At 55.9% G+C, this 243,793-nt stretch overlaps 10 protein-coding genes and 1 pseudogene across 14 annotated transcripts; 2 read left to right on the forward strand and 9 right to left on the reverse strand.

Annotated features, from left to right (window-relative positions):
* Window positions 1-17,669: 17,669 nt before the first annotated feature.
* PRSS22 (serine protease 22) lies at window positions 17,670-21,496 on the reverse strand. Its single transcript, XM_069486414.1, has 6 exons — window positions 21,409-21,496; window positions 20,768-20,794; window positions 20,214-20,385; window positions 19,713-19,990; window positions 18,399-18,556; window positions 17,670-17,896 (listed from the first exon to the last, which is right to left on the reverse strand). Exons 1-6 carry the CDS (start codon window positions 21,491-21,493, stop codon window positions 17,687-17,689), a joined length of 930 nt encoding a protein of 309 aa, XP_069342515.1. The 5' UTR covers window positions 21,494-21,496; the 3' UTR covers window positions 17,670-17,686.
* Window positions 21,497-38,567: 17,071 nt separating this feature from the next.
* PRSS27 (serine protease 27) lies at window positions 38,568-45,015 on the forward strand. Its single transcript, XM_069486605.1, has 6 exons — window positions 38,568-38,619; window positions 41,614-41,640; window positions 42,214-42,376; window positions 43,235-43,506; window positions 44,137-44,306; window positions 44,686-45,015. Exons 1-6 carry the CDS (start codon window positions 38,568-38,570, stop codon window positions 44,977-44,979), a joined length of 978 nt encoding a protein of 325 aa, XP_069342706.1. The 3' UTR covers window positions 44,980-45,015.
* A 17,936-nt stretch (window positions 45,016-62,951) lies between these two features.
* Window positions 62,952-84,810, reverse strand: KCTD5 (potassium channel tetramerization domain containing 5). Its single transcript, XM_069486260.1, has 6 exons — window positions 84,531-84,810; window positions 74,524-74,632; window positions 72,376-72,467; window positions 70,986-71,081; window positions 68,947-69,072; window positions 62,952-64,362 (listed from the first exon to the last, which is right to left on the reverse strand). Exons 1-6 carry the CDS (start codon window positions 84,780-84,782, stop codon window positions 64,333-64,335), a joined length of 705 nt encoding a protein of 234 aa, XP_069342361.1. The 5' UTR covers window positions 84,783-84,810; the 3' UTR covers window positions 62,952-64,332.
* A 5,616-nt stretch (window positions 84,811-90,426) lies between these two features.
* On the reverse strand, window positions 90,427-154,265 carry PDPK1 (3-phosphoinositide dependent protein kinase 1). Of its 2 annotated transcripts, XM_069487031.1 has the most exons (14): window positions 154,134-154,232; window positions 126,536-126,802; window positions 122,819-122,861; window positions 122,428-122,565; window positions 118,584-118,728; window positions 117,927-118,024; window positions 109,344-109,419; window positions 105,489-105,557; window positions 105,148-105,244; window positions 103,868-104,041; window positions 100,319-100,536; window positions 92,076-92,133; window positions 91,129-91,281; window positions 90,427-90,730 (listed from the first exon to the last, which is right to left on the reverse strand). In XM_069487031.1, exons 1-14 carry the CDS (start codon window positions 154,155-154,157, stop codon window positions 90,614-90,616), a joined length of 1,677 nt encoding a protein of 558 aa, XP_069343132.1. In that variant the 5' UTR covers window positions 154,158-154,232; the 3' UTR covers window positions 90,427-90,613. The 2 variants fall into 2 exon arrangements, with proteins under 2 accessions (XP_069343132.1, XP_069343133.1); XM_069487032.1 differs by lacking the exons at window positions 91,129-91,281; window positions 92,076-92,133 and having other exon boundaries at window positions 90,635-90,730; window positions 154,134-154,265.
* A 7,598-nt stretch (window positions 154,266-161,863) lies between these two features.
* AMDHD2 (amidohydrolase domain containing 2) lies at window positions 161,864-171,394 on the reverse strand. 3 transcript variants are annotated; one of them, XM_069486265.1, is made up of 11 exons: window positions 171,246-171,394; window positions 171,027-171,163; window positions 170,811-170,950; window positions 165,599-165,653; window positions 165,221-165,433; window positions 165,053-165,141; window positions 164,818-164,962; window positions 164,635-164,742; window positions 164,409-164,477; window positions 163,960-164,061; window positions 161,864-163,558 (listed from the first exon to the last, which is right to left on the reverse strand). In XM_069486265.1, the coding sequence occupies exons 1-11, from the start codon at window positions 171,326-171,328 to the stop codon at window positions 163,470-163,472; spliced, it is 1,230 nt and encodes a 409-aa protein (XP_069342366.1). In that variant the 5' UTR covers window positions 171,329-171,394; the 3' UTR covers window positions 161,864-163,469. The 3 variants fall into 3 exon arrangements, with proteins under 3 accessions (XP_069342366.1, XP_069342364.1, XP_069342367.1); XM_069486263.1 differs by having other exon boundaries at window positions 164,409-164,593; window positions 164,631-164,742; XM_069486266.1 differs by lacking the exon at window positions 164,409-164,477.
* A 423-nt stretch (window positions 171,395-171,817) lies between these two features.
* Window positions 171,818-177,221, reverse strand: ATP6V0C (ATPase H+ transporting V0 subunit c). The gene is made up of 3 exons (XM_069487034.1): window positions 177,013-177,221; window positions 172,336-172,519; window positions 171,818-172,208 (listed from the first exon to the last, which is right to left on the reverse strand). Exons 1-3 carry the CDS (start codon window positions 177,086-177,088, stop codon window positions 172,004-172,006), a joined length of 465 nt encoding a protein of 154 aa, XP_069343135.1. The 5' UTR covers window positions 177,089-177,221; the 3' UTR covers window positions 171,818-172,003.
* A 9,015-nt stretch (window positions 177,222-186,236) lies between these two features.
* LOC138394960 (small nucleolar RNA U13) lies at window positions 186,237-186,329 on the forward strand (annotated as a pseudogene).
* Window positions 186,330-186,766: 437 nt separating this feature from the next.
* Window positions 186,767-207,702, reverse strand: TBC1D24 (TBC1 domain family member 24). 2 transcript variants are annotated; one of them, XM_069487035.1, is made up of 10 exons: window positions 207,665-207,702; window positions 193,930-194,010; window positions 192,136-193,215; window positions 191,535-191,552; window positions 190,926-191,084; window positions 189,895-189,958; window positions 189,447-189,542; window positions 188,894-189,125; window positions 188,393-188,563; window positions 186,767-187,782 (listed from the first exon to the last, which is right to left on the reverse strand). In XM_069487035.1, the coding sequence occupies exons 3-9, from the start codon at window positions 193,098-193,100 to the stop codon at window positions 188,409-188,411; spliced, it is 1,689 nt and encodes a 562-aa protein (XP_069343136.1). In that variant the 5' UTR covers window positions 193,101-193,215; window positions 193,930-194,010; window positions 207,665-207,702; the 3' UTR covers window positions 186,767-187,782; window positions 188,393-188,408. The 2 variants fall into 2 exon arrangements, with proteins under 2 accessions (XP_069343136.1, XP_069343137.1); XM_069487036.1 differs by lacking the exon at window positions 191,535-191,552.
* A 1,069-nt stretch (window positions 207,703-208,771) lies between these two features.
* Window positions 208,772-211,541, reverse strand: NTN3 (netrin 3). The gene is made up of 6 exons (XM_069486642.1): window positions 210,224-211,541; window positions 209,964-210,152; window positions 209,718-209,867; window positions 209,545-209,595; window positions 209,363-209,437; window positions 208,772-209,135 (listed from the first exon to the last, which is right to left on the reverse strand). The coding sequence occupies exons 1-6, from the start codon at window positions 211,149-211,151 to the stop codon at window positions 208,786-208,788; spliced, it is 1,743 nt and encodes a 580-aa protein (XP_069342743.1). The 5' UTR covers window positions 211,152-211,541; the 3' UTR covers window positions 208,772-208,785.
* Window positions 211,542-216,837: 5,296 nt separating this feature from the next.
* TEDC2 (tubulin epsilon and delta complex 2) lies at window positions 216,838-220,933 on the reverse strand. Its single transcript, XM_069485709.1, has 10 exons — window positions 220,908-220,933; window positions 220,720-220,818; window positions 220,413-220,483; window positions 219,882-220,290; window positions 219,364-219,417; window positions 218,663-218,756; window positions 218,384-218,495; window positions 218,188-218,289; window positions 217,358-217,548; window positions 216,838-217,041 (listed from the first exon to the last, which is right to left on the reverse strand). Exons 1-10 carry the CDS (start codon window positions 220,931-220,933, stop codon window positions 216,838-216,840), a joined length of 1,362 nt encoding a protein of 453 aa, XP_069341810.1.
* A 2,808-nt stretch (window positions 220,934-223,741) lies between these two features.
* On the reverse strand, window positions 223,742-243,411 carry CCNF (cyclin F). The gene is made up of 17 exons (XM_069486279.1): window positions 243,396-243,411; window positions 241,698-241,852; window positions 240,549-240,655; window positions 239,109-239,176; window positions 237,131-237,324; window positions 236,751-236,804; window positions 235,850-235,954; window positions 235,447-235,524; window positions 232,532-232,683; window positions 230,426-230,590; window positions 227,994-228,117; window positions 227,530-227,710; window positions 227,123-227,210; window positions 226,207-226,306; window positions 225,969-226,096; window positions 225,015-225,184; window positions 223,742-224,283 (listed from the first exon to the last, which is right to left on the reverse strand). Exons 1-17 carry the CDS (start codon window positions 243,409-243,411, stop codon window positions 223,790-223,792), a joined length of 2,379 nt encoding a protein of 792 aa, XP_069342380.1. The 3' UTR covers window positions 223,742-223,789.
* Between the last annotated feature and the right edge of the window lie 382 nt (window positions 243,412-243,793).

Below are 243,793 nucleotides of genomic sequence, written 5' to 3' on the forward strand. Positions count from 1 at the left end.
GACTTTTTTAATATTAAACTCCTTTTTCCTTCTGGCTGTTATCTTGGCACATTGGGTAAAGAAAGGTCTAGGCCGGGCGCGGTGGCTCACGCCTGTAATCCTAGCACTCTGGGAGGCCGAGGCGGGTGGATCGCTTGAGCTCAGGAGTTCGAGACCAGCCTGAGCAAGAGTGAGACACCCTCTCTACTAAAAATAGAAAGACATTATATGGACAGCTAAAAATATATATAGAAAAAATTACCCGGGCATAGTGGCGCATGCCTGTAGTCCCAGCTACTCGGGAGGCTGAGGCAGGAGGATCGTTTGAGCCCAGGAGTTTGAGGTTGCTGTGAGCTAGGCTGACACCACGGCACTCTAGCCTGGGCAACAGAGTGAGACTCTGTCTCAAAAAAGAAAAAAAAAAAAAAAATTAGAAAGAGGAAGGTCTAAAGGCCACACACCTTGCAACACAAGAGGGTTCTTCTCACCGTCAGGCCCCTGCCCGGGCTCTCCCGTCAGCCTCACGGCCAGACAGCAGAGACTCGCAAACTGGTGCAGTGACAGTCACGGCTGCCTCTCATTCTGCAGCACACAGACTGGACTTGCTCTGAAGGCCTTTGTTTTCTGACTTGAAGCTAGAAATGTCCCTACCACCTTGATCTTCAGGGCATAAACTCATTCAACGAATGGGCTAAAAACATTCCAAAAGTTCGTAAAATAGGAAAAGAGCTTTGACAGAGGAGAGGAGAGGTAATAGAAATTGAAATAGAAATATTTTTAAGTTTTATGTTTCCTATGACAAAAGTCATGCATGTATACTGCAGAAATTTTAGGAAAGATGGCTAAATTTAAAAAGAATTCCCACTACCCAGAGATACTCATTATTGACATTTTGACATATCTGCTTCCAGTATTTTAGAATGCATTTTAGACATATACAAGGGTTAAATGTTAATAAAGAGGACATCTAGCCACTGAAGGTGGCTTTAGGGGAGAAAGAGTCTCTCTGAGGACAGGAGGAGGCATCCAGGAAGAAAAGCTGTCCAGGGCGACTTACAAGACACAAGAAGAGTCCAGAGAAGCCAGCCCTCCACACTTCCACGGGACCACGTTTGAAAATGAGGGTTGAGAGGGCTGGTGGAGGGGTGGAAGGGAGGGCGGTTTGGACGATAATGAAAAATTATTAAAAGGGACTGGGTCCCAAGAACTGCTTGTGGAAATTGGTTTCTGCTGAGGTGCTTTGAGCATGTGTGCTAGTCTACTAGTGTGCTGGTAAGTCCGCTGTGATAGGGCTCATTTTCCTGGTGAGGGGATGGGTGGATGAATGGATAGGCAAGTGGATGGATGGATGGTGGGTGGGGGGATGGACGGATGGATGTGTGGGTGGATGGATGCGTGGGCGGATGCCTAGGTAGGTGGTAGGCAGGTACATGGATGGGTGGATAGGTAAGTGGATAGATGGATGGGTGGGTAGGTAAGTGGATGGATGGATGGGTGGGTGGATGGGTAGGTGGATGGATGGATGGGTGGGTGGATGGGTAGGTGGATGGATGGATGGGTGGGTGGGTAGGTGGATGGATGGATGGGTGAGTAGGTAAGTAGATGGATGGATGGTTGGGTAAGTGGATGGATGGATGGGTGGGTAAGTGGATGGATGGATGGATGGGTGGGTAGGTAAGTAGATGGATGGATGGTTGGGTAAGTGGATGGATGGATGGATGGTTGGGTAAGTGGATGGATGGATGGATGGGTAGGTGGATGGATGGAGGGGTGGGTGGGTGGATGGATGGATGGGTGGGTGGATGGGTAGGTGGATGGATGGATGGGTGGGTGGGTAGGTAAGTAGATGGATGCATGGTTGGGTAAGTGGATGGATGGATGGATGGTTGGGTAAGTGGATGGATGGATGGATGGGTAGGTGGATGGATGGAGGGGTGGGTGGGTGGATGGATGGATGGTGGGTGGGCAGGTAGGTGGTAGGCAGGTGCATGGATGGATGGGTGGGTGGGTAAATAAATGGATGGAAAGACACACTGGCATTCATTGTGTACCAATTTTGGACCAGGCCCTATGCTAGGTACTTGCACAATTGATACCTCATTTAATCATCACAAACACCCTTGGTATTAATCTCCCATTTTTACAGATGAGGAAGCCCAGGCTGAGGGAGGTGAGTCATGAAATTTAAGCCTGAATCCCACAGTCCACTTGCCACTCCCTGCTCACGTGTTGGCCCAGCCCCTGCCCACCCCCCACCCCCAGGGAGAGGATGTCCTCTCCTGAGTGTCCCTGTGCCCCAAGTGCCCAACTACTTTAGCACCCACACCGTGGGTTCTCTTGCTCTGGAAACCGCGGTCCAGGCACACGCAGCGCATCAGCAGGTCCGCCGCATGCCTGTGGATTCCTCGCCATGCGTGCAGAGAGGAGGCAGGCGCTGGGCACGCACCCTGGGCTCCGGGCTGAGGAAGGCACTGCCCCCTCCTACACTGAGCTCCCACCTCTGCTCCTGCTCCCCATCCTTGCCCAGACATTCCCTGGGAGTCTGTGGCCTTTGGACACAGGCAGCCTCTCAGCCTTCCGGAACATCTGAGTCAATCGTACCACTTCCTCATCCGTGTACTGGCTCAACTCTGAAGGAGCATTTATGCGTTGGCCATGAATTGTTTCCTCTTACACAACATTGAACTGCGTGGCTCCCGCCCCAGCCTGTCCCTGAACAATGTCACTGTCCCAGGGCCTGTTGGAGGCCGCCTGGCACACGGACAGGCCAGCCAGCCAGCCGGGTGCCCTTGAGAGAGTCTTGGTGCTGGCCGCCACGGTCGGGTGGGCGGGCAGCTGGGCGCCGAGAGGAGCTGCCGGAGGCGGTGCAGTGTCCTGGCCCCACACCTGGCCCGACACCTGGCCCCACACCTGCACCGCCCACACCCGGCACCAGGAGAACTCTCTTGGTCTGTTGCAATAAGCCCAGGTGAGAAGTGCTTTCTAACTGCGGTCCCCAACCCTGGGCCATGGCCTGTCAGTAACATAGGCCAAGAGTCACCGCCTGAGCTCTGCCTCCCCCCACCTTTCCCCCACCCCCCTGCACCCCCACCCCTGGAAAAATTGTCTTCCATGAAACCAGTCTGTGGGGCCAAAAAAGGCCGGGGACCGCTGCTTTACATGCAGAACCGCCAGTCTTCTAAATCCTCCACAAACAGCACTGTGGGGGGCCGGGGGAGGAGACAAAGGGGGCCGTGCACAGCCAGGGTCGGCCAGGAAGCCCCCCCCCACCCCTGCGGTTTCTGCTGTCAGTTCAGACTCCTCCTTCCCGCTCACCGTCAGCAGGACGGGCGCCTGGGGAGAGCAGAGGGCTGGAGCCTCCCCTGGGGTGGGGTCTAGTAGCATCTGCGACGCCTACTACGGGCAATGGGGGGGCCTGAGAAACACACAGTCACCACACACACACAGACACACAGACACACAGACCCAGACACACAGACAAACACACAGACACACACAGACACAGACACACACAGACAGACACACAGACACAGACCCACACAAGGACACACAGACACACAAATACACACAGACACATACACAAACACACACATACAGATATACACACAAATACTGAGACACACACACAAAGATACACACAAATACACACATGTACACCCCCACCCCCACAGATACACACACACAGGGACTCACAGCCACAGCCTGGGCAGACAGGGTGGTGGGCGCGGGTCCAGGAGCAGGGCTGACACGTGGTGCAGAGGCTCTGGCCATTGGTCACTTAGGGAGGGATGGAAGGGGCTGGCAGCTAAGGAGAGGGGTTGCATTTGAAACCTCCTAGTGGTTGGGCCTCAGGACGTTTGCCAGCCATAAAATGCTAAACGGAAATGCAGAAGAGTTTTGCATCTGGTTTAATCCACCACCCTCCCCTCCTCACTGATTTCTGGAAGGGGTTACTACGGGAGCAGAGAGCTGGAGAATTCATCAGCAACGTGGCACATGAAAGTTACTCGCAAGAGAAAGTTACTGGACATGGCAAAGAATCTGAAAGGCCGGAAACCTCACCTGGGACGCCGAGTTCCTAAAGAACCCGGTGGGCCCCTGGAGTCTGCCCCTGATGAGCTGCAGGGGCAGGAGAGGGACGGAGCGCCAAGGGAGGGCACTGGGCGCTCCTGAGGGCCCTGCAAAGAGGAACCCACAGGAAAAGGAACGAATGACTCTAGAGCATCTTGTCTTCTCGGGCAACACGTGATCTAAATTTTCTCCTGGACGCAACCAAGAGGCCGTGCGGCTGCCTGTCCCGGGAGGCAGAGGCTTCAGGTGACAGATCTACCGCCCGTGGCCACCCTCCCCTATGCCACACTGGGCTTCGAGCCCAGGCCGCCTGCAGCCCCCTCTGGAGCCTTCCAGACAGCCCCTCCAAGGTGGAGAGTCCCGCCCACCCCTGGGTGCAGGTCCTGGGTCCCGGATCACGACCAGGCCAGTGGGTGGTCCTCCCCAACAGCCGCTCGCCAGAGGTCTTGGGGAGGTGGAGGGAGTTTATTCAACTGGGACCAAGAGGATGGAAATTCCTCAAAGCGCCCCTTCCCGGGAGTGCCGCACGCTCTGCCGGCGCCGCTGTGTCCCCGCCGCTAAGACACAGCCAGAGGGCGCTGCCCAGCGAGCTGGCAGGGCCTGCTCCGCCCCAGGGTCCCCGTCAGTGCCCAGGGAAGCCCCGCAGGCCCCCATGCAGCGGGGCGGGGGCTGTGGACGCGCCGCTGGCCAGAGCCGGGAGAACAGGCCCGCCGTCGGCCACTGAGGCCATGGCATCCCCGAGGATGCCCGAGACTGAAAATCCCGTGGGCTGCAAGGGCGTGGGCCCCCGGGTTGGCTGAGTCACGACGACTATTCAACTCATCATCCAACTTTTGAGACACTTTTGGGAGGGAAAGGGAGCACACAGTGGCCTAACTATGAAGATCCACAGACGAAACACAGGTGAAATTGTCCAGGACAAGGCTCCGCAAACTCTGTGGTGCAGGACTATGTTTTTCCAAGCTACCAGATACGTTTGTAAAATATAGCAAAAACGAGTTACTAGAAAAAATGGGAGAGAAAAGCAAATAAATAACTTGCATTTTTTATTATTAGATTCAACAAACCCCACCAGAAGGGGCCTGGCTCACGGGGCCCCGAGCGAGGGGAAGGCCCACAGCACAGGCAGCAGTGCCGGGCAGGCCCCAGGGGCGCCTGGGGCAGACCCTGAGGAGCCTGGGCGGGACGAGGGGCCGCCTGGGTGGGACCCTGGGGCACCTGGGAGGGACTCAGAGGCACCTGAGGGGGACCCCGGGGCACCTGGGCGGGACTCAGAGGTGCTTGACGGGGGCTCAGGGGTGCTTGGGTGGGACATGGCGGCGCCTGACTGATACTCGGACAGGGTTTTCTGAATCCAGTCTGTGTAGGCCGACACTCGGGTGTAGACGCCGGGCCGGTAGGCCCAAATACAGCCAAACCCCCAGCTCACAATCCCGACCTGGATCCACGTTTTGTTGACGGCACAGACCAGCGGCCCCCCGGAGTCACCCTGGGGGAGAGTTGAGGAAGACACCTGTGTCCCACTCACCTGGGAGCATGCCCTGCTGAGGCCACGGGGACTGGGCAAGGACTCTGTCCCCTCTGGAGCCCCTGGCGTGTGGGATGTGGGGACAGACCCCAGGACAGTGTGAGCCTAGAGAGCCCACAGATGGGGACAGGGTGCCCAGAAGCTGCTGTCACCTTGCAGGACTCTTTCTTGCCCTCGACAAAGCCAGCACACAGCATGTCGTCCTTGATGAGGCGCAGCCCCACCAGGTTGGACTCTCCGAGATGGTACAACAGCTCGCACATGTTCGAGTCCAACAGGGGCACAGCCACTTCCTCAAGGACACTTGACGGGGCTGAACGAGACAGAGGGCCCAGCCTGAGTCCACCTCGAGCCTCGTCCCTACCAGGTGAGCCTCCCTTCCCATACCTGTGAGCACGGTGACCTGGACCTCCACCGCCTCCCTGCCCCTCCCAACACCCAAAGCCAAGAAAGAGGTGGGGGCTCAGGGAGCAGGGTCAAGCCCAGACCCTGCACCTGGGAGCCCCGTGACCCTGGTTAATCTCGTGATCTCTCAGCCTCAGCTGATGCATCCAACAATGGGCAGAATCATGGCCACTGGCACAAGATCTCCCAGATCCAACATGGGTGGTCACACTGGCCAAGGGAAGTCCCACAATTTGGACAGCAAGGTCCCTGGCCCCAAGTGCTCCCAGCTTCAGGGGTGGGGCGGGTTGGGGTGGGGAGAGAAGAGGAACGTGTAGACCTTCGTGGACAGCGCCCGGGCAGGGCACAGACAGGTGGGGCTCCCAGGGCCGAGGGCCTCAGCATGTGCCCTGGGGCCAGTCCTCCTTGGCCAGGAGTGGGGCCTGGCTGGGTACTCGTGCCCCTTACCACTCTGAAGGATGGAGCCCCAGCCTGTTACCCAGCACACGGTCCCAACAGCGAAGGAGTCGTGGGGTGTTGGGAGGCAGATGGGGGTGAAGTCGGCGGGCTGCATGGCGGAGGCCAGCTGTAGCAGGGCAATGTCTCCGCTGGACAGCTTGTGTTTGTGGTACAAGGGGTGGACGAAGAGCCTCTCCACAGGCACCATGGAAGTGTGAGGCTCCAAAGCGGAGACTGTCAGTCCCCCGACTTTAACGCTGTAGGCCCTGGGGTCCACAGACCTAGGAGGGGACAGAGACACAGCCTGCTGAGAGCAGTGCTGACGGAGGGGAGGTGGGGAGCGCCCGGCTCCCTCTGGCCTAGCCCCACTCACTTGAGGAAGCAGTGGGCAGCCGTGAGCACCCAGCTGGGGTGGATGAGGGTGCCCCCACACATGTGCCCCCGCTCGGCCATCCATACGCCAACCTGCCATGGCCAACGTCCTGCCGGCGTGTCTTGGCCTCGCATAGTCCTCCCGACATTCGGGGAGTGGCCGCACTCTGTGGAGGACCTGGCAGGTGAGGGGCTTCTGCTCTCTTCCCTCTCAGAAAGCCTCTCCCTCCAGTCCCAGCCACCAGACCCGCCCCACGCTCGCACTCTGTACGCGACACCTGACATCTCGCCGCCCTCCACTCTTTGCTGGGCTGTGCAAGGCTGGCCCTTACCTGTCGGCAGCACATCCCCGCGGGCCCCTGGAAAACAAGAGAGCCGAGGGGGAGCACACAGGCCGGCAGCGGCAGGGGGAGGCAGGGACGGAGGAACACCCCTCACCTGGCAGCAGCTGCAGCAGCAGAAGCAGCAGAGAGCCTGCCTGCGGCCCCATGGCTCTCCTTCCCTGCCGATGCCGCTCTGGGGTCAGAGTCCTCGGATGGCCATCAAGGGAGGGGTTGGCAGGTCATTAATAGTGGCAATCACGCTGGAGCCCGCTGTGCCTGGCAGAACCCACCCTCTCCTCAGACGCCGCTCGGGCTCCTGTCCTGCGTATTCCAGGGGATGGATTGGAGGAGGCTGAGGTGCCATGGCACCCCGCAGGCCAGTCCCTCTGAGGAGCCAGAGGTCAGAGGAGCTGGCCAGTCCACCCCACGGGGCTGAGATGTGGAAGCCTCCCCCATCCTACAGGCAGGCAGGAGACCACCGCCACTTCACCCACTTTGCCTGGGAGAGCTGGAGTCTCCGCCCCTGGTTAAAGGGGGGTCCAACCCTCCTCTTGTCCCCATCCGGTACCAGGAGATGTGATGTCTCCATACAGACCAGCCAGCGACTGACTGACGAGGCCACCTCTGCCTTCTCAGCAGAGCAAACTGCAGCTCCTGGAGAGCCCCTCCCTTGGCCCACCCTATCTACCCGGCAGGAGCCCAAGGGAGCCCTGTTTGTTGCTATGGGAACAAACGCAGCCAGGGCTCGGCCTCCAGGCCAGGAAGGGTCAACTCAGAATACACGTTTTCCAGGTATGATTTCGTCCTACTGCCGCCCAAAACCTGCGGCCCCACTCCAGGGACAGGCGCAGGGGAGGCCCAGGGCAGGTGCACTCCGCAGCCAAACCCCGAGGCGGGGAGGACACCGCCAGGCGCCTGGGCTCTGAAGTCGCCCTGGCCCGGTGAGCCCACAGTCGTTGAAGCAACCGCCCCCCCGAGTCGCGGCTTCTCAGCTCCAAACCCACCCATCCTGCCTCGGCTGAGAGATGCTCACGTGGCCTGGCCGCAAACCTCATTTCGGCTTTGCCGGCGACTCCGCCGACAGGGGGCGCTGCGGGGGGGGGGGGGCGGGGGGCGGGGCGCCTTCCTGTCCGTTTTCAGCAGTTTTCCAGGGGGGAGGGGTTTTCAATGGACTTCCGGGGGGTTCCAGAGGGGTTCTGGGGGGGCTTCCTGCGTGTGCCTGTGGGGTTCCCGGAGCGTCTCCCGGCCGCGTCTGCTCCCTGGCCTCGGGCCGTCGTCTGGGAAGGGAGTGGTCCCTCTCGGGAGCCGACGGGCCAAAGATGGGACAGTCTGAGCATCAGTGTGGGCAATAACTTCCAGTGGCTGAAATACATCAAATAAAGATAAATCCATGTGTTCATAATGATACCACAAAAAAGACCTCATCCTTCATTTTTGGAGTGTGCTAAGGAAATAACTCATTATTTTGACAATAATTAAATAGATGTTGAAGCTAAGCTTGTCTGTATGGAAGAATGCCAGGTAACAAAGGAAGCAGGAACATCGCCATGTTGCAATCTGGTGAATTAACTGAGGAAGCAATGATTTTTAACAACAGTGCCCATCACCCAGAGACAAGCAACCATTATGTACCCCGTGATAGAAGACTATTCTGGAAAAATCAAACCTGAATTTGCTCAAGACTCTAGATCTAATTACGGACTTGTAGGAAACCTGCATGCAGACCAGCGAGTTAGAGACGTCAGGGGGATACAGTCAGGAAATCCATATGGTGAGAAGAAAGGACAAATGACCAGAGTTACTCAAAAAGTGGCAAGAAAAAAAGATATGGGGAGAGAACCTCTAAAATAAAAGAAACTTCAGAGATAGAGCAATCAACTGCAATAAGTAAACTTTATTTTGTAAAGGAAAGTTGTGACTGACTGCAGAGAGGAGTTCTACTGACTGCAGAAAGATTGTTGGGTACCTTCAGCGGGGTGACCTAGCGCATACTCCTGCAGGTTTTCTGATTCTGTGGAGGAGCCTGCCTTTGAGCTGTTTAAGACTCTGTGAATTTTAGATAGGTGATAGGAATGCAAAGTATTCTTGTCTATAGAATTGCGAATGATTTTTGCCTTTAGAAGTTTAATGGATTTTCCTCCTCCACAGTGGGAACAAGCTGGTTTTTCATCCATTAAACAAATTAATTTCAACATTCCTGATGGACTGTATATGTATCTACTCTGAATTCTCTTTTGAACTACTTGTAACATCTTACTGGCTCTGTCATTCATTGAGTCAAATAAAAACATTGAGACATGTTCAATTTATATTTGTATGAGTCATGATTTTATCTTTTTAAAAATTTTCCATTAACAATTTATATCCTGATTCAAACACACACGCATTGGAACACATAAAATGATCTGGGAATGTCACATGTGAACACTAATTATATTTGATGCTATTAATGAATTGTTAGTTTTGTTTAGTGTAATAATGATATTGTAGGCCTTTTTAATGCGTGTGTGTGTTTGTGGTTTGTTTGTTTGTTTTTTGAGACAGGGCCTTGCTCTGTTGCCCAGGCTAGATTGCAGTGGTGTCATCATAGCTCACTGCAACCTCAAGCTCCTGGGCTCAAGGGATCCTTCCACCTAAGCCCCCCAAGTAGCTGGAGCTACAAGAACATACCACCACACCCAGCTAATTTTTAAAAAATTTTTGTGTAGAGACAGGATCTTGCTATGTTACTCAGACTGGTCTTGAACTCCTGTAATGCCCTTATCTTTTAGAGACACATACAGGGAAGAAATTCTGTAATTGATCTCAAAAATCCAGAGTGAAAATAGCCAGTCTCTGAGTCACCCAGTTATAATGAAATATAAATTAATACACATGACGCTGCCAGGTGTTCGTTTTGTAACTGGAAGTGAGGTAAGTGAGGTCAAGTTTATGATGATGCTTCCTCTAGGTTTACAAGCAGGAGGCTGTGTCACGGGAGAAGGGTGTTCATTATCTGGAATCACACGAGCGGCCCCTCTTAGTTGCTAATGAGCACCATTTGTCTAGGGTGAAGATATGATGGGACCTTTTATCTGTGGACTGTTAAAGCCTGAGGTGACCTTCTGAAGAACCCCTCGGTATGCAAATATGAGTGATGGCATATGTAAATTTGCATAGGGCAAAGGAGCAAGCCTAAAAGGCACTCTGTCATTAAGCCTTTATGGGGTCCCCAGTCAAATGACCACAGCTTCCTGGTTTGTGGATTAAATCCAGTATCTCTTGGCTACGTGCCATGGTACACAAGCTAGGCAACAAAAAATGCCAATACAGGTGTATATCCACAGCGTTGCCTAGAGCCCATATAATCACAGAACAGGAAATTTGAAAGATGTAACTCATACATGGTGTTAATGGGGGAAAAACCAAACTCTGTAAAATAATTTAAAGAGGTTTATTCTGAGCCAATATGAGTGACCATGGCCCAGAGATCCATAAACCCAAGAAGCCTTGAGTAAGTGATCCCCAGGCAGTCTGGTTACAGTCTGGTTTTATACATTTTCAGAGACAGGAATTGAAGGTAAAATCATAAATCAATACATGAAAGGTATACATTGGTTTGGCCCAAAGAGGCAGGACATCTCAAAGTAAGGGCATAATGGGACATAATGTGAATGTGACCCTGAAGGCCTGTGAGTATGACATTGAAGACCGCCAACCCCAGATTCCACATGAGTAAGAAAGCAGGGCAGGCTGGCCATGAGCCAGATGAGCAAGGGTGTTACCAGTGCACTGCGGGAGGGTCTGTCAGACTGTGGGGACCAGTGTCCATCAGTGTCACCATTGGATGTTGACCAAAGCAACAGAACTGAATTGAAGGAATGATGGAATTTTCCAGTTCTCATAGGACTGGTTCCTTTGGACTGAGTAGACCTCCGGGATTCTTGGATACTTCATGGATGAAGTGGGAAGATCTCAAGACAGAAATGATCTCTACTAAGGAGAGAATATGGTAACTGAGAATTAATTAGAAAAGCAAAAAAGCTATGTCCACATTGTCCACCAAACTGATGAAATAGATCATATTTATTACCATTAACTCGTGAAACATTTACTAAATAACATCTGCTATTCTGCCAGGCCCTTTTTCTGGACACAGAAGCCACCTTTTATAAAATTAATAAAAGGCCATTAGGTGGGAACAGTGACAGGGGCCTGAACTCTGCAAAGCTATAGACATAGTGTGCGTGTGTGTGCGTGTGTGTGTGTGTGTGTGTATCCCCAGCCATTGTCCCCCATCTGGCTTTCCTATAATTGCTCACTACTCGGGAGTCACAGAGCTGATGGGCATGAAGATTCTTAGCTTTCTTCATTGCCCCCACAGATAACACCACCCTGGTGAAACCTAAGGCTGGTCTTTGAGATACCTTCCAGGCCCTGCATTCTCATGGACCAACTGACCCAACAAGACCAGTGATCCAACTGGTCAGACCGGGAACTGACTCAACGTAAGAAGACAATTCTGCTTCCTCATCCTATGAGTTCATCCCCAGCCAATCACCAGACCCAATTGCCTAGCCCTTTGCCTGCCAAACTGTCTTTGAAAACCCTTTCTCTCAAATTCTCGGGGAGACGGATTTGAGAAATCCCTCTCGTTTCCTGCATGCTGCCTGTTACAGTAAACTCTTTCTCCACTGTGACTCCCACTGTCTCAGTGCATTGGCTTCGTCTCGAGCGGTGGGCAATGAGCCTGGCTGGGCTGCACCAACACTGACTGTACCAAGGTGAATACAATAAAGGTCTGACTCTGATAAACTCAGAATGTTTCTTGGGAAAGATGGTCAAGTACACAGAGAGTAACAACAGAATATGACAAATTGAGGGACGCGTGTGTTTGGTACAGGGCAACAAACAAATAAATAAGAAAATACATAGTATGTGAAATAGTAACAAAGGTCCCGTGGAAAGGAAAAGCAGGAAAAGAAGCCAGTTAGGGGGAGAGAGGGAACAATGCTATTGTAAACAGGATGGTGACATGGTGACGTTTGGGCAGAGATCTGTAGGAAGTGAAGGATGAGCCAGGAGTCATCTGTGGGAAGAGGAAACTGCAAGTGCAAGGGCCCTGGGGCAGGAGCACGCCTACTGTGCTCCAGAAAACTGCCAGGAAGCCACTGTGGCTGCAGTACAGTGACCAGGGAGGGGGAGGGGGGAGGGATGCCAGAAAGCTGATGTCATTTCCTCTGAGCAAAATGAGGAGCCGTCAGAGGGTGTTGAGAGGAAGAGTGACTTAGGTTTTAGAACCACTCTGGCTGCTGTGCCGAGAAGAGACCAGTGGCGGCAACAGCATATGGTGTCAGCGGACACCGGTTGGGGGGCTATTACGGAAAGCCAGATAAGGAGCGGGTGTGTGTTTGAAGGTTTAGGAAGGTAGTTTACACGCAGGAAAATCCGCCATTTGCAGTGTCTAGTCCTCTGAGTTCTGATGAACTTACGCAGCTGTGTAACCACCACCACCAGCAAGACGTAGCGCCGGCTCCTTCACCACCAAAGTCCCCCAGGGCTCCTTTGTGGTCAGTGCTTCCCCATCCTAGCCTGGTTGCCACACATGTGTTCTCTGTCTCTGCGGTTTTGCCTTTTCCAGAATGTCCTCCAAATGCCATCGCACAGTATGTCGCCTTTGGAGTTAGGCATCTTTCACGCAGCATGACGTGTGAGATTCACCATGTGGCGTGTACTCTGCTCCTTTTTGCTGCGAGGCAGAATTCCACGGAACAGCTGCGGCGCGGTCCGCCCACCCGCTCAGCAACTGAAGCCACTGAGTGGTCTCCAGCTTCTGCTGATTATGAATCAAGCTGCTATAACTATTTGCATACAGCTTTCTGTGTTTGTGTTTTTCTTTCTCTTGGACACCTCCTAGGAGTAGCATTGCTGTGTGTCTGTTAAACTTTACCAGAAGTGACCAGCCAGTTTTCCGAAGGAGCTCCGCATTCCCACCGGCAACGTGTAAGGGTCCCGGTTGCTCTGCATCCTCCCGGCTGTGCTCCGAGTCTGTCCAACGGAGCAGTCGGAAGGATGCACTCTTGCCTTTTGCTGAGATGGGACTTGGTGCCAGTGGAACGCCGATTTGGGTGGCAACGTGAGGATTCACTGGGGTCGTGTTAAGGTTGAAATGTCTGTGCCAGCTTCACGTGGAGACGTTGAGTAGCTAGGTGGACATGCAGGGAGAGCTCTCTGGCTCGAGTCACCCAGGTAGTGATGGTATATGAAGCGTGAAACCAAGCGGTACCACCTAGAGAGTGAGCAGAAGTCCCTGAAGCCCAGGGACTGGCCTGGGGCCTTCCTCATTTGCAGGTTGGGAAGTTGAGAAAGAACAAGCGAAATTGATTTTGTTCCATGAAAGTGATTGCTCCCCCTCAGTACAGATTGAGACAACTGTGCCCTTGAAAACTGTTGTATGCCCTGGTTGCCTGGTCACACGGGTTTGCAGATGCTCACGGGAAATCAGTCCTTAGGCCCATTGAAGGGACATCTCTATGAGTGACTTTGTGGTACTGTGAGTACAACCACCTGGGCACAGGTGACAGAGTGTGACTCGAGCTGGGAAAAGCCATTCTTTCCACCATCGTGTGGGTCCTCATACTGCCCAGCCAGGCCTGCAAGGGGTGGTCCAGGGAGCCTGGGGAGACAGTGCTTTGGAGTGGATGTTGGTGGGCTGAAAAAAACCGTCACCCGGTGCAGCAGTGAGACTCCCTCACCTGCCTTCCTGGGCAGCAACACTGACTGGGACACTTCCAACAGGAACGGGAGAGAAAAGGGAGAGAAAGAGAAAGGGAAGACGTGGGCTTTTTTGGTTTTTGGTGGTGGTTTTTTTTGTTTTTTTTCTGACAAGGTCTTGCTCTGTTGCCCCGGTTGGAGTGCAGCAGTGCAATTATAGCTCATTGCAGTCATAAACTCCTGGGCTCAAGTGATCCTCCTACCTCAGCCTCCCAAGTAGCTGGGACTATAGGTACGCAACACCACACTGGGCTAGTTTTTTGTTGTTGTTGTTTGTTTTGTAGAGACAAGTTGTCACTATGTTGCCCAAGCTGGTCTCGAGCTCCTGGGCTCAAGCGATCCTCTCACCTCCGCCTCCCAAAGTGCTGGGATTACAGACGTGAGCCAACTAGCCCAGCCAACACTTGTTCTTGAATAGATGTGATATAAAAACCTGGGCACAACTGAAACTAACTGGGGAACGTTTTGAGGGTCCAAAATTCTTGTGGATGGACGGGTGGGAACTCAAGTCCTTCCTAATCTGGGTAATTTCTATGTGATTCAATTGTGCTGATGAAATCTGACATACTGTGTCCATGATAACAAAAAAAGTTTTCTGCAAATCTAAAAATAAGAAAATAGAGGGTTTGAAGCAGGTATCAGTTAGGAATGCATTTAGCTGCAAGTAAAAGAAAATCCAACCATGAGTGGCTTAAAGCAAGCAAGAAGCCTGGAAAGAGACAGGGTGTCTCAGAGGGGGGCAGCATCTCGGTCATGTCCTCCCACCCATAGCTGCCGAGTCTTGGTTGACTGTCCTTAGCATGTCGAGTTGTAGCCTTATGGTCACCAGATGGCTGCCGAAGTGTGAGCATTGCATCTGCATCCAAGACCGGAAGGAGTAAGGAGGGAAAGGATGACGCCAGCTGAATAAGTCCCTTTTATCAGGAAAAAAAGAAAGTCTTCCTAACTCATTGGCCAACACTTAGTCCCACAGGTACGTGTGACTGTGCGGGAGACTGGGAGTGAGCACGTAGCTTCCAGCCTTGGAGGTGGAAGACACAAGGGAGAGGAGGTGAAATGGGTGTTGGCTTCGCCAACCAAAGGAGCCTGCCACCAAGGGAAGTCCTGTGGTTAAAGGTGTGTTTTCAAACACTTGTTCTGGATGCAGAGTAAGGGGAAGTTGGGAGGTCCCAGGTACCGGGTGAAAGTCCCCTCGAGGGTTAATGACCTGAGGATGGAGCTTGGAAGGAGTGTGTGAAGGAGGCGCAGCCAGAGCACACAGCCTGCAGCCAGGGCAGTTCTTTCCGCAAGGACATTTGTCACTAGGGCCAGATGGTCTCACCCTGCCCTTGGGGAGGTAGGGAGAGCTCTGCAAAGGGCTTTCCTGTGCAGAAGGTTGAAGATGGTCAGAGATACCTGCCCAGGAGTGAGGTGTGGGATGCCCTCTCTCGGGGACAGCCCGGAAGCTCAGGGGTGTCTGTCTGCAGCCCCTAGAGGCAGGTGACAGTGGGACCAAGGTAGTGAGGCCTCTCTACCTGGAGTGGTCCATATTTGGGGCCTATTCCTGGGCCAGGCTCTAGCCAAGGAGAAGGGGGCTACTGTGTGTCCAGCGAGGCTTGAGGACATGGACTGGCCGTGATTCTGAGTGGGGTGCACACACCACGCACCCGCAGAACCCCCCAAGGGAAGGCTCCCAAGGAACAAGAGCTGCACGAACTGGCTCAACCCTGCAGGGCCTGGGGGGTGACTGTGCTTTCAGCTCCTGGACCCCCACGCTGACTGGGAGAGGGATCATCAGAAGTCCTGTTGCACTGGAGAGCCAGGGCCCGCTCCCCACGTCACACCCCAGCCTGACCCTCGGGCCCCTGGGATCCCACAGAACCAGCAAGGAGGGCCCAGAGGCTACCTGGAGGCGACCTCCCAACTCGGAGAAATCCCACCCTTGCCCGAGTGTCCCACTATTAGGGGGCAATTCTCTGCCTCCCGCAGAAATTTCTAGGGATCGCTTTCTCAGGGCTTCCGTAAGGATGACATTTAAGGGAGTTGAGGGAGGGGCGGGGTAGAGAGACAGGCCTGAGAGCAGAGGGTCAGAGAGCGAGAGTGAGAAGGAAGAGACACAGCAGGACAGAAGAGGGACAGGAGACGAGAGGGAGATGGAGATGGGGGTGGGGGATCTGGGGGCAAAGCGAGGGGGGAGGGCTGGGGGCGAGAGGAGAGACGGAAGGGACAGACCCCACGACAGAGGAGGGAGATAGAAACGAGGAGGAGAAACGCGGGGAGGGGGCACTCAGGGACAGAAAGTGGGGGAAGGGAGGAGCAGAGAGGGCAAGGACAGAGGGAGAAACTGAGGCAGGAGTGGGGCCAGCAAATGAGGGCTAGTGAGGGAAGGGAGCTGAAGGAAGGCGGGATGTACAGCGAGCCAGAGAGTAGAAAGACAGGTCAAGGGGGGGGACCAGGTCACAGAGGGAGGGGCCATGGGGACACTCCAGTCACCCCAGCATGCCCCAGGCTGGTTCTCTGGCAGGCAGAGGCCAGCTTTTGTTGTTTTTTAACAAAAACAACCCTGCAGCATTTACAGTGATCTAATAACATAAAGGTACTGAAAACAGGGTGAGGAAATATTTGAGAACTGCACTCCCAACAAAGGAAACGCACACAGAAACCCGTGTGGCCTTCTCAAAACTCGCCACTCCCTTGACCCTTTCTAGCTGGGGACGTTTTGTGGCAAAGGACTATCTCTTTGTTCAGCGTGATCGGACCTGGTTGTTTTCTTGGCTTTGCTTTGGAGGAATCTCTTCTGTACCAGCTACTGAGCGGTTCACACACTCACCCAAACCAGCTGCAAACCCACTGGCTACAGGGACGCTGGGAAACGCCTGCGCAGTGGGCTGGGTCGGCCCCCAGGCCCTGGGGAGGCGGATGGGCTGGGTCCCGGAAGCAGAGCCTGGCTGCAGGTGAGTGGCTGTGGGCAGCAGAGTGTCAGACCGGGTTGCAGCCACAGGAAGCCAGACAGACCCCCAGCCTGGACCAGCGCCCTCCACCCCCGGAAACCGTGAGAGCCCAGAGACCTATGGTCTCTTTGTCCTGCTCCTTCCTCCGCAGGGGGACTTAGAGGATCAGCAGTGAATCAGCTCCTGGGGGTGAGGAGCAGTGGTCAAGCCTGGGAGATGGAGAGCTCCCCACGGCGGCTCACCTGGACGCCTCCCCTCCAAGCCCTGGCCCTCCAACCCAGGCTTCTGGGCCCTGGGGGGATGGGGCGGGGGTCTTGGCCTGAGGCAGGGAGCTAACGCCCCACTCTCCACAGCTGTGTTTCTCCTAGCCAGCCCTATCTGGAATTCCAACGGGCAGTGTGGGGGCCTCCAACCCCTGCCCAGGCCACTGGACCCCCCCACTCAATTTGGCCACCCTGGTGGAAGGGGGACAGGAAGGGAGGGCGAACTCAGGCTGCAAAGGTCAGGGGTCAGGATGCCGAACCCTAGGTGCAAGCCAGAGGTCTGCTTGAGCCCCAGGTGGAGAGGACACCTGGGCCCCCACCAGGCCAACGCCAAGCTCATACCCTCCTCCCCTCATTTCAGCCCAGCATTGCTTCCCAATGTCCCCATACATGGGCAAAACCAGGAACTGGAGAATAAATAATTTATTGAAATTGGAAGAATAAATAAGATATGTGGGCAGGGTTACAAACAACTGTACAAATCATTAACATAATATATACACAAAGGTGCTTCCGGCCCGGGGGCGGGGCCTGCTCCCCCCGAGACGGCGCCTCGAGGTGGACCCGGAGGAGGAGGAGGACGCTCGTTTGCAGCGGAGGCCGCACATTCGGCGTCCCGCGGGCCTAGTGGGGCGCGGCGGCCCCGGGGCTCCCCTGAGCGCGCCCGCGGAGCTGCACGCCCTGCGCGACCCTCTCCACCCAGGCGCGGTGCGCGGAGACGCTGGTGTAGACGCCGGGCCGGTTGCGCTCCGCGCAGCCCTCGCCCCAGCTGATGACACCGGCCAGCATCCAGGCGCCGTCCACCTGGCACATCAGGGGGCCTCCGGAGTCGCCCTGCGGGAGGAGGGGACGTTAGGGACCCCGGGGCAGGGCTGGGCTGGGCAGAGCCCAGGACCCACGCCAGGTCGGCGGAAGGAGGCGCCCTCCAGACCCGCTTCCGGCGCACTTCGTGCCGCCTTGTGCCCTTATTGCGATCTCTGTTCTGCAGAGAGAAGCTCTGACCCGGCCCCCCGCGGTCCAGGCCGGTGCTGACTGTCGCAGCCTCCTGCCACCCCCCATCACGGTCGCTGGAGCTGCGGACCATGGCGGGGACCCCCTCAAGACAGCGCGGGCTCCTGAGATGAGGCAGCCGGTGCTCAGTGTACGTCTGGCGTCTGCGCAGATCAGTGAACGGCTGGGCCAGGCTGAGGCTGGCGGTAGGCACTGGGGGACTGTCGGCCCAGCCAATTCCAGGGAGGGGCCCAGGGAAAGGTGACAGAGCCCGGTGGGGACAGGGCTGATGCTGGCTCTTTCTCCAGGCCCTGAGCCAGTGTGGGAGGCGGGGTGGGGTGCTCACCAGGCAGGCATCTCGCTGCCCCTCCAGGTAGCCGGCGCACAGCATGTCCTCGGTGATGGCTCCCTGGCCGGCACCTCGCCAGTACAGCCGGCTGCAGGTTTCCCAGTCGATGATGGGAACCTTCAGCTTCTGCAGGGTCTGAGGGTGGGGCAGGGGCACTGGGCGCAAGGAGGACAGAGTCAGGCTCGGGGTCTCCCCTCCTAGTCCTCCTCAGGGGACTGTGTCCCTTCCCACTGGCAGCGTTTCTCAAAGGCTAATGGAGCAGCTCTGTCCAGCCTCTCCCAAGCTGCTTTCAGAAAACTGGATTCAGGTCTGCACCTCTGGCCCCACTGAACGAGAACCTGGACGTGCGGCCTGAGACCTGTCTCTGTAATAAGCTCTCCGGTGCCCCAGATGGTTCAGAGCCCTGGTCCTGGCTTTTCGTGTCTCGGGGGCTGCATCGTCACCCAGCATGGGGACTGCCACAGAACAAGTGTCCATTCGACATTGGATATTGCAGGATCCCGCACGCCCTCCTGGGGTTGGCCTGTGGACCTCTCCAGGTCACAACCAGCTCTCACAGAAGCCCCAGAGTCAGGGGGACCCTCACGTACCCCAACTGGTGTCATTTCTCTTAATTCTTCTGGAACCTGGTTAAAATCCCATTTTTCTTACACTTTGTCCTTACTTAGTCTCCGTCTCTGTCTCTCTCGAAATCCGTCTCTCCCAGGTCTCCACTGCATCTCTTTCATCCCGTCTCTGCCTGTATGTTTTCTTTCCTTGGCCCCGTCCCCATCCATCACGCATCTGTCTGTCTACCTGTCACCTATCTTTCTCTTACTGCTTCTTTGCCTCTTGCTTTATTCAATCTGGTTTGTGTTGCTAGATGATGTTTTCCAAACCTGCAGGCTTGGTTTGGAAATTATATTTTACCATCATGGAGACTGGATTTCCTCCTGGGAGTTTTGCCTGCAATTGTGGCATGCTGCCACCAGGGGTCCCCATCCCCACCCTGCTCAGGCTCTTCACATTGACCCGTATTCAGCTCTCGCCCCGCACACCTCTCGCCCTTCCTATATCAGCGAATAGCTTCGTCCGTCTGGCTGCTGCTGCCTCGAAACACAAAGATACCTTTGAACAAGAAATGACCCAAGATTGTCCGCTTAGGTCTCTGTGACTTCACCTCTCCAGGTCACAGCCCATCTTCTCTTCTGTCTCTGTCATGCTGTGCCTCTGACCTCTACCCCTTGCTGCTCATGGCACCTGTGTCTCTGAGTGGCTGCCACCCTCGGTCCCCATCCGTCTCCAACCACCTCGGAGGGGAAGAAGCCGCACCTCCATCTTGGACACTCCCCCAGCCCACAATCCAGCAGTCGGTGTCTGCAGGGAGGTGGACAGAGGAATCCGGCAGGCAGATGGGCAGGATGCGCTCGGAGAACTGGATGGGGTGCTCCAGGCGCACCAGGGCGATGTCTGCGCGGGCACCCTCCTTCCAGGAGTACACGGGGTGGGGCAGCACCCAGGCGATGCCCACCTTCTGGGACCGAGGGCCAGGGCGCTCCAGCTGCCAGGCCCCCAGCAGCACCGAGAACAGGGACGGCTTGTCCAGATTCCTGGAAGGGAAGGGGTGGGTCAGCCAGGAGGGCTCTGGGGGGAACTGTCTGGGGCAACAGCAAAGTTAGGGAGGCCCAGAGGGCAAGAGAGTCTCCGGCAGAACCCGGGTCTCCAGTCTCTCCGGAGGTGCACCAAGGCTGGACAGAGGCATGGAAGTGGGGGCCGCGTGGGGAGGAAGCCTGGGTCCTGGAGGGCCACGTGGACAGGCCTGGCTGTACATACCCCTTGAAACAGTGGGCAGCGGTGGCCACCCAGCGGCTGCTGAGCAGGGAGCCCGCGCAGTGGTGGGTCCCGTTCTTCTGGATGCTCACGACCCACGGCCACTCGGCATCGGTGCTGTCCTGGCCGCCCACTACCCGGTCCAGCCGCTGGGGCTTCCCGCAGGCTAGGGGTGCTGGCGGGGCAGGGCCGAGATTCTGTCACCTCCAGCTCCTGGCACCACCAGCCACAGGCCGGGCTCAAGCCCGGCCACATCCCGCCACATCCTGGCGTCTCTCCCTCCCCCACCAGCTCATCCTCCTGTGCTGTCCTTCCATCCTACTCTGTGACCTCTGGTCTGTCCCCTCCCCCAGGCCACTTCCACTCTGCCCACCTGACCGGCACCTCCAGGCCCATCCTCCTCTTCCTGCCTCCCTTCCACTCCAGCACTCCCTCACCCCAGGCCCCTTGGACCTGTCCCCACAGACACACAGGCTGGCCTGCCCTGCCCCCTCGGGCTTTCCTTCCCGTCCCCGTCCCCGTCCCCGTCCCCGTCCCCGATGGCTGCTCCCACTCACCCGGTATCCTGGCCGCTTTCAGGGTGGCTGAGGGTGAGAGAAGGGAGGGTCAGGCCAGCGGGGAGAGGAGCCCCCCCATGCCCAGGGATCCCTCAAGTCACTCATTACCCAGGGCCCCTCCAGGCCTCGCAGCTGCGGCCCTGCCCTCTGCCGGCCCCTGCCCAGCCTGTGTGGGTCTCCCTCCCGCCACCCAGGACGAGAGGGATCGGACAGGGGACGGGATGAGGGACGGGCTCCTCCCAGGGAGGTGGGGCGCAGGCTCGGGAAACACAGACCCCAGCCCAGTTGGGGCCTGGACGCTGCTGCCACCCAGAGCCCTCCCCGTGGCCTCCTGCCCCAGAAACAAAACCTGCTGCCCCACATGTGAGCCGGGAGGAGCGGCGGGGAGCTGGAAGGACAGGGTGGGAGAGGACGGCACCCGGTGACCACGGGCGGCGCGCTGCGCCCTACTGTGTGCTGGGCGCACACCGTATCCTTTCATTTGACCCTCAGCTCTAGAGGAAACGGGCTCCGCGGGGTAAGTAGCCGGGAGGGAGAGAACCAAATGGAGGGGAGAGACAGGCTCCGGGCCGGCAGAAGGGAAGCGTCTGAGCGGAGGAGGTGGCCGCCTGCGGGGGAGGGAGGGGCAGCCCGGGACTCACCTGTGGAAGCCGCCAGCAGCAGCAGGGAGGTCACGATCCTGAGACAGGCCCCACCCAGGGCTGGGGGGGGTCTGGAAACCACCATGGCCGGTGGAGGGGGGAGCCCAGCAGGCGGCAGGCTCGAGGGACCCGAGGGCTGAGCAGGTTGGGACAGGCGTGGCGGGTGGCCTGAGTGTGTAGGGTTCCCTGTGGGTCGCCTCAGGTTTTATCCGGGGAGGCGGAATGCCGTCAGACCAGTCTCCCCGGCAGCTTGGTCTCGGCCACCCAGGCTGGGGGTGATGGGGCGGGCGGGGCTGTGGGGAGGAAATGAGCCGCTAGGGGACAGGGGGCTCGGGCTGAGGGTGGGCTCAGGCCCAGGCTTGGGGCGGTGGGTCCAGGAGGTGGCCTCTGGAGGGGCAGGTGAGGGGACCTAGGCCCGGTGGTCCCTGACAAAGACTGCCCAGGGAGCGGAGAAAGGAAGGAAGAGGGTTGGGGTGGCTGAAGGCTTTGGTACTGGGTGTTGGGGGTGCCCCAGGGCCTTGGGGGCTGGGGGCTGGCGAGGGGGGTGCCTGAGGCTCTGTAACGGCTCCCACCTCCAGGGACCTGGGTCCTGTGACTCAGCCTGGAGACCTGGCCCCACCTGGGGCTCTGGAATCCCGTTAACCCGCTTCCCGGAAAGCTGTGAATCAGGCCCGAGTGGCCTCCATCCCTGGAGCCACCATCCCTGGGGCTGCCCTCCAGTTGTCCCTGTGGGTGGGGCTCAGCCCTGTCACTGCGCTCACCTCTCACCTGGACTCCCGGGAAGGGGAGGAGCCTGCGGGCACCTGGGCTGGCCTGTGGCTACCTCTGCCAGGAACCCCCAGGGTTCAAAGCCGCTGGGCTGGGCGGGGCCAGGCCGAGGGTGGAGGAGGAGCTGGGGCTGGGGGCTGACTCGGCGCTGACTCAGCCCTGGCAGCACCCTGCGGGGGCCCACACTTGCCACAGCCCCTCTGAGCAGGAGCGGGCGGCGACTTGCGGTCCATTCTGTCATCTAAGCAGCACACCCGGGGGGTGGGGGCTGGCTATGACTGGAGGGGTGAATCAAACAACCATCCTCAAATTTCCCTATTACTCCCAGCCTGCAGATGAGGAAACTGAGGCAGCTCAGGGAGGCTAAGTGACTTGCCCAAGGCCCCCCAACCGGTCGGTGAGTGGTGAAACGCAGATCTGAACCCCAATTCTGCAGACGGCTGTGGGACTAGACACAGGGGAGCTCCGGCCGGGGGCGGATCATTTTGCACAGGGTCCCCAGTGCTGGGGTGCGAGCTTTGGGGAACCTGACCCCAATCGTAGGGGGGTCAGCAAAGGCTGCCCAGGAAAGGGGCCATTGACTCGGGGCCCTGGAGAAGAGCAAGGTTGGCCCTGCAGAGGCATGGTGACTGGGATGGTGACATTGTTCCAGACAGAGGGGAAATGGGTGCAGAGGCTCAGAGGGGAGGGACCGGTGAGCCCGACGTCCTGGAGACTGCGGGTCAGAGCCCTCTGGCAGAGCTCCGCAGCTCTGCTCAGGACAGTCTGTCCTCAGTGCCATCCAGGCCCTGCCCGGGTGAACCCCATGTCGCCACCTCTGCAGTCTGTCAGGGGTTAGGGTGGCCGCAGGACTGTTGCTGCCCGGCCAGAGGCAGCGGGGGTCTACTGCCGGCAAGGCTGCCCCTCCCCGCAGCGGAGCGCCCAGGGCCAGGCTGAGCCAGGGGCTGCAGGAGCCCGGGTGACGCACTGGTCTCCGTCCCAGGACTCTGAGGGGTTGGGGCACTGCAGGAAAACGCCCGCACACAGTGGCCAGGCGAGGGGCAGCGTCCCTGGGCCTCCTCACCTGCTCTCTCCTGGGGTCCCTATGCCTGAGGCTGGCCCTGCACCCCCTGCTCCCCAACCCACTCCCTTCTGGAACTGAGGTGGTTGGCCTCCCCAGCTCACTCGACATTTATTGGGGAGCTGCTGAATACCAGGCCCTGTGCCAGGCACCAGGACACACACAGGTGAACAAGACAGGTCCTGTGTTCAGGGACTCGCGTCTTCCTGGGGGTGGGGGCAGGTGACTGGGGGATGAGGGTGGGGCCTCGTGGAGGGGCACAGGGGCTGTGACACGGCCCCTGGAGGCCCCCGTGAAGCTGGGCGCTGTGCTGTGGCTCCGTGCGCAGAGGGACAGCGTGCGGAGGGGAGGCTCCCCGTGGATCCTCAGGGTCGCGTTTGGTGCCTGCTGCACATCGGGTCTCAATGGATGTTTGTTGAATGAATAAATGAGTGTGGAAGAGGTGAGTCTGGAGGTGGCTGGGGACTGATGGTTCCAGTCTCCTCCCTCCCCAGTTTCCTCTCCGTTCCAGCTTTCTCTGCCTAAAACCTGGCTTACTGCCCTGGGGACCCAAGGGGCATGTGCCCTGCCCGAGATGCTGCCGTCCCCGGGCCGGGGTGGCCAGGAAGAGGGCCTCAAGGAGAAGGGCCCCACAGGGGCTAGAGGAAGTCCTGTGGAGCCAGGTGAAGACTTCCTGGCACGTGTCCCCAATTCCCGGGGCCTGGCGAGCAGAATCTCTGAAGGGCCAGGGGGGTGGAGACCCTGCCTGATTCAACATTCATTCAGCAAAATGTTTATTGAGTGCCTACCCCGCGCCAGACCCACACCAGGCGTCCTGCTGGGCATCTCCAGGAGTTGCCCACCCCTGCCGCCCGCGCCACCCTGGTCTCAGGGCCACTGGTCGACCTGCACTGAGGCAGTGGTGACTTGCATGCTAGCAGCAGCCGGGGCTGGCAATGCTTAAACCAAAGAAGCGACTCCCCCGCGGGAGCACTGCAGATGTGGGCCCAGGAGTCAGGAGATGCTTTGTCCACCAGAGTCTACTAAGCGCCTGCTACTACGTGCCAGGGACTGTGCTAAGCCCCTGGCGTAGTCAAGGAAAATAAGACACTCTCCCTGCGTAGTTAACTCAGTCAACAAGCGTTTATTTACTAAGCAGCAGCTGTGCGTCAGGCACGGTCCTACGTGCTGGGGATACAGCAGCGACCACTGCAAGCCTGCCCTCGTGGTGCAGACATGGGCGAAACAGAGTCCAAGAGATAAGTGACTCATTCGGTCTCATAGCTGGCAAAATCAATGGGGGAAACTGCAGCAGGCGCCACGTGTGGGGAGGGGCGGGGTGCAAGGCAAGGAGCCCGGGCAGGTCTCGAGCTCGGCGGCCATGGGGGAGAACATTCCAGCCCTGGAGCAGCCGAGGACTGGGGGCCTCAGGGGGCGGCAGGGGGAGGGTGGCAGCGGAGGTCGCGTGTGCAGCCTTTGCTCTGTGAGACCCGGGCCCCGGCGGCTCTGACCACCACCGTCGCAGGACCCCGCCGCTCACCCCGCTGGGACCTGGCCGTGGGGAGGCTAAGGACGAAGGAGGTACCCGCAGGCCTAGGAGAGAGTCGGTGGGGTGGTGAGAGGACAGATTCTGGAGCTTTCCCTAAGGCCGAGTGGACAGGACCTGAGGGGCCGGAGTGTGGTCTGAGTTCAGGGCGGCCCGGCCGGAGGAGACCCGGAGGCCGCGTGTGGAGCATTCAAAGCCCGGAGGCTGCTGACACGGCCCGTGGGTTTGTAGACCTGCAGTGCTGTGTTTCGGATTTGAAAACACTGACTTCCCAATGCTGCTGCTGTGAACATGGATACACACGCATCCACGTGAACCCTGCTGACACGGACACACATATAACACGTGAACGTTCGCGGCGGCGTCATTCACAACACACAAAAGCAGAGACGACCGTGTGTCCATGGACAGACGAATGCACGACCCAGATGTGCTCTGGCCACACGGCAGAATATTATTTGGCCGTAAAAAGGGGCAAAGCACCGACAGAGGCCACAAGGTGGATGAGCTTGAAGACATGAGGCTCAGGGAGAGAAGCCGACGACAAAGGACGGAGACTGTCAGGATCCGCTCAGGTGAGGCCCGGAACCGTCAGGGGCGCAGGGAAGGGAAGTGGCGTGGCGGGCGCCAGGCTGGGGTGGGCGCCAGGCCAGGGCGGGGCGAGCAGGGAGCGAGTGGCTGATAGGGACAGTTTCAGTTTGGGAGGACGGAAGCGTCTGGTGATGGTTGCACAACAAAATTAAGGTATTGGAAAATGGTTAATGTGGTGAATCTTATGTGTAGTTTACTACAACTACAAAAAATAAAATCTGGATTCCCACCTTTTCATCAAAAATTGGAATCTTCATGGATTGCAGTTGCTCCCCCCCCCTGACCTGTGACCCTGGCCACTGCACCAGGTCCACCCTGGGTCCTGGGGCATTTGAGTTCTTGACACTGCTCTTGGAGGGCACAGTTGGGGACAGAGCAGACCTCAGTGTCCTCCCGGGGCGACTCAAGTTAAGCTCGAGCGGGCAGAGCACTGCTGAGCAGACGACAGCTCCTCTCCAGCCCCAGCCTCAGCTGGTTCACCTGTGACAGGGACCGGTCAGCACTGGCCAGAGCCGTCAGGACCACTCGAGAAAGGGCAGCTCAGGTGAGACGGGCTGGTGGTCCCGCAGAGCGGAGTGGGGCGGAGCGGGACAGGCAGGGCTTTCCGGGGCACTAATGGTGGCAGGAGCCGGGCCTGTTGGCCCAGGGGCACTGGAGGCTGAGATGACGCTGGGGTTTCACCACCTTCCCACGGACGTCCTTCCTCCCATCTAACCTCACTTCTGAGCTGTCCTTGGAACCTGTTCCCCTGGCAACCTGCCTGTCACTTAGGGCTTCCCTGCCCTTGGAGTCGCCTTTGGAAATGTCCTTGGACTGTCCACTCTGAGTGCCAGAACCCCGCAGCCCCTCTCGCTTCCCCCGATTGCTGGAAAAACTCCTGTTGCCACCACACCGCAAGGACACCCCCCGTGTCTGGTTAATTCAGTTGATCACAGGTGAGCCTGGAGCCCCTGGGCTTTGCCTGCTCGTCTACCTTTAAATTCCCTTGGTTAAAGGGCGGCGGTGCAGCCACCTCTGCCAGCGCCTGGGAGCTGGTGGTTAGGGCCAGGCATGGTGGTGTGCGCCTGTAACCCCAGCTACTCGGGGGCTTTGGGGGCTGAGGCCGGAGGATTTCTTGAGCCCAGGAGTTAGAGACCAGCCTGGGCAACATTGTGAGACCTCTGTCTCTGTAACAACAAAAACAAGAGCTGATGGTTAAATTTTCAAAAATTTTGCAAATTGCAAGCAGCTGACATCATGTTAGCATCTTGAAATCAGTCATGTGTGGTAGGACAGTTCATCCTGTAGAAATCAGCAAATGCTACAAATAGGTCTTCCCCACCCAAGGTGCCCACTGTTCCACACAGACGGCAAACGCCTATGACAGGGTCACACCTCCACAGGGCCAGCACTCTAGGCCCAGACTCCCACGCAGTCAGGCATTCTTCCCTCCCTCCTACTCTTGCTGCAACTCGAAGCCCCAGTGCTAAGAACTCGGTCTGGAAGGAGTTTGCAAACTCCGCCACCCGGAGGCAGAGAGGGAGGGCTCCAGGATGGGAAGCACAGGGACGGAGCCAGGGGAGGTGGCACAGAGGAAGTGGCAAGCAGGTAAGCTGACTCGCTGGGTGCCTGTCACCAGGCTGGGCAGCTCCTCACACTCTCGGTGACTCACAGTGACTCAGAGGAGAGGGGGCAGGAACTCAGAGTCCCGAGCTCAGAGGTCACAGCCTGGGGCTGTCCACCTGCTTCAGAGCGTTGAGGATCATGGGAGAGGAAGTGGCCGACCACACGGGGACTAGCCAGGGGGGTCCCAGGCGAGCTGTGCAGAGCTGGGATCTGCAATCCCTCCTTCAGGGGAACCTGCTGAGCTGTGACCTGGCCCCTGGGGTGACCTGGGCAGCTGTGTCATGCCTGCCGGGAGAGGAAGCGTGGAGAAACCAGCTCTGGCCACCCCCACGGGGTGGGGAGCCACCTCCAACCATGTTCCTCCCCACTCATCCCTCCAGGGAAATGAGTGACTCTGCTAATTACTGCTAATGAGAGGCTGCAGGTAAGTCATAACACGGAGGGTTTCCCCAGCCAGGACAGGCAGCTGCGGGGTGGAGAGGCCCAGGTGCCAGGGGGACAGGTGGGATTGGCCCACCCCTGCAGGGGTGAAGCCCCACAGGCAGTCACAGCTCGCAGCTGGGCCTTCGGGCCATGATCTGGGCACTGGGGACTTGGACTATCATCAGGCCCCTCAAACCAGGGAATGGGGAGAGTCCATCAAGCTCGACCCTCTCCAGGCCTCCCCCCACAGAAAATGGCACCACCACTCACCCGGGTGCTCTAGCTGTAAGCCCGGGTGCTACTGAAAGCTTGGTACTCGTCCCCAGGGCCGAATCAACGAGAACGAAGAATGAGGTCAAGGGGTTTGATGAAAGAGGAAAGAGAAATTTATTAATTTGTTGGTAAATGAGGAGCATGGCAGACTAGCATCTCAAAGACCTTTCCTGCCTTTAAGCACAAAACCAGGGCTTCTTAAAAGGGGGGTTTCAATGGTTGGGCTCAGGTCTGCGTGACCAGTGTCACACGTCTCTGCTTCGGGCTGTTGTTGCTTAACTGTGATTGGTGGTTTCAGTCTGGGGTTACTGCGGCCTTATCTCCCGTGAGTATGATCTTGGGATCCTTGTTGGGACAATTCTGTCAAGCCATCTCCTGCGGTTTAAGATAATCGAGAACAAACAGCAAAGAACATTTTTCTGCCCCGTTGATGACTGGCCTCGGGCAGGAATGCAAGTTTTAATTCCCAAAGGGGGGCATGAAAAAGACAACTCATGAAACATTTCATTGCCCTTTTCAGACCTTTACCTCTGTCACAAAGGCGGCAACCTTGCTTCTCCCCTGGCCCACACCCGTCTCCTGGCGAGTGGCGGCGTTTCTGAGCTAGCACCAGCTGGGGTCCAGGTGCTCCTCTCCGTGTGCACAGGGCCCTGTCACTTTCCCCGACGCTGCAACAGGCCTGACAGGTCAGTCTCTTCCCCCCACAGCAATCAGAGGTGCTTAGCACAATGCAGATCGGATCCCGGCACTTCCCAGTTCAGAACTGTCCAACAGGGCCAGGCACCGTTAGAAGGAGATCCTCTAATCCTCATCTCCTCCCTGGCAGCCCCGCCCCATCCGCCCCTGCTGGCGCTCTGCCTTCACGTCCCCTCCCCAGCTCACACCTGTCCAGCCTCCCCGGCCCTCTGCTTCCTCTAAGGCCCTGTCCACCTAAGGGCCTTTGCACGTGCTGTGCTTTCTAGCTGGAAGGCCTTCGGGTGGTGCATTCAGAGTTGGCACTTTCTGTTCAGGCCTTAGTTTAAGTGACACTTTCCCTGTTATTCTTTTGTACCCACCCCTGTAGGGAAAAGTGAGGAAGATTAGAAACGGGCAAGTGAGATTCCCGGCTACACTTTCAACGGGGCCTCCAGGGCTTATCTGATCCTGGGGCAGGGAGGGAAACGTGCCTTGTTTGTCTCTAAGCTGGCAACTCCACACCTCCATAGACGTAGGAGTTAGTTGGCAGAAAACTGATAGTAATGCAAATAATTCCTGTTCATGGAAATGCAAATTGTGTCCCTTGGTGGGGATGGACAGTTTTGACAGTTTTGCATCCACTGGCAAAAGCATTTCGGTATTATTAATACTTACCTGGTCGTAAGTGTGTGGTGTTTCGAGTCCTCTCTTGAACAAAGTTGCAATATTTTAACTGGTTCCCTCACTAATTGGTAAGTTAAATAAAACCTCTGAGATGATCTTAGGAAAGTCATAGTTTTACCTTTTTGTGAAAATTATCCTTTAACAGCAGCCTGTTCATTTCTCTCATTTTTTTTTTTGAGACAGAGTCTGGCTCTGTTGCCCGGGCTAGGGTGCCGTGGCCTCAGCCCAGCTCACAGCAACCTCAAACTCCTGGGCTTAAACGATCCTCCTGCCTCAGCCTCCTGAGTAGCTGGGACTATAGGCATGCACCACCATACCTGGCTAATTATATATATATAAATATACACTTTTTAGTTGTCCAGATAATTTCTTTCTATTTTTAGTAGAGACGGGGTGGGGGGTGGGGGGTGGGGAGCGGATCTCACTCTTGCTCAGGCTGGTCTCGAACTCCTGACCTTGAGCGATCCTCACCTCGGCCTCCCAGAGTGCTAGGATTACAGGCGTGAGCCACCGCACCCGGCCAAGTTTTATTTTAATGTGTTTATTTGTTTACAAACTGCCTGAGTAGACTACACGCTCCATGAAGATAGGAAGTGTTTTTCTCGAGAGAAATTGTGCATGACTGGAGTGACAGGGAAGGTGTTAGGGTGTCCTCTCACGGATGCGCTAACATCATGCAGATCCTTTGCAGTTAGCTCATCTGTGGGGTCCTTCGTGCCTTTGTCTTTGACTAGGCTACTTTACAAATAGCTTTTTCTCCCCTCCATCCTGCAGTCAAGATGATTCCAAACATTACATTTCCTCGCTCCTTCAGAGTCTCTTTTAAACAAGTTCTAACACCATCCAGCTTTCCTCATTCATTACTGAGTTAAAATCTCGGACACATGCTCATTTTATATTTATTTGAAAATCATGCTTTTATTTTTTTGAAAATTATACTTTTAACAGCTTGCTGTTAATGTTATATATCTTCACTGCCTGGCATGAAGCGACACCCCAGGTTTGTTGAATCAATTGGTTGATAAAATGAAACACAATTTACAAATTCTTATTTAATTAATGAAATGAGGTACAGGTTATATTATTTTCTTTGATATTATTGGAATCATATTGCTCCATAATTTTAATCTGCTTTTAAAATTCAGTATTTTTGGCATCTTCCTATGTTAACAAACCATTCATGACGTGGTTATTAAAGTTCATATAATATTGCGTTATATAATTGCTATGATTTGAATGTATCCCGCAAAGTTCACGTGTTGGAAATTAATCCCCAATGCAACAGTGTTGAAAGGTGGTAACTTTAAGAGGTGATTAGGTCACCACGAGGCCTCTGCTTGCAGGAATGGATTAATGCCATTATTTTAGGAGCGGGTTAGTTACTGTGAGAGTGGGTTCATGACAAAAGTACGAGTTCTACCCCCTTCCCCTCTTGCATGCACGCTGTCTCGCCATGTGATGGTTTCTGCTATGTCACGACACAGCACGAAGGCCCTCACAAGCTGTGGCCCCTTGATCTTGCACTTCCCAGCCTGTAGAATCATGAGCCAATAAATTTCTGTTTATTACAAATTACCCAGTCTCAGGAATTCTGTTATAGCAGTGAACAAACTAAGCCAATAGTGTGCCATAAGGTACCGGCCATGCCCTCTGACACTAGACATTCCTTCCTTTTACTACTGTATATAATTTGTCAATAAATTTGTTCATAAATCTTTGAAAGCATTTCCGGTTATTTCCTCAAGTTACATTCCTAGAAGGAAAACTACTAGGTCAAAGGTTATAAACTTATTTACAACTTTTGATGATAGATATTATCAAACTACACTCTAGAAAGTTATAAGCGCTTTATTTTTCTTCTCTTTCCTTACTATAGAAAAACAGAATGCAAATATTTCCCCTTGTATCCTGGCAGGGTTGGAGGATTCAGTCTTTCTTGCCGTTGAAGAAAGAACTAGTTTTTCTGTTGCTAATGATGGTAGTCTCAAGTCTGTTAGTGGTTTGAAGACAGAGGAGACAGGAAATGCCTCAGCTAGAAACAGCAAGGGGAAAGGATCTTCCCACATCCCAAAGCTCAGAGGACAAGAAAACCTAGCGAAGTTCTATGGCAGGAGGGCGGCGGGCGGGGGGCGGGGGGAGGTGTTGCTCACATGTTCAGGAGCCCCAAGGAGCTGAGACTCCTCCACTGGTTGACCCCAGCCTTGAAGTGCCAAGGAGTGCAGCCTCACCTGGTCACTGAGCTGTATTGCCAACCTCCATTTGCCCCACACCTGGTACCTGCTGTTCCCTAAGCAAGGCAGATTTCCAGCCAGTATGCCCTGATAGAGCCATTGAGCACAAACTACGGGCTGGTAATGAGCCACTTCCCCAAGCCCCCCAGGTACCCCTTACTGCCCAGCTGCTCCAGTCCCTCCACTAGACATTCCCCCAAATCTAGCAATTAAGGAGTTAATGCTTGTGGACACAGCGGGCCTCCAGGGTCCCCAGCAAGCCTGCTCTCATTGTTTCAAGCCTGTAAAAAAAAAAACAAAAAACTGGTTGTTAAATATGCAGGTCAGTGCAGGAACCGACCTGAGTAAGTCCCAGACTCTCTATGCTGGGACTGTGGTTAAGGTCCTCCTCATTTCTCCTGCTTTCCCCTATCCCAGTGAGCCCTCTGAATCCTCCTAAACTTGCTTCCTATCAGCTGTGGTCTCAGGGCTTATTGTCCCAGATCCACAGTTTGCAGGGCTGAGGCTTCCGGAGAATTACCTGGGCCTCAGTTCCAAATACTGCCCCCTACTATGCTCAACAAGCCACCTCCTTGCTCTGCCCAAAGCATCGTCTTCCCCGCCATACCTATGAGGAAATGAGCTCAGAGAGGGAGGAGTTGGTCCCAATTCACATGGCTGGGAAGTAGGAAGGCCAGGACTCAAATGTCACATGGCCATTAGCTTTCAAGCCTCTACCACGTTTCATTAAACATATGAACATGCACTTGTCTCTACAGAGTAAATGCAATGCACCCATAACTATATACTTTGAGTTGCAGTCAACTTGTGGACACAGTTGTGTCTGGGAGACATTTGATAAACATCTGGCCCTGGAAAGATGGCCAGCACATCTGGCCCTGGAAGGATGGCCAGCGTCTTCCAAGGGTCTGCGTTTGCTTTGTTGGGGAGGGGGGGAAGGGGGAGGAAGGAGGGAAATGGTTGTTAGGGAGCATCAGTGTTTGCTGAAGAAACCGGGGCCCAGCAGAGTTAAAGGCTTTGCTCCAGGTCCGGCAGAACTGGCGGGAGATCTGGGAGGAGAACCCAGGCTTCCTCATCCAAACTCCAAGCTCTACTGCCCGAGCCCGGCCCTGCCCTCATGGACAGCCCCTAGCGGACGTCTGGGCTGTCTCCTTCCCTGCATCTCCCAGGTGCTGCTGCCTTAGGGTGACTCAAGAGGAAGCTCTTGTCCCTAGTCCTTCCTCACTAATCCAGCTGACCTCAGGATCGGGGAAAATATAAACTAACTGCCTGGTGATTAATTAACTCCAGCCAAGAAATGACCTGGACTCGCTCGGGATACCCAGACAGAGCAAGTGTGGAGATTGCGCGAGAGATGCCGGGAAGGCCGGCTGGGCCGACTTCCGGCCGCAGAGGACGCCGGGTATGGCAGCCGCCGGGGCGCGCCTGCGCGGTCTGCGGGAACACTCGGGGCGCCGCCGGCCAGAGCGCGGGTTCTCCAGACGAGGAACCTCGGACCCCTGCCAGCGCCCCTGCCCGGGACACGCCTCAAATAGCGGGAGCAGCGTTTCCGTCGTCCCTGGGGGCAGAGAAGAGGCCCAGCGGCTGAGCCCGGGGCTCTCCGCCTCCGCTCCCCGCCGCGCTTTGGCTGTGTCTGTCGCCCCCCGGTGGCCTGGTGAGGCACCGCGCCCGCCTTGCTCCTCGCGGTGGCGCCCCCTCCCGGCTGGGCGTGTCCCTGCGCCAGGCGGCGCGTTCCAGGCGTGAAATGTGCACCCTGGGGTTGGAGACCAGCCTGAGCAATGTGGCGAGACCCTGTCTCTAAAAAAAAAAAAAAAAAAAGGAAATATTTTTAATTTTTTAAAATTAGCCGACATGGCGGAACGTGCATGCAGTCCCAGGTAAGCTACTTGGGAGGCTGAGGTGGAAGGATGGCTTGAGTCTAGGGATAGGAGGCCGGAGTGAGCTAAAGCACTTCAGCCTGGGCAACAGAAGAGCCCTGCCTCAAACAAACAAAAAAATCGAATCATATAAACCTACAATTAAATTATATTAAAAACAAAGGTGGGCCGGGCGCAGTGGCTCACACCTGTAATCCTAGCACTCTGGGAGGCCGAGGCGGGTGGATCGCTCAAGGTCAGGAGTTCGAGACCAGCCTGAGCAAGAGCCAGACCCCGTCTTTACTAAAAATAGAAAAAAATGATCTGGACAGCTAAAAATATATAGAAAAAATTAGCCGGGCATGGTGGTGCATGCCTGTAGTCCCAGCTACTTGGGAGGCTGAGGCAGAAGGATCACGTGAGCCCAGGAGTTTGAGGTTGCTGTGAGCTAGGCTGACGCCACGGCACTCTAGCCCGGGCAACAGAGTGAGACTCTGTCCACCGACCCCCCCCCCCCCCACCCCGCCAAAAAAAAAAACCCCAAAGGTGGAAAATACTCAAAATTTATGACTTCCGAATCATTTTACTATGTTCTCCCAGAAAGTCCGTCGCTGAATGTTCACCAGCACACCTCTGGAGTCAGACGGTAGCCCCAGTGGAGGGACAGACCAAGGCCCTTCTCTTTTTTGGGCCAGTGCAAGACTGTAATCGTTTTCGTTTTTCTAAGGCCTAGCACAGGAACTGCCCCGCAGTGCTCAATGCGTGTTTGAGGACAAGGAGAGGGAGGGAATGAGGTGCTAACCTGGGCTCTCTCAATTTCCTGAAGATCTTCGCCTGACATTGGTCCTGACCGTGACTCTCACCTGAACTCGTTCTCGTTAATATCCTCACGGTCAGCCCTCCTTGCACAGCATGCAAGGCCTGGGAAGCCAAAAACTGAAAGAGCTGCAAAGGTGAAAGTCAGCCAGGGAAGGATTCTGAGTTGGGGGATCCAAACTCTGCTCTAGGCTAAGAACAGGCACCTTGGTGTAGGCGGTGAGGCCAGGAACAGACGGAAACAGGGAGGCCGAGACTTGGGTCAGCACATACCACTAGGGAGGGGCGGGGCTGCGTCTGCCGTGGCCCGATCCACAGGCCTCTTGTTCTGGCTCCAGGAAGGGGCAGCTCCGACGAGGTACCTGCTGTTCTCATGGCACAGGGAAAACAACAAGAGAAAGGGCAACTGCTTCCAAAGCCTCTGTACATCCAACTTGACATCCAGTAGAATGCGCCCATTCTAAGTGTGCCACTCACTGCGTCTTGACAAATGTTTCCACGTGTTTAACCCTAACTCCCATCAAGATATAGAGCATTTTCACTGTCCCAGAAAGTTCCTTCACAGATCCAATATCTGTTCCTATAAAGTGATTTTGCATGTTCTAGGACTTCATTTAAATGAAATTTAAGTCCTGAGATGATCCAGATGTCAGAATTGGTGGACAAGGGTTTTAAAGCAGTTGTTTTCAATGTTTAATTTGTTACATAGGCTAGGTGCAGTGGCTCATGCCTGTAATCCTAGCACTTTGGGAGGCTGAGGCCAGAGGATTGCTTGAGGCTAGGAGTTCAAGACCAGCCTGAGTAACATATGGGGAGACCCCACTCTACAAAAATAGAGAAATCAGCTGGGCATGGTTGTGGCGCCTGTAGTCCCAGCTACTTGGGAGGTTGAGGCAGGAAGATCGCTTGAGTCCAGAAATTTGAGGTTGCTGTGAGCTAGGATAACACCACTGCACTCTAGCTGGGGTGACAGAGTGAGACTATGTCTCAAAAATAATAATAATAATAATTATATATTGCTGCATAACAAATGACCACAAACCTGGCAGCTTAGAGCAATACACGTTTATCGTCTCCCAGTTCTGTGGATCCGGACTCTGGGCGTGACTTAGCTGGGTCCTTTGCTTAGGGTCTCCCAAGGCTGTGGCCAAGGTATCAGTCAGGCCATGTTCTCAACTGGAGGCTTGAGGGCAAAGACTCTGGTTCCACACCTGCTCGGGTTGTCAGCAGAATTTATGTCCTTGTAGTTATGGGACAGAACTAGCTGTTGGAGGCTGCGCTCGGCAGTCTGCCACGGGAGCCTCCCAGCAGGGCCGCTCACTCCTGTGCAGCCAGCTGGGAAGAGAAGTCTCTGGAGTGAGTCTGCTAACAATACAGTCACACAGTGTAATGCAGCACAGAAGTAACATGCTGGGATGACTCTTGGCCACCTTCTTTGAGAAGCAAGTCACAGTTTCCTCCCACACTCAAAAGGAGGGAATTGTGTATTGTACCAGGGCATGGACGCCAGCAGGTGGGGACGACGGGGCTCCTTAGAGCCTGTCTGCCATGAATGGTTATAACCGTTCGTAAGAATGTAAAGGAAAATGTGCTCGTAATGAATGAAAATGTATGAGATTTCATATGAGAAATATAAACTATAGAAAGAGACCCAATGGAAATTCTAGGACTGAAAAATACAATGTCTGGAATAAAAACTAGTGGGCTTAAAAGTGGATTAGAGATGAAAGAATTCAAAAGATTCAAATCAGTGGATTTGAAGCGGAGCCTTTGAGGAAGGCCCCAGGAACGGCCACCCCACCCTGGCCACCAATACCTATTGTGTTCCAGGCGCCTAAGTTGTCTTCCGTGGCCTGGGCTGCGGCCACAGAGCCACCCCCACCCGCCCCCTGCGGAACATTCTGCAGCTTTTTCTTTTGGATGTTGCTGCTGTTGTTTCGAAGTTTACATTTTTTTCATAGTTATTACACTTTCTATATATATTTATGCCCCCTTTCCTTCCTTTTTTTTTTTTTTTTTTTTTTTTTTGAGACAGAGTCTCACTTTGTTGCCCAGGCTAGAGTGAGTGCCGTGGTGTCAGCCTAGCTCACAGTAACCTCAAACTCCTGGGCTTAAGTGATCCTACTGCCTCAGCCTCCCGAGTAGCTGGAACTACAGGGCATGTGCCACCATGCCCGGCTAATTTTTTCTATATATATTTTTAGTTGGCTAGATAATTTCTTTCTATTTTTTTAGTAGAGACGAGGTCTGGCTCTTGCTCAGGCTGGTCTCGAACTCCTGACCTCGAGCGATCCTCCCACCTCGGCCTCCCAGAGTGCTAGGATTACAGGCGTGAGCCACCGCGCCCGGCCTATGGCCCCTTTTCTACTTCCCCTCATATTAACATCACGAGCATTTTCTCTATTTGTCCAGTCTCCATGAAAATGTCATTTTTATGAATTCTATTCAGATACCTGATTTGCCATCACCCTTACTAGTTTTTGTTTATTTGAGTTTTTTGTTTGTTTTTGTGAATATAAATAATCTGGCCAATAACACCTTTGGTCAAAATGCTTTTTCTGTATGGATAGACTCCGAGCGGTGAAGTCACTGACACGAAGGGAATAACTTCTAAAGAGGTGAAGCCACAGGCAGACCCACCAGTCCCAGCAGGGCCGGTTCCCTGATGCTTTGACTGCCAAGGTTCCTGCAGGCCTGGCCGGCCCCACACAGAACGGCACCTTGCTGCTGCTTAGATTTGCATTTACTTAATCACTGAGGCTGAACGTTTCTCAGCAGCTCAATTAACCCAATCAGTTTCCGCTTTGGCCGCCTTGTCCGGGACCTTCACCCATGTCACTCTCAGGGTCTCAGTGGTTTCCCATCCGTTTCCTGAGCCCTGTGGGTGCCACGGTGCCAGCACTCTGCCCGGTTTCCCACAGATGGCTTTCCCGTCGTTTGCCGTCTGACTTTGTAACCGATGTCGCTGGTACTTTAACTTGTGGGCCACAGCTCTTTTCTTTTGTGCTGTCTCCCGTGACGTCCAACCTTAGAAAGCTCTCATCTCTCCAGAGGGCTGACAAATGTCCAATACTATTTTTTTTAGGAAAGATTGTTTTTTTAAAAACACAAAAACCTTTCTGGAATCTAATCCCGTCTCCACGTGTTCGGCAGGTGGTGTGAGGAGGGACCAGCTCCGGGGCTCTGGGGCTGGCAGGTGGGTGAGGCCCCGCTGTTGCTCCAGTCACTGAGGTCCCTGTACCTCGTTCCTCAGGACTCCAGCTTTCCCTGGCACCTCAGTTTCTGAAGCGAATCCTGGTTTTGTGACTTGCTTGGCTTTGAGGCAGAGCCACCCTGAGAGGAACTGGCTTTTAAAAAGCGGGGTCAGGGGCAGAGAGAGCTGCCCAGGAGGGAGTAGCCCCAAAGCTCTGGAACCGCCTCTGAGATTCGGAGAGCCGTGGTAGGATGGCTGCAGAAATGCGGCCACCCAGGCGCTGGGAAACACCCCCCACGGTTTATAATTAGACGTTATGTTTTCCCCTTAAAGCAGTGGTCCCCAACCTTTTTGGGATTGGTTTCATAGAAGACAATTTTTCCAGGCACGGGGGCGGGGGGTGGGGGGGTGGGGTGTGTGGGGGGGAGGCGTTGGGATCCCCAACAGGCTGGGGACCTGAAGCTTTAGAGTGTCTCCCTCCAGACCCCAGGGGTCCCGCACCCCACCGCCCGCGGGACCCCAGGGCCGGCCAGGGGTGGGGGGACTGCCGGCACCTGGAGCACTTACCTGCGGGAGGCGCCCCCTGCCCGCCCAGGGGGCTGGGAGCGAAGCGAGACCTCCCCCTGCCTCGCGGGACCCCGCGCTCCAGGTCCGTGTGCCGGCCGCGCCGGCGGGGAAACCGAGGCAGGGGCTGGTCTGCCATCCAGCGCCCCCACGCCCGGCCCGCGCAGCTCTGACGTCAGCCCCGTGCCCGGACGACCTGCTCCGGCGCTGCCGTCGGGGCGGGACGCGGGGCCTCCTGGCCGGGTGCCTTCCCGGAGCCGCCTCCACCCGGTGCCGGGAAGCCCCCCACCCGCCCGCCAGGACAGGGCGGCGCCTTCAGGGGCCCGGTGTCCTGGGAGGAGGGGCGCTGCACCCCACCCCACGCCCCATCCCCCGCCCGCCTCCAATTCCTCCCCTGCTCTTCCTGCCCCAAGCCTGACCCTGGCTTTTCCCGCGGGAGAGTGAGCCCCAGCCCCATTCTTTGGTTCCCGGAGCCCTGCACCTGCTGAGCGAATCAACAAACCGACGAATGGGACAGGGAGGGTCCCACCGGTGGGCTGTGGTCAGCTCATGTGGGGCCCGTTGGGGTGTCTGTGGTCACTCATGCTGGGGCAGCCCCAGGCCACAAGCACCCGGAGGAGCGGGCACACCCCGCACCAGCACCCTACGGCATGTTGGGGTGAAGGGTCTGGCCCTCGGACTTTGGGGGTTCAGGGCCAGGTCACGGAGGAGCCGGGTTCTGGGGTGCCTCCTTCCTGTGGAGCAGAGCTGGCCGGGCCGGGCCGACAGGTTGGGCGGCATAGCCGGGCCGGCGCTCATCTCTGGCATAAAACCCACTTCATGGAGCCGGGCAGCACCAGTGCCCTGGAGCTCACGTCGCCGACCCAGGCCCAGCGCCCCAACCAGGCTCGAGGACATGAGGCGGCCCCTGGCGGTGGAGCTGCTGCTGCTGCTGCTGCTGCGGTTTGGTGAGTCTGGAAGGCGCAGGGAGGGGCTGGTGCCTCCAGAGGCCTGCGGGGCCTGCAGCCGGCCAAGCCCCCACTCCCCAGGCTGCAGGACGGGCCCCCTCCCCGCCCCAACTGCCGCCCCAACTGTGCCGTCCCAAAGCTAGGCAGGAAGGTCCCGGATGTGCCACCTGGGGAACCCGAAGTGGGGAGGGCAGGACGGGGAGCGTGGGCACAGGCCTGAGAGGACCTGGGGGCCGGGATTGGCAGGGGCCTCCTCCCTGCCTTTCCTTGGGCACTCTCAGGGTGCTCAGCTCAGGGCTTGGTCCCTGGTGTCCTCATCTCAGCCTGTCCCCCCCACTCCCCAGATGGAGACACGGGGGCTCCAAATCCCCGGGCTGCCATAGCAGGGGGCTCAGCAGAGAGTGGGGGCGGGGGTGCAGGCTGCAGAGGGCCCCCTCCCACTGGCAGAGGAGCAGGCGGTGCCCACAGTGCCCTCTCCCTGTCCTGGGCCAGAGTCAGCAGGTGCCAGCCCCTCCCTGTGGGGTGGGCCACTCTCTGCCAGGGAAACCCTCCCACATTCCTGGGCCAACCAGGCCAGCCTGGCAGCCACACTTCCCTGTCCTCAAGTCACCTCCCAGGGCTAGGCCAGGTCACCCAGATGGCAGCTCGGCCAGGGCTCCATGCTTCCTTGTTCTCTGGGCTAGGAGGGCACCAGGGTGGCCCAGTGACCTCCCACTCCTGGCCTCGGCACAAGGATAATGGCATCATTGAGGGAAGCCCCTCTCCACGGGGCTGTAAGGCAGCGATTGCTCCCCATGGGTTGAGTAATCAAGGTCATTGCCAAAGTGGAAAACGTGGCTGCATTTGGCTCACAGTCCATGGTGACAAGAGGCTGGACTCCCAGATGCCACCCTCACCCCCAGCCAGGGGGACCCAGAACCTCCACCAGGCCTCTGGCTAGTGCTGCCTGGGACTTTAGGCCTCACCCAGCCCCACCGGCCACGGGAGTGTCAGGGGCTCTGGGCCCAGGATGAGGGGCCTGACCCACTGGCAGCCTTGTCCAGTTCTCGACAGGACGCCCACCCTGAAGGGCCCAGCTCCCCACATCACCCCTTCCTAGCCAGCCCCCCACAACCACTCTCCTCTGTCCCTCCACACATTCCTGAGCTCAAGCCCCAGATGCGGGCTCTGCCTTCACAGACCTCCTGGGCCCAGAAGTGGGATGAGACGCTGACTTTAACTCCAGGGTGAGGTGGGCAGAGCTCTGGGAGGCCTGCTGGGAGGACAGAGAGGTCAGGAGAGGGCATGAGGCTTCCAAGATGGACTGTGCATGCAAGGAGGGCTTCCCGGAAGAGGTGGCACTTCAGTTAGGCCTTGATCTCTAGGTCGAGGTTCAGACTTGTAGAGACTGGGAGGAAAGCACATCCAGGTGGGGGATGGGGACAGAAAACGCTCCGAGGCAGGCTGGGGCTACACAAGCAGCAGCAGGTCGCACTAGGGAGGAGAGGTCTGCACGGGAAGGAGGGTTGCTGTGGACACACAAGGAGAACCAGGACTAGGCTCCCGCACACTCCCGGGGGCGGAGGGGGCAGGACGAGTGTCACAGCGAGGACAGAGGGTGGCGGATGACACCGCACCTTGCAGGCAGCATCACCAGGCCTGAGATAGAGCAAGGGGTCAGGTGCTGGGAACCTAAATTGCTTTTGGGGGCTGGGGGCGGTGATCCCCCAGGGGGCGTCCGCACTTTAAACGGGCGCCTCGTGGACACGAGGAATGAGTAACGTCCAGGGCAGACTTCCCGCTGCCCCTTGCTCGGCCTCCCAGCCAGCGGCCACCTGCTCCTCCTCCCCGTCCAGAGACCCCCCGACTCCGCGTCCTCATCCCCCACGTGTCCCTCAGCTGGGACCCTTGCGGCAAGAATGAGGATCCTGTAAAAATCCTCAGGGTTCTCAACACCCCACGGCCACTTCCTGTCCCCACGGCCCCTCGACTCCACAGCATTGGTCATCTTTTCTGGTCAGAGTGAAGACTTGATCCATAGAAGGTTTCCTGCCCTCTGGGCCCCGAAACACACTGGGACTGAGGGCTGAGGCGTGGAGAGGTGGCTGCTCTAATCCCCCACCCAGACCTGCCCCCAGGGACCGGATACGCAGGGTGTGGGGCGCCGAGAGGTCTCTTTCATTTCTGGGTGGTGCTGACCCTGGGCTGTGGGCTGCCTCCCTGGCTGGGGTCTCCAGCTAGGGTGGGGGTTCCAGCACTTGGTAAAGGCCACGTCACAGCCTCCCTGTGTCCAGAGGTGTGGGGAGCAAGGGATCCCTGTTCCCGGTTTCCCCAGAATGGCCCTAGTCCTCCCCCTGGAGGATGGGGCCCATGTGGCCCAGCAGGGGTCTTGGGCTCCACGGGCAGAGTCTGCTGGAATGCCGGAGAGAAAGTCCTGGAGGGCTGGCCCTCGGTGGCCACGGGGCCAGCTTCTCTACTGCCCTGAGACCAGGGAGGAGGCTCAGAATGGCATTGAGACTGAGGGAAGAACTGAAGGGGACTTGCTCCCTCTAGAACAGACCGTGAGGAAGCCCCCAGGGCTGAAAGGCAGAGGCACTCCCTGGGCTGTTGTAATCTGGCTCCAGGCTGTTCCAGGGAGAAAGGGAGACCCCACAGTGCCGGCGCTGGAGGCCGGACCCTCCCCTGAAGCTTCCAGACAAGGGTGGGTGTGGGGTGTCGAGGGAGAGGCCCTGGCAAGGATGAGAAGGGGACAACAGGCCTCAGGGTTGCTGTACTGGCATCTCCTGATCTGCCCCCCTTCCCACCCCGTGTGGCAAGGAGATTGTCTGCCCTTGCAGATAAGCTCGACCCCCAGGCCTGGGGGAAAGGAAGGCCCCTGGCCCCTCCTCCGATGTCCCTCCTGAGCCCCCAGGAGGCGGGGGAGGGGAAGAGGGCAGGGGCTGCACACACCAGCCGGTGGGGGAGGGGAGGAGCAGGCCTTGGCAGTTGGCTGATCGCCGCTTTTCTCACTTCCAGGGACGCAGGGGGCCAAGGTGTCAAGAGGTAAGCGTCCCAGGCCCTTACCTGTGGGAGGAACAGGAGCCGGCTTGACTGAGAGCTGCAAGACCGGCCGGGGACGCACAGCTGCCCAGAAGGGACGATGGATGTGCAGGGAACATTCCTGACACTTCCTGACACAGTTAGGAGAGGCTGTGGCTCCGCAGAACTGGAGCCCGGAAGGAGGACTGAGTGGGGCTGCGGGCCTGGGGGGCAGGGTGTGATCACCCCCAGCAGTGACTGTCCCCCTCTGGGTCGCCTGCCTCTCGGAGGGCGTGATACCCCAGCCAGCACCTGTTCTGTGCCAGGCCCTGGGACAATGTGTCATCCCAGCTACCCCTCCGTGGGCCCCCAGAGGTGGGGCTTATGCCGCCTTCCACATGGGGGACAGCCAGGCTCCCCGGGGCTGTAGCAGCCTGCAGGCCCTGCCTGTGCCAGAAGCTACCCCGGGCACGGGCCACCCCTCGGGCAGCGGGCAGGGGGCTGAGGATCGAGCAGAAAGTAGAAGCTGGAGTGTGGGGTTGGGGGAAGCAGAGCATGGAGCCCCAGCGAGCGCCCACCCCCGCTGTGTCCCCCCAGCCTGCGGGCGCCCGCAGACGCTGAACCGGATGGTGGGCGGGCAGGACGCCCTGGAGGGCGAGTGGCCCTGGCAGGTCAGCATCCAGCACAATGGGAGCCACTTCTGCGGGGGCAGCCTCATCACGGAGCGGTGGGTCCTCACGGCAGCGCACTGCTTCTCCAAGTGAGTCCCTGCACCCCACGCCCGCCGCTTCAGCACCGCGGACAGCGCGCCCGCCCAGCAGCCTGTGGGGCCCTGGCCGCCGTCCCGCCCGTGCTCCCTTGAGGTCCAACACCAGGGCTGACTTCCCGCTGCAGTCGCTGCCCCCAGCCCTTCCTCCCGCCAGCCTGGCTGCTGGTCTTGCCAGCGAGGCACTGTGCCACTCCTGGGACCCTGTGCCGGGAATGCGGGCAGACTCCTCCCTCACCCTGGCCTCCCCATGTCAAATCCAGGACGCACCCTTCCTCGCTGGGACCGGAGCAGAATGTCCCTTCCTCCAAGGGCACCTGCACAATCAATCCCTGAGCAAAGGGCCAGGCCAGCCCGTCCCCAGCGCGCTGGCCCCGGCCTGCAGGGTTTCCCAAGCATCTCGCCTCGCAGCTCTGTGATTCTTATAAACCCACATCTCAAATCCGGAAGCTCAGGCTCAGAGAGCAGGTCGCCTGCCCCAGCCAGGCCAGGCTGGGCCTTGCGCACCCTGCGTGGGGTCCTCCCCTTCACCCCTCACAGCCAGCCTTCCAGGTAGGGACTGTTACTGTCCCCCTGTTACAGATGAGGAAGCTGAGTCACAGAAAACTTGTTCGGTGACTTGTCCAAGGTCACCCAGGGGCCAGGGGTGGACAGGGAATCAAGGCCAGGTGGCCTGGCCTGAGTTCCCACACCCTGAGCTGCTGCGCCCCACTGCAGGGGACTGCCTTGGAGATAGTGTGCAGGGGGGTGTCAGGCACTGCAGTGGGCCAAGGAGCACCCCTGGCCCCTCCCGGCCCCCTCCTCCTCATGAGGAGGGGACGCCCGGACCAACTCTCTGCTCTCCCCCTCCAGCACCTCCAAAACATCCCTGTACCGGGTCCTGCTGGGGGCGCGGCAGCTGGTGCAGCCAGGGCCACACGCCATGTACGCCCGGGTGAAGCGGGTGGAGAGCAACCCCCTGTACCGGGGCATGGCCTCCAGTGCCGACGTGGCCCTGGTGGAGCTGGAGGCACCAGTGACGTTCACCAATTACATCCTCCCCGTGTGTGTGCCCGACCCCTCGGTCATCTTTGAGACGGGCACAAACTGCTGGGTCACGGGCTGGGGCAGCCCCAGTGAGCAAGGTGAGCAAGGCGGGTGGCCCAGGGAGAACGGGGCACATGCCCGGAGAAGGTGCCCACACAGGATCTGTACTCACATGGGCGGGTGTGGACAGCGGACCCAGAAGGCCGAGCCCGGAGAAGTGGAGGGAAGGGGCAGAAAGCCCCACCTGGCGCTTAAAAAGAGAGAGGAAGTCAGTCCACCAAGCCCTGAGCCAGGGGAGTCTAACCACCAGCACAAGATGGGCAGGGAAAGGCTGGGCGTGGCGGGTCATGCCTGTAATCCAGCACTTTGGGAGGCCGAGGTGGGAGGATCACTTGAGGCCAAGAGTTCGAGGCCAGCCTGGACAATATAGTGAGACCCTATCTCTACAAAAATAGAAAAACTAGCTGGGCGTGGTGGCACACACCTGTAGTCCCAGCTACTTGGGAGACGGAGACAAGAGGATTGGTTGAGCCAGGAGTCGGAGGATACTGTGAGCTGTGATGACACCATTGCGCTGTAGCTCAAGAGACAGAGCAAGACCCTGTTTCAGAGGAGAAAAAAAAAAAAAGAAAGAGAAAGATGGGGGGGACGGAGCAGGGGCTGCCAAGACCCCAGGGCCCTGGGCCTCACCGAGACCCCACTGAGCTGCAGGCCGCTTCCCTCCGCAGACAACCTGCCCAACCCCCGGATCCTGCAGAAGCTGGCCGTGCCCATCATCGACACGCCCAAGTGCAACCTGCTCTACAGCAAAGACGCCGAGTCTGGCTTCCAGCCCAAAACCATTAAGGACGACATGATCTGTGCCGGCTTCGCCGAGGGCAAGAAGGATGCCTGCAAGGTAGGGGGACATGGCCGAGGGAACTCAGCCCTGGCCTCAGGGCCCCGGTCCAGGCGGGCGATGGCCCCGCTGCGTGGGCTGAGCATCCGATCCAATCGGCCGGGACACTTGTTTTGGAAAAGCAGATGCCTGGAACCCCGGGAGGGTGTGAGTCAGTGGGTCTGGGGTGGGGCCTAGGAAACATCCCCTAGGTGACTAGCACAGGTGATCTGGGGACACTAGAGAAATGGGGACCTTAGTCAAGAAAAGGAAGGCTGGGAGGCTTGGGGGAGAGAGGTGGATGCAAGGCAGAGTCAAGCACAGGTGTGTGTACCTGCCACGCTGCCTCCGGGCCTCGCTGAGCTGGGTGGGCTCTGACAGTGCCTCCGCTGACCCACAGGGCGACTCTGGCGGCCCCCTGGTGTGCCTTGTGGGCCAGTCGTGGCTGCAGGCTGGGGTGATCAGCTGGGGCGAGGGCTGCGCCCGTGAGAACCGCCCTGGCGTCTACATCCGGGTCACTTCCCACCACAACTGGATCCATCGGATCATTCCCGAACTGCAGTTCCAGCGGGCCAGGCCGGGCGGCCAGCAGAGAGGTCCCCGGGGCCAGCAGCCCCCTGGCCGGAACCTCGCGCCCTGCCAGGCTGCCCCCACCGTCCTGCTGGTCCTCCTGGCGCTCCTCACCCGCCTCTGAGCCCGCCCAGGCCCATGCTATCCCTTTGTAAGTAGCACCCAGGGTCACACCTGATGCTAGAGCTGTCCCTCCCGGCCGGCCGTCCCCTGAGCAGCTCTGGCATCCAGGCAGGGACCCAGAAGTCCTGCAGCTGGCGTTGAGTGGGGGGCGGGAGGTGCGGGTCGTGGGGTCCCGTGGGAGGACGGGGTGCAGGGTGCAGGCTGGGCTGTTCCTGCCGTGCTGGGGCGCGCACTGCCCTGCTCGGAACAGGGTGCTCCACCCACCGCAGCACTTTCTACAACCCACTTCGCAGCTGGGCTCCCGAGGGAGGGATTTCTGGAGAAAAGGAAACTTCAAGTCACACTGTGAGCTGTCTGTGTACGCTGTCGCCCAACACGGGGCAGGCTGGTGGCTGGGGAGGGGTCCCCGCAGCTGCCGGGCTGGGCTAGAGTTGGGCGAGCCAATGTCCAGCCAGTCCCTGCTCTCCTGAGGCTCACGCTGCCGTGGTGAAGATATAATTAAACGAGCAATGAAGCTGGATCATTTGACCACACAAGTATTAATAATTTATGTCAAAACACTAGGAATGAAATTGAGAGCCTGGGACAAGCTGTAAAAACAAAAACAAACCCAGGACAAACATTTGCATTACGCACAAAAGAGCAGCATTTCATATGTAAAGAGCTCTTACAAATAAATAAGGAAAAACCCACACCTCAAAGATTTCCTTCTGAGAACCCTAAGTGTGTCCCATTCCGCGGGCCGGGACCCCCACCCCCAGGGACCTGTGGCCCTGCCCCGCCACCCGAGTCAGAGTGGGGCGTCCCGCGGGCACGGTCTCGGTCGGTGGCCTCGGTCAGCATCACTGGGGCCTGAGGAGGCGGCAGCGGCTGGGCCGGGGCTCTGGGTGGGCGGAAGTTTCTGGGGGTGTCAGGCCCAGCCCGGCCCAGGCCCACAGCCTCGCGCATGCACGCTGGCCACCAGGGTGTGAGGGTGGGAGAGAGATGCGTGGGAAGAGCCTGGTGACCAGGAGCTGCACCTGCCACCCAGGACCAAGCGGCAGCCTTGGGTGAGGACAGGGCAGTCAGTCCCCACGGGCCAGGCCGGCGTGGGGCTTCCTCCGGCTGCCCCCAGGCTGTTTTGCAGGGTCCTCGTGCCCAGACACAGCCACGGGGCGGGGGAGGGGGGCGCCTGGCACTTTCGCCCGTGGAGCGTCGTGGCCCCAGAAGGCATTTGCACTTGTCGTTTCTTTGGTGGTTTTTAGCTCGGTGGCCTTGGGCGTGGGAGGGTCGGCCTGCAAGCCACGCACGGACAGTGAGGGCGTCTCCACCCAGCACCGCTGGGCCCCCCTGGCGGGACGCAGGGCTGGGGCCGAGCAGGGGGACCAGACTGCGGTGCGCACCGTGGAGGGGCGGGCCTGGGGGTGGACGCCGTGGCCCCGCTCCCCCTGGGGACTGCAGGGTGGTGGCAGTTCCAGGATGGGGCCTGGGGGTCCCGTGTGCCCTGGGCTATTGTTTACAGCTGCGTCCCCCGCACCGTCCAAGGCCTGCTGGGAAACGGGCTGCCCAGCACCGCCTGAGCTCTGCACCACCTCCCCCCACCCACGACACCCACCGCACCCCGGTCTGTGGAAAATTATCTTCCATGAAATTGGTCCCTGGTGCCAAAAAGGTTGAGGACCTCTGCTGTAGAGGAAAATGAGGTCTGTTTGCTAACCGCAGTCCCTTCAGGTGAGACCCGGACACCCGGGGGCGGGCGTGGGGCCTTCCTTTCAGGAGGAAGCGCTGTTGGCTAAGCCCAGGCAGGTAATTGGCGAAGCCCAGGCAGTAATTGGCGAAGCCCAGGCGGATAAATGCCAGCTGGCCCCAGGGCCAGGTGTCGGCGAGTGCTGCCGCGCACAGCGGGCTGGGGGAGACGCCGCGCTGGAGCTCGCGGAGAGGGGCCCAGGGATCAGCACCCCCAGGCGGCAGCAGGTCAGTGGGGGCCAGCACGGGGCCAGGTGGGGGCGCAGGAGAGCTCAGGGTCCGTCGAGGGGGCTGGCGCAGACAGGCCGTGTCTTGGGCCCTTGCTGGGTGTCGCCCCCTCCCCCGCCCCACCGGGTCTGTCTCAGGCCGTCCCTGACCCGGGCGAGGGCCGCGTGGCCGGGACACTGCGCGTGGGCTTTTCCCCCACGGCAGCGCCTCCCGCCAGCTGCGAATCAAACGCCCGCGTGACCCTTCACCCTCGCTGCTCTTAAATTCACGCTTTAAAAGTCCAGCGTAGCGAGGAGTTTACTGGCCCAGTTGGCAGCTTTCATTAAGACCTGTCCGTGCGGAGCAGGGCCTGCCTGCAGGGAGCTCTGCAGGTTCCTCCCAAGAGCTTCCAGAGGGTTCTCCACCAGCTGCTGCTGCGTTCCCACCACAAGCGGCCCTCAGTTGGCCGTGAGCACCGGAGAGGGAGGGGCCCCCAGGCCACCTCCTCGGCCTCTGGGACCAAGTCTCCTCCTTGGGTCGGCGCCTTTCTGGAATCCCCGCCGCTCTCCACCAGAGTCTTGGCGTCTTTCTTGGCTCCAGCGTTGTGTTTCTGTCCGGTCCTTTCTCTTTGTCACCATGTCACCATGCTGTCTGTCCGCTTGGCCACCGGGACACCAGCCTTGGGAGGTGGTGCTGCCCAGGGCCGGCTTTCTGCCGCTGGAAGGGGAAGACGGGGGAGCGGAGAGTCGCAGAACTGGGCTGGGCCAGGGTGCCGCCCCCCGGGGAGCAGCCGGTGCTCCTGGCCGAGACCCGGGGACCCGCGGCGGGAGTGTGGCGCGTGCGGCCGGCGCGGGGCGGGAGGAGAGGACAGCCGCCCCTGGGCAGACGCTGGGCCCCCAGCACGTGTGCGGCCCTGTGCGGGGTGGGCTCTGCTTTCTGCACGTGTGCACACACACGGCCTCACGGGGGCTCTCGTTTCAGGGTGGTCTTTTCATCTGGGTTCTGTCCTCCACCTGTGTTACCCTCCCATCATGCCCTTCCTCCTCTCGTGCTGACTCAGATCTGTGCACAAGCAGGCACACGCACATGCGTGCACACGCGTGCCCACAGGCACACAAGTACATGTGACACGGTGCACACGCATGTACATGCACACACACAGGGTTTGGGGTCAGTGTTTGCTTTACCCAAACAAGGCCGTATTGTGTACATGTCTTTCGTTCCCGTTTTTCACTTAGTAATAGCGGTGACAGTCATCCAGTGGAACCTAGAAGAAAATGCATCTTGAAGCCGACGTCTTCGCGTCCACACGATCATGGATGTTCTGTTCGCTCTGAATCTCTCCCGTCACGTCCCGTCCCGTCTCTGGTTCCAAAACGCGTCTCTTCAGCGCGCGGAGTTCTGTTCTGAGTCCGTACTCCAGTCCTGGGTCCATCCGGTGCTGTGTCTAGACTTCGTCTCGGCCATTTGTAGTTTTCGGTGTATCAGACCGTGGGGACGAGGGGCGTTTGGCCAGCGTTTGCTTTTTATCCAGAGCATGGCAAGGACGTGGTGGCCCTGAGTTTCCTGCGTGTGGCGCCGTGGCGGGTGACGGGATCTTAGCACCCCCAGTCTCCGCGGTTCCGGGACTTGCTCCGTGTCCCCTGCGCAGGGCGGCCCTGCCCACCGTCGGTCTCGGTCCTGTGTGACCCGAGTGCCACTTGGGTCCCTCCTTTTCCCTCCCCGTGGTCAGAACAGCCGTTGGTGGCCCCCTTTGTGGCTCCTTTCAAAGAAATGGTTTTATGCGTCAGATTTTTAAAAATGCATCCAGCTCATTAAGTTTTACTTTGTGTAGGTTTCTTCCTCCTCCTGGGAGGAAAGGGTTTATTTTGTTCTTTTCCAGCGTCTGGAGCTGATGGCTTCATTCATTCATTTTCCGTCTCTTACCTGCTAAGGAAAGCACACTGCAGGCGACCACCCCTCAGGCCGGGTCCCTGTCCGCCCCTCAGCTGCTGTGTCCAAATGAGGACCTGACGGGTTGGCTTGGTGTGTCTGCATGTGCCTTGTGCCCCCTTCGGGGTCCTGGTCCCGCCCTGCCAGGCCTGAAGCCCTCGCTGCCCCGACGGCCATGAGCCGTGGTGAGCACTCGGGGCAGATCCGAGTCCCTTTCTGCGGCATCCCTGGATGGGCACCCCGGGCCTGTGTGGGTGGTGCTGGCTGCAACGCGCCCTGCCTTGGTTATCTGGAAGTTTCTCCATCAAAGTCACGTCCCTCGCGAGCCGTCTGGTTGCTGTAAACCCAGCTGCTCTGGGAAGGTCGGACAAACTCCTCATTCCTTCCCTTATTTTTCAGAAGGATGACTCGGGTCCCAGGCATCCTCGAGGGTCCTTTTTAATGTCATGTCCTGTGATTTTGCTAATGCCGCTGAGTAGTTGAGCTTGTTTTCTGTAATTCTCTTATCTTTATTTTGTTTTTAAATTTTCTGTGTAGGCAATCATATTTTTTCTGTTTCAAACCTTATAACTTTTATTTCTTTTGTCATAAGAATCAAGCCTGAGTGGGCCTGTCCCAGGGAAGTGGGGGGCTCATCCGTGCTGGTTGGGGGGGGGGTCCCAGTGGATGGGACTCCTGTCACCTGCCTGGGCTGAGACGTGATCTTGTGCGAGGGTTCTTCTGGGAGGAAGCGTTCCTGGCCTTTCTCCAGGCATCGAGCACCTGCTGCCTGGGACGTGGCTGTCTCCCCGCCCCCCGGCCTCCCTCGTCACTGCCCCCCCCACGTCACTGCCCCCCCCATGGCTGCCCCCCCCGCCTTGTCGCTGCCCCTCCTGCATCGCTGCACCACCCAGTCCCCTCCCTGGGTGAGACCGTGGCTGTCTCCAGAGGCCACTGGGGCCAGGGCGCCCATTCTTCTTGTCCAGTCCTCGTTGCTGTCCCCCCAGGGACACGCACTCTGGCCTGGGCAGACACTGGGTGCCCAGGTGGGTCTGTGGGGGGCTGTCCCTCAGCGGCCCCTGGTCTCTCCGCCCCTGTGCCCTGGTGCCGCCTGTCACTGCAGACCTGGCGGGAGGGCTGGGGACAGCTGGCTTTCATGGAGTGTAAGGGCGGCCAGGGTGGCACGGCCACAGCGGGCGGGGAGAGAGCTCCTGCGTGTCCACTAGGGGCAGAGACCGTGTCTGTGGGGGCAGCAGCCTCAGGGCCACCCTGACCTCTGAGCTGACCTCTGACCTGGGCGCGTGGCAGCCTGTGCCCGGCGGCAGCACCGGGGACACCGGGCGGCGCTGACCCCTGAGCGTGTGGGGCAGTGTGTCTGCTGACACGCGGACAGTCGCCCGGCCCAGCGAGCTCCCGCTGATTTTCAGCCGCAGGAAACGGAAGCAGAGGCACCGTCACGCCTGTGCCCTGCAGCCTGGCCTAGCTCAAATACGTGGAGTAGATTAATCCTAAAAATCCCTGTTGCTAAGTCTCATTTCCGTTGCTGGAAGCATTTTCACGTTTATCCCAAACCAATAAAGGTGTCCACGGAAAAAAAGCCAAACTCTGTAAAATAATTTCAAAGAGATTTACTCTGAGCCAAATTTGAGGACCATGACATGGAGCCACGCCCAAGAAGCCTTGAGCAAGTGGACTCGCTGTGGCTGGGTTACAGTTGGTTTTAGACATTTCAGGGAGACAGGGCTTACAGGTAAAGTCATAAATCAATACGTGGGAGGCCTACATTGGTTTGGCCCGAAAAGGTGGGCCATCTCGAAGCTGGGGGCTTACAGGTAATAGGTGGGTTTGAAGATCCTTTGGCTTGTAATTGGTTAATGACATGAAGCTTTGTCTAAAGGCTTGGAATGTTTCAACATACGAACCTGTTTATCAGAGATGAGCCACCGGACATAGATTTGTTGTGTAAGTTGAGGACCTGCAGGTGTGTCTTGCGTACCCTTAGACCTGTTAATGGGTTACAAAGGATGTCCCCAAGAGGGGAGGGGGCCCTGATAATGCATGTCTGACCTCCCTCCTCCTGGCAGGCAATTTAGCTTTAGGATATTCCTTTGGCCACGAGGGGGTCCATTCAGTCAGCCGGTGGTGGGGTGAGCCTTAAAATCTTATTTGAATTCACAGTTCCCCCCTTGGGCCAAGGCATGTCAGAGGCAGCATCTATGGCCAAACTCTTATTTTGTCCCATCTGTTGCCAGGGTGGTGTGTCCCATCCACTCCCTCGGTGGGATCCTCGTGGCCAAGAGGAATGAAGAGCCAAAGGGGGACCTATAGCCAATTCAGCATTTTAGGGCAAACAGGACGGGAGGTGGACAGGCACTCATCGACACTTTAAAACCTTCTAGGTGATACAAGAGTAAAATCCAAAATGTGAAGGGCAAGGCTACAGAACTAATTTCCCTATAAGTGTTGAGCTACTATGTTCTTGGGAATAGTGGTAGACTTCTAGCAAATGTAAGGTAAGGAAATTTAGAAACTTATTGTGTCACAATATTATAGTCTCGTTAGTAGTTTATACTAAGGTGGCTGATAAATTACTCATTATATTTCCTTTTGTATAAATCCATAACTGAGAAAAATTATACTCAGGAAGTTCTAAGTCTATAGGAAGCAGGAGAAGATTTGACGATGTTCCCTGTATGGTTTTGACATACTAAATAAATCTACTGTCTGTCTTAGACTTTCAGTGGCCCTAATATATAAAAAGCTTAAGGTCAAAAGGCTGGATTTAGAATTTAAGTTCTGGAAAGGTTTTCAGATAGCAAAAGCTTAAAACATTTGTTCACAGACAATCACAAACCACTATAAAGTAAGGGTCATTTATTTAACCAAGAGATAGTCATCAAAAGATTCTACTAAAGGTGATAAAGTTATATGGGTGTAAGTCTTAACCCTTTTAAACTTTAGTTTTTCTAGTTAGTCAAAACCTAATAAAGAGAGCACAGGGATTATCTGATAAAGCACAAAATCTTTGTTTCTCTTAGGTCAATTACCAAAATTCAAGAGAAACCTTTTGTAGTGCGTTATTTTTTTAAATTAAAAAGGAGGCCGGGCGCGGTGGCTCACGCCTGTAATCCTAGCACTCTGGGAGGCCGAGGTGGGCGGATTGTTTGAGCTCAGGAGTTCAAGACCAGCCTGAGCAAGAGCGAGACCCCATCTCTACTAAACATAGAAAGAAATTATATGGACAGCTAAAAATATATATAGAAAAAATTAGCCGGGCATGGTGGTGCATGCCTGTAGTCCCAGCTACTCGGGAGGCTGAGGCAGGGGGATCCCTTGAGCTCAGGAGTTTGAGGTTGCTGTGAGCTAGGCTGACGCCACGGCACTCACTCTAGCCTGGGCAACAGAGTGAGACTCTGTCTCAAAAAAAAAAAAAAAAAAAAAAGGAAACATGTTACAGAATCAAAATGAGCACATCATGTCACTTCCTTAAGAGTAAATTGATATTAACAGAAATCTTTGTTTTAGCCAAAATTCCTTAATAAATTCCCTTTTATAAACTGTATTCCAACCTGCACGTACCATACACTTATCTACAAAACATGCCTAAAAACTTCGTTTTGTCCTAACATTCCCTTTTCCTAAATAACCAGTTACTTTAGGACAAAAAATCCCATGCAAGAGCCTTTCTTTACATTATTCTTTCTCTTTAACTTTTCTTACTAAAAATTTTATTTCTATATTCATTGCGTTTTTACATCTTTCTCTTACTCACAAGTGGAATCTTGCTTTTATTTTCTTTCTAAATTTATTTTGATTCAGCCTTTAAATAACCTCTGAATTAAACAAAGTTATATATATTTTAATAAGAACACATTCTGTTTCTTTTATAGTTTTTCTTATTAAAAACATCTTATTCTTTGGTACACCTTATATATACAATTACTGCATTGTGTAGAATTCTTATTTTTAGTAACTTTAAATTTTAGTGAAAGCTAAAAAGCAGGAAGTCATGAATTGCTCATCATAAGACATTTGTCGTCATGAAGCAAGGTTGCAGGTTACTATGAAATTATAGCCAAACTGATAATTCAAATATATATATATATTTTTTTTAAATGTGAGAGTCCTGTTCTTTGAGAGAGAGGAGACTCAGTTTCTCAAACAAGTCTAAGACCTCATAGACTGAAGTAGAGTAAGGAGGCTGAATCTGTATTTTTCTTTCCTTCCCTTTCTTTTTGCAGTTTATTAAAAGGTGAATAAAAATTTTTTGTTATTTATTTCTATTAATGTCATAGGAAAATCTAGTTCAAAGGAGAAAACCAAATTTCATTGTATTAGTGTAATGATAAAGTTAATTTTAATAAACTTTTTTTTTTTTTTTTGAGACAGAGTCTCACTCTGTTGCCCAGGCTAGAGTGAGTGCCGTGGCGTCAGCCTAGCTCACAGCAACCTCAAACTCCTGAGCTCAGGCGATCCTCCTGTCTCAGCCTCCCGAGTAGCTGGGACTACAGGCATGCACCACCATGCCCGGCTAATTTTTTCTATATATATTTTTTAGCTGTCCATATAATTTCTTTCTATTTAGTAGAGATGGGGTCTCGCTCTTGCTCAGGCTGGTCTCGAACTCCTGAGCTCAAACGATCCGCCCACCTCGGCCTCCCAGAGTGCTAGGATTACAGGCGTGAGCCTTAATAAACTCTTAATAAACAAATCCATCTAATTTTAACCAATTTGACTGTAAGTTAAGACTTTTATAACCTTTAACTTTTATATCCACTTAATTTTTAATGATCAGTTACATATTCAATGTTGAAGTAGTTTCAAAAACCAATAAATTAGACAAAATTATCTTTTAACAAACTAATACTTATGTCTTATAACATGTTTATTAAAAATTTTTGTATAGAATTGTTTCCCTTTCATCTAGAAGTTTTAATAACAGATACTAATCATAATGCCAACTCTTAGAAAAACTTAGGAAGTTAAAGTAACTTTGAACTGGTAGTCACCAATTTTATTAGCCTTCCTAAATATAAAAATAAGATAACAAGGTTTAAGCTTAAACTTATATTTAAGAACTAATGTTCTAGTATTTCACCTTTAATGACCCAGACATCTTATGATTATCTTTAACTTAAAATAATGACTTTAAGATTTTAAATTATATGAAAATTTCATTTGTATTTATTTTATTTATATTTACCTAATTTATTTTATTTATTTATCTTAGCGGTTCACTTAGATTCCAGGTATTAGTTTAAGTTACTTTTCTGTTAACCATTTTTATACCTTGTAAATTAGATGTGTAACACAGAACAGGGATTAAAATATAGTTTCAGTTATTGGTTTTTTAATTTTAAACTCATAAATCTTACCAAGAAAAGCAAATGAAGTATTTCAATAAGACTTATTAAACAAATATAACATCACTTTTAAATTTTATAAACATAGTAGGCATTTTAGAATATCCTGTTTAAAGGTATTAGTTCATTAGATCCTTCCAAAACATCACATCCCAAAACAAAATTCATTGACATCATAGGGATCAAAGTGTCTCTGGCCCCCAAAGTTTGGGAGCAAAGGGCACTGTTCCCATAAAGACTTGCAGAAAATTTACTGACATGAAGATTAATAGGAGAAAGAATTAAAACTTACACATGGACGCCTTCAGAATGAACATTCAAAGATGCAGGGGAAATTGTCCATTTTTTATGTTTAAAGTATGGATAGTCCAGTAGACATGATTGGACAAAAATGGACAGTGTCAGCTGATTCTAACAGGCTGAGTGGCAGAACCAGCAAGGCTTTTAAGTGTAGATTCTGCCTGGCCTCTCTGAGTGTGCCTTCCTCCCTTCTGGGTGCAGCGCAAGGCCCTTTCTGGCACGGGGTTTTACAGTAAAACAAAGTAAAAGCAAAGTAGGTTAGATAATTACATTATGGCCATTTTACATAGAATAATTATAGGTTTTATGGCTAGCTTTCAGAAAAAAGGGGTTCTGGCCTTTACGACCTGCCTTGGGTTGAGGGATTCTGGTTTTTATGGCTGGCTTCGCGGAAGAATTAGTACAAGAGGCAGGCAGACAAGGCAAGGTCAGAACATTTTGGCTTCTGAAGCCTTCATTTTAAGTTACTTTTCTGAATCCCATCAGCATAAGATCACCTGACTGCAGACTGAGGAAACAAACAAAACGTCAGCACCATCCTTAGGACCTTAAACAATGATACAAAGTGGTAACATGCTTTCTACATGAGGATCAAGATTAAGCTGTTTTAAAAACAATCCACATAGTCTCAAAACATTTTTTTGGGGGGTGCAAACTTGAGTACATTCAATATTTATAAAGAGTAAGACTGTTCTGAGATTCTCTTGGATTTCAACCATCATTCACTTTTTATCTTAAAATAAATAACTACACAAAAATTAATAGGGAAATTAGAAACTTTTTCCCTAGGCACCAACTTTGTTACGGCCACATAATATACACATAACCGGCTCGCTTGTAAAGAGTGGGACAGAAACGGACAAGACCAAGGGGAAAACTGAAGCTTTCAGTTTAAGCTCTTCTAACCATAACTTCTAGGACAGCTTAGAATCCCTAACAGTGCTGTTAATATTAGATGATAGTGAGTTGGAAACACCTTCCGTGTACCTCCCTACAGACAGTGAATCATTGGAAGTAAACTATATCTGCAGTTAGGGTTAAAAGACCAAAACCAAAATATTTTCATAAACCTTTTACCATAAGTTTTTGTTTTTGTTTTTTTTTTTGTGCTCTACTGGGTGTTTTATTTATTCTAATTTGCTGACACTTAGGTACATTTGCATTTTTACCTTAAAGTTAAACACATAGGCGTTTTTGTTGGTAACTCAGATTTAGTGATTATCGTTAGACCAAATATTAAATTTACTTATCAAAAATCACACATTATTTTGTTTTTACCTGAGTTTATATTTTTTTAACCTTTATGTCAAATCTTGACACCTCAAGAACATAAAAATGTCCAGTAAAACCCAGGCAAAAACAAATACATACTGACAATTTGAAAGTATTTTTACTATTACTTTACTATTACTTTACACCTTTTTATTTTTTAATAATAACCCAGCTTATGTACCAAAGATTACTAAATTCACGTGCACCATTTGGATTTATGAGTGCTCTTACTTTTAAGCCAGTCCGGAACCACGTAAGCACAAACATGTAATACATGGACAGACACAAAACCTACCTAAGCACACACACTCTCTCACGCATACACACACACAAAGTTCTAATAGATTTTACCCTAGGACTCTACCCATGAGATGGTAACACAAACTCACCAGTCTGTAAAAGACAGCTGGATCCACATTTCCTCTGATGAAACTGGAACTTATTCACACGGCAAAGTTTAGTTGCCCTGGTAGGCAGCCTAATTAGGCCTGTGGATCAAAGTTTGGGGTAAAGCAGTTTCCATGGCAGTTTTTTTTTTTTCTTTTTTTTTTTTTTTTTTGAGTCAGAGTCTTGCTCTGTTGCCCCGGCTAGAGTACTGTGGCGTCAGCCCAGCTCACAGCAACCTCAGACTCCTGGGCTCAAGAGATCCTCCTGCCTCAGCCTCCCAGGTAGCTGGGACTACAGGCATGCACCACCATGCTCGGCTAATTTTTCTATATATATTTTTTAGCTGTCCATATAATTTCTATTTTTAGTAGAGGTGGGGTCTCGCTCTTGCTCAGGCTGGTCTTCAACTCCTGAGCTCAAACAATCCTCCCGCCTCGGCCTCCCAGAGTGCTAGGATTACAGGCGTGAGCCACTGCGCCTGGCCGGCAGTTTGATTTTTTAAAAAACCTTTACCGTTTTGTTTTGTTTTGTTTTTTCTTCAGTTCAAAATGAGTTTTAATGTTTGCATTTTAGCTAGAACTGGCTGCAGCATCTCCAGGTAGCCTTTCAATTGTAAATACTGTAAACAATGAGTTACCTTAACATCAATAGAAAAAGTTAGCAGGTTTTAGAGTAGTCAGAAAAGAAGAGAGAGAGCTAAAGCTTGAGACATTTTAACTCTAGAGGTAGGTCAACCATTTGTGCTCTGAATTTTCCTTGATGTAATTTGCCCTTTGGTAAAAACTTCTGCACAAGAATTAGCTATAACCAGCTGGGGCCCTAGAAAAACTGGCGTGTCTTGGAATCTTTTCATTTACAAAAATACTTGCAAGTAGATGTACCACCACCAACTGGGGTGCCCAACAGAGGTCATTCTCCCTGTCTTTCCTTAATTTTAAAGGATTTCCCATTTTTCTCTAAAAAGAGCAACTGAACTGTAATACAGGGTTGGGTGTCGTGGATCAGAGTGTGCTGATTGTGGGTGGGGCTCCTCAGTGGCTCCCTGCTGAGTAGGTCCCTCCCTCTTACGTGCCTCGGTTTCTCTCTTGGAGGTCCAGTACCTCCGAGAAGGCTCAAAACACCGAGTGATCAGCTCTTGTATGCGTTTCCTGGAGGAGCCTTCTTTTAATTAATTTGTTGGGGGGTTCCCTATAGGGCCACCCACCCACGCCTCGGGGAATCACCCCAGGCAACTGCCACTCAGGACCCCGGTCACCGAGGGCCAAGGCTGGGAGGAGTGAGATGCCCCTTCTCTTCGGAGCTGAGGAACTCAGTCTCTCATTTACCTACAAAGAAGATAGTTCAGTTTCCTCTTTCAAAAATGCACAGAAAAGCCAATTGAGATTAATTTTAGGATAAAAATACAATGGAGAAGACCCTTTAGGAGGCACCTCCAAATCTAAGTTACGATCCCAAACAACAATTCCTATGAAAAGAACCAGCTCAGAGTAAACCAAGACCATCAACCAAAAACGGGAGGTCCAGAGCTCAGGAGGACTTGCCAGTTCCGCCCAAGGAGAAGCTCGGAGTCAGAGGGCCCACGAGGGCCATGCCAGTACCTGGTGCTGAGTTTGGGCTGCTCCTTGGGTGGCCCTGAGTCTTCTTGAGCCCCACGTTGGGTGACCAATCTTGTCAGTGGAAAAAAAGCCAAACTTTGTAAAATAATTTCAAAGAGATTTACTCTGAGCCAAATTTGAGGACCATGACATGGAGCCACGCCCAAGAAGCCTTGAGCAAGTGGACTCGCTGTGGCTGGGTTACAGTTGGTTTTAGACATTTCAGGGAGACAGGGTTTACAGGTAAAGTCATAAATCAATACGTGGGAGGCCTACATTGGTTTGGCCCAAAAAGATGGGCCATCTAGAAGCGGGGGCTTACAGGTAATAGGTGGGTTTGAAGATCCTTTGGCTTGTAATTGGTTAATGACATGAAGCTTTGTCTAAAGGCTTGGAATGTTTCTTTTTTTTTTTTTTTTTTTTGAGACAGAGTCTCACTCTGTTGCCCGGGCTAGAGTGAGTGCCGTGGCGTCAGTCTAGCTCACAGCAACCTCAAACTCCTGGGCTTAAGCGATCCTCCTGCCTCAGCCTCCCGAGTAGCTGGGACTACAGGCATGCGCCACCATGCCCGGCTAATTTTTTGTATATATATATATATATTTTAGTTGTCCATATAATTTCTTTCTATTTTTAGTAGAGACGGGGTCTCACTCTTGCTCAGGCTGGTCTCGAACTCCTGACCTCGAGCGATCCACCCGCCTCGGCCTCCCAGAGTGCTAGGATTACAGGCGTGAGCCACCACGCCCGGCCTTGGAATGTTTCAACATACGAACCTGTTTATCAGACATAAGCCACCAGACATAGATTTGTTGTGTAAAGTTGAGGACCTACAGGTTTGTCTTGTGTACCCTGAGGCCTGTTAATGGGTTACAAAGGATGTCCCCAAGAAGGGAGGGGGGCCTGATAATGCATGTCTGACCTCCCTCCTCCTGGCAGGCAATTTAGCTTTAGGATATTCCTTTGGCCACGAGGGGGTCCATTCAGTCAGCCGGTGGTGGGGTGAGCCTTAAAATCTTACTGTAGTTCACAAAGCTCATAACCTCATGGTGTGGGTTTTGTTTTCAGGCTGCTGGAGACACCTAGATGCAGGTCAGCAGCGGGGACACCTGGGGCCAGGAAGTCTGGTTGTCACGGCAACCGAGCACTAGCAAGCACCACGAGGGGGGATGGAGGGTCGCCGGGGCGCCTGGGTTACAGAGGTCACTTCCTGGTTCTCTGCAGAGCCCTAGGACGTCCCTGAAATACACGTTCCCGGTTTGCTAAGCGCTTCACGACTGGGAGCGTGCAGCCCGTGCTAACTGTGTGTAAAGCGTGAGGCCTTGAACCAGCTCTGTCAGAACGTCCGCTTGCTAGGACACGCGCTCCGGGTGCGACCTGCTGTCTGGTGTGAGTCCCACGGCCGAGGCCGGACGCCGACCGGGGCTTCTCCGCGGTCAGGCTGTGGCCCGAGCTTCCCGTCCGCCCAGCAGCAGATCCCCAAAACGCGCACGAAATGCCGTCCTGACGGGAACGTGACCCGGAGGCCGGGTGACGCTGTGACGGGGTCGTGGCCGGAGGGACCCGACCGGCTCAGGCCAGGTCTGAGGCTCCTGTGCAGAGCCCGGCCCAGGGAGGCCCGGCCAGCACCCCGGGCACCCCCAGGACGGCTGGGGGTGAGGAACACTAGTGGCACGGTGCCGGGGACCGTGCTGTCTTGTCATCGCCGGGGGCCGGAGGGGTCGGCAGGCCTGGGCGAGACCCCCACGTGCGGTGCCTGCTAACGAGGCTGGGTGCCGGCTGTGCGGGGCAGTGCGAGACGGTGACGACTGGCGTGTGTGCGGGACGGGCTCTGTGCGCGGCTCCAGCTGGCTGAGTTAGAAGCCACAACGCGTGTGCTCCGGCCTGATTCCGTGGAGTCGCCTCCGTGTGCCAGGACTAAGACAGGGCCACACGAGACCTTAGCTCTGCGTAAAGAACACGAGGCCCCCTCGCTGGTTCGGGTGCCCGTTCCCTCCCTCGGCAAACGAGCCCCGAGTCGCCGGGTGCGGATCAGGCCTCCTGGTGGCCAATCTTCTGGCTCCTCCGTGGTGGAGGCCTCCGTCCCTCTCTGGTTCCCATAAGCAGAGGAGGACACGGCCGTGTGGCCGCGCTGGTTTTGCCGGGGAGCAGGTGCCTCCAAGCTCAGCCCTCGAGCGGGGGCAGCCCCGGGCCGTCCTGACGATGAGGGGGGCTCTCTGCCCCCCCAGGCAGTCTCCGAGTGCCGGGCACCCCCCCTCTGTCCTGTGGGGTCCCTCCTGGGTGTCCCTCCCTGGCTGTACCCGCCCAGCCTGCATGTCCCCAGGCCGCGCCCCTCAGGTCTGCAGCTCTGGCTCCTTGGAGCCTGGGTCCTAGGGCCTTTCTTCCCTTGGCTGGTTGTAAATAGGTGCCGAGGTGGGAAGGCAGTGCCTGGGGCCCTGTGAGCCTCGGGAGGTCGGAGGTCAGACGATGCCCCTTCCTGGGCCGGCACAAGGGGTTCTCAGCCATTGGTTTGGGGGTGAGAACCGTGTGGCCCTCTGGCTCCGTGTCCTCGTATCATTAGTGATTTGCACACACACAGCCAGCCTCGGCCACAGGGCAGGAATCAATATCCACCGAGCAAGCACCTGCTGGGCTCTGGCCCTGGGGACACAGTTGCGAACAAAACATAAGGAATCCCCGCAGGGCGCCACTTGGCCACGGTGTCTGTGCCCTGAGGACACTTCCATGGGGGAGGCAGGTGCACCAAAGCCAGGCAGAGGGTGTGGGGCAGGGCGTGGTGCCCTGAGGGCAGCCCCAGGGGTGAGCTCCCGGCTGAGGCAGGGGAGGTCATCTCTGGAGGGAGGCCTCCCACCGCCCACCCCGCATCTCTGTGGTGAGGCCTGGACGAAGGCTAGCTCCTGGGTGACACCAGGCTGGCTCCTGGGTGACACCGGGCAGGGACCAGGCTCCCAGAACACAGGCCCCCCGCCCCACGTCGCCAGCCCTCCCCCAGACCCAGCAAGCATCACAGCTGCCTGCAGAACACTGTCCGCAGCGACCAGGGTTTAAAAGGGAAAACAGGTCTATTTCATGCGATTTCCAGTTCATACTAAGCTTAGTGTTGGAAGCAGGATGTTAGCAAGAGACATGTCCCAGGTTTCCTCACAGGTTCCCTCTCCCACCCTGGGCGGGGGCGCAGCTCAAATGCAACTTCCACGCTGCCACCAAACAGAGCCATTTGCCAGGTGGGCGGCACAGCAGGGCCCCTTCCAGCTGCAGGCAGAACTCAAGGGACAGGCTGGCAGGGGCTGGGCACAGAAGGCAGGCGGAGAGGGCTGGAGCCAGCACCCTGGGCTCAGTCCGGCGGGGTCACAGTGAAAGGCCACCTCGGCCAGCCGCAGCAGCCTGCAGGTGAGGCAGGTGCCGGGGCCAGACACCCCTTCAGGGGCTGCAACCAGCAGCCCACATGTGAGTGTCACACGCGCCCACACACCGCCCCCCACACACATGCACACCCATCACGATCGGCCTGGGAGCCTGAGGAAGGAAAACCGCCCCGCCAGGAGCCCTGCTGGCCTCAGACCCGGGTGAGGGGTCAGCACAGGCAGGCCCTGCCCTGAGCCAAGCCCCAGACACGGGGGCATCGGTGTAGGGTGGGTGCTCGGAGGGCAAAGTGCCCCCCCCACCCAGCACTGAGGTGGATCGGCCAGTGGCAGGGAGGGAGGGAGGCCCCAAAGCCAGAGCCCCCACCCCCACCCCGCAGGTTGCGGTTGGCACGGCCATCTGCAGGGTCAGGCACCAGCCAGCCATGGCCACCAGCTCTGGAGGATGGAAGATGGAGACCCCTGGACACCAATAAATTCAGGGAAGGGGAGGGGAGGAGAGGGGAGAGGTGCCAAGGAGGGGTGCCTGCCCCCTGCAGTGCCCTGGAAGGTTCCAGGTATGGGCTCTGCAGAAAGCCCCGTGGCTGGGCAACTGCATGGGGAAGATGCATGCTCTGAGCCCTGCCTCCCTCCCCTGCCCTCCCCGCTCTGGCTTCCGGGAGCCACAGGGCTGGTGGCCTGACACTGCCTCGAGATCTGCCTCCCCAGCGCCCCTGCCCCCATGGAGGGCACGCTGCCCCGGGCTCCCCCACCCAGCAGACCCAGGGCCCCGAGGGTGCTCGGCCTGGCCCAGGACGCAAACTGGACAGCCAGCCTTTGCTTGGATGGGAGACGGGGTCCAGCTTTGGGGACACCTGCCATGCTCAGGCCTCTTCCAAGTGCCCACGGTTGCCTGGCCAAGGGACCGCAAGGCATGTCCAGGTTCCAGAGCACTGGAAGACCCCTTGGCTGCACACTGAGCACCTGGACGCCCCTCGGCCCCGCTGTAGGCAGCTCCCACTCCATCCAGGAGGGCAGGACAGTCCTCAGCAGGGCCTGGGGTCGGGACGGGCCCATCAGCTGGCTGGGCCGGCCACACGCCCGGAAATAGGACAAGGCCGGGAGAGACTCCAGCATCTGGGGTGGAGGAATTCTTGGCCGATGTCAGGCAGCCAGAGCCCCCAGGGGACACCGGGAGCAGGAACTTCTCTCCAAAAGCAGGGACCCAGCCGCTGAGCTCAGCACCCTGTGCCTCTGCCCGGGAGGAGGGACACGAGCAGTGGACATGAACTCCGTGAGGTAGCAGCACTTTCAGAAAACGTCACTTGCGTCTCAGCTACTTGAGGCTAAGACAAGAGAGGATCTCTTGAGGCCAGGAGTTGGAGTCCAGCCTTGGCAACATCACGAGACCTCGTCTCCTAAAGAGAGAGTCACTTGTGTATGGGCTCCTGTCCCCTGGAAAGGGAGCATGATGTCAGCACGAGGTGGCAAGGTGTCCAGCTCTCATCCCCCAGCCCTGGCCCCAGCCTCCCCCGCAGGGACAGAAGCGCGGACGGCGGCTCCAGCCCAGTCTCTGCCCGGGGAGGCCGAGCCCCGGCCGGCAGCCTGGGCGGCGTTTCCCCTCCCAAGCGTTCTGAGACACCAACAGTCGCGATGCTCATTCTTAAATACACAATTTTATTTGCTATTTTCAGGGGAAACTTAGGCATTAAACTGTAAGCTGATAAAATACGGATACCTAAAAAAGTATAAAAGTATAAATATCCCCTTAGAATAAATTTTAGTGAATTAAGTCTTAATATCTTTAAATTAAAAAAACCACAAGCCTATCTATTATGTCAAAGTCCTAAACCAAACGTAAGCGGCGAGCAGGCCGCACCCCGGCGCTCCGCGGGGAGGACAGGCGGCCACACCTGCCCTGTGCAGAGGCTGTGAGGAACTGTTTAAGCCGAACATTTAACAACATACAAGACACCTTACAAAAAGGAGGAGGTAAGTCCTAGGTGCTGGAGAACTTGGTGACTCAGGTTATTGGCAAGGAGAGGGGAAGAGGCCTGGGCAGGAAGTCTCCGGAAGCGTTTGACACTAGACGTTGTCAGAGCCTCTGACCTGCGCGCGGGCAGCCCCAGGGCGGTGTGCGCAGCTCCCTTGGGAGGCCGAGTCCAGGAGGCAAAGCGCTTGCTCGTTCGAGCCAGGTCCCGGCCTGACGCGTCCCCGCAGCCGGCAGAGGTCCGTGCTCCGGGCACGCGGGCAGCGGTGTCTAAAGGGGTCCTCGCAGGTGGCGGAGCCCAGGCAGGTTGTGGAAAGTCTCAAACATCCCAGAAATAGAAGACTGCATAGTTAGACAAAGAAAACGAGAGCTGGCGAGAGGCGTGTGTGACGCGCTGTAAACCTCCCGAACTGTCAGCACAACCCCGAGCTGCGGCTCCGGAAGCCGGTGCACAGGCCGCCGGCCCGACCTCCGTCCCAGGCGCTGCAAGGCACTGACGGGCACCGGCTCCCCCCAGCCAGGGTGGGAGGGCGAGCAATGCCACCACCTCCCGCCGGAGGGTGTCACGGGCCGGTCCACGTGGAGCAACACGCGTAGGCGTCTCTGGAGTATAGACACCCGGGAGACCACCCCCGCTTGAGAAAAGGGACACAAAGTTCTCTCGCCTGGAAAATACAAACGGAGAAGCCTCGACCGTCCGGCGGAGCAGCCCGGGCAGGCGCGGAGCCTGTTTCTGCAGGAGGCCGCAACGCACAGGAAGTAGTGACGACACAGAAGCCACCGCTGGCAGGAGCTGCTGCCCAGGCTGAGAAACTGTCACATGAACACACCCTGACCGAGGACCAGGGCCTGGCACTGAGCGGGTGACCAGAGGACGCCCAGACCGGAGGCCGCGTGTGCCGGCCGTCAACGGGGCTGTTCACGTAGCACCAAGAACGCTGCCCTTGAAACGGTCTTCGGTGACCACACGGGCTCGCCGGAAGCATCCTGCCTCGGTCCCATGTGGCACTTGGAAAAATCAGAACGAGGCCCCCCAGAGGCAGCGCCCACTTGCCACGGCGCCTCCTCCCCGTGGGGACGCCTGGCCTTGGACAGCTGGGCCCGTCTCTCACCACCCACCTCAGAGGCAAAAAAGGATTCACACCCAGATCTCTAGGAAAATGATCAAAAGCAGGTTTCTTCTCACAGCCAAGCTTCCTGGACAAGGCGGTTCGTTGCATCTTGGGAAAAAGTAGTTCATTTCTTCAGCTGTCAATACTGTGTCCCTCACATCCTTGAGCCCCGTTCTTGCAAAATCTGAAAGACACCGAATGCGGAGAATGAGGACTCTGGCCCTGACCAAGCGCCTGCGCCGGAGAGCAGAGCCCACAGGCCCGGAGTCGGCCACACACACAGACGGCATCGCAGGGCCCGAGGAACCCAGCCCGGCCAGCCGGAGTGTGTGCGGGCCAGCACTCCTGCCCACGGCACCCTCGCCACTCGCACAGGCCCCGCCCTGGCTCGCCAGTCCCCACCGGCTCCTCGTCTCAACACACCCTCCCTCTCGGCAAGCCTGTTGCCCCTGCCCCAACCTGAGACCCCCGGCATGGCCCTCAAGGGGAGCAGCTCCGGGGCAAGACCCCAAAGACCCCCCCCAGGGCACCTGCCCCATCCCGCTCAGAGCCCTGTGCCTCGGCCCCCACCTGCTTCTCAGCCTGCAGCTGCCGCCCAAGGGCCAGAGCTCACCTGGGGACTCACTAGGCGCCGGAGGGGCCCAGGCCGCAGACAGGCCTGTGTGGCTGGGCCCCGGGGCCCCTCAGCAGGCCCTGTCCTGACCTGTCCCCCCTTCCCTGCCCCCTGCAGCCCACACCCCGACCCTGCACCCTGTTCCACCTCCACACACACGGCCCTCCAGGGATCCCTCCCCGACCTTGACCCCCCCCCCACCAGCCCCACCTCTGCCTGCCTGGGGCTCCCCGAGGACAGGCCTGGGCACTGGCAAAGGCTCAGCCGAACCTGCAAAGTGAGCCACAGCAGCCTGCAGGCCAGGTGCAGGGGGCCCACCTTGCATCCCCAGCGGGGGAGCTTTGGAGCTGGCAAGCTTGCCGGGAGGCCTGGGCTGCCAACTGCCAGGCCAGAGGACAGGACACCACGAGCCTAGCCTGGCACGGCTCAGCGCGGTGACCCCCACCAGACAACTCCCGGGGAGCCTGTTGGCAGCAGGAAGAGCTCACCTCCCCGAGGCTCGTCCTGAAGGGCTCAAGAGATGGCACCTTCTCTCCAGTCACCCCTGCCTGTCCCCGGGAGGTCCCTGCCCAGCCCACGGCTCCTGCTAGCTCTCCAGTGCCTCCGCAGGGCACCCCCCACCACGCTGGGGCAGCAGCAGGGTGACAGTGTGACCCTGCTGCTGCCCCCACTGGGCCCTGAGCCATCACCAGCCCCGTGCCGAGCTGGGGGCACCGGGCCGAGGAAGTCAGCAAGACTGAGCAGGGACGACCTGGCCAGGAGCCCCAGGGCCTGTGACCACCACAGCGCTGTCCTCCTCCTCCCAAGGCCAGGACAGCACTGTCTGTCCTGGACAGAGTTTGGGTGAGACCCTCCTCTTCTGGGCACGCTCCCACGCAGGGCCACCCTCCACAGGGAGGCCTGCGTCGAACTGCAGGGACCAGCTTCTGGGGACCCGGGAGCCACACACCACAGCCAACGCCCCTCGGGCTGACACGGCTTCTGGGACCAGACAGCGGCATCCCCGGCCTGGGGGGCTCAGGCAGAGCAAGGACATCCTGGGCTCTGGCGTCCAAGATCGGGGTCCACCATCTGCTGTGTGGCCTTCACCCCGTGGCCAGGCAAGGAGGTGGCCCCCTGGGCTGGCGGGGTGGAGCGAGCCAACCTACCCCACCCCCGCGTCCACACCTGCTGCCATCCGCTGGCACAAAGGGCTCTCCCCCACTGCTAGTGCCTGTCGTCCTGCCCAGTGTCACGGAGGGAACACTGACAGCGCGGTGCCCAGCATCCTAGCAACAGCCCCCACCCCGCAGGCAGCTCTACTGTGGGTCTACGGTCGGCGCGAGCACGGAAGGTTCTGCTAACTCTAGGCACAGGACAGACACACGGGGCGCTGAGGCCAAGGGTCGGCTGGGTCACAGGGTCAGGGAGTCTATGGTGCAGGGGTCAATCGCAAGGGTGCAGAGCTCACCATGACATCTACACTTAATCTGAGTCACTCCCTTCATGACCTTCGTCCTCGTCGTCACTCTGGGCGGGCAGCGTGCGTCGTGGAGAGAAGACACGTGAGGGTGGGATTCGGCAGACCCGAGGGAAGCCCCCCAGCGGCTCGGGAGCCCTGGGCCCGACCCCCACGCCCGGACCACACCACGGGGGAAAGTGCGAGGGCGCAGGGGCCCGTCCTGCCCCGGGCCACAGCCTCACCTGCCGACGGGGGCCTGTACCCCGAGTCCCAGAGCTGCCCCCCTGCCACGCTGGGGAAACCCCGCCCAGAAAGAGGCCTGGCCTTGGGCCTTGGCTCCTGGAGGTGGCGCCCTTGGAGCCATTCTGACAGGAGGGGGCCGTGGGGCACACCGGACAGGCCGCACTGCTGGGTGACGGAGGGTGGGGCCTCAGCTCTGAGGCACCCAGGCCCAGGTCAGCCACTCGGCACGGCGATCAGTCCGTCAACCAGTCGTGCTGCTGTGAGGGAGCCCCAGAACCAGCCGGGGCACCAGGGCCCAGCAGCGTCTCTGGCAGGCAGCACCCCGTGGGTGGCGGGAGGGCCCATGCTGACCCCAGGGGCCGCTCCTGGCCTCTGCCCCACGCCTCTCACTCCATTCCTCTGTAATGAACAAGGGCCCTGAGTCAAACCGCTCTCACTGTGTCTTCGAGTCCTTCTAGCAAGTTCTCCAACCTGACAGTGGCTCCGGGGCCCCTGTGCTGGCAGCTGGTGTTGGCAGCCAGGGTGCCCGTGTGTGGACTGTCCCTCTGCTGGCAGCTCCCACCATTTCCAACTTGAATGGGGGGAAAGGCTGCCCAACACGAGGAGGCCACCAAACGCTGCAGGGACACCAGTGAGGAGGGTCAGCAGAGACTCGCTGCCTGTGAACATCAGCCCTGCCCCAGCCAGGCTGCACACGGTGAGCCCCAAACCCCCGTCCTCCAGCTCTGGCCCCCGACCTTCCCAGCCCCTAGAGGCCCGGACCATGCTGTGCCTCCCGGGAGCCGCTGCCCCATTTAGAAGACGCGCGGCCGCCCCACTTCACAGCCAGGTATTTTTGGAGAGAAAACAGGGCCACATTTCCACAGCAGAGGGATCTGGGGTCACACTTGGGGCTTCCTCACAGCACAGAATGTGTCCTCTCTGCAGCTGAAGAGCCACATGAGGGAACTGAGCCCTGGTGAGCTTGGTTATGAAAACCATTTAAGTCCAGAAATGAAAAGTTCTAAAAATAAAACGATTTATAAAAGAGCCCTGCAACTGCTCAGAGAGAGAGAGAGGGGCCTGCTCCTGACCAGGCTTGGGGCTCTGGGGAGCCGGGGCCACCTTCTAGACCCCAGACTCGGTGGAAGCACGTCCCTGGGCCTGGCACCTGCACAGGCAGCGAGCCTGCGGGAGCCCAGGAGCAGGAGCTCAGGCCGGGTGGCCACAGCGAGGACGCATCCTCATGTCCCAAGTGGTGAGAGTGCGGCCATGGGCCCGGCCTCCTCGAGACACGCTTGGTGACTCCACCTGCTCCCAAGCCCACACCCCCCAAGGAAGACCTGGAAAGGCTCCCAAGGTTGGTCCTGGGCAGGTGGCTGCCAGCCCTGGCAACAGATGCTGCTGGCAGCCAGCCAGAGGCCTCAGCCAAGAGTCTGAGGACACCCCAGGGGTCCGGGGTTTAATGTCATCAGTTAAAACCCTTCCAGTTCTGCCCTTTTCCTGCACCCACTCCACAGGCCCTTTGGCAATGCCTGAGCCTTTACCAGGGTCACCTGTGGGCCCAGAGAGGCCTGTCCCCGTGTCCCAGGCGCTGCTAGACCCCTCCCAGCCCCCCAAACCACCTCAGCAGGCGGCAGGCTCCCCGCCACGCCTGGCACCGAGGTCCAGGAGTCCTGCCAGGCGGAGCTAGCCCAGGCCAATGGCAGATTCTGCAAGCTCAGATGCATCTGTCCTGTCCTGGAGCCCCAACCTTAACAACATGCCCAGAGGAAAGGCCACCAGAATGGGTAACCAGCAGGCAGGGCCACAGGGCTAAACCAAAAGCCAGTGAGGCAGGTGGTTCCCTCTGTTTTCCCCAGCTGCCACCAGGCTGCTCAGGAGACAGGGCCCGTGCCAGTCCACACGGGGGCTGGCCACGTGTGGGCAGACACTCTGTGGAACCTAAGAATTACAGGACCCGCAGGACACGCCCCTATTACACACTAAACACACGTCCCAAGACCAGGCTGGACGTGGTGAGGCAGCGGCTGGCCCTGAGAGCCCATCCATGCACTCAGGGGATGGGCGCAGGGCCTGTCCGACGGTCACCCTGGGTGGGAGTCCCCTGGGAACAGAGGATCCCTGGGTCCCCCAAGAAAACAGCCCACAGGGGCATTTCTTAAAAGCATAGCCCCTGCCAGCAGGCCCAGGGGACACTTCCGGGCCAGCTGTGCCGCGAGACAGGAGGGAACCGCAGAGCTCGCCCGAGGGGAGCCTGTGTTCAGAGACCCCTCGTTCCACGGGAGACCCTGCTCCGACCGGCCAGGCAGGAGTCACGCGAGGGTGGCCCGTGGCAGGCCTGGACCCGGCTTACTGACAATGGTGAGAAACAGGGAAACTCTGAGGAGAAAAACTTTCCAAAACCTGCCCTTCAGGTGGGGGCAGCCACCAGGGCCAGCCGCCCACCGGGAGGGCAACCTGCAGCCACGGGCAGCAGGGCCTGCGCTCACCTTGGCTTTCTCGCTGGGCTCGCTGGCCGTGCCGTAGGGTGTGTTGTGCAGCTCCTTGGAAACCACACACAGGAACTCCGCCTGGTCTTCGTTCCCGTAGTTGTAGGAGGAGCCGATGCTGACGAGCTGGGGAGACACGTGGGAGGCCCCGTGTGAAAGGCGCTGGCTCCAACGCCCACCGCGAGGGAAGCTCCGGCCAGCAAACAGCCACACCAGAGACAGCCAGCCCTCGGGGAAACTGAGGGCGGGTTTCAGGAGATAGTTAAGGAACCCACCGAACACAAACTCCTGAAACACCTGTGCCGCTACGCAGCCGCACAGCCGCCGCAGGGATAGAGCTTGCTTAGTGTTTCTAGCTGGGCAAACAGGGCACGGTGACCGACCAGCCAGGGGAAGGCTGGAGGACAGTGGGGCCGGCACGGAGCTGCGGAGCATGCGCACATGGGGGGGGGCTGCCACCAGGCCTTCCCCAGGGAAGCAGGACGGCTGCGGCTGACCTACTCCTAGCAGGGCAGAGAACGCGAGGCCAGTGGCTCCGGCCACCTGGAGGGAGAAGCCCAGGGCCCAGGTGCAAAATCTGAAAGACTCGCTGGGAAGCTGTGCCTCAAAGTCCGGATGGGTCCCACTGGGACCCGGTGGGCACACCCTCGGGCTCTCTAACCCACCCGCATCCCTCCAGGCCACCAGACACGCCGCGTGGGGCAGAGGGCCAACCTGCCTGCTCAAGAAGGGGGAAGACACCCACTCTCTGCAGTGGATTTGGGATCCACCCTGAAGAGCTATGGACAAGATCCTGGCGCCGGCCGTGGGCAGAGGGCCCAGGAGGCAGGAGGGCCTCCCTTCTGGCCAGAAAAGCCACGGACAGCAGAAGAGCCACAGGCACTGTGAGGCCCTCTCACGGGTCCTGAAAGGGTGACACAGCTTCCTGTGGCCACCACTGAGGAAGCACCCCGTGGGCACGGCTCTCCGGCCAGCAGGGGATGTTCCTGTGAGTCTGGCACAGTTTTGATGGGGTCAGAGCGTGGGAAACACGGCCCCTGGCAGGACAGGGCCTGCACCGACAAGCCGCTGCCCACCAGCCCAGGGTCCGGCATGGAGCGTGGATGCAAATGCTGACCGAACTTGTCTTTAGTGACATTTCAAGGGGACTCCAAGCTCTGTACAGAGTGATCCACTATTTCAAAAGACCCAAAGAAAAGGGAAGCCTTGCTGAGGAGGGGCCGTGGGGAACCACACTCTTTGGCAGGGCCCCTTGCCGTGGACAGAACCTGCCTTAGACAGAAGCGAGCGACAGAGCCAACTGTCAGGGCGGAGACCAACAGGGTCCCGGTCCCCAAGCTCAGTGTCCGCCTACGAAGGGCTACAGCGGAGACGAGATCGCAGGCAAGCACCCCCAGCCAGAGCCCACGCTGCCGGAGTCCTGAGCTCCCGACGACGAAGCACAGTGCCACGGCACGGCTCACACCATGCAGGCCACGCCTCCTGCTGAGGCCGCTGGGGAAAGCCACGCCCTGCACTGACACGGCAGGGCTGCCCGTGGCACTCGTGAAAGCCCCCAGCCCCGACCTGACTTGGGCGGGCAAGACCGGAGGGGCAGGAGGGACAACCGCTCAGAGCCAGCAGCCTCTCCCTGGCACGGGCGGGCAGGACAGCAGAACGCCACTGCCCACAGCAGGAGCGGGCGCAGGGCCAGGCTACACACGGGGGTGTCAGAGCACAGAAAGGTGGCCCCCAGAAGGATGGGCTGCAGTGACAGGAAGAGCCACAGAGAAAGCGTCAGGAAGGAGGAGGGAGGACATGGGTCGGGCCGGGGCAGGACCCACGATGCCCTCCGGCACCACCCAACTCCCAGGCGAGTCCACCCAGGACCGCGCAGGCTGCTGTCTGTGAGCCCCCAGGCCCGGAGGCCGCAAAGCAAGTCCTGCGTCTCCAGGAGCCACCAGGAGGTGAGTGCCTCGGCCGGTCCCCGAAGACCTGGGGCCTTTGTAAGGAGAAGTTCGGCGGCACCGAGGGCTGTCAGCCCAGCCGCGGCCCCTCACCTGCTCGAACTTCCAGCCGTCAGACATGGTGGACACCATCTGCGTGAGCTCCTCCTCCTGACACTGGAGCACGCGGTACACGTGCTTCACGGGCACCTGCAAGAACACAGCCGCAGTGAGACCAGGCCATGCCACCTGGCGCTCCTGTCCCCAGCCGAGCAGCCCTGCCCAGGCGCTGACTCGGGGAGGCTTTCCAGGGGCCCGAGTGAGGCCGAGGCTCGTGCTCCATCTCTCAGCTCGGGTCACGGGGCCCAAAGCAACCCGCACGCGTCCACAGAAGCAAAGGCTCGGCCTGCAGCAGCTGCTGTTTTCTGTTCCTCGTTTGCCTCCAAAAATATTTCTATTTCTAAATTCCAAAATAAGATGAGTCATGTTCCTGAAATCCCAGAACACCTGTGGCTAGACAGGAATACTCAAGAGTGTCCGTGTCTGCGCCACATGGACGACAGGAAGCCTCTGAGCCAACCTGGGGGACAGGAGCGTCAGGAGGGCCTGGGGCGATGCTGCCCAAACCTGCCTCCTGCCGCGGCAGGAAGCTCTGGAACAGGCACAGCAGCTCGGACACGCGCCCCCAGCTGCACTGGCTCCCTGAAACTGCATCTGTCTCCTGACCACAGCCTGCTCGCAGTCACTGCGCTGCGACCCAGGCGGGCTCTGGTCCTAGAGCCGCCCGGACACAGTTCTGCCCTCATGGGCTGCTAATCAGGCAAGAGGAGGCAGCTGCACATACGAGCCACGAGCACAGTGTGGAACACGGGTAAGGACATGTGACATCGAGGGGGAAGGGCCTCAGGAGCCCCGGTCCCTGATGTTAAGGCCGTGACTCATACTAGGGACACGCAGTGACAAAGTCACACACTGGTCTCCCAGTCACACAGCCTCAGTGCCTCCATCTGCAGGACAGCGAGTAAGACTGGCTGCTGGTGTGACTGTGCACCAGGACCCAAGAGCAGGGTCTCTCCCTCCCGCGTGGGCCGGGGGGGGGGGGGGCACTCAGCACCGCCCTCCTTTCCAGTCAGGCCAAGCCCAGGGCCCCCGCCATCGCCCTCAGGCCGGTCCCCTGCCTGCACGCCCCCTTCAGAGGCCTCCCCCGACCCTCATGGCCCTCCCCTCCTCCACAGCCTTTCTCAGGCTCGCGCCGGTGCTGTCCCTTCCCCCAGGAGCCGGGCTGCCCACGGTAGGCCAGGCAGAGCCAGACGGTGCCGCCAGGGGAGCAGGCAGGACGGCAGGGTCATTGGGCACTAAGACAGTGACAGAGGGATCGGCAGGACAGCGCCAGCCCCCGTCCCAAGGCCCCAAGCTGGAGGCTGCCCAGCAGCCGGGGCGGCTGGAGAGGGAGCCACCTCTGCTAGGCCTTGCAGGCTTCCGGCCCATTCGTCACTTGTCTCACCTGTGACGTTTTGCTGTCTCGTTCTCTAATTTTGTCCTTTACCAGTTTTATTAATGAGGTGATGTTGTAAAATTCTGCTTCCTCCAATACTCCTGGAATAGAGAAAACCAACGGTAACTTTCAGCAGACCAGACCAAGCCAAGGAATAAATGTTTCGTGCCCGTCCTGCCCACCATGGACGGCCAGGCCCAGCCGAGGCCTGCAGGATCCTCCGGCCCCGTCCTGGCAGACTCCAGACGCTCACCGGCAAGCGGCAAGTCCCCCGGGCTCCGGGCAGAAGGTCGAAAACAACCCACTAGGTGCAGAACAGCTGGTTCAAAGGCGGCTCGGCGCACATCCACGCTGGGTGCACACACATCGGGGAGCGGAGCCCGCACGTCCCTCCACAGCCCAGAGGCTGCCTATCCTGTGCTGGCTCTTCCTGCTGCACGCGGCCTGTGGCTGGGCCGAGGGTCGGAGATGTGGGGCTCAGGCCTGGCCAGGTGCCTCCTGCACGCATCTGAGTCACTCGGCACCTCAGTTTCCCAGGAAAGGCAAGACCGTGGCCGGCTGAGAGGGTCTCTCAGCTCCGGGACCCTCCCAGCACTGAGCCACGCCACATCTAGGACCTTGAACCCTCCCAGGAATCCTTAAGGACAGACTCCGAGGACCCTGCTTCAGGGACCCTCCTGGTCTGCTCAATTTCCTCAGCCCTCCAAACGGAAGCTGCGAGTAGCACATGACAGCTCAGGACAACACGGTGACCTACTCAGGTCAGGGCCACTGGGAACCGAGCCACCCAGGAAGCACAGACTCCCTGTCCCCAGACCCACAGCGTCATCCCCAGGGCATCCCACCCAGCCGGATGCTCCAGTGCCAGGCTCCCTCACCGCGGCCACGGCCGAGGCCCGTCAGAGGCGGCCACCGAGACTGGGCGGGCGCAACGTGCGTGCAGCGCCCGAGCTGAGCAAGCCTCGCTCGGGACAGGTGCCACCGTGCAGCTGCACACACAGCACACAGGACCCGCCCCCAAGCAAGCGGTGTGTGACAACGGTTCGCTGCCAAAGACAACGCAAGTGGACACAGAGTGTCCTCACAGCCTCTGCGCAGAGACCCTGGGCAGCAGCACCAGCAACCCTGGGGGCTGCGGAACTCGAGAGAAGGGGGCAGATCCCAAAGCCGAGGAAAGAAACGGAGACGCAGCAGGCGTGGAAGGATCATTCCAGAGCCGTGGCCAGGGCCGGAGGAGCTGGAGCCACGCCTGAGCAAAGGCGCCCAGACCTCACGGGGCCTTCAGGAACGAGGCCTCCCCGGCTCGCCCGAGCCCAGGCGGGAGCACGCGGACTGGCAGCCTCAGGCCTGAGGCCAGGCAGCGCTCGTGTGGGTGTCCCACCCTGTGTGCTGTGACCAGTGGGAATGTGGCACAGCAACTGCTGATGGCACAGAGATGCCCGCCACCCTCAAGCTGTCCTGGCAGGAGAGCAGGCCGGGCACGCCAGGGTTGAGGCACACCTACGAGACTCAGCAGGTACATCCTAACCCAGGCCTTGGACCACTGTGAGAACCCACGGTCTCCCCAGGAAGAGCCCCCACCCTGGCAGGAGTCAATAACGAGACACTTGAAAGACAGAGCCCTCAAAAGGCCTGTGGCCAGGGAGTGCGGCTCAGGCCCTCCCACCTTGCTAGGAGGCTCACAGGTGTCTGTCTCGTCGTGGCCTCATGAGACCGGCAGTGGGCTCCAGACAGAGGGGTCTACATCTTTTTTTGGCTTTTTTTGAGACAGACTGTCACTCTGTTGCCCAGGCTACAGTGCCGTGGCATCAGCCTAGCTCACAGCAACCTCCAACTCCTGGGCTCAAGCAATCCTCCTGCCTCAGCCTCCCGAGTAGCTGGGACTACAGGCATGCGCCACCATGCCCGGCTAATTTTTCCTATATATTTTTAGTTGTCCAGCTAATTTCTATTTTTAGTAGAAACGGGATCTCGCTCTCGCTCAGGCTGGTCTCAAACTCCTGATCTCGAGCTATCCTCCCACCTCAGCCTCCCAGAGTGCTAGGATCACAGGCGTGAGCCACCGTGCCCGGCCAGGTCTACATCTTAAACCCATCAGTACCATCGTTGGGTCCCCTGCCCCCAAAGCTCAGGCATCTGTGCAGAAGGACAGCTCACCTTCCTCCGCGAGGTCTTTGTTGATGACCAGCTTCCCATGTCTCAAGTAGTTCAGCACGGGCCCGAAGTAGGTGGGGTCTCTGTCGATTAGATAGGCACCTGTTTCATCCTGCAACAAACAAGACACCGTGAGTCCTAGATGAGAAACCAAGAGTTCCCGCAGCTAAACCAAGGTCAGGCGACTGGTATCAAAGAGTTTCAGAGGCATCAGGGTCGCCCCAAACGGGACCCACGTCCGGGGCACCTTGGGGAACCCATACGTGGTGCTGCCTCGCCCTGCCAGGCGCAGCCTCTAGGCTAGCCTGTCACCGTGGCAAGTCCAAGGCAAGTTTTAAGTTGTTTGCATCAAGAGGACGTGCCTGTGTTGGCCCCAAGGTGAGGCGATGGTGGAGGAGCCTTCTCCTTACAGCTCTAAGGAAGCGCGGGAACGGCCCCAGGCGCAGACCCTCCCCCACCAGATGCTCTGGAAGGCAGCCCCAGAGCTTGCTCCAGACACCGGCCTCCCCAGCCAGGGCCTGCCCTCCTGGCGCCTGGCTTCTCCCTGGACAGATGTCAAGAACCCACACCCTCCCTCCTGCAGGCCCGCCTCCCCAGGGGCCTGCCCAGCTTTCCTCAGCAAGGCCATGGCCAAGTGCTCAGGAGAGAAAGTCCGTCCACAATCAGAGGGTGTACGTGGCCTCCCTGACCAGACAGCGGCTCCCCCGGCTCGGTCAGGCCTCAGCAGGTGCAGGCCACAAGGACGCCGGGCTCCGCGGAGAGCACCAGGACTCAGGAGGACGGCGTCCGGCGCTGCTGCTGGGCGGGCTGGAGGCGTCTCGACCACCTAGCTACAGGCTGTGTCAGGACCCTGTTCTTCATTCATGGATATCAAACTGCAGTTGGGGCAGTAAAACCTCATGATTCCAAGTGTTTTTTTCCCCAGAGCCCACCACAGAAGCTATAAAAACCTGCTCTTCTCAGGTCAAAGGGACAACGCAGCACTGTGGCTGAGAGAAACCAACCAGAGCTCCAAACACGGGGGCACTGGAGCGGGGAGCCTTGGTGGCCTGAGCACCCCTGTGCCCCTTCTCTCCCCCCACGGGCCCTGCCCCACACAGACCCTCCAGCTCCACCTCGGTGTCCGCTCCGGCTCAGGAAGCACAGGCCAGAGCCTCCCCCACCCACGGGCCCCCACACCTGTATTCCTGGAGGTGCCCTCGGGGGTCCTGCCTCCCAGCCCAGACCCCAGGCTCTTCTCCCGACCCTCCACACCCCTACTGTTCTGCAAGCAAAGCCTAAGACTACGCAGAGCACTTTCCGGACAAAGGACACTTTGGCAGTCCTGCTTCTGGGGCCAGTCTGGAGAGAAAGGCGGGGTTGCCACCGGGGCAGGGCTCCTCCCTGCCCCACCCCACGAAGGGAGCGTGTCCACCGTGTGACATCAGAACATCTGGACAGGCTGCTGGCCGAAGGTCAAGGGGAGATCATATTGATCAGGCGGAGGATCATCTCCGCCCGGACAAACCCAGGAGCCCCCTTGTCACCGACGGCCTCAGCCTCCGGGCTTGGCCTCAGGGGGTCAGACGGTGGGCACCCCGCGCCTCGGTTTCTTCTGAGTAAAATGGGACGAGGGCAGCTACAAGCACCAGGGGTGCCCAGGCCTGTGTCCACCACCCATGTCCCGCACCCACAGCAGCGCCCGGCTGGCGAGCAAGGACCCCTTGGCAAAGGTGGCGCCAGGCATCTTACTGGCTACTGGGACCCAGCAGAAGAGGAAAGAGAGTACCGAGCGCCACTAGTGCCCTGAGCCACGGGAGGCGCCCACAGGGACCCAGGCCTGCAATGCTGGAAAGACACGGAGACGGGCAGGTGAGCCCCTTTGGGAGGTGGCTTTGCCGGCGGGTGCTTGGCAGGAACTCCTGCTGCGGTCTGGCCTCAGCCTAGAGCACACCTGGCCCAGGGCAGGATGCATCCAAATATGGGACGTGGGGCTCTTCAAGGCCAAGTTCACCAGCTGGGGCAATGGCACCTCCTCAGGGCCCCTGAAGTGAGACTGTGGTGGCTGTGCATGACCTTCTGACCACGGTGGGCTGGGCTGTGCAGCCCCGGTGAGCCCTCCCGACACTGTGGTGCAGGCTCAGGTCCCCAGCCTGTGCCAGCCTGTGTGCCCAACTCCTAGCTGTCCAGGGACAGGCAAGTTGGCACTGCGTGGGGACCCACACCTGCTTCCACATAAGAGGAGACTTTACAGGAACAGCCCCTCAGAGACACCCAGAAGATGAGACGAAAGGGTCCAAGATGCCACTGCTGTCCTCACCAGGACAGAGCCAGCGCCCTCCTGCCCTCAGGAACACACCCCAGCTCTGGGGCATTCCAGAACCTGCCGGCCACTCCAGACACGCCTGCTGCTCAGGCCGACCTCCAAGAGAGTGGGCTTCAGTCAGGGACCCTCATACCACGTTCCTCCCACATCACTCAACTCTCTGAGCCTGAAGACCTCAGGGTGTCCCCAGGCTCCAGCTGCCACCCCCCAAGGCTCTTTCAGGAACTGAAGCCGCAGAGCCCACACCACCAGGACTCAGGACCCCAGCAGAGCGAGGGCTTGCCCCAGGCTGAAGAGTCAATGGCCTCAGGGCAGGCCATGCCCATGGAAGAAAATTCCAAACCTGTCTCCTCTGTGGTGTCACATCAGAGCTCTCTGGCCTGTTTCTTCTTGTGGACTCCTCCAACGGCGTGGGTTTCCTTCAGAAACCAGGCCGCTGCCCGGGCAAAGGGGCAGGCCAGGGCCGGCAGAGCCCGGAGCGGGGCAGTGGTGGGGAGCTCTTCAAAGCCTTCAGTGGGAGATTTCAACTTCTCCAAGTTCCTAACTCAAGACCCCCAAATCCCACTGGGACTAGTCTGTGCTGAGGCCTGACCCTTGCTTGGGTGCACGCACGGCCAGGCCTCTCAGCGCTCCAAGCTGGGGGAGACGCAGGCCCCGGACTGTCACAGAGTCAGCAAGGGTTGCTCGTGGCACTGGCACCTAAGGACAGCGCTGACCAGCCCAGCCCCAGGCAGGAACCCGCCCAGGGCCCTCAGCACCTCGTGTCCTAACATGGGTAATGCAGCTTGGGGCCTCCATCCTAATGCAGAAATAAAGAAAAATAAAGAACAGAGAAATGTAAAACATCCAGAATTCAGAGTGTCAGTCTCAGGCTCACGTACGTACGCAAATGCAGTGACAGGATTACCTGGGGTGTCGGCGCAGCGCCAGAGGAGGACAGAGGCCCAGCCCTGCGCCTGCCCACAGCCCGGCACCCTGCTCCAGGCGCCTGCAACTCGTGTGGCCCACGCATGGAGCCAAACAGGCGCGGAAGAGAGGCAGCCGGGACCCGACCCACAGACTGCGGCTGGCCGGCCAGACACGAGGCACTTTCTTCTTCCCTCCTCTTCCTGTCCTTCCCACGATTTATGTAACAAGCACGTGCCACATTTATGTAGTGGGGAAGGTCTGTTGTGTTCTTTTGTAAAACAGCCAGAATTAAGACTGCTTTCTCGACATATCGTTTTCCTTTACTGATCTGCCCCACTTCTCACTGAATCAGCGTCCGACCTAGCATGGCTGTGCCCAAGTTGGCATCGATGGGCCCACCAGCGAGGCCGAGCCACCTGTCTCCAGGGGGAAGCAGCCCTGAGCCTGAGCCGCCAGCCATGGGGCACAGAGGTGGAGCCCTGGCCATGCTGGGGTTGGGCACCCAAAGCTGTCTCCTCGAGAGCAGTAAGTGAGCAAAGGTGGGGCTGAGCCCACGCCTCGGGCACCCCCCCAAGACCCCCGACCAGTAGTGCTGAGACGGAGGGAGGCTCCACAGCCAACCTGCTTGGACCTCAGCAATGCACCTCCTGAAAGCAGGTGGGCTGGGCCCCGTACACCCCTCCCCAGCTCCAGAGCGGCGCCCTCAGCAGGTTTCTGGCCAGGAAAGCCATGCTCAGAGGGGCGGCATGAGCCCTGGCCGCTCTACTAGGCGACGGTCAGACCCTGGCAGCAGCTCTCTCTACCCCGACCCTGCTGCCTGGCAGAGCACCTGTCCCCCAGGCCACATCCCTCGACACAGCCACTTGCCTTGGAAAGGCAGTGAGGAGTGAGGCTGGTGCATGCGAGGCCTCACGCAGACCCTGCACTGAAACCGATTCCGTTGCTCCTGGGGCCTGTTCACAGGAGCTCACAGGGCTCCTGGGGCCTCTCTGGGAAGAGGTCGGTTCTCCCACCTCCCCGAAGCCCGAGGTCTGCTTCAGAGTGCCGCGTCTCGCTCAGCAGAGCAGGAACCCTCTTAGGAGCGGAGGTCTCACCGACTGTGCCACAGACAAAAGCAGGCACTGGGTCAGCCCAAGGCTGGACGGTGACGGTCAGGCAGATGCTGCTTGCCGCGCAGGCCACCTGTGCAGGTCGCAGCTGCTGTGAACATCCATGACACAGGCAAGGGCATGTCCACCCACGAGGTTTCTCAGGTGGCTTCCTCCCTAGGGACACTCTAGCTACAGAAAACCTACAAATGAGTTCCCAACCGGTATCACACTCCTTACCATCCAGGTGTAAGCGGGTGCTTAACACAAAGCCGCTGGCATTAGAAAAACAACTAAATGAAAACAGGCAAGGCTGGGTGTGGTGGCTTACGCCTGTCATCCCAGCACTCTGGGAGGCTGAGGCGGGAGGATCATTTGAGGTCAGGAGTTCAAGACCAGCCTGGGCAATACGGAGAGAACCCATCTCTAAAAAAAAAATATATGAAAAATTAGCCAGGTGTAGTGGCATGCCAATAGTCCCAGCTACTCAGGAGACCGTCTCTAAACTAAAAATAAACAAATAAATAAAACAAAACAGAAAATAGGCAGGAAACGTGATGACAGGGCAGAGGCCCACACAGGAACAACCCAGGCTCCCTGGCTGCAAACACCCCCTAGAAGTGGCCCTGCAGGCCTGGGGGCGAGGCCCCTCCAGCCACCAGGCTCTACCCCTCGGTGCTGGCAGGCAGGACCTCATCCCAGGACACACTGCAGACAGGACACCAGAGCCAGGGGTTCACCTGTAGCTGTGAGGTGCCCAAGCCCTCCTGACCAGCTGTCCCCACAGCCACCGCCCTCCTGGCTTCCTGCTAGGTGGCCTCTGCTCTCCCCACACGCCCGTGCAGCAGACCGAGTGCAGAGTCCTCCCTTCCTCCTCTCGGGGCTGAAGGGCAGCCTTCAGCTCCTTCGCTCCCTCGCCCACCCTCTTCCTCCTCCCTGACGACTGCCCAGCGTTCAGCGTGCCAGCCCCTCCCTTACCTGTACTGAAAACCCTACACGGCCCCTGGGCAACAAAGAGCCGGCCCAGAGCGTGACCTCCAGAACTGCCACCCCAGCCTGACTCACAGAACAAGTCCAAAGACCATGGAAGCCCACCCCGGAAGCAGCCAGAACCCCGCAGGACAAAGACGATGCTGGGGAGGGATGTGGGCGCACCCCCACGTGGGTGCCGTACCAGTGCACACCCGTGTATAGGACTGGGGCCATGAGCAAATGCGCATCCCTGTGTTCCCACGAAACTTCACTTGCACACACTGGCAGGCGGACCAGAGTTTTCCGTGCTCTCAGGCAAGACCAGTCACTGCCCTGCCGGACTGGAGCAACCGAAGGCTGCATTTGCAGCGGGCAGAAAGACAACCATTTCCCCCTGGCCAACCTCAGGTGTCTGAGGGCAAGAATGCCCGAAGGCCCCGGGCCCCAAAACAAGCTCTTCACGGGAAGGTTCATTTTTTTTTTTTTTTTTAAGTTTTTTTTTTGAGACAGAGTCTCACTCTGTTGCCCAGGCTAGAGTGAGTGCCGTGGCGTCAGCCTAGCTCACAGCAACCTCAGACTCCTGGGCTCAAGCGATCCTCCTGTCTCGGCCTCCCGAGTAGCTGGGACTACAGGCATGCACCACCATGCCCGGCTAATTTTTTCTATATATATATTTAGCTGTCCATATAATTTCTTTCTATTTTTAGTAGAGATGGGGTCTCGCTCTTGCTCAGGCTGGTCTCGAACTCCTGAGCTCAAACGATCCGCCCATCTCGGCCTCCCAGAGTGCTAGGATTACAGGCGTGAGCCACCTCGCCCGGCCTGGGAAGGTTCATTTTTATCACAAAAAGCAAGTCCTTTTCTCAGGTACTTACAGCTCTGACTTGTGGCCTGGCTCAGGTCAGAGGGGCTTTCAAACGAGGTGCCTTGTAGAGAGGTGACCACAGAGTCACAGAGGACGGGAACCTGCTGCGGCGGGGTAGGGGCAGGGAGCCCACAGCACTAGCAGGGACCATCCGCTCACGTCGCGAGTACACCACACTCACGGCCGGGGTGAAGCACATGCGCAGCGCGACACCCTCAGCTGAAGTGTGAAACAAAATGCATCAGCGTCTCTGACGCCCACTCACGACTCGCACTGAGGCCAACACAACTGTCCCCAGCACCAGTTACACGGAACGGAACCTGCCATTTCCACTCCAGCGATCCCTGCGCTTCTCCTGCCAAGCAGCTTCAAAGACAGTACTCCCCATCAGTTAGCCCCGTCTGGAAAGTTTCCTTCCTATCCTTCCAACACTAAAAGTCTTGCCAACACTGAGTGCACCGTTGTCAGCAGCATTGTGACTGTCCCACCTCTCCAGGGACCCATCAAATGCCACCATGTCTGCAACACTGAAGCTGGGACCACGGCCCTGTTCAAAGAGTGAAAGTTTGTGCAACCAGCAGTTTCCTCCAGGCCTGGCTCAGCTGCAGAGACTGAACTCTCCTCCAATCCTCCTCAAACTGAGTGGTTTCGCAGCATAAATTGGCATTTCCCATTTCCCTTCAACTTCCAAAGTACCTCCGCACCGAAGCAGGGGCCGGGTCTGCTAGAAACCAACTCTATTTGGTTTCCAATACTGCCCGTGGGCCGGGTGGCATAGCATACAAAGATACACAACCAAAACGAATCAAGACTTTGGGAAGGAGTATTCCATCTGGCCTGCCCCTAAGGACAAGGTGGAAGAGAAAATGACACGGATGAGCAGGTACTGAAATGTACAGCACAGCCACAGTACCGCTGGAGGAAGTCGCAGGGGGAAGTGAGCATTCACACTCAGCCTTGAGTCGCCCTTTGGCTCTTGAGACGAAAGGCTAAGGGTTTGGGAACAGGGGTCATGGCAGGCCGTGGGTCTACAGCTGGGCCCCGAAGACCCGGAGGGGGCAGTTGCAGCCTAGAAGCCTAGATGTGGGGCGGGGAGGGCAGTCAAGCCAGCCCCTAATGTGTGTGGCATTCTGCACTCCCCTAACAACCTGCCTGTCTATAGCTCCCCTCCCCACCAATCTGCTTTAGCAGGGTGCTCTCCCGACCCCTCAGGCTCCTCAAGTTCTGCAGCTTCTTGGGGATTCCTCCCCCTTAAATCTGCCACCCAGGTCCTGTCCAGAGCACATTCTACAAGCCAGGTGCTCAGCAAGCACTAGTGGAATCTGGGCAGAGACTCTCCCACCAGGACCACGCTCAAGCTTGGACTCCAGGAAACCAAGCCAGGTAGCCTTTCCTTAATCTCAACTCTGAGGTCAGGGCTTGGAGATCATTACACGTGTGAATCAACATCCTGTTTGTTTGTCTTCCACCATGTAATTAGTGACCTCCCACTTCTGACACCCCTTCCCCTCCACCCTCCTCCTTAGATTCCTCTCTCACAATTTAATTATCTAGGCGGAATCTCCTGGGACAGTCTTTCATCAGAACCACAGGCAGAAAAAAAAAAAGAAGAAGGAAAAAAAACCAAAACTGAGAACATAGAGCATTTTATACATTTTCTCATTTATAAGTAAAACACTTTAGCATGACTAATGTGAATTAGCAGTACTTTTTCTGGCAAGTTATCTGTACCTAAAACTAGCCTTATTTACTATGAATTATTTTACAAGACAGAGACTATATCTGCTGTATCACCTTCATTGTTCTGAATTTTGGACTCACAATTTGGAGATCAAATGTAGTTAAATGGATGACGACGAAAAAGGCAGCTACAATACGGATATGCTCTGACAGATTAACTACCCACCCCCCCAGGATTCCTGCAGTAAAGCATAATTGTGAAAGTGGTCTTAAGAGACAGCAAAATAAAGGGATGAATTGGCTTAACCGTGCTAAAATTAATCGGCTCAGAATCAACTGTTCCAGTGCTGAATAGACAGCCATTGCCTCAAAAGAGCCCAATGGACAAGAGCAATTTAAAATCTAATTTAACATACAAAACAGGAATGCTTGAGTAGCAAGGCAGGCAAATGACCACTATGACACATTGTTCAAAAAGAAAACCAAACAGTAAAACACACACCCACACTATAAAAAGAAAATCATAGCTAACAAAAGCCTATTTCCATCCTGGAGATGACTGTCATTTTCTGCTAGGTCAATTCTCTAAGAGCAGAGAGCTCGGTCAAATAAGCAATGGAAACAGCTGGGGTGGAGCGGGGGTTGTGGGAGGAAGGTGCACCACAGGAGTGTTGGCATCTCAAACCCTAATTTCTACCCACGACGATTGTTTTGCAGTAACTCAAGAGTTCTCATTTCCTGATCATAAGGTCATGCCACGTTGAGAATGGTTTGTCAGGCTTCTCAAACTTAAAGAGGGGTCAGGCGTGGTGGCTCATGCCTGTAATCCTAGAACTCTGCGAGGCCGAGGTGGGAGGCTCCTTTGAGCTCAGGAGTTTGAGAACAGCCTGGGCAAGAGCGAGACCCCGTCTCTACTAAAAATAGTAAGAAATTAGAGAGACAAATAAAAACATATAGAAAAAATTAACTGGGCATAGTGGCGCATGTCTGTAGTCCCAGCTACTTGGGAGGCTGAGGCAGGAGGATCGCTTGAGCCCACCCAGGAGTCTGAGGTTGCTGCGAGCTAGGCTGACGCCACAGCACTCTAGCCTGGGCAACAGAGTGAGACTCTGTCAAAAAAAAAAAAAAAAAAAAAAAACCAACCACAAACAAACTTGAAGAGGGATCCGAATCTTTCTGGGAAGTCTCAGGCACAGCGGCGTCAGGCTGGCAAGGCGCAAAGCCAAGTGCAATCACGCAGGCTCAACTGAAAGACCCAGCGAAGTTAGTACACAGCTTGTGAAATGCCTAGGATAAATATAGGTAACAATTTTTCTTCAAACATGCTTTTCTCCGAGTTTCAACCTTGTAGCACTCCCTCTTCCACACAACTCTTGTAAAATAATGGTAATAATCAAAACAGTTTCTATTATAATCTGCAGTAATACTGCAAATTACAGTATGCACATTTAAGTTGATGAAAGACAAGTTGCAAACTAACCTGGGAATTCCTATCCTTTTGCGAGGGTAGTGAGAAAACAAAGCTAATTAAAATGCTGATTGAAGAAGATTCCCTACCTGGCCTCTCCCTGACATCCTAAGCCACCCCTTAAGAAGAGCAATATTCCCTTCGGAAAATCATACTACGTATAGCACTTTCTGAGAGCTTCTGAGTGGGTGCGTGTCGTGAATGCAAAGGATAGAGTGCCAACTCTCTAAATGCAAGTCACTGGGAGAAGAGGGCCTCCCGTGTCAACCCCCACGCCAACGTTAATTCAAACGTCCGGAGTGTAAAACGAAAGACAAACGCAAGTGTTCCGTTTCCAGAGCCAGCAAGTACCCTGGGACGCAGAAGGTGTTCGCACACCCGGGCCGAAGACTTTAGTTAGAAAAAGTAGATCCAAAGCAAAGTCCGGGGTCTAGGAAACCTCCTCCACCGAAGAGCAGAGAGGGCAAGAGAGAGAGAAGCACCCCAAGGTAAAGCGACTGGGGATCCTCCAGGGCGGTGGGTGCCAGGGCGCCATCCTCTCCTTCCCCGGCCCAGGGAGTCGGAGGGAGACTGGGTCGAGCTGGCGACTAGGTAGCGCGAGGCTCGGAGCCGGAGGAGAGTGGCCCGCTCCCGCTGAGGTCTCCTCGGCGCCGAGCAGGGGGTGTGCGACGGACCGCAGGCCAGGGCGGCCCGACCCTCCCGGCTGGCCCGCGCGGCCCTCACCTTGTCCGAGTCCAGGTCGGGGTCGGCCTGGCACAAGCGATACAGGAAGGATTTCGGGTCCCGGCACAGCGTCTGCCGGGTGGTGAGGAAGTAGGTGCCGCCGACGTTGAGCCGGACCCACTTGGACACGCTACCGGGGCGCTGGGCCAGGGCGCCGAGCCCCGCGCTGCAGCGGCGGCACAGGCCGCCCCCCAGCCCCGCCCCGAGGCCGCCTGGGGCCGGCGGCAGCAGCTCGCAGTGATTCTCCGCCATGATCCCAGCAAGCCCCGCCACAGCTCCCCTCTACCGGAAGCGTCCGGCCTTTAATACCGTCCCCTGAGTGCTGTCCCGCCCCCAGGTCCGCCCTCGTAAAGCGCCCGCCCGGCGTCACGCGGGCGGCGGAAGTTCCGGTCCGGAAAAGCGACCGGTCGTGCCCCCTTCCGGCCGGAGCGGGCTGCCTGTGGCCCCGGCGCCGACGCGGGAGGCTAGCGGCGGAGCGTGGCCTCGGGTTCGGCGGGGCTCGCCGGCCTCAGCTCGCAGGAGCGGCGCGTGGACGCCGATCCCGCTCCAGTCCGCGGTCAGAGGAAGAGGCACGCCAGCGAACGTCTACACCCTACATGCTTTTATTACAAGACTACCGAGCATACAAGGAAAATTCATCATCCGGTAACTACACCTGAAGCACAAATATTTGGGAAAAAAAAAAAAGAAACAGATTCATTAAATTATATGATTAAATCATTGACCAAATAGAAAATTTATATAATAAAGCCAGAAAAAAAGTTGTAAAATATAGTTTACAGTAATTATTCACATTCAAGGCTGTACATCAATACATACAATACCGTGGCCCCGAACATGAATTCAATCCAAATAATTCATATATTAGAATTTAAATAACACAGACGGAACTAGAGGCCAACAATAGCCAGCAAATAACCTTATATAAGAATAAAAATACAAAAGTGTATATCCTAATATCATTGCATTATTTGTTTTCATAAGTTTTCTCTTAATTTTTGTTTTGCCTGTACATCACAGTTACAGCTACAGACCAGGTAGAGAATATTACACGTTCTAACTGACTGCCACCAATCTGAAAGACAGCTAACACCACACTATTGATTCATCCTATTTTATGTTGTTAAGGAACAGCTACAGCAGCTCTAAATACTGTAACGTTTAATTTTGCCAACTTCCAAACTTACAGTAATAGAGGCTTTCACCAGCAAAATGACCCCTCTATTAGTCACTCAGCCAGACGGTTAGACTAGGGTGGGTTACACAGCTATAAAAAAAAAAAAAAAAAAAAAGGTTTGCCTTTTGTAAAAAGTTCTCTGTACATAGTTTGGTGTTTCTTCATATTGAAGAAATGAGTTATGGGGAAAATTCAGGTATGCACGTAGGCTCATTTAGTTGCCTGCCCATCATGGCCATCTCAGCAGCAGATGAAACTGCTCTTTGCTTCCTCCCCGGATAGGTTCTCCACAGGCAGCCTGATTTACAACCCTGCAATCTTGGGCCAGAAGTGGGTGTCCCTCTGAGGCTCTGGAAGTGACTCCAGCCCTGATTCTAGGGCCTCTGTGGTGTATGCTGCCTAAGAAAGGGACACCCCCTGCCTTGAGTCATCATCGGTTCATGTTAGGTTTGAAAAGAAACAAAATGGAAAAAAGCTATGGCGACATCTCCAAGAATAGTACCTTCACCATATTCTCACTGCAGCTACAGCCGCCGAAAATCTCAGCAGTGAGCGATCTGGGTCTGTGGCCAGTCAGGGGAGGGGCCTCGGGGCGTCAGAGGGCAGGAGACCTAATACTGCACAATTCAACCATAATCTCTAGTAGAGTCAAGTAGCACTGAGCATGGCGCCTAGAAATATGTCTCATGCATGTTTCCCCTCAGAATCAATGGACCCCAACAAAAGTGGAGACATTAAGAACGCAACCAAACTTGGGTGGTCTGGACTTGAAGACAACCAGGCAACCTACAACACTGTGGGACAGGGAGTGGGGAGGAGAAGGCCTTAAGTCCATACCAGCCAGGACGAGCACATTCTACAGTGAAAAGGCCTGGCCACCGTGCTCTTCTGAACCACTAAACCTTCTTACCGAGGTGGGGGAGTGGGAGAGGACAACAAATACGCTTCTGTAAAATCCAATGATCTACACAGTTTCTTTTCCAAGTAGAGGTTTTGCTCTGCTACTGATTCCAAATGGCCTAATGTACTTTCTGAGTCTATAAACTTAATTACAAATCACCCATTAAGCATGTGGCAAGGTCAGTTCAACACTTTATCTCTGCTGACTGTGCAGATGCAAATTCAGTACCATTGTGGACACAAAGTACAAGATTCTGAAAATATCACCAAGCACTTGAAAGCCATAGCAGCAGGGATGAGGAGAACTAACATGCAGGCACAGCCAGATTCCTGCAACACAAATGAGGAAACTGGCTCTCGGAAAAACCTGTCACGAATGGACTGCAGTAATGACATCATTTCAGCATTTAAAAAAAGAGTGGTCTTATTCAAACATTCTTTGGAACACACAGCTTATCAGAAACTGGTTTGTTCAGAATCTGTAGGACACAGCTAAGGAAGTTCTGTTAATGGAACTCTGAGCATCTAAGCATCAGGTCAAGAGAGAAGAGAGTATATCTGTAAAATGAACAAACTCTTTGACCAAAAATACCACTTCTAGGCATCTAAGGGGGGAAAAAAGTCAGAGTCAAGAACCAAAGATTTATAAGGATATTCATCACAGCATCATTTAAATAGTGAAAAACCAGAAACCACGCAAATGTTTACAATAAGGAGATGGTCAGATAAATTATGATAAAATTTACAACCATTAAACTCTACAATCATTAAAGACATGTTTTTCAATTACTCAAGATGTGGGAAAATGCTTTAAAAAAATCAAGTGAAAAAAGCTAGATGCAAAACAGTTTATGTTGTATGTTCCCAGTTTAGTTAAAAAAGCAAACAAACGGGGGCGGGGAGGGGGCAGGACACGGGAGACCAAAATGTTCACAGTGGTCTCCTCCAGGTGGGGAGCCTGTAACGGGTTTTTTCAGAAAATAAACGTTAGTTTGAAGAAAGTACAGAATCACCCACAGCCCCTGTACAGGTACCCTGGGTGTCTGAGCCATGGGCCTGTCCCTGCAATTCCTCTGGGCATGGGCCACAAATACCACAGCATGTCCTAAGGGGGCTGGAGTCGGCCACGTTTCCTCAGCTGTGGCATGTCATGAGCTGGCCTCCTCAAAGCAAATTTTTAACAGGCCTCCAACAAGTTAAGATTCCAAATGGTAGCCACGCTGTGCTGCCACTCACTGGGGTGGAGAGGCTTAGTGTTCCATTCGGGGACTGCTCACTGTCCTAGCCACTGCCACAGGAGGGGAGAAAACAACCCCTTGATACCTGGCTTCCTCTGTGTCCCCAGGGAAAAGCAAGATGCAGTGGGCTGTCTGAGTTGACAGTGACCACAGCCTCCTGGTGGCATCCTCCCCTCTGAACCAAGAGGACACGTAGAGTGTGGTCTCAGCACTTATATTTACCCTTGCCCACTCTTAGTAACCGACACATGGCTCTTTGGATCTATTAAACAACAGGGCACTAATTTTCTCACCTTGGATAAATCAACAATTATATTCCCATGTACGTATGTCTATGGATGTAGACTGTCACCCACGTCCCACCTTAGAACGTAAGGCACCTGGCATGCCAGGTGATGGCTCTGAGGATGGGATGGATAAAACTTCAGTTGATACGAGTGAGTACAGGTAAGAAAAGAATATGCATGGGCCTTTAAAAATTAAAGGCAAGGAAAAAAGGGACTCAGTGAGGAAAAAGGTGACCCACGAGAAGGGCTCGACTGGCATCAGCTTAGGCAGGGCAGATGTTTCAGCTGTCAGCTGCGAGCGCCAGCTTTGAACCCCTAGTTCTGTGGTTTTGGAGGTTAAGACGGAGCTTGTCAGTGAAGCCCAGGAGGTAGTGGCGCTATTCAGAGGGAAGAATGCAACGGAAGATTCTCCCCCAGCAGCCCAGCCAAGTGCTCTTATTAAAGCTGAGTCTCAGCTCTGCTTGTTTCCCTGTAACTAGATGCCCAGGAAAGACGTCTTTCCTGCATCTGTGTTTGCAGTCAGGAGAGTTAGGAAGCAGCTCCTACACACACAGACACAGGACGTTCTGAGAAGGGTAAAATAACTGATGAAGGGGGGTAAGCTTGAACACAAATTCCTGAAAGAAACAGCCAAGTGAGACCCACCTGACACAGGTAAGCCTTTTCAAAAGCTAACAGGAAGAGAGGGCTCAGCCTCTGGCTACAGGCCCAGGGCGTCCTGCTCCCTGCAACGCCGGAGCTGCACCCTACTCATAGTCACTGGGGCTCCCTCACTGCCCCAGCATGACAGAACACCCCACATCTGCACTCCCCTATTTGAGAGGAGCCACTCTTACCATTACTCTCAATTTGGACCTGGCACACAGCGTGACTGATGGGTCATATGAGGTGGAGGACAAGGGGACAGGAAGGGTTACGGGAACCTTTTCTGGGTGGGCCTTTTGCTGGTGCCTTTGTGAAAGTCTATAGAAATGGCAAAGCTGTTCATCCCCAGGCACATTCGAGTCAGAGGCATGTCTGTGAGCAGACTGCAGAGGCAGCAACGCCTGCCTCTCCCCCGCGAGACTGTCGGCTGCCCCACCGGGAACAGGATAGCCCAGCCCTGCCAGGCCTCAGCAGCTCTCTCCACCTGGGGAGTAGCAAGGCAACACACTGATGCGTTCGGACTGTACTACACAGCAGCGCACCACCACCAACGCATCGAAGGGAAGCAGAGGAAACCAGACCAGGCAAGCCCAGGGTAAGTGCACTATTCTCACCTTCCACGCAGCGCCAACAGGCAAAGTCCACTCTTTATGGGACTAGGTGACTCAGCAATGTAAGGAGGCTTTTAGGTTTTCAACGAAGAGATATAAAAACTCGGCTCTGAGAAATGTTTAACCATAATATAAAAAGGGTGCATGTGACACTGGGCACCTGCACTCAGCTGCTGTCTGCAGGAGACTGAAACACCTGGTCTGTTAATCCCAGCATTCTCTCTCAGACCCTACTCCACCCATCAGGGAGGCCTGCACACTTAAACCTTTCAAGAGACTCTTGGAAGGGCCCGGGCCTCATTCCTCCCCGTGGAGGCCAACAGGCCCAATCTGCTCTGGCTGAATTCTCCAAGGCACCTCCTGGCCTCACCTGGGCCTCGGGGCAGGACTCTGTCTTCCCTGCAATGACCCTGGGGGTGCTAATCAGGCTCACTTCTGCTGCCGCCCCCTCCCGGGCATGGGCTCAGCTTCCAGCCCCAGAGACCAACAAGCTTCAGTGGAACCAGGAAGCCGAGCCCTCGGGTGGCACCCCTGCCCATGTCACTCCACGCCCTCCTGCTTCTCACTGCATGGAGTCTGCCTGCAAATGGCAGAGACCACAGAAATCCTGCCACCAGAGCCATGCCAGAGACACACAAGGGGCCCAGCTGCACCTAAGGGCCATCAACAGGGACGCAAGAAAGAGGGCACACGCACAGAAGCCAAGAACCCTCCAGCACAGGGCTGGTGGCCACCCCAGTGAAACTACAGAAGCTCCCTCCCTGGAGAAGGGTTCCATGATCATGTGTCAGGAAGGGGGAAGAGCCAAGACACACCCGGTCCCCTCGACCAGGGCAGGGCCAGCACGGGGCGGGAGGGCACAGCACACGATTCTGACTGATGCTAGGAGAAGCCGGTAACGCCACGTCTGTCCACTAGTCTGGGCGGGAACTGGGCTGACGTGCACGGAGCTGGGTCCCCACAGCGACAAGGGCGCGTGGAAGCCTCCACGGAGCACAGAGAGCAAGCAAAGCAACCCTGAATTCCTGTTTGTTATTGGTTTTGTTCTTTGTGTGGTTGGGTATTTTTTTTCTTCTTTTCTTTTAAATAAAAAAGCTGCAAGGTTTCCGCCTTCTGCGTTCCCCTTGAGATGGCTGGCAGGTGGTCTGGAAGCGTCCCGGATGGCGGCCGAGCCGCGCTGGGGCAGGTGTCCTGGCAGCGAAGGGCAGCCCGGCCACAGGCCACGTCACTGCACAGCAGCATCCGGGTGGCTCTGGTATCGCTGCCTCCAAACCTCCTGGATCTTTCTGCACCACTTGTGAGCATTCCCACTTGGATCCATCAGGTAATACGTCCTGTTAGGCTGCAAAGACAGAAGCCATCCACCGTTCTCAAGGGAGGCCCACCAGAACCCACACCCCAGCCTGTGAGGGAATCGTGGTCCTGCTGCTGGCACTGCAGGCACCTTCCGGAAGCACGTGAACAGGGTGGGTTTCTTCACTCCACACATGCAGAAATTAAATAGACAGGTGAATGACCTGCCCTCCTCAGGTCACCCCCAAACTGAAAAACAAGCACAGGGTGTGTCCTGGCCCCACTTGGGACTGAGCCATTAGCATGGGCCCCTGGGACGCAGGGAAGGGGACACAGCTGCCCTGACCCCAGCTGCTCCTCCCTGGCCAAAGCACTTAGATGCTTCCCCTCGGAGGCACAAAAGCCTCCAACCACCCTGCAAACAGGGATCCTTGGGAACAGGCTCACCGTGTGAACAAAGAAAGTTTTAAAATTCTTGGCCTCCGGTCGGAGTTCTTGTGACCACGGAATTTCACCTTTCAGGACTTTGTTGACAGGATCTACATAATATAAATGTGGCCCTTCTGTGAGCAATAACTGTCGTCGTCGTGCAAATAAACCCTGATTAAAAAAAAAAAAAAAAAAGACCCTGTTTATCAAGGCTCCGAAGTGGTTGCTGACAACACTTACTGCTGCCTCAGAGCATGGACTGTCCCCAGAGTCACTCGGTGCACAGGGACCACCACAGCCACCTGTCCACTCACCTGGGATACCTCCTCCGCACCTAGGCCCAGCTGCTCAAGTCTCGGACACCGCAGCACAGGTGCCTGCTGCTGAGCTAGCGCAGACGGCCCCAATGACGGCTGGGCCCACTGCTCCCTGGCCCCTCTGCTGCCCTCGGCAGCCACGCCTCGGCCCCTCACAGATTCTCACTCCAGGAGGACCCGGCCAGGAATGGAGGTCAGAAGCCCATGCCTGGCAGGAGCCCCAGGCCAGCACATGGGCTCTGATATTTTCTGACACAATCCATTTAATCCATAAAACACAGTAAGTAACAACTCTTAAGTGCTTTAAAAACACTTCTAATGAAATATTAGACTACGTGCTAAGATATCTGCGTCCTCAACTTGACAGAGAGCTTGGAACCGGCAAGCACCGCGTACCAGGGAGAACCTGGGCTCCCGACCGAGACGCTTTGACGCTTGCTGCCTACCTGGGTGATTCCAAACCGATCCCGAGTGGCTTAAATCTTCCTTAGCTATGAAAGCTAGAGACGATCGCTAAAAAGTGAACCGGAATGGAGGAAGCCATGTCCAACAGGTCGTGGCAGGAGCCAGAGGAAGGAGATCTGACCCTGAGTTAGGACCAGGAGGAAGACACCAACTTGCACAAAAAGCAACAGGAATTTGACTCACCTTTCGCTTATCCACTGGACCCATTTTTAGTATTAAATTATTCTCTACAAACTGATGCCTATAAAAAAAAAAAAAAAGAAACAAGAATGAGACACTCACATGAGAGTTACAGACAGAAATTCTCCGCGCTTCTCCCTTCAAACAAACTCCCCAGTGGCCTCTGTGGACTCTATCCACCCCTCAAAGATCCATCCTCCCTTCAGTAACAGGAGAAAACTCCAAATGCACCCACTGCCATGGAGAGTTTTTAGTTTGTGTTTGGACCAGAGTCTACGGAGACCACAAACACGGCCTGCTGTCACCTCTCGGCATTTGCGCAGGAGAGGCGGACAGGGTGGTCCGCAGAACCGAGCACGCAGCGCACACCCACGTGGTCACCGTAACAGCTGTGACGAAAGCACACTGGATGCCCTGGGAGTCAGCAGGACGAGGTCATTCTTAAGTCACTCCCAAGTTGGGATCCACGATTCAGTGCTCAGGATCCACTGAGTAGATTAGGATCACAAAGCCCTGAAAGACTCAAGCTGTACTTGGCTTAAGAACACCTTGGGCATTTCTACCACTAAAATACTTTAATTGAAATACAGCAGGAATTTGGAAAAGAAAGCCTCAAATACAGGCTTTGATTTAATACACGTCGTTAGCAAGTATACCTCACTTTGATTCTTAGGAGTTTAAGAAATTGTTTTAATATCTGCAGTTGACCTCGTTTGGCGTTTAAAACTAACAGTTACTGATTTATGTTCCATCTGATTTTACTGAAATTCCTGATTAGAGGGTCTACTATACAAATATATTTGGCCGGGCGTGTGTGGCTCACACATCTTGATCCCAGCACTCTGAGAGGCTGAGGCAGGAGGATCACCTGACCCCAGGAGTTCAAGACCAGCCTGAACAACAGCAAAACCCTGTCTCTGCAAAAAATTTTTTTAAAAAAATTAGCCAGGCGTGGTGGCACATGCCTGTAGTCCTAGCTACTCAGGAGGCTGAGGTGGATCACTTGAGCCCAGGAGTTTGAGGTTACAGTGAGCTATGATGATGCCACTGCACTCCAGTCCAGGTGACAGACAGAGTGAAACCCTGTCTCAAAAAAAAAAAAAAAAAGAAAGAAAGAAAAGAAAAGAAAAAGGCATAAGACGACCAAGTAAAGATCTGAGCACATCCCCATACCTGCCTGGCTCCCCACAGGACCAAGAAGAAGCTCTGCCAGTAAGAAGACTGGCAGAGCTGGCAGCACCACGTGACCCACCCGACCTGACCAGTGCCAGGCTTGCCCTGAGAGAGACCTTGTCACCAATGAGGCACTGTGCGGGTTTTGCAAACAACCAAGATCTTGGCCAGGCGCAGTGGCTCACGCCTGTAATCCTAGCACGCTGGGAGGCCAAGGCGGGAGGATCGTTTGAGCTCAGGAGTTCAAGAGCAGCCTGAGCAAGAGCGAGACCCCGTCTCTACTAAAAATAGAAAGAAATTAACCGAACAACTAAAAATAGAAAAATTAACCGGGCATGGTGGCACGTGCCTGTAGTCTCAGCTACTTGGGAGGCTGAGGCTGAGGCTGAGGCAGGAGGATCGCTTGAGCCCAGGAGTTTGAGGTTGCTGTGGGCTAGGCTGACACCACGGCACTCTAGCCCAGGCAACAGAGCAAGACTCCGTCTCAAAAAAAAAAAAAAAACCAAACAAACAAATAAAAAAACCACTTAAGATTTTGAACAAGAGTGCTGTGACCTGTACGGGGAACATTCAATCCTCTCTCAGGTATTTAACCACCACACACACACACACCCTCTTCCAGGTATTTAACCACCTACACACACACACACACATACACACACATCCTCTCTCAGGTATTTAACCACCACACACACACACCCTCTCTCAGGTATTTAACCATCACACAGACACACACACACACACACACACACACACGCACATGCTCGGAAGACAGAGACAGCAAACCAAGGAGATTCTTGCAAAGGACATGACAAGCAGGAGCTACCGCAACACAAAGCACCGAATACACAGACAAACCCATGGAGCCCGACAGAAAGCCCATTCTGACAGACGGGCCCTATCGCATGAGGGTTTGACATCAGGTAAAGAATCCCAAGGGATGATTCAGAGAAGACAGATTGGTGAGATCACACTGGGGGGACAGTCAGTGTGGGAGGCAGAGTCCCTCTGCACTCAGCCTGGGGAGAGCTCTCACTGGCCAACTCCTCAGGGAGCCCGGCTACAGGTGCACGGGGCTGCGGGCACTGAATTCCAGGTCTCAGGGAAGCCTGGCATGGAGGCGATGGGGCCTGACGGTGTCTTTCCAGCCTCAGCCTTCACAATGCACCAAAGTGCCAGAAAGGATGGCAAGGGAGACAGTTCACGATATTAACTGAAGAGAAGGACTAGAAGGAAAAGGTAAGAGGATAATTCCTCAAGCCTATGCGAGCAGAGTTACCTTCCAAGCTGAAAGCAAAAGAAGTCATCAAACACGGGGCAACAGACATGACTCCACGAGAACAGAGACAATCTCTACCTTCAAAAATAACCCAGATAACAGGCAAACAGACTGGGAGAGATTTCCAGCAACTACAGCCTACAAAGGGGCAACATCTGTACTCCACGGAGCAACTAAAAAGTGCCATGAAAGGCCTAATCTCTCAACCGAAATCTGAACAAAGGACACAAACTGGAAATTCCCAAAAGAGAAATCAGGTGGCACAAAAAAGTCCTCAGCGGCCCTGAACACAGGACAGGAACTGAACACTACGGCCCACTGTCCCCTGGGGTGCCGGGAGCCCTGGCACGGAGCTGCTCAAAGTGCTGTTCTCACTTAGCACCGACGGCCCGGAACGAGGACTCGCTGAAAAGCAATTTGGAAATGTGCGTGGAGAAGTAACCTCATGTCCAGAAATCTACCCTAAGGAAAAACGAGAGGAGGAGCACGGAGACCCTCACAGCAGTGTCATCACTCACACTGGTGAGGCTGAGGCCACAGCGACAGCACAGCCTGGCGCTACAGGGAGCAGACGAGGACCCCACGCACACGGTGCGGGCCCCACCTCCCCAGCTTCACCCACAGGGGACACGCCCCACTCCACTGTGGCCAGGAGCCAGAACTCAGAGGGATGGACGGAGACAGTCGATCAAGCCCCATTATCAGCAGAAACACCAGAGTCCGTTCACTTAGATAACAATTAGATTACAATAGGCTATTTATCGACTTTCAAAAGTTTAAGCACTTAAAGGAAGCATTTTGGATTTTTACGTCAACAAGTCAATCCCCACTCTTCCAAAGAAAGCCCGGCCCTAAGTGCCCTTTTACTCTCCCTGGCAGGCCGCAGGCAGCATCCGGAGATTCACAGCCACAGCCAAACCCACACTGGAAACACGCCTATCTCAGCACAAAAACAGGACCTTTCAGCAGACGTCTCACTTTCACATCTGGCATTTTGGCTCCCCTTGGACAGAGATCTCTCTCCCCACCTCTGCACAGATGAGGGTGCAGGGACTGAGGGGCCCACCCCCATCCATTCACAAGGGGTGACCATGTAAAGCCCCCTTTTCCTGATTCCAAAGTCAGAGTGCTCTCACCTCCTCCCCTGAGGCCCCCCACCCAGACCCTGAAAAGACCATTTTCAAGGATCCACGCCCAAGGCCAAAGCCAAGGGCAAGGCCAGCAGCAGGGAAGCACATAGCCACTCCCAGGAGAGCTGCAGAGTGGCTGCCAGAGCTCATTTGCAGCTTTTTCTGACACCTCGTGAAGAGCGGGACCTGGCTTCCCCTCAGGCAAGGGAGGAGCCCGCAGGGGTGGCTGGTGGGCAGCCTTTGCTCGGGGCAGCCCTTTCTCTTCCACTCTGCACAAGACCTCAGAGAGCTTCCCTTTCCCTGGGTTATATTGATCGATGTGTACTTCGTGAGAAACTAAAACTGAGGCATTTTCAAATACTTATTTAATCATTAAAAACAATAAACTCATTCATATCAATGTAAATTTCATTTTAAAAACAGCTATTTTCTAAAACAAAATAATGAATGAGAAGAGTGGTACTGCAGTACGTTCTGCAAATCTCCTGAACGTGTGGGCTAATGAGAAGAGAGCTGGGCTCTCAACCCGCCGTGCCTTCGCTCCACACGAGCTCTCATGCAGGCAGGAGGACGTGGAAAACCCAGTCCCACTCAGGTAAATAGGTGTAAGGGGGAGGGACATTTTAATAGGCTTTTAAGATATTTGTTGACATTCTTCTTTGGTACCACACCACAACCCAACAAGTGGCAGTTTCTTAAAGGTTGGTTGCAATATGGAATCTGAATTCGTAACAATGAATTTTTCATGCACTGCGACATTAAAATCCCATCAATCTGCCTCGTAGCTTGAATGGATCTTCTACTCTTACATGACTTTATAGTGCTATACATTGGTCACCTGGAAAGTATTGGTTTGCTGAGTTATGTAGAGCTTCCAAATGTTGATAAATTTCAATCTACAATACAACAGATTGATTCACTGATATCACTATTCAAAAATAACTTTGAGTATTGGGAAGATGTCAAGCTCAGTTTTCCAAAATACTAATTTTCACTTGAAGATTTCAATTTTATCATTAGTATAAATACTGGCAGTTGTTTTCCTTGAAGTGGCAAGCTCATTCCAATCGTTTTCAAGAAAAACGCTGGCCAAATAGCCAAGTCTGCACAGCCTCCGTCTGCCTGTGAGACCTGCCCGTGAGGAAGACACTCCACAGGCAGAGCACACCGACGGCCACACCAGCGCTTCTCCGCGAGACGGCTGCCGCGCTTGGGTTTGCAGTGTTTCTGCACACTTCTAGTTTCGTCACACGGCATTTAACAAAAGGCATGTTTGGTTTTTTTTTTCCCCAAGCATGAAACAAAGTTTACTGAGGAAGGGCAGATAGGTTTACAGAGCAACAGCAAGAGCAAGATACGTTTGCCACAGATGACAAACGGGCCGCCCTGTCATAGAAATCATGGTTTGGCCCTTTTGTTAACGAACGCTCAGGATCGAGACTAGTTCTGTTCTCTCCCCTCTGGGAGCGAGTGGCTGTGAAGAGCTGGCGTCACTTGGCACTCCTTGGTGCCTTGGCCTACAGTCGTGCTCAGCAGCCAGCAACCCACCACGGCTTTTGTACCATCCGTGCAAATGAGAACACATTTGCTCCGTAAGAAACCGTGACATTCAAACACTCACCCCTCACTTCGACTGGTGCAGCACCATGTGCGCCGTTGCCAAGCACTCAGGTGAAAGGACTCTGACAAGAAGCTGGGGGAACAAGAGCAAAGCAACAAGCCTGGTCCTGACGGCAGAGCCACCGTTTGTGAGGCAAAAGCACAACCTGGCAACAGAAGGAGTCAGTCCCACTTTGTGTCTGCAGTCACACCTCGACTCCAGCAAGTTTCTACTGCACTGGGGACAGCCGAGTGCTGGGACGTCTCAGCTCCAGGCTTTTGTCTCCCAGCCACCATGTGGCGCTTCCAGCCTCGACAACGCACCTTCTCTGTAGGAGCGGCAGCTCTTTAATTTCTAGTCTGAAAGCTGCAACAACCAACTTTGGCTTTTAAAGAGCTCATCACGGCCGGGCGTGGTGGCTCACGCCTGTAATCCTAGCACTCTGGGAGGCCGAGGTGGGCGGATCATTTGAGCTCAGGAGTTCGAGACCAGCCTGAGCAAGAGTGAGACCCCATCTCTACTAAAAATAGAAAGAAATTATATGGACAACTAAAAAATATATATATACAAAAAATTAGCCGGGCATGGTGGCGCATGCCTGTAGTCCCAGCTACTCGGGAGGCTGAGGCAGTAGGATCGCTTAAGCCCAGGAGTTTGAGGTTGCTGTGAGCTAGACTGACGCCACGGCACTCACTCTAGCCCGGGCAACAGAGTGAGACTCTGTCTCAAAAAAAAAAAAAAAAAAAAAAAAAAAAAGAGCTCATCACATATGTGTTTAAAATGATTCTTTTAAATTCAAAAATCCCTTTATCTCGAAAACTCTGATAAGTTTCAAAGTGATGTTGCAACTGGTACCATGATAACATGTGAAAACGTCTGTTCACAGACGCAAACTGGCAGCCTTAAGGTCCACGCAGCCAAGGCAAAGGCAGCTTCTGTCCCATTCTCCTTTACATCTGCAGCTTTGCCCGGTTTCCCTGGAAGAGCCCTCCCTCCACCAGCCACGGCTCTCTGAAGCGTCAGCTGCTGCTTTTTATCGTCTCTAGATGAAGTGCCACAGGGGGCTGAGAAAGCAAGCCGTCTCCCTTTTTAAGTCAATGATCCACACATAAATATGAAAAATATTGTAAATTTCATTTTAAAATAAAATATTAAATACAAAGTAAGTTTCAGATAAAATTTTCTTTTAGAGACAGGATCTTGCTCTGTCACCCAGGCTCAAGTACAGTGGTGCAATTACAGCTCACTGCAGCCGTAACTCCTGGGCTCAAGTGATCCTCCCACCCTGGCCTCCCAAAGTGCCGGGACTACAAACATGAGCCACCGTGGCTGGCAAGAAACACGGTTCTATACTTGCAGGATCTCCCACCGACCAAATTAAGAGATCCCTCAAGCTCTTGGCAGCCATCAGCTTCTAAAATGGCCTGAAGTCTGGAGGGAAGGGAGGCGAAGCCTGAACACAAAGGAAGCAGGCAGGAGGATGTGCATCTTGGCCTACAGCCAGCGGCACCTGCTGTCCTGCCCAGCACCAAGGCAGAGACGCACAGGGGCCGTCTGGGGAGTCACCAAAGGAGCTGAAACGCGCATGCATGTGCAGACAGCATTTCTTGGCTGGGCTCTGCAGAGAAAGCGCCCCTGGCCAGGCCTGTGGAGAGGACAAGGCAGACCATTCTCAGAGAGCCCAGCACACCAGTCTAGAAGCTCCTGCAACAACCAGAACACGCACCACACACCTGCTAGGAGGTGCCTAGTCAGCACAGCTCAAACTGACCAAAAACCCTTTCTCCTGCTCAGTACATATTGATACTCCTAGCAACAACCCTGTAGGAAACAGTGAGTTAAACGACAAGTTTAAATGCTAGCATTGTAGATCGCTACTGGCCAACATCTGTGCTCAGCTGTTCCAGAGGTGAGAACTTCTAAACGTTCAGAACCCCAGTCTCACCCCCATGCTGGCGAGTGGCCGAGAGCTCACCTCCATTCTCTCGTTCCTCCCCACGGAAGACGCCTAAGTCACACTGTCCTCAAACCTGCCCCTACACCTCGTCCTTCCCTCCCATCACCCCAACACTCCTTCCTGTCGCCCTACCTGCCTTGGGCGCCTTTCTGCCCACAAAAAAGGTGGAAGCATAAAAATGCATGAAGTGCCGGTAGAAATATTGGGGCAGAGACAACCTTCTCAACAGACTAAGATGGAAAACATAAACACAGGGACAGGATGGACTTGGAAGAATTTGCCACTTGCATATAACACAGCATCAACAGACTAAAGAGACAAACTGAAGAAAAACGTTGGCAAAATATACGATGGAGAATATTCTTCATATATATATGGCTCTAAAAAATCAATTTTAAAAAGATGCAAAACATACAAGAAAAAAGTCAAAGGACACAAAGTACCTCAAAAAAAAAACATGAATGGCCAATGAACATAGAAGATGTTTGCTTCAATTAGCATAAAAGTGAAAATTCACATGAGCCCATTTTTACTGCATCAAAACACTCAAGGGCAGGCAAGGCCACTGGGAAACTCAGATTCTTGGCACCACTGGTATACACCACGGCCTTCTTAAAATGTGCACACCCTCAGAACACATGCCACCCCCAGGATTCACCCCAAAAGAAATAACCAGTCAAGTGGGAAACACTCTGTGTAAAAGATGATATACAACAGCAAAACCTCAGTAACGCCCCAAATGTCTCAGCACAGGACAGCGGTTATTTAAATCCCAGTGAATCTACATCCACACTAGGAACATCCAAAAGCCGGCACGGCAGGAGAGCCACCCTCACCCTGCCCACCATCGCACCTGAGGGTTGCAAACCCACGCCCCACCCCAACCCCCACCCCCCAGGCCCAGTGCCTCCTAAACACCCATTTCCAACCGCACCCTTGAGGGTCCACTTTGCTGGGCGTCCAAGGTAGCTGTGGGAGGCAGTGACCAGGTGAAGACGCCCACCTTGGGTCTTGCTGTGGCCCCCGCAGGTGCTCCCGAGTCTCCCATTCCCACGCGTTCACAGTGCAATTCCACACGGAGCATTGCTTATGTCTGCAAATTCTTACCAAGGGTTTCCACCAGCCTGCTTCTCCAATAATAACCTCTTCTCTTCTTCGGAAAACTGTAAGTCCAGTTCAAAAGAATTAGTGTCCAAATCGTGGATGTACTGTTCTATGTTGCTGCCCGACCTCTGGGGCAGGCTCGCATCCGAAGTAGACAAGGAGTGGGAGGAAGACGACGATGACACCTGCATGCAGCCAAACTGGCTCAGGAGATTGTCGTACTGCAGAGAAGAAGGGAGAGTGAGAGAGCCCCTCAGCTCACCTCTGAGGACCAAAGACCCACACCCACTCCCCTCGTTGCTGCCCTCACACCTAGCGAGCTCACACGTGCCCAGGTGCGAGGCCCGGGTGCTGCTGGCAAGTGGGGGCAGCTCAGATTCTCTGGTTAAGTGGACATGTGGCCATTCAACCACGGCATGGCGGGATCCTGCCTGGTCCGAGTTCCTCTTCCAATGGGACGGGCTAAACCTCAGTCTTCACCTCCAGGAAGAGGGGACCCGGGGCCCCTCATTCCGTGTGGCATTGACAGCCCCTGTGCTGCCCCCTGGAGGTGGGGGATTGGGACGCATGCTCAGAAGAGAAGGGACCAGAGGATCCACCCTCCTCCCAGCAGAAGCCCAGCTGGGCTCAGGCCAGGATACAGGCCCTTAGCACCCAGGTGCCCTCCTGTTTTGGTCCCGGGGTCTTCCGAGTCTGTGGTGGGCACTACATATTTCGATTTGACTAACTGCATTCTGTTTTTTAAAAAATATTACTTTTAACGTCAGCAAAGATTGAGTTGAATATAGACAAAGTGCCTGTTATTCCAGAGAAAACTACAAACTAGTATTGACACAAAAAATGACGTAATCACAAATGTGCCAAACGGGCACAGCCTGTGCACTAACACACTCCTGGAGCTGCGGACAGGGCCAAAGAGCCCCCAGCACAGACCTGGGCAGGTGGGCACCTGGCCAGCTGGCCTCCCAGGCTGCATGCCCTACACCTGAACCCTGCTGAGGCCAGTGAGGGGTAGAAGAGAAGCTGCCACCAGCAACAGCTGTGATGAGTGCAGCACATCCTTCCACACCCCCCGTGCCTCCAGAAAGAGGGCACCGGCTGCCACTCACAGAGGTCACCCCCACCTGCAGTCCTCCCTCCGCAGCGTGCACCCACTCCTGCAGCCACACAGCACACCAGACAGCAGCCTCAGCACTGCCCTGCCGCTCCCAGTGGGGAGGGACTCCAGGACAGTCCCCGGCACACGCTCACTTCCTCCCTGAAGGCTCCAGGGCACGAGGCTGCCCCCGCACAGCATCTCAAAGTCTACAGAGCCTCCTGTGGGCACCCCACCAGGGGTAACGCATGCCTTTGGAGCCAGCAAGGTACTTATTAATGTTGTCCCCACTGCTGAAATGGGGAAACTGAGGCTCGGAAACTGGCCCAAGGTCACAGCCTGCTGGCCAACACTGAACCCACAGCCAGCCTTCGCGTCTCTGGCCATTCCTCCCTCGTGGGGGCTCCACTGTACTGCCCCCACAGAAAGCTCCAGATGCCCTGTCCTACTCTCCAGCCTCCCCACTCAGCAGCACCAACCAGGCACAGACTCGGGCCTCGGAAGGATGTGTGGACAAGGGGAACACGAGCTGGATGAGGTGCTCCCCAGCGGACAGGGAGGCAGTGCCCCACGCAACCCTTCCTCCAAGATGCACCAGCCTCGGGCCTGTTCACTAGTCTCCAAAAAGTGCTGAGTCCAGCGACAAATATCGCCATCGGCAATTGGCAGGAAATGACGCAAACTGGAGAAAATGAAGTGCCTGTTCTCCTTACACCCTGAATCAAGAGTGGATGACAGCTGCCAGCACCTCCCACCAGCAGAAGCCCCCTCCCTGCTGAAAAGGCAACCAACTCTTGGAGCTTCTCAGATGTAACTGTCCCCTTCCTGACCTGCTGTCCACGCCCCCTGCAGGGAGGGAGCGGCACAGGCTCCGTCTGTGTGCGCCACCCCTCCAGGCCAACATCTTTCCCAAGACTCGCTCACCACCCGAATACGGGTTTGGCACGGGGAGCTCTCTGCCTGGACACTCTCCAAGCCTTTCAAACCACACAGCTTTTGGAAGCTAAGGATGAGCCATCTAACAAAAAGCAAACACACTGAGCCCGACTTCACAGACGACAACCAGAGTTCCCAACAGGCACAGACACGGGGCCGAGGGGTACCCGCACCCCATGGGAAGAGAAGCTCTGGGTGCGGAGATCAGACACAAGTGGAGCCTACGTGGCTCCTTCAGTGCTCGGCTACCTCCCAGGAGCGACTAGCAACAGGGCCCGAAGCCCAAGGGCCAAACTGCTGCCTGCCAGTCCCAGGTGCGACTTCCGCGGCAACAGCAGGCCCAGCAGCTCCTGCCACTCTCGCTGGCATGAGCAGGAGCACCCAGGGCGGGCTCCTGGGGCTAAGTCCTCAGCAGCGTGCACTCACAGGGGCCACGGACAGCCCCAAGTGGGAGGTTGGCAGGTTGGCACAGACTGCTCTCCAGGCCCAGCTCCCTTCAAGTTTGGGCACAAAGGGCACTTGAGGACTGGGAAGGGAGAGTGTGCTGTGCAGGGAGCAGGAGACATAGGGAACCCTTGATCTCCAAGAAGCAATACCAGTAGTAATTTTAATTTAGCTTTGGATGACTTAGATAAAATCTAGAATTCTGCAGTCAACTGAAGTGGAGCTCCATACATGGTAAGTGGTTAGAATAAGCCACAGGGACCGAAGTCAAGCCAGAAGAACGGGTATCAACGACAATGGCAACTTCTACAATCACATTCCAATGCCAGGGGAGATGGAAGACGGTGAGAGCAGCTTAGAGGGAACGTGCCTGGAAGCAGTGAGGAGCCTGCCACTCAGGACGGCCTCTGTCCCTTCTGGGTATGGCTCACATTTGCCACAATGAAAAACTTTAGAGAACACAGTGCATTTAAGACCCTCTGTCTGCAACAAGTCTTGGGAGACAAGCAGCCTCAAAGCCAGCACCATCAGTGTCCCACGGACCCGGGGCGGTGCCGCCGGGGCTGTACGGCGCCTGCTCCTACACGCACCAAAGCGGACAGTGACTGGTGCCCACCTCCAACACCGTCTCACAGAAGTTCAGAAAGGCAGCACTCCAGGTTTCTGTCGAAAAGGTAAGCGGCATTCCGGACTGTCCCAGACACACAGTAACAAAGGCACCAGGCTCAAAGTCGCTGCCAGGGAGCCTCGCAGGGGCTCTGCAGGGAGCAAGTGCAGGTGCTGCTCCCCCTGGCTCCAGCTACACCCTCTGGGTGAAAACTCGTCAGACTAACCACAGCTGAGGAAATGAGAACGAGGAACTAGCCCACCCAGGGCACCTCACCAGCCACCACCTCATGGCAGCAAAATGTTCAACCACCAACAGGTCTACAAAATCAGCTCCGTCTTCCCCTCGCAGCCACTATCGTGCACAGGGTCCCGCCACAAGTGGGCGCAACATGCACAGGGGAGCCACGCTGGCAGAGCACGAGCAGAACTCATCTCTGCCTGGGCCACCCCACACCGAGCTGTCTCACGTTGCCGTAGCAGTCCTCGTCGTCCTCCGACATGGCTGGTAAGTAAGCCGTGAGCTTTGGCGGTGTCTGCTGGTGCAGGTTCTCCCACGTGATGGACTCAAAGAACGGATGAGCTTTAAGAGGTGTGTACCCTTCCATTTCTTCACAGCCCAACCGCTTTGTGGCATCTAAAACCTTGAACAACAGTTAAGACAACTCATTGTCAGGCTGAAAATGTAATTCTGACAAAGAAAGATTCTTTTCGAGTGATTTTTTTCAATTCTCTGTATCTCCTGGAAGGAGCAGCGACACCGTGGCCCAGCCCCTAGGCCCACCCACCCCACAGAGCACCAGGGATGACTGAGCCATGTTCCAAGGTCCTGTGGCAGCTCTCAAGACTCTGCCCCACTCCCAACCCTCCCACCTGCCACTGAAAATGAATCTCAACCTCAAACAGCATGAACAGCAGCAAATATCCTTGTAAAACACAGTCAGGACCTAAAGAAGGAACTGACAAATGACTCACTTCAACAACAAATAGAAGGAACAGCTGGTCCGGATGGCAAGCCCTCATAGGCCCTCACAGGCAAGGAGGGGAGGGCTGCAGAGCCATCTCCCCCAAGGCAGGGCCACGCCCTTTTGACCCTCAAGAGGACCAAGCCTCGGCCCCCATGACAGGGAAGGAGACAGGCAGGACAGGTGGCAGACAGGCACAACAGGCCACACGGGTGCCCAACCCTGGGACCACACTCGCAGGCAGGACTGACCCTGCTCCCCAAAATATCCAGGTAAGGAGGGAAGCACAGCAGTGCTGGGACACTTGTTTCTAGGACACAAGCTGACACACCTTCCCCAGGTTAATCTGTCTCTTTGCTGTATTACCTGGGTTGATCTTTAAAATTCTCGTGTAGCTTACTCTAAAGTTGACATTTACAAAAGTCACTGAAATAGGATTTACAGCATCTGCCACTGTAACAAATGCAGCTGCTCTAGCACAAGGAACTTAACATACTATGTTGACGAGTAACTGCAAAATGATACAGTAGTTTCCCTCTTATTTATATTTATTATTTTTATTTTATAATTCCTGATATAGTAGTTTCCTGTCAAGAATCAGACATTTGGAAATTGAGGGACTTATGACATGAGATACAAGATATGATTATCTATAATCATTATCAACCTAAAAACATTGTCTTAAACACAGGTGCCTCCAGGAAAGCCTCTGTGAGTACAAGTTCAGAGGGACCTAGGATGTGTTTACTGGATCATCTTACCAGGAGGAAATTCAAAATATTTACCAAAAGTTTTTCCACAAGGTCTCTTGCCTTAGGGAAGAATTTTTCTGGGAAGTCATATTCCAACTTAATGATCTTCTGAAATATAAGATATTCGTTTCTGTAAAATTAAAAAAAAAAACCAAAAAATCACTCCAGGCAGGCTCCTACAAACCTCCACGTGTGAGGCTGTGCTTTCCCCAGGACGGCACAGCACCTCCCCCGGTTGCCTGACACAGATGTAAACAAACCACGAGGCCACACACTCACGAGTGCCCATCAAAGTCCCTCTCCTAACTGGGCACAGCCTCTGTCAGGGAGGCACCACGATGGGCTCAGAGGCCCAGGACACGCCGTCTCCTTACCCGGCTCGGAACGGCGGGAGTCCTGCCACAAGCTGGTAGATTATGCATCCAAGAGCCCAGAGGTCTGAACTTTAAGATAGGGACAAAATAAAGAACAACAACATTTGTAAAAGCTAAGACACAGGCACAGTTCACCTTCCACCTGTCACCTCCAATGTCCTCTGCCCTTTAAGACCAGTTAGGTGAGAGGGCAGGGCCTGGCGGAGAGGGTCTACACATGGCAGCCATCAGTTGTTCAGCTGTCCCCGAAGCACTGCCACTTCCCACAGGGGTTACCAATGTCCACACACAGCCAGCTCAGGCAAAGGGCAGGGGATGGGAGGTTAAAGAAGGTGCTGGCACTGTTTCCAGTAAAATGACAGGGAGAGCTGACGGCAAGCACCCTCCTCCCAGTGCCCAGGAAGGTAGGGGGCAGGCCGGGCTGGGAGGGCTCACCCGAGTCAGGGGCAAGAAGGTGCCACTCACACAAAATGCAGGTTTCTCCCTCCCGACCAACTCAGTGCTGAGCCCAGAAGAGATGCAAACTCACACACCAAGGAGGCAAATGAGAACATCCCCAGATGGGTACAGAGCAGGGTGCGTCTCTCCCTTCTTGGATTCCGCTGTGAAACGCCCCACCCCTCCTTCATAAACACTTCAATTATCCATTTTAAAAGAAAAACACTACCGTTGTAAATTTAAGTTATTTCCAGAACACAGCTAGGTTTCCCAAGGGTCCCCAGCTGTTAGGGACCTGCAGGGCTGCTCCTCACCTGACACCCCACTCCCACCCTCAGGGCCAGGGTCAGCCCAAGGTCCCATCTACACTGTGATCTCCAAGTCCGGCCTCCACTCCTAGCTCCTCCCCCCATGCGCTGGGCGTGCGCAGGCCCCTGGGCTGCTGCATACAGTCAGCTTCTGGGAGAGGCCGCAGCCTGGCCTTCTGCAGGGTGAAATCGAAAGGTGTGGGTGAAAACCACCACTTTAAAAATGCAACGCAGAAATCTGGTCCACAACGTACACACACAGAGCGAAGGGCATTTAATAACTACAGCCGTGTGCCGCGTACCATTTCACATCCATGGCAGACCGTGTACATGATGGTGGTCCCATGAGACCGTATTTTTACTGCACCTTTTCTACAGTAACCAACGTTTAGATACACAAATACTTCACACTGTGTTACAGTTGCCTGCAGTGTGCGGTACAGTAACGTGCTGCACAGGTTTGTAGCCCGACAGCAACAGGCTGTACCACACAGGTACACACACAAGTGTGTGGCAGGCTGAGCCATCTAGGCTCGTGTAACGACACTCTGATGTTCTCACAACGATGAAATCGCCTAACGATGTGTTTCTCAGAACGTATCCCTATAGTTAAGCAATGCATGACTGTAGCTTCTACGTGTGGTTTCCCTTACTGTTTAGTCTAGTTAAAATGGGGAGCAACACAAGGAAACAGGCAGAAAAGCATCCACCTTTCAGTGTGGAAGCAGAGAGCTCGGCAGTGGGAACGGAGCTGCCTCAGTGCTTGACGGGATCATCTCTGGAGTATGGAATTCAAGCAGAAAGGCCTTTTTGGGTGGCCCAAAAACTACCAAATGTTTTATCACGAACATGTATTTTAGAATTTTTTTAATCCAATAAAAATAAAAGGGGAAAGCTGGGTGCAGAGGCTCACACCTGTAATCCTAGCACTCTGAGAGGCCGAGGTGGGAGGAGTGCTTGAGCTCCGGAGTTTGAGACCAGCCTGAGCAAGAGCAAGACTTCATCTCTACCAAAAATACAAAAAATTAGCCAGGCATGGTGGCATGCGCCTATAGTCCCAGCTACCTGGGAGGCTGAGGCAGGAGGATCACTTGAGCCCAGGAGTCGGAGGTTGCAGTGAACTACAGTGACACCACTGCACTCTAATCAGGCGACAGAGTGAGAGACTATCTCAACAACAAAGAAAACTGAGCATCCCTCCACACAACACCCCCTTCAAAAAAAAAAAAAAGACCAGCCTGAGCAACATAATGAGATCTCATCTCCACAAAAAATAAATAAACAAAAAAATTAGCCAGGCGTGGTGGTGTGTGCCTGTAGTCTCAGCTACTCAGGAGGCTGAGGCAAAAGAATCACTTGAGCCCAGGAGTTCAAGCTTGCAGTGAGGTACAATCATGCCACTGCACTCTAGCCTGGGTGACAGAATAAGACCTTATCTCTATTTTAAAAAAACAAATAAATAAATAACAAGTAATTAATAAAAGGGGAAGCCAGTATAATGTTTCTGGAAAGTAGTATGTACCAAGGATTTTTTTTAATGATCAGTTAGACCAAGCCATGACACTTCTTGAAACCCAACTGGGCCACGTACAGAGGCTCACACCTGTAATCCCAATTCTGGGAGGCCAAGGTGGGAGGATGGCTTGAGCCCCAGAGTTCGAGGCTGCAGTGAGCACCGTGATTATGCCACTGCACTCCATCCTGGGCTGATAGAGCAAGACCCTGTCTCTTAAAAAAAACCCAAACGGAGGAACTCGGCCCAGCAAGCACCCTTCCCTCCTACTGGGTGAACAACAGGACACCTCCCAAGGCAGAGTGCCCTTCTCCTGTGCCACCCAGGCAAGCTGGTATGTGCTGAATAAATGAGAAACACTTCCACAAACAGCAGCAAAGGAATAGTTCAGTGAACTACGATAAACTCATACAACAGAAAACCACATAGCTGTTAAAGATGTCTGCAAATAATTTCAATGACAAAGAACCATGAGGAGCAGGATTCAAACTGGCCATCCAGTCCGACTCCAACCGCATACAAATCACGTAAGCACACACAGAGTACACAGGAACAAAGGACTGGAAAGACATATCTGTGCACCAAATTATTTGTGATGCAAGTGGGTTCAGAAACTTATTTTCCAAGAAGCCTTTATAATGAATAGGTATGGATTTTAAAATCAGAAAAAAATTCTTAACTATTTTTTAATGAATATCACGTGATTAAAAAGTTTAAAAACATAAAAAGACACAGTGATGCCTCCCTCACAACCCTGCTCCGCTCCCAGAGGCAACAACCATAGTTATCTGTGCCCTGAACTTGCTCCTAGAGAATCTGACGTGCACATTCCCTGCTTTTCACACAGAGGGTGGGCGCCCAGGCATGTGTTAGTAGAGCCTGGAGATCTCTCCACAGCAATGCTAAAGGCTTTCTCCATCCTAAAAGTAACACCTTCATTCCAGAGAACTGCTCTCCAAACTGTGACACCCCAGATTCTGATGTCCCTCCCTCAGTCTCCCACCTGCCTCACGCCCACCCAACACAGGGCCCTTCACTTGTCCTGACCCAGCTGCCGGCTCCCTGACTCCTCCCCCCTGCTGCCCACTGCCTGTGCTGGCCCGTCTCCATTCTCCCCGCCCCAGACCCTCGCCAGCCTTACACCCCCCAGCACTGCCCATACCTCTAATTTTTGCTATCGGAGCCACCTCTAAGACCCAGCTGTACCTCTCGAAGACCCTCATGCCTGCCGGAAACTGCCTCCATCCTTCTCCTTCCACGTCCACTGCCCCCAGGGCCTCCCCTGCGCTCTGTAAAGCCTGCTCCACCACACACCCCTGCAGCCAGGCTCCCCAAGGACAGCCACACTTGCCCCACTGAATAGTTTTTACTAAATGAACAAGATCAAGTCTGAAACCAAAAACCATTAACCAACCCAAAAAGTATAAAATATAATAATAAAGTAGCATGCATATGTATCTAAAACGCTAAATTCTTTCAAAGTATGCCTAGCTATTTAAAGGCCAAACACAATCGCTCAAATATTAATTCCTCATGAAAAAACTTAGCAGCTATTTTAAAGAAAAGAGAAGTATGGATCAGATAAAAGCAGGTTACCTTTTACAGGCCGATTTCTCTGTGAGCAGCTCTGGAGAAACGTACTGTGCTGTTCCTACAAACGAGTTGGCCCTGGCTGAGAAGAGGGAGAGAGAAAAAAGGTCACGCTCTGACAGGCACTCGTTTGATAATCATGGCAGCCACACAGGCGGTGTCTGTGCATCAGGACATTATGGCTTAAGTGTGGGTAGCCTGGGGATCTTTTGCAGGGCAGTGCTGGTCGCCTGTAGCGGACTGACCACTCCCAGGAGCGAGGCTTGTCCAGGGTACCCCCGGGCTGGCTCAAAGGTGACCTGCTCGGCAACACCCGCCTCACCCCTACAACACTGTGCCCCTCTCCTCTCTGGCACTCCCATGACACACCACTGGAGAACCTGTTCGGCACACTTGTCTGCCATTCTGCCAGCAGCACCCCACCAGGGGACCTGAAGGCAAGGGGTCCTGTTTCACTCACTGCTGGCCCCGTGGTGCCCGAATGCACTCCCAGACACATGGCAGGCACACAGGAAACAGCTCCGGGCCAGGGACAGCCCTACTCTCAGTCACAAACAGCTGGAAAGTCAAGGGGCCACAGGAGAACGAGACTCAGGCCTCATCCAGGGACCCTCCTCCACATTCTGCCACTTCTAGTACTGGCCTGTGCTGCACAAGGTCACCAAGTTCACTTGCAGACGTAAGGTGGGTACCAAGACCCCTGGGATCCACTCATCACAGAGATGACACCCATCACCCAGTGGCCCTTAAGCACCGAGAGGACTTCTCAGCAGCCGTGGCCCGACAGACAGCACCGCAACCCCAGCCGGCCAGCTCCCACTGCTCAGGGGCTGGACGGGGCTCGGGCCACCACAGAGAACAGCCGCTGTCTGCACTTGTCCTGCCAGCAGGCAGGTTCTGAGCTGCCCCTGACCCGGCCCCTGGGGCCAGGCCAAGGGAGGCTCACAGATCCAGCTCTGTAAATGGTTCCTTCAGTAAATGACTTCCACATAAAGACTTCATGGCTGCATTTGTGTCCTGCCAGGACCCTGAGTAATACTGCCAAAAACACAGAGGAGATTTCTGGGAAAAAAACAAACAAACAAACAAAAACCAACCAAACCAAGAGCCAAAAACAAACAAAGCTATTTAACCACCCAACTAACCAAAGAAACGCAAATTAAAACATGATAGCCTATCAAATCAGCAAGAGAAAAAAGAATACAAATACAGTGTTGGCAAGAATTTGGGGAGCAGGTGCAACATTGCTGGTGGGGCTACATGATAGTGTAAGTTTGGGGGACAACTTTTTAATAAGCAACAAAAGTCATAAAGGAAGGACCTCCTGTCCCCAACACAGCAAATCCACTTCTAGCACCTGATCCTAAAGGATGGAACAGGGCCCGGCACGCCCCAGCTACTCGGGAGGCTGAAGTGGGAGGATCCTTGAGCCCAGGAGTTAAGGCTGTAGTGAGCTACAATGGTGTCACTGCACTCCAGCCTGGGTGACAGACTTAAAAAAGTCAAGGGCCGTAGCCACTGGTGGAGACAGGGATGTCACTGGATACTTTACTTACTTATTCAGTGTTTTCAATCTTTACTACAATTATGTTACTCTGGTGATTTCTACTTTTTTAAAATGTTAAGTTCTAAAAAATACGTTTTCATATGGAAGGACAGATATTATGCATAATTAAATAATTCACACTATCAAACAGTACACAGAGCTGCTGGTGTTTTTAAATAGCTACATGTGCCCCCCAGCTATTCTGCCCCACACTGCCCTCCCACCCACCTCACCTCCTGGCTCCTCGAGGTCCTCCGAGCCTGCCCTCCTTTCCTCAGTGTCCCCTGCCCTTGCTTCCTTTGCCTGCCTTCCCAAAGGTGGGACTCCAAGCCCCTGCGAATATGCAAAGTCACCCCCTTGAAAAAGGACCTCTCATTAGTTAACCTAGTGATAGGATGGAGTGTGGAGAAGATGATGTCCTGAGAATCATTTTCTAAATGCATTAAATACACAGGACTACAAAGGCAAGTGATTATAATGAAATTTAAGTGTCAAAATAGTAATAGATTTTATAGTAACACATGATTTGCTTTAATGCATTAAATAACAAGATTTAGCAAGTCTAATTACACAGCAATTCTGCAGTAGTGGTGAGTGTAACAGGTATGCCGCCACTACTGTAATGTGACAACTGTTACTAGGACATGAACATATCTGTGCTTTCTCCTGGCAACAGAGACATTTGTTGCCTACATTCATAATAGAAAGAAATGTTAAACTTTACCGGAAGGTCAGTGAAAATGAGTAATGTCCTCCTATCCAGCTTCATGGATGCCCTGACTTTCATCTGCGACACCCAGGTTAAGAGCCCCAGATAGTGTGTTAGAAAACCACAGAGAACCTAGTTACTGCCCTCTGGAAGCCCAGAGATTAGCCACAGACCCAACTTCTCCAGCTCCTGGAAACTCAGGCACAGAACTGACTGTTGGCTGCTGCTGCCTCTTCCACACCACCGATCCACTCGCGGTACCCACACAAGTCGGGGCAAAGGAGAAGGCTCTCAGGCTGGGTTGTCTCCACCCTCAAAGTGGTTCAAAGAAACTGTGCCACATCCTGGACTGCGGCCACTCTGGGTGCCACAGATCTGCCAGTCAGACTCAGAGAAGCCAGTGGGGGGGGGAGGACCTGAAGAAGTGACTCTCAGCTCAGAACACACCCACACTCTCTTCAAAGCCAAGGCTGCAGGCTGCCACCTTATCCACAGATCTACACCTGAAGCACAGAAAAAAAAGCACAAAATGCGACTACCCCTCGGACGAAAGACTAGCAAACCAAGTGCAGCAACATACAGAACGGATTAGGCACTACGATCAAGTGTGTGAGTGCAAGGTCAGTTCAACATACAAAAAAAATCAACGCACTACATCATATCATCAGAATAAAGAACCAAAAAAACCCCCATATGGTCATCTCAATAGAAGCAGAAAAAGCATTTGACAAAAATTCAACACCTCCTCATAATAAAAATATTTAATGAACTAGGCGTAGCTGGGAACACCCTGGGGTAGGTAAAGGGCACGTACAAAAACCCACGGCAGTCATCGTGCAATATGATGAACGGCTGAAAGCTTTCCCCCCAACACAGGAACAAGACAATGACACCCACCCTCGCCACACCTAGTTGACACTGTAATAGAGGTCTTAGCCAGAGCAATCAGGCAAGAAAAGGCATCCAGATTAGACAGAAAGAAATAGAACCAGTTCTAATCACAGATGACATGATCCCATATGTATTACAGAAAGTCCACTAAGAAACTATTGCAACTGATTAAAGAGTTCAGCGAGGGTACAGGACACAGCTTAGTATACAAAAATCAACTGTGTTTCTATACACTTGTCATGAACAATCTGAAAATAAAATTAAGAAAACAATTCTATTTACAATAGTATTCAAAAATAAAATACTTAGGAATAAATTTAACAAAAGTACAAAGCTTCCTGTATCCTAAAAACTACAACATTTTTTTTGTTTCTGTCTGAGTAGAGATCGTTCCATTGCATACATTTTTGAAGAAATTACAAAAGATCTAAATAAATGGAAAGACAGCTCATGGTGATGATCAGAAAACTTAACATTGGCTAAGATGGTGATACTCTCTAAACTGATCTCATCTGCAGACTCAATGCAGTCCCTACACCCCCAGCAGGCTTCCACTGAGAGCCACCTTTCCAAGGTTCGTCCCCATTGCAGCCTGCGTCACCTCCTTCCTCCTTATGGTTGAGTAATATTCCATCGTACAGGCAGACCATAATGCGCTTAACCATTCGTCTGCTGGTGACATGTGGGTTGTTTCCACATTTTGGCTACTGTGAATAATGCTATGAACATTCTAATACAAGTTTTTATTTGAATACATGTTTTCATTTCTTTCGGGTACATACCTAGGAGTGCAACTGCTGGGTCACATGGTAATTGTATTTCCTTCTGAGGAGCTGCCAGACTTTTCCAAAGTGGCTGTACCATTTGACATTCCCACCCACAGCGTAACGTGGATTCCAATTTCTCCACATCCTTGCTAACACCTGTTATTATCTGTCTAAAATTTTGATTACAGCCATCCAGTGGGTGTGAAATGGTATCTCACTGTGGTTTTGATTTGCATTTCCCTGATGACTAACAATGCTGAGTAACTTTTCATGTGCTTATTGGCCATTTGTACATCTCTTCTTTGAAGAGATGTCTACCCAGGCCCTTTCCCCAGTTTTACTTTTTATTTTTTTAATTACTGAGTTGCAAGAGCTCCTTATATTCTGGATAGAAGTCCCTTATCAGATAGATAATTTTCCTTTTCAGTGGGTTGTCTTTTCACCTTCTTGATGCTATCCCTTGCTGTACAAAAGTTCTTAAACTCATAGTCTAACTTACCTTTTTCTTTCATTGCTTGTCCTTTTGGTATTATATCTAAGAAACCACTGCCTAACCTAAGGTCACAAACATTGACTCTTATACTTTCTTCTAAATGTTGTAGTTGTCACTCTCACATTCAGATCTCTAATGCATTCTGGGTTAACTTCTGTGTATGGTGTGAGGTAGGGGTAATAATTTTTTAATGCATTAATCATCACTGGAGGATAATGGTGAACCAATTCATGGTTTTCAAAAATGGCAAATAAAGGAGAAAAAAGCTAGCATTTATCCTGCTTCTCCTTTACAAACAATACCACTGGTTAAATAGTTGCTAAGAAGTTTCTCTTTCAAGAATTCTACCTTGTGAATAATTTAGATTAGGACCATTCTGCATCTCTAATGAATTAATGCATTTAGGCCAATTATGGCTATATAAACAGCTGCTGACATCACAGAGAAGTGCCTGGGTGATACATGCAACCTGCTAAAAAAACACCCACTATCAGGCTTTGAGTGGGGAAAGGAGGGCATCAAATCTGATCTAGTGGCCAGATAACTCCCAGGAAATACAGAGGAGAGAGGAACCTGCAAGTGACTCCACAGAGACACATTCAGCAAACTCCAGTGTCCTTAGGCAGACAAGTGACCTGGTTTCTTCAACAAACTGAAAGCGGAAAAATTAAAATGGAGGGGAAACCACAGATTAAAAGAAATGTATGCAGACCTTGTTTGGATCCTGATTCAAGTAAACGACAAAATTATGATGCCTGAGACAACCGGGAATTTAACTCTGCATATCATGAGATATTAAGTAATTACTGTGAATATTTTATGTATAAAAATGGTATGGGGCCGGGTGCGGTGGCTCATGCCTATAATCCTAGCACTCTGGGAGGCCGAGGCGGGCAGAGTGTTTGAACTCAGGAGTTCGAGACCAGCCTGAGCAAGAGCAAGATTCCGTCTCTACTAAAAAAAATAGAAAGAAATTAGCTGGAAAACTAAAAACATAAAGAAAAAATTAGCCAGGCATGGTGGTGCATGCTTGTAGTCCCAGCTACTCGGGAGGCTGAGGCAGTAGGATTGCCTGAGCCCAGGAGTTTGAGGTTGCTGTGAACTAGGCTGATGCCATGGTACTCAGCCCGGGCAACAGAGCGAAACTTTGTCTCAAAAAAACAAAACAACCAAACAAAAACCCACAAGTTTCCAGAAACAAACCTCAAGACTGAACCTCCAAGAACATCCTGAGCTCCCCAAGCCTCTTCTTGCAAGGAGGGCAAAGGCCAAAGACACAGCCACAGACAAGAGGCTTGCTCCAAGTGATCAAGCTGCCCTCGTCATGGTAAGATCAGAAGCCAAAAGTCCTCTCTGCTAGGAAGTCCTCCCCAATCCCACAGGCCCTCAATGGCTGCCCTGCCCCGACTCCCACCACCTCCCACCTAACACTACCCCCCGGGACAGAGGTGACACGGGACAACCTGCCTTCTGCTAGGAAGGGGGCATAACATGCTCACTGCACAGCTAATCAACATGGGTGAACCTTGCTCCCACCAACACTTTTATTCTAAAAGCTTTCAAGATGTTTTGGGGAAACCATCTCTCACAAAAGTAAAAAGAAGCCAACAAAAATAAATTCTAAGATTGTGAACTACTTTAAAATGAGAGTATATCACTAAAATGAATTCTCCACATAATTACATAGTTTTTCTCTTTTCCTTGAAGAAAGAGAAGAAAACCCACCAATTCATCTATATACACAAGTGATTGTCCCTGGTTTACAACAATGTAAGGATGCTAGCCTCCTGCTTCGAAAAAGGAAAGATTTATTCACTGTTTCACCACTTACCTTCTTATATTTTCAGCGGCTGAAGGACGAGAAGGCTGGCCCTGTGCCAGCTATCAGACCCCAAAGAAAATCCCTATGAAGACAGGCATGCCCAGGGCAGAGCCCGGGTAGGCGGTTCCCAAGGCCGACTGCAGGGCCACAGCTGGGTCCCCAGCTCAGCTGCCCGTGAGCAGGAAGAGTCAGCACAGGGACAACAAGCAGCTCACAGATACTAGGGAGAAAACGTGGGAGACGAAGTTCCTGTCTGGCACAAACTTTGCCACAGACAGTGTTTGGGGTTATAAGGTTTACTGTGTCCATAAAAGTAAGATAACCAGGCCGAGCACGTCGGCTCACACCTGTAATCCTAGCACTCTGGGAGGCCAAGGTGGGAGGATCGCTTGAGGCCAGGAGCTCAAGAACAGCCTCAGCAAGAGCAAGACCCCATCTCTACAAAAAATAGAAAAACTAGCCGGGCATGGTGGTGTGTGACTATAGTCCCGGCACCCGGGAGGCTGAGGCAGGAGAACCACTTGAGCCCTGGAGTTTAAGGATGCAGTGAGCTATGATGATATCACTGCACTCTAGGCCTGGGTGACAGAGTGAGAACCTCTCTCCAAAAAAAAAAAAAAAAAAAGAAAGAAATTACTGGCCAGTAAAATGGTTACTCTTTAATGGGAATATCAAAGAGATCAAGGTTTTGGGATATCTCAGAAGAGCCAGGAGGACTTTCTGAGGCACTCAATCCTCACACACTGCTGGACAGGGAAGAGGGGATGGGGGACAAAAGGCAGGGGAGCGGCAGCAGAACTAGGCCACCTCAGGAAATTAGAGCCTCTTCCTTGATTGCAAGTTTTGTTTTCAGCCCCCCAAAAGTGATGATTTAGGATTCTCAGAGAAGTTCCCAAATCCAAGATGAGGTCTTAGTGCCTCCATGCCTGTGCAGAGATGAAAGCACTCGCTGATGGAATCGTAGCAAGAATCCTCAGGGTGAAAACACAGGGTAGAAAAACAGCCACAAGGGAAAGACCCATGTGGAAGAAGCCAGCACTACCCCAAGGTGCCACGACAGGCCACGAGGGGCACTGGCTCACCTCCCAGTGGCACTGTGTACATGGACTACACGGCCGATGCAAAAGAAACAGAAGCGCTGCTAAGAGGAGTTCTGAACGCCTGCTTCGCCAAACTGGACTCGTCTCCACTCCAGCTGCAGTCTTCTCCAGCTGCCATACGCCAGCTTGCTGCACCTGTGAGCAAGCTGGGAGGCCGCCACCACGGGCTCCTGTTCCCTTTTCCTCAGGAAAGCAACTGCAACAATGTGGCCACTTCATTTGAATCTTTCTTCCACCAGCAAACCAACACTCACACCCGCCCCCTCAGCATTCTCTGTGGAGGCCTTTCTCTCGCAGGCACCCCAGGAGGCACCCAGGACCAGTGGAGGCCCTGCACAGAGGCCCCACTGGCCTCGAGGCTGGGACAGCAAGGGCATCACTCGTCTGAAGACCCAAGGCTCCTTTTCAAGGTCACTTATTAACACACACAACAGCCTTCAGCTTCCCCCAGACTTCATCCCAGTGACTTTATCCTCTCTCCACAACACTCTACAACAGTCTTCAAAAGTTCAACTGCCATTCTTTACACTTCCAGAGTTTGAGATTTCCATCCAACAAGGACCTTAAGGGCAGCAAAATGCCCTAGGCTGGCTGAGATCGCTCAGGTCACTTTGATAGTCTGAGTGTACTTTCAGCAACACCTGCTCAGGTAACGGGGTCGTCACGATATACTCCAAGGCCAGAGACTACCGTAAGGGAGCAGGACTAGGAGGCTCTGTGATTATAAACATACACTTGACCATCAGGTAAAATCAGCACCCCCCCCCCCCCCGTTCTGTGATTTTCTAGAACCTCACTAAAATCAGAGTGCCTGAGCCACCACAGGCAGCTGCACACACCAGACAGGGCAACAGACAGGCGGATGGAGGGAGGACCCCGGGGTACAGGGTGTGCTCCCCAGACACCACCACAAGAGGAGCCAGAGCTGACCACACCCACTACACTCCCTGTGCGTGGGACCAGGCACGAACGTGGCGTGGCATCCAGCACTGCCCAGGAAGACAACTAGGGAGGATGAGCCACAGCAGGCGCCGGTGAGAACGGGTGACCTTCCCCACTCCACTCGCCAGACCAGACACACCGCCTGGGGCTGCTCTGTAAGACCTGGCACAGCAGGGCCTTCCCCGGGAAAAGCTGGAGATCTGTTACGATAGCAACAGTATCACAAACTTCTGTCATTAACAATGAAGACAATACATTTCTCCAAGTTGCTTCCGGTCTTAAGCAGAGCCACGCTTTGCTAGAAATAAATCTTACACACCTTGCTTGCTCTCTGGGGACAATACTTTTGCTGTTCCAAAATCTGTGATCTGGATGTGCATATCTTCATTTAACAAAATGTTTTCTGGTTTCAGATCCCTGTAAAAGTACATTTTTACATTGAGATAAAATACTTAACCACATTATAACATACTCTAAATTTTGCTGAAAACAAAATGAACCAATGAATGCTTATAATCTACAGACTCACAACCTAGAGGTCTAAAGTTCACACTGAACAAGTATCAACTGCATACGATAAGGACATTCAAAATAAATCACTTCATAAAGGCAGCTATTATTTTAATAAACTTTACTGAAGTATCTCTCACTTTTAACTCATAAAGAGTTTAGAAACACTTCCAATTTGACTTTATCAGAAAGTCATGGAAAACGAGGCCACAAATAAGTATGCACAAAAGCTACAACTGACAAAAGCATCAGTTAAGATGGGGAAAAATACCCTTAGCTTGGCAAGAAAGACCCCTGGCATCTACAGGCGAGTCTCAGTGCCAGCCAGCAGCTCAGCCCCTCCCTGCAGGGAGCACGCCAAGGCTGACCCCAGAGGGCTGGGACGGCCTGGGCATTAGCCGTAGCTCGTGGGCCCTGATAATTAAACTGACCGCCCCACCAACACCAGCCAGGGCACCCCGGTCACCTGTGGATGATGCCCTTGCCGTGCAGGTACTCCAAGGCAGACACGATTTCAGCTGTGTAGAATCGGGTGCAGGTCTCATCGAATGAACCGATTTTGCGAATGTATTTAAGTAGTTCTCCGTTTTTGGCATAACTAAGACCAAAATCTGAATATTGTATAGTTAAGGAAGAGTGTAAAAATCATTTTTTAAAAACCCTAAAGGTCCAATTAAGAATTTACTGAAATTAGGTGCAAACTCAAAGTACCTGTGGCCCAAGACAGCCATGCCATGGTCAGATCTGTGGCTACTGGGTGTGACAGGAAGCCCACGCCCAGGCTACAAGACTAGGCACAGCTGGAGGCTTCTCACCAGGAACACAATGACACAGTCCCCAGAGAAACGTGCACCACCCCTCTCAGCCCAGACCACCCCTCTGGACCACACTGTCTCCAGAAGGTGGCTATGGCCTCAGCACGAGGGAACCACTAGAGACAGGACCTGCAGCCCCTTGCCAAAGGCACAAACAACTAAACAACTCGTGTGCAGGCTTCAACTGCAGAAAGAACAGCTTTTGTAGGGTAGTGGGTGTCAGGGACAGTGGCTCACACTGTAATCTCAACATTGTGAGGGGCTGAGGCAGGAGGATCACTTGAGGCCAGTTCAAGACTGGCCTGGGCAACATAGCGAGATCCCATCTCTACAAAAAAATAAGAAAAACTAGCAGGGTATGGTGGTGCACACCTGTGGTCTCAGCTACTGGGGAGGCTGAGGCAGGAGGATCACTTGAGCTCAGGAGTTGGAGGTTGCAGTGAGCTGTAAAAATGCCACTGCACTCTAGCCTGGGCAACAGAGCAAAACCCTATCTCCAAAAAAAAAAAAAAAATTAGGAAGAAAGAAAAATTAGGGTAGGGGAAGGTGCATTCAAAATAGTACCGCAGCTCCTAACCTTGGTGGAGACTCCCTGTGCTGTGCTGAGTCCATTCATGTGACTGCTCCTTTTGTGGATAAAAGGAACATGTTTTCTGAGAGAAAAGCCATTTATGAAGTTCTTGATTCATTCTGCTTGTTAGGGACCCATCGGAAAGAGACAGCCACCTTCTCCCCAGGCACCACCGCACTGTGCGGGGTTGCGTTTGCATTCTCCTTTCCCTAGAGGATTTATTTGGGGTTGACAATGAATGGATCCCATATAATTGTTTCCCCCCGAGAGCACCAAACATTTGTGCCTATTACTGGAAATCAATCTGCAGGTACTTCAGCCTCGCTGGCAGCCTAGGACCCAGGGACCCAAGTGCCCACCTGCCCTGGGCAGCGGCTCTCAAGGCTGGGAAGGGCAGCGTGTGCTCAGGGCGCCAGGCTGGGCAGTTTGTTCCGTTCTGGTTTGTTTGCCCAGGCACTGTCATCTCCCACTGAGGAAGGAGCCTGAAGCTTCAGGACACCGAAGACAAACTCCGGAGGGAAGGGAGCAGCAACCAAAGCTGCCACACCTGTCCAGGCCACCCCTGAGCACCTAGCCCTCCCAACCTGGACAACGATGAACAGGAACCTGAGACAAAACACAAACCTCTCTTTACTTCATGGAAAGCAACGGGTCTCAGAGCCCCCGTCTCTCCATGCTGCTCCTCTATGATGAAGGCTGGTGTCCACGTCTCCTCACCCAGCAGCCCAAGTGGTAAGAACCTTGTCGCCACAAGCCGTTGGGGCCACCAGCTCTGGCCTGCTCAGCCCAGGCTGGAGCTCAGCACTGGCTGGACAAGCGGCCCGATCTGGGTTGGCTGCAGAGCGTCCCCAGTAGCAGCGCCACCTCCGGGAGCCCCGGTTTGAGGCCTGGCCACAGCCTTCATGGTGCTCAAAAGAAAGGCTCCCCCGCTGCACCCCTGGCCACCCTCTGCCGGGCCACTGTGTTTGACCCCCACCCTGGGAGCCACGCCTGCATCTGGTGAAGGTGAACCCCGGCAGGTCCCTGCATGGATCCATGCGCCTGGGGTCAGGCTGCTTCGGGGGTGCCCCCAGGCTCTGTCTCTAGACAAGCCAACCTCTGGGTGGCCAGCCAGCTCACCGAGAAACTCCAGGTCTGCACATCGCCCTGCCTCCTCCTGGAGCTCTGCTGGCAGCCACCCAAGAGCCCACCAGGCCCTGGACAGCAGTACCAGCTGATGCGTGAAATGCCAACCCAGCACCCGCCCCCAGCCTGGCCTCTCCTGGGTCAGTAAGAGCCGCCACTGCACACCAGGCTCTGCAGCCAAACTCCCAGGAGCCATCATGACTCCACCTTCTCGTCCAGTCTGCTTGTAAGAAAGAACCTCCACCACTGCCCCTAGGCCCTGTCCTCCAGCCTGGACCACGAGCAGCCAGTGAGAGCAAATCCCTCACTTCCCGCCGCAAAAAGAAGAAAATCCAAAATCAGCACCAGGCTACCACGTGCTCAACGAGCTGGCCCATGACCAGCCTTCTCACTCCCCCATGCACCCCCCACCTCAGGGCCATGCACTGGCTGTCCCTCAGGCTCTGACGTTCCTGCCCTAGTGTGTCCAAGTTTCCAGAACATCATTCTCCTCAGACCTCCGAGCTCAAAGAGCCTCAGCGTCCAGACAGCTCTTACCTGGCCTCACTACCTTAGCAGCAAGCTCTGCTACCTGGAAGTCTGCGATACATCTGCTGACACTCTGTGCATGTCCAAGTCCTCCTCTGAAATGTGAACTTAATGAGGGCAGAGCCTTCACTGTATTTGCCAGAATGTCTCCATCACCCTGCACGCAACAAGGACCTTCCAAGCAAACAAAGGAATACAAAAATTCAGCCGGTAGGTGAAGGAGTCAGAAGATGGTGTCAAAGTGGGAGCAGGACGGAGCCAAGTTTTCACACAGAAGAATCGGGTGGCGGGTGGAGCAGGTAAGAGTCCTCAGGCCCCACTCCAGGAGGGACGGGGAAGCTGAGCGCAAAGGCACCTGGGCCAGCTTTTGGGCAGTGGGGGGGGGGGGGGGGCGGTCCACTGAGACCTGGGGACAGGGAGGTAAGGAGCATCTGCTGGGAGCGTGGATAGTATGGCCGGCCCAGAGGCGAGCTGGACCGCACAGAGGCAGGGCCCATCCTGACTTCCACTGGGCCCTGCCTCCATGATCCTAAGTAAGGTTCTCTAGGGGCTAGATGAGAGGCTGGGGAGCAAGGGACACCAACAAAGCGAGCAGCAGCAAAGGGTGAATCGAATCTCTGCTGAAGAAACAGTCCAGCCAGTGCAGAGAGTGAGGGACAGAGCCATCCGAGTGACAATGGGCAGTGAGGGCCCCAAGAGGCGAAGACAGCTCCCTGAGAAGGCAGGGAGAGGGCTCAGCCGTCCATAGTCACTCCCTGGACTTCTCAAACAGGAGCTAGGTCCAGTAAAGACATCCCTCTAATCAAACCCCACAGCCAAGGGCCGAAGCGGACACGCTCCAGTGCGCCCCAGGAGCCTGGGGAGGCCGACCACCTGGGGCCACTGCGTCATCTGAGTACAGGAATCGACACAAACAGCTCCCCCAAGGACATCTGTTAGTGGGATGAGGGAATGCTTCTGCACAAATGCCCAGCAACCATGGGTTAAAATAACAGGCAACAATACTTTAGATGAAATGTTAATCAATAAAAACCTCAACAATGTCTGGCGGTTTCCCCTTAAGATAACTTTCTCTGTCCTGCACCTCCGCCATGCCTTTGGCACTGCCCAGCCGCCTCCCTGAATGCCAGCAATCCCCAAGCAGCGGGATAGGGGTTCTTGCTGGACCCTTGCCCTTCAGGGAGGGGCTGCTTGTGAAAACAACGGGGTCACGATTCTCAAACCAGGGTGATTGGTACGGTTTCAGATGGCACTGCCCATGCAAAGGATACACAGCTTTTCGTCATCCTGAAACGTGAAGTAAAGCTTAACAAAGAAGGGGTGATCCAGGCGTGACATCACATCTCGCTCTCTGGTTACATATGGGACCTTGTTCTCTTTTATAATATGCCGTTTCTCTAGAATTTTAACTTAAGGTGAAGAGAGAAATTAGTTACTAACAATCAGAAACAACAATAAATACTGAAGACACAACTCAGAGGTAACTGGTACAGATTATTTTTTCAAAAATCATACACACCAGCTTCATGGTCTGAGACTAACAGTGTCCTGCACCCTGAGGATAGCACAGAAAGCCTGGGCCCTGTCACCGGGCTGCCCCGCCCACGGACACCGTGCCATCCCTGCATCCCAGACACACAGCTCACCAGACTTAGCACTTACTAGCATATTCCCTGGAGGTCGCCAGTTCTCGAGCCAGGACAACCTGGTTAGGAAAGAAAAAGGAGAAAAGAGGAAAAAAAAAAAAAATGTAATAACCAGGATGTAGAGTTGGCAAGTCACTCTACAACCACATACAAGCTCCCCATTCCCCCTGAAGGTTTGAAACTACATTCCAATACTCTTGGTCCTACACTAATGAGGCCAGTGCTCCTGTTAACTTGTTCTGATAGTTAACAGCAAACACATCAATCTCTCCATTGTTTTCAGAAGGTTCTTGATCAGCTGCCAGTAGCCCTCATGGTGCGGTCGAAGTACAAATCCGGGAGCCTCTTAGACTGACAAGGCCTTCCTGAAGTGTGGGAAGATGTAGCAAATATCACCCCAAGTGGGCACTGGGGAGTCTTTGAAAAGAAAACTTCAAGAATACATCCTAGTATACATCCAGTGCAAAAAGCCACCCTGAATTTGGGCTTTTCCAAATAATTGTTACCATCCACATCCTTTGATGAATACTATAAACATGAACGTGGTTATAAAGGGCACAGGGAACTAAACACACACATGGCTCTTTGTGCCCACAGAGCAAGCCACCTTCCCAGGGTGCCCTATGCTTCCAACCCTTGTCCTCTCCGCAGCACACCTGAGCCTTGGGCTCAAACTCCACTTCAGGGACAGCACTCCAACATGGCACCCCACCATGGAAAAGACAGTTCTACACACGCAACGCTGGGCACACCTTGAGGCATCAAAGTGGAAACACTGGATAGGCCTAGGGCACCTCTGCCACAGGAGGCCCCCCCCCCCCCCACCAGCCAGATGATGCAAACGCGTCTCCTGAGACACCTGCATAGGGACAGCCTGAGGGCCAGAGAGCAGATGAAAACTGTCCCATGACATTCCCTCAGCCTGGCAGAAGACCTTCAGGAGGCCACAGGCCAGGTTCACCTGGGCCCTGGGAAGGAGTTACAGCCACGGGAGGACTCTTTACAGGCCCCGTCAGAAGCCACCCTGGACAAGGAGTGTGAGAAATGCCCTGCACCGATCAGGGGGAACGCAGTCAGATTATATGTGCTCGCATGGAAAGACCTTTCCAGAGGGTACACAGTGTGTGGATGGTTCTCATCTGCTAAGGAGCAAGGAGGGTAGGCTGGGCAGGACTTCGCATCTCCAGACTACACATTATGCAATGTTATATTTCTTCAGAGGAGCATGTACTAGCTACGTACATAGAAAACAGGAAGAAAAAATTGTTAGAAAGTACTAATTTTAGTGGAATCATTTCTAAGGATATATTTGTGTCATCTCTTATTCTAAATTCAACAATTTATAAAGTTTCCCACAAGGAGGGAGGGTCCTTCTTCCGGAGAGTAACATGTGCCTCCACGTTACCAGGGTGGCGGCAGGGTGAGCGCTGCCGTCAGGGCCCCGCTCCCCAGCGCCAGCACTGGGCTGCCAAGCCAGGACCTGCCCAGCCTCACAACTGCCCTCTCCCTGGACCCTTCCTCAGAAATCAAACATTAAGTGATACCCATTTCAGGACTGGTGAGAAAGAACTGAGGGTAACACACATAACCGAGACCCAGCTCTGTGAATGCCAAGGGGCCCCGGAAGAGCAGCTCCAGCTCACAGTGCTCTCCCGGGCACCTCCCTGGCACGGGTGCAGAAAGGCACTGGACAAGGACAGGGCCGCAGCTCCAGAAAGCATAGCACCTGCTCTCCACCCACTGGGGACCCAGACGTGGGCAATACTAGATCCTCTTCTTCCAGCCAAGATAAACATAAAGCAGAAAACTGAGGAAGAGGCAGACCTCTTCTTCTACTGGAAGACGTGAGCAACCAGGCAGAACGCAGAGGCTCTTCTCAAAACAGTTTCTTCCTTCTGAAGGATCTGTGAGTACCAGAACTACAGGGGACTCTCCGACATGGTTGGAGGCTTTGCATGAGGGCACAACCCTCTCATAAACAAAATTCTTTCACAAAAGTTACAGTTTAAACATCTAAATTAAAAGTGTAAGGGCAGCAAAAGTTAACATTAATTAAAACAAGATGTTGGGAATATGAGTGAGCTATAATATTCTATGTTCTTTATGTTTTAAAATATTTCATAAATGGGCCAGGCAGGGCAGCTCACACCTGCAATCCCAGCACTCTGGGAGGCTGAGGGAGGAGAATCACTTGAGCTCAGGAGCTCAAGACCAGTCTGAGCAAGAGCGAGACCCCGTCTCTACTAAAAATAGAAAGATTAGCTGGGCATGGTGGTGCGTGCCTGTAGTCCCAGCTACTCGGGAGGCTGAGGCAGGAGGATTGCTTGAGCCCAGGAGTTGGAGGTTGCAGTGAGCTAGGCTGACGCCACTGCATTCCACCCAGGCGACAGAGCAAGACTGTCTCCAAAAATATGTATTAAAAAATAGTAATATTTCATAAATGTAAAAAAGAAAAGAAAAACAAATTTCACATATGGTTTCTTCACAGAAGTCAGGCAAGAAAGACAGCGTTTGGGAACTCCCTGGGCTGTGCAGGGCGGGCAGCCCCCAGCAGCCCCTGCACGTGCTCAGCCATCCAGAGACCACAGCAGCACAGGCATCTGTCTCTGGACGGGGGGCACAGATTGCAACTGTGTACCCCAGAGCCAGGGGTGGCGCAGATGCTTGGGCCTCCCCTAAACCTGTCACAACCCTCACCACAGCCACAGACACCAGTGGCTTTGTGGGTACCATCTCAGCAGAAGGGCTGCTGCCTTGAATCTTCATTTCTTTGCTTCGGAAAAACCACAACACAGGCTAAGACTCATTGTAGTTGCAAAAAGAGTTACCACGAGTGTGACCCGACAGACAGTACTGTGACATTTCTCTTCATGAAAATCAGAACACAACAATCTGGAGGTTGCATCTCTAGAAAATGTCCAGGATGTACTGTTTTATATATTTAAAAAAAAAAAAAAAGAAATAAAAAAGATTAAATGTTCCCAAAGAACTCTGAAGAGATACTAATACTGGTACTAACTATTGACAGTGACTTTCAATCTCAGGAGAAGAAAAGCTTCCTGGGGCCTTGCCAGTGGGACACAGGACACAGAATGTAACTTGCTAATGTCAGGTTAAAATGAAATTAACTACAAAAAACCAGGCCTGGAGCAGTGGCTCACACCTGTAATCCCAGCACTCTAGGAAGCCGAGGCAGGAGGATAGCCTGAAGCCAGGAGTTCAAGACCGGCCAGGGCAACATAGTGAGACCCCCATCTCTACAAAAAATTTAAAAGCTAGGCAGGCATGGTGGCACATGCCTGTAGTCCTGGCTACTCTGGAGGCTGAGGTGGGAGGATCACTTGAGCCCAAGAGTTCAAGGCTACAATGAGCTATGATTGGGTCATTGTAGTCCAGCCTGGGCAACAGAGTGAGACCCTGACTCTTAAAAAAACCACCAAAAACAAAAAAAAAAAAAAAAAAAAAAACATAAACCATCAAGAAGTGCTTTCTAAAACTCTCATCTATAAAACCAGGATTATATATTTTAGCCACACTCCTCATGTGATCTGCTCAGGGAGAGTCCAGCCCCTGAAGGATCAAGTGGCCTTCACAACACAAGCCAACCCACGAAGGGCCTGCCTCCTAGAGGGAACACCAGCCTTGTGTCTGGACACCCCAGCCAGCCACCAGGAAGGTCAGCCTTCCCAAGGAAAACACACTCACTTGACAAACAACTGCAGCATATACTCACTGTCGAAAAAGAACCTTCACCAAGAATTTTCCCAAACTTGAAGTCTTCGGGCCGTTTCTTCCGAGGCTGTGGTGGCGGCTGGGCGGCATGCTGCAGGGAGCTGGAACTCGGCCGGGACTCGGCTGTGGTGCCGTCCATGGTGGGGCCCTGCCTGCTCCCACCACCGGGAACGCCAGGGGCCGTGCCAGACTCAGTCTGGGTCCTCACCATTGATGGGGACGGGCAGGAACATAACACCACACTGGACTGGATAGGAACGGTGTCATACTGTTGGACAGAGAGGAAAGAGAGGTAAGACTCAACGCGGCTCACTCGTCCTGACCGGATGAAGTCAAGTGTGAGCACTTCACCTCGGCGTTGCTGAAGCACAAACCCAAGGACGGGGCAGGCTGTCTGACCTGCTCTCTGTCGGGCTACAGCCCTCCCTCCTCTTCCCTGTCCTCCTCCTGCTCCGTCCATCCGCTACTCCCCGGGGCAGTGCCTCACCCTCTCCCTCAGCACTGGCCCCAAGGCCAAGCTCAAGCAACCAGAGATAGCACTGCGCACTGTTAATTATGGGGGACGGATAGACAAGAGTGCTGATTACACTGTTTACCGCACAGCAAGGCTATGCTAAAGCAAGCGGACTCATACAACTGGGGCTGGCGCTGAACCTGTGCGGCTGTGGAAACATTTCTAGAAAGCAATTTGACAACTGTCAACAAAATGACTACGAACAGTTGTCCATGAGAACACAAATACAAAAGAGATGAGCGAGGGTAAAAACAGTGAACAATGGAAGGGGGCACTAAGAAAACATCAGATAGCGTTCAAAGCAAAATCAGCAACATGTAAAATTGTGCCACAGCCATAAAAACCCCTCCCCCAGCTGTAACACCGAGGTGTTCTCACATGGTGACACTGGCCCGCCCACCCCGACTGTGCTAGAACAACACGAGATGAACTCGGGGCACCCAGGTGTTGGCTTCTGATACTACTCCCCACTTAAAGAACCCAGGAGAGCACCTGGCTCCTGTCTCAGTATGTTCTGGAAGCCATACTCTGTCTGAGGACAGGGGAGCCTCCTCGTGCATCTGAGTTGGGACAGAAAAGCAGCAAAGCCAGCTGGGAGGGGCTGTCGCTGGCCAAGTTGTAACCCTTTTAAACACTAAAACATATTAATCAAAATAAGCCAACACTGGAAAAGTCATGCATGTGTAATGACACGCAAAGGTGGTAAAACGGATAATATTGTAATATAAATGACTGAATACAGTTGAGTGCTTGATTTTATTAATTTAAATAAATAAGGGAGTGTGACCTACAGAGCTATTTCATGTATTGTGTATATGTTTTTCATTAAAGCTTAGACAAGGATTTTCTCCCTCCCCATGGGGAAGGGTACACACAGACAACTGTGAAGCCAAAGTTCTGCAGAGGTAAAACAGGAAAGACAGGCGGGCACACAGCAACCAACAGTGCACAGCAGGAAGCCAGCTCGGCCACCAAAGAAGCATTGATGGAATCGCTCATCTTGCAATCTCAAAGCACATCACAGGACAAAAACAAATCTAGACAGAACATCCTGTGACCCAAACGTGATGAACACGGAGATGGAGAAGGGGGGTGGCAGACAGCAGGGACAGGTGGCGCCTGGGCAGTCCCTGTGGTGCAGTAGCCTCAGCTGCTCATGGGAGGCCTCCCCAAGAAAGTGGCACAGACAGGGTCTCCCGGAAGACACGCCCTGTCCCAGCTCTGGACCTGCACCGCCGCCAGGAGGAGACAGGCTGTCCTTTCCTACGGTCTACTAAGCTCATCACAACTCCAAGCAAGGCATAAAAAATATGAAGGAGTTAACCAAACAGACAGTATCTGTGAAACATGACCAACTGACTTCGGCACAAATATCTAAAAGAATCTGATTAACAAAATGTGTACATTTTCCAGTGTGCTAGTAGGTGTTGAAATTCTCACTAAAATCTTCAGCACATGCAGCTTAGTAAGTTGAACATTACGTTCAAATACAGGCAAGTATTTTCCATATAAAAACCCCTCAGACACACAGTCATCACTCTTAGTCTCCCTTCCAGAAACTCAGCCTAAGAGAATGATTCAACAGTATTTTAAAGCCACATTTATAAAATATTCCACTGCAGCTTTGGATATTACAGCAAAACCTTAGAGCAGCCCACATGTTCACAACACAGAAATGATTAAGTAAGCTGGAGCATATGCACTTGATGAAATATTATGCAGCCCTTAAAAACAGATCAAAAAGCTATGGAAACATGGTTACAAAATTAAAGCAACTGGTGAATCTGGGGTAACGGGATACTGGACTTTTCTTTTCTTTGTTTTCTTAAGAGAGGAGGTATTGGCTGGTGTGGTGGCTCATGCCTGTAATCCCAGCAAGATCTAGGCCAAGGCATAGATCACTTGAGGCCAGGAGTTCGAGACCAGCTTGAGCAAGAGCGAGACCTTTTCTTTATCAAAGAGAGAAAAAATTAGCTGGGTGTGGTGGCACATACCTGTAGTCCCAGCTACTCAGAAGGCCATAGCCTAGAAGTTTGAGGTTGCAGTGAGCTATGATGACACCACCGCACTCTGCCCGGAGTGACAGTGCAAAACTTCATCTCAAAAAACAAAAACACAAAAAACAAAAGAGACGAAGTCTCACTACATTGCCCAGGCTGGTCATGATCATCTTGCCTCAGTCTCACCCATGCCCATGCCCCAGCTCTGGATATTAGGATTTTCTGTATTTTTCTGGCAACTTTTCTACAAGTTTGAAATTACGTCTAATTAAAAAGTGAAATATCTGTACAGAAGAATACAAAATAGGCCAGGCACAATGACTCACACCTGTAATCCTAGCACTATGGGAGGCTGATGCAGGAAGATCCCTTGAGGCAAGGAGTTAGGGACCAGCCTGAGGAAGAATGAGATCCTGTCTCTACAAAAGAATAGAAAAATTAGCCAGGCGTGGTGGTGCGCGCCTGTAGTTCCAGCTTCTTGGGAGGCTGAGGCAGGAGGATCATGTAAGCCCAGGGGCTTGAGGTTGCAGTGAGCTATGATGATACCACTGCAGTCCAGCCTGGGTGACAAATATATATATATATATACACACACACACACGAAATTGTATGAATATTAACACGGCAAAAATGTTACAAGCACACCTATAAGAGAGGCTGACAAGAAAATGACAAATTAAAAAGTGATTGTTGGCCGGGTGCGGTGTGGCTCACGCCTATAATCCTAGCACTCTGGAAGGCTGAGGCGGGCGGATTGTTTGAGCTCAGGAGTTCGAGACCAGCCTGAGCAAGAGTGAGACCTCGTCTCTACTAAAAAATAGAAAGAAATTAGCTGGCCAACTAAAAATATACATAGAAAAAATCACCCGGGCATGGTGGCGCACGCCTGTAGTCCCAGCTACTTGGGAGGCTGAGGCAGGAGGATCACTTGAGCCCAGGAGTTTGAGGTTGCTGTGAGCTAGGCTGACACCACAGCACTCTAGCCCGGGCAACAGAGTAAGACTCTGTCTCAAAAAAAGAAAGAAAAAAGAAAAAAAAAAAGTGGTTGTTAAAGTACTGGGACTGTGGATTTTTCTTTTTGACACATTTTAATAGAACCAGAACAAAATAAAAAACAAAAATCCAAGCTAAATATAATTTTAAGCCAACCGTTCCAAGCTTTGTGCTGGCAAAGGTAGGCTGGTGGCCTCTAGGGTGGAGAAATGCTCCTCGTGTGTCCAAGAAGCTGGTTCAGCAGCCAGAGAGAATATCAGGCTCTGGCGCCCCTGGAACCACGGAGTCCTCTAGACTCTTGGACTCACCAAAATGCCCATGAACTCTTTAATCAGGGACTCTTGAAGCTCAATGACGGAACGCCTTCTCCAACATGTGGCCTGCCTGCAGGCTCGAAAGGGCCAGACCCCGGCACGTGTGTGACCAGCGACACAGAATGTCTGGCTGGACCAGGCACCAAGGAGCACATTATTTACGGAAAGTTGTTTTCCTGAAAGCTCAGAGGCTCAGCAGTAAGCCAGGTGTGCCGCACGAATTTCGTGAATACTCCATTTCACAAGAGGAACCAGGAGTTAGTTAGTTCTGAGGTTCAGTCGGTACATTGACGATTTGCCCCTATAACTAGAGCCTGTTACAACATAACGTAAATACAATCAGACTCTAGTTACTCTCCCCTCAGAGATTAGCAAGAACTTTCCATCTTCAGAAGCGATGGTAAGTGGGAAAAAGGTGGTAATTACCAGGCTCAAGTCAACAAAAACTGTGATCTGCCTGGACTATCCTCACAAGACAGGCCAGACACACTACGTGGACACTAAGTCACCTTACCAGTTTCCTGGACACAGTGAAGGCGCTCAGGGCCACCCCATTAGCAGACCCTGAACTGTGGCACAGCAGGACTCTGCTGACCTACAGGGACATCCGCAGGGAAGCAGGCAGGAGGAGGCAGCCCTCCATGCTGTGCAGTCTGGGCACTACAGCACTGCTGCACACTGACCTGGCCACTCTGTGGGCAGCCATCACTGTCCCACACGTGGGGAAGTGAGCACCGCCTGTCCCACACCGTGAAGTCAGACTGACGTGGGCGAATCTACTTGGTCTGTGTGCCCAGCCTTCCGCCAAGCACCATTCAAGGACACAGTGGGAGGAACGCACAGGACAGTGGCAAACGCCGGCCTCCGAAAGTTAGGCTCCAGCCATTTCTTCGCCAGATGAGGGGTCCAGCCCAGTCCTGGTCCCAGCACAGAGCAGCACAGGTCCTGACACAGAACAGAACCCGAGGGGTGTGCAGCTCTACAGGTCAACCTCTAGACAGCTTTTGCATAAGAAGCTTCGATTTAAGCTAGATTTAAGGGAATGCATTGCTTTTAATTAAAAACTGACAAGTGAACTACTGAGTATAATCTCAGACATGAATGAATTTTTTTTTTTTTTTTTTTGAGACAGAGTCTCATTCTGTCACCCAGACTGGAGCGCAGTGGCATCATCATAGTTCACTGCCACCTCCAACTCCAGGGCTCAAGCGATCCTCCTGCCTCAGCCTCCTGAGTAGCTGGGACTACAGGCAAGTGCCACCATGACTGGCTAAATGTTTCATTTTTTGGTGAGACGGGGTCTTGCTCTTGATCAGGCTGGTCTTGAACTCCTGATGCCAAGCAATCCTCCGGCCTCAGCCTCCCAGAGTGCCAGGATTACAGGTGTGAGTCACCACACCCAGCCTCAAACATGAATGAATTTCTTAAATAACAAAACTTGACAGGCTGGTTCGTAGACCTGGAAAAACGTGACTGTACATCAACATGCTCCCAGACCCAGGGGCGCATCTGGCAAGGGTGCCGATGTGGCTGCCATGTGGGAGTTTTGGCCCAGGAGCAGGCAGCCTTGCTTCTTCATGGTGGCAGGACCTCAGCCCTGGGAAATGCTGTGAGCAACACACAAGAGTAATGATTTTTCTGGAAGGTCAGCACGGTGGCTGAGGTAGCAGCATCCACATCAACAGGACACAAGGGGCACCAAAGAACTGGGCCTGTGCTGGGGACAGACAACCCTGATATCAAGCACCCCAGAGGGACACAAAACAGCAAAGAACACTTACGCTGCCTTCAGGAGCACTTTGAGCTAAATCCAGCTCAAACTTCCTGACTAATTTGAACAGAGTTCCAGCCCCTGGAGAGCCACCCCCAGAGACAAAGACAACTGAAGGCAAGTCTGAGGAGACTGATTCACACGCACGTGTTTTGAAGAGCATTCTTTTCTTCTCAACAAAGTGGTTTCCATGGTTATAAAAAAGGTCTCCAGAACAGATCCTCAAAAGGAAAGCACTGCCCCTTAGAAAGTACACATTTGCACCTCACCCTCGTCCAGGCGCCAACCAGGCAACTGGCCCAAGGCTCCCGGGCACTGTGCCAGCTGCCAGCCAGAGCATAAGGCACACTGACAACCAATGAGCTATCCCAACAGAGCTCGTCCTGACCCAAGGGACCCAGTAACACTGACAGGCACTGTGTGGGAGGACGTGGAGCATCGTGGATAACTTGTTTCCTCAGGTAAGCACTATGGAAAACGCCCAGTCCACCTACACAGGTGTGTGACAAAAAGGGAGGTGCCAGAAGATCTGAGATTTGAAGGCCAAGAAGAGTGTGTTGTCCTTACTGGTGGTGTTGGCTGGGGGGCAGCAGAGACAGACAACTTAGAACAGCCACAAAGATGGCACTTAGGCTTCAACAGGATCACTCTGTGTGGACATATTTTGATGAAGAGGACTCTAAGCCCAGCCCCTAAAAACACCTGGTTGGCCCAGATGTGCTATCAAAACTCCGCCCCCAGGGGGACACGAGTGCCTGGTCCACAGCAGTGAACATGAGAATGGCCCTGGGGCTGCCTCTACACAGGGCTCCTCCTGGGGGCTGCCTGGACATGGGGCTCCGCTGCCGACACCCCTGTGAGTGGCCAGTCTTAGGAAGCCGGGCCCTGGCACGAAGTCCATCCCAGTGACTCTCACAGGGCAACTGTGCCCCCCGGTGAGACGTGTCTGGAGACATTTTTGGTTGCCGTAACTGCGGGAAGGAGAAAGTGACTAGCACCTGGTGGGTCAAGGCAGGCACGCTGCCAAACATCGTACAACGAACAGGTTGACACCCCCACAAAGAACAACTGGCCTGAAGGTCAACAGTTCCCGCTGAGAAACCCTGCTCCATCCTCACAGACTCGACCCTGCTCCACCAGGAAAAAGCCCACCGGGTCTTCAGGGGCCTCTGAGCTCAGCATGGGGCGTGGGCAGCATGGCCGCAGCCACCCTTCAGGACGGAAGGGGAGAAAGACGGCAGCACAGGATGCTGGGAGCCCCAGAGGCTAAGTGCTGCCCAGTCTGAAGCAGGGTATGCTAAAAATCCCAATGTTATGTTTGCGAAACAAAAAATTGATCTCCACGACACACACAGTACAAAATGGCAGTAAGAGTCCCAACAAGGGGATGTGATTTTAAACTGAGAAATACTAAACTGCAGCAGAATCAAGCACACGCGGAATATACTTCAGACACTTGCTGAGCCTCACGGGGGCCCAGGGAAGGGAGGATCTGAGGGGCTGAGGGAGCTGGAGGAGGTTTTGGGAGGAAAGTTGCAGAGCCCGGACCACCACAGGGGCTGAGAGGAGGGGATCGGGCACACCCCTAGGGCTGAGAAGACCTACCACTTCCTTAGTAGCAGAAGGTGTGACATGCTAAACCAGCAAAGATGCCACTAATCTGGGTGTCTTGGCAGAAGCCATTCCTTCTGGCGAGACTGGCCCACAGTCCCCCTCGTCTCGGGAGAGCAGTCAACAATCCAACACCAGATGCAGGTAAGACAACCAGGGCCCGTGTCCACGAGACATTGCCATGGCGAGAGCCCTCATTTTCTTTTTCAATTTCTCCTGAACTCCTGGCTCAGCTGGTCACGTCGCGGATTTTGGCTGGAACTCTGCTTGACAATGCTGTTTCCAAATGTCAGCCTTTGACATTTCACTTACTGTAGGATTATACCCAATAATTTCTATGATTTAAGAATTTTTTTTAAAGAAGCAAACTCAGCATGGAACAGGGATGAAAAACACATCTACGAAGTTGGGTCTGACTGCTAAGAACACCCTGTTTTTTCTATGGAAGAGCAAGCCACTGCAGAGTAGCAACACATCCAGCCAGGAAACTGGTACGTGAGAAGTCCTGGCTGAGTGACTGACACCCTCCGGAGCCTGTCCTGAGCAGCTGTTCCCTACAGGGAGGAATCACCTTTCTGGAAAGGAGCCACACCCTCAGCCCACCCTAGCAGCAGGTAAAGGAGCATTAAACTCCAATTCCCCCACCGTGAGCATATTCTTAGCACTGTACCCCGTGGGCGATTTAGGATTGAGACAGTAGTTAAAGAAACGTATCATGTTCCATCTAACTCCCAGAGCCCATCACAAGAGAAAGGTTTAAGTCCAGGCTTTTTCTATCTGTAAACATTAACACACCTAATGCTAACTCTTACCTTCAACAGATGCCTGGCAGCATCACCTGGCCCAAAAGTACAATTCCAACGAAAGGTTCAAAGGTATTAATAAGCCTCCCCTTTAAGGTGTACATGTCACTTTAGTGTAAGTTAATACAAACTAGTTAGTTGTCTTAGTTTGCTGTTGACACCTGTGTGAAACCATCAGACATCAAAGGCAGGTGTAGAATGCTCTGGAGCCTGAGCTAAGCTGTACTTGACTCCGTTTGGTGGCATGAAGCAAAAGACTAAGCCGGAGCCAGAGGACGAAGACGATCGTGCTGATGAGAGGCAGGGGTGAGGGCCCAGCCCAAGCTGAGGGGGCTGGGAAAAGACTGTGGTGTTTACAAACACATCAGCTGGGCAGCACCTCCAGTGCAGGGCCACCAGACCCTCTACACAGAATTTCCAGGACTCTGCTGCCTTCACCCTCTGGAATCTCTCCAGTCCCTTCATCTGCCCCACTCAGGAGCCCCATTGGTGGTATGTGCACAGCTCACGGCACATCCACAGTCCTGGAAGGGCCAAGGGGAGATCCAAGGCCCTTAGCTTGCTCAGCTACATATAACTGAGGACATGCAGTGGCTTCTGAAGTACACCACACTCTCCAATGGCATGTTTTTCTGTTATTTCCTCAGAATATATGCATTCACTTCACTAAAAGTTCCTTAAAGGAGAGACCAGACATGGTCACATACACTAGTCCCAGCTACTCCGGAGGCTGAGGCACGAGTTTTGAGCCTGCAGTGAGCTATGACTGCACCACTGCACTCCAGCCTGAGTAACAGAGCAAGACCCTGTCTCTTAAAAAAAAAAAAAAAAAAAAAAAAAAAAAAAGTTTCTTACACGAGGTAAATTAACCACATATTTACCCAATCACTCAACCAACATGGCTGTTGTACTAGCAAGACTTTAGAGACACCGCCAGACAGACCTGGTCCCTGCCTACAGAAAGTGTACATACATCCTACGGGGTGACCTCAGCACAGAGCTCTCCAGTTAAAGTGGTGGGGGTGGCTACACGGAGCCGATGGGGCTGGGAGAGTCCAGGGGAGGGCGGGCCAGGACCTCACAGACTGGCGGAAGAGCTGCAGCACTGGCACAGGGGAGGGTGACGACAGTTTGCACGGCACTGAGATGGCACAAAGTCAAATGTGACAAGAGCTAATGTGCACCACACATTTCAAAGTTTCATGTCCTGGCTGGGCGCCGTGGCTCACACCTGCAATCCTAGCACTTTGGGAGGCTGAGGCGGGAGGATCACTTGAGCTCAGGAGTTCAAGACCACCCTGAGCAAGAGCGAGACCCAGTCTCTACTAAAAATAGAAAAAATTAGCCGGGCATGGTGGCGCATGCCTGTAGTCCCAGCTACTCAGGAGGCTGAGGCAGGAGGATCGCTTGAGCCCAGGAGTTTGAGGTTGCTGTGAGCTAGGCTGACGCCACGGAACTCTAGCCTGGGCAAGAGAGTGAGACTCTGTCTCAAAAAAAAAAAAAAAGTTTCACGTCCCCAATGTTTCAAATGCAAAATACAGGAGCCTTCATGAGTCAGAAAGAAAAATCAGTCATTCTGAAATCAACATCCAAGTGAAATGCAGAAGGAACTCTGGATTTTTGAAACAGCAATAACAGATGATCTAATACAGACACCCCCCCACACCTGCTTTTCCATCACATGCTTTGTAAGAAACAGCAGAACTCCACCAGCACCTCACAGCCCCTACAATGACATTAAGCAAACACAGGCGCATCACAACCACGATGCTCAATGAGCACCCACCGCGTGCCATACATTGTCTGGAACGCTGGAGACATAGCAAAGAACAAAAACAAGCCCATGCTCTTAAGAAGCCTTCATTCCAGTGGAGCAAAGCTAAAAAAACAAAACAAGTAAACTGTACATTATGTCAGATGGCAATAACTACCATGAGAAGCCAGTGCAATGGCTCCTGCCTGTAATCCCAGCACTTTGGGAGGCCGAGATGAGAGGATCACTTGAGCCCAGGAGTTCATGGTCATCCTGGACAACATAGCAAGACCCTGTCCATATAAAAAATTTTAAAAATTAGCCAGACATGGTGGTGCGCACCTGTAGTCCCACCTACTCAGGAGGCTGAGGCAGGAGGACCGAGTGAGCCCAAGAGTTCAAGGTTGCAGAAAGCTATGACAAAACCACACTGTACTCCAGCCCAGGCAACAAAGCGAGACCCAGTCTCAAAAAAAAAAAAAAAAACCATGAGAAAAATAAAATGTGAAAGGAGCACAGGACTATCTGGATGAAGTGGAGCAAATTCAATCAGAAGCCCCTACTGGGAAGGTAATACCTGAGCAAGGACGCAAGACTGGGGAGAGCCCCGAAAATGTCTGGGCAGCCCTCCAGGCAGAGCAAAGGCCCAAAGGCAGAAGCAGGTCTGGAATCCCAGCATTCCAGCCCCTGGCTGCCGGGCAGGGACCTCAGTGCCCCAGAATACCCTTTCTGGGGTCACTTCGGTGCCCTCTAGACACCTCAGACCACAGGGTGGAAGCATGAGGCATGGGACCATCTGTAAGTGTCCAGGTAACTCCTGACCCCCCGACTCCTGATGCAGCCTAGCACGGCTCAAGGCCCAGGCATGCACCATCGCCCCAGGCCCCTAGATGCTCCCACCAGACCACTGCCACTCTCATGGGCATGACGACACGGGGCCTGTCTACTGGCAGCCTTCCGCCTTCGTGGAATTCTGCAATTTCCTTCCTGCGTTGGCCACAGCACAGTAGCCAAGCACCTCTCGGCCCCTCCCTGGGGAGGCGACGTCTTTAAGGTTAACAGTGCTCTTGCCTGCTCTTCAAGGCCATCACAACTTGCTACCATAGGTATGTTTTAATAAGCAATTTTACTTACGCAGTTAAAAAAAAAAAAAAGATGGTTGCAATATTACCTTCTAAAGCATTTTCAAACATCAATCATGAAATGAAAAGCCTGAGGAAAAAGCCCTCTTTGAGTGTGAAAACCTAAATGTTTATTTGTACTATAGCTGTTATTCTAAAGGGCAGATTTTGCTGCATTTTTAGGTGGTGATTACGCTGCATAGACAGCACTCCGAGACCATCTGCCCCGATCTGGAGGACACACACCACCAGTGGCCCACGTGCTGGGGAGGGCCCCACCAGGCTCCTGAGGTGCCCCCTCGCCAGCCCCGCAGAGCCCAGGGACTCTGAGCCCTGGCCAAGTCATTCCCTCCCTGCACAGCCCCATCGGTCTGCCACCCACCTGGGGACTCAAAAATTAGGGCATGCAAATATTTTTGGTTACTCAATACCTTCTGAAATTTAAATCTCTGGAGAAATTTAAAGCAACAAAACCCTAGGTGTGCCTGTCTACCATCGTGTCCTCCCTAATAAAATGAAGCTCCTAACAAGAGAAGTTCACCGACAAGCACAGTCCACCTACCCAGCAGGCACAGTGTTACTATGAGAGCCACCCTTCCCTCCAGCTATGATCTGCTCACAGGCCTTTCCTACTCACAAACCCCCACATCCAAGGGAAGGCTGGGGCTGCAGCCTGCCTTGCCAGCAGCCTCACCCCAGTGGCAAACACGGTTCCTGTGGCCAGGGCCTGCCTGCGGGGTGTGGCTCCTTCCCTACCAGAAGCCTCCCACCGACTGGGCCCCAACATCCACCCTTCCACACCCACTTTCCAGTCCTCTCAACCAATCAGTCTCCCCCCTCAGGATGGGACCCCCTTCTGTCCTCTCTCCTGCCTCCTACTCAGTTGTCAGGACAAGTAACATCATCATTGCTCAGACACATGAAAGACGTGCAGACCTACTGAGAACAAGGAAGGACCAAGGTTCTAAACCGAGTTTAGCCAAGAGGGTCAGTGCCACCAGCACTCAAAGTCCTTACAGCTGCTGGGCACTGCCCCAGAGTCTCTGGAAAGTGAGCCTCACCCCCCACATCACTCAGCACGAATCACGGCTCTCATCCGCGTACACGCGCTGAATCCCTAAGTGGGGGGTGCCGCATACTGTTCCCGTCCAGAGCAAGCACTTGGGGTTTCAGCAAGGACTACTGCCCTCAGCCCCCGCTGGAACCACATCTCTGACCAGAAAACAAGCCCTGAGTTTTAAATAACTGATTTCCAGATGAACTTGTAAAAAATATAGTCCATTTGTAAACTGTTTTCTGAGGATTTCAGTTTTTTATACAATGTGTATATAAGAACAACTTAACTTTCTTGAGTACTGAATTCAGCAGTCCCCTTCTTTTAGAAGCAGAAACCCTCAAGTAAAAATTTTAGCGGGGCGTGGTGGCACACACCTGTAGCCCCAGCTACTTGGTGGGGGGGGAGGTGCTGAGGTGAGAGCATGGTTTGACCCCAGGAGTTCAAGGCTGCAGTGACCTTGTGCAACTGCACTCCAGCCTGGGTGGACAGAGCAAGACCCTGTTTCCAAAAAAAATAATGATAATAAGGAAATTACTTTGAGATCTAATTACATTTTCATATCCACCAAAAAGAGATCAAGACTCCACTGAGGTACACAGCACATTGCTCAGTCACTAACAAGTGTTTATAAAAATGTCAGTAACCCGGCCTGAGCAAGAGCGAGACCCCATCTCTACTAAAAATAGAAAGAAATTATATAGACAGCTAAATATATATACAGAAAAAATTAGCCGGGCATGGTGGCGCATGCCTGTAGTCCCAGCTACTCGGGAGGCTGAGGCAGGAGGATTGTTTGAGCCCAGGAGTTTGAGGTTGCTGTGAGCTAGGCTGACGCCACGGCACTCACGCTAGCCTGGGCAACAGAGAGAGACTCTGTCTCAAAAAAAAAAAAAAAAAAGTCAGTAACAAAATGTCCAGTGTCCAACATTCAAAACTTAAATGTAACAACCCTTTGACAAATAGATTAAAATGTAAATGAATTTGGGGGCAAAGGAAAACAAACGACTCATGGGTTTCTTTTCCAACTCCCATCAAGTCTCACACACCAGACACCTCCAGTCTTCCAAAGCTGCAGACAACGCTTCACTAACCCTTAGGAGACTAATTGCCAGGTAGATGGAAGCTTATCTTTTAAAATACAGAGCCTTATATTTTTAAAGCACACCTCAGAGCCCTTAATTGCCTGGTGGCAAGTCAGTCTTGCATGGGCAGATGGGGAAGTAGAGAGGTGATGCGACTTGCCCAGGTCTCGGACGGCCCGAGCAAGCGTGCAGAGGAGAAGCCCAGCGTGGCCCAGGGCAGCTGGAGCTGGGGAGAGCGTCCCACGTCTTCAGCTTCCCAAGGCTCCTGGGAGGGGCCGACTGAAGACGTGCTCTCTTCTCCAGAACAGTTCTGCGGGATTGTGTTAGAACACGGGTAGTTTTTCCTCCTCTATTTTAAAATGTAGTTTAAGATACTTTTACAATGAAAAGTGATTTGCCCATTCAGTCCCCTAACACATATCCATTGAGCACCTATCAGGAGCCCCGTGCTAACTGAGCCCAGGACTATAAAGAAAAGACTCGTGGTCAGTACAGGCAGGCAAGAGGTTGAATTTGGAGGGAGGTGGTTGACTGGTGTCCCTTAGATCCCTCTGTATATTCTCTAAGATAAAATGCAAATTAAGCAAGGATTTTTAATAAAGAATGATGCATGGAACCACAGGTGAACATGAAAAAAATATATAAAGAATGAGCTTGGGAAACTAGAAGCTTCCAAAGACTCAGGGCTGGTGCAGTAAGAAACAGTCTTTCAGCCTCAGGAGAAGGCCGCTGTTCTCTACACACCCGATATTTAGGGAATTAGAATTAGATTAAACGCATATTGGCTGTTAAGAGGTTTTTTTTTCTCCTAAGAACCTGCTGAGGAAGAATTTAAGTCCACAATATCACCAGAATAGATCCAAAAGACTAATCATTAGCTACTAAACTGTCTAAACCCTTTGTACATGAACTAGTCCCGGGGCCTCAAAGTGCCAGATACATTACAGGTGCAATGTCAGAGCTCCTACACTGCCTGGGGCTGGACTCCCAGCTCTGCCTTAGCCCTCCGACCTCGGACAAATTACCGCACCTCCGCACCTCTCCGTGGCTCCGATTCTTCATCTGCAAGCCAGAGAGGAGGAGAACTGACCTCCCAGGCCCGAGGACTTAATGAGTTAATCCACAAGAAGCACCTGAGCAGGCCCAGCTCGTGGGGCGCCAGCTATACGCACTTTACTATTAAATAACATAGAAGACACATGAATAAAGTTTTCCCAATCAAGTGTCATTAGATCATAAAATAAGCTTTTCAAGGACAAAATGAAGCATGTCCCATTTCCAAATGCTGTTCATTTATCTGTGAGTAAAACTGCATTAAATACCTGCTACATTAGGAGGCCCAACTCTAACTTCCAGGACAAAACTACATAGGAAGGCTGAGTTCCCTAACACACAGGAGGGGAATCAAGACTGAAATCAGAGCCTTCTATGGTCAAGATGCTGTCACACAGCTTAACGCTTCAGCCAGCAATGGAAAGGATCCCCAGCTCAAAAAGCCAAGCTGCCTTTAAATGCCAACGTGTGCTCTGGAGCCCAGAGCTTTGGCATGCACTGCAACAGGTGCAACCAACAGACAGATACACACACACACACACACACACACACACACACACAGAGCAAGCAGGAACATCTCTCTTTAGGCCACTGTATAAAAGCTGTGGGAAGCTGACCCCAAATCCAACCAGCTCATCCCCAAGGGGTTACTGTTCTCAGGCTGGCTGTGGTCAATCGCAAAGAGCATTCTGGTAAGAACCTCCTCTCACCCCAGGAAATCCCCCAAAGCTAGGCCCAGACCAGGTGGAGGCAGGAGGTGTCAGGGAAGTGACCACTGCTGCCTCCTCCCACCCCCACAGGCTTCCACCACAAAGGGCAACTGCTGTGCAATAGCACTCTGGGAGGCTGAGGCAGGAGGATTGCTTGAGGTCCGGAGTTCAAGACCAGCCAGAGCAAGACCCCATCTCTACCAAAAACAGAAAAAATTAGCCAGTGTGGTGGCGCATGCCTGTAGTCCCAGCTACTCGGGAGGCTGACGCAGGAGGATGGCTTGAGCCCAGGAGTTTGAGGTTGCAGTAAGCTACGATGATGCCACTGCACTCTATCCGGAGTGACAGAGCCCCGAGACTCTATCTTTAAGAGAAAAGAAAAAGAAATTACTCCCAGCAACTGGAAACAACCTAAGCAAATGCCTAAGGACAGGACGACAGTGGCTCACCCACAGAAAGTAGTACTATGCAGCCACTAGAAGTGGAGTGTTAAAGAAATGCTCACTCTAGTAGAACTGAGCAATGTAATAAAAAAAAAAAAATAAAGAAATGCTCACGCAAAATGTTAAGTGAAAACAGGTGGCAAAATTATGTCCCAAATTTGGCTTAAAAAAGACAGATATCAACATGTTAAGGGTGATGATCTCTGAGTGAGGGGAGGGCAGGTCTAGGTTTCCTCTAAGCAGTCACTTTGAAAACTGCAAAGGACAAGGGCAGCCTGCCAGAGTCAGCAGGAATGGCCCCCAGGACCCTCTCTTGGTGAGAAGAGGGTGCAGGCGAGACCTCCGAGGGACCCATCCACCACAGGAGCCACTAAGTCCTCCCTGGACATTGCTGAGACCACGTGGGGCCCATAAACCTTCTGAGCATTCCTCCAGCTTTGTCAGTTCTTTCACTCAAACTGGCTAATGAGTAGATAAATGATCTAGTAGCTTCCAGGGGCAGGAATCATTAACCACCGGAGCTGTATCAGAAAAGCAGCAGCACTTCAAAGATAATTAACCCAATCCATAAGCTTGAGATTCCACTTCACAGCCAAATCACCTTGGATAAAATTTAGAATGACGATGCATTAAAAGCTTTACTCAGTGAAACCTATTCTTAGTCAGAAAATAATCATATCAACAGGCTCTTCCCTTCTGTTTTGCCAAAATTAATAATTTAACATACCAAAGCTGACAACTAGGAAAAACTGAGTTTCCAACCTGAAGCCAATACCACTTAAATACGAATCTTTCCTTCAGAATTACATTCATTCAGGAAACGTTTTCCCCGCAATCTAGTCTGGGAATCTACTGGTAGCTAAGGGCTAGCAGGTGCTAAGCATTCCCCTCCTGCCCTGGCTGCCTCTTTCCCACTGCTCAGCGTCTGACCCAGCTCCTTACAGGAAACCTCCTTGGCCTCCAAGACCAAAACGTCAAACACTGAAATGAAGTCTGGAGTGCACGGGTACTTCCAATGAGATGAGAACCTTCCCCTCTGGGGTCCAGCCCCATCAAGCCCTCCCCATCCCCACTGGCTGGACTGCCACTCTCCTTCAAGAACAATCCGTACTCTGCTGGGCTGGGGACCCCTCTAGTTGCTGCAGCACCCCTGGTCACTGGCCTCTTGCTCACACTAGCCCACTAGCTCTGCCCTCTCCTCCTCTGTCCTTCAACCTCAGCGTGCACTGTGTTACTCTGTCCCTCCTGGCCATGGCTTGTGTATTCCCCACATGAACAGAGTCTCCCTAGGCAAGGTGCTGGATTCCCGAGAGCAGCCAAGGGACCAGTGAGACGTCACACAGAGTTCCTTAAGATGCCTTGGATTCTGTTCAGAACGTCATCAGCATGCAGAAAGATCTATTTTGTCTCCTTCAGACTGGGGATGGCCAAAAGAATAAAAAGAAAAAAACAAAAAGAAAGATTTTGTCAAGCATGACATTCTCCCACACCTCCAAGCAATCACCAATTTAAAGTTTAGCTACCAGAGGCGAGGCGGGAGGCACAGTCTGGTATTTCGCCTTCTCTCCAACTCCAAGCACCTCAACACAAGCTGCGGACAGGCCAGAGACCCGGGCAGCACTGATGTTGAGGCCTCTCAGCCCACCGCCTGCACAGGCCCCAATTACCAACTGCCGGTCGCCACCATCATCCCCTCAAGCTGTGTTCCCGTTATACCTGTGCCTGGTCTTCCCGCCAGCTCCTACCGTCGTATGCGTGTCCTGTTTTTGCTGTGGTCGTGCGGAAAGGAAGCTAGAGGGGTGAATCTGTAGATGGGTAAGGAAACAAACTAAACTCACGAATTTCCTGAAACGCCTACCTCCTGAGTTCTGCACTAGAAGAAAGTCCACCCTGTTCAATTTAAAAGCCTCAAACAACGTAACAGCCCACAGATGAGGTCCCAAGGCAAAGGTGTGCAGACAATAAACAACACTGTAGCTTCACCTGAAGGAAAAAAGAACTAGAGGAGAATGTATCAAAGCTGACCACCTACTTTACAAAAGCCAGGTGATACCAACCTATCCTCCCACCTGCCAAGAAAGCACACAGCGACGAGCCCGCCTAAGCGGAGCAGATTAGATCACAAACAGCCACCTTCAAGTCCTCCAGAGGGACACAGACCTGCCCCTGATTAGAAACCAGTTCAGTGAGCACGTTCAGGCTCATCTGCACTGCTGAGGACGTCTCTGTCTCTGCAGAGTGTCCTGGGAGTGTCCGTGCCTACAGAAAGTGGTCAGAGCAGGGAGGTGCCTGGACTCCACGTGGCTCTAACCCCGTACGTGGTCAGAAGCCCTCCAGGTCCTAAGTGTCTCCATCTGGAAAGTGGAAGGATCCAACTGGGTAACCATAAAGATCTCTTCCAAAATTAAAATACCGTGGTTGTTCTACGATCTATGACACAAACTGCAAGTAGCAGAGAGTAGAGCAGAACCAAAGACCTAATTTTAGTACAGTAAAACTAATTTTGCCAGGCATGGTGGCACATACATGTAGTTCCAGCACTTTGGGATGCTGGAGGAGGATCACTTGAGCCCAGGAGTTTGAGACCAGCCTGGGCAACATGGCAAGATCAAATCTCAAGGGGGAAAAAAAAAGCAAAGGTAAAACTAATTTTATTTAGCATCACTAGCAATAAGTCATGTGGATGTCACGTACCCCTGATATAATGCATTAAGGGCACCTCACTTCTGTGGGATTCTCCCTAACCTATAACCTGTCTAATCATAAGAAAACATCAGACAAACCCAAACTGAGGGACATTGTATAAAATACCTGAAAAATGTTAACAAAAGCAGAGTTTGCTAAGGTAAAAAAAAAAAAAAAAAAAAGCATCATTTAGTTCAAAAGACCTTTTTTTGGAGAATAAAATACGTTCACAAATAAAATCTATATTTAGATGATTTAGATGCACATTTTTAAAACTGTATGTCTGATAATAACTAGCTATGTACATACAATCAGTGGAAGACTATAATTTTGACCGATGAAAAAAAACTCATGAAAGAAAAATGCCAAACTGCAGGAAGAAAAAATGAGTTAACAATGGAAAAAGCGGGCAGTAAATGCTGAGCTGCTGCGAGTGCTCTGAGCAACAGTGTAGTCCTCAGTCCAGCGCAAGTCCCAGCTGGGAGAGAGACAAGCAGAACAGCTAAGTGCTCACCCTCAAGGAAGGGCTCCCCGTAATAATGACACGACCCGGAAATGAGCAGCCATCAGGCTTCCTGGCGTGCTGGTAAGTCAGCTTGCTAACTTAGCTGCTTCCCCAGGTCTGGCCACTGGGACTCTCCAGATCAAAGCTTCCCAAGACATGACTGAGCAAAGTCAATGCTCAGGCCATTCTCCCAAAGACTAGTCCATCCCATCATTTCCCAAAGGGAAGTCCAGGTAGTGCTACATGCTGGCCAATGTCGGCACATACTGGGTCTAAGGCTCTGACAGGGGACTCACCCCACCCCTCCCCCAGTCGTGGGGCTCTCACTCACTCAACACTCATTGGATGGGTGCACAGCAGGAAACCTTGAGACAAGGGGGTCCCCCAGGACCATCAGCTACACAAGCATCCTGGGGGCACAGCTGTGGCTCTGCAGGTAGCTGCACCACCCACCCACAGACACCACAGGACACCTTAGAAATATGAAAAAAGTCAAGGCCTAGGAAAAGCCCTCTTGGACCTTGCCCAAGCAGCAAAAGCGACGACGAGATCAGGGCCCCCACGTCAGGAAGGAAAAGGAGCTTCAAGTCAGAAGAGCCGCTAGGATCTGATCCTAAGATCTTCAGGGAAAGTGTCCTCCCGTTGGGAAAACTACTGCCTTGTGGTGACTGCCTTGGCATGGCGCTTCTTGGGCAAAGCTCTCCTGTAGGTTAGGAACCCAGGGCCTGGCCATGTGAGGACATGGCGGCAGGGCCAATGTGGAGAGTGTCAGCTCAGAACACTGCATGCCTGACACTATATTCAACTAATCCAGATTTAATCCAACATTTGGTAGTCAAAATTTCCCAGGAAGGAGCTGGGCACAGTGGCGAGCACCTGTAATTCCAGCTACTCAGGAGGCTTAAGCGGGAGGATTGCTTGGGCACAGGAGTGGGAATCCCGCCTGGGCAACAAGGCAAGACCCCATCTCAAAAAAAAAAAAAATTCCCAGGAAGGGAATTGCTTTAGTATACAAAGCAACCAATGGTTTTGAAATATAATTTCAAGGGTCAGGTAGGTCCTGATGAATGAAAAGAAAAGATCTAGATGACAGAGAGATGCAAGAAAGATCCCATCCTCTGGGCTCAGGATTCAATTGTCAGATCCAGTTCCCCCTGGCTGTGGCTCCAAAACCATACACCCGAGCCACTCAGTCACTCTCCACTTCTGAGGGAAGCTGGGAGGCTGCCAAGCCTCGTGTGGATAAGCCGTGGGCGAAGGCCACACCAGCATAACACCTGCACTGATGTTAGCAGCAAAAGATGCATCCCGCTCAATCCCAGAAGTCAGACGGTGAAGCACCGTCCACTTAGGGCACGCGCCCTCACATCAAAACAACAGCCAGCTCTAGACAGATGGGAATGACAACTGGGGACAGCCAGCTAGGCCAGAGATCCTCCATCAGTCAGGGACCCCAGAATTAAACATCTCTTGCTTCAAAGACAGATTCAAGATAGCATCTTGAACTCGAGATTACTTTTAATTTTAAATTTCAATAAAACCAAATGTTCTGTCACTCAGTTATGCAAACAATACCTAGTTATCGCCCTTTCCAAAGGTAAAATTTCAAAGGCAGGCCTAGAATTCCAACTATTACCTTTTTTTCTTCATTTATCATCTCCAACAATGCCAAAACCTGTCCAGAAATAATGCGCCAATGCAGCTTGTACTGATACTAAATTAGTTGTGATAAGTAAACATGCTCATAGTAATAAAAGTTAGTATATTCTGGCCGGGCGAGGTGGCTCATGCCTGTAATCCCAGCACTCTGGGAGGCCGAGGCGGGCAGATCGTTTGAGCTCAGGAGTCCGAAACCAGCCTGAGCAAGAGCGAGACCCTGTTCTCTACTAAAAAATAGAAAGAAATGATCTGGACAACTAAAAATATACAGAAAAAATTAGCCGGGCATGGTGGCGCATGCCTGTAGTCCCAGCTACTCGGGAGGCTGAGGCAGAAGGATTGCTTGAGCCCAGGAGTTTGAGGTTGCCGTGAGCTAGGCTGATGCCACAGCACTCTAGCCAGGGTGACAGGGCAGGACTCTGCCTCAAAAAAAAAAAAAAAAAAAAAAAAAAAAAAGATGGTTTTGGGGACCAAGTGGCCTGCGTACTGGATAACCTGGTGTCGATGCCAGCTGTCTCAGGTGTTGTGGTGAAGATGCATGTGTGCAGGAGCAAAGGCACCTGGGGAGGAATGTGGGGTGAGCATGTTGTGTGCTACTACATTTGTGGCTTACTTTCACTTGATAAAAAGAACAGAACAAAATTTTGGGAGGTGGGAGAGCACACACAGCAAGTATCAGGCAAGTTAACAACTGGCAGAATCTAAGGAAGGAACAATGGATATTCACTGTACTATGCTTTCAACTCTTTTTAGTTTAGAAATTGTTCAAAATAAAAATTAAGGGAAAAGGATCACGGTCAGTTCGGTAAGCCCCGGACGACAGGGGCCAGGACCACCCTACTCACCGCTGTCTCCCTGCTGCGAGCTGAACGCCTGGTCCTGCTCCAGCCCCACCAACCTCCTCCAGAAACCACCTTCCAGGCTTTTTTCTGGGCCTTAGAAAAGTTATGCCTCGGTGCTGCTTTGCAACCAGGTCTTTTCACTTAGAGACACTTTGTAACCACCTCTCAGGAAAACACAGTTGGCCCTCAACCAAAAGTAGATGGAAAGTATTGGGAGAAAAAAATTGTGTCTACGCTGAGCATGTTGTGTACAGGGACTCACCAGTGTTCTCAACCTCTCTCTGGCCGAGGGGAATTCAGGATATTTCCAATTCTCCCCTATTGCAGAGCTGTGATAAATATTCTAGTAGTAAAATCTTTCACACACCTTAATTATTTTCTGAAATTAAAGTCCCAAAAACTGAATTGTTACATCAAATAGTCTCTCTCTCTCGTGCTCTCTCTCTCGCTCCCGCTCTCTGAATGCACATTGGTGACTTACCACTGCCACCCCCACCTGAGCAGTGAGTTCCAGCTTCCATCCTCAAACACTACCTATTGCCATTTCATTTGGGGAAAGTGATTTCTTTTTAAATTGTGATAAAATATAGATACATAAAACTTACCATTTTAACCTGTGGCATTATGTATGTTCACATTGTCCTGCAACCTGGCAAAGTGTTGTTAAACTATTTACATTTTAAAACTTTTTATTGTAGGCCCGGTGTGGTGGCTCACCCCTGTAATCCTAGCACGCTGGGAGGCCAAGGCAGGACAATTGCTTGAGGTCAGGAGTTCGAGACCAGCCTGAGCAAGAGTGAGACCTCATCTCTACTAAAAATAGAAAAATTAGCCAGGCGTGGTGGCGAGCGCCTGTAGTCCCAGCTACTCGGGAGGCTGAGGCAGGAGGATTGCTTGAGGCCAGGACTTTGAGGTTGCTGTGAGCTAGGCTGAGGACATGGCACTCTAGCCCAGGTGACAAAGCAAGACTCCATCTTAAAAAAACAAAAATACTTTACTGTAGTATAATATACATACAAAAAAAAGCTATACCCTTTTAAAATATTTCCATGGATAATGAACAGGTGGAACAGGGGTCCGTGTTTTTAACCATTGACTTGGTCATCATTTGGAAAGCCTTCATATTTGGCATTAAGTAGACAACATTTTATGGTGAGACCCTGCACCCCTCAAACATACACAGCTCTGAACCAAGGAGAGTCAGAATCTACATGCAGGATTCAGACACGTTTTCCTTAATAAAACGCAAAAATGGTTAAGACAGGCAGGCGTGTGACCAATACACCACAGGAAGCCCAGGTATGAGAACCACGAAGAGAAAGCATGAAAGAGAGTAACAGATGCCGCCTAGAGACTCCAGGCTCAGAAAAAAGAAGACAGAACAAGGTGCAAAACCTGTGTTAGAGAAACAGAACATGGACCATGTAACAGACTCTGGTGCAGACCAAAGGCTTGGGGGAAAAGGCGGACTGGTCAGAAAAGACTGCACAGCCACAGGGGGGTTCCCATGGAGGAATTTCTTCCGGCAAAGAGGAAGGGCCTGGAGAAGATGAGAATTGACTACAACAGAGCAGCCGCGCACATCCCAGACACTCCCTGGGCCGTGCAGGCTGGTAAGAGAGGCCCTGGCAGGTCACCTGAGGCAGGGCCCCTCACGGAAGAGGAACACAGTGACAGGCCAGGAGAGGAGGAGGGGAGGCAGGAGTGCTGACACCTGGGGACTCAGCCAGCAAGGCCTTGGAGTCCTCCCTCACCAGAAAAGGGGGAGAAGGACAGCGATGGCCATGGAAGAGGAGGATGCAGCGGCAGAGTGCACGCCCCCTGCAGAGTGAATGCCTCCTTCACCGCCCTGGCCCCCCGCCCAGCTGCACTACAAGTCCGGGGTGCACACAGCACCACACTCAAGACTGCAAGGTAGGATTGGCGCGGTGGCTCATGCCTGTAATCCTAGCACTCTGGGAGGCCGAGGCAGCCAGATCGTTTGAGCTCAGGAGTTCGAGACCAGCCTGAGCAAGAGCGAGACCCCATCTCTACTAAAAAAAAAAAAAGAATAGAAAAAAATTATATGGACAACTAAAAATATATACAGAAAAAAATTAGCCGGGTATGGTGGCACATGCCTGTAGTCCCAGGTACTCGGGAGGCTGAGGCAGGAGGATCGCTTGAGCCCAGGAGTTTGAGGTTGCTGTGAGCTAGGCTGACACCACGGCACTCTAGCCCGGGCAACAGAGTGACACTCTGTTTCAAAAAAAAAAAAAAAGACTGGAAGGTACCACGGCCACTGCAAGTGCTGTGCTGCCTCCCACCTCTGGGTCTCCTGAAAGCACAGAGGGAGAACTGCAATGGGAGCTCAAACCTTCCTCCAGACTTCCCTCGGTCAAAGCACATCAGTGAGGATTCCCCCCCAAGTCCTACCAGCCTCTCTGGCAGCACTCAATGTACAGCTGTCACTCTGAGCCACAACCCCTTTCTACTGCAGGAAAATTAATTCCAAAATGGGACAAAACAAGTTGAAGAATGGGACTTTAACAATGAATTTATTGTAAAAACCAAACCTTTAGCCGGATGAATTCTGACTGCCATACTGCTGAGACACACAGCCTCTCTTCGGCCCTCCAACGTGGGCAGACCTGCCACTCGCTCCACAAATACACAGAAGACGCGGACCTCCGGAACCGACTTCCAGACATACCTTCCAACCACATCTTTAAATATTTCGATTCCCTGTAGGTGCAAGCCGATATGAAACACAGATTGGGCCAGTCCCCAGCACGGAGGCTGGTACAAAGGGCCCTTAATCCTGTCTGTGAAGGGAAGGAAGTCACTGGCCCATCCAGGAACCATTATATGCCCACCTTCATCAGGCCAAATTCCAGACAGAAACCACACGCTGTTTATTCTGTAGGGGGCTGTGCTCAGTACAGGGCTGCTGATGGCAGATTCACCCATGCTCTTCGTACACAGAACCGGCAGCACTGTCACCTTTAGATTCTGTGGGCTTATGTGTAACTCAACTATTTAAACAGAAACCAGAATCAGGTGCTCTGGTAAAGGATTTGAAGCCCCTTTTAAAAGCCACTCCTTTATAATGAACTGAGTATCTCTCTTAACAGATTCAAAATGACCTGGAATTTCTTGGAGTAAAAATTGCAGTTTAAATATGGGACAAACGAATAGAAACAGATGTGCAACTATTAAATGCAACCAATATCAGGTACAGAAAATAGACCCCAACAACCATCATGAACCCAAATAGGACTTTCTCCTCTGAGAGAACACACCAGAACACACTCCCCATTATTGTTTGAGAAAATGTACCCTGCCTGTGATCTACCAGCTAGAGCCTGAACATACAACCTGTTCTCAATATTCAATTAATTTTTTTAAATGGTCTGAGCAAGTGAAGAATGCAGTCCAGTTACGGAAGAACATACTGCTGAAAAGACCTGAGCAGTCCATGTCTAAAACCTAAGAGTTTCCACACCAGCACTTCCTCCCCAGCAAACTGCCCTTTGAACCTGCCTTCAAAACAACTGCACTGTGCACCCCCATTGCCACCTGTCATCACACAGGCAGGCGTGGTGCGCACACACACACACACACACACACACACTGGCCTTAGCCCTTGCACCTGCTGAGGGAGTCATTTCCACACCCAGTGTTCCTCAGCAGCAACTACACGCTCTCCTCACAGAACTGAAACACCATGTGCGAGCCTAGCAAAGTCTGTTTCCATGAAGATTCGCTCTCCTCCAAACACATCATCCCAGAAGGGCCTGGCTGCACACACCCTCATTTCTGCAGCCCTTCCCAGCTCACCCGCTTGCCTGACTACATCCCCCCGCAGCGCCAATCCGCTGCCCGTGAGCACTCACACCCTGGCTCAGGGGATGAGAGCAGAGGCTGAAAAGGGGGACACACCCAGAAGCCACCTGTTCCTCTCCTCGAAGCTGTGCTGAAGGTGGCCTACAGCCTAAGACCTGCCTTGAAGAGCTGCCCAAAGCCTCTTCTCAGGCCCCACATCTCCACTGCTAGGTCCACCTCATGCAACACATGTCAAAAGAGCAGAACCTACCTAATCTTCCACCTCTTGTTGGTATCAGGACCTCACCTTGCCAGCTCTGGACTCAGCTTGTTCCAGCTGTCACGACATTGCCAGGGACAGAGACAAATTCTGATGCACACTGGACCAGCCACATGAGGAGAAGCTACCCAAGAGGGAGTATGGAAATCGGAAGCCACTTTTCTCCATGCTCTCTGCTTTTCCCACAGCTTTTGCAGGCACCCTTACAAAAGACAGAGCCACCTAGAGTGTGCAGAGAGCCACTCAGCCTAATCCCCCAATTCTACGTCTAACAAAATCATTACACATCGTTCCAAAGAGAGGATTCCAAGCCTCACCCATTCAGGAGCAGCAGCCCTCAAAAAGGCGGAAGCAGAGCCTCTTTCCTAACAGCTGCTTTCTGACAGCAGCAGGCTGAGCCCCAGGGGTCAGAGAGCCCAGCCATCTGCCCAAAAACATGTGTGTGCCGTCCTTCCATAGGAAGACACCTCTCCCGCCTCCAGCACGGCACAGTCAACACATTCAGGCCCAGCCCCTGGGAAGACATCCTGGGCAGTGGCACTGAGGACTTCCTTATGCTGAGCTGCCTGGCAGACCCTCCCTCTGGGGTTCCTTACGTGAGGGGCAGGAGACATTGGGGTCACTGCCACATTGCACTCTACTTAATTAATGAGGCAGGTGCTTACCCTCACTGTACCTCAGTTTCTGCCCCTGTAAAACAGGAAGGACATCCACCTTGCAACACGGTGTGAAGGTACCTAGCGAAGTGCCTGCCTTCGAGCCAGTCAGCACAATAAAGGGTACTCACGGCCTCCGGCTGGAATCAGACCAGGCCAGCCCGTCCTACCTTCACAGCCGGCACTGCTCCCCCTGTTGGCTGTGCGCGCACAAAGACGGGAAAAGTTAGTCACTGGGAGGAGGGCTTCTCGTACACTTCTAGTATACAGAGTACCACCTTAAAATCCAGATGCAAACCCACTTGAACCCTGAAAATCTATCTGTCCCGGGTGCAAATCCAACATTGGGCTGTCTCTGCCATTACTGACAGGAAATACGGCACATACGTACCTGTGGGAGAATCTCCACAAAGATGCAAAAGCCTGGTTCCCCACACTTCCTTACGTGGAACTCTATCCTCTATTCTGTAAATCGTTTTGTTCATTGGATTCCAGTGTTTTTGCACTAAAAAGCCGCCTTGTGTCAAGAAAAGTGCAAATGTCCACATGTGCAATGCCAAGGCCATGAGAAAATGTGCTCTTTTCTTCTTCCCACGACGCTGTCAAACACACACCTTGCACTGCAACGGCGTCACTGTGCGCAAGTTCACTCCATACGCTTCACTGGGACCGACGGCCCCAGCCTCCACACACGTTGGCCAAGCAGCCTAATTCGTGTTTTTGCGAGTTAGCCCAGGCACTCCGGGGTATAGCCACATCTGTCTCAACGGTCAAAAGGCATCCCTTTCTCCTTTCACCGTTTTTCTAAACTGACAGGTCCTCCTTCTCTGAGACTTCAGATCAATTATCACACATCTCTATAAAACAGGGTTCTCAACCTGAATCCACAGATAAGCTGAAGGTTCAAGGACCCCCTGAAGCAGTTACAAAATTCAGGGTAGCTGTGCGCTTTTCTCAGAAGAGAGACCATATCTTTCCTCAGATTCTCAAAGGGGCTCATGACCCCCCATGGACCTCCGAAAAAGACTAAGAACCACAGAGCCGAATCCTGGAAGGGGTCAAGTAAATTTCTTGGCTCTTCCTTCATTTAAGGGATTTGTCTTTTAAATTAAATTTTGCAAGCTCTCTAGACATTCTTTCATTACCCACTTCACATCGCATACAAAGTATAAATTCTTATACCATCATCCTAAGACTCCAGAACTTAACAAGTAAAAAACATAAAAACACTAGGGATACTTTTAGCAACAAAGAAAAAACATAGACACACCAGAGGTACTTTTAGCAAAACATTTCACCCAACAAGTGGTTCGTTTGGGTCTTTTCCCCTAAAATCCTTCCTACCTGTCAAGCTTACTTTCCTCTGAGTGACGCCTTCAAGCCCGGCCCCCCAGGGGCTTCCCACAGCACTGAGCAGAGCCACAAGGCAGGAAAAGCACCCAAATGCCCATCGCCGGGCAGCGAAAGTTTACCAGACCACTCTACTCAAGTACTTGGAAACGGGGTCCTGGAGCATCAGGTGCTTTCAGCGAGAACTCGCACCTTCTGCCCCTCTTGCAGGCGGAGGCACCGGAACCCCGTTCCAGGTGAAGACCCAGGGCGGTTCCTCCGCAGACACAACCGAGAGGTAGCCCGGAGACTCGGCTCCAGCCTGCGCCAAGCAGAAAACAAACTTTCCAAGCACTTCCACCCCGCCTGGCCCGGTGACACCTCCCCGGCCTTCCCCGCCCGCCGCGTGTCTGTCAGCGCCCCCGGCGCCTGCCGCAGCCCGGGCCGGAGTCCCGGCTCCCCGCAGCACCCGAGCGGCGCCCCTGGCCGGCGCCCGCTGTCCCCGGCCGGCCGCCCGGCAGCAGATGAGGCGCCGCCCGGCCCTCGGGACCCGGGGCCGTCGCGCCTCGCGGACCCGGGCGGCCGCCACGCCCAGCCCGCCGCCGCGCACTCACCAGCTGGCTGGTGGTCCTGGCCATGGGCCCCGCGTCAGCGCGGGCGCCTCCCCCGCAGCGCTGCGCGGCTCGGCGCCTCCTCAGCGTCCTCCTCCCCGCAGCGAAGCCCCAGCAATGGCTGCCCTCATCCTGCGCCCGCCCCGCCGCCCGCCGCCCCCGGCGCCGCCCCGCCCCCGCGCGACGCCGGGCGGAACTTCCGCCGCACGGTCGCCGCCGTCCGCGCCCATTGGCCGCGCCCGTCATCGCTCCGCCGCGGCCCAGGCGGGCTCCGCCCCCGCCCCAGCTGCATTTCCGGGTTGGGACCTGGCAGGCGGGAGCGGCCCGGCCCCGCCTGGGGAGGGGGACCCCGCGCGAGCCAATCCTGGGGCCCGCGGGCGGGGCCGGGCGGGGCGGGGGGCGAGCTGTCATTCCGAGCTGACAGACGGGGAAACTGAGGCTCAGAGGGGCTGCCAAGGTCACGCCCGAGGCAGCGGCGGGGCTGGCCTCGAACCCGCGGCCTGGCCGCTGGAGCCGGCCCTTCGCAAATGCCAGGAGACGCAACTTTACTAGTTTCACAGCTAACAAGCGTTCGCGGAAGGAAATTCGGGCCATAAAGCCACATTTATAAGGCAGAAAATAAGCCCATCCTATCACCGTTCATAGTCCCGAAGACACTCTCAGAACTTTTGTCTTTGCCTATAAATGTGTGTGGGGGCTTTTTTTTCCTTTTGTCGTTGTAACTGTTGAAGATGATGTTGATGCTGGGGTTTTTTTTAATTGTCATAAAATACACATAAAATTTACCATCTTAACCAGTTTTTAAGTGTACAATTCAGCGACATTACATTCACATTATTGTGCGATGTTAATGTTTTAAGCAAAATTAGGATCATCCTTGTTATCTGACACTTTGCATATTTTTGAATAGTCCTTTTTTCTATTTCCAAAGAAATATATCTTTATCATAAAAAATAAAAATTTAGACGCTACAAGTAACAATAAAATAAATGAATCCATAACCCCAGGTGGGCAGAATAAATTGTTGAATAGCAGTAACAGCCACTAATGTTTACTCAGCATTTACTCTAAGTGAGGCATTTTCATGCCTAATCTCATTTACTCTAAACAAGCATCCCTGGTATTGTTGCCCCACTTTTCAGATGAGGAAACCAAGGCACAGGGCAATTCTGTAACTTGCCCAAGGTAGTGTAGTACCAGGACAGACATGTGCCAGAGCCGTACATCTGCCTCTAGGTTACACAGACCCTGTCTGACTATCCAGTCTTCCTGTCCTCTGCATGTTTATACACCTTAAACAACAAGAAAAAGCAAATGTAACCCTTACCCCCAAGAAGGGCTGAAGCTGTTCATGCTGCTTTGATACTTGCTTTTTTTTTTTTTTTTTCACTTAACAATGTATCATCCTGTATCCTGTACAGCTCTATTCAGTTGTAAGACGTGAAGAGAACTCCTATGGGGCAACATTCCATAGTTTATGGATCCCTGTGTTCACCAAGTTCTTTTTTTTTTCTTTTGAAACAGAGTCTCACCCTGTTGCCTGGGCTAGAGTGCCGTGGCATCAGCCTAGCTCACAGCAGCCTCAAACTCCTGGGCTCAAGTGATCCTCCTTCAGCCTTCCGAGTAGCTGTGCCTACAGGCAAAGGCCACCATGCCTGGCTAATCTTTCCATTTTTAGTAGAGACGGGGTCTTGCTCTTGCTCAGGCTGGTCTCAAACTCCTGAGCTCAAGTGATCCTCCTGCCTCAGCCTTCCATTACAGGCATGAGCCACCGTGCCCGGCCCTTTTGTGTGTGTGGGAGAGACAGGGTCTCACTCTGTTGCCTGAGCTAGAGTGCAGTGGTGTCATCACAGCTCACTGCAACCTCAAACTCCTAGGCTCAAGCCATCCTCCCACCTCAGCCCCCTGAGTAGCTGGGACTACAGGCACTTGTCACCACGAATGGCTAATTTAAAATTTTTTTTTGTAGAGACGGGGTCTTGCTATGTTTCCCAGGCCAAACTCTCTCTTAACAAACATTAAAATGGTTCCCACATTTTTTTCTGATTAACAAGGCCCTGCACTTAAATCCACGCATACCTTTACTTATTTCCTTAGGATAAATTCTTAGCATATGGAATTGCAAGTTCAAGGTAGACATCATCTCTTGTCACCATACCAAGACACATTCAACATTTAGGAACATGGGGCCAGGCTCGGTGGCTCACGCCTGTCATCCTAGCACTCTGGAAAGCTGAGACAGGAGGACTGCTTGAGGTCAAGAGTTCAAGACCAGCCCGAGCAAGAGTGAGACCCCATCTCCCCTAAAAATAGAAAAATTAGCTGGACGCCATGGCACGTACCTGTAGTCCCAGCTACTCCGGAGACTGAAGCAGGAGGATCGCTTGAGCCCAGGAGTTTGAGGTTGCTGTGACCTATGATGACGCCATAGCACTCTACCCAGGGCGACAGAATGAGACTCTGCCTCAAAAACAAACAAACAACAACAAAAAAAAAAATTGGTGAACATGGGTAACATTATTCTACATCAATAGCCCTCTACATATTAAGAGCAGTGTATCCGCCTGTGCCACACAACAGCCCCATGAGTTATAGGTGCTATGATCCTTCCCATTGTTTACATGAGGACACCAAGGTTTCAGGGATTTCCGTCATAGTTAGTAGGTCACAGAGCACAGGACTCAGAACCACCCTGATCGACTCCAATGCCCTCCTTTTAGCCTCTGTGTTCAACTGCCACCCAATAACCATTCTTTTATATTTATTTTAGTCCTCCAAAAGTAGTAAAAGGCCGGGCGAGGTGGCTTATGCCTATAATCCTAGCACTCTGGGAGGCTGAGGCCAGAGGATTGTTTGAGGCTAGGAGTTCAAGACCAGCCTGAACAGGAGTGAGACCCCGTCTCTACCAAAAAGACAAGGGAAAAAAAAAAAAAAAACCCAGCCAGGTGTGGGGCGTGCACCTGTAGTCCCAGCTACCCGGGAGACTGATGCAAAAGGATCGCTTACACCCCAGGGGTCAGAGGTTGCAGCGACAATGGCGCCACTGCACTCTACCCAGGGTGGCAAGTGAGACTCTGTCTCAACAAAAAACAAACAAGGCAACTGAGCACCCCTCCTCACAACCCCCCACCTCTTCATATAAAACAAACCAAAAAAAAAGGTAGTACAAACTTGTACTGAGAGAATGCTAACCATTTCATATGACTTACCTTACTTCTCATTACCACCTTATGAGATAGATACTCAATATTTAATACCATCTTCCATGTGAGGAAATCTGCCAGACTACAGTAAACATGAGTGTAAATATGTGCATAACTATAGAATCTAAATATATCACAAGCACCTTTTCTCAGAAAGTTATGGAAGGATGTGCTCTACCAAATAAGGGAGTAAACCAAGAAAGACCTGAGATCCAGGAAACAAAAAGAAACAGAATGCACAGGAGTGGGATGAAGGGAAGTCCATTTAACAATTATTTATTGAGCCTCCCTTCCATGCCACGTACTGCACTAGACACTGGTGATTCATCAGTGAACAAAACACAAAAGTCGCTGCCCTTGTGGAACTCCAGTACCACTGGCAGGAGTGGGGGAAGAGTGCAAGTATAATGAACATGCAAATCTTATGGCACATTAGCAGGCAATACGCGCTGTGGGGAAGAAAGAAAATCAGGCAAATGGAGTTGCAGGAGTGCCCCAGGGAAGAAAGTACATGTTTAAATGGGTGGTGAGGAGAATAAAAGCTGTCAGCAGGGAGCACCTGGACCCAAGTGGAGCAGGGTTCCAGAAGATTCCAGAAAAATACTGTACATGATAGATTCCCACCACATAGAAAGTTGAATTGAGAAGCTGACAGAGAGATTAGGAATATTCCCAAAAAATAGCTGTACCAGAAAGGAAGCACAATCGCAGTTCACTGTGGACAGCGGGTCACGGGGCAGATGAACAGCAGTTCATTGACACCCCGCTGGAGGAGAGAGGGACCACTCCCTGGCTCTTATCTGACTCTTTCCTGCCCAGAGCCTCTGTCTGGAGCCAAAGGATGACCTTGGGCCAAGGATGCAGTGACTTGGCCTGACATTGTGAGGTCATGTTCTGCCCAGGGAGGGGCAAGATGACCACCTGCAGGGGCTGGGGGCTGTGCAGGTACAGGGGGTGCTCGCTGGCTGTGCACCAGGTCCCGGGCTCTGGCAGGGCTGTGGTGGCTGTGCTGCTTCTCTCAGGACCCTCACTCCTGTCACCCTCAGGGCATAAGGGAGGAAGCGGGGTTCAGAGCCTAAGGAACACTGGACAGCTAGTGTATTAGTAACCTACTGCTGTGTAACAAACCATCCCAAGATGTAGACCCATAAAACAACAAGCACGTTATCTCGTGGTTTCTGTGGGTCGGGAATTGGGAGAGGCTTGGCTGTGTGGTCTGCCCTAGGTGCGCTCATGTGGGTGCCATGCAGAGGCAGCCAGTGCCAAGTCATCTAAAGGTTGGAGTACGGCCAAAAGATCCACTTCCAAAGAGGATTATTTCCACACTGTGGGCCTCTCTGCAGGCAGTCTGAGTGTCTTCGTGCCACGGCAGCTGGCTTTCCTCAAGGCCAGTTATCAAAAGAGAGAGAACCCAACCAAGATGGAAGCTGCAGTGTGTTTTGTAAACCAACTCTGGCAGTGAAACACCATATCCACTGGTCCCACACACAACCTGACAGAAAGTGGAAGGGGACACACAGAGTGTAACTTCCAGGAGGGTCCATCACTGGGGAGCCACCTTCAAGGCCAGCGGCCACAGCTACTAGTCATGGGCAGAGCAGGGGGTTCCAACCTGCCAGCAAGCAGGGAGACGGGGAGAAGCCAGGCAAGAAGTGCAGCCCAAGCCCCCGCCCACTGCCTCAGGTTTTTGAGCCTGTAGAAGGCATTGCACCATAAAGCCCAAGAACTCCGCAGGCAAAGGCCCCAGCCTGGTTTCTATTTCTAGACCAGAGGAGGGCAACCTGTGACCCTGGGGCCACATGTGGCCTTCTGTGTCCTTGAGTGCGACCTTTTGACTGAATCCAAATTTTACAGAAAAAATCCTTTTAATAAAAGGATAGAATTGAGACTGTCCCTGCAGCTGCTCTGCAGGGTCTGGAAAACAGGACGAAGGAGAGGCACAGAGACCAGTTAGGGTACACTCAGCTGAGAGAAGGGGGGCTCTCAAAAGACAACTGCTATGGTTTCCTGCCTCTGCCCCGAAAGTCCCTGCTCACCAAGCCTGAGGCTTCCAGGATGCATTTGCTGGTGGCTGCAGATGCTCGGATGAAAGGTGACAAAGGAATCCAGTGGTTTCCAAGCCCTGTGGGCAAATGTCCTCCTATGTAAACCATGCCAAGTGAGAAAAAAATTTGACTGGGAATCGGCAACAAACAGAAACTTGCATGAGATCTCAGGCAAGTAACTTGCCCTCCCTGAACCTCAATTTCCCCAGCTGTAAAGTGGGCTCACTCCAAAAACTGGTAAAAGTCCCTAGCGGTTGAGAACATCCATACCCATGTGGGCCCAGTATAATCCCGAGCATTCCCAAAAGATGAGAGCAAGAGATAGGAAGAGTGGGGGTCGCAGTGATGCAAAGTGAGCCACACTGCTGGCCTTGCAAACGGGAGGGGCCCCATCCAGAACACCGGCAGCCCTGGAAGATGAGAAAGGTAGGAAATGGATTCTCCCCCCGAGCCTCTGGGAAGAAACAAAAATCTGCCACCACCTTGATTTCAGCCCGCTGAGACCCATTTCTGAGTCAGCCTTGCAGAACTGCTAAATAATAAATATGTGTTGTTTGAAACCACTAAGTTTGTGGTGATTTCGTTCCAGCAGCAACAGGAACTCATTCGGAGGGCCCTTCTGTATCTGTCCTGGGGCCAGAAACCCACAGGGCCAAGAGGAGTGCCACAGAGTCCCTTTTGGGTCTGGGCTCCCAGAACGCCGGTCCCCCCACCGCCAGGTGCGTCCCCGCTGGGGTGGGGAGGGGTCTGGCCAGTAGGTTAGGGAGCACCCTCCCACCTTAGGGAATACTGGCCACCCTCTTACGCTGGCGAGACAGACCCACACAGCCACACCTGGGGAGTTCTCCACTTGCGTTGTTCCACTTAAAAGCAGAGAACAGCAAAGCAATGGCAAAAGCGCAGACCCATTCAGAAAAAAAGCACGTGACGTAAATGCGGTAAAAGGCGCAGCACGATCAGGGTGGAACGAGACACGGGGCTAAGTCCAGCCCGGGCACCCCACCCGGGGGCTGCGAGCTGGGAAGCGGGGCCGAGGAGACGCCCCCGGCCTCGGGTCGGAGCACAGCTGCCCTCCACGATCCTGGTGCCACCCCGCGCTGAGCCCATCCAGCTCCGCGACACCAGACCGACCCCGAGCCCGGAAACCTCCGAGCAGGGCGGGGCCCAGAGGGACGTGGGCAGGGCCCCGGCCCGCCCTTCGGCCTCCCCGCCCGGACAGCGAGCGCAGAGCTGCGGCGGGGCCGGCGGGCTCTCAGCTCCGGCCCGCGCCCATCGACTGCACGGGAGAGCGACGCGCCCACCGCAGTCCTAATTGGTCCCCCGCGGGGACCCATCCCCTAGAAGCCCCGCCCGCAGCAGGCGTGTCCCGCGCCGCATCCTTCCCGGACTCGTGGGGTGGGCCCGACACCCGGGCCGCAGGACGGATTGGGCAGGGCCAGATCCATCGCGGGCATCCTGCCGCCCGGGTCCGCCACCGTCCTGGCGCGGTCGCCGCTGATTCACGCCCCCCGCCCCCACACCTCCCAGCCAGGTTCTCAGGTTCGGACGACCTGGAACCCCTCCACGAGTCACCGCACGGCCCCGAACGCATGGCCTCGCTGCGCTCGGAGCCCAGGAAGCCCGGACGGTGAAATGGCTGGCTGTGTCCCTGAGCGCCGGGACTCGAACCCGCGGCCGGCCCGGCACGCCAACTGGAAGGCCGCTGCGCTCCCAGGCCCGGCCACCAGGCGGCCCTCGCAAGCCGAGCAGCGACTTCCCGGCCCAGCGCTGTGCGGGGGGCGCACGCGGGGTCTCTGGTCTCCACTCTGTCCAGGGCGCGACGGGCAACGACGCCAGGTCTCCCCAACACGTCCACCTCCGCGCCATCCCACTGGAGACGCGGGCAGACACCTGGGCGCCACCTCCCCGTCCGCAGCCTCCCGCCTGGACTTCAGGGGCTCGGACTTCAGGGGCTCAGAAAGAGCAGACCGGGGCTGTCGGGGGCGCGGAGTGTTTGGGGGTACAGAATTTCAGTTTGGGAAGATGGAACAGTTCTGGAGATGGATGGTGGCCATGGACACACAATGTGAATGCACTTAATGCCACTCACTGTTACAGTTACCAAAAAAACCAAAGGACCCCCCCCCCCCCCCCCGAGCATTTCCCCCCCCTACCTCAAATAAAACCCACACTCCTTCAGCAGCCCAGCGCCCGCTCACTCCCCAGGCCCCACCGGCTTTGTTTCAACACACCAAGGCCCTGCCTGGCTGCCAGCTCTTCCCAGTGCTGGCTCCTGTCACCCCGGGGGGCCTGCTGCCCACCCATCTCAATCAGCTTCTCCACCAGAGAGGGGGCTTGGTGGTGAGCTGAACAGAGCAGGGCGCGCCAGGGGCTCCCCAGCGCCAGGACTGCCAGGGGCTCCCCAGCGCCAGGACTTGGTGCTGGTTTCCCCACCTGAGAAATGGGATGACACAGAGGACACCTCTGGATTTCTGGTAAGAGGAGGAACAACACCAAGTATTTACAACCAGCAAGGGAGGTGCGAGCCCTGCTCAGCTTTTAATGTTTGCCAAGAAGTCCGTCTGTTCCCCCCTGCCACCGCTATCCCATGGACAAGCCTCGCGGGTGGGCTCTCCCCTAGGACTTGGCACATTCAGGAGTTGGCCAGCCCCGGACAGAGGGCCCATCACTGTCCACGGTGGACCCCTGCACCCCGTGCCCCTCAGGTCAGGATCCCTCGGCACACTCTTGGACTGATGGTGAGCACCCTGGGGGCATGTGGGCTGAGACAGGTCCCCTGTGCCCCCACAGGTGGTCCCTGCCCAGGCCCTCCCTCAGCCCTGGGCCAGCTAGGCCCTGCGAGAAGGCCATTCGCCCTCAAACACAGGTGGGGGCTGGACACCATCTTTGTCACTTTGGGCCTGCAGACATTTCCTTTGGTGGGCTTTTGCAGCAGAGGCAGAAGGGAACAGTGGCCAAGCCAGGTGCAGTGGCATCCTCAACGTCCTGCACTGAGGACTGCAAGCACCCGTATGCAAGGGGAAGGGGGCCACCCATCCCAGCACCCAAAAGTCCAGACAACCCCAGACCTGGGGCTACACCCACCCACCCCGACATCTGCCCCCCATGTTCTGGTCGTCCTCAGAGCCAGGGAGTCCCCAAAGCCCACCAGCCTCGAAGCTACTCAACAAGCCCAACAGCCCGTGCTCCCCCCGGGGGATGGGAAAGTGGATCCGGGGTGTGCTGCCAGGGCTGAGGGAACAGGGAAGGCTGCAGGATGACACCAACAGGGCAAACGGTTTCAGGGCACAGGACACTGGCCCAGCTGCCCACCAACACCAGACAGGGTTCCCACACTACCTGTGCACTGGGACACGGGAGAGCTCTTGGAGATCAGGCCAGCAGATGGGGTTGTTGAGAGAAGACGCCAAAGGAAATGGAACCTCGATTACGCACCAGGGCTGTGAGGTGGTGTGACTGAGCGCAGGGCAGGCCAGGGAGCAGGGCTCGGGCGCTCAGGCCACTACCTCCTGTACTCAGAGGGTCCTGAGGCCAGTGTGGACTCCTTCCCGAAGGCCAAGTATTGCAGTGCAGGCCCTGGCACTGTGCCACTCCCTGTGCCAGGCCCATTCCTGCCAGCTCTGCCACCTCTGCCACCTGCAGCCCATGGCTTCCACCCCATGGTGCCCGCCCTGACCCGCGTCCCCATCTGCCCCATTCATTGCTCATCCTAACGTCTTCCTGTGTGTCTGCAGGCCTCAGGCAGGGCCACCTACCAGGGAGGGACCCTGTCTCCTCCACTGGGGCCCCACAGGCCCAGGCTGAGCTGGAATCCAGCCATTCCCATCCCCAAACCACAAATGCTGTCCCCAGAAGGGTACCAGAGCAGGAGCAAACAGCAAGGAGCCGAGTGTAGAGTGCAAGCAAAACCCAGAGACGGGCGAGTCCCTGCTGGGTGCACGTTTATCCAGTCGCCTCCGGAGTGGCCACAAGAGCCGTGGCCGTCTGCCTGGGGCAGGGCTCCACTCGCTCCCTGGAGGCCAGCTCCCCGACTGCTTGGCCCTGATGAGTGTCCAGCTGGGGCCAGGTGTCCTCTCCAGCCGAGGTCCTCGTCACTGCCTGGCCTCCTCTGCCTGCCACACCAGCTCACCCGAGATGTAGGTGGCCCGAACATGGAGGGAGTCATCGAGCACCACGAAGTCTGGGTCAGAGCCGGCCGGTGAGGAAAGGGCTGGGCAGGGCCACTACCCCACCTCCACCTGGAATCCTTCCCCACAACCTGAGGCTGGCGGGGAAACTGAGGCCCAGGACACCCTGCCCCATCACAAACTGACAGAGGTGCTGAAACCAAGAGCTCCAACTCCCAGGAGCTGAGGACAGGAACAATGCTCCCTGCAAACCCTTGCCCGGCCTTGGCCTGGACACCAGAAAGCCTGGCCTGACAGACACCAGGGACCAGGCTGAGGCTGGTAGCCAGGCAAGGCCGCCTGGGAGTGGGCACCGAGGAAGACCCACCCTTCCCATCCCATCCTAGGCCCCCCAAGAACTCTCACAGTTGCAGGCAAAGCCAAGGCTGCCGGGCTGCCCTGCGCCAGCCCTCACCTGCGTCAGCTCCGAAGTCCAGGGTCCCCTTACACTTCTCCAGCCCCAGCAGCTGTGCAGGGTGCAGGGACGCAGCCTCCAGGGCCGACTCCACACTGCAGCCTGCTCAGGGGACAAAGCTTGGTGACAATCCCCAACCCCCATGGCTGTACCAGCAGCCCCCACTCCCCACAGCTCCAGAGCTCCCATCTCAGGGACTTTGTGGCAGGTTAACAAGGACCCCAGCTCTGAGTGCTCAGAGGGACAGCCTGTCATCCTGGGCACGAGTCACTGCGTGAGCACATGGGCAGGACCTTGGCGAATCCCCAGGGGCTGGTCCATGCCCTGGGAACCCACCAGCCATAGACAAAGGATGCGGGACAGGGCCTGGGTGGGCCCCACTCTTCCCTCCAGCTTCTCCCAGATGCAGGCGTGGCCCCGACGCGCACGCTCGGCACCGGCCCACTGACCTGTGGCCTGCAGGAAGTGCCGCACGCAGACGTCCATCGGCGCTATGCTGCCGCTCAGCGTCGTGGTGCCTTGAGAGCAGAGGCCGGGCTCTGAGGGGCTGTGGGCCACCAGGTCGTGGCTGGGGTCCAGTGGGCAAGCAGGGCACATTTGGGTTCTCTCCTCCCACCACAGAGGGGCAGGGGGGCTGTTCTCACAAGGGCAGTGAGTGAGGCGGGTGCCACTCACCTGCCACGTAGGCCGTCAGCCCGTCCACCTCTACCTCCTGCTGTCCCAGCGTGTGACGGCCATTGCCCAGACCCAGGGCAGGGATGGCATCAGTGACCAGCACCAGCCCTGGAGACAAGGGAACCTCATGACCTGCCTGCCGGCCACCGTCCCCTCCCCTCCCTGCCCCGCCCCAAGGCTCACCCTGGGGATGGGCCCGGTGGGCGATTCGCAGGGCGGCCGGGTTGGTGTGTGTGCCATCGGCGATCATCCCATAGAAGATGCCACGGCCCGGGGGCAGCTGGTCACTGGTCAGGAGCCCCACAATGCCTGGGTCACGGTGGTGGAACTGCACAGGGTCAGGAGGAGACGGGTGGGCAACAGCAGAGCCGAGCCCCGTCCACCTCAGACCCCCCAGGGGAGCTGGGGAGGCACTCACAGGCAGCATGGCGTTGAAGAGGTGGGTGATGAAGGTGGCTCCACTCTGCACCGCTGCTTCTGCTGCCCGCAGGTCAGCCACCGAGTGCCCTGGGCAGGGGCCTGGACTCAGACTCTGCACCTGGCCCAGGACCCCTGGCTGCCCCCCCATGGGGACGGCCCCACTCACCTAGAGACACACAGATGCCACGTGCTGTCAGCTCCCGGATCACCTCGTGGCTGCGGCCCAGCTCGGGGGCCAGCGTCACAATTCGGACGTTGTCCAGGGGCCCGTAGGTGGCCAACACATCGTGGAAGGCGTTGGCCTCAAAGGAGCGGAGGTGGGCCTCGGGGTGCGCACCCCGCTTCTCACGGCTGATGAACGGACCCTCTAGGTGCAGCCCTGGGGGAGGGGCCAGAGCGGCTCTAGCAGGGCCCCCACCCCGCCCCAGCCCCTCACCTCACCCCCTACCCTCCCTCCCCAGTTGGGCATCTGGAGGGGGAGGGGCTGCCAACAGGTGCCCCAGGAGCCTCCCAGGGTGGGGTGGGGAGGGGGTCAGCCACTCACCGAGGACCCCTGCCCCATGGGGACCACCACTCGTCACAGGGATCTGAGGAAGGACCTGGGGGGAACCAGCTGTTAAAGCCCTGCCCCCATGACCCAGTGTCCAAAGGTCACAGCCCAGCCAAGGTCAGAGATCACAGGTCAGAGTTCAGGGCCCAGCCCCCGCTGGCCATCCCTCAGGTATTAGAAAGTGGCCGAAGGCCCCCAACAGCGATCAGTCAGGAAAAGCACAGCCGCCACAACTATGGGATCCGTGGCCAAGGGCAGGGTAAGGATGGTGGCCGGACCATGCCCTCCTCTGGCACTCCCCACCCCAAACAAAACTAAGGGATTTTTAATAGGGTCAAACCCAGGGGTAAAGGACAGGAGGGGGCAGCCAGACTCAGCTCAGCAGGCAGACACGGGGCAGACACTGGGTGGGCGCACGCAGTGGGGAAAGTGACCCCACGGGCCCAGGCCTTGGCAGCGCCTGGTGCCTTGAGACACGGGGTGACGGGGACCAACAAAGGAGACTCACTAAGGAGTAGCTGGGTCCCTGCAGCTCCCGCCCCAGGCGCACCCAGCGGAGCATACACAGAAGTAACCGTGGGCCTCTGTGCAAGGGGGAGTTTGAGGCACGGCGGGGAGCAGGTACTTAAGTGGAAGTGTGTGTTCATAAGGCCCTCAGCAGGCACCAGCCAGGCCTGTCCTCTCTTCTCCCGGGACTGGACCAGCCCAAGAGAAAGGACCGAAGGACTGACCTACGACTGTCCCCAGGAAACCCGCCACCAGGCTGGGTGCTCCCAGCCAGTCTGCTGGTGCCTGTTCTCAAAGACAGCACACAGTCAAGTTTGCCAGGCAGCTTGGGAAAGCCCCGCTAAGGAGACACAGGGCACAGCAAACGAGGACGGAGCGAGTGGGGGAAGCCAAAACCCAGAGGACACAAGGACAGAGTAAAGAGCCATCATTAATACCCTCAAGGTGGTAAGAGGTTTGCATCAATGAAACAAGAACTGAATGTTAGAAAAAGGAACACGGGGCAGGGTAGGGGAGGACAAAGCAAGCACTTCAAAATTAAACGTATGAGCCAGACACAGTGCATACACCTGCTGTCTCAGCTACTCGGGAGGCTGACTGCTTGAGCCCAGGAGTTCGAGGTTACAGTGAGCTGTGATCACAAGACTGCACTCCAGAGTGAGACCCCATCTCTACAAAAAATTATAAAATTAGTCGGGCCTGGTGATGTGCGCCTGTAGCCTCAGCTACTCAGGAGGCTGGGGTGGGAGGATTGCTTGAGCCTAAGAGTTGAAGGCTACAGTGAGCTGTGATTGCATCACTGCACTCCAGCTGGGGAAACACAGCAAAATAAAATAGCAAAATTAAAAAAAAAAAACAGTTGAGGGAATGTCCAGATAAAAAAGTCAAAGTCAGCTGGGCGCAGTGGCTCACGCCTGTAATCCTGGCACTCTGGGAGGCTGAGGCAGAAGTTCACTAGAGGTCAGGAGTTCGAGACCAGCCTAAGCAAGAGTGAGACCCCACCTCCACTAAAAATAGAAAGAAATGACCTGGACCGCTAAAAATATATATAGAAAAAAAATTAGCTGAGCATAGTGGCGCATGCCTGTAGTCCCAGCTACTTTGGAGGCTGAGGCAGGAGGATCGCTTAAGCCCAAGAGTTTGAGGTTACTGTGAGCTACGCTGACGCCACGGCACTCTAGCCCGGGCAACAGAGTGAGACTCTGTCTCAAAAAAAAAAAAGAGGCCGGGCGCGGTGGCTCACGCCTGTAATCCTAGCACTCTGGGAGGCCGAGGCGGGTGGATCGCTCAAGGTCAGGAGTTCGAGACCAGCCTGAGCAAGAGCGAGACCCCCGTCTCTACTAAAAATAGAAAGAAATTATATGGACAACTAAAAATATATATATATATATATAGAAAAATTAGCCGGGCATGGTGGCGCATGCTTGTAGTCCCAGCTACTCGGGAGGCTGAGGCAGGAGGATCGCTTGAGCCCAGGAGTTTGAGGTTGCTGTGAGCTGGGCTGACGCCACGGCACTCACTCTAGCCTGGGCAACAAAGTGAGACTCTGTCTCAAAAAAAAAAGAAAGTCAAAGAGAAAGAAAATGAAAAGAAAAAGTAGGGACCACATCCAGGAAGCCCAATAGTGGGCTAACAGGACTCCTACAAAGAGACAACAGAGAAACTGGAAGGAAAAAAATCATCAAAAAAATAACACAAAAAAGGCAAAAGAACAAAACCAAAAATTGAGCTTCCAGATTGACAGGCCTGCCTACAGCCAGCAAAATGGATGAACTCCCCTGTCCCCAACAGTGTGCCACGCTGAGACTTCAGGATCCAGGGACAGAGGAAAGATTCCTTAAGCTTCCAGAGAGAAGAAACAGGTCACCTACAAAAGGTCAGGGATCAAATAGTTTCAGACTTTTCATTTGCAGTCCAGGAAGTTAAAACACAATACAGCAGTACCTTTAGAATTCTAAAGGAAAATAACTTCTAACCTAGAATTCTAACCCAGCCAAGCCATCAGTCAAGAGAATAAAGACTTTCAGTCCTTCAAGATCTCAAAAACTTGACCTCTCGTGATCCTTTCTCTGGAAGTTACTGGAGGATTTGCTCTACCAAAATGAAGCCATAAACGAGCCAAGAGAAAGACATCGGACCCTGGGCATGAGAGATCCAGCAGAAAGAGGCCAGGGGACATCCCCAGGTGAGGGGAAGGGAGTTCCCAGGACAGCCAGTGTCGGGAGGGCAGGTCCCAAATGCTTCTGCAGAAACACAAAATTGACAGACCCCATGGTGAGTCTACATAGCCCAACAGAGTGGGTCAACGGAAACTTGGAATCAAGCTAGTAGCTAACAAATTAAGGAGACAACATTGACTCCAAGGAAAGCAGGGTCAGCAGGTAAGAAGACATAACTGCACCACGAGCCTCTCACAGTCCTGCTGCCTGATCCACGCAGTCGTACCTGGGGAGAACGAGGGGACAGAAAAGGATGAAACGGCTAATCTTCAACTGTCCTGGTGGGAAGCCACACAAACTGCCTGAAACTACAGAGCTGAGTGGAGACACCAGCTTATTTTTTAGAGACATGGGGGCAAATTCCCAAGTCATTTGAGTTGAAAGTGACCGTCCCTAGGGTTGGAACTGGTTGGGACAAAGGGCTGCTTTTTCCTAACAAGCCAGGTGGATATACAAGTCCACTGCAGATTAGGGAAGAGATAATGGCTGAGTTTCTCCAGAGCCTTAAAGAGGGAAAGCAAATGAGCACTAAATAGAGGGAGTGTGGAGCCAGAGGCAGTGGCCTGGCTGCCACCCTGAGGAGGTGCCTGACCCTGGCTCAGCAAATAGGCTTGAAGCAGAGAACAACGTAATCAGATCTGCCTCTAGGTATGGCAGCAAAGGGCAGGGCCAGAGGATACCACCCAAAAAGGAGCAGGTGGTCTCAGTGGACCAGAACACGGCAACAAAAAACCTGGGTACCATCCGGCAAAGCTGCCATCCAATTCCACCCTGGGTGAAATGGGCCCTGGAGAAAGGTGGGGGAATGAGCCAAGTGAAGGGTTGTCTGGTTTCTAAGATGATACAGCAATTAAGTTTTCATATCCAGAGTCCTATACAATTTCCATCCTCAACAGTTTTACGCTCCGCCTCCCAAGGGCTTCATCTGGGAAGTGTTTGACGAGGGTCTATAGGGTACCTGGACTGCAGCAAATATGGGAAGAAAACGTGCTACTCGCCAGACTCCTAGGCACGAAGAGCAGGCGGTCCCTCCCGTGCACAAGCATGGGCGGTGTGCCCGGCATGGCGGGCAGGTGGGCAAGGCCTGGCCAGGGAGTCCTGGAACCACAGGCACCAGGAGAAGGCCTTCCAGGCAGAGAACCCGGGGCAGGAGAAGGGAGTGTGCCTGGGGAGAGAGAAGGCTCAACAGATAGGAAAGGAATGCTACAGGGCGGGCGCAGGGCCGGGGGTGACCTGCTGAGTCTCACATCTTGGAAAAGTCACTTGGGAGGGCCCATAGCCTGGGAGAGCAGCTGGGAGAACCAGGCACCGGTCTGAAGCCAGAAGACAAGTTTGGTTTTTCGACAACTGACTCTGATGGGAGAGTGGTGGAAAATCCCAGAAAGACATCCATAGCTGAGATCTACCGAGTGCTTAACCAAGCCCAATGCTGAGCCCAACGCAACAATGCTGTCACGGAGCCCATCCCTGTTCCCGTTCTCGCTCTAGGTTTGAGGAAACAGGGTCAGAGGGAGTAAGGTTGTCCAGGGTCTTCCAGCCGACAAGTGAAGTTAGATGCCAGGACCAAACCCAGAAGCCCGAACCCAGAGCCCACAGTCGGCCCCAACAGCTCCCTGCTCTGACTCTGCGTCCCAGAAAGGGACCCTGTGGGCAGGGTCATCATAACCCTGCAATGAATCCTGTACTTGAGAAAAAAAAAAGGCTGGAGCAATCAACAAAACTAGAACATAGACAGTGAACTATCTATGTTAACAGTATTAAGTATTAACTAAGTATTAATAGTGTCGATTTCCTAAACTCACTAGCTATCATGAGTGCATAAGAAAACACCCATGTTTTTAAGAAATAGTTAAGTATTAAGGAATAAACAAGCATGGCATATGCAACGTATTCCCAAACAGTTCAGAGAAAAAACAATAACATACCTACAACCAGCACGAACCTGAATAATAAAGTGCAGCAGAGAACCTGGATAAAAAATAAATACTTAAAGGAAAGCCAAACCGAGGACAGCGAACTCCTCCAGGGCGAAGGAAACTCCAAGGGTGGGGGATGCAGGCAAGAGCCGCACAGGAGCCCACAGGAGCCGGAGAGTCTCAACTGAGTCACAACCACCGACAGGTTGGGGAGGAAGAGCCTGACCGGTGACTGGTGTGGCAACCAGGAAGTCCCCACAACCTGGGTCAGGGGGCGCTTTCTGAAGCACGGAGGCAGGCAGCGAGCAGAGTGGGGAGGGCCTGCGCAGGTCGGGATGCTGAGCCAGCAAGTGTGGGGACAGCGGCCAGGCAGACGGACAAGTGATGGAGAAAGCCCAGCGGCGGGACCCCAGGCCCAGGAGGAGGGAGGCGAGAGGGAAGGCCAGGCCCAGGTGCCACGGGGCGTGAGCTGGGGCAGAGGGCATGGGGGTTGAAAATGAAGGGGCTGGCTGCTCCTGCGGGCCTCTTCGGCCCCCTTCGCTGGAGGCCGGAGTCTGACCTCACCTTGTGATAAACCTCCGGTGGGGAAGTGACCAGGGTGGGGCAGAAGGAGGTGACACCATGCGACAGGATCCTCCGAGCCACCAGGGCGACCCCCGAACCCACGTCCTCCGTGGCCTGGGAGAAGTCAACACCAAATCCACCTGCCACCACACAAAAGTCGGGGTCGCACGGTGCTCAGAGCTCCCCCCGGGCCCCCTGCCCCGCCCCGGGCCGCACCGTTGATCTGCACGTCGATGAAGCCAGGCGCCAGGATGCGGCCCCCGCAGTTCCGCTGCTCATCGGCCACGAGCCGCTCCTCGAAGAACAGCTTCTCCGGGTCCAGGATGCGGCCCCCGCGCACCCACAGATCCTCCCTAAGGACGGAGCGGCGGGCGCTCGGATCGCCGCCCGACCCCGCGGCCCCCGCCCCACCAGCCCGCGCCCCGAGCCGCGCACCTGAGCAGCGCCCCGCCCCGCAGGATGCGGCAGTTGGTGAACTGGAGCACCCGGGCCCGTGCCGCGCCCTGCCCGGCGCGCATCCTGAGTCGCGGCGCCGGGAGCCCGCAGAGGCGAATCCCGCGCCCGCGCCGAACCGGGAGCCTGGGCGCCGCCGCGCCCACGTCACCCTCAGCTGACTGGGCCGGCGCGCCACATGACTCGCACCCACGTGATCGCGGGGCCCACGTGACCAGCAGCGCCGAGCGGCAGCCATGACGCGGTGCTAGCTCGCCCGCCCCTCCCCCCCAAAGGCGGCGCAGACACGGGCTCCAGTCACAACCGAGAACTTTATTGACACAGCTCCGGCCGCGGGCCGCACACCGCCCCAGGCCCGAGGGCGGGGCTCTGCCCACGCATCCCAGCAAACGGGCCCGCGGCGCAACTACTGGGGTACTATATAGGAGGGAGACGAGGGCTGCTCCACAGACGGATGGACAGATCGGCTCTTTATAAATAAACATCCAGTGAGAGGGAATGACAGCTCTAATGCACCCTTACACACAGCACTCTGAGGTCCTCGCCGGCGGCGGGGTGAGGGGCAGCCGGCGGCCGCGGCACGGGGCGGGGGCGGGGCGGGCAAGGACGGGCACTAGGACACTGCGCATGTACAAGACCGACTACGGGGGCGCCCCGCGCTGCGTGCCGGGCTGTTCGTTCTGGAATGAGGAGGGGTGGTCTTTACATCGTATTCTGTGGCTGGTGGGCTCGGAGTGGGGCTACTTTGTAGAGAGGATGAGGGCGACGATGAGACCGTAGAGGCCGAGCACCTCAGCGAAGATGAGGATCAGGATCATGCCGACGAACAGGCGCGGCTGCTGGGCAGTGCCCCGCACCCCGGCGTCCCCCACGATGCCAATAGCGAAGCCGGCCGCCAGCCCGCTCAGGCCCACACTCAGGCCCGCGCCCAGCTGGAGGAAACTCCTGGGGGGAGAAAAGACACGGACCTGCTGTCAGTAGCCGGCGGGCCAGGGGAGCACGGCCGCGGGGTCTCCTGCACCTGCCCGCCGCCCCTGCCCTCCAAGCCGGGCAGGGCAGACCCAGCACTCACCTGTACAGGTTGATGCCCTCGTTCAGGGAGTTGGCGATGAGCACAGCCACCACCAGGCCGTAGATGGCGATGATGCCAGCCATGACCACCGGGATGATGGACTTCATGATCAGCTCCGGCCGCATGACGGACATGGCCGCGATGCCCGTGCCGCTCTTGGCAGTGCCATAGGCGGCCCCCAGGGCTGTGGGAGGGGGACGAGGTGAGCCCAGAGCAGCACACTGGCCACCTGGGGGCTGGAGGGGGCGCCTGTGGCACAGCTGTGAGTTATCCCAAGTAACCACATGCAGAGGGAGCTGCAGAAGGCACCCAGCCCCCCTCATCCCTACAGTCCAGCTCTTCCTCCAGCAGTGGCCTTTACAGCCCTCTAGCCTATCTGGGGCTCCCGGCTCTGCTGTGCAACCCCAGCCTGCACTGCCCAAGCCTGCTGCACAGACCCCATACTCCTTGGGAGCCTCAATACAGCCACCCACAACCTCAAGCAGCCCAGACACATGGTGAAGAAGGCAGCTGGGGCCCCAGGAGCCTTGCCTGGCATTCCGAGCACCCCTGTTCCACCCAGAGTCCCTGGCACTCAAGTCAGGGAAGCCCTGAGAAAGTACTAAGTTGACTGTATCTCAGCAGCCCAGACGTTGGGCCAGGGTCAGCCAGCCAGCCCTTGCGGCTATTGCCCAGGGACAACATGCTGGAAGAGCCACCACAGGCCAGATGGCATGGCTACTGCCACTGGGTGTGATCTCAGGGTCAGAGGCAGCCAACCTGGTGACTCCGGCCCCACTAGGCCAGAGCTTCCTTGACTCCCTGCCCAGCCCACCAAATTTCCCAAGATGCCGAGCCCTAAACATGCTACAGGGAAGGCTGAGGGCTCTTCCACAAAGGGCAGCTCTCAGCACCCTCGGCCACATAGCAGGCCCTGGACAGATTGGAGAATCTTCTCTACTAACCAGACAGGAGAAAGGGGGAGCTGAGGACAGGACAGGGCTGTCTCAGTCATCACCCAGCCTGACCACGAGGCCTTGGGCTCAGAAGCCCGGCTGGGCCACCTGAGCCTCCCACCACATCGGTACAGGGGAGATGAGACTCTAGGGTGCCCTGTTTCCTCTGGAGCTGTCCCTCTCCCTCTCCAAAGGAGACGCTGCCTTCCTTTTCAGGAAGTTTTTTTCCCTTGCTGGCCTCGAAGTGGAGAATGTCAATACAGAATAGAGACATGGTGGGGCTCAGATGGCTCCTCTGATGTCTGCCACCTGCCCTCCAGGGCCAGCACAGGGACCTACTAAGCTGCTTGAGCAGGCTGCATTGAGAGCCCCGTTCCCCATCTCTGCCCAGGGCACTCATGCCATGGTCCTTTTGGGGGAGCAGATGGATATCGGGCATGACCCACAGAAGACAACGTAGGTCAGAGGTAGAAGGCACAGGACCACCCCAGCCATTCCTCTGCACATTTTATTCATCTCTTTGGGCCACAAATGATGCCTACTCTGTGCTCAGCACTGAGCAAGAGTGAGGTCAGAAGGGCTCTCCTTCCCAGGGCTCAGAAGACACAGGTACAGTGACCTCCAGACCTGGCAACACGTCACAGACGAGTGGAGAAGAGGGTGGTGGGGGAGTGGAAGCCGACATGGCAGTGAACAAGGAGTCGCAGGAAGACAGAGCAAGACGACAAAATGATTCTGGACAGCGTATGTGGAGGGGCCAAACAAGATGGCACAGGCCAAGGAGCCACAAGACGAAGGAAGGAGGCCGGGGCAGCCACACTGCCTCCCCCCCACCATGCCTAAAGTGGCCAGACACGAGTGCCTTCTGCCTGGGGCCCATCTTCGAGGGCCTGTCCTGGACCTCTCCTAGTTATAGTGTATTTTGGGGGCTCCCACTGCAGGCCCAGCACCACATCAGGCAGCATCATGTATGCACAAGAGACCAGAGCATGGCTCACACTCGTGGGCATGCGTTACTGAACAGGGAGAGCACAGGCTGCAGCAGCACCGGGTGGGAGGCTGAACAGAGGGAACTCAGCGCCAGCGGGAGTGGGACCCTGTGAGGCCAGAGCCCAGCAGAGCAGGCAGTGAGCCGGGCCCTTGCCTACAGAAAGCAGCAGGGAAATCATGTAGCTGGTGGGGCAGGAGAGGGCGAAAACCTGAGGAACGAGGGAAGAAACCAGGATGAGCAGCAAGAGCCAGAGCAACAGGAGATAAAACCAGACCAGCCTGGAGGGCCCTAGATACTAGCTCTGGGGACCGAGCCTGCCAGGGCTGCAGAAGGTAGCAGACCTCACAACAACGGCAGATTGAGCGAGAGACAGAAAGAGTGGAGGCAGGAGGCAGCTCCAGGAACACAAGCACCAAAATGGGGCGCCCACCAGGAGGGAGAAAGTCACAGAAAATATGGAAAGGGAGCAAATGACAACTTCGTGGAAGACATGATGAAGAAAGCATCAACAGGATGTTTGTCATAGGGAAAAAGGGGAAGCCGGACAGTGGGACGTAGAATGGGGGGCTTGAAAGTTGTGCATGGACCTCATTCGGTTTAAGGCCAATCAGCTGAGTCCTAGGCGGGCAGTGCCAGGAGCTGGGACAGCGCTTGAAGCCAGCCTGGCAGCAATAGCAGAGGCCACAGGAGGACGGAGGGGCTTGTTCATGTAAGCAAAGGAGATGAAGACAAGTCCCAGGGAAAGGCAACGTCTGGAGGGCAGAAACCAAGTCAGAAGTTGACCTGATAGGCCAAGTGAGAGACTAGCAACCACAGGGCCACACTGAGCCCCACATGAGGGAAAGGAGTGGAACTGAGGATACAGAGAGGAACCTCACGGGGGTCACACCAGGAGCTGCAGTGAAAGGAAAGGCCTAGGCCACTGATACCCTGTCCTTGATCATTTCCAGACACCCGAAGGCCAGACTCTGTTGCAAAGCACACGTAGGTTCTTGACGCAGAGGGGAGCAGGAAACTGGGTACACAGAAAGGGCTCAACGAGCAAACTCGGGGCTTCAGGAGCAAGCAGTGACAGCCAGAACACGAGTCCCATGTGGACAGGGCCCATTAGTCTGCTGATGTGCCCAGCACCTAGCATGCTGGTAGGAGCTCAATCAGAATCTGCAGATGGACGAATGCATGGCAGCTACAGCAGCATCCACAGGTGACCAGGCACAGGAGCGTGGCAGGAGGCATTCTGGGGGCAAAGAACAGCCCCCTTGGCTGGGGGCTGGGTGTGTGGCAGCACCTGAGGAAGCCCTGTAGGTGTGGAAAGAGCAGGCGGTGCCTGGGAGGGAAGGGGAAGTCTAGACCATTTCTCCCACCACAAATGACCCCTGACTTGCACGTGATTGGAAGGGCAGGGCTAGCTCAGCCACAAATGACTGGCAGACAGGCCCAGGCAGAGGGAGGCCCCCACCCCACAGGTGTTTACAGGCAGCAGAGACTGTTTGGAGTTCAAACCCTCCACATACCTGAACTGTGAGCCTCCCCCACTCTCACCAGGGAGGGTGTGGCAGGGCGAGGTCATCAAAGCCTAAAACCAGACCTAACCGAGGAGGCGGAGACCAGACCAGGCCAGACCAGTCCACAGGAGCTGAGACTGGGTCAGAACTTACCTCCCTGGGCCCCGCATTCCTGGGCCTAGCCCAGTCGCTTTTCTCCCAGGTAGACCAATTTCCACTAAATTTGACAAGCCAGGACTGTCAAGGGCCAGCTTCAAAAGCAGGGTGCCATGGAGAACCCTGGAAGCCCCTTCCTTGGGCCCAGGGCAGCCCCCCCCAACTCCAGGCCTCAGGAAGGAAAACTGAAAGTCATTCATTCATGCATGCATCCATCCATTCGTTAGAGACAGAAGTGGAAGACTCCCTCCTAAGAAACAAAGACCAAACCCTGTAAATTTGACACCCCATGCCACTCTCTCGCCCGCCCCAAAGCACAGACGCTCAGCAGCAAGCGTCCACACACACAGCCAGCGCTGACAGCGGCCGGCCTTCCCCTCTCCCCCTCCATTTCCATACACTCCACCCCTGTGTCCCTGAGGGCTCTCAGGACCCACCCCTCAGCCCAGCTTTCTCAACCAACCCACACGACAGGGCTATTGGGAAACCGTGACACCTCTAACCGGAAGCACCTGTCTCTGGTACAGGCCCACCTGACCCCCGCAGGAGCCCGGCCGCCACATAGGCGAGGGCTGTGGACCTTGACGGGGACATAGGCTCCCACCGGCCAGGGAGCACCAGGGACTCTCCTCCGAGGCGCTCTCAGGCCCGACCCCCGCCGCTGCCGCCGCCGCCCACGGACAGGGAGCTTTCCGAGGCGTGATGTCACACCTGCCTGCAGAAATGGGGGGGTGCGGAGCAGGCGCAGGACCGCGCGCCGCCCCCCGCGCCCCCACCCCAACCTCCCTCTCGCCTCCGCCGGGGCTAAGATGGCAGCGGCGCCGCCGCCGCCCCACCCCCGCACTGACACGGCCGGCTGGCAGGGCCGCCGGCCCGGGACCCCCGGGAACCCCGAGGCCCGCATCCTAGCCTCCCGCAGCCCTCGGGGCCCCGACCCCCGCCCGCAGTCACGCGAGGCTGGGCCCCCCAAACAGCTCGGGATTACGTCAGAGTGACGTCACACACAGAACCCCGGCGAACTGCGGGCACGAGCTCCACGCGCGCCCCCGGCGCCCCCTGCCCCGCGGGTCCCTCCTGCCCCGGCGCTCACCGCTGAAGATCATGGCGGACGAGGCGCCCATGACGGCGAAAAACGAAGCATACTCGGGGCTCTTGGTCTCGGACATGTCTGCGGGTGGGGAAGGGCGAGCTCTGCGGGCCGAAGCTGGGGAGAGCGCGGGCAGGGTGCGGTGGGCGGGCGCGCAGGCGGGCGGACAGGCGGCGGCGAGGGCGACCGGCCCAGCAGCTGCTGCGCTCTAAATACCAGCACCGCAGAACAAAATGGCGGCGGCGGCTGCGTCACATGACCCGAGCCACGCCCCTGTGGGCCGTACCACTTCGCGCCGGCGGGGGAGCCACGGCCTGGGACACCCGAGCGGCCCGCTGACCGTCCCCGGGCTGCGCTGCCAGCCTGTCGGCCTGGCTCTGGCGCCCGGCCCCGCGCCCTCGGCCTCTAAGGGTGCGCTGCTGGGCGCCACTGGCCTCTCAAACGCGCGGGTTGGACCCGTCCGGCCCCCGGGCCGGGGCGGGGCGGTAGTGCAATATTACCATATGGGGCGGGGCCTGCGGGTGCCCCGCCTCCTCTGCGGCTGCGCTGCGCCCGCGGGGCTCGGTTCCCGGGGACGCCTCCTCGCTCACCGGCGCGGAGCCCCGAGCCCTCCCGCCCCGCAGGGTTCTCACGGCCTTGCTCCAGGCCAGCGCCTGGCTCTGCGCCCGAGGAAAGGCGCGGGCTGGAGCACGGTCTCCCGGGATCTCTCCATGTCCCCTGGGCCGAGCTAAGCGTCTGAGACCCCGAGTGCGGGGGGCTGCCGCCTCCGCTCCGGCGGGGACGGCCCCCGGCCCCCACCTGGGAGTCCTGGCCTGTGGCCGCAGCCCTGCGGTGTTCCCGGTCACCTCCCTCCACCACGTCCCCAGTCTCGTCCAGACCCACCCACCATCCTCAGACCCAGTGGTCGGTGACTTCACCCCTCGCTTCCGAGAACAGGGAGCCCCCTCCCCAACGTCGCTCCTCCCTTGCATCTGGCACGCAAACATCACTTGAGGGGTGTTTCTGCCCTTCAAGGTGCAGGCGTGACTGCTCTGAAGGCCTGTCGGTGCTGCGCCGTGTGGAGGCCCCCCGGATTTCTGCACGTTCTGGCGTCCGGGTTCTCCTGCCTGTCTGTCCCTTGACCCCGCACAAAACCCGCACCTGCAGGGCCACCTTTCTTTCCAGAGCACCCTTGAAGCGGGGATCGGCTCCCCACGCCCTGCAGGCGTCCCCGCCAGGGCTGACACTGCTCCGCTGATCCCCCTGTGGCAGGGCAGTCCCCTCACCCCAGCCAGATGTCATCTCCATCCGCCAGCTCTGGCTCCCGGTGCCCTCTCCATCCCATCCCTTTCAGGAACCCTGGGCAGCTGCCACCAGGCCTGGGTCTCCCTTGAGCCCTCAGCCCAGGTTAGGGCGCTCCCCCTGAGTGGCCTGGTTGCCAGCTCATCAGCCTCTTCTTGAAGGCTGTGGGGTCACCTTCCCTGGCCTGGCCCTCCAGCTGGCCATTCAGCCCCACCTTCCACAACAGGAACGCCCTCAGGCCCTTTCCACCTGGCTAGGCTGGGTCTGCCACTTTCTGAACTTGCAGCCCACAGAGGGGGCCAAATCTGTCCTGGTACAAAGGGGAGGAAGCAGCAGATAGGCCAGAAGCCCTTCCTCCACCTCCCTCTTTCTTGCTTGACTCTGGTTTCTGAAAAGAGGAATCTTCACTCTATGTCTCCACCTCTTTTTCTGCCCTTCCCTCCCCAGCTCCTTGCCCTTGCCAAGGTCACTGGAGATGACCATCTCTGTAAGCAGAGGGACATCTGTCAGGCTGAGTGGGCCTCTGTGCTGCCCACTTCTCCACACCCTCTCTTCCCTCTCCTGCTGACTTGCTACGGCTCAGACACCTCATTCTTCCTGTGGTCACAGGGCAGGCCCAGGCCCATAGCCTCGGCTGCACTGCAGGTCCTGGGTGTCTCCAAAGCTCCCCGGCTTTGCCCTTCCCCTGAGTGATCCCATCCTCCCATGGCTTTGTCCTCCATCTTATACTGTCCTGTCCCTCACCTGCACCTGTCCAGCGTGACCACCCTCTGAGTGAGGGAACATCCAGTGCCTGGCCCATCACTCCAGGCACTTGGGGTATGGGACCAGAGAAGCCCATGCCAGGGAGGTGGCACTGGCTCCGGGCCAGAGAGGCCGAGAGCAGGAGGAGAATTCAGAGCAAGGAGAGGAAAGGCAGCAGTTGAAACAGCGCAGCCAAACGCGCAGGGGTGAGCAAAGTGCACTTAACCTCGCCATGGGTGAAATACCAAGACGGACATCGGGGAGGCTGCTCCCTGGGCAGGATAGGGAGCAGGTCGGCTTACTGGCGTCTGCTGCCCTCTCATTTCCTGCTTCAGTTCTGGCGTGAGAGCTCACGCTGGGTCTAGTGGGGCTACTGACACCTCGAACCAGCGTGTCTTAAGCTGAGCTCACCCCCCAGCCCATCACCACCAGCGTCCACTCAGTTATTCCCACGCTGGCAAAAGCTGCGCACACCAGCAGCCCTGTGACACCACTGCTCCTTCCGCCTCCCTCTGAATTACTCAGGAGTCCCAAGGTCTGCACCTCCCAGCTCTCTGCTCTGCTCTACCCCACCTGCCGGCCTGGGTCTTCTCACCTCTCCCACCTGCTCTGCCTGCCCAGTCTCACCTCCCCAACCCCCAGTCACCCAGGTCTTCACTCTGAACCACAGGATATTTCTAACCAGCACTTAGCGGCACGATCACAGCTCACTATAGCCCCGAACTCCTGGGCTCCCAAAGTGCTGGGATTATAGGCATGAGCGTCTGTGCCCGGCCCTCCCTCCTTCCTTAGAGAATGCAGCTCACCACCTTTAGAACACCACCTTCTCCACGAAGCCCTCCTGCCCTCCCTTTCTTCCCCTCTTCCTCTCCACCAGGCACCTCCCTTTCTGGGTGCCCCTTTCTCACTCCATGTTACTGTTTTCCACGCACTGCTTCCCCGTTGCAGGGCTGTGCCTCTTTCTGTGCCCCTGGCCCCTGGGGCAGGGTGCCCTGACATCTAGGTAACATTTACTGAGCACCGAGGTGTGCCAGGCCATGTCCTAAGTACCTTCTGGGTAATAGCACATTTCACTCTCACTGTCACCATCATTTCGTGGACACGGAAACAGGCCCAGGGAAGTTAAGAGCCTTGCCCGGGTCACGGGCGGGCAGCCAGTGAGTGGCGGAACTGAAACTCAAGCCCCAGGTCCCGGGCCTGCCACTGTGCAGGGCTTGGCAAACGGCTGGTGACCAGTGGAGGGGCTGGCAGGACCCAGGCCTCCTTCCCCCTGGTGTCCCCAGCACTGGGCAGGGCCCTGGGGTGCAGTGGGCTCTGGGTGGGGGTGGCAAGGGGCTGAAGACTGGGATGGCCGGAACACACATCTCTCTTCTCCCTCATAGCTACTTCCTCCTGCTGTGCAGTCACAGGTCACGAGCCCCAGCCCAGCCCTGCTTCAGGAGGCGCGGGGACTTCCAGGAACTGGGGGAGAGGTTTTGGGAAAGTCGGGTCAGAGACCCCCGTGGGGGCAGTAGAGGGAGACGTGCGGTGGGGTCCTGAGACGCTGCAGGCACTTTGCAGAGCCCGAGGAAAGGTGTGTGTGGGGGGGGTGGGGAGAGACCAGGGATAAAGTCCCCAGTGGCTTCAAATGATTGGAAAGATGAACCGCCAGAAGCTGTTCCAGAGAAGAAGGAAGGGGAGGCAGCAGCCCCACACAGCGGACTTGTCCATAGACGGAGGGCCCTGGCGGCGCCTTCTCCCCATGGACAGCCTGTTCTGAGTCACCAGGAAGACACCCAGAGGCGGCCCCACACGGAGATGGCAGCCGGCCTCTCCACCTGGATGCACAGGGCCGCCTGCAGCCAGGCAAGGCTGGGAGAATACGGAACGAGGATGCCGTTGTACTATTCTGGGGGGCGGAGAGGGGCGGTAATAACTAAAGGTGGGATTTTTTTGTAACTAAAAGTTAGGTTTATAAAATGACACAAGGTTCTTTTTTTCTCTTGTTGGTAGAGATAGGGGTCTTGCTATATTGCCCAGGCTGGTCTCAAACTCCTGGCCGCAAGCCATCCTCCTGCCTCAGCCTCTCAAGTAGCTGGGATTACAGGCTCCAGTCACCATGCCTGGCATAAGAATTTTTTTTTTAAGTAAAAACTGTGCTGTAGGCAAATACAACTCAGTGCAAGTAAGACCTGCCACCAGCCACCATTGCTCCCTGCAACACAGGTGCGGTCGAGGGCGGCAGGGGGACCGAGGATCCGCAGCTGCGCCCGCTGGACGCCAACACCAGGAGGGGTGAGAGAGCAGAGGCAGATGACTGGGCAGACCTCAAGGACAGGGCTGCTCCCCCTTCTAGCTCACGCCAATTTTGAGGGTTGACACAAAAGGGCCGGGAGGACAAGACCAGATGGGGCAGGCAGGGAGCCCGGTGGCCCTGACCACCAGGGGGCCGTGGAGGGAGGATCCAGCGCCTGGGCTGGGCTGGGCTCAGGGAGCAGGTTCTCAGAAAGTGCCAGTGAATCCTCAGCCCCAGATGGCCAGGGGGCCGCATCTACCTTGGCCCCACGTCTGGCGTGGGGGTACACCTGAAGGCCAGGATGACTTCCTCACATTCCAGCGCCAGGGCTCCCACCTCCAGCCCCACCTGCCTGCAACCTGAACCACGCTCTGGGCTGCAGCCGAGCACCTACCTGAGCGCCAGGCACTGCGTGAGGCTCTGAGCGCCCAGGCCAGCGAGGGCGCCCTGCCCTCGGAGAGCTGGCACCCCACGGGAGCAGCAGTGTCCCCAGGGGCCCGGGCAGCGCTAAACCAGAAATGTGCTTGCGAGAAGCAGAGGTGGTACACGGGGGAGGGTCCCCAGAAGAGGTGATCCCGGGATGGGGACTCAGAAGATGAAGGGGGTTTTGAGCAGGGAAGAGACATGATCCAGTTTATATTTAAATGAATCACAAGCCACTCCAACCACGGAGCACGGGCCGCTGTGAATGAGCCTGAAGCAGGCGCCCACAGTTCACTGTGGAAGGGTCCCTACGATGCGGGCAGGGGACAGAAGGCAGGGCAGAGGAGTGGGCACAGGTGCGCTGCCCGCAAACACACGCACACACACGTGGTTCCTGCGGGCGGTCCGGGTTGGGGAGACCAGTGTCCCACTCGTACATCTCCATTCTGTATTCATCTTCTACTAGGCGCACATTTCGCCTTTCCAAAAACCCTAGGACGGAGAGAAATGGGGAGCAAATGCTTACAGGGGACGAGCTTCCCTCCGGAGACAGGGAGAATGCCGTGGAACCACCTAGAGGGGCCGGTTGCACCACACTCTGAATTCTGTGCACTTTAAGATGGCTAATTGTATGTTTCGCAAATTTCACTTCAGTTTTTGAAAAAGACAGTAAAACAAAGGAGTTCCACGACAGGCCGAGGGGAGGCTGTGCCCGCCAGGGGCCTGCGGGAAGGCAGGTGCGGGGGAAGCCGGAGGGGACGGCAGCCCTGCCTGGTCCCGTCTGGGCCAACACTGTGCCCCCCACCCTGCTGGGCCGCCCCGAGGGAGGCAGGCCCCCGAAGCACCCGAGGACGCAGCTCTGCCCCCCCCTCCGCCCGGGCCAGGGCAGCCTCCGCTCCCCACTCAGGAACAGGTCTTGCCCAATTCTGGCCTGTGTCAGTGCCTAACGTCAACCACAGGACCATCCGAGGCACTTACAGTAAGAGGAAGACGTTTCTGCAGGGAACGCTGGGGGCCTCCCCTAAACACAGGCGCCAGGAACACATCTCAAGGATTGCCCTGGACAGACGCCAGTGGCACAGGCAGGACCACGCGAGTGGGCTTCCAGTCGTGCTGCCGTGCCGGGTGCCCAGGAGGCTGTCGGTCTCCAGGCAGGGGGCAGGGAGACTGGCGGTTATAACAGAGGGTCTCGGCTGGGCGGGGGCCTCGGGGAAGCCTCCTGGGAAGAGACAGAGCCCACAAAGGCCAGAGCACAGGCTCCTGGTTCATCAGAGGAACTGACAAAAGCTGGCGCCAGTGAGCGCCTGGGGACTTAGACTCAGGCCCGGCCTCCCAGCTGCCCCCCAGCGATCACCTGAGGGCGCAGCAGGGAAGTGCTCGTGTTAGGTGGCAGCAAGGGAGGATGTGTCCATCCTCATGGCCAGTCTGGGGAGAGGACAGAGTGGACAGAGGCAGTTTCACGGATGGCAAGCAGAGTCCCACAGTAGCCATGGGCAGGGAGTGAGGGGCGCCCGGCAGCCTCACTGGGAGGAACTGGACAGGGAGGGGACATCTGTTCTGGGCTTGAAGGAAAAAGGTGTTCGGCTGGGCGTGGTGGCTCACGCCTGTAATCCCAGCACTCTGGGAGGCCGAGGTGGGAGGATCACTTGAGGTCAGGAGTTTGAGACCAGCCTGAGCAAGAGTGAGCCTCATCTCTACCAAAAATAGAAAAAATTAGCCAGTAGGATGGCCAGCGCCTGTAGTCCCAGCTACTCGGGAGGCTGAGGCAGGAGGATCATTTGAGCCCAGGAGTTTGAGGTTGCTGTGAGCTGTGATGACGCGACTGCACTCTAGCCAGGGTGACAGAGTGAGACTCTGTCTCAAAAAAAGAACAAACGTGTTCCATTTTTCTTTATATTATATAGATACACAATTAGAATATAAGATATTAGAAAGCACATCAATATTGACTTACGTAAACTTCCAAATAAAATATTCTCATTCTGAATGAGAGACGTGAGTTTGCTTTTTGATATTGGGTTTTGCAAATGAAAGAGACCATATAATTTTTTAAGAGACAGGGTCTCACTATGTTGCCCAGGCTGGAGGGCAGTGGCACGATGAGAGCTCACTATAACCTCAAACTCCTGGGCTCAAGCCATCCTCCCGCCTCGGCTTCCTGGGCAGCTGGGACCACGGCTGCGCACTGCCGTGGTGGGTTCTTTTCTCATCCATGGGATTTCTGACTTTTGACAATGACTCCTGGTGGCAGCTCCTGTCCATTCCCCGAACATTAGCTGAGTGCCTGTGGGACGGGCACCCTGAATGGAAGGAAATAAGCAAACCAGGGAATCCTGTGAGCTGCAGTGGCCGACGGCAGCAAAGGAGCACGGTCCGTACCTGTCTCCCCAGCGCAGAGAAAGTGCTCGCGGGCAGCCTCCACCAGCAGAACCGTCTCTTCGATTCTATGCGACGGGGGCAGCGCATTCCGCATCGGCTGCTGCGGCTGCTCCTCCGGCGTCCTGGCAACAGGCACCTGAGTGTCCCACCCTGCCAAGCTTTTTCACGTCGAGTGTCTCACAGTGACGTTCTGCGAGTTCTCACTTCTATGTAGGATTCACATTAACACCAACCACACACGCATCACTAATCACTCATTTCCACTCTTTGGAAGCTGGATTTGGCTGCAAATCATTTGTTCGCTGTGCAGTCGTCTATTTTTTATTACATTCGTTTGGATGCTCCAAAGTGTCAGTCCAGAAAACCGTTGTCCGAACCCACTAACCAGCCTTCACAAGAACTAAAAGGTAAAATTATTCCTGCCACTCTTTTTTTCCCATCAATCTTTCGTTCATAGGCTTTGGACTGAACGTGTCCTCGGACACGCAGGGAGAGAAACGGGAGCCGGGCGGCGAGGACGGCGTCAGCTTGCCCACGGCCACGGCCTGGCAGGACGAGGGGAGGCCTCCTCGGGCCAGGAGCACCTCGCCGGATAAAACAGCTTTAACTTGTGACCCTCGGTGAGCCGCCAGGTGACTCGGTGGACCCAGCACTCCGTGGCGGAAGGTTTCCTTAGTGTTGTCTCTGTGTCACGTGTCTACGTGACCCTGCGTCCACTGACTCTGCTTCCGTGGTCCCAAGGAGGGTGACAAATCCCACACAGTTCCGTAAAATGAGTGACTCTGCAAACGTGTGAGGCGTTTTGTTTTCAGCAATGAATCACATGACGTGGTCACTACTTCTAGAGCACAATCTGACACTAACATGATGAAGATCATTAAGAAAACTATACCAGATTATTTTACAAAGTCCATACACTTTTCTGCATAACATAGATGTAGCGTGAAGTGGCTGTGAGGATTGCCTGGCACGCCTGTTTCACGTGGTAATTTTTCCACGCACACAAGACACTTAGGCTGAGGAAGAGAACCATCGAGAAGCCAAGTGAATCCACATTTGAGACAGTGGCTACGTTGCCTAATTAACGGCAAAAAAATTTTTTGGGCCAGTGTTAATCTTGTTTGATGACATTCTGTACTTTGTAAAAATGTGAGAAAGTAAATCTCTATAAACATTAAGGCTATTCCTGGAGGTGGGAAAAACCAGGCCATCTACACGGGATCTGTGGTTTAGTTAACGGCATGGCGTCCACGTTAATGTCTTTGTTTTGACATTGACGTTGGGGGAAGTTGGGTGAGGGCGCGTGGACACCCTGCCACCTCTGCAAGTCCTCCTCAAATCGAAAACTTCAAAATAAAAAGGTACGAAAACTAAATTATTAAACATAAAATACTTAAGGAGACTGCAAAGGCCTTCTGGGCCTCAGCCTCCCAAGTAGCTGGGATTACAGGCATGCACCACCATGCCCGGCTAATTTTTTATATATATTTTTTTTAGTTGTCCAGCTAATTTCTATTTTTTTTTTTTTAATAGAGACGGGGTCTCACTCTTGCTCAGGCTGGTCTCGAACTCCTGAGCTCAAATGATCTACCCGCCTCAGCCTCCCAGAGTGCTAGGATTGCAGGTGTGAGCCACCTCGCCCAGCCAAATTTTGTCTAATTTTTAACATCAAAAACTAATAAATAATCAAGAAGAAATAATAGAGAACATTAACAAAATAAACTATGTTCTGTTTGGGAATACCTAGTATCAGATAATAGCAAGGACAATGTTTATTGGTTTCTTAAGACAAGAGTGTCACTCTGTTGCCTGGGCTAGAGTGCCGTGGCATCAGCCTAGCTCACAGCAACCTCAAACTCCTGGGCTCAAGCAATCCTGTTGCCTCAGCCTCCCGAGTAGCTGGGACTACAGGCATGTGCCACCATTCCTGTCTAATTTTTTGTGTATATATATTTAGTCCATATACTGTCTTTCTATTTTTAGTAGAGACAGGATCTCGCTCTTGCTCAGGCTGGTCTCGAACTCCTGAGCTCAAACAATCCTCCCGCCTCGGCCTCTCAGAGTGCTAGGATTACAGGCGTGAGCCACCACCCCGGCAAAGGACAATGATTAAAAAAAAAGAGAGATCCTTTTGTAGTTCACAGGCGTGATGACTGGGTTTTCATGCGCATGCGTGAGATGAGCCTCCCTCAAACCTTGCTACATTATCCATCTGACGGTAAAAAAAAAAAAAAGAATAATAAAAAATAGAGACAATAATCATACATACTTTCTAGGTTAGCAGAAAAGTTAGAAGATATTAAATTTAGAGAAACTAAGTATCTCACACACACGCACAGAGCCTGGCTCATGATGTCGAAATTGTGACAAAGTGGCCTCAACTCTCCTGGGCTGGCCCTCCAGGGCGGCCACACAGAACCTGCCAGACTTTCTCACCAGAAAACCAACCCCCAGCCCAGGAAGTCTGCGGCGGGGCCCCACAGTTAGGCTGCGTTTGGGGAAGGCTGCAGTGTCCCGGTGACAAAGCGAGGACGAGGACGAACACTGCAGGTGCAGCCCCCTGACCCCATTTGGCTGCAGGCCCTGGGGAAGCCCCTGGGGCCCCCTCTGGCTGAAGAGAACAGACTTGGACCCCTGGAGTCAACACTACAAGACTGTGTTTAATGAACACCTAAGTTGGCGGCACAGACCAGGGCTGTGGGGCGTGGAGGAGGGGTGGGGAGGGCTGTCTCGGTCAGTGGGGGTGAGCGGGGACACCCCCTCCCAGCCCTCTCCCCTTGGGGACAGCAGGGCAGAATGACACACCCACTTCACAGTTGGGCAAACTGAGTTCCAGACAGGCTTACCAGCTTGCCCAAAGCCACACGGGGTTCTGGTCCTTCCTTCTGAACCACTGTGGCCCCGTTCAGAGGTGACACAAACAGATGGGCAGAGGAGGATGACCCCCACACAGAGGAAGAGCAAGCAAATGTGCGGAGATGGGCACAGGCTCCCCGAATGGTGCTGGGGACAGGGCGGGGCAGGACCCCCGGCATCTGCACCCGTGACCCGGGCCTCCATGGCACTGGCACAGCCCCTGGGCCTCTGCGTGTCCCCTCTCCCCTCCGTGGTGCCTCCAAGACCAGCTGAAGGAGGTCACAAGGCAGGAGGGGAGGTCATGGGGTGGGGCTGCTCCCTGCAGTGCCGGGTGGCATGTCCTCCCCGGCACCTCCTGTGCACCGTGGCCGGGGCAGGGCTCAGGCAGGGCAGGGGCCCAGCCCCCGGGGCTGTAAGGGAGAGACAAATGGAAAGTTCTGGCCTATGGCCAGCCACAGCGCCACGACAGGGGCAGAGGGAGAATGTGCACCACACGGGGCCCCGGGGAGGGCGCAGGGCCAGCTGAAGAGGAGGGGCAGTGGGCTGAGAGCTGGCCACACCGAGGGGTGTGGACAGGAGCCGGGCCCCGGTCACTGCAGTGACAGAGGTGAAACGGGGCAGCCACAGAGGCCGCAGGGGCTCAGCGAAGCCGTTGGGCTGGAGAGGAGGAGGCTGGGAAGCCCCAGTGGGTCCTGGCTTCTCTGCGCAGACCGTTGGGGGTGTATCAGGCTGGTGTGGGTCGTTCACAGAGGGCCCCTCCCAGGGCCACCTCTCCAGGCGTGAACCCGCGGCGAGGCCAGCAAGAGCTTCGGGCCCTGCAGAAACACAAGGACATGAGGTCAGCCCCATCCCGCCGGCCCCCCGGGGGAGGGGGTAGAGTCCCCATCAGCGGCAAGATGCAGCCCTGGGGAGCTGCGAGAGGTCACGGTTGGGGAGGCTGGGGAGGGGCCGGGGAGCAGGGCCAGAGGCCAGGCAGACGCTCCCGGGGCTGGGGTGGGCGGGGATCTTGCCAGGGAGCAGCCCCGGCGCCTGTCTCTTCCCGGGACCCACACTTGGGAGGGGAGCAACGCCACGCGGCACCAGCAGGGGGCCCCGTGGCCCCACTCTTGGCGGCAGGCTCCTTCTGCATTTCCGGACCCCCCAGGCGCGAAGCCTCCACGGTGAGTGATGACAGGGAGCCCCCACCCAAGGCCTCGAGCTCAGGACATCCCCCCCCCAGGAGAGCCAGGGCACTGGGAGGGGAGGAAGATGCCTCCAGGCAGGTGCTGGGGCTGGCGGGCACCAGCCCCGGATGCAGGTGGGCCCCAGGAGCCAGTCCAGCCGTGCCAGGCCCGGCCCCAACCCTGCCCCCCACGCGGGTCTGTTCACGCTCAGCTCCCTGGGGAGGGGCCCAGCCTCTGCCCCCCACGGCGGGGGCTCAGTCACCGTTGGCGCAGGCCTGTCACTGGATGTCAGGGTCCTGGAAGCCCCAGGCCTCGATGGCAGCAATGAGGAAGTTCTCAGAGCAGAGAGGCTGGTTGTTGAAGGTGTCACAGTGGCCCGTGCGGCCCCGGTTCAGGTCCCCGTCGATGTAAAGCGCCTGGCCACCACCTCCGCCTGTGGGATGCTCACGTCAGCGGCCGCCCCTCCACCCAACGGCCGGGCAGCCCCCTCCGGGCCATCGGCACTGGCCCAGGCTCCGCCACCTGCAGAGGCCTCTCCAAGACCACAGGCTGACCTTCGACCCTCCAAAGCCCCTGGGTGGCTGGACCCCGCTTCCCAGCCCATGTCTCCCGCTCCTTGTGCCTGGCCCACTCCTCACAACCAGGGGACGGGGGCTCCGGTGAGGCAGCTGCCATCCTGGTCAGAGGGGCTGGGCGGGGGGCTTCAGCCGCCATCCTCCCTGTGCCCTCCCCAGGGCAGGCAGGGCCCGAGCGGGGGGCCCACCGATGATGAGGCAGTCGCTGCCCCCCGCCATGAACATGGACTCGGTCTTGGAGGGCAGGTTGAAGTGCCGGGTGGCCAGGAACGGCGAGAGGCGGTCAGCGGGGTCTGAGGAGACGGAGTGGCCGAGTGCGGCGGGGGCGGCAGTGGTCTCTGAGGACACGAGGGACGTCGGCTTAGTCAGCTCCGGGTGCCGGATGACCACCCACTCGTAGCGCTGCACCTCCGGCTGCAGCTGGGGCGGAAGGGCACATGAGGGACTGGTGCCCGGCCCCCAGGAGCCACGGCCCGTTTTCTTCCCGAGGGTCTTTAGCCCCCACGGCAGCTGGGGGGTGAGCCAGGGCCCTGGGAGGTCGTGCGCAGGCAGGTAAAGCCCCGTCATGGAGCACATGGTCTGAGAACCAAAACCCAGAAGCAACAAGGAGCTTGTCCTGCAGGGTGCCCACCGTGACAAAAGCAAGGCAGGTCCGGGACTGGGGCGGCCAGCTCGACCCCGAGCTCCCCGGGGGACTGTGGCTGCTGGGCCTGCACGGGGGCTGCGCTTGGCCCCACTCACCCTAAACACAAAGCATTCTCCGGTCCCAAAGAAGCCCAGCTTGCCGCCAAACTTCTGTCTCTCACTCCAGTCTGTTGACAGGTAAGCTCCACACACCTGGGGAGGAAGGGCCGGGTGAGGCCGCCCCTGCCAGCCCCGGGGGTCGCCTTGCGTGGGTCTGCCGAGGGGCCCAGCTGGGAGCTGTGCTGTGGGGCAGGCTCCACCACCACTTGGGGCAGCAGCGGCACGGGAAAGGCAGAGTTTGGGGTGGGTGCACCCCCTTTCCCGCCAGGGCTTGGGGCTGGCATTGAGGGTGGTGGGTGGTCGCTTCTGGCCTATCCTCATTCCCCTCGGTGGCCTCAAGCATGGCCCGAGCCCCGTGTGCTGGCGACATCCCGGCTCTGACTTTGACATCAGCCCGGGGAGACACGGCCCCCCAGAGCACCCTGCTCCTCTGGTCCCTCCTCACCTCCTTCTGTGTGGTCTTGATGAGCAGGAGGGTGGGCTCGTGTCCTTCGCACTGGAAGTAGAACCTGGGCCAGAGAGCACACGTGCCAGCGGCTGCCTGCACGCCCTCCCCCCGCGCCTCCGACCAGCTCGCACAGACCCTCGACCCGGCTGTCTGGGGGTGGACAGGCCTGGGAACTGCGCTCCCCTCTCTCTGGGGACCAGGCGTGGTGGCCGAGGACCTGACAACACCCCCGCCCTGGCCTCTTCCCACCAGGCCCTTCTTGGCCATCCTGGCCCTGTCTGTCACTGGGAGAAGCTTCGTGGCAGATGGCCCCGCGGGCAGAGCTGAAGGCCAGGTGCTGCGGGGAAGCAAGAACCAGAGGAACAGGTCCCACTGCAGGAGGCTCGGTGTGCCCTCGGGAGCCTGTCACGTGGGGAGCTGGCGGCACCGGGAAGCCTGGGGAGGCGCCCAGGGCTTGGCTGGCGTCCCTGGTGCGGCCGGGTAGTGTGGCTTCAGCAGCGCCAAAACACTCATGGTGCTATGGACGGTGCTACCTGGTGGCTGGGCCAGCGCTGTCTGCATCACCTCTGCCAGGTCACCTGGGGCCCAGGCCAGAGCTGCCAAAGCCACCTGCCACCCGAGGCTTAAGGGGAGCTGTGCCGAGCACTGGACGCGCCCAGCAGAGCCGCCTTGGAGGGCAGTGTGCCCGGGACGCCCCGCCGGAAACCACGTGGGGGCGCAGGGGCAGCGGGTGAAGCCAGGGCCTGTCGCCCACGTGCTCCTCTCCCCACAGTTCTGTGAGCTCCTGACGTGGGAGTCCCGCCTCGTGTCTCCACGGGGCTACACGGGGCCCTGAGCTGTGGGGTGCCTGGCAGGGACCCTCAAGGTCTGGGTGGCCTGGGAACGACAGATGCCCAGAAAAGGGGCCCCCGACTCTCAGGCACCACAGGGAGAGGCAGGGCCTCACCACGTGTCCAGCCGGCACAGGCAGGACTCGAGGGGGCAGCTCCACAGCTCGCCCCCGCCCTCCGCGCCCCGCCCCGCCTTACCGTGTCAGGCTGTACCCATGCTGCAGCGACGAGAACAGTAGGAGGGGCTGGCAGAGGGCGAAGCGCTCGGGGACCCAGGACCAGATGTCTCTCATCTCCTTCACGCTGACGATCTCCGAGTGGAAGTTCTCCGCGTGGACGGCCAAGTGCACAAACTGCCTGGGGAGAGCGGACAGGGGTCAGAGTCCAGGGAGACCAGGGCCCCGACCACGCCCCAGCCCCGAGCTGGCCCCCAGAGCCTCTGTTTGGAACTAAGCCTGGAGGGAGCTTCTCACCTCCTGGGCCAGGTTGGGAGCCTGGTTCCGGGCTGGACAGGAAGGACCGCTCCCAGGGGCCTCCCGCCCGCTACAGAGAGGGAAGAAGGCCCAGCCCGGGTTGGGACAAAAGCACCTTTTCTCTAAGAAATCAGGACAGAGTGACTGCTCTAGCAAGACAGGGCTTCAGGGCCAGCCAAGCAGCGGCAGACAGCACAAAGAGGCACGCAGACAGACAGAGGGGCCGGGAAAGCTGGGCTGCGAGAGCCAGCCAGGCCTGGGAAACAGCCAGCGGCCGGCGCAGAGCCGGCGGCAGAGAGACAGAGCCGGCGTGGAGACGCGCTTTCAGACCTACCTTTTAGAAAGTGAGACACTGAAAAAACAGGAGGAAGCAACGGACACGGAGAAGAAAAATAAAACAGACAAGGAGAGGTTAGTGGTGAGCCCCCGTCCCCAGACGCACCTTCCTTTGGCCCAGGAGAAAGAGGACTCTGTGCCAACAGGCCACGCCGTGGCACGGTCACAGTGTCAGCTGCTGAGCCGTCTTGGGACACCATGTCCCTTCCCTGCCCTGCTCCCCAGGGCCTGTGCTCAGGGCAGGGAGGCCACATCCAGCAGCCACGGGACGACTGGCCACACAGCCCAGAGCTGCAGGGCAGAGCAGGGGCTGCTCTGCGATGACCACAGGGGTGGGGGAGGAGGGCCCGGCCCCGCAGGCCTCCTAACCCCACGCTCGGCATCCAGCTCCCATCTCAGCCTCGGCCCGACCTCTAGGACAGGACCAGGAGGCCCCTTCCTGTCTTCCAGGGTCCTTGAGCCCACTCACGATGGGTGGGCAACGGGCGGCGACCCGAGGCCAGCAGTCTGCTCACCCCCGCCCCCTCCCCGGGCCGGCGGCTCCTACCCCTTCTGCTCACCCCCACCCCCCCGCCCCACCCGGCAGCCGCGGCTCCTACCTCTTCTGCTTGACGGTGATGCCCTTCTGCTTCAGGGCCTTCTCGTTGGCCATCTGCAGCAGCTGGATCTCCTTGCGCGAGAACAGGCGGATGGCGAACGCTTTCTCCAGCAGCTTCTCGGGGGACACGGTCTTGGCGATGTCCTTCACGAACTCGCGGATGTCCTGCTTCACGCTGTCGGACGCGAGCGGCTGCCCCGCTCTCACCTTGTGGAAGAACTTGAGAATCGCCAGGGCGACGCGGTACAGCACCTTGTACCCCTCCACCAGGAAGACGTCGAAGACGCGGGCGAAGTGGCTGAGGGGCAGCTCCCCGAACAGCCAGCGCTGCCAGTCCGCGTAGACCTGCAGGACGTCCTCCGACACGGCCACCATCAGCTTGTGGGCCGCCTGGCAGTACTTGTTCACCAGGTCCCCGAACGTCATGCAGGAGGACTCGAAGGCCAGGAAGCTCTGGTCGATCAGCTTGCGGCCGGGGTCGTTGCAGGCCAGGATGCGGCAGGCCTTCTCGAAGCACTCGGCCTCGTCGATGCTGTAGTGCAGCAGCAGGGCCACCACGGCCGGCAGTGCGGGGCAGAAGGACACGTCGGGGAACTGGTTAGCGATGCACAGGAGGATCTTGCGCACGGCCCCCTCGCCGCGCGCGTTCAGGCAGTAGCTGGGCACCTGCGTGTTGTCCACGAACTCGGGCAGGGGCAGGCTGCTGGTGCTGTGCTTGCCCACGATCTTGCCCACGATGTCACTGTAGACGCTGGCGTCCGGCGTGACCGTGCGGCAGGGGATATCGCGGATCAGGCGCTGGTACACCTTGCCCCGCAGGGCGTGGCTGCGAGCCCAGTAGCCCTGGCGCGCCAGCTGCTTCAGCTCCTGCAGCTCCAGGCAGCTCAGCTCCTTGGGCCCCAGGTCCGGGATGGCAGCGTCCATCTTGTCCCTGTCCACAAAGCAGTTGTACCCCAGGGAGTCCATGGTGCCCGCTGTGCCCGGGGGAGGCCCCGGGCCGCCAGGCGGGGAACGGAGAGGCGCTAAATCCTCCAGCCCCCTCTCCGAGGGCCTCCCGCTAACCCGTGCGCCATCTCACGCTCTGTAGGAGTAAAAACACATTTTCAGGTCGTGTGTTTAAAGGTTCACAGTGTACAAAACGTTGTTTGCTTTATTCTTTCTATGAGTATTAGAAAGGTACCAGCTACGACAAGTGACTGTTCTGAGAAGTCGTCACGAACTCGAGTTAGCGTCCCTTCACCGAGCTCGTGACGTTACCGGCGTGGGTCACACAGTTGTGACTCACGAGAGGCCAGAGCTCCCAGAAGGGCTTCGGAGCCTGACTCTGCCGAAAACAACTCTGTGCTGGGGACAGGGGGGTCACGCTAGGCCCCCAACCACCCTGCGGCCGGGGGGCTTCTGAGAAGGGGCCGGCCAGTTCTGAGGCTGTAAGGAAAACGCACACGCCCCCGTCCACGTGCCGGGCTGGGATTCCGAAGCCAGCTCCGAACTTTGTCAAACTGCGAGCCTGGAAGCTACATTTCAGGCAGGTCACGCCAGAGCAGTCGCTGGTGGGGAACGGGCGCGGGCAAGAGGGAGAGGTGAGGAACAAATGGAGGGTGTCACAGCTTCAAAATGAGACATCGCTGGGTCCAAATGAGCCACGAGTACCGGGGGCTTGGTCTCCACGACGGGCGGCCGCTGGGTTCGGGCAGACGTTAAAGAAACGGGTAAGATGTGCTTTCTGAGACCCACGGGAGGACGGGCGGCCGCTGTCGCCAAAGGCTGCTGTCCTGCCCCCACACGTCACACTGACCTTTCCGCCTGGGATGGCGCGGTGTCCAGAGAGGTCACAGAGGCCTACTTCAGTGAGTTCTGGCTTCCCCTGCATCTATTTCTAAAAACAGAAAATGCAAACGCTACTTTAAAACACTGAATGAAAAGTAGAAAATTATAGTGTGGAAACTGCACCTGTGAGACGCTGCCGTGAGAAAGCACCTCGATGCTGCGTTCTCTTGTGTGCGGTGAAATACACGCGCCACAGATTTACTGTTTTAGCCTTTTGTTTTTAAAGACATTCTGTCACCCAGGCTGCAGTGCAGGGGCGTCATCTTAGTGTCACAGCGCCCTATAACCTTGAACTCCTGGCCTCAGGTGATCCTCCCACCTCGAGCTCCCCACGTGCTGGGATTATAGGTGTGAGCCACTGAGCCGGGTTAGTTTTAGCCATTTTTGACTTTTACCTTTTTTTCGACTCACTCTCCCACTGAGTCACCCGTTTTAGCCTTTTTTTTTTTTTTTTGAGACAGAGTCTCACTGTGTTGCCCGGGCTAGAGTGCCGTGGCGTCAGCTGAGCTCACAGCAACCTCAAACTCCTGGGCTCAAGCGATCCTCCTGCCTCAGCCTCCCGAGTAGCTGGGACTACAGGCATGCACCACCATGCCCGGCTAATTTTTTCTATACATATTTTCAGTTGTCCAGATAATTTCTTTCTATATTTTTTTAGTAGAGACGGGGGTCTTGCTCTTACTCAGGCTGGTCTCGAACTCCTGAGCTCAAACGATCCACCCACCTCCGTTCTAGCCATTTTTAAGTGCATAGTTCAGGGACATTAAGTGTATTCACGCTGCTGGGCAACCATCACCACCACCCAGTCCTGAACCTTTTCACCTTCCCAAACTGAAACTCCTCACCTCCCCCCCCCCCCAGACAGCCACCATGTGACCACGACAGGTGCCTCGTGTAAGTGGCATCGCACGTATCTGTCCTTCTGGGTCTGGCTTATTTCACTTAGCATGATGTCCTCGAGGTTCACCGGCATTACAGCAAGGGTCAGAATGGCCCTCCTTTTGAAGGCTGAATACTATTCCGTCACACGGAGACCACGTGGCTTATCGGTCGTCTGTGACGGACACGGGGTCATATCCTTCCCTGGCTATCGGCAAGGACGCCGCTGTCAACACGGTGCACGATGACTTGAGTCCCTGCTTTCACTTAGTCCAGGGATACGTCCCCGGACACAGTTTCCACAGGGGCTCCGCCACAGAAAGCATTCATTAAAACAAGGTTTTCTGATGAAAACATTAAAATCATATTAAATTGACTTTAATATGCCCACAGCAGGATGAGGCCCCCGCCAGGGCCGGCACCTTCCTCCTCAGGAGAAAAGAAACCGTCGCGGCAGTTGATCCGTTGGCGCCGTCCTGGGAGGGAGGGCGGGAGGGTCCCCTCCTGGCCTGGCTGCCCCGCGGGTCTCATGCCCCACGGCCCTCATGCCCCACGGCCAGGCCACGTCGCACGCTCTTCCACGAGTGACTGCCCTAAGCAGCCCCGAGGCCGCAGGTTCCCGCCCCGCGGCGCTGGGCGCTCTGACCTCTGCAGCAGCCCCTGACCCATCCTGTTTGAGTGAAAAGCACTGGCTGCTTCTCAGGGCAATAAAGATGTTTATAAACAGAACGGGAGCTGGGCAGGACAGCGCCAACCTTCACTCAGCCGGCCCCAGGCTCAGGTTGAATATTAAACTGGACGCTCTAAAAGCGATGACTGCACCTTGCCAGGTTCCTCCAGGGAGAAGCAGACCCTGAGTTTTACGCTGCAGCAAGCCGTCCAGGGACGTGCTGGATTCCGAGGGACACCGAGGAAAGGACTCGTGCCGAAGAGCCTGAAGGTGCCCCCTGCGTTCTCACCTCTTCCCCAAGCCCCCGCCCAAAAAGAGAGCCCCGTTTCTGGGGCCAGGCAAACGAGGTTTGCAATGACCTCCATAGGGCATTTACAAAAACCAGGCCTGGGTTGGTTTCCTTAGGTTAAAAAATTTTTTTATTACACAACTGATATATGAATACATAATCACAAAAAAGCCAAATAGTACCAAATTACATAGTAAAGATTTAGAGTTCTGTTTAAATCATCCCCTCTAATCCTACTCCCCCTCTACCTAAACATAATTACCATTACCAGTTTGCTGTATATCCTTCGAAACCTTTTCCTTGCCTTTATACACGTTCACAACGGAGTTCGGCTTTCTTTAAACCGGTCACTGGGCCGGGGAGGCAGGAGAGGGAGGAAAGTGATCCCGACAGGCTCGGACACCCACAGGCTGGAGCAAGTGCCTGTCCCGGTCGCCCACCTGCTGCTGCTACACACCGCGGCCACACCTGCTCCCACGCAGCCAGCAGGGCTTCACCTGTGCCCCGCGGTCCCCCAGCTGCTGACAGAGGCGCCACACCTGGAGCAGGCGCCGGCGTCCTCGCCCTGCCTGGGAGGTCGAGGGGCTGATGCAGAAAACGGTCTAGCTCTGAAGCCAGACGGGCCCGGCCATGAAGTCCAGCTTTGCCACTTGTTTGCTTGGACCTCGGCCGAGCCGCGCACGCTCCCTAAACGCGCAGTCTCCCTGTCCACACAGCAGAGCTGATGAGCAATAGCCACCGCCTCGCGGGTTGCAGTCCCCAAGCAACGCCTGTGACTGCCTTGCGCGCTCACTCTGGACTCCCGGGGAGGGGTGCAGGTGACACCCCACGAGCGTGTATCCCAGGAAACCCACTCTCTCTGCCCGCCGCGCGGCCCAGGGCAGCCCGCAGCCCCTGCTCCAGTGCCCCGGCTGTGAGACGGCTTCTCGGGAAGCCACTTTCCCTGGGCCTCGGAAGCAAGGGAGGAAACGGTTTCCTGCCACAAACACTGCACTCACCTACAGCCCCCCACAGCCTCGAGTTCACCGCAGGGAGGGGCGTGGAGGTGGGCAGGGCTGGTCCTGCCAGGCGGCCCTCTCTCTGCCCAGCCACCTGCAGCCCCCTGACTTTGGGCGGTGGGGAAGCACTGTGTCTCTCGGCCTCGCCCGCAATTCTGGGAAAACAGGAAAAACTCCACTAGACACTGTGTTAGGCCCACAAGGATTACAGACAATGACCATTTCAGGTGGCTGGAGTTCCAGACAGTGCGCTGGCTGGGTCTGGAGGGTGACGGCTACTTTACAAAGGATCCTCAGGGTAGATCTTACCCAAGAGGTGGCATTTGAGCCAAAGTGAGGAGAAGGAAGTAGTCAGGACAATGGAAGAGCAAGTGCAAAGGCCCTGAGGCAGGAACAGCAGAGACAGGCTGGAGCGGCAGGTGGCCCAGTGGTGCGGAAGAGGTTGGATGTTCTCCTGAGTGCAGTGGGAAGCAGGGAAGGGATGTGATCCAACTGATCTTTCTGTTTCGAGGATCCATGGAGGTTGTTTATAGAAAGCACCTGGCCCAGCTGGCAGGCCAGGGTGGCTCAGATGTCCCCAGGGTCTGGGGCCTGGCACTAGGGAGACATCAAGTGTCTGGGCAGTAACAGACCCCGCGGGCCGATGCCTGCTCCATCCTGCAGAGGGGTGCAGCCGTGGGGGCCGGGTGGGCAGCACCCCACAGAACACCCCCTCACCGTCCCCCCACCGCTGATCTGGCTGCTTCTTTCCCACCCAGGGAGCTGCCTCCAGTGAGCTACGCGGCCTTTTCCTCACCAACTCAGGGACCTGCAGATGGGAAGCAAATGGTCCTCAAAAGAACATTTAGGTGGAAATGAGTGATTTTCCATTTCCCCAGGAGGTTATCTTGCTACAAGTGACACACAGGACCACTGTGCCCTCTGGCCACAGTACTTGGTCCTGGGTCTGCCAGGGGTGAGACCACGGGCTCAGACACCCCTTAAATAGCTCCAGGCTTGGAGCCGGGATGGCCTCCTCTGGGGATGACAGTTCCTACGGGAGACACTTCAGCCAGGAACTCCCCACGGCAGCACATGTGCTCAGTCTTACGGGAGCTCAAATAGCCCCCCAAATCTGTCCTCCCCAGCGAACACCCAGGAAGGGGCCAGGGGTGGGGAGGGAGGAGTCCATGGCTCCCCACTCCATGAGGGGCCCGTCTGGCTGGGAGGCGGTGGGGGAGGAGAAGGTGGCACGTGGGGACCCGCCTCCCCTGCACCGTGGCAGGAGACACCCAGGACCAAGCAGGGCCTCCCCCCGAAGCAGACAACCCCCTCACCCCATCCCAGGGGCCACACACACCTTCTCACCAACCCCGAGCACAGCCGGTGCAGGTGTTGGCTCCACTTTAGAGATGAGGGGACCGTGACACAGAGAGGCACCCGGGGTCCCCAAGCATAGGGAGGACCGACCCTAGTCTGGGGACTCCAGAGCACTCATGGCCACCCTCTAGCGCCCCTGAGCCCCAGCCCACAGGTGCCTGGTGAGGCACAGGCATCCCAGCTGCCTCCCCAGCAAGCTTCTCAATGCCCTGCTGTCCCCAAACACTGCTGCCGGGCCTGATGAGTCAGAGACCTGCTGCACTTCTCACCTCTTAAGTGGGGGATGTGATTTTCCCAAACAATTGGATTTGCAAACAAACTCTCTTTCATGTGACAAAAACAGAACCACAGGTTTAGGTGATTATATCCTAACCCCCCACTGGGCCTGCGGCTGGCGGGGAGGGGCCGTTAACGGTTAACGGGAAGGGGAGTGGCCGGCAGAGCCACATGCCCTCGGCTTCCCTCTCCCCAGAGGAGCTGTGCCAGGTCCTAGGCTGGGCCCTGGGGAGAGCAGGAGAGGCCCAAAGGGAGGCTGCACCCCAGCACCCAAGTGCAGGAGAGCAGTAGGTGGGATGCAGCAGAGGGCACCTGCACCCCAAACCCACAAAGACGGGGTGGGGGCCTGCGGTGGGGGGGACGGTGCGTGCCCAGAGGCACAGAGGCAGGGGAGGGCAAGGGCAAGGAGGGGCTCCCCCCAGGAGCTGGGGGAGGTCTGAGCAGGTGGTATCAGATCTGCATTTAGAAACCCCCTGGTGGCCATGGAGGAGGAGGAGGGGGAGGGGGTGGAAGAGCTAGGGGAGGACGGGAGGAGAGTCCAGGTGGGACTCTGGGGGCCGGGATGAGGCCATGCCGAGGAGGTGGACCCTATCGACAGCGTGGCCTGATGGGGGGGACAGTGACCAGGCCTCTCGGGACTCTGGCTGAGGGTCAAGCAATGAACAGAGAATCGCAGCCCAGGGAAACTCCATTTTGGAGTTTCTGTCGCCCAGGCTGAAGTGCAGTGGCAGGATCACGGCTCCCTGCGGCCTTGAACTCCAGCCTCAGCCTCCCAAAGTGCTGGCGCTACAGGCCCGAGCCACCGCGCTCTGCTCATTTTGGAGTTTTAAGTGCCAGTTTCAGCGCAGATGCTTCTCAAACAAATGCCAGCACCGCTGGGGTTGGAGGCAGGGCCCAGGGGGCCTCACGGCCCACGTGTCCCAAGAGAGCCCACGGCACATGAGTTGGGGGGCTGCACACACACCCAGATGCCACCAAAGGACAAACTGCGAGAGGCCGGTGCTCACCAGGGCTCCAGCGTGAAGAGCTGGTGCCTCGGCCTGGCCACCACACCCACCCAGGCCACAGGGGCAGCCCCTGGGCCCGGCAGGGCTCACAAGGCCCCAGGGCTCTGCCAGCTGAGCCTTAGTCACTGTCACAGAGCAGGGCTCGGGCATCAGGTGCTGTTTGCTCAGCTCCTCTCCAGTCTGGGTGTGGGATCAGGCATGCAGAGCAAGGCCGGGCGCCCCAAGCGTGTGGGGAGCCCTGGGCACCTGAGGACAGGGGACGACAGGACCGCAAAGAGGCGGCACTTTGGTCCCTGAGGATTTCTGCCTGGCAGGGAGATGCGCACTCCGCAGGCAGGTTCCCCTAACGGCGCCCCTCGGCCTTGCTAACCCGGCACAGAAAGGAAACAGACCATCGGTCCCAGGAAGGTGGAGCCCCTGGCACCAACCTGCTGGGCCAGAGAGGACAACAGAGGTGATGGGACCAAGCCCCACTGCAGCCCCCGGGGCGCACACGTTTGCTGCCTGACAAAGAGATGCTCTGGGGGGCGGAGACACTCCAGGGTGCTGGCCAGTGGGGGAGGGTGGGGGAAGGCACCTCTGGGCGCTAAGGGCTCGTGCCAGGCAGGCTCACGGGACAGAGCCTGGAAGGGCGTCTGGGTGGAGAGTCAGGTAGCACAGGTGCTGGGACAGGCGGGGAGCGGGAGATGTCCGGGAGGCACCCGTGGCCCAGAGCCAGGGAAGAGGCGGCGGGAGGAACACACTGGGCAGGGACGGGAGGGTGGCTGCCAGCATTCACCCACAGGTGCGGACACCCTCCTCCTGTTGCAAGAAGCTTCCTCTCAGGTCCAGGTCCAGTCTGGCTTCCTCACGAGGGCCCATCCTCCCCCGCCCACTGGGGAGGGCCAGGGAAACCCCTAACGCGTCCTCTGAGACCTGCGGGAAGCCGCCGACACAAGCAACTCCCGAGGGGCGAATGCTCAACCCCCAGGGCCCCTCAGCGCCGGAACGACAGGGCAGCACGGTGGGCCCTGACCCTTGACTGGCCTCCTCTGTCCACCAAGCATATCGTTCTGGAACCTTCTGAGTGCCCATACAAGGTCCCTGGCACTGAGCTAGGTACAGCAAATATGGAAAGAGAACACCTTTCGGTACAGTCAGAGCTGATTTGTAGACACCCGTAAGGCAGAGAAGCAACTCGGGGCGACTGCGCCACAGCGCGGAAGGCCTCCCTGGAGGCCATTCCACCAAGCGGGGGCTCGGAGGGCAGGTGGGCGTTGCAGGTGAGGGACCAGCACAGACCCCACACAGAAATCTAAGACTTGCTGTGTTCGGGGTCTACAAACCGCTACTTCCTGGGAGCGTTTCTAAATCGGGGAGGGAGGCCTCTGCCCCACGGAGGGGCCTCGACCCCATCCCACTGATAAGGGGGCCGCCAGGGTACTGGGGTGAAGGCTCGTGATCAGGCTTTCATTCCAGAAAGATCTGCCTGGTGGCAGCCTGGAGGGCGGGTGCAGAGGCAGTGGAACCGTGCGGCCAGGGGGCGACAAGGTGGGTGGCGAGGGGGGGCAGGCTGGCCGCCAGGTGTCCGCTGCACGCAGGGTGGGGCCTGCCCAGGCTCCCCGTGCAGTGCCGGAGGTGGGAGGGGCCCTGCACGGCACAGGTGAGAGCCCGATTCTGGCGGGATGACCAGTGGCAACGGTGTCACTAACCAAGGTGACTCCAGTCACTGGTCTCCCCAGGCCTCCTGACCCTGCTGCTCTGCTTTTGGCAACCCCCGCCCCCGCCAGCTCCCACCTTCTCTTCTGCTCTGGCACTTGTCTACGGCAAACACATGTCATCCCCTCCCCAAACGTGTCCTTCCCCCTCCCGGCCGGACAGCAGGCAGGCCCTCCCCAGGGTGCGGTCCCCTCCCCGACACCCTGACCCCTCTCTGGTTACCGGCCTCTCTCTGTGCTGCCACCACTCGAGGGCCGAGTGGGCATCTCTGCCTCTTTCCTGGTCATCCCAGAAAACCACCCCACGCAGAGGTCACATATTCCTAAACCGCCTCGTAAGCCCCGTCCTAGGGCTCCTCACGGCCCTCCTCCCGTCTGCCAGCCCCTCCCGGCTTTACCCCTTTGCCGGCTCAGCCTGCTGAGTCACACCAAGCCCCCGCGTCCCTCCTCCTGTCTCAGCCACATGGAAAAACCGTACAAGGAAGCCAGCCCGAGGCACGAGCGCCTGGGGGTGGGGGACATCCTGCTGCCTGCTCACCGTCCTGGTCCCGAGCTCAAGCCTCGCACCAGCTGGCGGCCTGGCAGGCCTCGGCAGCCTCCCACCCACTGCCCCAGAGGCAGGGGGCTGCCGGGCAGGAGCACCCCACTCCGCTGCACTCCCGCCCCCCAGGCCCCGGCTCTCACCTCCTGTGCCACACGCAAGCCCCAAACACAGCACCGGAGCGCCAAGGCCGGCCAGCTCTGGCCTCCTCCCAGTGGCTGCCAAGTCTAACGGACCCCTTTTGGCCCTTATCTCGCCTGCCACCCTCCCCCACCCCGCCCCCCAAGCGCCATCTCCTCACCTCTTCCTGGCTGTTTTTGCGGGAGCCCACCCTCTTCTGAGCCTGGAATCCCGCTGTGAGCTCCAGGCCCGTCCCTCCAGTCCCTCCAGCTGCTTCCCAGGGCCTCGTGAACGTCCCACAGCGTTCGTGCTCCGCTGACTCCAGTGCCGCCCGGCTCCAACGCCCAGCGCTGCTGCCCGGCCTCGCGGGCGCTGCTCCCCACTCGAATCCCTGCTTGGCCCCACCCTCCAGCAGCAGCTTCAGGAGTCCCGGCCACACCGTGCCAATGCAGTCCCTATGTTACATTCGGAGGGACTGTCACACCTGTCCCTGTGTCCCCTTTCTCCTCCCGTCCAGTCGCCCCTCCCTCCCAGGCCCTCACACGGCCCCCAGGCAGAATCGAGCTGGCAGAGCTCAACTCCTCCAGTCCAAATCTGCCCTCACCCCAGCACGCCGTCCTGTGCGTCCCGCTCTTCCACTGCAGGGTGACTTCCGCACCCAGGTGTCTCACACGACACCCAGTGTGCCCTGGGGAGGGGAAACAGGAGAAGGAAACAGGTAGACACTCAAAAAAATCACAAGCTACTTGGGCCCGAGATGAAAATTTAATTTTGAAGGCCACGTGACGACAGGGAGCATCAGCCAGCTTGTCCCAGGCACGAGACCTCCGGGCGGCACCTTCGCGTGCCAGGACCGTGAGGTGTGCTCGGCCTCAGCCCTGGAGCAGCGCACAGGGATTTTTCAAATATTAATGGCGCCCGGCATTCCGCAGTGACTACAGGTAGCTGGCTGCCAGGGAACCTGATAGTGGGCTCTCTGCTGCTGACACACAATGGCGGCACGTGCCAGGTACAACAGAGGTGTGGCCAGCAATGAGGTGTGAGTCACAGCACCACGGGCCAGCTGGCCCGCCTGCTCCGCTGGAAGTTCAAGTTCAAACGCACGTTTACGGTGGCTCCTGAGCCACCGCAGGGGGTCCTACAGGGCAGTCTGAGTCCCATCCTTGGCTGGCCTCTCAAGATGGTCCCTGCGTCCCTGTCTCGGGCAGCACACCTTCCCCCGGCAGGTCTGGCCCGCCCACAGGCAGGGCTGGAGTTGGAATGGGCTCCGCCAGCCCAGGATCAGCACTTTCTGAGCACAAAGGGTCTCCCCGACAGCAGGTCTGGAGAGACACCCGCCAGGGCACAGAAGCAGCAGAGGAAGTGTGTTCTGACGGGTGCCCGTGACAGGTGCGCCTTGGAAGGCCCGGCGCATAGCAGGTTCCCCACGAGTGTCTTCAGACCGAACGAGAGAGCCAACCAGGACGAAGTCATGCAGGTTTAATCATTCTAACAGGCATTCGGGACACGCTTCCCGGATGCCAGCATGCCGAGGCTGGGGTACGGAGGCCCGACCCTGCCCTGCCCTGCCCTCAGTCACCCCAGCTCAGGTGACATGTGCTAACCACGCCAGTGCAAGGTGCAGGTCCCCTGACAGGAGCCCTTGGGGCATCTGGGCCCCAGGCCCACAAGGGCAGAGGGCCAGGGAAGGCTTCCTGGAGCCAGCACCTGCCTCAGCGGGGCCTTCGCCCCAGGACACAGCAGAGACAGCGTGGGCAAAGGACGGGGCCGGGGACGGCAGAGCCCGTTCAGGGCTGTCTGGCTCAGTGAGTGCGGGCCCGTGGGCGTCTTCCATGGCTCAGATTAATAGACAGTTCTATAGTCTAGACTCACGGGTGCCAAGCAGCCAAAGGGCCTGAGGCGGCAGCCTGGGACCCACTGGGCTGCTGGTAACAATGGTGCCCCTGTGTGCGGGGAGGGGACAGCCCCGGAAGACGGAAGAGTTAACGTCCACACCTCGATCCTTCTAAGGCCCAGCAGTTTGCCAAGACAGGAAGCCTGGAAGGACCCTCACTGGGAAAGGATCACGGAGGATAAGCAGGGACCGAGGACAACGTGACTCAAGGAAAGTCTGAAGGGACAGAGGTGAGGGGAGCTTTTGGTGGGACCCAGGTGACCAGCTCCACTTCCAAGGCCACAGTCAGTGGAAGGGCTTTCATTGGTGACAGAATCACCCACCAGCCAATTAAGACTGTGTAACATCCGGCAGACATGCAGTTTCAGAGTCGCATGTGGCGTGTCCTTGGTCCCCTGCACAGGGGAGGCCACGCTGCCTGCACATATGAGAGCAGCAACGCTGGGTCTCAGGGCTCGAGAAGGCTCTGTCCAGAGTTCTAAGAGTGAGAACGCTCTGACAGGACCGACCCTCGGCCTGGACATAAATGGGGTCCTTTGAGGTGAGTGACCCCCGTCTGGAGGTTCCCCAAAAGGCAAACTGACTGGTGAAACAGGAAGGCCGCCGGAAGGACACTGCAGCCGTGCGAGTGTGCCCCTGTAACAGCTCACATTCCTTCCCTCTAAGAGACACACTGGATCCCTGCGATAGAGGTTAAAAGCCCACTCCCTGCCCCCATCCCCCAAAAAGCAATGGGTCACTCATTGGCCTTCTGTTACCTATTTACTGTCTTAAGAACATACTATTAGGCGCCTGCAGAGTTCAGCACTCTTTTTCTCACTCTGTACACTCTCTCGGGACCATGCAATCCACTCCCCAGCCGGGACGCCACACAGCACCTGCAAAACGCTCTCCAGCCGGGTACGCTCTCCTTGGCTCCAGACCAGCCTGGGTCTACCCACCACCTGGACGTCTCACCCCCGGCCAGATCAGCATCTCCATGGGAAAGTCAGGACCTTTCCCCAAGCCTGCTCCCTTCCCACGCACGCCCTGCAGAGCCCGGCACTGCCAGCTGCCAGCCACCCAGTCTCGGAGTGTTCCCTCCCTCCTCCCTGGCCCTTTCCATCCCGCAGACACTTGTCTCCAAGTCTTGCTCTTCCTTCCGTGCTTGTGTGTCTCTGGGTGCACCCCGGCCTTCGTGCAGGCCTCCCCCAGCCCACCCTGGCCTCCACTGCCCACTCATCCTCCGAAGACATGAATCTGATTGATTACTCACAAACCCAAGATCTTCAACGGCTTCTTGCCACTCAGGGTGAAAGTCAAAGTCTTGGGCTGGCGCTCAAGGCCCTTCCCAGTCTGCTGCCAGCCCAACTCCCTCGCTTCCTCCCCCTGCTCAGCCCTCCTCCCAGGGCTGCCCACTGCCGTTCTCCCAGCAGCTGGTGGGGGGACGCCGTGTCCTTGTTACTTCATGCACTTGTCACTTTGCCCAGAAGGCTCTTTCCCTCTCACGGCCTTGGCGCTCCCAACCACCCTCAACACAAAGCTCAAGTCCTTCTCAGGACCACCACCTGCCACATCTGGCCTGACACCACGCCTCCGAACCCACTGTAACCTCCGCCTGCCTCCGTCAGAGCGCCTACCGTGTCCATTCCCCCGTCTCCTCGCCGCACTGTAAGCTCAAGAGCAGAAACCAAGCATTACTCAACGTCCTGGCCACAGAGCACGTGGCACGGTGCCTCCTCACATGAGGTGTGAATTCAATAATCGCATGCTGAAGCCTGGTGTGGTGGCTCAAGCCTGTAATCCTAGCACTTTGGGAGGCCAAGGTGTGAAGACTGCTTGAGGCTGGAGTTTGAGACCAACCTGAGCGAGAGCAAGACTCCATTTCTACAAAAAACAGAAAAATTAGCTAGGTGTGGTGGTGCACACCTGTAGTCCCAGCTACTTGGGAAGCTGAGGCCGGAGGATTGCTTGAGCCCAGGAGTTGGAGGCTGCAGTGAGCTGTGATGACGCCACTGCACTCCAGCCTGGGCAACGGAGCGAGACCCTGTCTCAGACAAAACAAAAAAAACAAGCATGTTAAAAGGATAGAGAAAATCATTGAATAATGAATTCAAGTTCATTCTCAGTCAAAGCCTGAGGTTTTCTTTCTGTGATATTATCTCCATTAGAAAGTCAATGTTTGAAACAGCCACTGAAATTGCTGCTTTGAGTTGAAAAGGACTTCTTCCATGTACAGAGTTGTCATAACAGAAAAGCTATGCTCAAATAGGTAGAACATTGAACAGGGCCAGCATTAAGTGCTTTTTTACAACCTGCTTCACAGTCCTTATGTAAGTTCAACAAGAAACCATCTAAAGGCAAACACTTAAATAGGTCTTCCGAGGTTGGCTCCATCTGTAGAGAATTAAGAGCAACACTGTGTGCCCAAGGTCACTTAAACCTCCTGGACATCCTGGCAGATGTGGTCAGGGAGAGCTAACAAGGCCCACCTGCAGGTGAACTTGCAGACCTAGGGTGGTAAAATGTACCTGCTAGGAAAACCCTGCCTAGGTTACTAGGTTACTTCTGCGTCCCCAGAAGGTCACCCTGAACCCGGCTGAGAGCCACTGCATTGGTTCACATCCATGGTTCCAACAAGAGCACCTTGATCCACTTCAACAACCATTCAGAGAAAACCTCCGACCCACCCCACGCCAGGCCATGGGGGAGCCAAGATGGGCAGAATGTGGCTCTAGCCCTGCTCACAGGGAAAGACAGGTGTGATCTCAACAGAGCACTTGCTATCCAACAGATACTTCACGCACAGGCTTTATCTGAGTGCTGAGGAGATTAGATGAGGATCAACCCAGAATAAAAGGATGCGCACGCAGGGGTCATGCCACTGGCTAGGCACAGAAACTGTAAAATCTTGGAGGGATGTCTTGGTCTTTTCTTATCTGGGCCAGTTTCCTTAAAATGAAAAGAACCTGCTCGCTTGTCCTCACGGCAACTGAACCAACATTTACAGGTGCCTACTGTGTGCTGGGGATAGAAAGTGAAGGTGAAGTCCTTGCCCTCAAGTGAAGGAAATGGCAGCACATCCCAAACAGAATGGTTCTTTCTGCAAACTGCCAGGAGTCACTTGCTGACTCTAGAGCAACCATACAGCAAAATAAGGAAAATCACCTTCTGGTGATTGTTAGACCTGGAAAAGCAAACAGACTCCTCTTTACTAGGAATAAGCTGCCAGGGGAAAAACAGCGAACCCAGCGTCACCACCACAGCCACTAACCTAACAGTCAGCCTGTACCTGCATACAACCCAGGTGGCTCTTAACAGCCTTCGACCTTTAATGTCAGCACAGCAAGTAGTAACCCAGGCCTGCAGCACATGTGTTTCGCTACTCAGCCTGTCTGTACTGTCACCAGAGAAAACCTGTGGCCAGGGCCCCAGCACCCCTGCCCAGAGGGGAGCATGCCCAGGTGCAGCCATCCCAGGTGGTGCCAGCTCTACCCCCAGCTGTGCTTCCACTTCCCAGGACAGAGCCTGGCACAACAGCCAGGAGGGTACCCGCTGGACAGGGTTCAGAAGCTGGGTAGACACCTAGGTAAGGTGGACAGGTGTGTCACCTTGGGGCAAGTGGAGGGCTGGGAGGAGCTGCAGGTCTTCGAGGGCAAAACGTATCAGAGAATCTTGCAATTTTGACGGAGTCCAGAAGAGGATTTCCTACCCGGCAGAGACGGAAAGTACCCCGAGGAGACAATGACACAGAGACAGCTCTTTCCGAAGCCACTTCGCCCTCCCCTGCGTCGTGCCCCAGCCCCAGGCCGGTCCGCCGGGCGCTGCCAGGTTCCGGAGCCCCCTGAGCGGCGCGTGGCCCCCCGCACGCCCGCCTCTGACGAGGCCCCGCAGCCCGGCCCCCACGCCCGCTCCCCGACGTCCCTCGCCGCGGTGACAGCGGCGCCGGGGCCCTGAGGCCCCGCGACCCCGTCACACCCCCGCGCGCACCCACCTCCGCGCAGCGCCGCCGGCTCCTCCGCTCTCCGCGCGACGGCGGCGGCCTTCTGCGCACGCGCGCGCGCGGCCCCGCCCCCGCCGAGCGCGCGCCGCCCGCTGCCCACCCCGAGCGCCCGCGGGTCGCGGACCGGAGGACTCTGGGCATGCGCGCTGACGCCACGGCGGCTGCGGCGGGAGCATGCGCCTGGAGTGCCGGTCCCCCGGCGGAGGGCCCCCGGCTTGCGAGGGGTCCCCCTCGGGGCTAGCCAAGCGCATCGGGAGCTGCGGGCGTGGGGAGCCCGGACAGCTGCCCGCTGGAGTCCCGCCCGGCCGGGTCACGCGTGAACCCGGAGCCGCGTGGGCGCGACGTGTGGTCTCGAGCCGGCGGATAAGGGGCGCAGGAGGGTCCTCGGGGCGGGACCCGAGCGGGGGAGCCCGAGGCTCAGAGATGCGGCGCAGAGATCGCCGGACGGAGACCAGAGGCAGGGACACGGGTGTCCAGCCGCAGAGACAGGCCGGGACCAATGGAGGGACCGGAGACCCCCGGCCCCGAGTTGGACAGGGGCGGCCGTCCTCGCGGGGAGGGGCCACAGCACCCTCCGCGGGCCCCGGCAGGAGGCGGGGGGGGGTCACTGTCCGGGAAGTGGACTTGGGTCACCGAGCCCCATGGGGGTCACAGGCGTCTATGGTGGCCACCGTGGCTTTTGGGGAGGTCAGAGCTTTCGCGGGTGGATCACCGCGTGGGGGGGTGTGCAGGGTTTTAATCACAGTGGCCCCTGGAATGTTCTCTGACCCCGGAGAGGTTCTGGCATCACAGGGGCGTTTACAGCCTCTGGGGTGTCACAGTGCCCTGGGAGAGGGCAGGCAGCGTGAGGGTGGGGAGACCGGGGAGCCCGGGAGATAACAGCTGCCCAAGTGCCTCCAGGAAGCAACCTGGTGCTATCTCGCGCTTCAGACTCGGGGCAGGTGTCGCAGCATCGGTCACACCCCTCCGAGACCCAGGCGTGAGGCACCGAGGGAGGTGCCGGGCGGGGACGAGGCGGGGGCCCAGATGACGACACGCGCGAAGCGAGCAGACTCCCCGGCGGGTGAAGGCGCGGGATGAACTTGCGTCTGACTGCGCGCCCCGCCCGCGGCTCAGGCCGCGCCGCAGCGCCCCCGCCGCTCGCGCCGCTGCAGCCTCCGCAGGCGCCGCGTCCACGCGTCCCTCCAGGGCAGCACTAGGCTTCCGCGGGCCGCGCTGAGCCCCGGCCCCCGGGCCCCCGCGCCCCGGCCCGCGGCTCCCAGCCCGCCCCCCAGCAGCAGGTAGCGGCGGCCGGGTAGGAGGCGCGGGCAGCCGCAGGCCGCGTCCTGAGCCGGCACCCACAGCGCGCTGCTCCCGCGCCGCGCGCGCTCCTCGCCGCTCCGGAACACGGCGAGCACCGCCACCGGGAAGCGCGTCCACGCGCCGCGTGACTCGCCGCGGGCGCCCACCGCCACCTGCACCGCTGCGGGGAAGGCGAGAGGGGCCGGGTCAGAAGGGGCGGGCCGCGCGCAGAAGCACAGGGCGTGGCGAGGGCACAGAGGACAGCGGGGGCTCGAGGGGCGGGGCCGGCGATAGTGGGGGCACTTGGGCAGCGAGGGTCAAGGTATTCTAAGGGGAGGTTGGCGGAGGAGGGGCAAGGCGGGAGGAGGAAGGGGAGAAGGTCGAGGCGCGAGGCCCAGGGCGGCCTACCATAGTCCTTCCTGCAGAACCTCCTCAGGCTGATGCGGTAGTTGCCACTGGCAGGTCTGCAGTGCGAGTCACAGTCTGGGGGGGAGGGTGGAAGGCTGGCACAGAACCCCACTGCCCCCCACCCGTAGCACCCTCCCCCACGGTCATACCTGACTCAGGGACCCTGTTCCCTGTCCACTCACCCTGGGGCTCCACAGGACTGCTCTCCTCAGTGGGTCCAGGGACAGGGGTCTCTGCGAAGAGGGTGGGAGAATGGCCGGCCATGGAGGAGCAGGGACGTCTGCAGGGCCCCAGGGACAGACAGGCAACAAACAGCAGGGAGCTGGGGTAGCTGAGGCATGGCAGGGTCACTCACTAACACAGGGTGCCACCGGAGAGCGGCTCTGCTGGAAGCCAGGGGCACAGCGGTTGCAGGTGAGGCCAGTGACCCCGTCCTTGCAGGGACACTGGCCTGTGGTCTGGTTGCAGGTTTTGCCAGCAGCACCCACGGGGTGACAGTCGCAGGCTGAGGGCAGAGGTGGGAAGGGCCTGATCAGAACCCCATCTGGGGCTCTGGGAAACCAGGGGGTGAGGGCATGCGGGTGGCTGGAAGCAGGCTCACCCCTGCAAGCGCGACGGTCACTCAGGGCACGGCCAGGGTCTCGATAGAAGCCCTCCCGGCAGTAGTGGCAGTGGCGGCCAGCAGTGTTGTGCCGGCAGTTGAGGCAGACACCCCCACTGCGGCGGCCAGACAGTCGGTACAGCTCCATGTTGAAGCGGCAGCGGCGGGCATGGCCGTTGCAGGAGCAAGCTGCAGGGAGGGACAGGTCAGGGGCAGGCTGGCCGGGTCCGAGATCCCCAGGCAACCTTCCAAGGCCTCACCAAGACAGGCGTGGGATTCCCGGGCGGTGGCCCGCTGCCACGGCCTGTCGCAGTAGAAGGGCTTGCAGCGGCCGCAGTCGGCACCCTCGGTGCCATGCTGGCAGTCGCAGATCAGGTGGCCCTGGGTGTCCAGCAGGCACCGTGAAGCATGCCCATTACACTTGCAGCGACCGCCCACCTGGAGCTCAGTGGCTGAGTAGGAGTATGGGACCGTGGCCTCCGAGTCCCTGGTGTCTGCGAGTGTGGCAGGCCTTGTGAGCACTATGCGGATGTCTGTGGCGGTCACCCAGTCTTGGAGCACCGGGCTGCTGTCCAGATCCAGGCCTGATGGGCTGCCGTCCTGCACACTGAAGGCCAGAAGGCCACCACCGTCGGGCTGGGCCTGGGGTGCAGGAAAGCACAGGGCCTCAGGCCCTGGGCCAGCCGGGCCGTTGGCAGGGGCAGGGGGGCGGCCATAGTCCAGGCCACAGTGGGAGGAGAAGAAGCCGAGGGGGGCCCAGCTGCGGCCATGGTCCTGTGACTTGAGCAGGGCTGCTGACACTGGAGGGGCCGAGCAGAAGCGCAGGCTCACGAAGACCAGCTCGAAAGCCTTGCCCAGGGCCACCGTGAGGGTCACGTTGAGGGGAACCCTGGGCAGCAAGTCTGAGCGCCAACACAGAGGGCTTGCCGTGCCCCCTGCAGAGGTCAGGAGGGCAGCAGGGTGTGCCCGCCGCAGGTCCGAAGCATCACAGGCCCGGGTGGCCGGCCGCCCGCACGTGCTGGATGCCAGCACCTGGCGGCCTAGGGCTGCATTCACCAGGCCTGGCACGCAGCTGCGGGGTGCACCCCCCTCATCATGGCAAGGGTCGGTGGGAACAGGCGGCCCGGGGTTCCGTGCCACCGAGAGAGTGCTGGCGGTCAGCAGCAGCCCCCAGGGCCAGCAGTGCATGGCCAGAGCCACCTTGGGTCAGCCAGCCAGGGGCCCCACGATGCTGCCCTCGCGGCGGCAGAGCCGGTCCCAGGCTCCTCCTGCTCCTGGCAGTGCTGTCCCGGCAGCCCAGGCCCAGAGGTGGGAGCAGCAGCCGCACGCAGGGGCCGAGTGCAGCAGCGGGGATGTTGGCGCGTCCTCCTGCTGGGCCTGGAGCGTTGACAGGCGTCGCCTCACTCCCCGGTGCCTCCGCCCCGAGGAGGCCCCACCCGCCGCCCGCGGCTCACACTCACCCACCGAGGGCCGGGCGGAGCAGGTCTCCCGGCCTCCCGGGAAGGGCTGTGGGCGGGCGGGGCCAGGGGTCCCCGGGCCGCCGCCTCCTCCCGGCTGCAGCGAGGGCAGACGAGCTGTGCCAGGAGCGGGTGGGGGGCGCAGCAGGCGCAAGCCTGGGCCCAGCCGGGGGCGGGGCTGCTCCGGCGGGGAAGAAGGGAAGGGAGGGGAGGGGGCCTCGCCAGCAGAGCTGGAATCAGAAGCAGATTCAGACTCAGGCTGGGCCAGCGGGGAGGGGGCTGGGAGGCCCGGGAGCCGGGGGAGGGGCCAGGGAGCCAGGAATGCGCTGGCGCTGGCAGGAGGGGTCTAGAGGGGGCAGCTCAGCCCCACAGCCCGTGGGGGACCACCCAGCAGGGTCCCCGGCCCAGAGCCAGGCCTTGACTGCTCCTGGGGCTGTGCCACGCGCTGGGTGGGGTTCTGGGCCCATCAGGTGGGCTCGCCTGGGTCTGAAGCCAGAGGTCCCTTGCCCCCTGGGTAAGGGAGCCAGGTGAGGGGTTAGGGAGGTATCCCCAAAGCAACAGTCTGCTCTAGTAGAAAGAACCCAGGATTGGGGGCAGGTCTGATTTTGAATCCAAATTGCTCCAATTTCTGGCTGTGTGACTTGGGTTCCGCAGTTTCCTCATCGGCCAGATGCCTGTGTTTCCTCGTGCTTTGCGGAGGTTGGGAGGATGGGGCGAGCTGGCATAGGTGTCAGCCCTGAGGCAGGAGCTGCCTGTGGTCTTCCCTGCCTCCTGTCGGGGAAGGCCTGAGCTCGGCTGAGGGGTGCGCGGCAGTATGGTCCACCAGGAGGCCGGTGGCATTCAGGGGCATGGTTAGCTGTTGAGGACCCCTGGAGGGACAAGGAGTGGTGTTTCATCCCTGGGGAGGGGCTGCTTACAAATGGCTCAGTGTCAGAATCCCTGAGCCTGCTGGCCCACATCCTAGCAGGTCTGGGCAGGGAAACAGAGGCAGAAGCTTAGCTGGGTGGCCTGAGCACTAGCTGGGGAGGGGGCAGCTGCTGCTGGGACCGACCCCAGCAAAGAATGGCCAGGGATCGCTCTGGACAGAGAAATCCCCTTCCCTATACCTTTAGGTCCTCTACAGAGGGGACTAAGCACCCCAGGGAGGACCGAGGTTAGCTCCAGGCAGAGGGGCAGCCCTGAGGCCTGAATGTCCACACACGACCCCAGGCCAGGCCCTGCAGCACGTGGAGGGGACCACATGGGTGTGTCTGTGTAGGCAGAGCTGCTACCCTGGACAGGGCCAGAGATGTAAGGACCAGAAGGCAGAGCATGGACGAGAAGCAGAGACACCGTGCTGCTTGGGAGGGGAGGAGCAGGAGGACACTGGGGCCTCGCAGGGGAAGCCAGAGCAAAGAAGCGGGCAGGAGGGCCTGACCTTGGAGGAGGAAGAACAGGAAGACAGGGTGATGGGGCACCTGGCTTGGCTCCTGGAGCAACTGCCACCCACTGGTGGGCCTTTTCCCAGGCCTGACAGTCACAGATGCAGGATGGAGGTGGCAGGACTGAGCAGAGGCAGAGGGGCTGCTGGCCTCTCCCTTCCCCTCCCAGCCCCCGGTGCTGCAGGGCACAGACTCTTAGCTTCCCCACAGAGCATGTGTCCTTCACAACGGGACTGAGGGACTTCGCAGGTCCTTATGCTGTGCTCTGGAGTGGGTCAAGTTCAGACTTAGCACCTTCCCAACCACCTTCTTCAAGGTCCTTCTGGCTCCAGAGAAATGCCCAGTCCTGACACGGGGGTCCCACCGAGCCGCAGACAAGCCTCCAGGGAAGCCCCGGGCGTCTCTGGACTTCAGGACCCCGCTGGACTCGCCAGGCTGCGGAGGGAGGACGCGGCAGGGTGCAGCTCTCCCACCCGTCAGTGGGGCTGGCTTTGTCTCCAGCCCAGCCTCCCTGTGAGCTGGGGCTGGGGTCTGCAGGAAGCCTGGTGGCCTCTGGTGGGGGTGGAAGTAGGTGCCGCCCAGGCTCAGCCCCGCTGTGAATGCTCATCTGGGTCAGCAGGCGGGAGGCGGGCCCCTGAGGGCCATTGTGTCACCAGCTCCCCAGGGAGGAGGCTGCGGGCTGCAAGGCCCCTGCCGGGTAGTCCTCTGCGCACGTTCTCCTCTGCCTCCCCTCACAGATGGTGTAACGGAGTTAGGGAGGGCCTTCCCCACACCCCCCAGAGGAGGCTCATCGCTCCCTGTGGACCCGGCCACCTGTCCCAGCCCCAGACTGGGGCCTCTCACACGTCTCACCTCTCCACTGGCCCTGCCCACTCCTGGCACCTTCGGCAACAAAGCTCCACCTCCCCTCCCCCCACCTGCACCTCAGGCTGCTGCGCCTCCCCTCCCCCCAAGTGGCAGCTCCCGTTTTCTGGCAAAAGACGGAGGGACCTGACCGTCCCCAGCCGCAGGGAGCAGAGGGTCTTTCCCTTAAGAGGCCGACTGATCAAATAATTCCTGGCCCAGCCCAGGACCTGTGTCCCCTCCCGAAGCTTACAAGCCACTACTTGTTCATGAATTGCACACTTATTGAGCACCTATTATGCCTCGAGGGCCTTCCAACCCAGTGCGGAAGGCAGACAGCTTCGGGAGGGGCACAGCACGCTGCGCCCGCCCGGCCGGAGAGCGGTCACGCCCAGCCGCGTCCCGCCCGCCCCGCGCTCAGCCACGCCGGCCCTGCGGTCGCGACCAGCTCTGCGCGCCAAGCGAAGCGCGGAAAAGCGACGTTGAGCGGAGGGGGCAACGCAGAGAGGCAGGGGAGGGAAATGGCCTGTAGCCGCCTCCGCCCAAAGGGTTCGGAAAGAAACGGTTTGCGGAGGGGGTGTGGGAGGTGGCTTCCGCGACCCGCGCTCGGCACGTCGCCCGCCAGGCTCGCTGTGACCGCGAAGGGAGGGGGCCTCGCGCGCTGGCTCAGGGCGTCCCCGGCTCCCCTCGCCCCCCGCGCCCGGCCCTGCGCCGGCGCCGCCGCCGAGCACGCCAGCACAGAAAGGCGGTGGTCAGGAGCCCGAGGCCCGCGCCGAGCGCGGCCAGCGACGCGCCCTGGGCCAGGTCCAGGCGGGGTCCGCGCCGCGAGAAAGTGAGGGCTGTGGCGGCGGCACCGGCCAGCACGGCCACGGCACCGAAAAGCAGAACACAGCGCAGCCACGAGCCCCGCCCCCCCCAGCCCCGCGCCACCGGTGGCCAAGAGCAGTGCGCGCAGAGCCCCGGGGGACTCCGGGTGCGCGAGGCCAGGCGGAGTGGGGGCTGCGGGCGGAGGCTGTGGCGCGCTCATGCAGTGGCCGCGCTCGGGGGGGGGGGGGGGGCTGTGGGCGCCGCGCAGTCCCCGCTCACGTCCAGACCCGCCACGTCAGAGCCGATTGGCCTGGGACACGCTGACGCCATCGGGGTCGCCCCGGGAGTCAGACGCCTCCTCCCCGCTTTGGTGAGGAATCAGGGTGGGCAGGCGTTGATCCGGAAGGCAGTCTGCCTTTCTTGCCCTGGAACCCTTGAGTTGGGACCCACTTAGGCACCAACCCCCCCCACTCCCTCACCCCCCGCCCCGCCAAAGCCATCCAGGGCGTCTTCCTGCCCAAGAAAGCCCTGGCGCGCCCCCAGTGATCTGCAGGACACCCCCATGCCTTGGACTGGCCCTGGGATAGTGGATAGTTGAGCCAATGACCACTGAGCTCCCACCTGGGCCTCGCCAGGGGTAGAGACGGATAGTGCCCCTGTCCTCCTTGCGCAAATGCCCTGTGGGGATGGTGGACAATAAACCAAGCGAGGCAGCCAGTGAAGTCATTCTGGGCAGAGACTACCAGCGCTGGGGTGTACAGTAGCAGGGTGTGGTGGCATTCGGGGATTTAAAGGGTCCCCCACATCAGAGTACTGGGGTGTAAGCTCTGGAGGCAGCAATGGGGTGGCCACAGATGGCTGACCTCACTCCCCTGGGACTGGGTGTCAGCCTAGCAGGGCAGGGCAGCCCACAGGGTCTCCGCACTGGGCTCACTGTGCCTGGGGTTCCTGTTCTGTCCTGAGAGGGGCCCCTCAGTGCAAGGAGGACCACAGCCTTCTGCTTCCTACTTTGGTCTCTGCCATCTGGTCCTCAGATGCCCTCAGCCCCAACTCTGTGTCCGAGCATGCCTCTGGCCTGCTGGCTGTCAGGTCCTCACAAGCAGGACCCACTGCGGGCACCGAGAAGCCGCCTGGGAGCTGCTTCACCATCATCGATAACCAGCGCTTCAGCTGGCTCTTGGAAGCCCTAGTTTCCCAGGTGTTACCACCTCTTGTCCTGCTGTCCGCAGGGGCCTGAGCACCTTGGGGAAGAGGCTGGTATTTTTCCTGGTCACAGGTCCCCGTCCACAGCCCAGTGTGGCAAAGCTCTGGAACTGACCACACAAAGGGCCAGGCCCAGCTCCAAGGATCACCTGGGACACTGCAGGCCCTCAGTAAAGGTTCATTTACCGAGTGCTCTGAGCACTGGCCTCGGCTAATGCCGCAGCCTCCACGGCCGAGGGCATTAGATGTATCATTTCATTAATCTTCACACCAGCCCTGCAGGGTAATAACTGGTCCCCTGGCATGACAGCAGGGACAAGCCTGGGGACTGAGGCTAAGGCTCCTCAAGGATCTTGCTGCAAATCCCACAGCAGGAAACAAGTCATGATGCAAACCCCAGTCTGTGGCTGCCCCGATCCCTGCTGCCTTCCTGGGGAAGCGATGCTTCCTTCCGCAGGGGCTGGGGGGAGCCCGGGAGGTGACGGTGGACTGGGTGGAGGTGTAAAGGGCCTTGTCCCTGAGAGAGGCGGACCTCTTATCTGCCACAGCACCAGTGCCAGGAGGTGTTGGACCCGGGCACCAGGAGACAGTGGGAAGCAGAGCCAGGTGGCTGTGGGCAGAGACTGGCCCGCTCTCCGACACAGGCTTACGGCTTTTGTGTCTCTGATGAGCTGAGTACAGCTCTAGGCGTGGGGGCGGGGGTTTTAGGCGTGCTGGGGCAAATGCCCCTACTTTGTACAGAAGGGATATTCAGATGCTTGACAAATACACTTGACATACTCTTTTTTATCCCGCAGAATAAGTATCAAGCAACGATATACTTGATAAATAAAACCATAAAGAAACAAAAACCAAGAACAACCTACCCTCCCAAGTCCCACCTTGGTATGATTTAAATATATGCGCTTTCCAAAGTAGCTTTAATATCACACAAGCGACCCTTAGGTTTACAGCGAGAGGAAGCAGAGGCAGTGAAGAAAGGCTCCCTCTAGCCTCTGGCCTCCAGCTCTGCCTCGCGGCTTTAGCTGCCGGACAAGAGCCCGGCAGCCCTGCTGCAGCTCAGAAACCCAGGTTTCCTAGGGGTACACGCGTCTCTGGTCCCCATGCCCACAGCAACAGGGAGAATCCCCTCAATCCCCTCACTTAGCTCCGACCAGGGAGGAGGGGACTCTCCCTGATGGGGTCCTGAGGCCCGGGCGTGGGGGGAGGGCTATCGGCAGGGTCATCGTGCAGGATGGTGAGGAAGCGCTCGCCTCCCTCGCAGAGCAGGCTGTGCACAGCCCGGCACAGGGCCAGCAAGGGCGGCTCCTGGGAGCTCACCAGGGGGAGGAGTTCAGCCATTAGAACCTGGGGGCAGTGCAGAGCCAGGTCTCAGGGGGGCCGAGTCCTGGGTGGCTGGCCTAGGTGGTGGGGTGATCGCAGGACAGGCTTTAAGGCCCCGCATGCCTTCTGAGGCTTCAGGCTGTCCTGCTGCCCTGGCCCATGCAGACTCAGGGGCCCATCCTCCATCCCCTAGGTCCTGGGGGTGCAGCACAGTCAAGCCTGACCCCCGGCCGTCCTGTTGAGGAGCCCTCACGAGGCTCCAGACCCGGAGTCCTCCCCATGGCCAATGGCTCCCCCAGGCACCCAGCTGCACACTCCCCACCTCCTGTTCCAGAAGTACCTTTTCCAGGTGCACCTGCTGGTCCAGCATGGCCACCCGCAGCCTGAGGGTCGCCAGGGTCTGCAACTCCTGGGTGCTGGAGTAGAGAAGCAGCTGCGGGCTCCAGAAGGGGTCTGCTCCACCTCCACAGGGCGGGCGGGCCCTGGACGGCCTCCCCACAGAACACGGTCCCAGGGGCTGCTCTGCCAGTGATTCGTGGACAGGAGGATGTGGCCACATGAGGGCGGCCGTGCCCAGTTGTCCAGGTACCTCCTCCTCACCCCTGCCCCCCTTCAGGGGTGCAGTCAGGCTTCCAGAACAGCCCAGCACAAGATGGGGTGAGGTGGGCCTGGGCTCACTGTGGCAGGGGGGTCCTTTGTGCAGTCCCCTCTGCCTCCTGGATTCCCTTACTGTGCTTACACATGACTGTTTTGAGACTGACTTTGCTTTTGACAAATTAAATATCTTTACTCTTAAAACTGCAAGCTATTAAAAAATACAAGGGAGAAAAGAAGCGCTATTGCCCACGAATAACCACCTCTTGCAATACCTGGAGAGTCAGCTCCCAGAGTCTTTCTGATTCTCATGCGCTGCTTTTTCAGCGCTGCATAAACAAGGCAACTGCTCAGAGTGATGAGGGTCTGCTTATGGTGAGCAGTGGGGCGGGGGTGCATCCCGAGGCGGTAAGGAAGGTGGGCTGGTCCCACAGGACAGCGGGCAAGAGCCCAGCACTGCAGGGCGGCGTGGGAAGGGCCTGCTCACCCTTCCTGGAGGCATGGGCAAGGCTGGCCAAAGTACCTGGCCCTGGTCCAGGCCTTGGCACAGGTGGCAGGGCAGGGGCAGGGCCTTACCTGCAAGCAGCTCCTGCAGCCTGTGGAGACACTGCCTGGCGACAGCCTGCAGCCCCTCCAGGGTGAGCAGGCAGCGGTACTCCTGCGTCCAGTCAGTGGGGGCTATGCGAGAGTTGGGGTGGGGGGGGCAGGCTGGGGCCGTGCCAGTCTAGAAACCCTCCCCGCACCCTCCCGAGGCCCGCATCGGCCCACTGACCCGCAGACAGCTCCTCCCTCATGCGCTGTCTCAGCAGCGAGCAGGCCTCCTGCAGGCGCCCCACCTCTGCCTCCACCTCCACAGCGCTGAGCACGGGGCCCGGCCGGCCCGACTGCACATGGGTCAGGAAAACTCCCTGTGACCAGGCCCCTCCCCTCCCAAGGACTGGTCTGGCAGTGGCCCTGGCCATCCCATACCAGCCCTTCCTGGGGCCACTCTTCAACCTGCCAGGTTTAGAGCCAGAAGGCCCCTGGGCTCCTGCACACCCTGCAAGGATACGGCTGTCTGCATCTTCTGGAGGAACCGGGTTTTGGCGGCAGCGGCGGCATCTGTGGAATCCCTGGGCTGTGCAGAGCTGAGCTGGGCCCACAAGCTGGGGTGCATACACGGCACCCCGGGGAACCAGAGGGACGTGGTTATTCTAGCTGGCTGGGCCCTGGGAGGTAGGCAAGGGCCAGGGTAGCGGCCCCAGGCTGGGGGTCTTGCCTCTGCTGAGTGACAGGAGGGGCCTTCAGAGGCCTCGGGGAGCCAAGGGGACACTGCCCAGGATAGGGGACAGAGCTAAGAGAGAATTCATGGGAACTGGCAGTGACTGGTAACTGTGACACCGCTAAGGGCGCTGGGTGCTTCTCTCTACCAGGTAGTGCAATCCTTGAAAGGCAGCATCTAGTTTAACCCTTACACCTCTGTGAAGCTGCTACTATTGTCACCTCCAGTGGGAAGACAAATTGGGACTTGGAGACACCAAGTACCCTGTTCAAGTCTTGCAGCTTGCTGAGCGGTTGAGCTGGGGGCTTCACAGCCTGCTGAATCTAAGGTGACTGCAATGTCCCAGCTGGGCAGACTCTTTTACTGTTGACAGTGACCCCACCCAGCAAAGAAAGCAGGCAGAGCTGCCTGTTTCTCCTACACATTCCCAAGCTGGTGATGCCTCTCTGCTCTCCTCTCTGCCCCCACCATGCCGAAAGACCCAGCCTCACCGGGAGTTCTGGGAAGCCGCCTTCCTGAAGGCTGCAGGCAGCTGCAGCAGGCTCCTGTCAGAGAAGCCAATGTTCAGAGTAGCCTCGCCTCACTCTGGGGGCCCGTAGTCTGTTCCCTGCTCAGAGCCCAATGGGGGAGGAGGCTTCTTGGACCTTCTGCCCCGCCACCCATTCTCAGACAACCCTCCTTGGACAGGACTTCCAGAGTGCCAAGGGAGCCAGCTCTGCCACTCCAGAGCCCATCCGGAGTGCCTGGGCTGGGTGGATAAGGGGACATCCATGGAGAAGAGGGCAGGACAGGCTCCAGCGTGTTAAACTGGGCACCATCACACCAGCTGCTACATTTTGCTAGCTTCAGAGAATGAGCCTCAGCGGCTAGCACCCCTGGGCTCCTGTGGCCCATACCCTGGCTCAATGCCCTGCCCTCCCTACCACCCCAAATCCCAGATGCCTGTTGCTGGCCAGGCTCTGAGCAGGTAGAGACAGCAGTTTCTCCAATGAGGGTCTGGGAAACCTACCCCTTCTCCTTGAGTGTGAAGGCTTCTGGGTCCTGAGGAGCAGCTGATGTGGCCACGTGCTGGTCCCTGAGGCCTGGCCCAGGCCTAGTGGCTCGGGCTCCTACCCCCACACGGGCCCTATTCCCCGCTGAGGGGAGTCTGTGCTCGGGGTGGCCCTTGGCAGGCACTGTGGTCTGGCAGACGCCCCTGGTGGGTTTTGCGTCTGATGCACGGCTGGCAGCCTGGCCTGGGGCCCGGGCTGGGATAGAGGCTGTCATGCTAGGGGAGGTGGCGAAGGACCCAGATTTCAGGCTGGGGGCCTTGTCTCTTTCTCCAGCTTTAGAAATGACTTTTCGCACCTGTACAGCCTTCTCCAGGGCCTGGGTCAGAAGTTCCAGCTCCTTGAGGTCTTGAGGGCTGGGTGTGCATGCTGTGAAGGCAAGAATCATGCAGGGGTCTTTCCCCACCGCCTACCAGGAAGGGTCTCTCACAACTGCATGCCGGAAGTCAGGTCGGGGCAGCACCTGGAGAAGGTGGGTGGCAGAGGTTTACCTGGAGAGGGAGCCTCTTCTTTAGTTTCTGGCCCTAGAGGTGGCTCTGGAGCCAAGGTCCTGGCTGGTTCCCTGCAAAGACACCGACAACCGTGGCACGGCCAGAAGGCAGGGCCCAGGCAGACCCCAGGGGGCTACTTGGCCCCCAGAGCAGTCCCCCAGCCTCAGAGGCTGTAGGGTAAGAGGGGCGGCACTGACAACCCGAAACTCGGAAGTGGGAGACTGCGCCCTGTCTCCCAGCCCCAGGGCTCTGTGCAGGATTCTGAGGTCCGCAGGAAGCCCGCCAGGGGGTCCCGGGGTCCGCATACCAGGCCCGCAGCAGCCGACGACAGACGCGCAGGCTCTGCTCCAGCTGCAGCTGTCGCTCAGCGCAGGCGTCCAGGGCACCCCGCAGCTCGGCCACCAGCCTGGGGGGACACACCGGCAGCTCAATACCTCGGCCGGCCTCGGGCCCCGCGCCAGCCGTCCCTGCCCCCTCCTGCTGCGCGGGCCTCACCGGCGCGAGCAGCCGACGGGCAGCATGTAGACAGCGGCGGCTCCTTGCAATTGCCGCCACCGGAAGATCCCGCCCCTTCCGGGGAAGGAGACCGCCCCTTCCGGCCGTGCTACCCAATCCCGAGCCCAGAGCTCAGGGCCCGTCCCCCGACCCGCACTCTCCCATTGCGGCCCCGCCTCAAACCCAGCTCCCGCAGGCCGGGCCCCGCCCCCGTAGGCCGGGCGCGGACTCCCGCTCCAAGGTGGGTGGGCCCCGAGGCAGGTAGGGGAGTTCCGGTGACTTCAGGCTTCTGGTTTGGAAAACCGGGTGGATGGTGGCGCCATTCCCGCGCCCCTCTTGCAGGGCTCCTGTGGGGGTTTACTGGTTGGCTTCATGTCTGTCCCTACTGAAGGTGCTCTAAAGCAGGAACGGCCGTCTTGCTGACCCCGGGCCACCCAGCACGGGCTCAGGCGCACGGAGGAGTAAATAGTCAGTGGAGGCGGCGAGGATGACGCCTGTGATAGGAGCCGGGACAAGGGACAAGGAAGTGCTCACTTTTGGACACCCAGGGAGGCAGGCACCTGGACACATGGAGCAATGGGCCTGGGCCAGCCGCCCCAAGGCCGGGCAGGGTTCATGGGTGGGGATAGGTGCGCCACGGATGATGGAGCCCAGAGAATGCCAGAAGTGGACAGCGGAGCACAGTCACAGAAGCAATGGGAGGCCCAAGAGGGAGGGGCCATGGACCAAGCGCTGCTGCCAAGGCCCAGGCAGCCTCTGCATGTGGGTGACTGAGGCCTTCAGTGCCGCAGGGAACAGCTGAGGGAGGAAGAGACAGTGGCTGGGCACAAGTGAGGAGGGCAGCAGGGCCCACTGCAATGGGAAGTAACAGGAATAAACAATGAACTCAAACCCTGAAGGGGCCAAGAAATCTCAGGTGGCAGCTGGAGGGAGGACAGACCTGGGGGAGTGGTTTAAAGATGGGAGAGGCGAGTCCATTTCAGTCATTAACAGGAGGTGCCACAGCACAGGGGGTGGAGGACGCACAGGAGGGGAGTTGAGGGTGCAGGGCATAGAAGAGGAAGGGGGCTAGGACCCACAGCACTGGGCCCGCCCTGAGGGCAGGCGCCTTCCTCAGCGGTGGGGGAGGCTCACTGCAGAGATTTCTCTGTGGAGCAGGAGGGGAGGGGAAAAGGCCTCAACTAGCACTTAGGAGATACAAGGAGCCCCCACACCACAGTCAGGAGGCGCTGGGGTGACCTTCAGTGTTTGGGCAGAGGCGAGGAGACCAGCCAGGTGGTTCCGGGCCCCTTGGGAGTGGTTTCCTCCTACAGCAGTGGGCTGGGAGAGGGCAGAGACCTGAATCCACTGAGTTGGGATTTTGACACAGGAGACCACGGACAAGCGGCCGAGGCAGTTAAGGGATGCACATCACTCATTTGGCACTATCTCCATCACATTTAATCCTCACAACACCCCTGTGAGGTAGGTATCATTGCCCCATCTTACAGATGAAGATGAGGAAACTAAGGCTCACACATGTCCAGGGGCAGTCGACAGGACAGGTCTGCAATTCCTATGCCTGGGTTCGCCTCACCCCAGCCACGCGCCACCCAGGGTGGGCAGAATTCTCTTACAGTAGCAAAAAGACAGCTGCCACGGAGACACCAACACACATACGAGCACACAGAAGAGCAACCACTGAGCTAACATCTCCACATCCCTGTATTTCTGGTTCAAGAGCATATGGGGGACACTCCTGGCCGAGTGGTTCTTCCTTACATTTCCAGAGGAAACAAAGTGTATCCCAGCAGGGTGTGTGTGTCACTGGTCAACCCAGCTGGGGAGAGGTCACAGTCAGCGTGCGGAGCCTAGCCTCCGTGGCCAGCGGGAAAGGGCAGGGGCACACGGTCAGGGGCCGTCACGGGCAAGTCCTTGACTCCCCTGCTCTCCTGCCTCCTGGGTATTTCAGACATTACAGATGACTTTTAAGTTTTTTCTGGCTAACCACTCTGGGGAAATTCTTTTTGAATCAAGACTGTTAGGATAGCATTGTGGGGTTGGAGTCAGATTTTCTTTTTTTTTTTTTAGTTGAGCCCTAAATAATGTTGGGAATCTCTTGTTTTTTTATTGAATACCCTCTATTTTTAATTTTCCTTTTGCTTTCATCTTTAAAGAAGAAGGAAGTCTAGAAATAAAAGACAGGAAAAGAATGGCCCAGAAATTCAGTACGAGGAGAGATGTTCACAGACACCCCACGTGAGGCAAACCATCCTGGGGGAGGGGCAGATTTCTAAAACGAGTGGAGAGCGGAGGAGGGGAGCCTGTGGCCAAGCATCGAAGGGAGCTCCCTGGCCTGGCGGCCACACCGTCCACACTGTTGTGTGGGGCATGGGCTCCTTGCCAGAACCCACCACCCAGAAGGTAGTGGGTGCCCCACGAGGCCACGCTGGGTGAGGGGCAGTGTTGTGCTCAGAGCTGCCAGCTCCCCGCTGGGGCCCAAACCAGGCAGATGCAGGCAGGGGCGTGAGCTGTGCCAGGCTGCCTGGGTCGTACCTACTCTGAGCGTGAAAGCTGTCAGCTGCTGGCGTGGGGCTCTGTGAGGGCTGGGAAGACCAGGACACACACTGGCTTAAGCTTCCAGAGACAGTGGAACATAGGAGGGCACAGAGAGCCTTCACACGGTATGGCATGCTTGCTGGGAGGTTAAATTTCCAAACAGAAGGATCTGAGCTTTTCGTTCTGACTCAGCCATTCTGAGGGTACCCACGGGGCTCCCCTGGTGGCTCTCTGTGACGAACTCTGGGTCTAAATAGCATTCCTCTGCAGTGGCCCATCCCTTGCTAGCAGAACAGCAGCCTCCCTCGGTAAACATTCACTGCGGCAAACACACCAACACACACTCACAGCTTCAGAAAGCCCAAGTTCATGTCCTCCTCCTCCTCCTCCTCCTGTTCCTCACTATGCATGGATAGGTTTTTCCGCTTCACCTGTTGCTGCGGAACGCTGCTCTCCCGGGGGCTCGGGGGACGACACTGTAAACATGACTTCCTGGCCTGATGGTGGCAAGGCTGTGTGTGAGAGTCGCTGCCCAGGGACAGCACTGAGGTAGGTTGGGGTGGGCCCCCCAAGCTGCCATCCACAGAGCTTGTGGGACTCGCGCTGCTGATGGAGGAGTACCCTGAGGTTGTGATGTCCTTGCCCGGCTCCCTCCTGATGTGGTGTGGGGGCTCAGGCCCTGCGGTTGGAGGTGTCTGGGTGCCCAGTGCTGGGGAGTGTGGGTCCTGGCCTCCCCTGTCCTCCAGGCAGGCCTCCTCATCACTGGATTCCTGGCAGCAGTGCTGTTCTGGGTTCAGGTAGACCACGGTGACATCGAGGACGCCGCTGGGAGCTGTCACTGCAGAAAATGTTGGAGAGAGAGATCATGGCTGTAGCCCGGGCATCAGAGGAGACCCCTGCCTGGTTAGGACCCTGGCAGCCCAGGCTCTGGCTCTTGCCAGGACAATTTAAAACACCCTGTGCTGGGCCGAATATCCGCCCCGGGCCCCTTGCTGTAGTCCCCTGTGTCGCTCTCTTTGGGTAACAGGCTGTGAGTGACATGCCTCTTTTGAGCTCGGAGGGCTGCCCGCCAGGATTTTGAGGACAGTGGAGGATGACAGCAAACCAGCCGTCTAACTCCCTCCGAGGTGGACACAAAAGCAAGCCACTGGGAAGTTGACAGAAACTGGCCCCACTGGGCTTCCTGGCCAGGGCACGGGGGACGGGACCTCCTGCAGCCTGCCGGGGGTGCCGGCACGGAGCCCAGCAGGGTGGCGTGGGAGGGCTCACGTACACCACGTGGCACATTTCAAACAACACTCTGGAAAGCTCTTACCATGAATCCAGACAGGCCTCTGTCTGCGAGGCCCCACCAACACAGACCCAGCTGCAGCTGGCCACGGGTCTGGCCTAAATCCTCCCCCAACAGCGTGGTGGGAAAAGCACTGACGTTTTAGGGGCTCCTCTGCTCTCACACCCCCACCCCCACTGGCGTCTGGACCCGCCCTCCGCTGGTACACGCTCCCTGCCAGAGCATTCGCAGGAGCCCCCCACAGCCTGTCCCTTGGGGTGCCCCAGCCGCACACTCACCGTCGCCCTCCTTCTCGCCCTCGCTCTCCTGGTCACCCTCGTAGCCGGAGCAGCAGTCCAGGCTCCAGTCCAAGAAGCTGCCCAGCAGCGTCTCCTCCTGGCTGGACAGCTCTGCAGTGGGGGTGGTGACGAAGCTGCCCCTGTCCTCCTGGAGGCTGTTCTCCCGCTTCCTGCAAGGTGGGGAGAGCCCAGGAAACCCCAGTCACAGGTGGCGGCACTGCGAAGCCTGGCCCAGTCCTCTGCACCTGCCTCTGGCGCTTGCCTGCCCGGGGCCCACACCGTGTGCTCCTGGAAGTTTGCTGTGTAGAAAACGCCCCCGCGAAGCTAGAATGGGGAAAAGCCCTCGAAGGCGGGGCCCAAGCCGGAGGAAGGACGATTCAGGCAAAATCAGGCCTTGGTCTGGCTGTGAACCCTGGTCCACCCTCCTGGTCCACCCCGGTCAGCTGTGGGACCCTCTGGAAACTGGCAGGAGGGTGATGCCACCCTCCAGTGTTGACTGAACAGGGCGCAGGCGGTGCCTGGCCTGGCGCTGGGCAGGGCCCACACGGAGCAGGGCGTCCCTGGCAGTGCAGCACAGCCGCCGGTGGGGCTCAGGCCGAGCCTGGAATGGGCTGGAGGCCGGAGCAGCGGAGCCTGTCTGCTTCTTGACCCCTGGCCGTGGGTGGAGATGCCCTGGTGGGGCTGGGAGGGTTCTGGGCAGCAGGGTCAACATAGCATGGCTGGGCCCCACTCCTGGAGCTCAGACGCACGTCTGTGCGCGGGCTTTCCTTGCAGATCACTCCGTCCCCAAATAGTCAGGGTGCCGTCTGCAGAGTAAGATGCAGATGGCGGCCCTGCTGGGAGGGACCCAGGCCTCCCGTGTTCAGCACAGTGGAAGACGCTGTCGTGCTTCTTGGGGCAGCACGCATGCGGGAGCAGCACCCCCGGCACAGCCCGGACACGGGTCTAACTAACCGTTTGGTTCTCCTCCCGGAGGGAGAGCTGAGGAAGGCGTGGAGGTCCCCTGTGCTGAGGAAACATGGGGGTTCCGGGCTGTCCTGTTCCACGCCCAGTGCCGCACACAACTGGCCGTAGCTCAGCACCTGGAGGGAGGCAGAGTCAGGGGGCCTTCGAGGCACCGGAGGGCGAGGCTGAGGAGCCTGTCCCCACCCGGCAACCCCGGTCAGACACCCGTGGCCGGGGCGGGAGGCACCTCTTGCTGGCTGATTTCTTCGTAGCGCTTGTCCTCGAATCGCTGCTTCACGGCGGTCAGTGACACTTGCCTGTAATCCTTGGGGGCGTCATCGTGGAAGCTGGAAATGGACACGTGAGGTGGACACGTGAGGCCCCCACCCCATTTTAGCCTCAACTCACTGAAGTGAGGGGAAAACACACTGCTGTGGTGAGAATGCAAAACAGTCTGGCACCCCCTGGAACAGTGACACACGGAGTGACACATGACCCAGCAGTTCCACGCACGTGCACACTGGAGAGAACCGGACCGTATTCACACGTCCACACAGAACTCGCACGAGGACGTTCACAGCAGCATCGTTCGCCACACCCAAAAGGTGGAACGGCACAAACGTGCACCCGGATGAAAGGAGGAACACGCGCGCCTAGGTGCACAGTGGGACGTCACTCGGCCTTGGCTGACACGCGGCGGCTCGGGGAGACCCCGAAAACAACGTGCCGAGTGACATGACCAGACGCAAAGGCCACACGGCCACCGATTCCACCGGTACAAAGTATCCAGAACAGGCAAATCCAGAGACAGGAAGCAGACCAGGTGGGGGCCAGAGTTTGCAACTCCTGAGCGAGATGACAATTTGTCATCTACCGAAAGTACCACTGGTCGGGAGCTGTGTTCTGCCACCTCTGGAGTCAGGTTTGGGTTGAGGAGCTGCTGTACATGTCTTGAATGTGAAAAATGCATGAAATAAGAAACATAGCCCTGGAATTTTAGAACGGCAACTCTGAGGAACATGTCTGGCCTGACGCTCGCTGCCAGAAGACCTGCATGTGGACCAACTGCCGTCACGAGTGGAAGCAAATGCCCGTGGTGGTCCATGCGGCCCACCCACTCCGGCCAAGCCTGGGCGGAGGAAGCCTTTCCTTGACAAACTCACCACTTCTTATGAAGGCTCAAGACGCAGGGCACGAGGTCTTCGTGGGAGAATCCAGTGAGCTCCCACAACCGAGGGGTCCAGGGCTGTGCTGGGGAGGGGCAGACGGGATGGAGGGGCTGTCATGATGGCTGCTCGGCCACTCCCGCCCACAACTCTGATGGTTCTATGGCAGTTTCCTGGAACTCAGGGTTGCAATCCTTTTAAAACCAACTGAAAAGACCTCGTATGTGGAGCATGTACTCGGGCTGGCAGAAATTTGGGGAAAACTTAAGCTGGAGCCATCTGTCACTCACCTCCAGAGAGAACTTGGCGCATTTCCTTCTCCAGGACGGGTAGACACCCGTTCCTTTTCCTCCCTACACGCCCCCCCCTGACCCCAGGAGCCCCCAGGAAGGTCTGTTCCTTACTTTGCCCGTGCGTCAGTCTGGCCAGGAGCAGCGCTGCGGCAGCCAGGCGGGCTGGGGCATAGGCGGACAGGCTGGTGTGCAGCAGGGACAGCTCGCAGAGGAAGCTGCACAGGTGCTGGGTTCTTGGCGCTGTAGGGACCAGGGTCAGCAGGACCTCTTTGTAATCCACCACTGTGGGGACCTAGACAAATGGGAGGCGGGCGTGGGGTCTCAGCACTTGGAGGGCTCCCCCGCATATGGCCTAATGGGCCCAGCCCGGGGTGTGGCCTGGGTGAGCACAGGGCACCAGGGCGTGAAATGATGCAATGCAGCCGTGGCCTCTTAGTCCATGCCTCTGGGGACAGCAGAGACAGCTGCCCTCTGGGTCCATGAGAAGCTCCTAGAGCAGCAAAGATGAATGCCCTCCTGTGTCCCCAGCACAGTGATAACTGAAACTAACAGGAAAGAAGAAAACTGCCACTTACTCGAATCTTCCCTTCCAGGGCGGACACGATCTCTCCCATCATCCGCACCAGGTCCTCATACTTGTACGTGTTGTCCGTGAGCCACACGGCCTCGCGGATGGTCAGGATCTCCTTACTGATGAACCTGGAAGGCCAAGAAGGGGCCTCAGCAGGGCCCAGGCTCTGGGAGGCTTCAAGTAAGGAGAGAGGGGCGGCTTTGGGCTTTGGTGACAAAAGGAGGTTACTCAATGGACCCAGCTGTGGTGGCCAATGAGAATTAAAGCAGAGCGCAGTCAGAAGGTGAGGGAAAGAGGCCCAGAGCCACAAGGCAAAGGCAGAGTGGGGACAGCAGGGCTATGAGGCAGACACCAAAAGGTCTCTGCAAAAGGCCCCTGAGTGACACTGTCATTCTGTTTTAATCGACCTTAAGGACAAGGATTTGCCCTGTCTTGTGACAGCATCCATCGATCGAGTATAAATGCTTTAAACCCAGAAGGTGGGTGAGTTGGGAGTTGCCAGCAAAGGCCCCAAAGGCCACCTGAAGGTCTGTGCACAGCAGTGTCTGGCCACAGGGGTACTGACAGTCGTCAGGGCAGGTGGTCACCCTGTTCTCTACCACCCACCTGCACCTGCTCTCTAGGAACATGCTGTTCCAGCGTGCCCCAAGGATGCCTTCCCCTTGTACTGGGGCCAAGTGTGTTTGCTGCCCCGTCCTGGGGACTCTGCACTGGTCATCATTTTGACAGGGAGGACAGGAGGCACAGGGGCCAGGCCTGCCAGCGTCAAGGCCACAGACGCCAAAAAGATGGGTCCACGGTGGCTGGTTGGGGCATGGCAGGTGCTGCTTTGAGCGGAGGTGGAGGCGCCTCAGCCTTTTTTGTTTTCTTCTTTTTCTTGAGACAGAGTCTCACTCTGTTGCCCCAGGTAGAGTGCAGTGGTGTCATCGTAGCTCCCTGCAACCTCAAACTCCTGGGCTCAAACGATCCTCCTGCCTCAGCCTTCTGAGTAGCTGGGACTACAGGTGCATGTCACCACGCCCAGCTATTTTTTCTATTTTTTGTAGAGATGGGGTCTCACAATGTTGTCCAGGCTGGTCTCAAACTCCTGGTCTCAAAGTGATCTTCCAGCCTTGGCCTCCCAGAGTGCTGGGATTTCAGGCATGAGCTACCGCACCCGGTCTTTTTTTTCCCAAGGCTGGTAGGGCAGACTTTACTCAGGGGGGCCACGGTACCAGGCATGGGGTCTAGTGCACCAGGTCTTGCAGTGGGGGAGAGAGTTTGGACTCAACTCCCTAAAGCACGTTTAACAGTTATTCTTTCACTGCTGGCCAGTTTGTGGCCCGGGAGCTGGGAGGCAGCGGCCTGACCTCTTTGGCCATCTGGCTGGAAGACCTGGATGCTGCCTTCAGGGCCAAGAGCACATCTGAACACGGCTCTGCCTAGTGAGTGACTGGCCTGCCCACCCTGCAAGCCCACACTCCCTGCTCCCGTGGTGATGTGACACTGCTCTGAGCTGGCACATGCCTGCCTCCCAGAGGCCACACTTCCCAGGGCCCATCGTGGCGCGGCCCCAAGACTAAGCTCAGCACAAAGGTGGACACGGTAGGTAGCCAAGGGGTCTTGGGGACAAGGGCAGCACCCCAGGGTAGCAGAGATGAGATGGGAGCTGGGCTCTACCATGACCTCGTGAAACAAAGAAACTGCCCCGGTGACCTGAGCCTGGACCTTCTGCCTCTGGGTTCCTTGTGCAGCAGAGAAATAAGTCTCTGCAGGTTTCCCCATCCTGGCGTGCAGCCAAACCTATTCCTCATCCGCCAAGCCCAACAGACAACACTTCCCAGGAAAACGCTGGGGAGGCCGACTTAGGAAAACAAGCAAATGCAAAACGCATCTTGGGAGTTGGCTTCCGCATTGCTCCCCTGGCAAAACCAGGATGATTGGGTTAAAGCAAAGTAGGTTTGGGTAAAATGTAAGGTGGTCTGATGTGAAAAGTAGGGGCTGCTGGGGTGCAGGAGTGACGCCCGTGTGGTTGAAGTGGGCTCTGCTGGGGCATCGGTGGGGACTAGACCCTCCAACTCCAGGATTGTAGGAACTTTGGTGACAGACTTGAGAACTCGGCCTCAGAGGGGCGGTTCTCCCTGTGAACTCTGAGGCCTGGGAGGAGAGCGGCTGACTGCGACCCTCCCTGGTCACCTTCGTGCCCTCAGGAGCAGGGACGAGCTGTCCAGCCTGAGCCTGCAAGAGGCCACACTTGGGTCCTGAGACTGCCAGGATGCGCTACCTGGATAAGGCGCCCCGCAAAGCAGCTGCCACTGCTGCCTGCAGCCCGCAGCCTGGGCTCGGGCTTCCACTCTAACCAGCCGGGACCAACTATTAGCACGTGACGCACGGGTGCCCCTTGAGCCCAGGAAGGGCCAGCACATCCCTGCTGGCCAGGCGGGGGGTGTGTCTCACCGGGTACAGATGACCATGCAGGCGATGCCCAGCAGCTGCAGCCTGTACCGGGGCACCAGCCTCCTGCGCAGGTACCGGTCCACACACTCCACAGTCAGGTGCAGGCACAGACTTGTGAAGTCCTTCATGGTGGCGACCTCTACCAGCCAGTCAATCAGAATGTACCTGTGGAAAGAGCGCCACCCCTGAAAACCAGGGCACCAGTCCTCCAGGCGCCCCATCTCCAGCTTCCACTTGGGTGTGTCGGGCTGGGCGAGTGAGCCGGTCACGTGTGGAACCACTGGTTTACCCAGGAGCCCAGACTGGAGACGCCGCGTCCCAGGATGCTAGTGAGGCCCCAGGGGTCCCTGCCCCTGGCCCCCAGTGAGCCCTGTTTCTCCCCACTTCGTTCCTGGGAGGCGGGTGGGCTGCCACACCTCTGCCCCCTCTCCCAGGCCCACACGTCCCTGGTGCTCACAAACAAAAGCACTTGAGGGCCTGGACCTAGTGCAAAGTGAAAGGGCAGCTCTCAGCTTCCAGAATCACCAACCCTCGCAGTGTGCAGGTGTGAGGCATGGTGGGTTGTGCCGTGGGGCTGGGCCCCGGGATGGGAAAAACGTCACTCAAAAGCAGCAAGAGCTGCAATGCTTCTGCAAACCCAGATTCCCCCGCGGGACAGCTCGCTCACCCGGGTCATTTCTCAGTCTCCGAGACACAGCGAGGGGCCAGGAACACCGCTAAAGCAAGAGCCACCAAGGCCACGGGCTGGAGTTCTCAGCCCCACTCACCCAACCACCCTGCCACATGCCCTAGGGTTGAAAGACAAGGTCCCTTTCCACGGAGGGCCAAAGCCAGGGGTCAGGATCTGAAAGGGTCACAAGGGAACGCGGAAGGATGCCCGAGCATGGTAAACGCCTTCCTGAGCAGAGGCGATGAGACACTCATCTCCAAGCAGAGGGGAGGGACAGCGACAGAGCCGGTGATGGTGCTGGAAGCAGACGGGCCGGCACAAGTGTCAGAAGCACCTCTGGTGGGGAGAAGGGATGGGAAGGCAGGCCAGGCGACGAGGGGCAGGGGAGCAGTAGACAAGGCTCTATTTTCCCCCAGGACAAAGAGCACAGGAGGGTCAGCCTTCTGAGGTTTAAACTGGAGACTCCTGTGAACACGCTGGGGAGCCACCTAGGCAGATGGACTTCATAAGCGTAATGATCCAACCTCTAGAAACAAACCACTGGCCTCTACACTTTAAAATACTTAAATTTACTTTTAACCCCCGATGCACTTAAAATGAGTAGCATCAAAACAAACAAACAAAAAGCAGCCTAAGAGGGTCAGAAGGTGTTATCAGCACTTTCCTTCCGAGAGAGAGAGAGAGAGAGAGAGAGAGAGAGAGAAGGGCTGGAGAAGGGGCAGGAGTGGGGGCTTCCGCCCGAGGGCACAGGATGCGAAAGCTCCACAGCTTGGAGCCCTTTGTGGGGCGGAGTTTGCTGCATCCCTGAGGCTGAGAGAGGGAGATCAAGCCTCGCGCCTCCAAGGAAGAGGACCTACTAACTGAGCACCTACTGTGTGCTGGAACTGTCTGCCGGAATGGCAGCATCAGAGCCTACCAAATCCAAACTGTACCTGCCACCTCAGGCCTAGGCCTGAGCACTCATTCGTATTTTCCGTTTTACCCTCTAACGTGTTCTGTGGTTTAGTGTAAAAGTGTGTTATCTGCAAACCCCAGAGGCACACGGACCCGCAGGAAGATGCAGGTCCTGCTGGAGTGTCCTGGCAACTGCGCCAAGGGCACAGTGCTTGCCGGCCACCAGGTCTCACATGACGCTGATGCCTGCATGGGGGGTCACAAGGAAAGGTCGTGCTTCCAATTCGGGAGCTGGGGATATGCATCCCGTTGTCTCAGAAAGACAGTTAAAATGGTTTAACACATTCCATGGCTTAAAAAGGAAAACTAGAGAGAGTAGGATATTTTCTTCCCCAACGTCCTGGGTAACTTGGGCACCCCAGCTTTTAGAAAACACACACATGCACGGGGTGCGGGGGTTATCTGGCAGGTTGATGACGAAACACCTCGCTGCCGATGACAGTGACTTGGGTTAACAGAAGCAGCTCCAGTGGACGCCTCACCTCATGGTGTCATTGAGTCCCTTCTGCACGGAGAAGATCTGCTGCTTACTGACGGCGCGGGAAGCCTGGAACAGCTGGCACACCAGCTCGCCGGACGCCTTCGCCTCCAGCCCGAGCTGGCTGCCGTTCGCACAGGCTTTGGCTAGAGACAGCTGAGGGAGGAAAGGCACCAACGTGAGCAGGAAGCAGCGACCGCTACAGGCTATTTCCAAAGCAAAGGGCAGCACAGGTAGAGAACATGTGTGGACACATTCGCCCCACTGAACCCAAATCTCCTCAACCTTCCATGACGGTGTGGCTAAGGTTTTAACTCTCCTTCTGTTTTGAGTAAGTAGTATACCACAGGACAAAACTTTTTAAAAGGGACAAAAAGACTCGAGAGGCCGAGGCAGGAGGATCACTTGAGCCCAGGAGTCGGAGGTTGCAGGGAGCTGTGATCCTGCCACTGCACTCTAGCCCGGGAGACAGAGTGAGACCCCATCTCTAAAAATAAATAAATAAAAATAAACCAAGAGAAGAGATATAAAGTTCATCAGATTAAAATAAAGAAAAGAAGGACAAAACGTACATAATGAAATGTCAGTTGCCTCCTCACGCTGGTACAAGTCCTCAGCCAAGTTAAATTTTCTACATTATAAAAAAAGTATAATTTTGTTTCCGTTCACCCTCCAGGTGAGAACATTTGATGCTCCTGGGGGAGACCTCATAGCAAAGTGGCCAAGCGCTGGCCGGGCTCAGGTGGCTTCGAAACCTGGCCCACGTGTGACCACAGGCAAACTGCAGGACCTCCGTGCACCCCAGTTTCTTCCTCTTTCACAAACGGCATAATAACAGCATTTGCTTTGGCAGGTGATGAGAATTCACTAAGATGTGTCAGCACTTAGCATGTGACCTGCCAAGACCCCACCCAGATGGTTATTTTCCACCATTTTTACGTATTTCCTTCTGGACTTTTTTTTTTTTTTTTTTTTGACAGAGTCTCGCTTTGTTGCCCAGGCTAGAGTGAGTGCCGTGGCATCAGCCTAGCTCACAGCAACCTCAAATTCCTGGGCTTAAGCAATCCTACTGCCTCAGCCTCCCCAGTAGTTGGGACGACAGGCATGCGCCACCATGCCCGGCTAATTTTTCTATATATATTTTAAGGTGGCCAGATCATTTCTTTCTATTTTTAGTAGAGACGGGGGTCTCGCTCTTGCTCAGGCTGGTCTCGAACTCCTGACCTCGAGCGATCCACCTGCCTCGGCCTCCCAGAGTGTTAGGATTACAGGCGTGAGCCACCGCGCCCGGACTCCTTCTGGACTTTTCTATGCATTTGTAACATCACATGTATACGCACTTGTGACGGAAGTATAAGTACATTTTTATCTTTTCTTTGCCCACCTAACAATAGTGTGTCTCCTCGTGTTATTAAACATCTGCTCAAGCATTTCACCTATTCTTCCGCTTGGGCAATTCCAATCATCGCTTTGCGGAGCATCACCGCGCAGCCCTGACGCAGTCTGCGCCCTTCCCTTCCGTGCTCAGTCCCGGGGCGGCCGTTTAAGCCGCGTGTTCTCTGAAAGGCTCCTGCTGACTTTCATATCCATTATTAAAATAGGAGCACCTATTTTATCACACCTTTGCCAACAAAAAATGCTATCATTAAAAAAAAAAACATCTGTTTTCAGAAGTCACTAGCTATCTGGTCAAAAACAGAGAGAGGAAAAATATATATATATATATAATTTGCTAATGTGATCAGCCCCAAAACTCATTTAAAGCTACACTTTGTTTTTGGTTTTGTTCTCAAGAGACAGAGCCTCGCTCTGTTGCCCAGGCTGGAGTGCAGTGGTGCCATCACAGCCCACTGTAACCTTGAACTTCTGGGCTCAAGTGATCCTCCTGCCTCAGCCTCCCGAGTAGCTGGGACTGCGGGCATGCATATGCCGCCATGCTCAGCTAACTTTATTTTTTGTAGAGATGGGGTCTCGCTATGTTGCTCAGGCTGGTCTCGAACTCCTGGGCTCAAATGATGCTCTCACCTCGGCCTCCCAGAGCACTGGGATCGCAGGTATGAGCCACCGTGCCCGGCCAAGGCACACTCCTCTGACTAGCAGTGAGGCTGAATGTCATTCCACTTTTTAACTGGTTGAATTTATTTCCTCTGTTTTGAGACTCTGCTGAGGCCCTCTGAACTTCTATCAGGGTCTTAATATTCTTATTGATTACCCTGACCTTCTAATAGAGCTATATTGTTATATTTCTTGTAAATTTGTGGACTGCCTTTCTGGACATGAACATCCCAACTTTCTGTGGCACATCAGGTTGGTCCCTCTATCGACTTGTGACCTCTTCCCCAGTGTCTGAGCACAGATGACGCGCTAACACCCGCTTGGCGGGGTGACAACAACAAGCTTCTACCCACTTGCCTTGATTTCTCCTGAAACAAGGCCTTCTTCTTGGCTGCAGACAGGGAGACCCTGGTGAGCACTTGCCACACACCCTCGGTTTGCCGGCTCTGACGCCGGATGACCTGGCGAGCAGGCCACATGACCAGCAAGGTGCTAACGGGAATGGGAACGTGTCCCGCGTGCCCCTCCACTCTCAAGCAGCCTCCAGTTTTGTGTCAAAAGATAAGTTTTAGCTATAGGACAACTTTCAAGAGTGGTATGGATTTTGACAGCAGGTGCAGCCCAGAAGCATTGAAAAATTAAGAGGCTGGCCGGCTTAGAGGCAAGCGGAGAGATGGCGAAGACGGACGAAGCATTTCCGGGCTCTTCTCCCTGTGCGCTCGAGAGCTCGAGAGCTAAATTCCTTTAGGACTCGACTCCGGTCCTGCACCAATTTTATTGCACCCCCCGGTCCTGACCTCCTGTGTGGGACCCAGGCAACACCGCCCCGAGGCTGTACGGAGAAAGGCCAGCTCCCCACGTCACCTGCGCTTCCCAGCAGCCCTTGGCAGCGTAGTCCCTGAGTTTCCGGAAGCTGTGGAGACACCGTCCAGGATCCGACATCTGTCAACAGGAGAAAGTCACTGCGCCTTTATGCAGTTGTGTCTCGGGATAAAGTAAGAACTGACCCACGGGGTTCTTAAATGTTCCCCCCACACCCCCAGAAGGTCCCCGGCTGTGCTGCTTCCCGCGTGTCATCCCTCAAAGCACAGCGGTCGTTTCTGGGGTGCCAGCAGCAGCCACTGACCCGGGGCTGCAGGGCCGAGAGGGGCCAGAAGCTCTAAGAGGATCCTCCCTCTTGCTGACAGAATCTCGTCCAAGGGCCAGTTTAGAGAATGTGCCTTTGGCCAACGTAACTCCTCCTCTCCCCAGACCTGGGTGCACTCACATCTGTCTTTCTGTCACTTTCCCAGAGGAGGTACGAGCTGGTCAAACACCCCTGATTGGCGGACTCTTCAAACAGGTCGCGGGCCTGCTGCTGCTTCTCTTCATCCTGCGGGGAGACCCGGCACCGCCGGTCCTCACTCTCCGCTTGATGCCAAGTCGTCATACTAACCGCCCTCTCCCCGCCCCAGTCATCACACCACCGCTCTTGCCTTTCATAAGACGAGCTCACTAAGTCAGAGCAGAAATGACTTCTCTGTAGGTACACCACTCGACAACCAGCAGGAGTGTGCTTGGGCGCGCCGGCCTCAGGGCCTGCTGTCTTCCTGGGTGAGGTCTGGGGACCCCTGGCCTAGCTCGGCCACGCAAGGGCCTGCCCTTCACCCGTGCGCCAAAGGAGCTGCCCTGAGCTGCCTGGACAGTGGCGCTGGCGGCTCTCGGGGCTTCTCCCCTCAGCATCCCTCCCCGACGCTTTTGCCGCATCTGTCTCTACAAGCCACCACTGTCCCTACGTTTGTCACAAAGGAGGTCAATGATGACAAAGCCCATGAGGACATGAAGGACAGATGGGTCTGCCTGAGCAGGAGGAGAGGCCCGCCAGCAGCAGAGCCACCAGGCAGGGAGCCGGCACCACGGGTTCAGGGACCCTTGTGTCCTGCTCTGCAATTCTCACCAGCACCCGGGGACTGGGTCACGTCACTCGCTCAGGCCACACAGGCAGTGAGGGTGGAGACAGGATCTGAGCCTGTGGCCCATCCACACATGGCACCAGCTCCACGAAGGCCTGTCCACTTGCGCTTTGGGCCTTGGTCACCCCTTTATGCTGCTTTTCAAGTACTTCCTCAATCTCAGCTAGGGACACATCAAACATGCAAAGCCCGAGTGCAGTGAACAACTCGACTCACCTCAAAAAGACTTAGCACTCTGCCCAGGCAGTGCAGGATGGACGCTTTGTGAGTCTTGGGAAAAAGGAAGAAAGAAGCGTGATTGTGAGCAGAGAGAACTGCCAGCCCCTCCGGCAGCCTGTGTCTTCTCGGCCCCTGCCCCGCACAGAGGACCAGCCCCTGACTTCAGTCTCAGGCTGCATGCAGCCACTCCGCGTTTCCAGCTGTCAACACGTCCACCCAGAACCCCGTGGTCCACCCCTGCCTCGGAGGCCTCCTACTCTCCAGCGGGCCCCATATCTGCACCCCCCCATCTTCTGCACCCCCACTTCGCCGAGGTTCCTGACCTCACGTGGCCCACGGGGTCTGGGCTCACGGTTTTCCTGTGTCCCGGGACTCACTCTCTGCAGCTGGCACTCTGCCCTGAGGCTCTCGTGCACCACGGCCTTGCAGCAGCTTCCGGACACCGACCATGGCGGGCGGATGAAGAGCCAGATGAAGGGTGCCGCGCCCACACTCAGCCGCTCGGCCAGACTGAAGAAGTGAGAGGCCTTCAGGCCGTTCACTTCCGCACGGGCCTCATCAGACACGGACACTGCTGGGACAGACAGGACAGAACCCAGGCATGTCTCGGGGGACGGAATACAGAAAGTCTAAAACCTCAAGCCCAGCACAGTGAGCAGTTGCTGGTGCTTGGGAGGGAAGAGCCCTGTAGGACGGGGCTCCTCCCCTTTCTCCCGCTAAGGCCTAGAGCACTGGGCGTTTGTGACCACATGCCCTGCTGCAGCCCTCCCAGGGCCTGGACTCTGCAGGCCAGGGAGGGAGCCCCACGGAGGCTTTCCATGCCACCCTCCCTCCAGCTGGGAGCCACTGCCTGAACCCTGCTAATGCGTGCAGGGTGGGGGTGGGGATTCTTCTGGGGACAAGAATGTTCTAAAATTAGACAGAGGACATGGCTGCACAACTCTGTGAACTGTATACTATAGATGGGTGAGCTGTATGGTGTGCACATTACGTGTTGTGTTTTGGTTTTTTTTTGTTTTTTTGTTTTTTAAAAATAGAGATGGGGTCTCACTCTTGCTCAGGCTGGTCTCGAACTCCTGAGCTCAAGAGATCCTCCTGTCTGGGCCTCCCAGAGTGCTAGGATTACAGGCATGAGCCACCACGCCCGGCCTGCGTTATGTGTTGAACTGCTCTCTGATGGGAGGGTGGGGGCAGGAGCTTGGCCCTCCTCAACATGGAAGAAAGAGAGGTTGGTCAGGGTCTCTGCAGTCACAATTCTGGGCAGGGACAAGGGAAGGGACGATCTCTCAGCAAGACTGGATCTTTTAGAAGGAGGAACATGGTGTGCTATACCCCATTTTTTTTTCTTTTTTTTGAGACAGGGTCCTTACTCTGTCACCCAGCCTGGAGTACAGGGGGATGATCACAGCTCACTGGAGCCTTGAATTCCTAGGCTCAAGCAATCCTCCTGCTTTAGCCTCCCAAGCAGGAGGACTACAGGTACACACCACCATGCCTGGCTAATTTTCTTATATTTTGTAGAGATGGGGTCTTGCTATGTTGCCCAGGCTGGTCTCAAAAACGTGGCCTCGGCCTCCCAAATTGCTAGGATTATAGGCATGAGCCACTGCACCCAGCTTACCCCAGTCTTTATGTGTTTTAGAAGGTGGGATAGTACAGACTGTGGGCTCATTCCTTGGGGTGCTGAGCAGGAATTTGTAGAAGAAAAGGCTGTGGCTGGGCGCAGTGGCTCACACCTGTAATCTCAGCACTTTGAGAGGCTGAGGCAGGAGGATCGCTTGAACCCAGCAGTTTGAGGTTGCAGTGAGCTATCATGACGCCACAGCACTCCAGCCCAGGTGACAGAGCAAGACTCTGTTTAGAAGAAGGGCAGCAAAAAGTTCTTTCAGGAGCACCTGGCCTCTGGGGATGCAGGAATCCAGGCACCAGGCCAGCCCTGACCTGCCTGTACCTGCTTCTGGCTTGGAACCATGGCTACTGTACTATTGACACCCTGTGGGATTAAACACGCTGACCTCTGCCTCAAAGTCCCACAGAGGATGGCCAAAGAGAGGAGCTGGCATCTACAGGTGGGCCTTCGTGTTAGCCAGATAGGGGGCAGGAGCCCAGGGAAAGGCTGGTTTGCTAGGGGAGCCCCCACTGTGGGTCCCTGGCTCAGAGTCATTCTTTGCCAACAAAATTAACTGGCTTGCTAAGACAGGACGTGACTCTCGTAACCTACAAAGTCACAGTATCATCTATGGGTCCCTTGGCAAGGTACATCTGGGCACAAGCTCCTGAGAAGGACAGTCAGGCAGACCATGAGATAGCAAGACAGCAGCGTCAGCAGTCAGTACCTAGGCGGGGATGACTTACGGCCTTCGTTGTAGAGGTAGGCTATGCCCAGCTTCACGGCAGCTTCAAAATTTCCCTTCTCAGCAGCCCTAAAACATCAGGAACACAAACACCACACTGTTTTATGCCACAAAGGTTATGCAGCACCACACAGCACTTGAAGCTGGAATGCTTGTTTTCTGAATAGAATGTTTTTTTACATAATACAGTCAAATATGAATTATCTATTACATGCTATGTCATACATGAACCTTGAAAACATCAGGCTCTGTGAAAGAAGCCAGTCGCAAAGTCCATATATCATATGATTCCATTCACATGAAATGTTCAGAATAGGCAAAGCCACAGAGACAGAAAATTGACTAGAGATCGCCTAGGGTTTCAGGGATTGTAAAATGGGGGGGTGACTTAATGGGTACAGGGTTTCTTTTTGGGGTAATGAGAATATTCTAAAGTTTTATAGTGGTGACGTTTGCATAATTGACTATAGTAAAAACTATAATTTTTTTATAGTAAAAACTAAGTTGCACATTTTTTTTTTTTTTTTGAGACAGAGTCTTGCTCTGCTGCCCAGGCTAGAGTGCCGTGGCATCAGCCTAGCTCACAGCAACCTCAAACTCCTGGGCTCAAGTGATCCTCCTGCCCCAGCCTCCCGAGTAGCTGGGACTACAGGCATGTGCCACCATACCCGGCTAATTTTTTGTATATATATTTTTAGTTGTCCAGGTAATTTCTTTCTATTTTTAGTAGAGATGGGGTCTTGCTCTTGCTCAGGCTGGTCTCGAACTCCTGACCTCAAGCGATCCTCCCGCCTCGGCCTCCCAGAGGAGGTTACACGCTTTAAATGGGTGAATTGTATGGCGTGTGGATTACATCTCACTAAGAAATACACACATTTTATCCAGAAGCAGCTCAAGCGTGGCCAAGGCAACACAGCCGTCCTGCACTTGTTAACTGGATTTCTGGCAACTCAGGTAGACGAGGGCCAGTGTGCACCCTGGTTAGGAAAATCCCCTCCCAAGCTGTGGCTTCTCAGTTTGTTCAAGTTCAAGCTGAGCCTGGTACCACCAGTACACTTGTGCGGCGGGGCTCATTGCTGGCCCGTGGGTTGCAGGCAGTGGGGTCAGCCCAGGAGTGAAATGCAATAGAACTGAAATCCCACGGCTTTGACCAAAGGAAAAGAAGGCTAAGTATCCATACGCAAATGACTCGTGTTTGGGTCACGTGGGAACCCTCTGGAAGGATTGTGGGCCTATGGCAATGTCATGGAGGAGGACCGATGACATGGCGTGTGGCTCGATGGGTAAGGTCGACAGTCCTCAGTAAGTCCCTGAGGATGAGGCAGTGACATGGGAGACACCAACAGGAAAATCATTCCTGGGTCAGCCTTTGGGACACCAGCTGGCACTGTGGGAAGCGCAAAGGCAAGGGGAACAGAGCTGTTCTCAGGGTGCAGGGTACCTTTCAAAGAGCTTCAGGTTCTTTGGAGAAGGCCACAGCTCCTGGAAGTTGGCACATGCCCACACACTGGCGTGGTTGTCCACCAGGTCCTTGAGGTGGGAGTGTACCTGCAGAACAAGAGAGCCAGGGGTGGATTACTAAGGGGCCACCCGAAACTCACTCCTGGAGGCTCCTGAAGACACGCTGTAGACAGACGGTCTCCAGTTGCCATCCCAATCCCAAGTAGTAAAGGACTCTAGTCTCTGTGTATACAAGTAACAGCTGTTCTGGACAGAGAAACAAGCCCAGAAACGAGTTTCTCTGAAATTCTAAAGTGGGGGCAGGGGACAATGGCCGTGAAAAGGGGAACGAGCTCCCAGGTTGAGGAAGAGGGGGCAATATCTCTGCAAGGTATATACCTGCAAGAAGTGGGGAAACTGACTCTAAATGGAGGCAGGTAGGACAGAAACCTGTTTTGTGCTCCTCTACCCAAGGTCTTGCTGGTGGGTGTGTGGCCTGGAGCTCAAAGGCACTTCAGGAAAAGACTGACACCTGCAATGCTGGCCTCAGGTAGCACCTGGAGCCTCTGCCCTGGCAGACACAGGAAGCACCCGGCCAGGACTGTGAACACAGGGGAGCACCTTACGTGTTACAGTGTCCACCACTATAGGAAATTCAGCACCCTGTGAGTTCTATAAAGTGTATCACAGGTAATGGAGGTAGCTTTGGGAGTGAGGAAATGGGTTCTTGTTGGAGTTTTCCCACAAATTCACTGTATACCATTGGTTAAGTCGCTCACAGTGAGGCTGTGGTTTCAGTATCTATAAAAATAACTCCTAGAGTCCATTTCAGTGTTGGATGTTACATGAGATTGGTCCTAAAAAATATATTTTTATTCTGTGTAATACTATCTTATTTCTTAAGGGATGCAAATTTCACTATCATAAAAGGGAATTTTCTCTGTCCAAATAAACACTACAATGAATAGAGGCAAACCTTAGTGTCCTGTTCCTATAAGCAGAACATCTTCAAGCACCTACTAACAACGTCGTCCTTGTTCCCTTTGCCCCCCTTTGTAGCCAAGGTTTTGCTCTGACATTTAAGGACACGAGGCCTTGATGGTATAACCAACAGACCTAGAGCTGACACTGTTTTCATCTAGCAACTTACAGCTCGGACAGCGAGGATGTCCCCAACAGAAAGCCATTTCAGGATGTGAAAGAGCACATCTTCGGGGAGACTCAAGATGGTTAGGCTTCGGGGCCTCCTTCTTATTCTTCGCTTTGTAGGATAACAGAAACACTTGGCACACCTACAGTGGACCACTTAGGAAACAAACAAACCCAGGACTCTCAGTAAGATGAAAAGTTATATCTGAAGATGATCCAATAGTTACCATCCCCTGCCCCACAAGAGAAGGAACTAACTATATTTCTAGTCCCAAACAAAGATCAAATAAAGGAGCAGCACTGTACAAATTACAGAAGACGTCATCAGCCGTTCAAATATTCAACAGATACTTATGGAGAAAAGCAGGCATCACGCTACTTGGCTACTGGGAAAGTTTCTGACCCAGAGCCCACATGACAACCAGGACGGGGAAAGCAGCCAACGCTGAGGATGGTTTTTCTCTCATTTCATTCTCGAGAAGGCCCCTTGGGCCCTTGCTGGGTAGCTCTCCTGCTTTTTGTACATATGACCAAAAGTATAACGTTCAATAAGGATCTACAGACTTGAAGAAGCTAGTTTTCGAGTCCAAATTAGGAGGGTCAGCCTTAGAGAGAAGCAAGAGACTTGGAGGCCAGGCCAGTCCGAGTCTGAGTCTCCGCTCTGCAGAGCTGCCCAGCCCACGTCTCTGTCCTCTGTAAAATGGGGAGTGGACAGATCTCAACACAAACCTAGACCTACCTACACATGTTCAGTTAGTAAAGGAGAAGTGGCCACCCACCCGGCCGTGCTTCCCTGAAGAGCTCTGTCCCCTGCTCCCCAACACGGTGCTGCCACTCCAGCCATCCCTTTCTCCCTCCAAGCAGATGACCTCCCCCTGTCTCACAGGAGAGGAGAAGCCCCCAGACAAGGATCTCAACAACCTGCCCCTCCCCTACAAACTTACCTTTCCACCCTGCTCTCCTGCCTGCACGGGCCTCCCCCCCTCCCCAGGGCTTCTCCAGCGATTGGATTGCCGCCTCCCCCACCTGGGTCTTCCTGTCAGCAATTAGATGTGCTGCAAATGCCAAACGTACTCCCATGGCGGCTAATTCCTACAAATCATACGGGCTTTACCGTAGGACGTTCCTCATTCTCTTGCTCTGGGACAGACACTTGTAGAGTGTAATAATCACTGCCATAATAACTGACATCGCAGCTCGGGTACACCGGGGCCTCGGCACGTGCCAGGCCCGGTGCGACGCTCTCACAGGGCGCAGGCCCCGCTGTCGCCCACTGACAAGGACCCGGCAGCGCGGGCGCCCGCGGCCCGCCCTCGAGGCACCCATCTTGCGGCCCGCAGGTGCGCTGACTGGACGTTAGGCTGCCGAGCCGACTGGGCCGCCGCACCCCGCCGCCCGCTCGGGAAGCCCAGACCCCCGAACCGCAGGAGCAGTTGGCCTGAGCCGCTGCCCTCCCCGGAACGGACAAGAGGCGCCTCAAGCGGGTGCGGGCGCCCCGGACGCGGGCGGCTGGGGCTGGGGGCTCCCCGCGCGCAGGGCGTGCGCGGCGGCGGCTGCGACCCTCGCCCGGGGAAAGGGGCGCGAGCCCGCCGTGCCCGCCGCCACGGGGCCTCTCTTCCCTCAGGACCCGCCGTCTCAGCGCCGGGCAGGCAACAGGCGCGCGGGGCTGTTCCGCGTCCCGCCCGCCTAGCGCACTCACCGCCGCCGCTCCCCATCGCCGCGCTGGCTCCGCCACCGCCCGCGCCTCCCGCAAGCGCGCCCGCGCCCGGCCAGTGAGCGCCGCCCCGCCCGCCGCCCGCCCCAGTTTTCAAACGCACCGGGCGCTTCCATTGGCCTGCGCGGGGGGCGCCGCCCGCCCCGCCCTGGCCCCGCCCGCCCCGCCGGCTGCGCGCGCCCACGATTGGCCGCGCCAGGACGCGAATTCGAACACTGGCCGTTGATTGGCGGAGCCCGCGCGGCCTCCCGCCTCCCCGCTGACTGGAAGTTGCGGCGCCGTGGGCCGTGAAAGTCCGTGCGGTGGCCGGGGGTGGGGGACACTGGCCCCCCGACCCGAGCCCGCATGGCCGTTCCTTCCGCTGCGTGCTGCGGTGGAGTCCC

Source organism: Eulemur rufifrons, chromosome 14 (genome assembly GCF_041146395.1).
Source record: "Eulemur rufifrons isolate Redbay chromosome 14, OSU_ERuf_1, whole genome shotgun sequence".
Taxonomy (NCBI): Eukaryota; Metazoa; Chordata; class Mammalia; order Primates; family Lemuridae; genus Eulemur; species Eulemur rufifrons.

Coding starts and splice junctions, on each gene's coding strand:
- PRSS22 (XM_069486414.1), bottom strand. CDS start 21,493: ATGGTGGTTTCCAGACCCCCCCCAGCCCTGGGTGGGGCCTGTCTCAGG. Junction 18,557..19,712: donor GGGGAGTGTCCAAGATGGAG/GTGCGGCTTCTT, acceptor CCTTGCGCCCAG/TGCCCCTGCCCCACCCTCAG. Junction 17,897..18,398: donor GGCAGCGAGATGCCTGCCTG/GTGAGCACCCCA, acceptor CTCCTCCCGCAG/GGCGACTCCGGAGGCCCCCT.
- PRSS27 (XM_069486605.1), top strand. CDS start 38,568: ATGAGGCGGCCCCTGGCGGTGGAGCTGCTGCTGCTGCTGCTGCTGCGG. Junction 42,377..43,234: donor GCAGCGCACTGCTTCTCCAA/GTGAGTCCCTGC, acceptor CTCCCCCTCCAG/CACCTCCAAAACATCCCTGT. Junction 43,507..44,136: donor GGGCAGCCCCAGTGAGCAAG/GTGAGCAAGGCG, acceptor TTCCCTCCGCAG/ACAACCTGCCCAACCCCCGG.
- KCTD5 (XM_069486260.1), bottom strand. CDS start 84,782: ATGGCGGAGAATCACTGCGAGCTGCTGCCGCCGGCCCCAGGCGGCCTC. Junction 69,073..70,985: donor ACGGCTGGAAGTTCGAGCAG/GTGAGGGGCCGC, acceptor GTGTCTCCCCAG/CTCGTCAGCATCGGCTCCTC. Junction 64,363..68,946: donor AGCCCAGCGAGAAAGCCAAG/GTGAGCGCAGGC, acceptor GGTGTCTTTCAG/ATTTTGCAAGAACGGGGCTC.
- PDPK1 (XM_069487031.1), bottom strand. CDS start 154,157: ATGGCCAGGACCACCAGCCAGCTG. Junction 118,025..118,583: donor GGCAAGGGCATCATCCACAG/GTGACCGGGGTG, acceptor GTACTTTTACAG/GGATCTGAAACCAGAAAACA. Junction 105,558..109,343: donor GAGAAATCGGCCTGTAAAAG/GTAACCTGCTTT, acceptor CCTATCTTAAAG/TTCAGACCTCTGGGCTCTTG.
- AMDHD2 (XM_069486263.1), bottom strand. CDS start 171,328: ATGCGCGCCGGGCAGGGCGCGGCACGGGCCCGGGTGCTCCAGTTCACC. Junction 165,654..170,810: donor CACCGGAGGTTTATCACAAG/GTGAGGTCAGAC, acceptor GGTTCCCCCCAG/GTCCTTCCTCAGATCCCTGT. Junction 163,559..163,959: donor GGACTTCGGAGCTGACGCAG/GTGAGGGCTGGC, acceptor GCTCTGACCCAG/ACTTCGTGGTGCTCGATGAC.
- ATP6V0C (XM_069487034.1), bottom strand. CDS start 177,088: ATGTCCGAGACCAAGAGCCCCGAGTATGCTTCGTTTTTCGCCGTCATG. Junction 172,520..177,012: donor GTCCGCCATGATCTTCAGCG/GTGAGCGCCGGG, acceptor CCCCTCCCACAG/CCCTGGGGGCCGCCTATGGC. Junction 172,209..172,335: donor GAGGGCATCAACCTGTACAG/GTGAGTGCTGGG, acceptor TTCTCCCCCCAG/GAGTTTCCTCCAGCTGGGCG.
- TBC1D24 (XM_069487035.1), bottom strand. CDS start 193,100: ATGGACTCCCTGGGGTACAACTGCTTTGTGGACAGGGACAAGATGGAC. Junction 189,543..189,894: donor TCAAGACCACACAGAAGGAG/GTGAGGAGGGAC, acceptor CTTCCTCCCCAG/GTGTGTGGAGCTTACCTGTC. Junction 189,126..189,446: donor GAGAATGCTTTGTGTTTAGG/GTGAGTGGGGCC, acceptor CTTCCGCCCCAG/CTGCAGCCGGAGGTGCAGCG.
- NTN3 (XM_069486642.1), bottom strand. CDS start 211,151: ATGCACTGCTGGCCCTGGGGGCTGCTGCTGACCGCCAGCACTCTCTCG. Junction 210,153..210,223: donor GGAATCCCACGCCTGTCTTG/GTGAGGCCTTGG, acceptor CCCTCCCTGCAG/CTTGCTCCTGCAACGGCCAT. Junction 209,136..209,362: donor GTTCTGCAGGAAGGACTATG/GTAGGCCGCCCT, acceptor CCTTCCCCGCAG/CGGTGCAGGTGGCGGTGGGC.
- TEDC2 (XM_069485709.1), bottom strand. CDS start 220,933: ATGCTGCCCGTCGGCTGCTCGCGCCG. Junction 219,418..219,881: donor TTCACACTCAAGGAGAAGGG/GTAGGTTTCCCA, acceptor CTTCTCTGACAG/GAGCCTGCTGCAGCTGCCTG. Junction 218,496..218,662: donor TCCAGAAGATGCAGACAGCC/GTATCCTTGCAG, acceptor ACCCATGTGCAG/TCGGGCCGGCCGGGCCCCGT.
- CCNF (XM_069486279.1), bottom strand. Junction 240,656..241,697: donor ACATCCTCGCTGTCCGAGCT/GTAAGTTGCTAG, acceptor CTTGTTCTGCAG/GTACACTCCCACCTCAAGGA. Junction 225,185..225,968: donor TCCGGGAGGAGAACCAAACG/GTTAGTTAGACC, acceptor CCCACCTTGCAG/GAAGCGGGAGAACAGCCTCC.